Genomic DNA, 288,358 nt, shown 5'->3' on the forward strand with positions numbered 1-288,358 from the left:
AACACTTTTTAGCACAAGAAAACATCCTGCTACCTGCAATAAGCAAACCTAGCAGGGTGGAAGATGACTTTTCCCGACAGAATCTTTGATCAAAAGAGTGTAAGAAAAATCAGCAGGGTAAATGTAGCAATGACCCAGATGATTTCCAAGATAATAGCTGTAAATATTTACAACTCACCAGAGAAGCTGGCTTTGAGCTCTAAATTTACTTGTCTGGTTTACAAGAATGAAAACTCCATCAGAAAATGGGAATGGTGGCATTCATGTTGCTCAGCTTTTGATTAGGTATCTTCACCTGATTTTCTCACTGGGGTCTTCCTTTGTAGCCAGTGGAGAGAAATAGGAACACAGCTTAGATGTGCAGGATGTAAACTCAGTTCATTAAAAAAAATCTGCTGTTATAATGGAGGTTTGGGATGAAATAAATTTACATCCAATTATTTCCTGCATTTCCCTGCTTTTATATGTTAAACATTAGTGATTCTGTTTGTTCTTGAAAATATGCAGGCTCACAGGGGAACAGGGCTTTTTACCTAGTGAACAGAGATGCATGCCTCCCTCTTATCATCTACAAAACGTACATGGCACAGATGACAGTGCCTAAAACAATAAACCAAGATATTATGATTCTGTGGAATTCAGAATTTTTAGTAGAAATTATTCTACTGCGTTCAAGACCAGGCTGGAAGTGAGTGCAGTCGCTAGGATAAGTTCATAACAGGACTAAAGTTTGCTTGCTGTTGTACATGGAACACAGGAACCCTTTGCAGTAAGACCTCATGTAGGACAATATGCATTCGTCCCACCACGAGCAGATCAGATAGGGCAGCCTGTTTTCCCTGTGGCTTGGTTTTCCCAGTAATACAGACTATAAGGTGAGGCAGAGTAAGACAGTTATCTTTTCCATCACAAAGCATTTCTGAGAGAAAAAAAAAAAGTTAGAGCTCTTTCAACAACATGGAAAGATCTTGAAAGGGAAGATCACATTTGAGAGTCTTCATCTAGGCAGAAGAGGCTCCAAAAAATGCAGTCAGGAGTCAGATGTTACCTGCTCAGTTACTCAGACTATGACCATTGATCCAGATATTTTTTCGGAGTGATCCAGCTGGCAAGACCACATTGAATCCTGCTGCTGCAGGATTTCTGTCTCCACAGGTTCAGATAAAAACACTTTGTTACTGATTGTGCCAGAGAGCTACAACAGCTGAAAAACAATTACTTAGAGTCAAGGCCTTCAACAACACTAATATGGATCCTGTGAACTGGAGCAAACAAAAAGGTTGGATTCATCTGACCAAACTATAGACATCTGCAATGCAGGTGATTTATGTGTCTTGGTTGTTTTCCTCATAAGAGAAAGAGGTGTTGTAGGGTATAAAACATCTTATCCCATGGGAACTATCTAAAATTGGCCAATGAACCTCAGAAGCACTTCCTTCACTCCATTGCCCAGGAGGGGAAGCAGGCATTACCCGTTTGTACACAGGTGTCTGTGTTGTCAGTGTCTGTGGTCAGTTAGGTGAGAGGAATCGAACCCAGGTGGTCAGGGAGGAGTTGAGGAGTCCTTACTCCTTCTTTGTCCTGGGATGCTGCAGACAAAAAGAAACTGTAGAGCAAGCCTGAAGTAGCTCTTTGAAGCTGTGCAGACTTGTCCTTACTTTCTCTGGACATTCCTAGAAATTCATCTGCCTACATTTTTACTAACTGTAAGCTGCAGACATACATTTTCACACTCCCTGATTGACTGATTATTCCAGGTAGAAGAAAGTGCCAGACTGAGCAATGTTTTTTACTGCAGGAGAATTTTCTCTAGATCTCTGGAGTTCTTACAGAGGAAGAATTTATGCACCACTGAGTATTATAAAGAAAGGGAAAAGTTTTTGACCCTGACATCATCAGATGATTTCTTGGTTCTCTACTATGAGCATTCAAAAGCTGAGTAGTAAATGTTCTCATGTCACCCAAGGATGTTTTTCAACACTGTGCTATTGCTTCATAAAGCTGGTTCAAGTCCTGAAGTGTCACTTTTTCTTACTCTTAATCCTTCAACTTCCTCATAGGGCAAAATATTCTTGTGAGGATACTAAAATAACAAATAGACCATTTTTTTTTTTTTTTTTCAAAAGAAACCTGCTCTTCTTTACATCTTTTCTTACAAAATATTTTGGATAATCTTTCACAGAACATCATTTGTATGTATGTTTGCATTTATAAGTTTCATAAATACATATCTGTGTATATATAATAGATACACACTATCTAATCATACCAAGAGCAAACACAGGTGGAAAAGAACAAAGAGTCCTGGTGGCATTAATGTCTAAAGTTTTCTTTTACTTCTCTTTGAAGAGTTCCATCTCTTTTCTTATTCCTTTTAAAAAAAATATTAATATTTATCATTTTCTTTTTTCTTCTTTCTTTTTCTTGTAAGGAAGATGATGGGGGCTTGTGAATGAAAAGGTTGACTTTACTGGAGTAGCTGTTTGATAAATGCAGACTTCTATTTCACCTTCTACAGTGGTGCTTGCTGGGGTGAGAGGAGGGATTCTCAAAAGCATAAATGGTAAATAAGCAGAAACTTCTTTTGACTTCCATTGGGGGCTTAACAGCCTTTGATGACCCTTTTAATAAAATTTAGGTGTCTGTATATGTTAATAAATAATCTATAAAAAGAGTAGAAAATAATGGTCTACAGAAGGAATTTTCAATAATTAGGTATTGTGCTGAAAGGTAGGTTAGAAAGCAGCAGTGTTATCACATCTGAGTTGAAAAGAAACAAAGAAATCTCAGAGTGGAAAATCCTGAAGTAGAAACTGGTTTTCTAGCTGCTCATCCCTTGTGTTTCAAGTACAAAAGGGGGCAGAAAAATATATTGGGACTAATCACTATGAGGATTGAGTGCAACTTCTTTGTTCAGCAGATCAATGCAAAATAGTATTCACTGCATATCTGTGTTGGTACTAATTATTATTTACATAGCATCTAGATAATTTAAAAATGTATAGACATCAAGTTGCAGAAAGTGGAATGTTTTGGTTTTGATTTTGATGTCTTTTGATATGTACTTTTTGAGAGTGAAGAGTTTGAAAAAAAATAAAGGAAATCATGCCAGGCTGGAGAAATATATATATGTTTTCCTATGAATTTTTGAAAGGCAATGTAATTTGCTTCACAAGATGTCAGAATTTTCTGTAACTATAAGTTCTACATTCTGACACTAAATGAATCTGATATTCCAAACTTCTCTGGGGAATTTAGGGTGTGGACTGAGGAAGATCCCTTCCAAAAAAAGCAATTAAAAATAACAAAAATAGCCCCTCAACTTGCTCTCATAGAAGAAACGACAGCTTCCTTTAAAAGCAAAAAGGAAAACTAGGAAACAAACTATTCCCTCTCCCCCTCCTCAAATCAATTTAGTGTATAATTGTAAGAAAACAAGGGCACTTTAGATCACAGTAACCTATGGAACAACAGAAACAAAGGAGTTTATATAAAAAACATGTTAATATCTTTGCAATTAATTTCACATTTAATTTGTTTCCTTCAAGTGTAGCCCTACATCATTTTATGAGGGGAAAATGGAAGCTCATTAGCATTAGTGGGCCATTTGTATTCTGCATGCTTTTTAGCTTAGAGCTGTCCAATCTGAGATATTCTATTTGTTATGAATATTTATATTATTCTGCAGCATGATAGTCACATTTTATCACAATACTTCTTTCAAACATTAGGGTTGGTTATAAGATTTCTTCCCACACATTTTTAGTAATCACTTTTCAAACAGCTCCTGTTATAAAAGTCTTTCTTTATGCAGCAGATCAGCTGTAAAATAATATTCACTGCATACCTGTATTTGTACTAAATATTCTTTATGTAGCCATACCTGTATTTGTACTAAATATTCTTTATGTAGCATCCAGATAATTCAAAAATATAGAGACATCAGCTTGCAGTTCCATGAAGCAGTCAGATTTACCACTTCTCTATATTTTGTCTCATTCTATTCTGTGGCCGCAGGCCTCCATATTAGCAGCTTTCCCCTCTTTTTGGATCATGGCTTCCTTTTATTAGCAGCTTTCTCTCCTTCATTTCAGCCTTATTTTATTGTATTTTTTTCTCTTCAACATCCAATTTTGCATGATGGAAAAAGAAAACTGGGAGATTTTGCTGACACACAGTGTATAAAGAGGCTGTGTGGCAGAAACAGTTGACCTAGTCGTGGTAATCGTGTGCAGAAATAGAAGAACTGCAGGGTGAAGTTTTTTGATCCATAGCATGGAGCTGTGTAATGATCAATTGCCTGTCTAAATCTGCTCTGTACTTATTATTTTTATGGAAATGTATCATCCCAGCTTCTGTTAGGTATTCTTAGCTCCCCTCTGTCCCCACCCTTTGGTGTTCCAACCACTCCTGTGAGATTTCATAAAATACCCTGAGAAACAAAACAGGCAGCCTTTTGAAAGTCTGGCTTGTCTGCTGATAGCAGTTGGAAAATCTAAGCTCCAACTCCATTTTCTGAACACCAGTATTAGAAAATGCAGATTGTGGAGAGCTTAATGGAACTGTCCTACTTTCTAGAGTCATTTGTTTTGATGAGAGCCCGAGTGTAAATTCTGTGCAGAACACAGACAGCTATTATGCAGTTAATTATGCACAAAGTAAACATGTACAATTGCAAACAGCAGAATGCCACCTAATAATGGATAACCTGAGATTTATGGTATGCATGTCCAATCTGTAAAGGCTTCTACTCATGAATCTAAAATGAATGGAACATTACCTAAATGATCCAGAATGAAGGATTTAACATATCGCTCTACCCTTATTGCTACTTATTTCCTGTCAGCAGATTTTTCATTTGGCTTTAATTTATTGCACATAAACACTATGCAAATGATTTGGTCATATTTAAAAACATATGGCCTGTGCTTCTGATTACTGGTTAGGCATTTTGTTACCAATTAGTTGTTAAAGTAATCACTTCTTTAATTATACTGGTCAGCAGATAATGACTTTGCTTCACTTACTTGAAGACTAACTGCAGCAAAATAAGTCGTAATGGGAATGTCCCTAGAAAAACCTTGCACATCCTTTTTGCACATATTCGTTAGCTTTCAGTTTCTGTGTAGGTGTTTTCATAAATGTGATTACAGTCTACATTTATTCTTGCTTCAGGTTTCCTGTGCCAGAGGCTGATCAGTGCTCAAATGTCGTTAGCAGAGTTGCGACTGCATCAGAGCCCACTAATGGGACTGTTGGCTCACACACCACAATTATCCCTCATCATCTCCATTGTGTCTCCTCTGCAAGGAGAGAAGGGCTTCAAAAATTCAGAACTAATTACAAAGCAGCAAAGAACCCATCTGAACTTCTACAGCAGTTTGTCAGTAAATGGCAGCTGTCAGTGGCTCTTTCTGCAGTTGGCTTTCTAGCTTCATGCCCTCCTCCAATCCCCCCCCCCCCCATCTGTTTTTTCGAGGGGCCTAAAAGTAAACATTCCCCCAAACCTCAGGGTATCTCGTGTAGCTTTGCTGTAGTAGTGATCTGTGACATTTAGGATAGATTACTTTGGATGTTTGAGTAGGCTACCACTCCAACGGAAGCATTGCTGCTGTGGCAATCTAAGCCTTTGTTTCCTTCTCAGACTTGGATTATCCTGAGTTGCAAGCAAAGCCTTGCTGTAATCAGCTTTTTGTTCCTTTATGCTTTCTCCTGTCTTCATTCTTTTCTTTGCTGACTGCAAGGTCCTGTTAAAAGATTCCACTGACTCAATTGCATTGTACTATCCTGGGGCATTAATAAAAGAACAAGGCAGAAGAAGTGGAAAAACTAGTCAGGAATGTGTGTATCATAAAGTCTGTCTACATGGCTAAAGAAACTAGTTCCAGGGAGTGGGCTTAAGGACTTGTTCTGTCATCATGTATGTTATTTATTTGCTACCATGTTCCCAGTCATGGCTTTGACACCCACCAGAATTTCCTGAGACAATGTCTGGTTCGAATTTGGGGGTAACCTGTGTCAGGGAGCTCTCATATCCCTGCCCTCCTCCAACAGTATCCCAGCAAGCCTGGCATCCTCAAATATTCCCATGTGCTACTCAGGCTACCCTAGAGCCTCCAAAACACCTCCAGTTTCAGGCAGTGAAACACTGATAGACTGCAGCAGAGTTCTCAGTACTCTAGACATGTTCAGCCGAAAAGAAAACATATAGAGATGACAATCATGCTTTAAGGTGACCGAGGCCCAAGGAAGATGAATACTAAGAGCTGTATAGTATGAATGTAGCTAAGCCAAACCATTTGCCCAGGGACTGGTCCCTTGCCTCTGTTTTATTTAACAGCAAAGACTGGGATTCCATAGGCAGAGATGGAAATGCATCACACTGTGTGATAGTCTTGTTTACAGATGGATAGATGGATGGATTTGGTTTGAATGATCAAACATAATGATTCAACTTTTCCTCCATCTTTCTGATTCTTACACAAGGAAAAATGATGTTTCCCCTGAAAAACACAAGGATTAATTAAAACAGTCAGTTCTATGCATCATATTCCCCTTATACATGGCTTTAATTCTACTACAAAAGAGATGCTATTATTGCTAATATTGCCCTGGCTGAAGTGACAGGTGTGCTAAACTCTATGTTTTTCTTCATACAGATCACAACAAGAAATTATTCTGGAATAGTGAAGGAAGAGCCATGGTAATGCTGAGATACATTGCTGTTGGCACACAAGCTGTTTAGTTCAAATCTAGCTTGTATGGTTTTACTTTGACTGAATTCAGGCATGCTTGAATACATAACATGGCTGATGTTTGAACTACTTAGGCACTGTTGGCTTTCCAAACAGTGTGTTATGACAGCACCTACCCCTGCAGGTAAAGGGGAAGATGTTGTACTGCCACAGTTTCTTTCAAGCTGTGTATTCTCCTTCCACAAGATGTTACATCTGACAAAAAACCACAAACCATCAAAAGTACTCAGTTATAAAATTAGTAGTAAATGCATATTGTGTGAAACAGTGAATGGAATTGAAACAAGCTGAAGAACTAGCAACCATAGAAAAGAAAAACAAATCCAAAAGTAAGGAATTAGGTATGTCTTTCTTCTTGGCCATTAAAGGTTAGAGGTCATAAATGGATATTGCATTGCCTCATTCCTTTTTTATTGCTTTTATGGTTCTGCCTCCTGTTCTTCCACCTTTTCCTGAATCCATCCTTCCACCTTCTCTAAGGGCTTATTTTCTTACAATGTGTAAAGGAGTAGAGGGAAAATCGCTTTCATTTTTGGGAGATAGGAGACTTTTTCTTTTCTCCACTTGTTCCTCTGTAATTGAAGCTAAGAATTCAATTGGTCTTTACCAGCATTTTTTGCTTGCATAGCTATTTAAAGATTTTTTTTCCCCTTCCATTAACAATCTTATCTTTGATTGCTGTTCCTTTCTTCTGGATTAGTCTGCTTTCACATCAGATCTATTCTTTTTGTCATTGTAGCCTGCTGTGTGAATGAGGTAAGCCTGGTAAGATACCTTTACAGTAGCAGCCTTGATTGTGTTTACTTGGGTTATGAGGAAAACAAGAAGCCTACACAAAAATCAGCTCAGAGGCTTGTGAAAGAATTGGCCCCTGCTGGATCTACAGTACAGAAAAGGCAGAGGATTTTACACTTAAATTGCAAGTGTCTTATTGGTGTCTCTTGCTGAGGGGAAACCGTGTCATGTTGTTAGCTTGATCCTAGTAGTTTTCATCTGTCTAATGTACTGCTCCAACAGTGTGTTAGACCCACTTTGCATAGAGGGAAAGGACAGCACACTGCCCAAGGCAATGGGGAGTTAGGCCTTTAGTTTTTACAAAAAAGCAGTGGAAGTGGGACAGTCACCCCAGCCAGGCTTCAACTTGCATCTCAGCAGCTAGGCTGACAGGAAGAGGCACATCTGCACCATCCACTGAGGCTGGGGGGACCCCTGACTTTGATGGCAGCTTTGCAGCTGCAGCAGTTCCTGCCACATACCCAACTGTGTGAGGGGGTGACTTCTTCCAGCCTGAAGCCTACAGACAAGCACCCTCTGCTAATTAAGAACAGAGGAAGAGGAGATCAGAGGAGTTAGTAAATGTGAAATCAGTGCTGTGGCCAGTCAGTAGTGATACTCTTTTTTGTTATGCCCATGAGTGCATTACAGAAGTATTGGCAAATCTTATCCTGCCTGTAAGGAAGTGGGTGGATGACACGGAATAAGAAAGATTGTTTTATTTTAGCTGTTAATTTGAAGCCTGCTAACACTGGAAACGACAAAATTATTCCAGATGATGGTCTCTTGGGTGCTAATTAATAGTCTTGAAGTATTTTTTTGTTGACTGGAGTCTGTATGGTAACATTCCCCTTCAGCAACAGAATTCCTTGTGTTTTAATAATTCTAGCCTAGGGTTTGGGTAATCTTGGGTGAATTGCAAGAAAGACTGTCTCTATGCTTCTGATGGTTTTCCTGTTCCTCCTGGTTCTCCTCTCTTCATCTCTTGAGGTCTTAGCTGTGGTCTGGAATATGTCTTGGACTTGGGCTGGGCTAGGAGTGGCTCCCTGCTACAGAAAGGAGTCAAATAGTGGTGCAAGAGAAGGGAAGTAAACCTTCTGAGTGAGAGGATGTAGCAACAGTTTTGACATCCTAGAACTGAGGCTGTCTTGGTGTTGGACAAAAATGTGGCCAAATAATACATGTGGAAGAAAGCAGGTAATTGGTTAGGCATTAACTTCCTTTCACTGAGCTCATGTCAAATTGTGCTATGGTGCAAAGATGGTTTCTTCTTCGTATCTGATGTTCTCCCTGTGAATTGTGAGAGGTCAGCTTTGGACTTGAATGAGCAATATCTTTTATTTGTTTGTAACTTCTGCTATTTTCAACATCTGGTATGAGCTGTGCTGCACTGAATGTGTTCTCTCTTATCAAACTCTATCATCACTTTGTGCTTATCATGTACTTTATCACTTTGCAAGCACTTGCGTAGAAATCAGTAAAGCAAGGAAATAAAACTATTAGTTATTTGAAAACCCCTTAAACTTTTGTTGCAGCCATTCCTACAAACACCTGAGGCCTGAATCCTTGTCTGAAATCCATATAACTTTAATGTTATTTTTGTTGTCTGTATAGCTTTCTTGCTCTATAGTGTTATTTTAAAAGAAATTGTGTATTTTTGGTTTTGCAAAACAGTTTATCCTTTTTATTTTACTTCCACCTACTTATCTCTAGTTTGAAAGCAGTGTTTATTTAATGCACCTTCCTGCTGTTTGCTTCTAGTTTAATTTGACTAGTATCAAGTTCTATTTTTGTTGCCTGAGTTCTATGTTATTTTTAGGGTAGTATTTTTAAGTTTTTTTTAACCTGGTTGAAGTGATTAATTTTAAGTGCACATTTCATTTACCTTTTCTTTCAACATCTTATATCTATTTTTTTTCCCCTTTACCTCTCTGTTGCATCTTCATTTATGTTTTAAACATGCTCCATTTCTAGTGCAGAACTAAAATACTGAGTGTATTCTTTTTGCTCCTGTTACCTACCTCTGCCCACAGTAAGTTGATATATTTACTTTTTCAGGGATTCTTCCCAGATCTAATCCTTCACACTGTATCAGATAGGAGTCTGAGCATCATGAAAATAATAAACAGAAGAGATTTCACTCAGAGACCAAAATTTTTAGGGAAAACTACTTTCAAAAGGCACTTTTGCAAACCATTATATCTAACAGGTTCAAGTCTTTGAAGTATCTTAAACCTGGTAGCTTTAAATTTCAACTGTCACTTCTAGTTTCACCTTTTGAAGCTTCTTTGGCTTTCACATAGATGTTATATACCAATAAATACTTGTCTGACTTCTTATAGAATAAAAACTTACCTCCTAGCAACATCAATGAATGAAAAGTAACTGATCTGACCTGTTGATCAAATTTCCAACAATAAGCATAGACCAAGGCAACAAGTCCTGTCCATGATGCCAGGATAAAGGTAATGACTGAACACTTCTTTTTCTCCCACTAAATAGTGAATGATAAAGTTACTGTGCCAAGAGCACTTCTGTTCAAAATGTTTTGACCCACAACACCACATGTTCTTGTTCTGCCCTGATGAATTCAGAAATGGAGCAGCCTTGGGGATTCTTACTGAGATGTTTTGGGTACAGCATAGTAAAGTGCTAATTCCTCACAAGAAAGGTGAGGTTAGCTACAGGTATTTTCTGACATGGTCTCAATATTACCTTGCTTTTTACTGAGACAATGCAGAATAAAATTCAAAATGCCTAACTTTAAATATGGTAACTCATCTGTGAGATCCAGGTTTCAGTTACTCTGGCCAAAACACAGAAATCCTTAGACTTACACTGACAACAGAGTGACTATGACCAGAATGTAGCCATCCATGAATATAAATGACAATCTGCCCGTTTAAAATAAATCCCAGAGGAAGTTATAAAAATTCTGTGCTCTGTCCTAAAGCAAAAATGTACAGCACAACAAAGTAAATAAAGCTGGATGACTATTAATTAAGTGACGTGAATTATTATTAGTTCCTCCTGTCTTTTAAAAAATCCTTGGTTTCTGCTGCACTCTAGTTGAAGAGAAACATCTAATGCCTAGTCAGAAAACAGAAGAACCATTAGATTGAGTCTTGATTAGGTTGAGTCTTGTGATTCTCCAGGTAAAAATTATTTATGAAGAAAGATGTGACTTTATTAGTTTCAAATCACAAGAAAAAAATTATTTAGTCTCACGGTGTAAGAAAGGGAACCTGCTGCTATTTCATAATAAGATCCTTGTTTCCTTGGATGTTTTTAAGTCTGTGGTTTTTAATTTTAGAGTTTGAAGTTCCCTGACCAGACTGCTTTTCCAGGGACTAGGACAATATACTGCTTTTCCAAACCCAGCATCCAAGGGCTGTAAGAATGGTGAAGGCATCTTTTACCAGAGATCTGGTTATCCACAAAACTACAGCCAGGCTTTATTTTGGCTTGGAACACATGAAATATGGAAAAAGTAACAAACCTCTGTGTGAAAGCATGAAAACATTTATAATCACAATAAAGCCAAAAGGAGACCGAAAGAATTGTCTAGGAGGTGTTAATGCTTGTGCCAGAAAACATATTCTTAAAATCAACATTTCTACACTGTAAAAGCACATCAGTTTGGTATTTTTTTTAATCTTGGCAGGATATGAAGGGTTATTAAATAACAAGATTTATACACAGATCCCCTGAGTACTGGGTTGGACAATCACGTTATTGATTGGCCACCATGATGGCACTAAACCTGAACCTCCTTAATGTCATCATCTCTAATCTTCTCTTGATTAGACACTCTGAAGCACCATAGCCACGATCAGGTAGCAGCAGAGAGCACTGATTGAGCAAATCAGTCTGAAAAGGGTCCCTGGAGAAGAAATTAATTTTCTAGGCCAGAATTATCATCTCTGTGCCTTTGAATCTATACTAATAATGTAACAGGTGAGGAAAAAAACATTTCTCATGCTGACAGAAAACACCTGTTTCTTCCTTTTCCTCTGGGTCAGGGTTATCAAATTATGAGCCAAGTATTACTCAGCTCTTTTGCAGAGAGCAAAAATGGATTGATAGTAGATAGACATCTTTAATTCTTATGTTAGCTACTGTATGACTGTTGACATATGTAATTATTTAGCATTGCATTTGAAAATGTTTATAAATGTCTAGATAACAACAGATAATTAGTGTTCTACAGAAAAGTAAATCCCATGCCAACCTCCCACAACTGAAACTAATAATATTAAGGCAAGTCTGATCTTAACAGATTCTGTTTGTGGCTAGAGGTCCAAATCAATGATATTCCAGTCTGTGATGCTGCTCTGGAGAAAACCAAACCCAAAAACCCTCTAACATTTAATTCAGCAAATTAAATTCTGTATTAAGCTGTTGATGACAGTAAAGAAAGCTGATAATTTTATTTAGTTTGGGCTAAATTATACCACTGTTAGGCTCTAATGCTTGAGAGAGAGTACACTCAGGGAACTGAGGGGAAATGATTCAGAGCTCTTGCAGGCTGAGACTGGTATCACAGATGTAGAGACACCAGCTTCACCACATTAGTACACTGCTGCACATCATATCTCTCTTGGAAAGATTAAAGGGATAAAATACCAAGCTCTTTGCCCCTGGAGTCTCCCTATTTAATAGGGTAAAGTTGGAGGCTCAGGACTGTCTCCTCAGATTCCCTTGGTAAAAGTCATGATCCAAACTCCTAAACAGTAGACACTTTAAAAAAATGTAAGTACCTAAAACCCAGTGTCTGGTCTTTCAAAAAATTCATGATTCCTGGATTATAAGCAAAGGCTTATCTGCATTGATCTACATGGGAAATTTGTCTGTCAGAGCTGGAAACAGGCAAGCCTTGAGATTGCTGAATGAACCTGTGCTTTTCCACTACAGGCAAATGCAGACAGCTCAGAACAGCTTCTGAGAGGTGCTCAGAGCCAGTGCTCACTATTCCTTATTCAACACAGAGATGATCCATTTTTGATCCATACTGAGTAGGGTCTTACTCCCTCTGTACCTCCTTGCAACATAATGGCGTTGCAACGTAGGTTTAGTGATGGCTGAGGAAAGGAAGGAGGAAGGTTGGTTTTGACCTACAGGAAATTCTGGGATAGGAAACTTCTGTGAAATGCTTGTCTCCCATTTCTGCTTGGTGTTCTGGTGCCAAAACAATTTGAACTCTTATGTTTGCAAATGTACTATTAAGAAACAAGTGTGCGAATTGTCTGTAGCCAGTTAGTGTGTGAATCCTCTGTGGCCAAGACATTTGACAGACACCCTGTTCCTGTTAAAAAAAACACAACAACAAACAAAAGCCGAACAAACAACAGTCTGTAAGAGATTATGGCATACTGGCCTCTGTTTTTGATGTATGCCCTGCCTTGTATTAGCAGAGTTTCATGGTTAAATGTCCAAAAATCTTTCCCTAGGGATTTCATGCTTAACACACACAAACTCCTTATCAAGATTTTAAAAAAATCCCAAACATATCAGAGAATCATGGAAGAGTTTTTGTTGGAAGGGACCTTCAAGATCATCCAGTTCCAACCCCCTGCATGGGCAGGGACACCTCCCACCAGACCAGGTTGCTCCAAGCCCCATCCAACCTGCCCTTCAACACTGCCAGGGATGGGGCAGCCACAGCTTCCCTGGGCAACCTGGGCCAGGGTCTCACCACCCTCACACTCCAGAATTTCCTGCTCATGTCTCACCTCAGTCTCCCCTCCTCCAGTTTTAATCCATTCCCCCTTGTCCTCTCACTACAAACCCTTATAAAAAGTCCCTCCCAAACTTTCCTCTAGCCCTTTGAAGTACTGAAGGCAGTGATGAGATCTCCCTGAAGCCTTTTCCAGGCTGAACTACTCAAGTTCTCTCAGTTTGTCTTCACAGCAGAGATGCTCCAGCCCTCTGATTATCTCTGTGGCTTTCCTCTGGACTTTTCCCAGGAGCTCCATGTCATTCTTATGTTGAGACCTCCAGAGCTGGACACAGTACTCCAGGTGGAGTCTTAAGAGAATGGAGCAGAGAGGCAGAATTACCTCCCTGGCCCTGCTGGCCATGCTTCTTTTGATGCAGTTGGATTATCACAGACAGGAAAATTTTATGATCTAAAAGGTGCTCTGTTTCATAAACAGAAAATGCAATCATAGACCCTGAATCCAAGGGTTGTTTCACTATGCAGCTCTTCTTGATGTAGCATTACCTCATAAGGTCACAGTGGCAGCCTGAGGACTGCACCCGGGTTATTAAAGTCTCCATCCAGCCTGTTGCTTCTGTCAGGAGGAATGACAGAGAAAAAAAACCCCAAACACCACTCCTGGGCAAAATCCTGCAGAAAACTGCTGGTACCCAACAACATCCCATAGGTAAAAGGGTCAGAATTGATGCCTGTTATCTCTTTTTATGCTTTGGAGACTACAGAATTGCTAATGCAGTGCAACTGTACCAGGAAATTCAACTTTGATGAGGGCAGCACTTGGTCTGTGTAGGGAATGTACCACTTGTTGGGGTGGCCCCCTGGCCAGCTGTAGATTTGGTTACAGCAGGAGTTGCATTGTCTGTGGCAAGGACTGCATGGTGCTTGTAAAACTGCTCTGGAGGGTGACTTCAATAAAAGGAAAGATTTAGAGGTAGTGAGAAGGGAGATGGGCAATTTGCTTAGATCTATCTAGCAGGAGAACATATCTTAGTTTGCTCCTACTGAGTGTTGATTGTGATGGGATGAAATAAAATACTGCAATTTCTTTTTTGTGTGATAAGAACAGTGTGTGTGTGTGTATGTGGAGGGGAGGAGAAAAGCTATTGGAAAGAATTCAGGGTTTTAAAAAATTCTGAGAGTGAAAAGTAAGATTGTTTAGCCAAGGAAAATAATTAACCTAAGGTTGTAATGAATTTTTTGACATATTTACTCTCACGTTTTCTTCTATAGATATTTAATCATCAGATTACCTCCTAAACTTTCAACTCTCTACTTTTGGCAGAATTTTGGAAGAAAAATATTAATACAGTAGGGCTTTTGCTTAATATTATTATTTTGCTGCCAGTGAAATATCAAACAAATATGGTGCAGTGGGAATTTGCAAAACATAGAATTGGATTTTTGTTTCATATAAAAATGTAGAAAGAATTATTATATGAGAGATTTGCAGAAGCTGTGTGCCTCTGGTTCCCTGAATTGGAAATCTGAGACGTATTGTCTCATTATGCCACAAATATGAACAACTTTATGGTGCACAGCAGAAAGGGACAGTCTAAATCAGTCAGACTGAGCTCACGTGAGGATTTTTTTGGACAAGGGAAAAACAAAGTTTAGATTCTTGAAATATGTTTGTGGACAAGTTAGATGTTTCCTTTTCATGATTGTAATTTTCCAGATTTGGTTTCCATATATCTCTCTTTTTCTTCTCTACCACTCTTTATTTTGTTTATTTACTTATTTGCTTGTTTTGTTTTGTTGGGGTTTTTTTTGTTTTGTTTCTCCCCTTATTCCTGGAAGGCAGTTAGGAAAGAAAGCAGCAACAATTTGGAGTGACTTAAAACCAAAAAAGAAAAGGAAAGCAAATAAACAAAAGATGGGCTCAAGTTTCCCAAGATAAAACACTGCTTGGGAGGAAAAAAAGATCTGTGGTTGTTTTTTTTTCTTCTCAATGAAAATCACTGGTGACTTCTGTTTTGTTTAAACCATATCAAGCTGCTGTAGCATAGAGCCACCAAAGGGGATCCTCCATCCCAGTATAATCTCTCTCACTGGAAAGAAGGAAGAAAACGCTACAGAGAAGACCTCATCAGGGAAAACCCTGACTCTAGATGCTCTATATAATTGCCATTTTTCTTCTAGTTCCTTGGAACTGTTCCACACTCTCCTGCAGATTTTCTTGAAAGCAGTAAAATAAATAAATATCCACTCACTTTAAAACCATTGAGAGTGAAGACATGCAGATTTGAACTAAACATCTGGAAAGAACATAAAATCCAACAACTGTGCAGTTAGGATGACTCTATTACATCATCATAATCTCATAATCACACTGCTCTGTTGAGCAGAACTGACGTGTGAGTGGAGCTGTAACTTTTTAAGACAGTCACAAACTGTGTTATAGAAAGCACTGAAGTTTCATGCTTTCTCTGCAACACAGGGATAGCTAAAGGGTAACAGGAGTAACTGTATGAACATAAATCAGACAGATCTGCATTGTAATGTATTAGCAATGAAGCAATTAACATGATCTGAACATTATGCCAGTTGCAGATGGCTATAAATAGGCTAAGTGTGAAATTTATTTTTATTCCTGCATTTTAACAAGATGAAACTTACTAATTTGGGGTACCTGCTGTTTTAGCAGCAGTGCTGGATGAAATTGCTTTCCCCACTCCCCTTTATCACGGAATGGGTAGATAAAGAAGCAGATGGATCCGTTTTACTTGAAACTGAAATCCCCCTCCTCCTCTACTTAGCCCTGCTGAGACCTCACTTGAGTATCGTGTCCAGTTCTGGGCTCCCCAGTTCAAGAGGGGCAGGGATCTTCTTAGGAGAGTCCAACAGGGGCTATGAGGGTGATTAAGGGACTGCAACACCTGCCTTATGAGGCAAGGCTGAGAGACCTGGGGCTTTTTAGTCTAGAGAGAAGATTGATGAGGGATCTAATTAATGTCTATAAATACATGAAGGCAGCAAGAAGGCAGGGACAAGCTCTTTTCACTTGTGCCCTGTGACAGGACGAGTTGCAATGGGTTCAAACTTGAGCACAGGAAGTTCCACCTCAACATGAGGAAGAACTTCTTTCCTTTGAGGGTGACAGAGCCCTGGGACAGGCTGCCCAGAGAGGTTATGGGGTTTCCTTCTCTGGAGACTTTCAAGACCTGCCTAGATGCCTTTCTGAGTGATCTGCCCTAGTTTTTTTGGTCCTGTTCTGGTGGCGGGGTTGGACTCAATGATCTTCAGAGGTCCCTTCCAAACCCTAATATCCTTTGACTCTGTGAAATCTATGGTATGGAGATGTGAATATGTGAAGTTAGGATAAATCTGTGTCTCTGTTCTGTGGTATGAAAAAAAAAAGCAGTGTGCTTCCCAAATCCCTAAACTTTAACTCAGCTGTCTGGGAATTGAACAGAGATTACTTAGCTCTGTGTACATGTATGAGATTGTTACTTAATAATAAGACTACTTACTGGAGCTTATGAAACACAATGTGTTTTAAAGCCCTTGTAATTTACTTATTTTTTTCACAAGCACTTATTTTCAGATGACCCTGAAAGCACAATAATCTTTATAGTCAAGGTGTGTATAAAATGTGAAGTTTAAATGTATTTGCCTCTGATCACAGTCAAATTGATTTAGTTTGCAGTTTGGCATGAAAAAAAAAAGACATTTAAAAATCTGTTAATTTGTTTGAAGGATTTCACCCTCACTAATAGGGAAAGGGAAAAAATGTTTAAAATTAAAATTAAAGCAAAAATTTCAGCATTAAAAACTAATTTTGAGTAATATCCTAATTTTTCAAGAATTAATAAAATCTTCTGATCATAGTTTCCACACGGGTAAAAGAGCAATTATTTTTTCAGGTACAGCCTTGTAAAGGTTTCTTTCCTTATATTACTATCACTGTTAGTGTAATGCCAAAAGGATTCAGTCAGGCTAGGGAAACAAAAATAAATAATTAGGGTTTCCTAACTAAATCCTGAATTTATTTCCTCATTTATTTTAAATACTGGAGCTAAATCTTCCCTAAAAGATGTGGAGGATAGTGCAAACACATCCTCCTCCTTCATGCTAAGAGTATTCTAAATTTAGATGAAATGACAAGGTTCATGTGACCATCATGAAGGACTTCAGTCTATTCTAGGAGTGATGATTAGGTCAGAATAAGGAAGGCAGGGAGAGGAAGGGATCACAAAAAATATTTGTGGCTTAGGACAAGCATATTACAAAATGAAATATCATTTACTGAATATTTAATAGTCAGACATATTTGATAAGCACTTAATGATAATCAAATTACTGTTTGTGATGAAAAAGGAAATTCTATGTTGTATTTTAATAAATGTCACAGATCTGCCTAATTACCTGTGTGATATTAACCTACCAGAAAATACACAGTTAAATCAAAAGAAGTTTAAGAGATAAGAGAGGAGCAATAAAAGATAGAACCACTTGGGAAGTGTCTGAAAAACAGTGTAGGACCTACTGTAGAAAGGCTTTGTATTTGAAAGCTCTACAGCTGGTCTTCTAGTGTACAGTTTTTCCATGTCAAATATGCAGAATTATGGGTAATATCAAACTAGGTGTGCTGGACTAATTGATAGGACTAAATTACAGGAGATAAAACAGAATTCCAGCTGGATTGCTTTACACAAAGGTGTATGGTAACTGTTGTAAACAGATTTGCCCGGTACTCTTAGCCTGGCTGGGATGAGACAACCTCACATTCAAAGAAAAGTTTATTGTGTTCTTAAAGGAAATGTCCATTTTAGCACTTGATTGTTCTGACACTTTGTGGTGTGTGTTATATGCTCCAGGTGAACAGATAACATTCTGTTCTGGAGAAGCAGTTTTCTGAGTCATAAATCAGCCAGACTTGTCGGCTCCTGGAGAGTCTTGGCTCTGCTGGTTGTCTTGTCTTCCACAGAGCTGGAAAACAGATGGGGCTCTGGTCAGGGAGTCTCAGCAGGTGAGGGTCCAGCCCTTGAGACAGGTGAAGGACCCTCAACCTGTCACTTGAAAAGAGCAAAAAGGAGTACAAACATGAATCTCAGCTGGTAGCATGGAAAGGAAGAGCACGCTGGCGTGCTGTACGTGTCATGTTTTATGTACTTAAGGGAGCAAAGCGTTGACAATTTGAGAAACTGCACTAATAAATATGCATGCTAATATGCCAGGTACAGCAGCTCAAGAACACGAGGGAATTAAGTGTCAAAAATATGCAGAGGCATTCTAGGTACTGGAAGACACTGGCCTCTCTGGAACTGCTTTATAGTAGGCCACTGCTTTATAGATGGGCAGTCGCAGCTGCCAGACAAATGTTAGCATTTGAGCCTACAGTCAGATGCAGGGAAAGGAAGCAGAAAGTTTTATCTTTCTGTTATGTTGTTTTATATACAGGCTGTTCACTGACCTCCCTCCATCCTGGAGGAACTCAAGTGGCATTGAATGTTTTGGCAGGGAATGCACCAGCTAGTGTCTAGCACACACTGCACAGTAAGAGCCATTTTTGTTATCTGCTAAAACTGCAGCCTGGGAATATATGCTGTTGAGACATTTTGCTGTCTGAAAATGTTCCAGTTCTAAGCCTATAAATCATGAATTATAATATCATCTTCCCGAAGCGTTTTCTTTCAGTCCCCAATGTGAAGATTTGATGTTCAGCTGACACGAATAGGACGTAAGGCAAAGGGGGATGTGAAACATTCAATAGCTTTTCCATTGCATGATGTTAATATTTCAACATGGAGCTTTGGCTTCTGAATTTTGTTTCGCTCACATTTACATGAAAATGCTCACCTATTCACTGTACTAGAAATGGCTGTTTTCCTAGTGAAGACAGAAAAAGGACATTAATTTCTTTTAGTTTATATCTTTAGCTTTCTTTTAGTTTATATCTTATTAAACAGGAACCCACTTGGAAAAAAAAATCTTGAGATTTTTAATTTTTTGCCTACGGAATGATAGTTTGCTAAATCTGCTTGTGAGAAACGTTATCTTTCATTTTTAGCTAGTTTGCTTCACTCTGAAAGTAGACAGAGAAAGAGAAGGATAAATTCATTACTCTGGGCTTTAACTTGCACAGATATGTGGGATTTCAGTGGCAAGCTCCTGACTTAAGACTTGAATGATAAGTGTTCTCTTTCCTGCCCCATCACAAAATTCCCATCTGGATTTATGACCAGGTTCCCAAAGATATTCTCTAATTGTCAGAATGGGACTGAACTGCAAAAAACCACTTGGCTACTGCAGGGTCAAATGGTGCCCTTAACTTCCAGAGGTATGACACTCATCTGAAGCCCACAGCCCAGAGATGAATGCTGTACCTGAGACAAATATTATCTCCTAACCAGTGCATTGAGTAAGGAGAGCACTGTGAGCACAGCACCATGACATGCACAGGCATGAGCCTCTGCCTCCTCTTACGTGTTGGCTGTGAGTTTCTAGAGATGTATATTGAGGTGCATCCCCCTCCAGGACAGAAGTGTCTTACCAAGCTCTTCCAGGAAGCTGTGTCTCACCATCCCACATTATCAGCGTGCTTGGGATGTCCTCACTTTAGCTACATTGCAGAACAGTGCATAAACTGCCAGATTGCAGAGGCCTTTCTGGGATCAGGCTTTAATTGCATTTATTCCTTTTTACACAAGCACTAGAGTTGCTTTGGGCCAGAGTGGCAAAGGAGAAGGGTAAGGAAGCACTGCTGGCTCCCTTTCAGGAGACCACTTATTGTAGGTTTGCTCCAGGATATTTTATATATTTAAAGCAACATTTCCAGAGGGATGGGTACTCTAGGCTCTCCTTCCTAATTGAATGCTTCCACCTGCCTTGATCTGCTGAGTAGTTACATGTCCTTTGCTTTGCAGGTGATTTGGCAGGCATGTGTGAACTCCCTCTGGAAATGTACGTGCAGTTTCTACAGGTGTTTGCAAGCTGGTGTTTGAAATCCTCAGTCTAAAGGGAGCATTCATTAACTTCCTCTCCCACTGCACATACTTGCACACACACACATTCACACTTGCTGTCAAAGTAGTTCTTACAACCTCAGACCACCTGATGAAGGATTTAAAATGAAGAAACAGTCCCCCCAAGCCATTAAGAAACCTCACAAGACAGAATTTATGATATACAGATGGCAATGTCATGGTTTGCAGATCTTGGCTGTGCTGATGTGTGAAGTGCGTCTCAACCAGCTCAGCTGGCAGGAGTGGGTGTTTCAGCCATTCAAAAAAAACAGCAACCAAAGTATTTAGACTTTATAACCAGTCCTATGTGATTAATCTGAGCAGTGCCAGAGCAGAGGACTGCTCATCCTTTCTGTTGGAAGAGTCCCTGATACAGCTCTGGCCTGGGACATTTGTTATCGTGCCAGTAATTCCCAGGTGCTGCCTGAGAGCTCAGCACAGTCTGGGGAGCATTCTTGTGGGTGTCTGCATGTGGCCAGTCCAGCATCCAGACCATGAATACTGCTCTCCCTTGACAGTCAGCCTCAGAGTCTTGAGCACATTCTGTTTCCAAGCCTGGTTTACCCATCTGCATTGTCCTGAGATCGGAGGCAACAAAGACTTAGGGGATTTTTAAAGCCCAATTCTAAGCACTTCTGCTCTGCCTAAAACTTACTTTGCGTGCCTTCAAATACATTTTTAAAGCTAGCTGGAAACAAAAATATCCAGGTGTTATTTTCTGGTGTAAATTAAGAAGCCAAGGCAGTGAGTTTACCAACTTCCTACCAGTCATATCCAATGAAGCCCAATGATGTGTGGCAAAAACGTTTATTTAAATTGGTGCCATAAATGTGGACAGAAAACAAAGCAAACAAAACACAGTGAGAAAAATGCATCTGTTACTGTTATGCAGCAGAGGTAATGCTGGGAGCATGGGTGATGGTGGTGAAGGGTAATGGGATGGGAAGAAAATCATATTTGAGTAGATGAAGGTAAGAGGTTTTTAAAGCTTACCAGTCTGAACTTATTGTGCTTCCATGACTGTGTAAAAGAATAAATACAAATGCTAAAAACAATGAGCAAAGACCTAAAGAAGCACTACTGACATATTGTTTTATCTGAAGCTTTATTCTTGAAAAAAATTCTTATACCACATCTTTGATGTGCCTTAGGCTGATATAGAGCCTTTTATTACACATAATTGTTTTATCTACCACATTTAATAGAGACTAATAAGATTTAACTACTGTGACGAGATAGATTTCAATCTAATTCCTTATTAAATTTACCTCCAAAAAAGAAACGTGATTTTCTGGAAACAGAGAAAACATGAAAAAACTTGAAAAGCCCTAAAAAATATGACATGGCATTTTGTATTTACTTGAAAATATGTCAGAACATATCCTTTACTACTGGGCACTGACAAGTCTCGTGTGTTCAGACTCTGAGATACCCCTTAAAATTTTATTTGATAATCACACTCCTCATATATTTCCTTTCAAGAATACAATAAGCTCATATAAACTACTGTGTCAAAAAAACGCTCTAACCCATAAAATATTGAAACCAATGATTGTACTGATCTTTTGAAAAAGCAGACACCAAAAAGAATTTGCTGCTGAAAGAAAACGCAATCTTTAGTAGTTTATTTCTAACAGCATTAGATGAGGAACATTTAGAGGAAGCAGCTCTAATTCCAGAATGGGGTCTATATTAAGACTCTTGCAGGAACCACACATTTAAGATAAAATACAGCATGACCATGGATTATAAATAACAATAATAATACATTTCTTTATTCTAAGATTGATTTTTTTGTTTTCTTGTAAACTGAAATTCCTTCTTTGAGCTGGTATAAATTGACTCAACCTGGATACCTATTTCTTTCAATGTACAGGACAATCAATACCCTATCTTGTCTTTTTGGGCCTGTTGTTTAAGTCTAAGTAAGACACAATGTTAGTCATTAAAGCTGTTTTTTTTTCAGTCTGCACAGAATGAATTGCAAGACTAAGGCCACAGTGACTCCTCTGTCCCCAACCTGCAACACTGTCCCAGAGCAATGCAGCTGTTGAATATTTATCAGAAGAATTGGTCAAAGAAAAAAAAAAAACATAGTAAAGGGAGAAACGAGGAGATAATTTAACTGGAACACAGTTTAAGATGGGTCTAATAATCTCAGTAAGGTTTATTATTTATGAATATAGAGGAGACTTTCACTGGCAGGGTAAATAATTCTGTTTATCAAACCTTACTCACATCAAGTTTTTAATTAAGTTAATGAACTTAGTGAATTCAAAAGGAAAATATGAGAGAAAGAGGGAAAGAGTTGAAACTAGTGATTACACAAAAAAAAGATACCTTCCTTCTCCCTTCATATGTAGTCTTTCACCCATGCACAGGGTGTACTAGATCTGCCTTTCAGCTTCCAGGTAAATATTACCAGGGAGTCATGCCATGCCAACTGTAATTCTTTCCCTGTTTTTCTACATGTGAAATGTGTTGTGTTTTAGTTTGGATGTGATTTCTGGACACGTAACTTTAACAGAAAGGTACAAGTTATTTTGATTATTTACAAGATATTTATTTATTATATGAAGACCTAAGTGCCTCTACATTTTCCTACCCTGAGGACTTTGTAGTAAGAGTTGGAGTACAGTTTCCTTGGAACCCATAGCACAATTGCTCAAAGCCTAGTGATCACTGCCAAGGCAATAGCTCCCATGGGGTAGGAGGGAGCAACAATCCCTTATAAGCAACAGCCTGGTGTTCAGAGTAAAAATGAATTTCATCTCTCAGAAGAAAAACATTTCAGGAAAGGCAAAAGATGTGAATTTCGATATAGGCAAATGAAATTGCATTGAGAAGTGCACTCCACATCTCACTCAAAAAATTCATTAGGAATAGGAAAAGGCCTATGTTAGAAAAGAAAAACAAAAGTACAAAAAAGAAGGAAGAGGGAGACATGTGCAGCCAAGGGACACACATGAAAATAAACTGTATTTTATGGAGTGTAGAGTAAAAACCAATATACTTACTGAGTTCAGAATAATGAAGTAATGCCTGCTACTATGCTGCTCTTTAGTTATTTGTATTGATACAAAAAATATAAAACTTTTAAGTAAGAGTAAGCCTGTTACATCAGTTTTAAGTTAAGAGGATGAGACTGCTCCTTCAGATTTACTTTGACCTGTGACTTCCATATTTAATCTATAGGACTTAAAATATGCTTATACCTGCCTATTGGTGTGCTTCCATTTCCTATAATTCCTGATTTATAGAGCCTGGCAAAACAAAATTGGGATGAATTATTGAATGCTTTATTATGACATAATGTAATAACTTTGGTATGCAGTAACTGTTTGTTCAATAGAGGATGTTGTTTATAGTTCACTTGTAAAATCAGGAAATCCATGATTTTCTGCTTGGGTTTTATGTTATCATGGAGCTTATAAGGGTCTTTCCTTCCGTGTCTGCTACTTGAAGAAGTATGGGGCAGCTTCGTATGTTTTAGATGCTGTAGGACATCAGAATCCTTTTAATCCTTTACACTGTATTGAAGACTGTGAGGGTCTAGAGAATGATAGAAAATTCAACAGAGACTGTGCCCACCTTTACTTTGCTGAGGGTGGAAAATAGTAATGAAAATTTATACTCTATGTTTTGCCTAACTTCTCTTTTGAGTTCCGTGTAGACTTAAGATAAGTTGGTAAAGGACTTTCTCTGTTCCAGTCAACAGCTCAGGAAAATGGGGAAGAGAAGGGTTAACCTGGCATCAGGAAATGTCGTTTAGAGCTATTCCTTTTAAAATCTCTGGGTATCTGCCTGTGTAAACTTTTGCAGTCAGGTGCAGCCAAAGAAAAATCAGCCACAAAGGGAATTTATCATTTATTTGAGCTTGGCTGAATGATGATTTCTTAGCATCGTAGTTGCTTTTTTGATAATGCATCTCTTCACTCTGAGAAGCAGATATTCTCCCTCTGGTATAAAACTGATAGGCAATAAATCTATTTAATATCTTGTAGTTCCGTGGGTCTCTAGCTGAGAATTTCACCAATACAAATGATGCTCCAGATCACATTCTATGTTTGCTCATACTCGCTGGAACATCAAATTTCAGTGGCAACAATCTTTTATTTTACACACCACTGGATGAAAGAAGAAACAGAAAATATCATTCAGTGCAAATATAGTGAAGCTTTTGCACAATATTATCCCTCTACTTACCCAATATTTTATCTTTCTCCTCCTATTATGAACAACAGCTACTGTCCACTAGGATAAGTTATTTTTTTCTAATGCTTTTCAGCTTTTTGGTATCTGTGTTTGAAAATGTGCATTAATACACACATGCTGGCACTTCATTATTTTTTCCCTTGAAAAGCACTTTTTTCCTCTGATGTAAAATTATTTTCCAATCAATTTTTGCAGTTGTGCTAGAGATCTCTAATACTGAATACTCTACTCTTCTAATACTCTAGAAATTAAAGGTTTGTTTTGTAGAAGGCACCTTGAAGATACAGGGCTAGAGAGCTCTCCAATAAAAAAAACAAGTCAGTCTATTATATCATTCCGGGAGGTTAGGAAGAAATTTAAATTCACAGCCTTTTTACAACTATAGGTTTCTTTCCATTTAAAATTAGCACTAGGGAAGCAAGGATCTGTCCTTCACTGTAAGGGTCTTTGATACAAACAAAACTGATGAATCATAGAGTCATAGAATCCTTAAGGTTGGAAGAGACCTTAGAGATCATCAAATTCCAGCCATGAGCAGGGAACCACTAGACCAGGTTGCACAAAACCTCATCCAACCTGGCATGAAAGACCTCCAAGGATGAGGCATCAACAACCTTCCTGGGCAACCCATTCCAGATCCTCACCACCCTTAGAGTGAAGAATTTTTTCTTAATATCTAACTTAAATCTCCCCTCTCTCAGTTTAAAACCATTTCCCCTTGTCTTATCACTATCTTCTCTGATGAAAAGCCCCTCCCCAGCTTTCCTATAGGCCCCCTTCAAGTACTGGAAGGTGCTCTAAGGTCTCCCTGGAGCCACAGCCTGTTATCCTTAATGCAACAGAGCAAAATGAGGTTAGCAAGAGATTGTGCAGTTGTAGATTAGCCTTTTGAAAATCGGGACTCTTTTGCTCAACCATTCATGTAATTTTTAAGGTGTATTTCAAGAATGAAGATTTCACAGCTGCTCTGGGACGGACTTGTTTAAATAATTACATAGCTTTTCCATATTGAAACAATTCCAGGTGCATTTTCCATATTCTTCACTTTTCTCTCTCAGAATTGTAGCTAAATAAATAAGCATTGTAACATACTTCTGGAAATACCAAAATTGGTTTACTTGCGGTTTATTTATGTAATTTTTTTTGAGACATCTAAATTTTAGTATAATAATTTTATTATTGTAATGCTGAGTTTTGTGCTCAGCATTCACTTGCAGCTGAAAGAGCTTGTGCTTGCAAACTATTTTAAAAAATAAAATGAGAGAGTAATTTCATATTGGCAGTCAAAATTTGGCAAGTACTCTGAAGATTTCAGTTCCCAGAGGGCCATGCACTTCCTTTCTGCTTTTTACCTTGCAGATTTACATCACACTTTTGAAATTATAATAAACTCTCTCCATGTTCTCTTGGGTACATTGGTGTTAAAAAAAGTCCTCAAAACTTTATCAGGCCAGTGCAGCAACTTTCAAGGGATGGCTCCTCTAGGGTGAGTTTCAGTGATTATTTAAGAGTTGCTATGTATGAATAGCAGAAGGTCTGGTTATGTAAAGAAAAATAACAATTCTTTGTTCACTTTCTAGTTCAGACTATCTCCTGTTTCATCTCATTTTCCAGAAATTCACCTTAAAAATTTAGGGGATCGCTATGAATGTTGATCCTTTTTCTAAAGAAAAGAAAACCATGATTGATTGGCCAGGTTGTTTCAGCTCTGTCTAAGAAACTGTAATCTCAGGTTGAGAGCAGCACTTGAGGAAAACAAAATGAAAGACCAAGATGTTGGAACAATTCTGTCTTCCCTACACATGGCAGGTTCAGCTGTTTCTTTCCTTTTTGTTGCTCTTGGTTTTTTTGTTTGGTTGCTTGTGGGTTTTTTGTTTGTTTGTTAGTTTGTTTTAATACATCTAAAGGCTGCAGGGAACAATTATCATCATCCTGGTTGAACTCCTGCATATAACCCAAACTACACAATTTCACCCAGGGACTCTTGCACATAACATAACAGCTTGTGATTAAATTACTAGAGCATGCTGAATTGCTGAAAGTCCTTACATGGAAACAAGTTTGTTCCTCAGAAGTTCACTCTCTGTCGCTCTACCAGTGTTAGAACTGTGGTATCATAATGGTCTTTAGCAGCAGTTTGCTCTGATCCTGCCATAAGGTGATTTCAATTCTAGGTGAGCCATGAGAAGGTAAATAGATGTTGATTTAAGCCCCAACCACTCACAGGTGAGCCTGTAATTTTAAGAACTTCAAAAAAAGCTTCTAGGATCCTGTTATGTTCAAACAAAAAGAGTTCATGTGGTCAAATAAGGCTCCAGCATCTTCTTTTGAAGGGGTGAGGGTAAAGAAAGATGAGGGTGAAAAAGGCTCTTCTATGAGAGCGCTCTGCTAAGTAGGGTGCTCAAAGGGCACTGCAGTGCACTGTCTCTGTTTCCAGACAAGAGGTGTGTCTCAGGACAGTGCCTTAGAGATGATTGCCTGCAGAGAGTGAAGACCATCTCTGCAGAGCACCCCATTAGGTGTGCTAACAGAGTGAAGAGCAAGAGGAATATTTTGCACAGAATATATCTGTTTACACAATCTTTTCTTATTTATTTCCCCTCAACATAGGCCCTTTTCCTGTAATTGCTTTTGGAGTAAAAAGCTGCCTACCTGGAAAAAAATAAATATAAGACTATTACGATTTCTTAGTACTGGCAATTTTTGCTCAACTCTTTCCAGTATAGATGAGTAACAGTAACAGGGCCATTTTATAACTAATTTTCCAGAATCATCTCAGTTATCAGAGAACATTTGTGCTGAAACCCTGGAACATGTAACTTAAAACAAGGATTGGGCTAATACTGTGCTGTTGTAATTCATGAAAAGATTAATGTTGAGTCTGGCAAGCAGTGTATCAAAGTGGAAATTTGACAGTCAGTTTAAACCCAAACTAGCCAAACAGGCATATCCTCTCAGTTTGAGTCTGGGCCCTGTGTATCAAATCCTGTGAAGTGCTGAAATCTGGTAATAGAATGCATTTCTGAAAATTGAATGACTGGAACTTCAGGAAAACCACATGGAAGTGAGCAATAGCATTTCTGCAAAACATTGTCATTGACATTATGCATGGCTGAGACTCTTTTGACTTTTCTTTGACTATTTAAGTAGTGCTTATTTCTGTTGTCAAAATTAAATGGATACCCAAGCGCTTTGCTGCATTTAAGTCAAACTGTTTACTGGAGGCAGTTAATTAATTCTTTCCCAGTGGTTTCATTAAGTCTCTATAGTTATTCAGTTAATTATTTTGTTCAAGTGGGTTTGTTAGTGTGCCATTCTCTTATCTACAAAACCAAGATACAAATAGGAATGTATTCTTTTTATTCTTTCCAACAGCCTTGTGTTTGAATGCATCCTTGAGGGTGCACTTTGGTACCTGTAAACCAACATATAAAAGGGATTATGACAAATAAACATCTATGTATGGATTATATTTGTTGAAAAACACTGATGAAGTCTCTCATTAATGTATGCTAAGGATTTAATCTTTACGATTAAATGTTTAGAATTTAAAGTCGTGGTCATGACACCAAACTCACAGCACTCATGGTTAAGTTAATCATCCAGGCATCTTCTGATGTCAATGAGAAGAGGGAGAGATGTACTGGCCTAACAAAGAGCAGGGAACTAGAATAGACCTTTTAGGTGGCCAAAATTAGGTAAGAGAGACTTTAACATTTCAGTGTAGGTAGTCATTATAAAATACTACCCATTTGTGTCTAATGCACTCCACGCTGGCTATAAAGAGTACTGGGGATGGCACTGCTCAAGCTTTTCATTGTTCATCATTTCAAATATCAGTCTGTAAAGTGGATGTGATGTTATTTGGGATGAAATGCTTATTTTACTGACATAAGGGACATGAAATTATGGCTTTGAATAAGACCTTCTTACAGCTCTAATATCTACTTCGCTGTCTATCTCATGTCACCTAACACTCTTAAAAGTTTTTTTTACATCAACTCCCAGTTTCTTAAAAATTTAGAAATGATATTTCAATTTAAAGCAGTGTAACTGAACAGTGACACTGATGTGTGCTGAGTAGAAGGTATAAAAATACTGATTCTGGTTATAACTGGAAATGAGCTAATTATTTTGTATTGGGGCCTGCTCATTTTGGAAGTACTGTTAATGGTTTTAAAAAGAGCTATATGGAGAATAAATGTTATGAGGGTTTGGCTTGTTTTTCCTGAGTTTTTTACTTCATGGTTTGAGATCTGAATCTGCTCACTTTGTCAGTAAAATCCTTTAAAAAACAAAGTGTGATAGTGCAATAAGCAATGTCCAGCATGTAGAAATATGTTAAGAAACTAAAAATATATTTCTACTGCTGTTTCATTTTTATTTTTTCACCTGAAATGTCATTCTATAGCAGATTTTATAGACCATGAAGTGAATTGATATAATTACTTTGGTTTCCTGCCATCTCTCCCATAGGTCAAGCCAATTAAAACACAACTCAGGGAGACACTACTCCAAACTGTAACAAATGGCACCATGGCATAAAACACACAGTAGATGGAAAGCAAATTGGCTAGGATTTTATCTTTGAAATTAAATTTAATATCAACGTTTGACTCTGAATCACCTTGAAATTTCCTTCTTTCTTTTGATTTGTTCTCATTAAGAATCAAAGAACTATTCTGTTCTTAGGCCATGTATTGGCATCTTGTTTGTCTTTGAATTAGTTCCCTGCTGCAGCTATTTCACTGCTCAACATTTTGCTTTGGTTGTAAGTAGTCAGTTGAAAGCCAGAATTTTTGATTTGTGGTGTATGGGGAAATTCTAAAATTAGTTTTACTGCAGAGAGCAAACCTCCCTCTCACCCCACTAAGAATGCAAACGAAATACACAGTTTTCAAATGTTCTTGCTATGTGAAAAATTGTAAGGTTAACAATAAAATAAACTGGATTTTTTTGTTTGTTTTGTTGTTTTGTTTGTTTTATTTTGTTTTGTTTTTTCTTCAAGTGAACATTCACAGAGGCATTTCCCATCCAGCCTGAGTCTGAAGTCTGAAGAGAGGAAACCTGATTTCCCTGATAGCAGACCTGGGGCAGTCTGGCAAAAAATGGGTTTGCCAGTAAGTTTCTGTCAATGCTATATCACAAGGTGAATGTGCAGGGTATTTCTCAGTGTGGACACTCTGTCCTCTATGTCTGTAAGCTCCTAGTGGACTGACTGTAACACTTGCCAACCAGCACTAAACAGTCTCTGGGCAAGACTCAAAAGTAAGACAGACCAAGGAGAGATTCTCCTGACACAATCTGGATGTGGTCAACTTCTTTTGGAAGTGGAGAGCTTGCTGTCAAGAGGAAGGCCATTGGACAGAGTATTTGGAAATAAACTCTATTTTTTTTTTTTTTCATTCCAATTTATATTAGAGCTTTTCAGGTAAGATCTGGTTTTTGATGAAAAAGACTTACACACCCCTCACCTCAGCTGGGGCCTTGAGTGTTTCTATCAGATTAGAAAAGTGAAGCACTGAAAACTGGGCTCTAAAACCAGGAAGAGACTATATGGTTGCTTAAGAGAGATCAGGTTCACTCCATATCATCTAGGGTTTCTTTCAAATACAGGCTTTTAAATTTATTTTGGTGTGTTTTTTTTTTGTTGTGGGGTTTTTTTTTGTGTTTGTTTGGGTTTGTTTTTGTTTTTGTTTTTTACACAGTGTATTCCAGACAAGGTAACTTTATTTTCTGGTAAGTACTTCCAGACTGAAAGTACCTTAACCATGGTTACATGCTGCTGAGTCTGACTTTCCATTGTTCCATTTATTGCCAGCATATCTCATCTTTCCATAGACAATGGAAATACAAGGCAAGTGGAAGTTCAGTTGTATGCAACCAGAAGAAAGTAGCTGCATTGTAAATACAGTCACCTCACACTTTTGGAGGACAGGCAAACAAGATCAAAATCCAGAAAAAAAGTGACTATTTTCAAGTAATGAATAAATTAATGTCAGGATATGCTATTCACTATGATCCTTGAATCTACATTGGGATAGTCTCTGATGAGCATGAGCGAGCAAAGCATATATGCTTAATTTTTAATCTCATCTATGGGTTAGTCCTTGTAAAATAGTAATTATTATTAAATCAGATTCTGGGAAAGAATGAGCTTGTCAAACTCACATACTTTATCTGCTGTGGCAATTGATGTCAATATGATAATGCCATGCCAGCAATGCTTAAGCTAAGAGTTTTGTCAGTTGCCCCATGATAAACTTCAGCATTTGAGGGATTTTTTTCATCCCAGATCATCAAATCACACCTGACTGACAATCCATATGCAGTTCTTAGGGTCTGAAATGTTCTTTTGCTCCTGATTTAAGCTGACAATAGAATACTTGAAAGAATGAAGGCTTAGAATCATTGATTGCAGTGACTAAGTGACTCTGATTAAATAGATTCCAGATCCTGGCTGTGGACAGCTGCATTGAACTAGGCAGTTTGGATGGGTGATGGTGGAAGCAAAAGAAACCTTGAACTTTGTACCAGTGCAGGAGAGCAGGGCAAAGAGGAGAGCATCTTATTTTCCAAATTTCTTTGCCCTGAAGGGAAGATGCATCTTCAATGTGTTCTTGGTGTTTGGAGGTCAAGCTCAGGGACTCCTCTTGCTTGATGTTAGAGGTCTTCCATGTATATGGCTGCAGGTGGGCTATGAATGAATAGTTGAATCCCATGCCCCACATGAGCAGCTGAGCAGGGAGTGAGCAGATAAAAGAAAAATATTCATGTTGGCAGGGAAAGCAGAGAGCTTTACTGCAGGTGGAACAAACAGTAATTCATAGAGATGGATCTGAACGTGTCCTTCATTGGCACAACCACGTGGTAAATTATATTCATGGGGACTGGTCACAATCAAGTGCTTAGCAAGGAAAATGTCTTTTTTTTCCAAGTATATTTTTCCATCCTATCTTACATGTACAAATTATTTCCATTCTCTCTCAGTCTTTCCTTTTAACCTACATTCATAATAAGATTTTTTGCAGGAAATTGCAAAATCATTTTCTTAACTCTTTAGACATATTTTTCTAAAAATATATATATATTTAAAAATCCATATTTTTAACTTACAGCAGTATTGTTTCCCTGTACCTAAAGCATTCAGGGAACATTGTTCTTAGGAATATTCAATCAGATTTATCATCCTAGTGTTTTACATATCCTTGTATCTAAAGAACCCTCTCTAAATCCTTCTAGATATGCTCAAGTGGAAAAAATACATGCATACAGACATACATACATACATATATAGATAACAATTGACCATGAGGAAGTTTTTTTCTTTAAAATAAAAGCTCTTCCCTTACTCTCTTCTTCATGCTGGAATTAATGCCTTCTGCTGCCTTGTCTTGCCTTATAACAGTCAGGAAACAATTTTGTTGCCACACGTTGCAACTAAATGATAAGGCAGAGGGTCTGTGAAGCAAATGTTTTCCAAGCAAACTGTCTTTCCTCCAAAAAATCAGGGGACGGAAGGTATGATGTATTATCACCACCTTTCCAAACTCCCCTCCTCTCCCTCCCTACTCCGGATTTCGTCAAGGTTTATTTGAAAGTATACAAAACTCCAGTTTTCTGGAAAAGGATACTATATTTTCGTGTTAAGAAAAAGAACGGTACTTCAATTTTTTTTCTCGCTCGTCACCTGAAACTGCCACAGATGCTTGCCCAGCACACACTAGAGGGCAATAGAGAGCTATAAATATTTTCCAGCTTACCCTCAGTATTTACACTACGGTGCCTCTCAGGCGCTCTAGGTTCCTCTTCTCCCTAACTCCAGGCAGTTCTCACAGCATAAAATCTTTGGCACAATAGGACCGAATTCAGTGATGCACTTTTTCCACCGTTATCAGGGATTTAGTGCATTTCTAACATCTAGATGAAGTTGGTGACTTTCATTTCTCCAGAATGTTACTCTATGATTAGTCTGAACTACCCCAACAGTCCTGCAGTGCTAATGCACCTTTCCCTCATTCTGCACTCACTCTGCAATTTTGAGTAATGGCCCTTGCCAGCATTTGTAATACCAAGCAAGAGTGAGCAAATATGACAGTTCATATATTTTGCTTTGAAACACTTTTAAAGCCAGTTGAACCCCAGACACCAACTTCAGACACCAAGGGCTGGTAGGAGCAGATGTTACACCTTGTTTCTGGATGTAGGAATGCAATACAAGGGGCAGAAAAGGTAAAAAGAGGTGAGTAACAAAAATATCTCAGGAAAATAGAAGAGCAACGTTTATATTTCTCGCTTAAAATTGTGACATTGCTTCCTAAATAAGCATTTCTGCCTTAGAATTTATAAGGAAACTAAGAAGCACTGGCTGTGTTTCTGATTGCTCTGTGGCTTCAATTGAATGACAATTCCAAAACTAAGAGGTTCACCTGTCCCAGCTTTGTAAAAGTTTTGTACTACTATCAGGAGACTGCAGGTAGAAGCAATCTCTTTATTCCTTTGACCTCTGCCTCTTGTCATATGGATTTTTTTTTCTGCTTAAGATAGCTGCAAGAATTAAGCTTTTCTGACAGACTCAGAATGGAGGAACAATTTTTTTCCCCATCAGCTGCCAGTTCTTTTTGCACTAGTGTAGAGATTTTAGGGGACAAGTCATTATGACCTCACGTGTGTATAGAACATTATTAAGTGCCAATGAGAACTGATGTCCCTGAGAGGAGAATATACAGGTAATACAAAAGAAGTGCTTGAGAAGAACTTTCCTCTAAGCTTTCCTTTGGCATTGTAAATAGTTTTTTACATAATCAGTGGCATTGCACTTTAAAGGAGTTTTTAAAGTGAACTCCAGCACTGAACTCTAAACACCAGATCAGGATGTCTGATCTAATGACAGCTTCTTTCCCTGTTTTCTGAACTTAGGCTCCTACAAATATCTGCCTGATTATCCTTCACTTGGATCTATTCATGGGAACACAGTTCCTACTGACAAGCCTTCAGGTTGAGAGCTCGTGACAAGATGAGAGCCCAAGTTGTCGTAGTTTCTTTTGCCTTTCTATTTTGTGGTGGAGGATAGAAGCTCTGAACTTGTTGCATAATTGACTTTTATATTTAATAGACTGCCTTCCATTACATCAGTCTGCCCCTCGGGCCCTGCTAGAGTCCTGATTGATTTCTAATAGCTTTTAATGTTAATACTGTAGCCTGCTGCTATTTTTCAGTGCATTTGATTGGTGCTTTTCTGCATCGGCTTCCTAACACATACCCAGAGAGTGAAATAGTTTGTGTTTCTGATTAGGAAACACTGTTGGAAGGGAGAAAAACACCCAGTATTGTTTTTTTCATAGCTTTTAATTGCAAGTGCCAAGAGAAAGCATTCTCACCAAACTGCCTAACACAAGCCAGCAGTCCTGAGGACTAGGCAGTAAGCCCTAGGATCTCACTAGTGGGCTCAGAGGACACAGCAGACACCTGGGAACCCCATGGTTAAAGGCATTTCACTGGCTGATACCCAGGTGTCCTGCTCCTACCTGGCCACCTCCCAACCTGGAGAAAATATTAACATCACACATCACTCCTGGAAGCTCAAAAATGGTGCAGTGCTGACGTATTTACCCAGCAGAGGGGAAGCTTGCTGATGCTGAGTGTCCCAGCAAGAAGACAGAAGCAAACCAAAAGTGGCTGGGCTCAGACTTGGCCAGAGAGCTGCTGGCTGACTCCTCACTTCATGCCCTGACACAAGTCCAGAATGATCTTTGGGCTGATAAACTAGTTCTTCATATGGACCAGTGCCTTCCTGGTGCTGGGGGGAGTGAGTAGCAGATGTCCATGAAACAGCCAGAAAGCTGTTTCTGGCCAGAATGATGCCTGGCTGCCCCATGGCATCCTTCGTTGTGGATGTGCTGTGCTTCAGTGGGGGTTACCCAGCTGCAGCCTCCTGTTCTTACTGGCTCCCTCCAGGCTCCTGCTCCTGGCCTGGTCTCCCTGCTGGGACCAGGTCTGCCTGCTCTCCCTGGGTAGCTCTCAGCTGTCAGCTGGAAACGGGTGAGGAGCAAGGTGGGGGCCAGGCACAGCCTCCTCAGCAGGTCTAGCATCCTGGCAGCTCGCCCCTCAGACTGTTGCAATTACTGCTTGTCTCTGCCCTGATTAGAAAATAAAACAGATTTCTTCAGTCTGGGTTTCTTCCCACAGTTCCCACATGCATCTTCCCATAGCAACTGGTTTTCCTTCTGTTGATGGCACAGCCTCCAGTGAAATCTGTCTCCTCTCATTACTCCTGAGGAAAACTCTGGAAACCTCAGCGACTCATGCCTAGCTCAGTGGATTGATTTTCTACTTTGTGTTTTCAAAACACAGTAAAATAATAATCATTCCTTGCTGCTCTCTTTGTACTTCTTAAGTAATACTGCCCTTTTTTAGGGAAAAAGTGGCTTCTGTTAAATCCAAATCACATACTGAGTTCTTGTGAAAGCCAACATTACTGCTTGGGAGTTCTTGGCTTTTGGACTCATACTCAGTCCTTCAGGCCATTTAAACTCTTTAGGAATCAGAAAACTACTATTTAAGGAATTTGTATTATGAGTTGCATCAAACTCTTCAAGAGGAGAAGCAAAAAAAGTCCTTGACAAACCACGCCATCCCTTCAGTAGCTGTGAAAATTAAATATCCAGTGAGTTACCCATCTGCACAGGGTTGGATACACTATGGAGTTGATAAGTGATGATGTTGCCAGTTAGTATAATTTCAAGCAAACTGTTCATTAAGTTTTTGGCTTAATTTTCTCTGCATTCCTGTACCTATTTTCACATATTCATATCAAAAGAGTTGCTATAGTTTTATGCAGCCATATGCAAAATACCACTGCATGACCTCAGGCCAGCTGATAGGTGCCATATTTATGACAAAACATTTTTAATGGAGATCAGATAGTACAGTGAGAGAATCTTCCAAATTTCATAATTTGCCAGTCTCCAAAACAAGCAATAAAATGCATGCTCACATTTTGCACACAATACTACAGCAGGTTGGATTGTGCTGCTTACTGAATTGTCCTGGGATTGTGATTTAAACAAAACAAAGCAAAACAAAATAAAAACCCCCTCCAAGCCTCATTTTAGTGTGACTGTATGCATGAGATTTTAAGCCCACTACAGTCAGTAGGCATGATTTTGAATCTTCAATTGATGCACACAGATCAGCCTATTTCTGAGAGCAAGGTCTAAAAGGAAAATCTGATGAAAACAGCTGATTACTTTATATGGATCATGAGCTATTTTTCACTTTAAGCAGCTGTTTAATTTCACTCATAGCATGTTTCTCTGATAGAAAAGAATAATCCAAAATAATGTATGATAGCAGAAGAACTAAAATGCTTAACACAAGCTTCTTGTAAAGGATTCAAACATAAGCAGAACAGTATCTCTAAGCTCATAAATTTACCGTTAGCAGTGAGTTCTTCCTTGCGATGACAAATTAGCCTTTAAAAATCACACAATCAAAAGCACATCACTGGAACCTGGGCAAAGGTCAACCAGCTCTAAGCGGGAATCCTACCATGCACCTGAATGCATGGCATCATTTTCTCAGTGATTGTGCTGTAGCATGGGCAGTTTGAAAGGATTATCCATTGCTGATGGGTGCATGTGACTGTAGGTGCGTGTGCTGTGTGTGAAAGAAGACTTGAGTGTTGCAAACTGTGCGTGGATTAAACTTCAGAAGCATTCCATTTAATGCTTTTATTTCTTGGAGACTCTGTCCTTTGTAACAGTAGCCAGCTGCAGTTCTGCAGAGAGAAACATTTTATAGGCACCGAAGAAAAATAAAACAATAACAGTCACTTCTCCCCCCTCTGTTCTCTGAATACAGGTTTGTGTCCTAGGAGGGCTGGAAAGGCAAGCTTGAAGTGCACAGATGTGGAATATCTTTTGTGGCATGTGTACATGATCTTCCTATGTATCACTGAGCGTGAAAGGGGTGTTTTGCTCTGTCATCCATGCATCACTTGTCACCACTTAAACACAAATTGCAAACATTTTTGAAGGCAAATGCATGCCCAGAAGGATTTCCCATCCTTCAGAGCTCAGGGTGCCTGTTGTAAATTGACCCAAGTCCATTCTTTCAATTGACAGGATTTTTCTTTTCTGTCTCGGGAAATGTAGATGGTATTCATCACCACACAGCATGCTAGTAACTCAGTGAACAAAGGTTTTTATAAAAACCTGAATAATTCAGTCTCCTTATTTGAGTGTTTGCTTGTTAGGCTCATGTTCACTAACTGGCTGAAATGCTTTAGGTTACAACACAGGATACAGATATGGCCTTAAGCATGACTTTGGTGGTTAATTTCATTACTGGTTGTTGGGAGCAGTTTGTTTTGTTATTATTGTAATATAACATAGTTCGTAGAATGTATAAATAGATATAAATATATAAATATAGAAAAAATATAAAATATTTATATATATATATAAAAGTATATATATATATATATCAAAGTATATATATATCAATGCATACACATATGCATCTGTGTGTCTTGGTGTTTGTATTTTTAAACAACCAGAATTGTTACTAAGTGTCACGACCTAGACCCTACTGAGTGCCTGGTTGCTGTGTAACTTGTTATGGTTCATGGATTGATTCCTGGTCCAATTCCTGCCACACATTAGTATCGCTTGGGAGCTATAAAGAGGTATATGTTTCAGCTAGTGACAGTTAAATTATGGTGTAATCTCTCTCACTGAATATTGTATTTTGATTGGGAGCTAAGTGGTATCATCAAGGAAGCCTAGAAGCAGAAAACAGATACAGCCATTTCAGAGGGGTAAAGAGTCTGCTGTTCAATGGACATTGCCCCTACATGTCTGCAACTTCCAAGCACAAGAGATGTAGTGAAGTCATCCCCTGTTAATATGCCAAGGTTAGGGGTACACCAATATAATCTCTCTGCTACCAGCAGAACCTCTCTGTTGCTCCTCTAAAATTCTTGATTCCTCTCTTGAGTATCTGCACAAATGGAGCTGCACAGATGGTGATGTTTGGATACAATATTTCAAATTGCGTCTATTTCTTAAGAACACAGTCTTGTCATCCCTTCCCATGAAATGTCTTGTTTTGATTTATTGATTCCAGCAATTATAACTGGTGTCTGGGTGCGGAACACTAAACCAGATTGCTATTCAGTGCTTTAGAAGAGGGAAGGAGGCTCTTTCAATGCTTGTGTTGCCACACTTAGAGTGAGGACAGATGTTAACGACAGCAAACAACCTTAACTTCTCTTTATCAAGCCTGTATCGGTGGTTGCCTGAGGAGGACAGAAACATAGACCCACAGATCCACAGAGATTATTGAGTTCAACTCCTGACTCCCTGTAGAGCAATTTAAATGCTAAATCATGTACCTATGAGTGTTGTCAAATGCTTTTTGAATACTTATGGTCTTGAGTCCATGACCTCTCCCCTAGGGATCTTTTTCCAGTATTTGACCACCTTTGAAGAACCTTTTCCTAATATCCAATCCGAACTGCCCCTGACACAGCTTTTAAGTCATCCCCTTGTGTCCTGTCACTAAACACCAGAGAGAAGAGACTGGCACCTCCCTCTTTGCTTTCCCTCATGAGGAAGCTTTAGACAACAATGGGGTCACCTCTCTGTCTACTCTAAGCTAAACAAACCTATTATCCTCAGCTGCTCCTCGTAAGTAATGTGCTCTAGTCCTTTCACCATATTTGCTCCTGTCCTTTGGACACAATTTAGTGGTTTTATGTCCTTCTCATACTGTGGAGCCCAGAACTACACACAGTACTTGAGATGAGGCTGCATCACTGCTGAGTATAATAGGACCACAGGTTTTTTTGACTGGTTGGCTATACTGCACTTGATGCACCCCAGGATACTGCTGGTCCTTCTGACTGCCAGGGTCCATTCTTGACTCATATTAAGCTTAATATTAACCAACCCTGCCTGGAGGATACTGTGACAGTATAAAAAGCTTTGCTGAAACAAAACCAAAAAAATTCCTCCCATATCCACTGCCCTTCCTTTGTCCAGAGGAAACAAGGTCATATTGTAAGGAGTCTGCAGTGTCCTTCTGTGGCAAGTGTCCTCTTCAAGGAACCCTGTGACTCCATATACTCTGTTTCTGGACTACTTCAGCACCATGCACCTTATGGTATGCATAGAAACATATACACACAGGAACCATCCTACTTCCTGCTGGAGTAACACTCTCGTCAAAGCTCTGTAGGGACTGAGCCCATTTGTTGTGGAGTTCATGTGTTTTACACTTGAGAATTGCAGGGATTCCAGTGGCTAATGGCAAGAGACAAGTCAGGCCTGATTAAGGACACAGGGCCAGTGTAAGCATGTGTTTCTGTGTCAGAAAAATTAGAATGTTTATATGAGTGTGAAAATATAACTTCTTGGCTCACCGAGGGTCACTTCTTCCTACTTTCAAATGAAGAAGGAGTGTCCTGAAAATGTCCACTTGCTGTGTTTGAAATCAGGCTGTAGCTACAGGTATAGTAGCTGAGCCTTAAGGGAATGACTGGATTAATAATATTTTGAAAAGTTCTGAAAATGAGAAAATAATTATCTGTAGAGATATGCAGAGCAAACATATTTGCATGATGATCAAAGTTATGGAGTGTGATTATTGAAAAAGTGATGGTAGACCATCAGCATACTCAGAAGAGGTAGGAAGTCATACTAGGGACAGGGCAGATTTTCAGCAGCAGAGGTGTATGTGTGAGTGTTTGTTGAGCCTGTAAGTTAGAAGAAGAAATGCAGAGCTGCTAGGGAGACACAGAGCACACAGCAGAAGAAGTTGGGCTGCTGTTTGGCCAGGGTCCTTACTCTGCTGGGACTTTCTGAAGGTCCATGGTCTAGGGTCCTGGAAAAAATTTTGTACTGAGTGCTTGAAATATGTGTTGTGCACCAATCCAGACACAGATCTGTAACTGCTGGACTGTCTGAATCAAAACAGAAGGACAAAAATTTTGGATGGAAAAGATGGACAGATAGTAACTTCATGTGGGGAAGAGGCTCTGATTTCAGACTTCAGTGAAATTGTCTTCTTGCCCTTGCCTAAAGTTGCTCTGCCAAGAAAAAATGACTGAATGTGAAGAACACTAGACAGAGTATTTGAACTGTTCTCATCCTGACTGCTACCAACATGTCTTTCATTAAATATTCATATCTGTACATACACATCTTGAGATACCCCAGGTGAATGTTCTGGGACATAACACTATTACTCAGATTAAAGAAAAATGATGGGGAGAAAACTCCACAGGTCAATGTTTTTGTTTTATTTTTTTTCAGTTATTTTCTTTATGGTTTTTGGTTTTTTTTCAGAGGGAGATAGGATTTCACTTACAATGCTGCTAAGTTTAATAATCTCTCAGTGGACTCTATAATCCTGGCATCTGCACAGCTCACTAGGAAAAAAAAAACATTATTTTTTCAGTAGTAAAATAGGTACCTGGCCCTGTAGTGCTCAAATTGTACAGAATAGGTGAGAAAGTGTTAAATACTTCCTGAGGAAGGAGTAATATTTACACTCCAGGAAGGTTTTCCTGACCTATCTTACACTAGTACTGATGAGGTTGTCCAGTGAAAAAACAGGGTCAGCACTATCAGGTGCTTTCTTTGCATATTTCATTTAGAAGCTATAGATGATATTTAGTTTCTGCAATGCACAGAGCTTGCTTTGCACAGGAGACCTTCTGCATGAGAACATGAGGCATGTGTACCTCAGGGGTCACAAACAGTTTGTCTATGGAAGTATAATTTGATGTTTTGGTCTCCATTTTTGCAGATGTGTAGTATGTTGATAGAAATATTAGAACTTTGTGTGAACTTGAAATATATTTTACATTGGCTCAGCAGTTGTGGTTGATCTTCTGCAGTTTTATCTCATTAATGAACATTGCCAGGCATAGCACACAGATCTTCCCTACACTTTTATGTTAAGCTACTTTACTTTTATCTCAATGTATTCACCCTTTTAGAATGTTTATGTTTTTTTAAGAGGTGACTGCAAAAAATATTTCAGTAAACAGCTTCTGACTCAGTAATTAATGGTCTCAACTTCAGTTCCTTTGTGGCTTAGAAACAAGTGTTTATTTAGAAAATGCCTTCAGCAAAGATATATTTTGAGATTTATTATATGACACAGATTAAATTATTTCTTGTTTATTCCCTTCACAAAAAATGTATAATTAATATTTCACAGTATGTTTAGATTAGAAGTTACATTTGGCTCCTTACTTAATTTTAAAAATCATTTAAAGTGATCTTAGAGAGACTTAGCCTCAGTACTCTCAGAGCACAACCCATAAATCAGGTTAAATGCTTGAGTCAGGGAGCTGTAAAGCTGCTTTCAAATCTGGAACACGAGCAAAAATTACATTTTATCTAGGGCTACAGTACCTTGTCACCCACCAATAATTAATGATACAAATTCCACAGCTTTAAACAACTACAAATCAGGAATTTTTAAAGGCACCTCTGTAATAATTCCTGGGAATTTATGATCTAAAAGGTTTTGTTTCAGTTTTCTGGAAATAATAGTATCCTTGGTTTTAAATCTATATTTTTCTAATCAGAAACGGGTTTTCAAGAGGTCTTGCATTTGTCCAAATTATGCTTATGTATCTGAAACAACACGATTTGGATTTGGAAAGGTCATCATATGTACAGAGCCGAACTGGGGTAGCAACACTAGGAACACAAGATAATTTAGGTGGGAAGGGACCTCAGGAGATAATCTATTCTAACCTTCTGATCAAAGCAGGGTCATCTGTAAGTTCAGATCAGGCTGCTCAGGGTTTTATCCAGTCAGGCCTGAACACGTCCCAGAACAAATTCATTTTTAATGTGCATCTAAAAAGCTGCAGACTCAACATTCATTAATGAGCATTTTGCTCTCTTTCATTATCTTTTTTTTTTTCTCTCCCCCATCACTGGTTGCTTTTCCCCTTCTCCTTTGTCATCTCCTGCTCACTTCACCTTCCCTTTTTAAACTTCAGTTCATTTTTATAATTTTTTTTTGTATCAGCTTTAAAAAAAGGATAGTAAAGGGGCTCTTGGGTTGGTACCCATGTCATTGCTGTTCTAATCACAGACTCACTGAAAAGCAAATAGAAGGGGCATCAGGAAGTCATTCAGTCCTTCATGACCTTTCTCTCAGATGTTGATGCCCTAAAGGGGAATGTGATCTAAACCCTCTTCAACTGGTCCCTGTTGAACCTCTAACAATGACAATTGCAAACCTGCTCAGGCAACAACTTGCTCCATGACTTGATGAGCCCTAGATTTTGCAAGATTTTATTTATGTCCTACCTAAGCTCTTTAAAGCTCATTCTTTGTGGTCCTGTTTGAAGTGGACATGAAAAGCCTTAATTTTTACTATGATCAAGATTCTCTGAGTGTTTTCCGAGTGATTTCTCACTGTTGCCATGCTCATCATAGAATTTTTTTCTCTAAACTAAATTAATACTAACTAATGCTTTAAAATGCATCCTAAAAGATCATATTTGTATAACTTTTTTAATTTTCATTGCTTGAGGAACAAGTTCTCCTGTTGGTTGACATAATTTTTGAAGTCTGATGTCTGCAACAGGACACAGTGTCCTGATTTGAGCCAGGATAGAACCAATCTTTTTTCTAGTATTTTACTTTCCAGTTAAGTCTCTTCTAGGTAGCTACACTTGCTGAAATTAGCAGCATATTTTGCAGTCAGTGTCTGTTTCTAGGACTGGCAATGCTCAATGTTTACAGTTTTTGCTGGAGAATGGTGTGTAGAACCAAGGCCACTGCTTATTTCTGAAAAAAACCCACATCTTATAGTCCCAAAACAAAAGGGAGAAAAGGGGTCACACCTGCCACCCTCCTTTGAGAAGGGAGTGGACCAGACAGGTGATTAAAATTGACCAAATGAAGTATTCTATCCCATACGTGTCACACTTGGTAAAAATCCGAGAGATCATGAAGGTGAAGCTGTCCTTGTCCATGGCCAGTATCCTGAGAGGATTCCATTACTTTTTCTGCCTTTGATCCCAATCCGTGCAGCTTTAGTGGTGACATGAGCATTACTGGGAGAGAGCACAACAGTAGCTTGGTATATATTTATATATATTTATACATAGAACCATAGAATGGTTACGGTTGGCAGGGACCTCAAAGATCATCAGGTTCCAACCTCCCTGCTATGAGCAGGGACACCTCCCACCAGACCAGGCTGCACAAGCCTCATCCAACCTGCCCTTGAACACCTCCAGGGAGGGGGCAGCCACAACGTCCCTGGGCAACCTGTTCCAGTGCCTTCCTGCCCTCATGGGGAAGAATTTCTTCCTGATGTCCAACCTAAATCTCCCCTCTTTCATTTAAAAACCCTTACCCCTTGTCCTACCTCTGCCCTCTCTGGTGAAAAGCCCCTCCCCAGCTTTCCTGTAGCCCCTTCAAGCACTGGAAGGCCAGTGTTTCATTATTTTCTTTTAATGATTGCTGTTTCATTAAAGCTGTGCAGTTTCAAAGTTGTAAGTCTCCCTTATTCTCTCTCATGTCCCTATAGGTGAAGGGAGAGGGGTTAATAGAGAACATCTGTCATTTATTTAATTGCTGGTCCAGCATTAAACCATGACACACAGTATTCATCTGGAGCCTTAAAAATGCACTTATTATAGCAGAAGAATGAAGCTTTTTTTTTTTCTTATGATTCTCTTTGCATCTCTGTTTGGAATTTACCTCTTTCATTGCAGCATGATACTTGCTTTATGTTCAGCATGTGATCTATTTATTATAAACCTTTTTTTTTCAGTCATTCTCAACACATTTCTGTAGTTGATTGTTTCTTCCTAACAGTAAAATCTAGCACTTGTCTTTATTGGATGGTATCTTGCATTTTTAGGCTACTTCTCCAATATGTCAACAACATTTTGAATTCTCATACTGTCCTCTGATGTTTTTGCTGGCTGAAGCATCTCTTTCTAGCCTGGAGTTCTTCTCCAGGCTTATAAAAGTTCTGCCTATTTTCATTCAGGTTGTTAACAGAAATACAAATGGAGAGCATCTTATCCCCTTTGTATTTGTGTTTAAACAAAAACAAGCAAAACTAAATCCATCCCACCAAATCCTCCTCTTGTACAAAGCAGATACTGAGATGACAAAACACATGCTCTTCCTTTCAAACTGTAGCCCTGAGTTGTCTGATATTCATGGATATATTTATACTATTAAACTAAGCTGTCTAGGATCAGGACTTGACTACTGTGCAAGCTCTATCCATAAGATGTAATTGCTGGTTTCTGTCCATGCCAATTATTAGCATCAAAGACAATATGCATATATAATTCAGGAATTATCACAAGCCATGGATCACGCTTAATAGGGAGGCTGGGATAAGGAAGAGGCCAGATATAGCTTCCTGTTTTGGGGGGGAAATTTTCCCTATGAGTATTGCTACTCATGCAATACCACTTGCTGACGGACTTAGAGCCAGAGCTGTGGGCTGCTTTTAGCCTTTTTCTTTCTAGCTTTTTTTCAAAAAAGAAGAGCTTGATTTCAGACAGGGCTAGAAACAGCCAACTGGAAGAGACTAAATACTGAAATTTTATTTCCTGCCATGCTAGAGTCTTCAAGAAATGCTAAACCAACTGATAAGAGAGCCTAATCTAATGTAAAACTGTCAATAACCTTCCTGTGTGACAGAGAAGCTTCTACTCACATCAGATCAGTAAACTAAAGCTATGAAATCACATGTTTTGAGGTATTTTTCCCCCCTGAAATAGGACTATGATGCTGGAAATGTGACATGAGACACCACCACCTATGTGAAAATGGAAAGAAGAATTTCAGATCTGATGTATGTAATGAGCAGTCTTTGAAAAGGATAATCACAGTGCCTGAGTGGGCACTGGCTTTTAAAGTAAGAGAACCTATACAATATTGGCTTTGATTGCACCGTGTAGGCAATCAATTCATACTGACTGAGCATCCTAAAGCTTTAAGTGTTCAATGCAACACATTTTTTATGTAAATATTTTTTCACTATTTATGCAGATTAATTAAAGAAAAAAAACCCCAACATTGCTGGTTCAATTTATAAGGAATTACTCATATATTAAAATAAAATATTTTCTATGGTGGTAGTATCTTTACACCCAGAAAAAAATAATTGAAGGCAAGTATTTATTGCTTGGTCTTACCAGTGGTGGTTCAGTTTTGATTTCTCTGGCTTTTGGGAAGCTGCAAATTAATCTTCAGGTATTAGTGTCTAAGAGAGTGCTTCAGTCTCAGATGTGAAGGATGATGTCCAGTGGCTTCTGCCCACACTGATTGCTGTGTGCACACTCTCCATGGTTACCTGTACTCACCCAAGGTCCTGTTTCTCTTCTGGCCCCTTAGAATATTTCCCATGTCCTGAAGATAAAGCTAATTTTAAATGTGATTTTTTATCTGCAAATGCCTGAAAAAATAAATAAATAAGGGATATACTTCTCACACTAGTAGTATTTTATAGAATGAGATTAGAGATAAACAAAGTATACACCAGAGTTTCTAACAGTCTCATGGGGAATATTTGAGGATACAATGCTTCATGGGGTTTTGGGAGGAGTCTCCAGAATAGGCTGTTGTTTAAACCATGATTTTTCTTGAAGAAAACTAATTGCTACACTGCAAAAAGGAATTAGTAGGAAATTGACAAGTCTTCAGTGTGGGCAATCTATAGTCCAGCTCATTACAATGCCTCACATAGTCTTTTATTATGAAGACACATCCAAGAAAGCCTCATTTCCAAAGCTCCTGAGAAAAAAATTGAATGATCTAAATAGAGTTCCAGTCCTTCTTGCTATTTATCTATTTTAAACAAACAGCCAGAAGTTTAGTAAGATTGAGCCTGCTGGATTTCATAGGTACCCAAAAAGGTCCTGCAATTTTCAGCCAGTAGTATTGCCCAGTCCTGTTGATAAGCCTGTGCTGTAGATGCTACAATCCTCTGCAGAAACATGAGCTTGAATTTGAAGGCAAAGAATTTAGCTTATTTTGTTGTCCTGGGTGGCAAAAATTTTGAAAATTTGACTCAAAGGAAAATGTGTTTATTCTGCTTGTTCCAGTTTTCTTTTCAAAAGGAATGTATGGAGAAATAAGAACTCACCCTGTGGTCTGAGGAAACAGGACACAAGCAAGCACAAAAGATGCCTCAGATCTCTTTGGAAACACCCATGTAAATTTCCCCTCAGACAGCTTTCTGTTCTGAATGCTCTTTGTGGCTTCTCTTTCTGTCTTTGCATTGTCTATATAACCTAAATATGCAGTTTGAGGTTTTAGGACATTGTTTCTATTACCCTGCTATCTAAATGCGTTTGGTAACCACTAAGATAAATCCTTTTTGTCCTTCTCTGTCATGGTTCTGTTGTGGATTAACCCCAGTAGGCAGCTCAGCCCCACACAGACACTTGTTCACTCTCCCCTCCAGCAAGATAGGGAAAGGAATCAGAAGGGTAAAAGTGAGAAAACTCATGGGTTGAGACAAAGTTTAACAGGTAAAGCAGAAGCTGCACACACAGGCAAAGCAAAACAAGGAATTTATTCACTGCTTCCCATCATCAGGCAGATGTTTGGTATCTCCAGGAAGAAAGGTGAAGGTTTCTTAGGAAGAAAAACACTGTAACTTCATACATCACTCCCTCCTTCTTCCCCCAGTTTTATTGCTCAGCATGTCATATGGTCTGGGATATCCCTTTGGTCAGTTGGGCTCAGCTGTCCCAGCTGCATCCCCTGCCAGCTTGTTATATATCCCCAGCCTACTTGTTGTTGGAGTGGGAAACAGAAAAGACCTTGATGTTGTGTAAACACTGTTCAGCAGTATCTACAACACCCTTGTGTTACCAACACTGTTTTCATCACAAATCCAAAACATAGCATATACAGACTACTAAAAACACATCTAATTTAATACCATCCAAAACTAGTACTGGTTGGTATGGTTAGTGCCCCTGTGATAGAACACTTTTCCGATGTCAGACCATAGGAATGCCTAATCTTTACCTTTTTCTTAAATGACCCATGCAAAGAGATAAATAAAATATTTGTGTTCTGATTTGGCAAAATTTTGGATGTATCTGATCTAAATTAATTTGTACATAGATGAAAGTCTCTGACTTTTCATTGCAGGTGCTGTTTGCTGTTTTGTTTTTTTTTGTGGGGGGGATTTTTTGTTGGTGATTAAAATTTTTTGTTTGGTTAGGTTTTTGTTTTGTTTTGTTTTGACTTGTTTTTTTCAAGATAGAATTTGTCGAACTTCTAAGTTCCAGGACATGAAAGCAATTACTCTTAAAACCTGGCTGTAATTAGTTTTATACACATTTATATAATATAATATCATAAAACGAATTAAGGCAGATTTAATATTTATTTTTGGACTTGATTTACTGCTGAAGCATAAAACATCCACATAATTGTAAAATATTCATTGTAGGATACATTGATTTGAATTCATTGTTAGACAGAGAATTGTTCTGGTTTCACTGGGACAGGATCAGAAGCCAGCCATGGAGGGCAGGCCAGCAGGAGCCCCAAGTCAGCTGGGAGCTTAAGTCAGAGGAGCTGCCCCAAGGGGACTAATATGGGTATCTCACACCACTTACCTCAGACTCATTATAGAGAGGGAGGTGTGCTTAGGATGGGCAGTTCCATTTCCTGGGGCTTCTCCCTCTTGGTCTGCTGCTCCCTATGCTAGTCTTGAGGCCAGGCTGAGTATAAGCTTTTATACTTATGTTAGTGTTTGTATTAGTTTTGTGATTTCATTAAATCTGTTCCTGTCTCAACCCACAAGACTTCTTCCCTTCCCTTCCCTTCCCTTCCCTTCCCTTCCCTTCCCTTCCCTTCCCTTCCCTTCCCTTCCCTTCCCTTCCCTTCCCTTCCCTTCCCTTCCCTTCCCTTCCCTTCCCTTCCCTTCCCTTCCCTTCCCTTCCCTTCCCTTCCCTTCCCTTCCCTTCCCTTCCCTTCCCTTCCCTGCTCTCCTCTCCTCTCCTCTCCTCTCCTCTCCTCTCCTCTCCTCTCCTCTCCTCTCCTCTCCTCTCCTCAGGGTCAGTGGGTGTGAGATCAAACTGCTTCAGTCTAGTCCCAGATGTGGGCTAAATCAAGTCAAGCATATGAAAAATTATACTCACAACTTTTCTTAAAATTTTGCTGCCTTTCAAATTTTCTTTCTTACTAATAATTAACCTGAGTATTCATTATGAGCAAAAACAACTTCTCTCCAACCATCCCATTTATGACCATTTAAAAGGATCTTTTATGTGATTATCAGGTTTACTTTTCATTATCAAGCTGTTTCTTCCTATTAAATGTTGATGCAAAGTGAAGATTTGGGAAGCTATTATCATGTGGTGAGGAGTACAGACTCTCTTGTAATCTCTCATTAACCTGCCAATAACTCTGGCAAGTAGAAACTAGACTTCTCAGGTAGTAGAAACTAGGCTTAACTGATCCATAGTGTTTTCTATAGAATATTCCTACTGGTAAGATTTTCACTTTCAAACACCTAGAAAACAGGTTTTGTTGCTCTTAAAATTCCTTTGACATTTGTCAAAAGATTTATTTTAAAATAAATTTCACAAGTTACACACGATAATACTCTACTGTGAGTAAACATTTAGGATCTCAAACTAACATCATCTAATTTGACTTAAAAGATACCTTAAGTACAAGGCACTTTTTTGCCAAATTGAGATTTATCCACATGAGCGCAAGAAATCACTGTCAACTATGTACCTTTGAGAACAATGACCCACTTCTGACAGACCTACAGAGCAGATTTTGATGACTGCTTTTATGATTTTTAAACCATCCTCTGCCTTACCAATCACATATTTGGAAAAAAACCCTGCACATACCAACAAAACTCAAACTCAACCAGACTTTGTCAGAGCAATGCAAATGCTCTCCACAGTTGCTACAAATAATACTCCCCAAAGCAAAATTATTAAAATTTACAGGTTCTACACATGTTCAGCCCAATCTGTGATGTAGTTCCAAATGCCCTTGGGAATGTGATGTGGGCACAATTAGATGAGTGCTGAGTGCTAGAATGAGCTATTTTGGGCAATTTATAAAGGATAGAAACAGCCACTTATCAGTAGGAGAACATTTTTCACTTCATTTCTGACTGATCAGTCCTGAGCGTCTAAGGTGTCCTATAGAGTACCTTCAAAAGATGAACCTGTAGACTAAAATTCATAACTCATGACTAAAAATAAAGGGCTCAGTAAAGACATTAGTTTAATGGCCACACAGTTTTTCAACTAACCCATTACGCTAATTCTGATGTTAAAATTCCTTTTCTGCCTCTGCACCACATAAGCTAAAAGCTTCCTACCTTTCTGGTTTTTCTCACTGCATGTTAACTAATCTTTTCTCTCAAGTCATCTAATTGATTAACATAATTTCCTTTTACTCAGAGGAGCTATATCTCTCTTCTACATACCTTTTTTTTTTTTTGCATTTTCAGATCTGATGAACACGGAAGCACTCTTGAGTCCCAAAGCTTATCTTTCTGTTCCCTTCTGTGCTCACTGTCCCAACAGAAGATATTTATTCTTCCCACAAATCCCTTCATGCTGAAGAGTAAGCACTTGTTAATGCAATAGGCAAGTACCAGCCAAAAATAACTGGTGGACCTCATTGTCACAAGGTTCAGACTGAAGGTTTGGATACAAGTTCACTGCAAAAAAAAAAATACAAGAAGTTTAATTCTTGATTAATTCAGATTATTTTGCTGTGATTTCTTGCTTACTTGACCTAATCAGAGTGCCTAGTGGCAAACACTGTCTGCTGAAGTAGTAAGTTAAACAGCTGAAACCTTCACTGTCTGACAGCATTGTGTCCTCAGTAGGGGCTTCTATTTTTACAGTCCTGGAGGGTAAGTTCCAGCACCTGAAAAACAGTTCAATAGGATCTCTGGAGGCAACAAGTTAATGACCTGAATGGTCTACAACAATTGTTGAGTGTAAATTTGAGCTGTATGCGAAAGAAACTGATGAAAAGGTACCATATGAAGGTAGCTGTTCCAGAGGTAACATCCATTGGGCACAGCACTGTTTGAAGAGAAAAGCAAGGCTGTAAAATCACAGACAGTGATCCTCAGGATGCAGCAAAGAATAAGGAATATTTATAGACTTCTTGGGTAGCTTTAGACAAAGCTGAACTGTGTTTTCCAAATGGTTGCTGGAGGTGAGTTTGTCCCAGTGGAAATTCCAGATGAGAAATGTTATGCACTTTTGTGAGTTCCAGCCACACTGTGCTTTTTGATAAGGTACTGAATGACAGTGATAAATCAAGGAACTAAAAATCCTACAGATGCTACCTGAAATGGATTTCATTACATTACTGCCAATAAAATAAGAAGTCAGAGAATGTTAAAATTGATAGTTTGTCTCTCTTTCTAAAATTATAATTAAACACTTAACCCAGGTCATGGTAGCTGCTCTAGGTCAGCAGATCCAAATTCCTCTATGTGTTCCATTTGCAAATTATGTTTAGGCCCATATTTAAATAATCTTCTACTGCAGAGTGTAAAATAAAGCTGTCCAGTCAACAACATTCCTCATTTTATTGGTTTAGCTGTGCTGGCTCTTTACATGGCAACATTGTCTATCGGGGAAACCTATTACGACAGTCTGAGATGTTTCTGTAGACAGAACCATTTTTCCCCTTTCTGTGAAACAGAAGAAGTCAGAGTGGGCTGAATGTTTTGCTGTTGCTATTCTTGGAATATTTCTTAAAGACACCAAAATGAAGGTACACAAAGGGGAGGGGGGAAAAAAGGAAAGGGAGAAAATTATGCATCTGTCTTCCTGATGTCGAATGATACTTGCAGCTTTCCTGCTGCAGATTTACAGTCTTGCATCCTGTTCTTCACCAGGCTGGCAAGATCAAACTCAGCATGAGCCTGTTAAAGACATTGTTTTCAGCTGCCTCTCTCATCACAATCTCACAGCAGTGCTGGAAAATACAGTGTTTTGGATGTCTAAACCAGGCAATTGTTGAAAAAGGAGGAAGATCAAGAAGACAATATAAGAGGAAGAAATGAGCTTAATTGCACTTAGTTGGCTCTTGTAGATAGGTAAAGATATCAAGATAGTTTTCTGTCTTTGGCTTTTTGTTTGTTTGTTTTTTGTTTGCATTTTTAATTTTTTTCATTAGTTCAAGTCTAAAGATGAGAACAATAATAAGCTGAAGCTGTCCCAATGGATTTGAAGAGATAGCAGTCATAGTTGCCACAACAGTAAAGATTCTTTAGGGCAGGTTTTCCTCTGGTATAACTTTAGATGAAGGTCTCCAACAAAGTGTTTTAAGGGAATATTTCAATTCTGTCTATTTTCCCCCTGGGCTATTTTGTTAATTTTCATTTTAAGCAGGACTGCAAACAGGACTAAAGGGGGTTGATAATCTCTGTCCTTTTCTCTCATTTTTTAGGGGTGATTGAAACGTGGTTGTTGGAAAAAATAAGGAAACCTTCTTTCTGGACTAGTCCAGCATAAGTGTCTGTAATTACCACTGTCTTTCACAGACAATTTCCATGGCAGCTTAAAATGACCAGCTTTGCATATTTGTAAATAAAACGTGATGAGTGTGAGTGATCCCAATTAACTTTCATCCATTCTTTTATTTTTTTTTATTATTTTTTTTTTTTCCCCAAGTGAAACTCTGTGGAAATTCAAATTCCTTCCTTAGTAACATGATAGTATCCATAGTAGAGATGAGAAGGAGGGCAGTGCAGTGGACACAGTTGCTCAGCACAGCTTCTGGAAAGGGAAATCCCACCGCACTGACATGCTGGAGTTCTGTGAAGGTGTCTCTAAGCAAGGGAGAAAGGACATTCAGTAGGCATACTATTTTTTTTTGTTTGTTTGTTTGTTTTCATGAAAATTATGAGGATTGGATAAAGTGAATGCAGAACTGCAATTAATTAATTAATTTAATTAAATGATCAATCTGTTGGGAGCCAGGGATACTATTTGTACAATAAGAGGTTGGTCTCTGCTAATTAAAGGAAGGCCATGTTAAATAAAAAATTACAGTAGAATCAGGCTCTACTTATTTCTGTTATTTCCTAAATGGTAAATAGTCCTGGGCTTGGGTTGTTTGTTCTTTTTTTTTCTTTGCCCTGTAAAAAGAATTTGCAAATCTACTTGGCAGCAAGTGTTCAATCATGCTTGTAATGATAGCTCTAATCATCATTCATGAGGTGTTGTCTTCAGGTATGATTCATGAAACAAGGAAATAAACTGAGCAGAAGCCAAAATAAGTTAAACTGAATCTGTTATGCTGAAGATTGAAGAAAAAGATAGGCTTGGGGTCATTTCCCTTTTATTCACTATAGAGTTATTAGAGGACATTCACATGCAGGTTTGGCAGAAGCCTTGTCTGGAAGGAACAGAGAAACAGCTGAAGTAGGGACCTTTGATGCTGTAGACAAGATTTTGCTGTATTCTCACTGTCTGTTTATGCCAACCCTACTTCTTCCTCTTGGCCCTGGATACTTTCTCTAGTATTACTAGGCAAGGAACTAATCTAATGGTTGTGGACATTGCACTGCTTGTGTGTTGTAGTTCTTTCCCCCTTCTGTCAAGTGTTGCTTAGATTATCAGCTATTTGAAGTCAGAAGTGTGTGCTGTGTTTAGTGTTCAGTAAGGTATGTTTTCATTCCTGTCTGGCCTCTGGGTAATAAGTGTGGTGGATTATTCAAAATGCATCTAAACATTGTTTTCCCAATAGTTCTTAAAAATTACACTCTTTAAAAGACTACGGTAGTGTGGTTACTGAACATCAGATATATAATGCAAATTCATGAGCTTACTACATGTCACATATACGTGTTCTTGAGGGAGATACGATCAGTTTCCTTATTTGTCTGAGACAATAACTTCACATATTGTGCTGAAGCTACTTCTATTTCCCATTCTTATTACTGTAGCAATGTATAGATGGGAAGTTAAAAAATGAGACACGCAGGGGTGGAAATATATTTTAATGCCTACAGAATCTTCCTTCTGTTTCTCATTCTCTGCTGATGACAGAGAAAATTATGGTTTAGCTCTAGTCTTGCAGTCTTCCTTGTGTTATCTGCTTGGTCCATTGCTTTTCCTGCTGGAGTTCCTTCCCTCCTACAAGCAGGGAGAACAAAATTTAGGAGTTACTTGAGGGGTGGAGTATTCCAAATCTGAAAAAAATTTGGCTTTTTAGTGAGTTGATTTAGTACAATGTGGTTAGAAATACTTGTGCTTTCTCAGGCTTGATACGTTTAATAATTTTCTTTAGTATCTTAAATAATACACCTTGCTGACAGTTAATGGCCTTACTAAATCGTTACATGAAATGACAGTTTTCTTCAGGATTTATTTTCTTACTTAAAAAAGAGAATGGTCCTGTTACTTATTATTTTTTTTCAAGGTACTTGGTACTCTTTTCCTTTTTTCTTTAATAAAATCTATATATTATAAAAAAATCTTTAAAATGTTTGAGAGTCAGGTGCACTAATGCACAGCCTTCTAAATGATGACAAAGCAAGGTACTTATATATTAAGATGTGTTTTGTTTGGAGAATACCATTCTTTTGTGGTGATAATACTTAGTTTCCCTTATTTCTCTATGGACTAGCATCCACAATCTGAGTAAGCTCTGTTATAGACCATAGCCTAGTGCTTGAAAAAGAATTGTAGAAACTTCTATATTAGAAGTCAGAGCAGATATATATGTAGATATTGTGGCATTCTAAAGAAAACTTATGAGTAAAATTACTCAATTTGAAAAAGTAAATAGCACCGACGTGTGATTTGAGGATTTTTCCTGAGACAAGACAGAAAGCCAAAACTGTTATGATTTTTACAATTTTTATTGCTGTAGAACTGAGAATTCTCTAAGAAGAATCACCAGAAATGTCTTTTGATGCTTATAGGTAAAATATACTTTGTCAAGAAGCTAACAACCTAATCTGTGGCAGCCTGCTTAGCTTTCATGGAACTACAAAGATGAGAAGGCTGTCTCAAAACTAGACAGCTGCCTGTCAGAAGCTCAGTCTCCATCAAAATATGCTTGCAGGCATCTCTAAAATAAAATTCTAGGAGGCTTGGTGTCAGGGAGAAATCAGAAAACTTAATTGCCCTGTATTACCTGTCACTGTCTTCTCAAGAGAAAGACTAAATTTATCCAACATAGCTGAAGACAATAAATGAGGACCCACATCTGCCAAAGCTCCCCCAGAGACACTGAAGCAAACAGTAATATTTTATAGACCGAATCACATCTTAAGTTTACTTACTTTGGGGGGTATTTTTGGAAGTACATGTCGCTTCCAGATGAATCACAGAGGGATCCAAGGTTTTTCTGGATTCAAAAATAGGGTGAAACCTTCTTCCTACATATCCAGCTTTCAATGGAGCGTCACTTCCCCTGCAAGTTTCCCTTCAGTATCCTTGTAACAAAACGGTGGGAGATTCCTGGCTTCCTGGGAGAAGAAAAGTGCTGTGACCCTGCTGATAGCTCTCTGCTTCAGAATTCCTTTGTGTCCCAGAGTGTGAACCTGGCAAATGCTGGGCTGACCTCAGCTGAAACAGGGGGGAGTACCAATTGTGGTCTGGCCTTCTAAGTATCCACCAGTAACTATGCAGGAAACAGGACTTGATCACACACAGATTTTAAGATTCACCAGAGGGAGTTCTGAAGTATTTTATCAATTGAGCCAATGTATACCAGCTTAATAAACAGTACCTGGAGAGTGAGCTACACCTCTGGATTGAAGATGAAAGGGGTGTTGATTCCTTTGGCTAATTGGAGTTGTCTGGTGACAGTGGAGATAGATTCCTTGGGGTATCCTGGTTGCTGCTAATCCAGACCTGAAGCCCCAGGTCTCCCTTTGGTCCTGTGTCTTACCTGCTGATTCCTATGTCTAAAGCATGCGATGACATGCCATTGCTTACAATTAATTACAATTTTGCCCAAATGCCTGATCATTCACCATTGATGATATTGATTAGATTGCCTTTCACTATAATGAAAGCCTGGACACCTATCTCACCTGTAGGCACCTGTATCTCTAGCTGAATGCTGAATCCAACCATTTTTTACTAGATAAAAGTGAAAATAATTCTATACAAGTAATTAAGGGCAACATTATTGTGTTGGTAGACACTCTGTTGACAGACAGCTAAGGTCACCTGATTCTTCAGTCTACCTGGCCTGTTTGAATAGAAGCAGAGACGAACCCTTTTCTGATTAGAAGACTTGGAAAGAAAGAGTAGGATTGATACTACAGCAAGATTTTAAAGATATCCAAAATCCTAAATCTCCTTATACATGTAAAAGCTTTGTTTAGCTAAAGTCATCAGGAATTAGAATATATTTTTCTTTTTTTTTTTTTCTTTCTAATTATTAAAAGTTAGAAGTGTAGCAGGCCTTTCTGAAAGTACAGTTGGGTTATAGTGTTGAGATTTATGTTTAAGACACTTGCAACAGGTTTTATTTAAAAGACTTCATTGAGGATATTAACTTGATTTTAACAATGAAGTACCAACAGTATTTAACCAACATTTGTAAAAATGTTAATGCTGCAGTTTTTCTTTTCTTTCTCACTGTACTTGTAGAAATATTTAACTTCTACTCCTCAGTTTCATTGTGGGGGGAAAAAAGTTCTACAAAACCTTCCCTATTTCTAGTCTCATTTATTTTTTCATGAATGCAAATGATGTGTGAAATGGAATAGAGTCTGCCCTGAAACAGTGAAGTTGCACTCAAAGTTAGGAACTTTGGAACTTAGGAACATGCAAACAGAAAAAAACAACCTGCTTCCAAAGGATTTTTAGGGAAATATCTGAAATGTGTTTGTTTACCTGTATATCTTTTCAAATTCAGGACTGGACTTTGAATAAATTGAGATTTGCAGATTCCTAGGAGCTATGGGAATAAGCAAAACTTATTTTCCTTTATGACTTAAGCTTACTTTGAAGTATTTAAAACTGCTCTGCTGTCAGCCATCCTTAGCTCCTTAAACTACCTTCATGGAATAAGCCCTCTGTAAAGGAACAGGGATCCATACAGATAATGGGATCTATTTTCATGGAAGAGTTCACAGACCAGGGTCACTGATGCTTATGATAGTTTACTGGAACACTGCTATTACCTAAATCAATATTCACTCTTCATTAATACAATGTGCACCTCTACAGCAATTATTTGCCTGTGGGAGTATTGATTTGTTCCTACTCTACCCCTCATCTTTTCTGCCTTTCCCTGTGATAGGAATTATTATATCTCTTGCTTAGTCCATTGCTTTGTAGTTAGAAAAGCACAAATACAGTGAAAGATAAATGGTTTGGTGGGTACAAGACACATGATATCATCTTATTCCATTCAGTAAGGAGTCCTATGTAATATTGCTGGCTATAAATGTGAATCTCAGTCAGTCTGAAAGTCGTTGCTGAAAACATTTCCGTGATTTTATAACTCAAAGGTATTACATGAGAAGATAAAACATTAGCATTTTATATTATTGGTGGAATTGTCATCCTTGGGTTTTTGTAAATATCCATTACTGAGGAAAATGGGTAAGTTATATGTGTTCTGTTTAGTTACAAATATCATGTGCTTTCTCCTTTGTTTACCTTTTTCTTTCCTCAATGCATTGAGTGAATTCAAACCAGGCTCTCAGTATGTGTGTGTATTTGTGTAAGAGAGAGAGAACAGAGGAAGAAGGGATCAATGGGCAATAATGGTGGTGTCAAAGAATTGTCAAGGGTTTTACAGCAAGGAAAGAAAAAACAAAACAAACCCAACATGCTTGCACAGGGGTATAATCCTTGTGTACTCTCAATACCCTATCAAGATTTATTCTTCCAAAGCTAGCTGGAGAAAAAAAACCAAACAATCACAACAAACTTTACTTTATTATGTTTTTTAAGCTACACTCCCTTCTGCCAGTATATATATGCTAAAAAATGCTAGCTAGGGAGGAAGGGTTAGACATGAATGGATCATGAGCTCTCTGTCAGAGGGAGAGATGCACTTATACAAAGCAACACAGCACAGCTTGTCTCTTCCAACAAAAACAGGTTCAACTGAGCTGGATGTAACTGCCAAAACCTGTCAAAGAGTAAGGTACGAGGAAGGGAAATGTGCATGTTTGGTTTCTGTTGCAGCTTCCCTCAGCTCTGTGTGACATATCATTTTTGACAAGTCTGCTTGGAAAGGGCTGGGTTTGGACATGTTCTCAGGGAGGAAGCAGATTTACAGGTGCCCCTCAGAGAGAGAACAACATAGGGCCACTTGGAAAAGAAGTGAAGAAAGCAGCAGGGCCTGTTACTTGAGGGATGCTTTCTGGATAGACATAAGGAGCTTAAAGTGCAACTTGCTCTGAGGTTTGCTTTTACTAGAACAAATACTCAGCGCAGTTATGAGCAAAGTCATGTGAAAGACAGGATAGTAAGTGCCTTTCTCTCCCTTTCTTATCTCAACAGTGTGGTTGGTATGACCTTGGAGACAAGCTTAGAGTAATTTTAATGAAAAAGGATAAGAAGGATGACCTTAATGTGCAATGATAGAAACTGATCACCCCCCTTTATTTTCAAGGCTGCATACACTGCTGAAGAATGAGGACTTTATGAAGTTGTTTGCTTTATATCTCTGTGCTTTAAATATTGAAAATGTATTGAAAACAAATAATCCTGTTTTATCTAAGCTTCGGGACATCTGTTGTACTTTGTTTTCTCTAAAATCTATGTGTGGGGTATTTTTACTATGGGAGATTTAAACTTTCCTGACGATAAAGGTCTTAAAAGTGCTTAAAAGGGGAACAAAGCATTTAAAGATAAAGTGTTTTTATTCTGAAGAATAAATCAGTCTGGGAGCTGTGTGTCTATAGGACAAATATTCTGTTTTTTACATTAAAAACACTTCTTACAACACTTTTGTTATCACTGCAGCCATGCTGAAGGCTCTTTTGGAAGTTCCAGTCTTCTGAAGTTCTTCACCTAAGAAGCACAAGCTTTGTTTATTCAAAAGGTCATTTGTTTTTTAACATTTTTGGTAAAGCTAGAAGTGCAATACCCAAAGAAATATTTATTATTCAAGCAAGTGAAGGTGGAAGCTGAGAAACAACACTTGGAGAAGTAAATCACCATTCTCCATCACATGCAAACATTTGTCAAGGGTAGTTTGTCCTCCTTACATAGGAGTCTAATCACACTGAAGCAAAGATCTAAACAGCTCCAAAAAATGTCTCTGAGGTAAATACCTTCAGTACACTGGTGAAAAGGGATCATTTGTATGGTTCCCATCAGTCTTATTGAGTCTTATGCTTAAATTCCCACAAGTTATTTGGAAAACTTGCTCTGTAAAACTGAGTGATTTTGGGTTGTCTAAGAATGAGAACTACTCACCAGGGAATTCTGCAAACATAATAATTGGAACACTAATTTACTTCTCTCCTTGTACCGATAAATTGTTTCCTATTTGCACATACCATGATTTGCTATATACTCATTCTTTCACTGCTATTTTCTCTCTGAATTATGGAGCATTTATTTTCCAACACTCAAATCCCCAATTATAACATTAAGCTGATTTAAAGAACTTTTATGCTTCTATTTATTTCTGTTTCAAGCTCCCTGTTGAAAACCAAACCAAACATTTCATTGTGGTCCCAGAAACAGGTTAATGGCAAAAAAGCCTTAAGTTTGGTTTCTACAAAATGCTGAGTTTCCAAGCAAGCTTTCTGCTGACCTCCCTTTGCTGATTTTTATTTTATTTTGCTGATATGTTGCTAAGCAGCTGCTGAACAGAAATGAATGTATCTTGTTCACTGTTGGAAGAACTGAAGATGCTCATCACCTTATTACTTCATGCTCATAAATTCCTATTTCATTTTTTTTTCTATGAATAACTGGATATCCTACAATTTATTTACTACTCACCAAAAGCAGGAGCCCTGTATTGAAAGATTCAGTTAGTTTCAGTCTGGAGCTTCTAAAGGCCAAGAATCTCCTGCTGGTAGGAGTGGCCTGAAGTCCCACTGCAGCTTGCTACATATCCCACCTAGCTTGCTACCTGCTCTAACATAGCCAAGTAATCAAACATTGTCAGCTGCTTTTTGTAGAGTAAGACTCTTTAGGAAGTTGTTTAAGGACTTCTATGCGCAAATAAACCCTTATTTTAATAACGGAATTCTTTTTCCAATTATGTCAAGCTCCTCCTGGTGAATCAGTGAGACATCTCAAAACATCTTTTAGAATCTGGATCCAGGTTAGCTCATCAAACAGAGACTTTGCGAAACAACTACAGTTCCACTAATTCTTTGTCTGCAACATCTGCCTTCTTTTGCTTTTCTACTAAAAACTCATCCAAAAAATGTTTTTGAGGCTTGTAGAAAAACATTTTACAGCTTTTCTGTTAATACCATTTTTTGGGACATGTAGGCCTGTTCAGGGAAGCAAATAACAATTGCTAGTTCAGCAATGCCAGGAATTTGCTGTCGTAACTCAGATCTATTTATTAAAAAAATATAAATAATAAAAATTCTGTTGCAGTTGTGCCTGCTGGCCTAGTTTCATCATAAAGGGTAAATTAATGGCTTTAGGAGTCTCTAATTGAAAGTATATTTCCTAGTTAAAAGGAAAGAATCTGGAGACCATCAGTGCAACATTGTTTGGATATGAAAGGATTTTACTTAAGAAGAGCTGGAATAATTACATTTCCAATTAAATTTTTATATTATTTTTTTTTAATCAGGTCAGCATGCTCTTTTCAACCACTAATGAATGACACTTCAATTTAAAATATGGAATAGAATGAAATCTCTTAAGCTATAATTATAAGAATAGGACAATGACTCATAACCTGAACTTCCTGTTTGATAATTTGAACTTTTATAGTAACAGGTGGGTTTTAATTTCAATTTTTAAACAATATTTATATGTTTTAAATATGTTTTACATTACTTTTGTCTTTTATTACTAACATTGTGGTTCTTCATTTACACAGTAAAGAAAATTACTTCAAAATTAGTAGAAATCTTGAGTTACTACAACTTTGGAGTTTTTTTAAACAGAAAAGTGAATGTAGCAGTAAACACCTACCTGAATAATTTGAATGTTTGAAGAAACTGTATTTATGGCATTCACTGTACATGGTTATAGCTTTGAGCTTAAAAAAAATAAATAAAAGGATAATTTTTTATTCTTTTTTTTAAGGTTTATTTGAGCTCTGAAAAAATTGGAACAGGATCCTTCGAATAAATTGAAACAAACTTCATAAACCATTGCATCTTTTGTTATTGTAATGCCCTAGTTTGCATGCATGATGCACAAATAGAATAATGAAAACCAGAAACTCTACGTGTCAGTTCAGCCCCGACAAGCTGCAACTTCAGCCAGGAAAGACTGGCTGATGGGAGAAGAGGGAGAAAATGTAGCTTTAAACAACCCTTTTGCATTTCTGCAATAATTCAAACAGCTCAAGATTAGTCTATTTCTCATCATAACATATAAACCAATATGGTCAAAGCTGTATTTTATAGCTGGTGGGGACTTTTTGCAGTACTGCACTTGATGCTATAACTATAGCATTTGAAATTTCTCCCTGATAGCAGGGCATCTCCAGTAATTTGGAGCATTTGCCAAGTTTCAAGTTTTATGGTAGCTGGATTTTTATTTTTTTCAAGTATTCAAACCAGGGCTGTGTTGCTGCAAGGGCAGCAACAAAAACATCCTGTTTTTGTATGTACTCACTGTTGGCGTGTCCCTGACACAGTGCTGACCAGTACTGGCTACAGCTCCCTCCAGAACACATGGTTAGAGGGTCTTGAGGGTCAGTGGCCTTTGTTTGCAGGTAAGTCAGACAATTTAGCTGTGCAAATACTGATCACACACCATTTGTCCTCAGAGCCTGCAAATTATGTGTCTAACTAATTTTATTTAAAAGAACAGATGGGTAGAAGGTCAGAAAGAAATCAAGTAATCTACAGTTTAGGAATAGTAGCATTTTTGTACAATGTTTTCCCTGAAAGAAAAATACTGCCAAGAACCCAGCTTGTGAAACAGTGTTAAACTTGCAGATAGAAGCTGCTGTGAAAAGGGGCTTTCTAGGGGTTACTTTAGGGAAGATCAGCCACATCATATTTTAAAGCTGTTTCTTTAATTGTGAGTGAAATCTTTCTGATGACTTTGCAAGCTCTCTGGGCTACACATACTTGTATTTTACCATCCTAACTCTTAGAAAAATTTTCCTAGCATCTAAAGTAATTTTTCCTTGCTGTATCTTAGGTTGATTATCTATCTATCTATCTATCTATCTATCTATCTATCTATCTATCTATCTATCTATCATCTATCATCTATCATCTATCATCTATCACAATCAGATCTTCCTTCAGTCTTTGATTCTCTAAATTAAACAGCACTCTTTCAGCCATTCCTAACAGGCAAAGTTTTCAAGATTCTTTTTGCTGTATGTTGGTGTCTCTCCAGCTCTTTTGCATCTTTCTGTTAAATACTGTGCAGACTTGTGCAGCTTTCTACCTCAGGAGTTACATGTGTTGAAGACTACTGTCAGTTCTCATAGGTGATGTTGCAACCAAAATATTTCTTTTGCTAGTGATCAGGTTATCATCTACTGTAACCCTAACTTGCTCATTCATGTTATAGTCTAGACAGTTGTTTCCTGTCTTCCATTTAGGTATTTGTCTGATGCTGGGTTCAGCTCATCTAGTATTAGGCATCTACGTTTCTAAATTCTTAGTTTTTTCTATTGTTAACTGCAAAAACATTGTTACTGTTTCCCTGTAGTGATGCCTTAAGAAGATGGTCATATCCAGAAGCCACCAGTGCCCACTCAGAAGGCAAATATTTCTTTTTCTGTTTTTTTTTTTTCTTTTTGTCTTAAACATCAAGACTGCTTTTTGCCTTGTGCTTTACTTCCTAATGGTAACATTTCAGAGAACTTTGTGAATACTTTATTAATGCAGTAAACTGCACAAGATTTAAAAGCTATGATTATTATCCTGTTCATGAAGAAATTACAAGCAACTATTCATACTTTGTGTACTTATTATAACTTGAGTATTGTACCTTTCATTCCTGTTGGGGTCATGTTTTCAGATAGATTTATAATCACAAAATACATAGGCAAGTTGCTTACTCTCAGCTCAATGAATAACATAAATACTTTCAACATTTTATTGATTTAAATAATTAACTTACAAGTGCTGCTAAATGTACAGATTGCTGCTGTCTGCATACAAGGAATATTTGGTGCTTGTTGCATTTATTGGCAAGGGTGAAGTGTTTTGACTGCTTCTTTTGCTGAGTATAGCATAAACTTATGGCTCTTTTAACCATATACCTGTAATTATAGTTTGCCTACACCTCAGTGCTGAAGTACAAAACACAAGTACTGGAACAAAGGAATCAGAACAGAATTATCAGCTTTTGCTTAAATATTATGTGCTTTTAGGAATGAAGATTAAATTCCAAAGAAAATTCTTACAGATTGTTGTTTCAAACATTTGTAATATCTAAAGAGATTGCCTTTCATCTTTGTAGACTGTCTCAGTGTTCTAACTGATGTGAATGAAAAATGAACTCCACTTGACATTTGAGGACATGCTACATAGTCTAAAGTGGTAGGGCTGCTTACTGTTAACAAATCATGACAAGTGGTCTATAAGTTGGTCTACAGATCTGTGTCACTTTTTAAATTGTTACTTGAAAAGCTTCGTCATAAAGGTGCATGGCCATTTGCAAACAATCCTTTAGTAATTATTGTGGTCCAGAAATCACATGCATATAATCCACCCATCTACCTTGGTATAAATTTCCATCCTTTTTCCTGACAATGACAATAGTAAAGCTCACACTTTATTACATTCAAATCCTAGTAATTGTACCTTAGGTATGCTTGAGAATTTCACTAAATTAATACTAATAGTTCTGTTAAGTCAATACCCAGAGACCTCACTTAATCATAGAATCACAGAACCATTTGGGTTGGAAAAGACCCTTAAGATCATTGAGTCCGACCATCATCCCTACTCTACAAAGCTCTCCCCTAAACCACATCCACCCACACCACATCCAAACGACCCTTAAACACACCCAGGGATGGTGACTCAAAGGTCTGATCTTGTTTGTGGTAACTATATAACAATGAATTGAAATAAATGGATCCTGCATCTCCAGAATCTTGGCAAAATTCTGAATGCTTTTCATTTCAAGGGCCATTGATAATTACATTTACACAATTCATGTTGTTTACTTTTAATAGTGCTTATACTTTAGTGCTCAATGTGAAAGACTGAATGATGGTACACTAAATAACATGCACAAATTAATATATTTCTAAACTGTTTATCTGATGGGGAAAAATGGTGTAGAGAGCTGAATGTCCTCCCATTACATTCTAGTCAAAATGTATGTGAATTGACACATGCAGTTGCTAGCTGAAGTACACTTTGTAAGGAAATGTTTGACATTTGCATCTTGGAAATATGCAATTTGAGTGTGATGAGGTTCTGTTTACTGCTTCTTTTGTCAACATGATGTGAATGACTGTGGTTTTGAAAACAATACCAAAAGTTGTCTTCTTGCTTTGTTTTCTTTGGTAAGAAGAATAGTTGGTGTTTATACCAGCTGTTCACTACATGCTTTTAATTTAACTGTGTCAAAACCAGGCAGAACGGGGACATTACAAAATGGGTTTAGTTCCCAATGTCATATTTAGGAGCAGCTAAATTAATGGGTAATTTACAACTCTATCTCTTTGACTGCATAAACTCTGTGAAAATTTTTAATCTGAATTATTTTTAGATGTACTGGGATGCTGCATCATAAAGCCTTTTCTTGCTTTACAAAGGGTTTAAGTTGATAAAAATTTATATTTAGCTTTAACATTGTGAGCTATGACACACACAATCTTACGTTCTTCTGGATCTAACTTCAGACTCTGCAAAAAACCCAACAAACCACTATTAATAGTGACAAAATCAAAGAAAGAAATTCTTTATGCCTGAAATGCTATTGTTCTTAAGCAGAGCAATGACTGCAGTATTCTGACTGTAACTTCTTACTGTAATAGAGCAGATAATCTGCATTTGTGTTGAACTTCCTGTCCTCTTAATAAGCACCACAACTGACTATGAAGGGAGGCCAGCTGACTTCTATATGAGATTAAGCAGTTGCCCAGATTACATCCATAGATAAAGGTCCTTCTGCTCTGGGTGGCTCTCAGGAAAGAAAACTAAACCAAACCAACAACAAAAAACCCCCACAAAAATAGTCTTCATTTCAGGGAACTTTTCTTAGTTCAATCTATGGTAAATTAACCCAAAGTTTTGCTTACTGGTTTGTGTAATGAGAAAAAACAACAAATGAAAATCACAAAGAAGAAAGGAAGCATTATGGAAACAACTTCTCTTCCTGACCTCATGCTCAGGCTAAGCCTCAAGCTCCTTTTCCAGTGGCTCATCACTGTCTGAGCAGTGGTGCCACGGGCTCCCATGACTGCAGCAGTTCTGGGGTGTGGCAGGAACTTTGCATCAGTGTCATCTCCCGCTGGAACCAGCTGTGGCCAGCACAAGTAGGTCAGGGACACCTCCCACACAGAGCACCCTGGAAGCCTCTTCCACCCAAACCCTGCCAGTTGCACCTAATGCAGTGCCTTCTTTCTTTTGATCTTCAGAAAATACTGCGAAAGTTTCACATGGTGCTTTATTAGAATTTGGGCACCCTAAATTCCTTTGCTTTTGAGGGCTATGGACAGACCTTCACATTATGTAGCTTTTGCTTATAAGAGGGAATGAAGCAGCCTAGAGACCATTACCGAGGAGGAGAACTTTACCACACGGGTGTATTTCTTCCTATGTTAACTCATAGTAGCCCTGGTTGGGAGGACCTCAAATGTCTGGAGAAAAGGAGGCTGAGGGGAGACCTTCTTGCTCTCTGCAGCTACCTGAAGGGAGGTTGCAGTAAGGTGGATGTCAGTCTCTTTTCCCAAGTAACAAGTGATGGGATGAGAGGTAATGGCCTTAAGTTGCACCAGGGCAGGTTTAGATTTGATAATATGAGAAAATTTCTTCACGAAAAGTGTTGTCAAGCTTTGGAACAGGCTGCCTAGGGAAATGGTTGAGTTATTCTCCCTGGAGGTATTTAAGACTTATAGATGTGGTGCTCTGTGACATGATTTAGTGGTGAACTTGGCAATGCTAGGTTAATTGTTAGACTTGATCTTAAAGGTATTTTCCAAAAGAAATGAATCTATAATTCTAGGAATCTAAGTGTCCCTACATTGCCTTAGGGTCCACGCTGTCACTGTGGCTCTGAGGAGATGTAGAAATGGCAGACACGAACAATTTTGACTCAGTGTGGAGTGGAGTTTACTCAAGTTAATCCTTGAGATGGACTTTCCACAGTGGTGCACAGCATGTCCTCGGTGAAGAAGGAGAAGAGCTCTACGTGTCAATGTTTTCCTAAAGAAAAGCAATTCTGGCTTTACCAACATGTCCTCTTATTTTTAACTGCATCAGGCAAACTGACTGAACTACTTTGGAAGAGGAATATTTAGCATGATCTTACCTCAGAAACCTGGGCTTTCTATTTCAGAGAAGGGTTGTTTCCTACCCTAAACATCACCAGTTCACTGCTTCTAGGACTTGACCCTGAATTTATTACCACCTGTCCAGAGGAAACCTGAACACATGATTTCCTAAACGGGCATGGAGGGTTGTGGGATGGAGGGATTTGATTGTGGTGTCCAAAACTGTGTAAATTAGTAAGGACCCTTTAAATTTTAAGTATTTTCTATTCTTGTTGGTTAAAGGCCAGTGAAATAATGGCTTGCCTCTCCTACATTACTGATGTTCTGTATTTATTTCATTTCCTAAGCAGGTGCTTTGCCTGAAGAAAGCTGACTGGTGAAAACATAAGCACAGCACCTGGTCAAGAAATTAAATAAACATGCTATAATAATCTGAACGTGTGAGTCAAGCTCTTTTACTTTGGACTTCCATCAGCAACCTGCAGTCTTTTTAAATAGAATTTAAATTTGCAAAGCCAGGTATTTTTTTTAATGGATTGCTCCTCCTGGCAAGCACTGCACTGAAAACATTATGTACAATATTAAATTGTAATGGCTTTAAACTGGATGTGAGGTATGTTTTTATCATACATAAAAAGCCTTTCAGAAGTTTTTATTGCCTGTGATTGAATATTCTTCTATCCTACATTTTCTGACAGGATACAGTAAAACAACAGTGGCTAAACTTTCTGGATGGTAAGCCTGAATTCTGCAATAAAAGGCAAAGCTATTTCTTTATTTACAGTTGCAAACCTACTCCAGTGCATTGCAAAACTTTCAGAAAGGAGTTTTAACAGCACAGAAATAGCTGAACACCTAAATGAGAACTTTAAATGAAAAAAACCTTCATATATATTTTACTGTGCAATTTCCCTGCTAATGTAGAAGTGATGACAAGTGGTGTTACCAGGAAAAGGTAATTGTGGGAGCATTTGTGAGGGTTTTCACTCACAGTGAAAACATCTTTTTTTTTTCTGCAAGGATGTTAAATGCAGCTAAAGCAGACATATAGTTGCCAGACTTGGTGCAGTCTGTTGTTTTGAAGTGCAGATTCTACTTGCTTTGATCATATACATTTGTCAGTGCTGCCAGATACTGCTGTGTAATGAAGCATTGCAAGGCCCAGCAGAAGTCCCAAATCAAACTTATCATCTATTTTAAGTCACCTCAACTTGAATACTCTTGATCTAAGATAGTCAGCCAGCTTTCCTTTATAATGAATGAGAAGAGCAAGTTATTTTGTCTCATATGGTTTTGATCCTGTCTTTGAACAAGGTGAAGTATCCTTGCTTAGCATGTATTTCTTCCTATTTATTATAAATAGAGTTACTACATAGTAAAAGAACTGAAAAACTTGCTATGGACTTTTGTTAAATGAAATTAAGTCAATCTCAGTTGATGACAAAAGAGTTGAAAGCACTTCAGCTTGAGAGTTACTCTTCTGCAAGCAGGATCTATGAAGGAGAGTGAGGTACAAACCTGGACTTGAGAGGAAGTTTCCCAATAAAACACACCAGGCATCAAGGTTATATCTCCTGCTCAAGTCTGCCAGAAGAATTAAGTCTGATCACCTGTGACACACTATGGGAAAAACACCTGGAATATGATCATATAATAATAGAATCATAAGATGGTATGGGTTGGAAGGTATCTCCAAGTTCATCTAGTTCCAACACCCCTGCAGGAAGCAGGGACACCTTCCACTAGATCGGGTTGCTCCAAGCCTCAAGCAATTTGGCCTTGAGCACTTCCAGGGATGGGGCTTCCACAACTTCCCTGGGCAACATGTGCCAGTGTCTCACCGCTCTCATACTAAAGAATTTCTTACTGATATCTAACCTAAATCTCCCTTCCTCCAGTTTTAATCCATTCCCCCTTATCCTGTCACTGCAGGCCCTTGTAAGAAGTCCTTCCCCAGCTTTCCTGTAGCCCCTTCAGGTCCTGGAAGGCCACCATAATGTCTCACGGGAGCCTTCTCTTCTCCAGGCTGAACAACCCCAACTCTCTTAGCCTGTCTTCATAGCAGAGCTGCTCCAGTCCTCTTCATCATCTTCATGGCCCTCCTCTGGACTTGCTCCAGGACCTCTACATTCTTCCTATATTGGGGACCCCAGAACTGGGCACAGTACTCCAGATGTGGTCTTAAGAGAGTGGAGTAGAGGGGCAGAATCACCTCCCTTGACCTGCTGGCCACCCTTCTTTTGATGCAACCCAGCACACAGTTGACTTTCTGGGCTGCAAAGCATACTTTACCAGTCTATGTTGAGCTTTTCATCTGCCAACACCCCCCAAGTCTTTTTCCTCAGGGCTGTTCTATAAAAGTGTTACCCACCCTGACTCAGTTTTGTGCAGCCTCCATTTCATAGTGCGTGAGCTGAAAGTAGTATTGCAGACAAGATAAGGAAAGAAATGCTTCACACATTTAACTACATTTTGGAGAATGAAGAGCCCCAAACTGGCAGGAGTCACATAGTTTTCATGGATTATAACTATTGACTTTTAACTGGGGTATTTGTGTTTTGTTTGGGTTTTTTTACTGGTGGAGCATCGATGCCTGAGGAATCTTTATGCATCCTAGGTTTACAGCTGCTGCATTTTAGCTCTGAATGGACAGTTTACATTCAGATATCTTGTTTTAGACTGGGTCTAGGTTTCTTTGTGGTTGTGACTAATGCTAGTGACTAATATTGCTGCCTAGATTTAGCACCATAAAAAAAGAAATCCAAAAAAGCCAACCATTTTTGCAATGGTTGTCAACATTGCTTGGCTTGGCAATGCTATTTCAACAGTTTAGTTTCAGCAAAAAGAACTATACTTATTGCTCTAAGGTATGTGAATTCTTTGCATGTTTTCAGGGTCCATCTGCAGAAAAGAAAAAAAACTCCTGAATGTTTGTTTTTACAGCTTTACTCCCCATTTATAAAACTTAAGTATGCCTATATTTCAAACCAGATTCTTACCCATGTTATAGATGTTTAAATGAATTACACTTCAAATAAAAGTGAAGAATGAGCATAGGTATTATAAATGAGAAATCAAAAGATGCAAATGATGTTTGGTGTGAAATAACAGATTATAGTGACACACAGTATTTAACAGTTGTATAATTTATAAGAAATAATAGTATAGATTAATGAAAAATAAGAATGGCTGGGGTTACTTGTTTTCCTTTGCAATGGAATGACTTCTAATCTCCTTTTAGATACTTCTTGCTCCTTTTAGATACTGGAAGGTAGGATAGTATTTATAAAACCTGGAGTGTCTCTGCCCATGGCATGGGGGTTGGAACTAGATGATCTTTAAGATCCTCTGATCCAAACTGGTCTATGATCACACATACAGTATTTTAAAATAAAATGCCTTTGAGGGTCTTCCAGCAGGCATCGTGGCAGGTGAGGACAGTAAGTCCAGAAAGTGGGGGGTGTGTAGCCACAGCTTTTTTTCTGCAGTCAGTTCTAGACAGCATCACTGACTCGTGTTTAGGAGAACATGGCAGGGGTTAGTAGCATAAGCTCTGTGTAACTCCAGCATCCATTTGGGTCCAGGACTACAGTTTCACTCAGCACTTCATTGCTAATAGCAGGACGAGAGTCCTCTTGTCTTCTCCCAGCACTAATGAACAGAAAAGTCTTTTCTCTGTGTAGAATAATAAAGACTTGTACCATGACCTATTCAGTTGTGAATGGTTGTCTCTGCTTATTATCACAGATAAGAGTGGTAGAAGAAAAATGGAGATTAGGAGTTTTATGGTAAAAAAAATCTCTCCTCTTCAAGGTAGCCTGAGAGCATGACTCCACTGCCCAGCTGGCACTGCAAACCAAAGCAGTTCTCACTGTCAGCTCTGCACCTTAGTTACTATTACAACTCATACAGTGAAGAAGATAATGATACCTATTTGTAGGGAGGAAGGGCCTTTTATCCTTTTTAATTTTTCTCCACCCCCTTTGTTTTTCGTTGCAAAAAACACAGGAGAAGACACAAAGATATTTTAAACATAATGTCATTCAACTGGGTTAATTATGACATGTGAATTTGCATTAAAGTTTTATTCATTTTGTATTTCTATTTAAAGACTTTAGAATCAATAGAGTTGCAGAAATTATTCTTTTCTCGTTGTGTTAGAATGACACCAAAATATTTTTTGTATGAGCAAGAATATCAAACATAAATTGTCTTTTAATGTTGACAGTATGATAAGATGCTGTGGTTTAAAGCTCATATTAAAAATCAGATACATTTTTTCCCAGTGGAGCATGATACATGACTGTGGTGCTTCTGAGTGTGACAAGAATGTACTGAAGTTTTAAGTTCTCTTAGAAAGCACTTGTTCTACGTATATTAAAAATTATTTTTATTAATAAAAGTGGGCTGAAATTTTCATAAGAAACTCCAGAACCTCAACACTGAACAGCTGTAATATTTTGTGAAGCCATTTGTTTATAATAACCTATTTGAACTTCTAACAATTTGAAACTTTTCACTGCAAACCAGTCAAAATAATATAAGAAATATTGAATGAAACCACTGATTTGAATTTGAAAAACCTTGTTTTGAAAAACTGGAATGTTCTTTTTCAACTGACTTGTAGAAAAATGTTCTCCAAACAGACATTATTTCTGAAATATCTATTTTGATGAAAAAACTACCTTTGTAACAAGAAAATACTCCACCTTCAATACTTTTGTCTAACTGTGGTGTCAGCCGGAGTGTAGCAGAGCTGGGAGTGAATCAGATGGCTGTTCTTGTGCTGGAGACAGAAATGGAATTCAAATGTGAGAGGAGTGTAGGGATACATTTGAGTTTCTCATTCTTCCTTGTGCTGAATAAGTATAATCCCCCTTCGCATTTTAAAATTGAGAAAAATTGTTGTTGTTTTAAAAGTTTTCATCGGTCGCAGAAAGTCTGGACAAGCCTTAAATGTGTAGGCAGCATTCAAAAGCAAAGCATATACAATGTTATACAGTCATACTTACTTTTGCACATAGGAGATATTTTTATAAGAGACAGCACATTTATAACCATTAAATTCTTCGTCCAGACTGTTGACACAACAGGGACAATGGGATTTTTACATACTTTTACTTCTTGCAGTTTAATGAAGAGGAATTGCAAGATGGCTGCATCCCTGAAGTAATTCTTCAGCAAGGGGAACACTGAAATAGCCAGCACCTCTAATGAGGAGAAATGAAAGGGCATCACCACTTAATTCATCTCATTATTGGATCTTAAAATGGATTTAAATGAGGGAGAGATAAAAAAAGGAGAGACACAGACATGCATTTAATGTCTGAGTGGTTATCGTGTCAAAGAAGGAAGCACATCTGAGTTGGGCTGTGAGTGAGAATTCTGGAGCACTGTTACCAGCTGGCAGAGATGCCAGCACAGCAGGCACTGCCAGGAATGCAATTGCTTTAATTGTAGCCTGCCTGATCTCGCTTAAAATAATTTCAGATAGTCTACCAAAAAAATTAGAGATCTGTTGCAAGATCTGCTGTTCCAAGTTGTGTGCCAAGGACCTCTCCTTATATGGCAGCAATCTGGGGGCAAGTTCCATGTGAACCATGTCATGCAGAGCTGAAATCTCTATGCCCCAAACAGGCAAAACTATCCTACTCCTCCTGTGCTGGTTTGGTTCTGGCCTGGTTTCGATAGCAGGGGAGGTGCCCAGGAGTGGCTTCTGTAAAAAGGTGCTAAAAGGTCCCCCAGCTCAGGTGGCCAAGGCTGAGCCCTTAGAGAGACAGTAGATGCACCTCTGCGATTAACATATGAAAGATCTGATATAAGACCTGAGAGCAGAGAGCAAGGAAAAGAGCTGAGCTGGAGAGGTGAGAGCACTGCTAGAGTGGAGATCCCAGGGTTGGTGAGGAAGGGGAAGGAAGTGCCTGAGTAGAAGTTCCACTGCAGCCCAAGGGGTGTCAGCAGACTGTCCCCTTGCAGTCATGGTGGAACATGGTGGACCATCCCCTAAAGGCACCCAGAGAAGCAAATGTGGACCTGCAGCTCATGGAATTGGACCTGCAGCCATGGAAGACTACAGCCAGGGAAGGTGACTGTTCCAGAAGCAACCTGTGACACTGTGGGAATCCTGCACTGGAGCAGCTCCTGAGGGACTGCACCTCATGGGAAGGACTCATGTCAGTGTGGTTCACAAAGGACTCTTTCCCATGGGAGGGGGCCCATGGGGAAGTGGGGGAGGAGTGTGAGGAAACTTTCTCCCTGAGGAGGAAGGAGAGGCAGGAACCACCAGACTATGAATTGACTCCAAACCCCATCTCCTGGCCCTCTGTGCCACTGAGGGGAAGAAGGGAGAGAAATCAAGAACAAAATAATTTGGGCCCAGGAAGGAGGGAGGGGTGGGGTAATGTATATAAGCACTGTTCTTTGTCATCTTTGTTCTGTGTGCATTTAGTGATAAATTAGATTGATATTTTCCCCCAAGTTGAGTCTGTTTTGCCCGTGACTATAAGTGAGTGAACCTTCCTTGTCCCTGTCTGACCCACAAACTTCTAGCTGGCCTTTGTCCTCCCCATCTCACAGCATGTGTGCTTGGGAGGTGGGGGGTGAGTGAGCAGCCAGTACTACCAGTACTATTTTGTTACCAGTACTACTTGACTACCAGTAAAATTGCTCATTGAAGAGTGGTGTTCTCTGAGCACTCCAATTAAACTTCTGATGTTCTGAAGACTTGTGCAAATTTTTTAGTTTTGATTTTGCCAAATGAATGCTTAAGTGTGTTTGTACCTCATGCTGACGTATTTCACTGCATCTTTAGAACATCCCATATACTTCTGAATAGGCATTTTGAATTGATCATTAGTCAGCACGTGAATCAGCAGCAACTGAAACATCTTTTTTTCAAGAAAAAACATCTTCCTGGAACAAATGTTACCATTTTTTGACTGATCCAAGTTGAAACACAATAGATGTGAGGAGGAAGAAAAACAAATAAAAAATTGAGTCATATCTAGATTCCCCCCCTATGTTCCTCAGTGTTTCTTCTTTCTTTGCTCTCCCTTTGTCAATGCAAGGGAACAAACTCTTGCCATTTCCCTTGTTTTCCATTATTATTTCTGACTCAGTCTCATTTTGCATAGTCTCTGGTTATTCCTACACTTCTTTAACAAAAAGAGCATAGGAATTTATTTGATGTCCAGTTTGGAATATGTTTTATTTTCCTGTTGGTCCCCTCTATGTGTCTTGTCACTTTCTTTGACAAGTTACTTATTTGCTTTGCTATGGAGCTCTTCTCTACATTGTTTTTCTTTAAAATATTTTTATTCTAGGATTTCCAGATCATCAGCCTTGAGGAAAATTGAGACCTCCTACTCCTGATGTCTTTTGTTTCTCTTCTGAAATCAAGAATTGCTGTTAAAGAGTGTAATTAGGTCATTAGCCATAATGGGTTTCTTGTTGAGTGTTATCCTGGGAATGTACGTGGAGGATCACAAACTGAGACAATATTTGAATGGTTTCTAGAGTTAACATATTTAAGAAAGCTCGGATCCTGGACTGGCTTAAGTAAATATGTTTATATAAAAGGCTATTTCAGTCTTTTCTACTGTCTTAGTACTTCTCATACAAATTGCTTTTGTTTATCAGCAGTGCAACTGAAAATAAACCTATTGGAAATAGTGATTTATGGAATTTTATCTTGTCACTGTGACTTCCAGGAAATCAGTAAATATTCATGACAGGTGAAAAATTAATATGTCATTCCTTAAGGGTAGCCTTTGGTGCTATGAAGATGTAAGATGAAATTCTGCATTCGTAAGAATAAATATGTTCCCTTTATGCCAATAGAGACATGTCCATTTACTTCAAGACTGATTTTTGGATGACTGTGTATGGTTGTTGCCCAAAAGTTCATGCAGATTTATGGATTCTGCCACCAGCACTTTTTAAAATTAAAAAACTAAAAGGACTTGAGACATTCATTTATTGAACAGCACATTTTTCATATTCTTTCATCAAGAAATATGACAAGAAGCTTATTATCCTTGAGACGTTGCCATTTGGCTTTTGCAAATCCGTTGCAGATAGAACTAACACTAGAGGCAATACAGGCCCACTGCTGAATGAGGTGAGTGCCCTGGTGACAGAGGATATAAAGAAGGCAGAGGTGCTGAATGGCTTCTTTGCTTCTGTCTTTACTCCTGCAGACTCTCCCCAGGAGCCCCAGATCTGTAAAGCCCCAGAAGAAGTCAGGATGAAGGAGGAATTTGTTTTGGTAGATAAGGATTGGGTTAGGGATCAGTTGAGCAATCTGGACATCCATAAATTGATGGGCCTAGATGGAATGCACCCAAGGGTGCTGAGGGAGCTGGCAGAGGTCATTGCTAGGCCACTCTCCATCATCTTTGGTAAGTCATGGGCAACAGGAGAGGTGCCTGAGGACTAGAGGAAAGCAAATGTCACTCCAGTCTACAAGAAGGGCAAGAAGGAGGACCCGGGTAACTATAGACTGGTCGGCCTCACCTCCGTCCCTGGAAAGGTGATGGAACAACTTGTTCTTGGCACTATCTCTAGACATATCAAGGATGAGGGGGTCATTAAGAGCAGCCAGCATGGTTTTACCAAGGGTAAGTCATGTTTGACCAACCTTATAGCCTTCTATGAGGAAGTAACCAGTTGGATAGATGATGGTAGGGTGGTACATGTCGTTTATCTTGATTTCAGTAAAGGATTTGACACTGTCTCCCACAGCATCCTTGTAGATAAACTGAAAAAGTGTGCTCTTGATGGTCAGGTAGTGAGGGGGACCGTGAACTGGTTGAAAGAAAGAAGTCAGAGAGTTGTGGTCAAAGGGACAGAATCTAGTTGGAGGTCTGTGACTAATGGAGTCCCTCAGGAATCAGTACTGGGACTGGTACTATTCAATATTTTCATCAACAACCTGGATGAGGGAACAGAGTGTGCCCTCAGCAAGTTTGCTGATGACACTAAACTGGGAGGAGTGGCTGGCACACCAGAGGCTGTGCTGCCATTCAGTGAGACCTGGACAGGCTGGAGAGCTGGGTGGGGAGAAACTTTAGGAAATTCAACAAGGGCAAGTGTAGAGTCTTGCATCTGGGGAAGAACAACCCCATGTACCAGTACAGCTTGGGGGCTGACCTGCTGGAGAGCAGTGTAGGTGAAAGGGACCTGGGGGTCATGGTGGACAGAAGGATGACCATGAGCCAGCAATGTGCCCTTGTGGCCAAGAAGGCCAATGGCATCCTGGGGTGCATTGGAAAGGGTGTGGTTAGTAGGTCAAGAGAGGTTCTCCTCCCCCTCTATTCTGCCTCAGTGAGGCTGCATTTGGAATACTGTGTCCAGTTCTGGGCCCCTCAGTTCAAGAAGGACAGGGAACTGCTGGAAAGAGTCCAGCACAGAGCCACAAAAATGATTCTGTGATTATGTGATTTAGTGAGAATACTGTCAAGATTTTACTGTTTGGATGCTTTAAGTTCATGACATTTATTTTATTTTGTAGTGTGCCACCATACAAAGTTTTTGATATCTCCAAGGAAAATGGTCTTTATGATAAGCATCATTCACATGAAATAATCATTAAACAACTATAAAAGATCATAATATAGTCATTACAAACTTGAGAAGTGTTATGTTGAATTTTATTGAAGGTCTCTCTCTTTACTGTGAAGTAACTAAGAGCCATTACCATTCTTATGATAATTACATTCAATTTCCAAAATATTTGAGCTCCAATAATTCTGTTCCAGATACTCTTTGTAGTTTTCTAATTGTCTGTAGAATCAACACTCATTAAATCTGAAGGATGCAAGAGTACATTGTCGAGAGGAATGATTGATTCTGCAGATTACTGAAATGCTTTTCAAAGGCTCAAGCTACCTCTTTGTACAAAAAATCAGCAGCACTTGACTTCTGGATACTTACATGCTCATTTTTGTCAGTGTCTCCTCTGGAAATATACTGGTATATTCTAGTACTTTTATCTTAAATTGTGGATGTCAATCAATCAGCTTTTCAACTTGAACAAAGTGGTAAAATATCATCAGGACTTGGAGCTGGTAAAGAATAACAAAACTGTGGGGAGTGACATATCAGAGAAAGAGGTATGGGATAAGTTGTAAGAGAAGGAGATAGGCCAAGGAGATAAAAAGGGTACTGAAATAGGAATTTTGGAAAGACAGAGGAAAGAAGAAGGGGAACAGCATGTAAATAGGTGCAGGGTTTGTACCAATAAGGGAAGAAAATGTGAAGAAAAATGGAACTGAATAAAAGCAAAACAGATAATGAGTATCAAGTCCAGTTAAGTAGCCTGGTCATATTAGTGTACAGAAGAATGGAAAATTAAATTTTAGAGCAAATAAAACAAGCTTGTGAGTGGTATTAAGTTACAGTATTTCCATGTATGTTTTCACCCAGATTTAAGACAAAATCAAAACTGAGTAACACTACATTTAACCAAAAATGTTTTAAGACCTATATGCTTGGAAATTGTCTGTGTTTGCCAGAGTGTTGATTTGCCTCATGGGAATTTTAATTCTGGGTTCTTACTATCTCGTACTACAGACTAAACAATGCCATGTTGTTGATTTATTATGCTTAAAATTCTGGAGAACTATATTGTCACTGGAAAATGGTGATAGCATATCTGTGAAACATGTTTTTTCTCAAAAATTCTACAACAAAGTGATAGAAGTCGAAGCAACTTCTATCAGTTTGAAAATAAATATTTTGATGGAAGTTAAAGTTTCTCTTCAACTTTCTTCACTTAGAATTTCTTCAATATATTAAACCTATTCATGGTAGACATGTATAATGGGAGACGATTCCTTGGGCCAGTCAGAACTTATTGGAGAGTGAAAGAAATTTCTCACGTTACGCGTGAGTTTTGGAAAATTTGCAAAGAATGGATACTTGAATTTTTAAAAATTGAATAAAAAATATTAAATTAAAAAAACCCCACAAACAAAGCACCATATGGTTATCTCTCTGGAAAACCTTTCTTGAACTGCAAAAATTGGAGAAGTTTTTTTCATTACCTCTTTCCCGGCGGCGAGGGAAGCAAGCAGTCCAGAATCAATGTGATTGATAAAGCAAGCTTCGATTTATTGAATACACAGTGTTACTTTTATACCCTTTTCCGAACCTACATGTAGTGAATTCATTGGATAGTAACTACCTGTAGTGAATTCATTGGATAGTAAGTACTTGTAGTGATTTCATTGGATGGTAACTACTTGTAGTGATTTCACTGGATGGTAACTACTTGCAGTGATTTTACTGGATAGTAACACACATCTGAGTTGCAGGGTTCTTCCTTGTTTTCTATTATTCTACTTCTCTACCTTGTCCTTGAGTTAGTTTAAGCTAACAGAGAGATTGTTTATACTTGTGTTAGGCTAAAAAAAGAGATTGCTTGTACAGCTGCTATTTGTGTTACACTCTCAAGGCCTCTCGAGGAGATAGCAAGGGCCCATAGCCCTGCTGCTCAAGCCATTCTTCAACACCTCTTGATCATCAATATATTCTCTTCACCTATCACATTTACTTATAGACATGAGGTGGACATGAGCTGACAATGTGCAATTGCAGCCCAGAAAGTTAACTGTCTCCTGGGCTCCATCAAAAGAAGCATGGCCAGCAGGTCAAGGGAGGTAGATCTCCCATTCTACTCCACTCTTGTGAGATGCCACCTGGGTTACTGTGTCCAGTACAGGGGTCCCCAACATAAGAAGGACTTGGAGATGTTAGAGAGAGTCCAGAGGAGGGCCATGAAGATGATCTGATGGCTGGGGCACTCCTCCTATGAACACAAGCTGTAAGATTTGGGGTTGTTCAGCCTGGAGAGAATGCTCCAGGGAAACCTTATTGCAATCTTTCAATACTTAAAGATGGCCCATAAGAAAGATAGGGCCAAACTTCTTAGTAGGGTTCAGACTGGACCCCCTTGCTTTCCAAACTCCTTCTCAGAAAGGAGTCTGCATGTGGCTGGATCCAGTCTTAGCCTCCAACTATAACGAAGTCTAGATTCTGGCACAGATTCAGTTTATTATAGCTTGAGATGGGTGCCTCCAGAAAGCCACCCCGGCCGTATTGTACCTGTGCCTTTTATACACCTCACGATCTGTCCATGTAACATGCACGTGATGTGTTATCCAACCAGTCCAGTTAAGGTATATCTTCTCCAGAAGTGATTGGTTTCATCTCTTCTGCATGTTCTTTTGACTTCATCTTTTTTTTCCATCTGTACTGTACCATCTGTACCTGAAATGCACCAGTCTTCTGCTGTGTCCAGGTAGAATAGACTCTTTCTTCATTATCTGTGCCTTGGATTCCTCTGCTTTCTTCTGACTTCGGTCTTTTTCTTCAGTTCTTAACTCATAGCTCCTCAAATTCTAGTTTCAGTTGGCTTTCTTCCTGTTGCATGGTATTGTCATACTGTCATGGGGGCTTGCTTGAGTGCTTTTTTCAGTATATTAATCTATTCCTGATACTTTTCCAGTTAACAGTTTAACTAGAGCTCAACAACAGTTGGGTGTGGCCTAAGGGTCCGATGCCTCAGCTACATATGCTAAGCAAAAGGTAACCCAGGGCCTGCTCCAGCCAACCTCTAGAAGTCTAATGGCAAGAAAACCCAATATTCATTTTAATCCCCAACACCAATATAGCCAGAACAGACCTCTCTGCAGCAGTTTGTTGAGTATGTTGAGAATGACTCTGAATGGAGTTAAGCAGACAAAGGAAAAAATCTAAGAATTGAAAGCTTGGGATATTTTGTACACAGCTGCTGTCAGATATGCAACATTTACAGGGTTAAGGAGAGGTCAGGCTGACATCAGTAATAATTAAAGTGAAAGGAAATTCCCAAAGATCTATTGTGATCTTAAGATTCCTAAATGTGCGTGCTCAAATTAGGAATCTGGATATAATATTTAATTTGTGTATTTTGTACTTTTCTGTTTCCTGGTTTGCCCAGCCTGAGAGGCCTTTTGAGTACTTTATAAGATTTTGCTTAAAAAAGAGATAAAGCTGTCCTGGTCTCCCTGACAACCAAGTTGTTGGAAACATTGTACTGAGGCAGTGCTTATCAGTTGCAAACTGGACACTGTTTTATGAATTAAGATTTCAGTTATGAAAATATGAAAACACATAATGGTATTAATGATTTCTGTTTTAATACACTGTGGATATTGTTATTAAACAAAATGCTCTTCATACATATTTAACTCTGCCATTATCTAGAGATGTTTCTTGCTAGCTTTGATTTGAAGGTAGAAATTGGGTGCCAATTGTCCTTTACTACAGACTTCCTGCTGGTTCTTTATCTGTTTTTGAATGTCAGTGAATAGAAGCTCCAGTTATTCATTAATATTCAAGAGGTGAAAAATCTGCTTGTTATCTCTTTGATTAATCCAGTCTATTGTGCCTTATAGCATCAATCAGAAAACATTCCAGAGGGTAATGAATTACTATATGACTGCAGGAAACCATAAGGGATATTAAACTAAACTTAATCTTTTTAACAAAAGGTATTCTAAGATGAATGCAGAAGATAGAATTTCTCAATATATGGCAGAGTGAGAGGCTTTCTTTGGAGTTTCTGACAGATATTCTTGTTACACACTTTCTCTACCAAAGACATGACATAAACATCAAAAATAAAGAAAAAATATTTCTTGTGAAAAAAAAAAAACACAAAACAAAACAAAAACAGGCTCTGGTGAAACAGTTGTGAAAACAATGGATGTTCAGAAGTTTAACTCAAAAGTTTAGAGTTTAGTTATTGGCTTCTCTTGCATATATAAAAAAGTTTTATTTTTAGAAAAAAAATATAAGGATAACAAAAGCCTTAATTAATAGTAGGACAGGTTCACTTAGGTTTATGTCTCTATGGGAAAGCTTTCCCTAGGCATCACTCTTAGGAAGGTTGGCTCTTACCCTTCATCAGCAGCAGGTGTTGGCTAAGAATAACCACAAGTTTCACCCTATAAAGATGACTGCAGGGTATAGAACTGATTAATTTTTGAAGAAAGTTACAGAAATTCTAAGCACAGAAACAGACCCATGAAAATCCCTTAAAGTGAATTGTCCTTTCCAGTCAGTGTTTGAACAGATATGATTTGTATGGGTAGTCAGGTCCTTTACCATCCGTTGCCTGAATTATGCCTCCTACTTCCATAAACAAACAAACATGCATAGTGAAAAATGGAGCATAGAAAATTTGCTCTGAGAACACATCTGTTCTTTTTCAATGCATCTGCTGAAGAGTTTTTTCTGCACAAAAAATATAAGACTTTCAGTAAGTGTAGAGTGGTGTAACGAAGAAGTATAATAGTCTAGTGTGTAATAGCTTTGCACAGTGGTACCAGAAATAAGGTAATTATTAGATTCCCAGAGTTCATTTTGCTTTGAAATCATACTTTTTCCTCAATAAATATTGAATAATGAGCCCCAAACCCCCAAGTCTAAATCTAATTCTACTTTGTGTTTTTAAAAACTTATTTTTGTGGAGGTGCAGAGTTTAACAGAAATCCTGGACTACTGTGACTTTTGCTTGAATGAAGGGCTACCCTGCTGAGTGTGCTGAAGGGGGATTAGAGAAAAGTGGTATTAATAAATTATGAAGCAGTTAAAATCAAACTGCAGGCTAGCAGAACAACAGAGTACAAAATCAGCAATACAAAGTCTGTACGTTTTACATCTGTATGAGTCAGAATAAAATAGGTGTGCTGTGCCTGGGATGCACAGCTGTGAAAGTGAGCATTACTGATTAGCTGTGATCATTGCCAATGCATGTGCTAACATCTCAGGCAGAGGCAGAAAGATGAGTGCTCTTAGCCTTCCATGAATTCAAAGTGCAATGAAGACAGATTTTTTGGAAGGATTGTCTCATGGGACTGGTGCTAACACGGGCAAGTCTAGTGAAATGCCCACTGTGTCCCTGCCCTTTTAAGTTTAATAGTAACAGATGGAAAAAGAAGGTTGAGCAACACAAAAGGGCCATTTCTGAAGTTCAAAGTGTGCTTGGGTTTATTTCTGGAAAGAGCTGTTTCCAAACCATTGTTTCAACATTGGATCCAACTTTAATATATCCAATGTAACTCAATGTATCTACTAACTGGAAACTGAAAACAAAAATAAATTATTTGAAATGTTTCACCTAGGCAATATCTAATTTTGTCATAGTGTTGAATACTAAATTAAAGAATCAGAAACTTGCACTTGGAAATATCACAGGGGAAAAACATAAGCTGTTCCACAAGCTTCTATATGGTACAGAATGTTTTACTCCATAAGTAGATTTCTCTTACGTGGTGAAGAAAAAACACTAGAGAGGGCTAAAATGGCACGGACCCATGTGTTAACCTCTTCTCTGTTTCTGTCAAGAAAGAAACTAAGAGGCAGAGGCTATGCTAGATTACTGGCTTCTGCCAGAGAGAATTTAATGGAATAAACAGGTTTTATGGTGTAAACCAGAGAAAAAAAACAACAAAAAAGCAAACAACAAACAGGTTTTACAATGTTCATGTTCTTGTGGACACAGATCTGGTTGCCATGTTGCCTTTAAATGTGGTAAAAAGCAGAACAACATGCATGAAAGAGCATTTCAACAACAAGTCATCTGTATCAGCTGAATGACAAAGCTAAGCTTGGTGCATGGAATTACTTTGCACCTTTCAGTCCCCCTGCATGTCACGGGCACTTCGGGAACAAACTCCCCTGGCCCGGGGGCTTCCAAAGCTGTGCAGAGTCCACAGGCAGCAAATCCACTGGCCACAAAATTCAAGTCCACTACCAAGTTCACCCCTCCTGGAGCCTTCAGGGAATGTTCCACCACATTCCTCCATGAGTGCAGGGGGACAGCTGCCATCTCAGCATGGGTTGCAGGGAAACTTCTGCTTGGGCACCTTCTTCCCCTTCTTCCTCACCAACCACCAGTGCCGCTCTCCTTCCGCAGCACCGCTCTCATCCTCCTGCACAGCTCTTCTACCTCTCTCCTAGATCTGCTCAGGTGTTATCTCAGTTCTTTTGTATATTAATGGCAGAGACGCATCTATTGTCCCTCTAATGGCTCCTTGGCTGGGTTTTGGAGCAGGGGGAGCTTCTCAGCTTCTTACCAGAGCCATTTCTGGGGCCCTTCCTCCCCTACCAAAAACCTCACCAAACCAAACCAGAACATATAATAATTTTGTGAAGAGTTAGGTAACTTTTTCTTACAGAAAAATGCATTTAAAAATCTGGAAATCCACCATGAATTAATTTCTTGTAGTCCACTCTTACCCCTAACTCATATCTATAGTTGCATGTCTATTATTAAAGTACATCCAAATTATGGAAATTGCATTTATGCATGTTTATTTTTAAGACTGGATGTCTAACAGAACAAGAATAAAAACTACCACTATGAAACACTAAGAGATCCCTGATATCCATAATTTTCCACAAAGTTTGTTTCAGCTTTGAAACACCAAAAGATCTTGGCTATCTTCTGTTACTGTTTTCTGCCAAATTACTTAACAGATTGATCATTATCTTCTTCCTTGATACAGGTGAACACACATTCTAAAATATCTTCAATACTACAGAAGTTTGTTGGTGTTTTTTAAATAACTAAATATCTATATGCAACCTCTCACTCAAGATTTAGTGGATTCTGTTTTTTCTACCAGATGTGTGCACCTACATTAGCTTTTCAGTTTGGAATGTAGAGTATTTTGCAAGCAATGATCCCAAATGTTTCCATTCTCACATTTGGTTTTCATCATGGAAGGGCATCAGAGACCAAAAATTAGATTACGTTCAGAAGAATTAAGCTGGAAAATACGTACCAAGAATTCATTTCATGCAATGACTGATGGACTTTCTGTCCTTGGGACTCGATTAGAGAGAATCAAAACCACCTCCACCAAAATCCGTATATTTTTCAGAATAATTGATCTTTAAACCAAATGAAAAAAAAATTGTATTTGAAGGCTTCAGTCCTTGTAAAAAGAATGATCTACTTTTAAAACATTTATGAAGCTAAGTCTGATTGATGATTTATCTTAAAACTGGCATAATCTGGAATGGGAGGAATGGAATACCCCAAGGTTATGTGTATATTAAGATCTAATGCTATGAAATACTAGGGGGAAAAAAAAAAAAAAAAAAAAAAAAAAAAAGATTCCTTGGATTCACTTTCATTTCATAACATTTGTTCTCAGAATGTACATTCTCTGCCCCTTAAAATATTTAAGATTTCTGAGAAATCTTAAAAACAAAAGTTCAAACTGTTCTTCAACAGAGATTGGAAGATTAAGCAATCTGGAGAAAGAGGAAGAAAAGGTCTCTTTTTCTTCTAAACCCCTTTTCCATTCTTCCAAGTGTTTTGTTTTCGTGCTGTGAATGCTCTTGCTAAATGCCATGTTTGACTTTCTCACTTTAGGAAGATCCTGAGGCCATTCCAGAGTCTCCAAAGCACTGAAATGTCTTTTGGATTTTGTAAACAAGAGTTTGAGGCTCTTTGTATCACACTATGAACTGATTATTCACATGTTTTATTCTGAGATTCAGATTAGTACGGGGCAGACTGAGTTTAAAGATTTTCTACTTTCACTTCAAAGGAATATAAGGCCTAGAGATACCAGACTTGCCTCTGGTAAGGTCCTTGATAATATGCAGGTCTGCCCCTGTGTGCTCAGAATGGCCTCCTTTCTGACACAACTGGGTAGTTTACCACATGCCTCATGTTATTCTTGACTGGATTTTCATTTCCCACTTTGCTCTCCTGCAGAGCACACAGCCCAGGGCTACAGCTGGGATCTCCTCAAAAGATGCAGGGTGTTATCTTTTTCTTGAAAACAACGCTCAGTGAACTGACTCAGGAGAGTGGAATGTTAGCTCTGGTCCCACTTCCCACTACAAAGAAAACAATTATTCTTGCAGAGCAGGACTGGAATGCTGATTTCCTGATTCACAGGACAATACCCATGTCACTGAGCTAAGTGTATGCTCCTTCTTGCTTGCTCTTCTTGAGGCTCAAGAAATCCTGGATTCATTGCCATGCAGTTATAATTGGTCTAGTAAAGATACCATACCTACCTACCACTGCCTTTAACTTCAAGGAGAAAGCTAAAGTATTTTTCTAGAAAAAATAAAATAAAATAAAGGTTCACCTGCTTTACTCCTTATGATCCAAAACCAGAATATTTGTTATCCAGAAGTAATGCTAAATGTTCAATTTCTACAATACTCCAACATCTTAGAAGACTTCAGTCATGGTATTGGAATGCTTTGAACAGCTAGTATTAATACTTTGACAAGAGTATGCCAATGACAAAAAAGACAGGGTATATTTGATTCTGCACCACTATAAAAATGGCATGCTTTTATCCACCAGATGTATATTTCAGTAAGATATAATAAGGGAGACAAATTGTTTTATCTGAGTGTCTCAGGAGTGCTGAATGTTCTAGCTTATGCATTATACTTTACTTTGGGAGTGGCTACGTGCAACCCAGCTTCCTGTCCTTCCTAACCCTTTCATATGTGATAAAATCAAAGTGTGTAATGGGCCATGACACCATTTATATGTTCAGGAGTTCAGCAAAAGAAAAGGTGTTTTTCTGTTCTGCCTTAACATCCCTATTCCACTTCCAGGATGGCCCTGCTGCCAAACAGCCTGACAGCAGCACATGCAGTTTAAATTAAGGACAAGAGGAATATTTTATTTGTAAAGAGTCGTGATGTTTTTTCTTTAGAATTTTTTAATCAAGGAACGAACATATGCAGCTCACACATTACTTTTTCCATCATAATCCATCTCACTTGTATTCATTTTAATATCAAAAGCTCTTTCCTAAATGAATCCGGTTATGAACTGCCCCTCTTTTAGAGCAGATTCACACGTGTGGGAGGGAATGTGCCTCCAGCTACATCATTTATATGCCACTGTTAGAAGTTACTGTTCACTTGTCCTCTCAAGTGCTGCAGAAGGAGCCCAGACCACAGGAGAAAGGCTACAGAAAGATGTTGGAGTAAATCTTGCCTGTGCAGGCAACTGCTGGCTTCAGCCTTCGGCTGTGGGAGCTGAACAGCTGTATCTCACTTGAATTGCCAGTTTTAGATCAATTCTGAAAGAGCTTTGGTGGCCTCAGGTGACTCTTCTGATACCCTGAAAGGTTATTGTGGTCCCACACCAGGTAAGAATCTAAAGAGGAAAAGGCTTTTGAAAGCTGTCCTTTATAATTTATTTAGGGTTTGCCATCAGAAGTAGTTACTTTTTAAAATGGGAAACTGGAAGTCTTTCATGGGATGCACCTGGGAAAGTCTCAGGCTGGTTGGATGAGGGGAGAGAAGCAAATGTCATCTACCTTGACTTCAGTAAAGCTTTTGACACTGTCTCCCATAACATCGTCATTAAGCAACTCAGGAAGTGTGGGGTAGATGAGTAGGCAGTGAGGTGGATTGAGAGCTGTCCGTGTGACAGAGCTCAGAGGGTTGTGATCAATGGTGCAGGGTCAAGCTGAAGGTCTGTAGCTGGTGATGTTCCCCAAGGGTTAGTATTTAGTCTGGTCTTGTTCAACATATTGCTCAGTGACCTAGACCAGAGGACATAGTGTATCCTCAGCAAGTTCACTAATGATACCAAACTGTGAGGAGTGACTGACACTCCAGAGGGCTGTGCTGCCATCCAGCGAGACCTGCACAGGATGCAGAGTTGGGCAGAGAGGAACCTAATGAGGTTCAACAAGGGCAAGTGTAGGGTCCTGTACCTGGGGTGGAACAACCCCATGCATCAGTATAGATTGGGGGCTGACTTGTTGGAAAGCAGCCCTGAGGAAAAGGATCTTGGAGTCCTAGTAGACAATAAGTTAACAGTGAGCCAGCATTGTGCCCTTGCTGCCAAGAAGGCCAATGGTATCCTGGAATGCTTTAGGAAAAAGTGTGAACAGTAGGTCAAGGGATGTCATCCTCTTCCTCTATTCTGCCCTAGTGAGGCCACATCTGGAATACTGTGTCCAGTTCTGGGCTGCCCAGTTCAAGATAAATGGAGAACTGCTGGAGACAGCCCAGCAAAGGGCTGTGAAGGTCACTGTGGGACTGGAGCATCTCTCTTTTAAGGAAAGATTGAAAAAGCTGGGACTGTTTAGTCTGGAGAGAAGACTGAGATATAAATATCTAAGAGCTAGTGTAAGGAGGATGGAGTCAGACTCGCTTTGGTAGTGCCCAGCAAGCTGGAACACAGGAAGTTCCATGTGAACATGAGGAAAAACATTCCTGTGAGAATGAGGAAGCACTGGAGCAGGCTGTCCGTGGAGATTGTGGAGTCTCTTTCTCTGGGGACATTCAAGACTCACCTGGATGTAGTCATGTGTAATACTCTCTAGAAGATTCTTCTTTAGCAGGGAGTTGAACTAGATGATGTCCAGAGGTCTCTTCCAACTCTGATGATTCTGTGATTCTGTGTGATCTGCTTTTAACAAGTAGCTCATCATAGGGAACCACAGCTTGATCTGCAATGCCTGTATTTGTCATGCTATTTTGTGCATTAAATGAATACAGGCTACAAGATTTTACTCCAGAGTATCTCCTGGGTAGTTTACTTAATATGGTTTGTTTCTAATATGCACTCTTATGCTTCTTTGCAGCCTTTTACTTTCACGTTTAAAAATGATCACAGCTTAAACCAGGAGAGCTGAAACCCACACGATTATTCTCTTTCAAATGCAGAGCCATCAGAGTCCTCTCCTGCAAAGGGCTGATAAGTGCTTTACATTTTTCAAATAGGGTAGAAATTGTGGCCTTTCCCCTTTAGCCTTGATTAGGGTTGGGATTTAACACATGCTGCCTCCGTATTTTCTGTGATTAGGTTGTCCTTGGGCAAGTGCATCCAGCATGTGCCAGGCAGGTCAGTGCTCAGTCTTCCACAGGGAGAAGAACAAAACCAGGAAACATTCATAATTCATCGTGATCAGACATTTAAGAGTACTCTAGAGATAACTGCTGGTTGTGGATATTTATTCTACAGTCTTATTATTATTCTACAATTTGCTTTTCATGTCAGTCATTACCATATGCTTTGGTTATTTTAAGGCATTAGTATTTCCTCCTTCGTATATACAAGCCAGAGTTTAATTTACACCATATTTGCCTTTAGAAATATTTTGTTCTTTAAAGCAATGTTCTCAGGGCTAAGAAAATATTTTTTTATTTAAAAATAAATAAATCAGGCTAAGACATGATCTTGAACTTAACAAGAACTGCTGAATATTGACAGCACAAGACACTGTTCTGCAAGTTTTTAACTGCATTTTCTACATAGCAGTATGGTAAATGTACATCACTGTATAGCTATACAAATATTTACAATGCATCATTTTCAGGTATAGACGAATGGTCACTTATTTTTCCTTGCTTTTCTACCCCTAAGCTGTGTTTAAAGATCTTAAAATAAGTCATGATAAGGACAGGGAGATCACTTAGCAAATACCATCACAGGCAAAACAGACTGGGGAAATTAATTTAATTTATTACCAATCAAATCAGAGTAGGATAACGAAAAATCTAACAAATCTAAAACCAGCTTCCCCCCACCCCTCCCTTCTTCATGGACTCATCTTCAATCCTGACTTCTCTACCTCCTCCAAGTGGCTCAGAGGTACCAGAAATGGGTTTTGAGTTAAGTCCATAAAATGTTATTTATGCCACTTCCTCCCCTTCACTCTCATCCCTTGTTACAGTGTGGAATCCCTTACATGGGATACAGTCCTTCATGAACTTCTCTAATGTGAGACCTTCCCGTGGGCTACAGTTATTCACACTCTGATCCAGCATGGGTCCTTTTCATGGAATGACATCTTTCAGGAATGGACTGCTCCAGTGTGGGTGCCCCACAGAGTCACAGGTCTTGCCAGAAAACCTGCTCTGGCATGGATTTCTCTGCACAGGCTACAGATCCTGCCAGGAGCCTGCTCCAGAGTGGGCTTTCCAAAGGCTCACTTCCTTCAAGGTATATCCACTTAATCTGGTATAGGGTTTTCCGTGGGCTGCAGGGAGGATATCTGCTCACCACAGACCTCCATGAGCTGCAGTGGAACAACCCACATAACCATGGTCTTCTTCACAGGCTGCAGGGAAATCTTTGCTCTGAGACCCAGAGCACGTCTTTCCCCTTCCTCACTCGCCTTGGTGTCTGCAGGGTTGTTTCTGTCACATATCCTCACTGCTCTCTCCCAACTGTTGTTGCACAGCATGTTTTTGCCTATTCTTAAGTTTTATGACAGAGGTGCTACCAATGTCATTGATCGGCTCAGCTTTGGCCAGTGTTGAGTTCATCTTGGAGGCAGCTGGAACTGGCTGTGTCCAATGTGGGGTGGCTTCTGGCATCTTCTCACAGAACCACCACTGCAGTTCCCCTGCTACCAAAACCTTGCCACATAAAGCCAACACACATCCTTTGTGTATGTAAACATTGATCCAACCTCTTGAATTTTTGGAGACTGAGGTTGATGAACTCCAGCTCTCTCAGCCTCCTCTTGTATGTCAGATTCTCCAATCCCTTAATCATCTTCATGACCCCTTGATGGATATGCCCCAGTGTGTCCCTGTCTCACTTGGACTGGGGAGCTCAGTAATGGACACAGCACTGCAGGAGAAGGATTTTTGGTTATGAACTTCCTTATACATCCCAGGCAGCTGCTGGCCTTCTTAGCTGCAAGGGCACATTGTGACTCATGTTCAATTTGGTGTCCACAAGGACCCCCAGATTTTCTTCCAGCAAGCTGCTCTCAGGCTTTCAATCACCAGCATTAAAAGGTGCACGAGGCTGTTGCTTCCCAGATGCAGAATATTGCAATTTCCTTTGTAACACTTCCTGAGATGTTAGTCAACCCATTTCTGTGGCCTAAGTTTTTAAAAGAAATACTGAAAAATGTCCATCTCTTTTAAAACATTAAACAGAAAATTGAAGCCTACCTCAATCCTTTTTCTGATCTGTGAAGTCATGAGCCATCAGTAAAGTGGTTGATCTTCTGATTATATTGGAATTGTTTCTTCGGAATCATAAAGAACAGTTCAGAATATTTCTGGGAGTGCTTTTCATAAAGACTTGAAGTTTCCATGAAGTCCAAAATCTTCCCTGAGCATCTTGCTCTCCAGTCTGGATTTCTGAATCAGATTTTGAACCAGAGTCATTCAGATTTCCAACAGTCTGATAACAGAGACTCTGCTTTGTGCTTGAATAATTTTTTCTGACATGCACAACTTGCAGTTTGTTCTCTACCCTGTAATGAATTTCAGTTAGTTTTTCAGCATACAAAATGAACTAATCCTTAATATTTTTAATCTGTACAAGTTGGAGAAGTGGGCCCAGGTGAACCTCATGATGTTCAATAAGGCCAAGCCCAGGGTCCTGCACCTGGGCCTGAGCAACCAGAGATATGAATACAGGCTGGGTGAAGACATGATAGAGAGCAGCCCTGTGGAAAAAGATCTGGGGGTACTAGTGGATCAAAAGCTGGACATGAGCCACCAATGTGCAATCGCAGCCCAGAAGGCCAGTTGTATCCTGGACTTCATCAAAATAAGTGTGGCCAGCAGATCAAGAAAGGTGATTCTGCTTCTCTACTCTGCCTTGGTGAGGCCTTACCTGGAGTACTGTGTCCACCTCTGGAGCCCCCAACAAAAGAAGGATGTGGACCTGTTGGAGCGTGTCCAGAGGAGGGCCACAGAAATTAACAGGGGACTGGAGCACCTCTTTTTAGGAAGACAGGCTGAGGTAGAAGACAGGTTGTTCAGCTTGAAGAAAAGACTCCAGGGGGACCTTATAGCAACCTTCCAATACCTGAAAGGGGCCTATAAGAAGGCTGGAGAAGATCTGTTCACTAGGGCCTGTAATGAAGACAAGGGATAATGGTTTTAAGCTAGAGCAAGGTAGATTTAGGTTCTTTAATATGAGGGTGGTGGATCACTGGAATGGGTTTCCTGGAGAGGTGGTGGAGGCCCCATCCCTGGAGACATTTAAGGTCAGGCTTGGTAAGACTCTAAGCAATCTATTTTAGTTGGAAATGTCCCTGCTAATTGTAGGGGGTTTGGACTAGATGACCTTTAGAGGTCCCTTCCAACCCAAGACATTCTATGATTCTTTGATTCTATTTTTCTTCTGGTCAGATGTCCTGTCTTATGTATTAAAATTAGATTTAATGAAGGTGAACAATATACTCATTGAAGCCCAGTAATTCAACCTGATACAGAACTTTTATAACCATACTACCACACCAAATCCTAACATGTTTTTATATGCTTTCACCTTCCTGTCTGTGTGTTCCTTGTTCCATTTACTATTACAGCTAATAATCATAGTTCATAATTTACATACTTTATTTTTACTTTGTCTTCCTGAAGTGGAACACAGAGATACTGATAATCATAGATTTGCTCACACAGGTTTTGAAGATACATACATTTTAAAAAATTATATCTTTAATTGAACAACTACATCATTCAGCTCAGTACTGCTTCTTTTTAAGCCACAGGGAATAATCTTATTTTATACAGAAGAATCAAGAGTACAACCAGTGGAATCATAGAATGGTTTGGGGCACAAGAGAACTTTAAAGATCACTTTGTGCAAACCCCTGTCATGGGCACGAACATGTTTCACTAGATCAAGCTGCTCATAGCCCAGTTCATCCTGCCCTTGTACATTGAGTATAATGTTTATGTGTCAGTAATAACAGCCTTTGTTATATGGACTTGTCAGTATTGAGCAATTCTTTTTCCACTTAAAATGCAAGGTATTTTGTAAGTTCTCTATACAGTTGTGGGAAGGAAATTTGATATTAATATACTCAAAGAGTGTAGTAGTCAAAGTTGCTGTGTAAGGTAATTTTTTTTGTGTGTACAGACAACAAACTTTCTCTTGCAACTACCAGCATTTTCTGCAGTTTCTGATTATTTACAGAACCATAAATATTTGGACAGAAGTTAATTGTTCCTGTTCAAACATTTGACACATTCTTCATTACTGTTAGAGCATGTGAGCTTTTCACCCAGCAAGAGTTACAATTAAGAATGATGAAATCATTAGATGTGTTGTAAACATTCAGTTTATCTACTTAGAGTTTAGCAACATCTTAAAGGTCTTCTGTCAGGTTAATGTACAGTTTAATTATTTTTGTTGATACTGAATAATAGTATGATATTTGTCATTTGTTATTACACTCTATTACAGGCACAATCTTCCCATAGGCTAGTGGTTTCAAGAAGGTTTCCGTTAAGTAAACAGGAGAGATAACATCTTATGAAAGTCTTTGGTTTCCTTGTGAAATAAAACCACTATTTTCTTATGATTCATTAATAATAGCAACAAATACTGTAACAGATGAGCAAATGTTACAGAATCACAGAATCTTAGTGGTTGTAAGGGACCTTGAAAGATCATCGAGTCCAACCCCCCTGCCAGAGCAGGATCACCCAGAGCACATCACACAGGAACGTGTCCAGGCATGTTTGGAATGTCTCCAGCAAAGGAGACTCCACAACCTCCCTGGGCAGCCTGTCCCAGGGCTCTGTCACTCTCACAGGAAAGAAGTTTTTTCTGATGTTTACGTGGAACCTCCTGTGTTCCAGTTTGCACTCATTGTCCCTTGTCCTATCATGATGTTTATGTGGAACCTCCTATGTTCCAGTTTGCACTCATTGTCCCTTGTCATATCACTAGACATCACTGAAAAAAGCCTGGCACTCTCCCTTAACATATTTGTAAACACTGATGAGGTCGCATGTTGTACTTTCCTATACTCATATTTAGCTTGCTTTTCTGGATTAATTATAGCTCCTAACCAAACAAACCAATTTACATTTTGAGGATTAGAATTGTTACTTATGGCTGCTGAAGTATTTCTAAATGAAAGTTCACAAGACACAAGATAGTTGTCTTGGTTAAAGAGAATGTAGAAGTGATGTGAACAAGCTACTGAAGTACTTCCAGTAGTTTGGATTCTTGTTATATTTTGTATTATAACAGCTTGTCTGAGAAAGTAGATAGTGTGTGGTATCTTCTTTGATTAGCTCATTAGGACTGAAGCCATGGAAAATTAATACCACATGATTGTAATTGTGCTAGTAATTTATAAGCAGTCTGTATCCTCACCTTGTCTTTTATCTTTTAAGTATTCCATGTGACTTCTCAAGGGGTGAAGCCTGGTCCTCTTAACTACCTTTAATTGCAAGCAGAATATACCTTTTTGGACTGTTTCAGCAGTAAGGACCACAAGAAAACTTGTAGTTGAAGTTTTTAGCTAGATCTTTTGACGTTGTGATAACCCTTGTTTTAAAGTATTTATATCTTTCTCTCACAGGAAGAAGTAAAACAAGTATACATACATCACACCAGTGCGTAAGTATGGAGCATCCTAAGCAGGTGAAGGTTCTTAATGGCCAAAGTATACACCTTTCCTCTCATGTGTACAATTTTCCTCACCATAGATGGTTGATCTAGTTATACACGCCATCTATACCACATACTCAACTTCAGAACTTACCCCCATGTTAAATGGATGGCATAAACGTTGGAGATTTGAGATCCTTATTTTCAATCCATGCCAGTATCTACCTTTGTGTCTCTGATCCTCTTCCCCACAAAAAAAGTTGAGGTCTAGATCTCCTTTCTGTAGTTGCTTCCTTGTTCCATCTATCCATCTAAATTGAAAAATATCTTTCAATGAAAGGACCTTTCTCTACAAATGTGGCTTGTTCATTTTCAAGCAAGAAGCATGGATAAAGCCACTCAGTTTGAATGTCAACAGGAAACAATTAAGCTGCCTTCTGGGTCAATTTCTGTACTTTCTGGCTTTCTACATAAATGTACTTGCGGTTCTTTTCAGCTGGTCATTCTAATGCCTGGACCCCTGAGCAGATTTTCATAACAACTCTAAAACTGTATGACAGCAACATAAATTGCCTTGATAATGCTTGTTTACTCAGTCACGAAGGTGTGAGGCTTAAATAATTAATACTTACAAAACATTTGAAAATTTTTAGTTTAAATTACAGAATCACAGAATTGCCAAGGTGGGAAAAGATCTTTAAGATCATCAAGATCATGATAAGGTGGCAGCTCTTAAAATCTGGGAATTGTCTTGAAAACGTAGAGAATATTACTTAATGCATAAAGCCTTGCCTACATATTGTTTGAGACTACTTCAGATAATGAGGTGTTTCTACCTGGTTATAGAAATCCTTTTACATGCAAAATTGTAACAACAGGTCTGACTGGATGCAGGCAGTTGGAGAATTTTATCCATGAAGAACTCTCAAATATGTACTCAGAATATGTGTGCAGCAGGAGTGAGACAGAAATGGGTTGCTTTTGTTTCCTCAGAATGACTCATAATCTCATCTGAAACACATTTGCCACAGTGATCTGGGGTTGCTTGCTACTGGGAGCCCTCAGTGTGAAAAGGTGAAATCAGTATGTGCCACGGTAGCCCTTTCATACAAGTTGGAACTGCTGTCACTCATGATAGGAAGCAGGGTATATTAATTTGGGGAGAACTCCTTTAAGGCACAGCTTCTTCAATACTTGGAGCCATAGGAAGATGTCTGGTAATAAGGGGAATTGCTCCTTCTCCTTTCTCCCCTCCCTTCACTGAAATTTTAGCTTTTTAAAACACTCTTCCTAACTACTGCCAGGGAGCTGCCATTTCTCTTGGTTGTGTGTCAGTAGCTGCTGACAGTACTCGGGCTTTTTTGTTCTCATATTGATGACGTTCTTCTTTCCATACTCTACTGCAATGCTAATGATACAGTTTTCAAGAGCTAGGCTCATTGTCTCAATACTGTGCATTATGCAATGATGTAGTAGAGGGTTCTGTAGAGTGTAGAGAGGATTCACCTCACCTAGCTTCGGATGTGAGCATCTTAAGCCATCAACTACCCTTACAGTCAGGACAGAAAAAGGTATAATTTTGATAATGAATATATTATCAGACATTCACTTGATGAGGCAAACTACTTTTTAAAAGTATGCTTAGAAAGAATTTAGAGGTAAACTATACAATTAAATCTAGGAGAAGGACTAGATGGCCTTTAAAGATCCCTTACATCCCAAAATATTCTCGGATTCTACACACAGGCTTCCCACCCTAGATGATAAAAATGACTGTGTGATGTGTTGCCTGTTAGCCAAGAAGATCATCCATGTCTTATATATATATGTCTGCTTCAGTTTTGCCATTTGTACATTATAATGAATATTGTGAATCTGAAACTGAAAGCATCAATGAAGGTAATACTGGCTGATGGGAGGGAGTGGGAGTGTGTAGTGTGTTTGTGTTTTTGCTGAAAAACCTGTGTTCCCACAGTGAAGCTGGGATCTTAATTTTTTTCAGTGTTATCCCCTCATGGGAGGATTGGCTGATTCATCAGAAGGCTTTGTGGTCATTCAGCAAGACTTGGACAGACTGGAGAGCTGGGCAAAGAGGAACCTAATGAAGTTCAACAAGAATAAGTGTAGAGTCCTGCACCTGCGAAATAACAACACGCACCAGTACAGGTTAGGAGCTGACCTGCTAGAAAGCAGCTCTGTGGAGAAGGACCTCGGAGTCCTGGTGGATAACAAGTTATCCATGAGCCAGCAATGTGCCGCTGTGGCCAAGAAGGCCAATGGTGTCCTGGGGTGCATCAAGGAGAGTGTGTCCAGCAGGTCAAGAGAAGTTCTCCTCCTCTTCTACTGTGCCCTAGTGAGACCTCACCTGGACTATTCTGTACAGTTCTGGGCTCCCCAGTTCAAGAGGGACAGGGATTTACTTGAGGGTGTCCAATGAAGGGCTATGAGGACGATTAAGGGACTAGAACACCTGCCTTATGAGGAAAGGCTGAGGGACCTGGAGCTGTTTAGTCTGAAGAAGAGAAGACTGAGAGAGAATCTTGTTAAAGTTTGTAAATATCTGAAGGGTGAGTGTCAAGAAGAAAGGGCCAATCTCTTTTCTGCCATGACAAGGGGCAATGGATGCAAGCTAGAGCACAGGAAGTTCAACCTCAACATGAGGGAAACCTCTTTACTGTGAAGGTTATGAAGCCCTGGAATAGGCTGTCCAGAGAGGCTGCGGAGTCTCCTTCTCTGGAGACTTTCAAGACCTGTCTGGATGTGTTTTTCTGTCCTGCTCTGGGAGGGAGGTTGGACTCAGACCTTATTACAATGTTCCAGTACTTAAAGGGTAGCCACAAAGCTACAAAGAAGATGGAGATTCCCTATTTACGTGGAGTCACATGGGAAAGGAAAGGGGTAACGGGCTCAAGTTGCTCCTGGGAGATTCTGATTGGACACAAGAGGTAAATTTTTCACCATTAGGACAGTTAAGAAGTCCATTTGATTTTAGGAATTTGTTGGTATTTTCCCAAGTGTGTTACATCATTTAGCTGTTATTGTCTCCTTTGGCAGAATTTTACATTGGAAATTTCCCTAACTCAATTCACAGCAGAGCTTGCTGGCACACTCACAGTCTGCTTTGACTCATTTGCCTCTATCTGGAGTAAGGTACATCCATCTAATGCAGTTTAAGCTTTGGCACATCTCAAAGAGCCTTTGTAGGTCTTCTGTATTTTTAATACTTAGATTCTACTCTTAGGATGGATTTCTCATCAGTTTGCCATCATTTCCTTGGTTAGGTAAATGACAGCCAGGTCTACTTTTTAATTCCTTTTGATCTTCACACTGCAGGTTCTTATCCTAGGTAATGAACTCTATTATATTTAATTTTAGATGTCACATATCTTAATGAAGTTAAAATGGTTTGCATCTCTAGGTTAGCTATATTATGTCAGCATTTGCAATGTCTTCCAAGAAGTGTTGTCCACGTTTTTCAGGCAGATTAAGTGGATTTTTTTCACACTCAGCTTGTATGACCTGTAGTCTTGTCAGAGGCACCTTTGAAGTCTCATATTGATTTTAAGGTGCTTAATAAATTACACAGTGCAACACCTGAAATATCTCTTAACATTTCTTTCTGACCTTCCATTGTCTTATATTTCTAGCCCTTTAGGCAGAGCTGTAGCTGATGATTACATGTCACAGTGGCATTCCTTTTGAAAGGTTCTCTTTTTTACCATCTCTGGGTGGCAGGAATAGCAATTTTAAAGGGATTTATGTTTCATTGCAATTCAATCATGTTTTGAGTGACAACAGCAGCCAAAACTCAGGCATATTATTTCCGATTTGGTGCCTTCTTTCTTGTTTCATATTGTAAATCTGAGCGTGCTGTTTCTCAGAGGTACCCTGGATATCTCAATATCCTGCAGGATATCTATATCATCCCACCTCACAGTAGAGATACATACACATTAATTTATGTTCATACTAATTCAAAAGGAACTTGTTTCACTCCAGTGCCAATTAACACTTCATGTTTGTAGATATCATTTCTTGATGAAATTTTAAAGCCAAAGCTTTTGAAATGGAATAAAGACAGATGCTGTAATATCGTACTTAATTAATCAATTAGTCTGCTTATATTAAGGCATCATATTTAAAATTACTACAGTTTTCCTTCTTGCTGCATTGTGTGGAAAATTCTCAACAGCTAATAGAAAAGCAAAGATGTGGGTAGATCTAAACACTGTACTATGCAGGGACACTCACTAGTTTTTTCTCTCTATTTCTGTGAAGCTTGAGTTTTCTGTACAGTGAATTACCTTTGTAGTAGTGAATTGTAATGAATTATCTTTCTAGTGTAGGGAGTTTGAACACACGTGGGTGGACACATGCATGTCTTCCCTAAAGCCTGAACAGTGACTGGGATACTCAAGGGAGTGCAAAGAAATTGGAAACTCTTTGATATCTCTTCAGATTAAGGAGGTACAAAATTGCAACCAGCCACCCTAGTGTATTTTTTGAAAAAAACAATAATATGGAAATTTAAAAGAAAACAAAATGTTTGTTTGCAAGCAAAACCCATAGCTGTGTGGTAGCCTCATCAAAAGACCCACCATCTGTTGCATCCCCAAGGGTGTTGGCTACACTTGGAAGACGAAAACATTTCTGAGTCTGCAAAGGCAAAGAAATTAAACTGACACATTAAATTTAACTTAATTTTTTGAAGTGTTTTTAGAACTAAATGGATTTTACCAACGTTCTAGGAATTGTGAAATTGTATGCAGATGTAGTTGTTATGTCCATTGTTCTCTTCCAGCTCTTCTTCTTAAAGAGAATATTCCTTCTATATGCAGGAGAGATTTCCTATACTACAGATTATGCTTTCCTTTCTATTTTTTTTTTTTTTTTTTCCAATTGTGATGGAAACATTGCAATAAGAAAAGAAAATTTATCTTCAATGAATGTTTATTTCTAGGTATTTCATAGTCTGAGATGTGTAATTTATGTATCAGAGAAAATATTTTCTGTTTGTCACCTCAAGTGAGCTATGCTTATTTTTCACTGGATGTGATCACTCTATAAAAGAATACCTCTATTAATACACTTTTTCATAATGCCTCTGTGAAGTCAGATAATGTCAACACATGGAAAGCTAAGAAAAGGAAAGAAGGAAGGTAGAGTTTCCCAAAATACATGGGAAACTTTTTCATTTTCTCAATGAAATTAAGTAACAGATTCATATTTCATGGCAGGGCAATCATGTTACAAGTTGTAAGACAAGTTTGGAAACGTTACTTCTGGTGACTGGAGTAGAATGTATGCAGGAAATGTATGTGGAAAACTGAAACCAGCCCTCTTTCCATTAATTGGTTTAAACTTCATGAGAATTTTTCTGGGTATAGTGTTGAATTCTGACATTATGTCTTGGTTTCCTCATTATTTATATATCACACATATTTGCTGGGTCATCTTGCCTTTGACTTCTACACAGACATGGAGGACCAATTTGCACATTTTTCCTACCATTTCTGAACTTTTATATTCAGGTGGTCTTTTTTTCCTGTTTTATGATCCATATTTTGCCCTTCTAGAGCTATGCCTCTTCTATATTAAGTTGTTTATCATTACTTCACCCCACCCTCCACCTCATTTCCAAGTAGTCATTTTTTACTATTTGCCTTTCAGCTTCTTAAGTAAAATCCAATCCCTGTTGGGCAGGTCAGCAGTTTTCCTGAAAGACAGAAACTGCTGATTATCTTTCCCACATTAATCTCAGTCATACACTGATTACACTCTTACCTCTCTGATTTCTCTTGTCCATCCTGCATTTCACCCTGGAAACTTGGGCCTCACCTGCTAGTTAAAAGCATTTGTGATAGCAGAAGATACCTAGATCTGAAGTTCATTACTCTTTCTAGAAAGTGTGTTTTCCATAGAAAAGCAATGTTGGATTTCCTTTCAAAGCTGTTGATAACAATTTTAACCCATATGCAAATAAAATTTTTACCTTATGTCTGAGTAGCGAGGTGACCAATCAGCACTTGCATTATTCAGGCTAGTTAATTAAAAGACTGATTTCTCAATAAAAATTTTCAAACCTCTTTTACTTTTGTTGTTGTTGCTTAATTATGCAAATCTGCCTTCAGTAACCACATTTGTCCATCATCCAAAGCTCACAATGTCCTTGGTGACCTCAACTTCTACCATAAATGCCCTGCAGGCAGTTTGATGAGTAGAACTTTACACAGGAAATTCGCACTGTTAATTAACATTCTCACTGAAATGATTTTTGGCTTTCCTTGCAAAATCAAGCTTTAGTAGTATGGATAATACAAACCTACAAAAGACATTCCAATCCCACTATTGAGGGCATTCTTAAACAAAGTCATCTACTGACATAGTTTACGTATCCCACTTTTGAAGGTCGTGTTCGTTTTCCTGAGAAAATGTGAATGAAATTAAATAGAGCCCATTCCATACTTCCTGTTGCACATCTGATTTAGGGTTAATTAGTATCCAAAGATGTGTAGAGTCTATATAATATTTTGGCTGTTAAGTAACTAAAAATAGGAAGAGCTATATGGTACAGGTTCCTGGTTTTAGGAATATCTGATCTTTTCGTCTAAGCCATATTCTTGCTACAGTTGCTGCAAGGGCAGGCAGGAGAAAATGTGCCCTTAGAGGCTGAACATTTGCACTTTCCACACACCATTCCAAGGTGCAGAATCCAGGCAGATTCCAAATATTTTTAGACTAGAGAATCGGAAGTATGAATGGCTTTTGTTGCTGCAGCCCTTCTCATTTTTTCTTCAACCTGGTATGTTCCAGATGCCACCAACTGAACCATCAGCATGATGCCATCAGCTGTGTGCTGAATATCAGGATATTTTGCAGGGATTTCTAGTATGCAAAGTATTTACTTTTGCTTCTTCTCCTTGATTGTTTGTTTGTTTGTTTGTTTGTTTTATTCTTTCTTTATTTTTTAAATTTTCCTGTCAGGACACTTTTCCATACAAATTACTGAAAAGATCCTAGAGGCACTATTTGGATTGAGAAATATTTCATTTCCTATCTCAAGACTATCAGATCTTCTTGATGTGTCAGTAATTTTATTCATACTATTTATCATGAAAAAGGAGAAAGAGGAGCACTTTTTATCATTCCTAGACAAGGGAGTGTTTAGAGAACTGAATTCGGAAGAGAAGTGGAGTTGTTTTTGTTCCTGTAGAATCTGAAAATTTGTGCATGTATCATTTAATTTCCAGGAAGCTTTCTTCTAAGCATTGCTTTTGGGTATAAGACAACAACCTTCCCCTTTTGTTCCTACTTCACGATACTAATTGGCACAGAAACTGTCATTAAAAGGCCAGTGGGCATTGATCTGCTGATCTCCCAAGGTGATTAGCAACATGAAATTTGCTAATAAGATTTGCCTGGATTATCACTGAGAAGCAGAAAGGCCAGCTCCAGTTGTGGAACAATTTAATGTGGAGGATCTGTCACATTCAAAATGTGACTGCTCAAGGTGAATAATACTGATATTGCTACTTTACTTGAATGTTACTTGCTGCTATTCTTGCAGTGAAAGAAGATTGTCCTTCACTACCCTAGCAAAGCTGAATTCTTCCATATGAAAAATGTAATGACAATACTTAGATCAACTGCTCTTCATGGAGTTATGAAGTCTTGTTAATTTTGTGATGAAAATGTTTGAAGACACATTGTGCTTGGGTACACTGGATTTCAATAAAAGAGAATCTGTTAAAATCTCTGCTCCGTTATTAGCATTTCTATTTCTTGTTTAAGTGGAAACATGAAGAAAAGACCATGTATATTTGTTTCCATGTGTGTGGGAGAGAGTGAGAGAAAGAAAGAAGAGAAGGACTTGACTGAGGGGGGATTTACTGGAAAGAAAATGTCTAAGATTGTCTTTTTGCACTTCATAGGATATTTTCCACGATGAATGATGCCAGCTGAAAGATAACTGTCTCATACAGCTTTTCCACCCATTTCTTGTAGTAGCATTTAGATTGTGATTGTTCATAAGGTGGTTCTAGGATGGAAACTGCTAAAAAATATTTTCCCAACCTTTCACATGCTGTCAAAAAAATTCTTCCTTAAAATCCATCTTAAATAACCATAATTTTTAACTGAAAGTATTCAAATAGTTCTCCACCAAACAGAAAACTGACACTGTGCAATTTACATAATAATACCCTGATTTGCATATTTATTAGTTTAATTTAATTTGCTGCAAACAAAATGTTCTAATCTGGTTTCAGGATAGTCTCTAACCTTCTATTGTTCTTCAGTTAGTGCACACACAGACACAAACATGCACACGCAGACTCACACGCACGTACTGTTTTTTGTCTACATTTCAAAAGATGTACATGCTTTTTTCTCAAAATACATTTTTCAGCTTCAAGGAAGAGATTTTTAGTGGAAAATCCCAATAAAGAAAATTAAAAGCATGATCTTTTTCCAGTTTTTAATTTTATTGTTTCTACTTTTTTTGTTGTTATTGATTTGTGAGCTCTTTCCCGAGGTATTTATGGTGTCTGAGCTAATAGTTACAACTACAATTACATACGTGAAAGAGAAGAATTGCATTTTTTGAAGACACTGTTTAAGTAATGATTGTCCATCTTTACATTTAGTAGTTTGTTAATATTTAAGCTCTAAAAATCCTGCCTTTCAGAAAGAATTTAATATATTTTTTCTATAAATTATTATTTTTAGTATTAAAAATATAATATATCCTTACATTTTGGGGAAACTTACCCCTCAATATAAGAATTCCTTGTAATATGTTGACATGTCACAGTGTGTAATACTAATATAACCACTGGGATGGAATCAGGAAGTAAAGATCATTCTCTTATGAACATTTCTATGTATTATATCTCTATTGCTGTTGCCATCAGATTAAGGAAGATATATTAATTAGTAGCAGGACATAGCTATGATATAAGGAGAAAGTACTGATGGAAAGTCTAATGCTACCACAAAGGGAGTGCAAGGGATATATGAATGGCCATTTCCATGAAACACTAGAATAGTAACTCCAAATGGAGAATATTTCCATTTGGAATATCTTTATTTAAAGGTAGTGTGCGTTTTGCTGTTGTAGGAAGGAAGAACTATTTTTTTTCAAACTAGAAAGTAGCCACCAAAATTCTTTTTAGTCATAAATGTATGGATTTGGGAAGTAAACCCCCTGTTTTCCTTTACAGAATACTAGGATTTTTCTCATGGGCACAGCACTTTGCTAGTACAGCAGCTTTCCTTTCTGCTCGGTGTTCATCTTGGACACATTTATCCTACTGTTCTGTGTGGTGACACAAGGTGCCCTAGCCTTCTTTGTGCAGTGTGGAAAGGTAGAAAGAATTGAACTTGGAATGGGTCAGCATATAAAGAGAGGAGCTCCATCACCACCACCATGACTGACAGAAACCTGTCAGGGCACATCTCAGCCCTCTTCCAGGACAGTACTTCAAATTTCTTGCTGCTCACAACAAAGCTGAGCAACACTTAGGCTTTCCCAGAAAGAAAGTGTCTCTATCCATTAGTATCTAAAAGTCCATTTACATGGTCTTTAGCAGGCAGATGTGAACAGACCTGATTACCTCATGCAAGGTGTCATGATAACTGTACCTACAAAGCCTGGAGGGAGAAGCAGCACAGGTGGACCAGGATTAGCACTCAAAAAGCTTTATTGCTAATTGGACTCTGCCTTCACTCTGCCTGTATTAATTCTCCATTTGCACAAAAGTCTGGTCTCATGGAAAAACTGAGTATAAAGGTATCTTTATAGAGTATCTAACAATCAAATACAAAGAACATAACTGTATAGTAAAGTCCAATTATTCCCTTTAACACCAAGGAATTCGAAGACACTTTGAGCAGAAAAATATCCCCCACAGAAATAAAACCCTGGTAGGGAAGAACTCACCCGTTAGGTGAAAGGTAGAACCATGGAAACAAAAAGAAACACAAATGTTTCATTGTTTGAATGACCTTATTACCTTGGGGGAGTTAGATACCAAGCAAGAGAAGCTGGAATATGGAAAAAAAAAAAATTAAGAAGGAAATGTTATTCAAAGGCTTTAAGGAACAAGGTATAAAATAATATATTTTGTCTAGAAAAAATGAAAAAAAGCCCACACACCTTTTTTGCAAAAATATTATTCTCCTATTAATTCATCACAAGAGCTCAGTAGCTAAATTAATGTCATGACAAGGGCTTCAGGTGTCAGGATTTCCTGTGAGGGAAATTATTTTATTCTCAACCCAGAAATCAGAGGTTATGATGGGAGACTGTGCAAACTTGATGATTAAAAGAGGATTCAGATAAAACTGTTTCTGAACCCCAATGCAAATTTTCTAATGAAATGACAAAGCTATCTTTTTTTAGAAAGTGTTTCTGACAAAGTTCCGTATTTGAGGTTAATGACATGTCTACCTGGCTGGAGTCTTTGAAAAAATCCAAAGCTGGGTGAGGACACACTGTGTGAAAAAAGGAAACAAAAAGTAAAACAATTATAAATACCTGCTAGTATGTTGGCAGAACTGCTACATAGTAAAATTTAAATTAAATAAACCCTACATATATAGTGATATCCTGTCCATGGAAGGTCCACTGTAGTCTGTGGAAACATCCTTTCCAATTTCAGAAAACACTGGAAAAAAATCAAGAGAACTTTTTCTTTCAGTGTAATGAGAAGATGGTGGTAGATAAGCAGTGTAGATTATTCAAACATAAAAGAACCACTCTAGGAACTTCAGTCTGCCTTTTAGATAGCAAGAAGCATGTGTTTCTACTTACATTTTTGGAATACCTTAAAGTTGAGGCTAGGTAGAAAAAGTTTCTGAACTTAAGGGAAATTAATCACATATTCTTTACAATCTCTTTCCTCCTGTGAGGAAACAATATGATAAAGAATGCTTTAAATGGTCTTTATAAGAATTATTTCCTACCAGCTAATAAAACTGTTATTGATACCAATGACTATACTGCTGTCTGCTGTCATTAAGATATTTCTGAAAAAGAGGGCATCTTTTTGGGAAATCACCATGATAATTTTTTCCATTCAGAGCTTACCAGGTGAAGCAAAATAAGTATAGGAAACTTTTGTCTCTTGATCTGTAGAGAAGTTTCACAGAAACAAGTGCTTTTAATATTACTTGCAGAAAGGTGACTTTTTGTAAATAAGCTAAGAAATAGTTACTATACAAAAGATTTTCCCAGACAGTCTGAGACTGTTTCTCCAAAGACTGTGAGGAACATAGATTTGGACTTAGTGACTCATAGTGCAGGAGGATGGGGAAAAGGAAAATAAAGGGAAAAGAAAGAAAAGAAAGGAAAAAAAAAGTTTCTGTGAGTGACCTCTGAAAGATCAGTCCCCATCTTATAAATGTTATTCTGTATTCTGTCATACAGTTAAAAAAGTTATTAATACTAAAACAGTGTTAGGATTTAAGAGTGAGAGACAGTATTGTTCTTTCCTCTGTTCTGAACTAGTAAATCTGGGTCTCTTAAATGTCAAATCCTGTTAACTCCAGTAGGTATTTATATGTGAATATCCAAATCACTGGAATAATTTCCTTTTTCCTTGCCTGTCAAAAATTTTTGGATAGTGGAAATACACAATCTGAAACTGATTTCATGGCATTTTTATGTCATACTCTCTAAAATCCTTCTCTAAAAACCATCTCTACATGTAGCTCAGTTTCCCCATTCAAAATGCTTGTCATACCACATCAGATGTCCTAAGCATGCTTTCTCTGTAAACACTGGCTCACTGTCTCCAAACCATCAGGATTTGCACGTTGCTCCTGCCATTCCTCAGTTATATAAATTTAGTGGCCTAAAACAAAGTGTTAATCTCTTCTTTCTCCACTTCCCTTCCATAAAGAGCAGAAAATATGTAATGAAAACCTCTGACACAATAGCTACCTTGGCTAGGAGGTCTGTCTGATATGTTAATATGCTCTGTATTACCAAGGTTATTTTCAAATCTAACCCATTGTTGCTTATTCTAAGAGTATTCTACATGTCAGTTTTCTCTTACATAACCAGATTCTGCCAGTTTTTCAGACTTGCTTTATCTGCAGGTTGTCTGTCAGCCTGCAAAATCACATGTGTATGATACTGTTTGATACACAGCAATGCAGTGATGTGGTTTAAAAATAGTGGTAGTACAGTAAAGTAATTGTAGGTGGCCAAGATAGAATTTATCTGGTATGTAAAACAGAAAATGCCAATATTTTTATTATATTTCTGTTGAAGATGTAATGTGTGTACATGAGCACTGGAATAGGCTCCCCAGAGAGGTTGTGGAGTTTCCTCCTCTGGGGACTTTCAAGACCCATCTGGATGCATTTCTGAGTGACCTGCCCTAGATTTGGTCCTGGTCTGGCAAGACTCAATGATCTCCAGAAGTTCCTTCCAACCCCTACCATCCTGTGATTCCGTGATTCTGTACATAAACAATATTCTATTTCTTCAAAGTCTTGACCAAGACTCAGTTCTTCTTATCATGAATATATATGGCAATTGTAATCAGGCAGAGTGAAACTGCAGCACTGTGAAGTTGTGGCCTGAACAATCCCTCCACTTCCTGCCTAATCCCCACAAGAGGGACCTTAAAGCTTCCTGGGGACTTGATCACAGGTATATCTTTTTGCAGGAAGCTTCAAAGACTTTTGTTGGCCAGCTTGCAGACATCACGCAAATGAGGGTTGCAACTACATGAAAGATTTCAGTACAGAACACTGCAAGAATAAATTTAAATGAGAAAAACAGTCTCAATTTTTTGTAAATTTAGAAAAATGCAGGCAAAATAGAAGCACAAATGCACTTCTCTTTACATTCCTGTGCAAGGGACAATAACATTTTGTATTTAGAAGATGCAATGTCACTGCAAATGCATGGTGTTTAGCTAATTGTAGGTGCCTTGTGAGGTCGTGTAATTTCCCAAATCAATATCCAATTATATATTTTTACTTCTACTAATGACAATTTCAAGAGAGCTGGAGGATTTTTTCAGTAAAAGGTGAAGTGGGAGAGTGAGTATAAAATATAGTTGTTTGCCAGTGTGTAGTTTGCTTTCAATCCCAGCTGGAGGGAACAGTGGAATAATGCAATTCCAAATGCCCTTTTGCTGGGTTTTCTGTTTCTTTTTTGCAATCCTTAGCTGGATGTCTGGTAATGCCAATTCAGCTATTACTTCCTATACTTGCATAATTAGAAAGAGGATGTTTAGTGATTAAAAATGTTTGAGGCAGACAGTAGATGAGGGGTGAAAAGTAATTGGATTATGGTGTTAGTTAATGCTGACTTTTATGTTACTATGGAAAATAGTGTATGTTTTTGATCAACAACAGACAAAAGCTTTCAGCTTATTTCCTCTCCCTCTGTTTTTCTTCCTGCTTGTGTGTCTTGTGTGTTTTGTTATTGTTGAAAAGCACTTTTTTTTTTTTTCTTTTATTTATTTCTTTGATGTGAGCATTCATGAGGCAAAGAACGTGTTAATATAATCCTTATCTTGTTTTAGATAAAAGATGGATTTGTAACCATTAATTCTCTGTAAGGCATATAATAGCTATTGTAGCTTGTTGTTCATGATGCTTCTGAGAAAAAAAAATTATATAGGTATTGAGATCTTATAAGAAAATATGCTGCAATATGGTGTGGTTATGCTTTAGGGCTTTATTTATAAGAGCTTCAGTTTATTTACTTTGTGTTGCACACATTCCTTGTCAAATACTATGGTTTCTGGAATGCACAGATGAACTCTTGGAGACAAAAATGGAGACAATGACTTAGCAATCAAGTCTATAGTTAGTCATATATATCTTTTAAACCTTTAAATATTCTAGCTTCCTAAATGTCCTAAACCTAATGCCATTTAAAGTGTGATGATGATTTCTGAATAGTGTGAGAACCTCAGGCTTTGGCAAAGCTATTATAAATTATTTTGGCTTAGTTTTCTTTGACGTTCTTAAGCACAATTTTTGTACATAGCTTTATCACTTAGCCATTTTCACTTATTCAGATTCAAAAACCAAAGAGGATTAAAGTGAAACTTTGCATCCAGTAAACAACATGTCAGATTAGTTTTTGCTGCACACTAGTGAAGATTCACGTGCTTATAGCTAGGCCAGAAGGGGATATGGTATGGGCAATACAGAAGCTTTTCTTTGGGAACACAAGAACAATAGTATATAAATGTTATAAAAACTGGCAATACAATAAGTTAGTGTTAATTTCCATGAATGTAGCACATAGTCTCTTTAGAAGACCAAATGACTAGTCATTATTTTGGTAGAGAGAGACACTGATTACATTGTTTCTTTCTGTTTCCTGTGCAATCACATAAGCATTGTGACAATAACAATGAAATCTGCAGACAATGGCTACAGAATTTGCTAGATAATGAGCTTGGCAGCAGACGTTCTGCATGTGACATCAAGGTCTTCTTTAATGGAGTGGCATGCAGTGATTCTGAACTTTGCCAAAACCAACTCTTTTAAAGAACAGTATTTGCTAACTTGTATAACTGTGGGCTGGGATACGTATGTGAGTGTTCATGTCATGTCATCTGTGATGTCAAATCCGTAGTCTGGTCTCTTCCCACGATGTCAGGCAGTTCATAGGTGTTAGCATGGGCCAAGGATCACTTCCAGTGAAGAAACCAAGTGGGGCCACAGTTGTTTAGAGCTAAGAAACTTCAACTCTATGGGGACAAGCTATGCTGTGCCAGCCATAGACCATTTTATATACTAGCTTAAGTGTAACTTTAGAGTTCATCCGCTAGTACTTATTATGAAATACAGTCATCTGGCACAATTTGAGAGAAAAAAAGTAATAAATAATTTAGCAGAGGTAATAAAGGTAAATCCCAAATAGAAGAGCCACCAAGCAGTGGACTAACCTGTATGAGCAAATTTCAAAAGTGTGAGAAGCAAGAAACATAAACCAAAACACTGCTGTACTGGCTAGCTCTGGTAGTTAAGTTTTCAACAGTTACCCAGTCTTCAAAATAATGTCTTCAGAAGAGGTACCTAATGTAATTATATCACAGAAGTACTAATTTTCCCAGAAGACATGAGCTTATCCTGTCACTCCCAGGACTGAGAAAACTAATTGCAAACCTATCTGTTTTGGTTTTTTTTACTTTTTGTATCTGCATCAAGCTACTACACAGAGTTTTTCAGAAGGCCTTTAATAGCCCAGAACAAGTGTAACACTGGCCCTGGCTATACAGCTTCCAACATAAAGCTGGCCTTGTTTAAACTGTGCTGGTGTGCAAGAAGTTCTCTCTTGCATCTGTTGGCAAAATATAGCCTGGTGACGTGTCTGCATAATAGCACTCACAATAGCAGCTGAAAGCAAAGCTTTGAATAAATACATCATCCATCTGATGCTGTTCACAAATAAAAATATTATTCTAACTAAGGAAAAATAACTGCAAACTTCATCACAAGAATATAAGCAAAATTGTTTTTAATGAGTAAAGAAGGCTTTTTAATGTAAGTTTAATTCCACAGCTATTTGTTCCAAGATCTTTAAAGATTCCAATTTATGAATCTGTTGATTTTTTTCCTGAATAAAATTTTGAGGAGGTAATAGATATTCCATCACTTTGGAGCATCATTCTTTCTGAAAGGTTTTACTTTTGGTGTAAGGCTGTAAAATAGAATCTTCCTGCTAAATGCTAGAATGTTGTAATTTCTAGATTAAGTAGCAAATCTCAGGAATCTTAGTCAAGCCCAGCTCAAAATGTGATAACCATGAGACTGTGCCTGTATGTGAAAAACCTTTAAAACTGCATTATTTTTTTGGTCTGTGGGTTTGGAAAATGTGTACCATTTTCCTTGCCTTGCCTTGCCTTTTAAGCATAGTTGAATAATAAATCAGTATGGTAAAACTATTTTGTTGCTGATTAGTTTTTAAATTACAAAAAAAATAAATGCTTTCTGTTTGTTAGTGTAGATAGATGGATTTATTAAAAAAATGAAGAAAAGTATAAAACAGGGGAAAAAAAAATCAAAATAGTTAATTAAAAAGCTTCCTGACTTGAAGAAACCCTGCTTTCTGATATTTCTCTTCTGGCAGCCCTGATTAAAATAAAGGAATAGTTTGGGTAAAATCTGGCAACTCCCCAGAGTACTGATATTTAAACTGCACAAATTCTAGGATGATCTCTAATGGAGATACCATAAAAGTTTATTTTATAATGTATCTTAAAGGAGGCTTCCAGTTTTAAGATTGCCTAAATGGCTTAATAATTCTAGGCAGTAGGCAGTCTTTTCCTTTGGTTTCACACTTCCAAATCACTACATAGTGATGCTGTGTCTGTCACTACAGTGTTTCTAACTTTGTATTTTCTAGGATCTGTTGACTGCATGGCACAGTTTATTTTCCTTTAACCTAAGCAGAGTTCTTTCTGAGCTGGACACACACTGCCATACTTTCTTTATCTCACTTTCATGCACTTTTTGAAGATTTCTCTCTTGTAATTAAAAACAAAATTTCTGCCTGCATGCTCTTTTAGGTATAATTGTAACTATGGACCTTTTACTTCCCCATTTGGCGAAGAAAACTAGTAGAAAGTGTATTTTTATCACTGTGGAAGATTTTAGGGGGTTTCAAAAAAAGCCTGTTACATTTCCAGCTTTTACAGCAAACAAACAATCAAAAACAAGAACTGTGAGCTTTTGGTTCAATAATGTTGCATACTGGCCATTTGGAGTTTCAGCTTCTTGAATAACTTTATGGAATAGTGTTTCTCATCTTCAGGAGCGCTGTAGAGATGTATGAACTCATTAATTCCATTGCAACTTTCTCTCAGTTGAACAGCAGAGCTTTTCAGGCTTTTGGACTAGATTGTTTGTGTTAGACAGAGCTCAGAAACACTGGCTTGTGTTTGTTTGACAGACTATCACTTACAGTGCAACAAAAGAAGGCATCTTTCTGTCGGCGTCATCTGCCCGCGGTCCTTCACTTTCATTACACTCTGCTGCATGCTGATTGTCACCACGGTGTTGCCTCAACCAAGCAATGAACTGTAGGGGAAAAAAAAAAAAAGGAACAAAAAAATTAAAGCTCTCTATCTGCTCACATGCCTCTGTTTTACTACCAGCGTGTTGTAAATCACCAAGCGCCTGATGACATTAAGTCAGGGACAGCAATCAATGAAGAGAAATCTAGAGCTCTTAAAATACCTCTGCTGGCTTTGCCTGCTCAGATTGCTCTGCCTTGCTCAAAACACACAGCAAATCTGAGCTTGGATTGTAGCACAAACTAATTTCCACCCCCCCACACACTCCATGATAAATGCTCAGTTACTAAACTTTTAATGTTATGCTTAATACTGTGATGATTCTTGTCAATTTTTTATTTGTCCCTTTCATCCTGAAGGATCTAAAAAGGCTGTCTGTGTCTCTCATTACACAAAGGCTACAGAAAGGTTTCTTAATCCAACAAGGAGGAAAAAAAATGACTGCTTTAACACAATAGCACATCTCATTGTTGTTAATGGTAATAATCATTCCTGGCACTAGCTGTAAGTTCCACCCTTTTTATGAGGCTCTCAGAAAGCAATTTATAATCAGGCATTGGGAGTCTTCACAGACAGCAGTTTCACAATACAGATGAGCTTATAACTTATAACCAAAGTAAAAGAAAGTGGAGGCACATATATTAACAGAGTTACCCAAGTCAACAATGCAGTTATAATTGGAGATCTGAGGAGCTTTGCATGATTTCACATATTCTCACCTCAATGTCTTATTTTAGCTGTTATGACACGTTTCTGAACTAAATGTCAAGATAAGATGTGAAAAAATCTACAGAAGAAAATCCAATTCCATCCCATTTGAGTAATTAGTTTGTTGTGTTATTTTTTTTGTTTGTTGTTTTTTTTTCCTAGAATGAAAAGCTCTGCCTCAGTTCTGAGACATAAGTACTAAAGAAAAAAGACATGGAGACATGATATGAAATTTCCAGAAATTCTGGAAAGATAACAGTACATTTTCAGACTTACAGTGTGTAGAATTGTTTGCAGTGAACCAATTTAGATATTAGGATTAGTCTGCTGCATGTGACACATGCCACGGTCCTCACAGGAGGAAAACACCAACCAAGGGATAACGAGAAGTTCAGCTGCCTGAGGTATGGACTTGGGAGCTGTTAGCTGGCACTTTCTGCATGGAGGTGTAAATATTCATATGCTATATAGCAGCCAATATCAGACCATTTGCCAATGGCATAGAAAGTTTTAGTTGTAGCTGCTGTGTAGCCTTCAAAGATTTGTATCTGCCCCCTCCACCACGTACTCCAAAAGCTCCTTAAACCCACAGACTGCTTTTGATGTCTCAGGTTGGGAATCATAACGCAGAGTAACATTTCCTTCCCTGCCCCCTCCTAGTCAGACCATCATAAAGAAAAAAGAGTACACAAGTCTTGAGACTGGCAAAAGAGGGACCTTGGGAAGCCTGGTATTGCAGCCTGAGCGAATGAAGAAAAAGAAAAGCTGGGATTTGTTCCCTGGTGTTTCTCTTTGTGTGTTCTTTGTCCCGTCCTGTCAGCTTTCTTTTCTCCGGGTAATTACTCTTCCTTTTTTCCAGTTGTCCTTGCAATCTTATAATTCTTGTATTGTTGATTTCATAGTGGCCAAGTTTCTACCAGCCAGAGAGGGAGAAGAAATTGCCGTCTCCAGGCAGGATGTGTAACATCAGGGATGTTAGCTCCTATATACTTCCTTCAGTTTTCATTTTGTGCATCTGCTATTTACTGTTTTGTCTCCTGCTCTAGGATTTTCGGGTTGACTGTCATCATGTTGGGATACCAAATACTTCTTTGCCAAAAGAAATCTTATAATTTAGAGGAACATACTTCCATATCTTATAAATCATCCAGATCCATTTGTCTCTCCCTGTAGGTGAATATTTAAACTGTACCTCTTCCTCCTTCTCCCTCCCACCTTTTTTTATTACCTTTGCTGATCATGTAGTTTCACATGCAACAAGCATTCTCTGTGAGAGCTGGATTTAGCAAACTGAAATAGATGCATCCAGCAATAAGCTAGCTGCCATACATCATAATCATTCCAAAGAAGAAATTAACCTCACAAGACTTTAGTTATAAAAAGGCTTTGGTTGCTTCTGCAGATAGACTTTTTTTTCACTCCAATGCAGGGTCCTTCTACAGCTTTATTCATTTATCCATCAGTTCAAGACAAAAATCGTAAAAGGTCACTCCTGTAATTAACATAGTTATATAACTGAAGACTCAGCTAGTCTTTCTCTTCTCTTAGAGTTTGGTGATTTTAAAACAAACATTGTGATTTTTTTCATGCAACCTTATTTTTATATTTATGCTAATTTTTTTATTATGCCAATCTTTTCACATGGATTGTGTCATATTTTAAGTACTACACAGAAGGAGCTTATTGCTCTGACAGCAGTAAAAATATATTTCTTCAGTATGCCATTCTGCAGACTGAGATTGTGAAGCTTTCTGAAACAGGCATAAAGTAAACAGCTTCTTAAATAGGTCATCTTTATTTAATAGCCATTAATGCTTTATTTTTTCATGGCTTTGTAACTTAATTATATTTATTTATAGAAATTTCCCATGGCAAGCCAATTAGGCTTTATCATAGTTCCTACAAAAGATGTTTAAATATTTACATATTTGACATACAAAAGTTATATGAAAAACCCTGGAGACAGTTTTTATGTAACTGCCCATACCTGAAAAACAACAAAGTACTTATTGTCTGTTCCCTTCTCATTAATAAAGAATAAGGTCACCATAAACTACACATGAAGCATTGAGACTGATGTGCACGACCAAAGAATCAGATACGTGAATGTAATAATTGTCAGTGTACTTATCTGGTTGTGCTGTGAATCTGAGAGATTTTCAGGGAGGTCATATTTTGTGCATCTTGCTATGAAGAGACACCTTAGCCACCTATCTTTGTGAGAGGCTATGGGTTACCAAAGCACCTTACAACATCAAAAATCCTTCACTATTAGTGCTTGATCACAGGACACATAAGAGAAAAGGAAGTATAAAAAACAAAATTTGGGTTTAAGTATAAGAGCATTATTGTTCCTTACCTATTCAATTGGTTTCTATCAACCACAATCAGGCAACTATATTTCATATATCGAAAGGATTGAGGTCATGTGGGAGTAGGGTAACCTTTTGGTTTTGTTGTTTAAATGGACAATTCATTCATTATATTTCACGAATATGTTAACAATTTTTAACAACTACCTAAATCCTTTCTGTAGTGAGATAAATCAGCTGGGTATAAAAACCTATTATGACTAGATGTCATGCTTCTAGTGAAGGGTTACAGGTCATCCTCAGGGTACTGCCTGTCCTTCTAAAAGCCTTAGTAGCTCAAAGTTATCAGTTACCCTGATATCCTGTCATGAATTTTCTTATGAATACTGAGTAGGTAGGTACAGCCCTATCGTGAAGGGAGAAAAGTAGGAGATAATATGAAGATAAATCAGAAGTGTAGTAGAATCAAAGCACCTTTATGCATTTCTCAGTTATGAAGAAATTCCTTTAATTGTGCAGTAGAACATCTTCAAATCTGCTGGGCAGAATATTGCAAGTTAGGGTGCAGCCAGCAGTGATCACTATTGCACTGTAAATATACTTGATTTTCAGGAGTGCAAAACTATGTGGGTTTGATCATCATTTAAATCCCACTTCTTTACAGAGGCTCTGTAAGACAAAAATGGAATCAGCAGACTTGGCTGATGCTTTGCCCATCCTGGCTCTGCCACCTGAGCTGAAATGCTGCCTGACCGCCCAGGGACAGACTAGGAGAAGAGGACTTTAAGTGTCCAGTCAAAAACATTTTCTTAAAACTGCAGAAATATACTCAGTTCTGAAGTGTAGGAAAAACATCCAAAGTCATGTGGCTAGATGCTAACCTAAGGCCCAAAGTCTTTAAACAAACTCACTAGTGGTCAGTCACTAGTGCTGAAAGGTACACAACCCTGGGATTTGGATAAAATCAATTTATGCAAAACCAAAGAGAGCAAAACAGGGAAGGCTGGATGTACTGCTGGGCCAGGATGAATGGAAAGGAAATAAGTGATCTGGACCAGCCCATGGGGTGATTTTTGTAATCTGGACTGTAAAACCTACAACTATTTTCCTTCAGAGCAACACGGGTACTCACTGCTGAAACTGATTGCTAAGTTTGTACATGCAAATATTACTGTTATTACCTATATATGTGTTTCATCTCTTCTCCTACTTTGAGTAGGTTATTAAGGAACGGTATGGTACTAACTGTTCATGCATAAATATGTGTCTGTGTATTAATTTTTTTAATTGTCTGTGAGTAAATAAATGAATACATGAAAGTAATTTATGAAGGGCATTGTATGTGATTTCCTTTCTCTGTTCCCTCTCCTTTTCTGCCTAAGTTGTTTTGGCAACAATAATCAGTGACTACAGAAAACATGCAAGGAAAAGAAGAGAAAAAGAAGTAAAGCTGCTAAGTGGAATTCCCCTAAGACCTTTCTCTGAGAGAAGATTTGGCAGAAATTAAAGATATTTTTACGTGTGTGCTTGTAAAAAACCAAAACACTCTTCTCTTTTATACAGCTTTCCAAGCCCTCCAGTTTTGGTTGGGCTCATGGAAATAGCCCTAACTGACATATGTTCCTATTGAAGTTGTAATAAAACTGTAAAAATCATTACTAAAACAGCAGTACTATTCGGTGCCCTTTGATGTATTTGTTAGATGCACCCATAGTAATTTAAATTGAGTACAGCTTCTACCACCAAACCAGTTAGTTGTGAAACTTTCATTCTTTTCCAGAACCAGAAGCAATTATCCACAGCTCAAAGCATTTCACAAGGCATAATGAGGGTATGATATTAACCAGTCAATTGAGCTAATCTGAATGACCATCAGCACTCCAAGCAAAAGAGGCCTTATTATAGTTACAGTTATTACACTGCTGCAGTTACAAGGTTACTTAGAAAGCTGAACTCAATCTGTCAGCATATTAGAGACTGAAATGCCAGATCATCAAACTGGAAGCCTTAATGCACCATTTAGAAATGGTGAGATGAGGAAGAGACCTATGGGAAACTTAGAGCTTATAGGATATTCTAGGCATAATTCTTTTCCATATTTTGAACCAGTCATTCATCTGAATGATACGTGGAAAGTTCCCCCGGTTTTTCATCTTTCTGGAAATTTTCTTCAGCTTGTAACTTCTAAGAGACACTTGTTGCATTGTAAGTTCTCATGTAATAAACTCACTTAACCCAACATCTTTCATTATTATGGAAGATAATTTTTTTCTTGATTTAGCTAATAAGAAAAATGAAACAACTAGCATAAGTGCTGGTAGTACGTTACAGGATCTGGAGCTCTTAGAAATCAGGGAACACAACAGGTTAATTAATGACTAGTGAAGATGACAATATTTTTTGCTTTCAAAAGATGCCAGAGAGTGTGCTCTTCATGTAGGAAGTTTCAACTCTGGTTTATAGCAGGGCATAAATAGACAGGCCTACTGCATGCTACAGTATGCATCTGGAAGCGAAAATAAGGTGGCCCAGGACCATAAAAGTACTAGATTTTCTGATTAAAATTAAGATTTGGAATGAGGCAGAAACTGGAGTGGGACTTGGATCCAATGAAGTCAATGAATTATCTACCAAAGTCAGTAATAAAAATCCATATGTAAAGACACAGCACACAGAGAAGGACAGTTTGTTCTGATCCAAACATAAGGGACTGCAAGAAGCACTAGGCAGCAATCTCGCAGTGAGAGGAAAAGATGGATGTGAAATGCTATTTTAATGTCTGGAGTGAACTGACATCTCTCATTGTCATACCCATGGAAGGTAAGGAAGCCACACTATTAAGTACAGAAGAATCAAAGGTCTTGACTAGAAGACTATTTTCCTTCCAGTTCAACAAAAAACAGACTAAAAAAACAAGTGAAAGAAAAGTTCAACATCGAGGTAAAACAGGACAAAAATGAACATGTGACCTAGTAGAGAAAGGTATTTCTGTGTTTGGATTCTTGTTATAGAAGCAATTGTCTACTTTCATCGAAGAACTAAATCTATCAGCTAAAGAAGACAAATGGAAACCTAATGCAGGCATGACCTGATTTTGACTTTGCAGCTAGGCTTGGAGGTTGATTGGCTTTGGAAACTGCTATTGGATCAGCTTCCTGGCCTTCCTTCCAGAAATCATTGATTTTAATCTCATCTAAGTTTTTAAAAACACTCCCACAGACACCAGATGGTAATAGAGAATGAATGTATAGCCAATGGATCTAGTCTCTAGTGGATATTCAGGCGTAGCAGTCCAGGAGTTATTTCTATGCAATATTTTGCAGGCAGATGTGAATGTACTCAAACTGTACTCCAAGCCAATTGGTTGCAAACCAACTCCAATCCCAAAGTTCTGTTGCAGCAGTTATGTGACATGCTATTCAAGGTGATAAAACCAGATCAGTTTATTAAAATACCATTTGGCTCATGGACAATGTACTGTACATTAGCTTAGTGTGCCACCTTGATGAGGAGAGTACCTCAGTCTCTTTCATGACAGTTCATTAGTAGAAGACAATTAAAAGAGAGGGTATTCTGACTGTGAGACTTGCTTGGAATATCTCCTCAAATAAGTTATTTTAAAACATGACTTCTGTTCTTTTTCCACTTCTTCAAACTCTGTTTTAAAACTACAAGTCTCTCTGACTGTCATGATTCCTGCTCTCTCTCTGCTCCCACAGCTTCCATTCCTGTTACTCTCCCGTTCTGTTGCTTCTGGGCTTTGCCATTCCTTCCCTCTCTTTAGGATACAACCTCTAGCTCAGATTGCTTTCATATAATACACAAGATGAACATCAAAAAGTTCATCAGCAAGAGGAGAAAAAATGGAGGAACCTGTGTAACTTTGGAAGTCTTTGTACCTTCAGTACGAATACATGCAGTTTACACTTTGTATGCTTATGTTTAATTTTATATAGTTATAGAAAATTTTATATCTATTTAAATATTGACTAATTACATGGCCATGTAGTGATAGAACAAGGGGGAATGGCTGTAAACTGGAAGAGGGTAGATTTAGATTAGATATTAGAAAGACATTCTTTCCTGTGTGGGTGGTGAGACACTGGAACAAGTTGCCCAGAGAAATTGTGGCTGTGCCCTCCCTGGTAGTTCAAAGACAAGCTGGATGAGGCCTTGGGCAAGCTGGTCTAGTGGGAGGTGTCCCTGCCCATGGCAGGGGGTTGGAATTAGTTTATAATTAAGGTCTCTTCCAGTCCAAACCATTCTATAATTCTATGAAAGATACATTTTTAATATATTATTTTCATGGCAACAGATATTCCCCATGTTGTTGAAAGGCTACTTTCTACTAACAGATGGTTAAAGTGCATCAAAATCTGTCCAACTAGCTAAGTCTTTAACAACTACAACAGTAATACAAGCATGAAAAGAATTGTCTGGCTTCATTCATGTTTTATTTGAGAAAAATAATTCCAATTGCATATTTAATTTCATTATAAAATATTACTCCTACTCCTGATAATCGTTTAAAACGCAGTGTTAGTTACCCAGTGTCAGTAGAAAAAAGAATTCTTTATCCTCAGTGCAGAAAAGGCAACCTTGTAATTCAACATTCACTTGTGAAGAATTCAGATAATTTTTTAGCCTTTTAGTTCATGGAAGGTTTTCTTTTATAAAAGTTTCAGCTTAATATTCATTTTCATTTAGCTGTTTTACAATGAGGTGTTTCTTGCTAGAATGTTTACAGTTGGTGCATAGATAAGTCATAAACAGGAATTCTAATTCTTTGCTAGTTATTCATGGGAGTTCCATTACAGCCATACTGCAGGCAGCCATGCACTTCAAGGATTGTGCTGATGCTGAAGTTATAAAGCAGAAGAACAAAGTTTAAATGGTCTGTAAATGTCAGCAGAATCCTGATAGTAAATTATGACCTTGCTATTGACTCCTGAGTACCTTTGGCTACATTTTATGCATTTCTCATAATGAAAGTTTAATGCTCTTCAGATGACAAAAGGATAGCACAACTGACCAAATTCATGAACCAAAAGAGAACACCAGATATTTATCAGGAGTTCTGTGAAGTTGTTTATTGAAGTTATTTATTGCAGTTAAAGTCATCTTTAGGAAAGCAATAATATCCTGAGTGTAGTGTTGCCAGAAATACTAGTGTCTGTATTCTTGGGGGAATTATTTTTATTTATTTTTTTTAGTTCAATATACAGAGATTCAGGACATTAAACTATCCTTATTCTTAAGCATAAAATTGGAATTCTTGGCTTGCTTATGATTTGTATATTGAAGCTTTGTAGCTCTGAGGGGATACATTAATGCCCACTGCAGTGTCTGTCAGTGGCACATTCCATAGCTGAGGTGCCAAGGCAAACTGAACTCAATAATGCAGCTTTGATTAAGGATAAGAGAATCACAAGTTTATGCCTGACATATATATGACCTTGTAATCCTCTCCTTAGAATTCTTGCTGGCATTCCTCTCTCCTGCTACTCTCTTTTATTGTGTTTTAAAATTAGGTTAGAAGGACTGTGGGGCAGAAACCATGCTGTCTCTTCTATCCCAAGGAAGAGTTTATTTTTTTACTGCACTGAAAATGTATCTATCATGCAGATAATTTTGTGAGTTCCTCTTTTGAAATGTTAAAAGTTCATATCATCCTCATTCACATCCCTTTCATAACCCTAAGCAGGTTTCAAGAAAGGAAGTTATATGTTGCTCATTTAATTTCATAGTAACTAAAAGGCACTGCACTGGCTTCTTTGTTCTCTCAGAATTACCCAACAATGCATGCTCAGCTTTTTCTTTCATACAGTTTTACTAAATGTTGTAAATGTGGGTGTAGTCCCAGCAATATTAATAATTTTTTTTTTTTTTTCTGCTTAGAAAATTCCAAATTTTATTTTATTCTTTTGTACAAAACCCACTGTTTTACAAGTGAGTCCAGTAAGGCTATTGCTCAATTGTATCAGTTTCAGGATAAACATCTTCTTAAGTTTATACAAAGGCAGTTACACCATTCCTCTTCAAAAGTTGATCTGTTGGAAGAAGAAAATGGGTAGAAGAGAGTTGCAATGTAAAGAAAAGCTGTTTGAATGTAGCAACATTTAAGTCTGTGTGTAGTCAAGATAGGAATGAAGTTTTGAAATTCCTATCAAAAGCTTTGAAGCTTTGAGAGTCTCCTTGGCAAACATTGATACCCTAGAACAGGAGTTCTTCTGCTTTAAGAAGAGTGGAATCATCAGCCACCTTTAGTGTCCTTATCAAAAATAGCTACAGGCTATTATTGCTAAAAATGGCTTCTGATGAGTACACAATACTGCTCAGCAGATACATTGGGTGATATTTTAGAGGACATGAATTCTGTACATTGGAAATAAATAGCTGCTTCTAATATCAGAGAAATCCAAGCAATACCTGCAATTTCTTACCTTTGCTGCATTGGAAGCCAGCTAGGAAAAAAATAATAAATCTATTATTGATTGAAGCACTCAGGGAGGTCAGAGAACCAAGGTCTTGGGAATTTGACAGATGTGGTCAATAAAAGAGGCAGTTCCCATTTAACTACGCAAAGGAACTGCAGACCTTGAAATATTAACCAGAAACTTCATCAGATTTTTAATAATGCCTCTCAGCTACTTTGCAGACACTGATTAGCTGTTGGTGTTTATCACCAAGAGCTGGTGAGGATGCTAACATTCTTGGGCTACAGAAACCTTGCCTGATAGAGAAGCAAGGTGGAAACAGGCAGCTAGTGAACTCATCTAAATGGTCTTTTTTACTCTTGATGTTTGGGTACCATGAAGGTGAGAGTCTTATATCATCTGAAGGGATGTTAGTCATAATCTTCTGCACATTTAGGAAAGGTATCTAAGAAGATGAAAGGTATCTATGAGGAGCAGCTGAGGGAACAGGGTTTGTTTAGGCTGGAGAAAAGGAGGCTGAGGGAAGACCTTCTCATTCTCTGCAGCTACCTGAAAGGAGGTTGTAGTGAAGTAGTTGTTGATCTCTTTTTCTGAGTAACAAGTGATGGAACAAGAGGAAGTGGCCTCAAGTTGTGCCAGGGGATGTTTAGATTGAATTTTAGGAAAAATTTCTTCCCCATAAAGGTTGTCAGGCACTGGAACAGGCTGCCCAGGGAAGTGGTGAAGTCCCCATCCCTGGAGGGATTTACAAGACATGTAAATGTGGTGCTGAGGGATGTCGTTTAGTGGGGATTTTGCAGTGTGCTGGGTTAACAGTTGGACTTGAGGATCTTAGAGGTCTTTTTCCAAATAAAGTGATTCTGTGAAATCTGGTGTATCAGACATGCTGTTTATATCCAGCTGCACTGTCCAGTCTGTCCATAAGAGATCACAGCTCTTCCATGCTGGGAGCCCATGGCCTTGGCCCAGACCCTCACTGCCTCTGCATCTTTTCACACTTCTTGGTCCAATGCTCTGTTCAGCTTGCAGACCATGCAAGGTCATATTCCTTTATGTGTTTAAGTACTTGCTGAAGACTCTCTTATAAGGAGTTGTTGTTTGTCAGAGATTGAACACTATAAATATAAAGATGCACAAGCATAATGTCACATAGAGTAATTTCTCCAAATATTTTAATGTTTCCTGTGCTCTTACATGAGAGCTAACACTAGCAACACCAATAAATACCAACTGAGAGTGGAAACAATTCTTGTTCAAATAAGTGTAAGGAAATGTGAATTGAAGGTGTTTGTGATCTCTGGTATTAAAACACCCCAGGAACACAAACAAGTTTGCACAGATCATCCCATATGTTGCATATATCTCCAGGAGTTTCTGTATAAGACAACCTCTCTGGAGCTTTCACACTGATTTGCAGCAGACTGCCTAGAGACAAGTAAAATGACTTAAGATGCTGCACACACAGTCTGTTGCAGAAGAAGAAAATTATCTTCTGCCTTATCTCCACTAAACAATAAAGACATAAGATAGTCATAAAATAATTTAGGTTGGAAGCAATCTCTCTGAGGGCCGTCAGGTCCAGGCCCCTGCTGAAAACATATCTAACTACTAGATCAGGTTGCTCAGTGTCATGGCCAATTGAATCTTCATCATCTCTGAGGAGCACCTTCCACATTGAGTCTGGGTAACTTGCTCCAGTATCTCAAGAAGCTCATGATAATTATCCTTACATCAATGGTGAATTTTGCACATTATAGACATCTTCAAACAAGACTGCATAAATTCTGATGTGGACAATTGAATTAAAAGTTTAATTTCCTTGCTTAGTTTTAGAAAAATGAAAGACTAGAAACTCCTAGCTTATGGTAAAAGGTACAGATGCTGAAATTGAGAAAATGTCTGATTAGAACTTTTCATTAAATACATGAAACTGTGCCACTTGCACCCTTGTTTGAAGAGAATAAAAATATTGAGAAGACTGTCCTTTGTACATTTCTCATCCACGATGTTTGATACCAGGTTTTCTAAGACGCAAATGAACACAGAAACAAAAATCCTGTGGAAAACCAAGAGGAACTGAGCATCATCTTAGGCACTTCTGAATAATTTGCTCCGCTCTTTTAAGACTTCTGAACTGATGTATATGTAAGTGTATTGGACAATTTACCAGGTTGGCTTGTTCAATTATTTTTCCTTACCCTCCTCTTCTGGGTGAAAGCTGTTCCCCTACAGAGTGCCAGATGAGAATCTTAATGTGTTCTGAAAAATCCTGGTGGGACAGTCCCCATTTGGCATATGGTGTTTGGCAAAGTCACTTTTTGGAATTCTTCCATCTGAACTATGAGGAAAATTAGATCAGCTGCATGGTACAGATCTCAGCATAATTAATGCCCTAAGCAATACTAGAGCAAGTAGCACTATTTAGGATTTTCTTTATGCTTAATGAAGGAGGGGAAAAATGCTTTCATATTATGATTATTTTTATTATCAAATATCTTGAAAAAGGACAGACTTAATCTGAAGTTTTCTACTGAGTTCTCAAATTATGTTAAGGGCAGTTTATACAGTGTTCAAACTAACATATTCTAATAAGCTGAGGAGGCAGGACATACTTGCAATAGTTAAACATCTGGATGCAAAATCAGATTATCACCAGTTCCAAGTGCTCTGTGTATTCTTTTAATTGGTCATTCTCTAGAGAGACTCAAGTAGAAGCATAAACTTGTGATTTGATGATTGGAAATTGCCTAATCTTCTTCTATTAATCAATAGAGAGAAATATTTGTTCCAACACTTCTGCTGCTAATTCAAATAAGATGTTTTTACTTTCACCTGTGCATTGATATGTTTTACACAGAGACCTTTTCAGCTCTGCAATACCTTCCTCTTTTTCAAAAATACTTCTTTCATTGTCTGTTTTATCTTCTCTATTTGTTTGACTCATAGTCTAGTTCAGAAATCTGTCTACAAACTCCATGACTCAGATAGAAACGACTAGTTCATCTTTTTCTTCAGGGAATTTGATCAGAATCATTTCTATACAGAACAGAATTTGCTGTATTAGCAAATATCCCTAAAAGCTGAAAATTGGATGTGTAAAGAAATATTGAAAAAATGATCAGAAAACTGATTTATTGCTCTTTAATATACTTTTGGCTCTTACACAATGTAGCAGAGAGACCAAATGTATTTTTCTGTTTATAAGAGCTGACTAGATTTGTCTCTGATAATTCTGGGATGAAAGCAAACTAGACTTACATGTAGAAAAGCAATTGTCTGAATTTGTAAAATAAATTATGCAGTACCATATCTGAAACTGAGAACTTAGGGAAATTATTTTGAAATTCTGACCACATTTTGCTTTCACTTTTAGAACCATCAGTGTGGTATGTAATTTGATAATTCCAGCTGATGAAATGTCATTATCTGTAAACGGGTGAAGCCCATAGAAAGAATACAAATAGTGAAAATATGGAAATAAGAAAAGGTAATTACTTAAGATGAGAAAGTAAATAAATATAGATTTAATGCATTTGAAATCTGCTTTTTAAAAATGGAAATGTTATGATAACAAAGCCATTACATGTAAAGTTAATGCAAAAACAGGAAAAAATGCAGAAAATTTAAGTGGGTTGTTATGGATCCCCTTGTTTCTGATTTTCATGTTCATTAAACTCAAAAGACATGCCCTATCTTATTTTGTGGTGAGTTTTATTATCATCATTATTATTATATTTGGAGATCTTACAATGTTTTTGCTTTGCGCATTCTATATTAATGAATTGGTACAACGAATCTTTAATAATTCACCTCACCATTCTGACCTTTTTGGCTTATTAGATAATGACTGTGCCTTGAAGTTATCTTTAGTATGTTCTTGACTTTTCAAATCCCACTGTAGAAAAGAATTCTTCTTTATAAGTGTACTGGATCTTTTAACTCACATTAAGAAGTGACCTATTATGCCAAGGTATCTGACAACATATAATTTGGGTCCATAATTTGATTAGCTGTGGTTTTCAGGATTGTTTGGAGAATTATGCTAAAAAAAAATGAAGAGACAGACGTTTATCCCACCATATCATTTATTTAAGCTTTTTTACTGTGATAAATTAGAATTAAAGTGTCAATTCTTAACTGATGTAGGCTAGAATTAATGTTGAGAAAATTGCAAGAAATATAAACACATTTACTTCAACCTTGGGTGGATGGTAGATGATGGACTGGATTCAGGTTTACTTTTAGAATTAACAGGTAGAAATGTAGCTGCTAATGAGATCAACAAGAGTGGAAGGTCTTTGTAGGAGGGAAAGATAGTTTTACAGTAAGAGTTCAGGGTGGGCTGGGAAATGGACATTGTGTCCTTAAAACAAGTTTGTTAGTTATTTATACATAACCATGGAATTTAGGGAAAAGAACAGAATGCATTGGAATTGAAGAGGACAGGAGACAAGATACTATAAGAGGACACTCCAGAGCCACCACAGTGAAAGCCAAATAAAATTCACAGGTGAATTGGAGTTGGGACAATAACCAGCAGGAACTTCTGAAGAGCCTCAACCATCCATCACTGCAAATGGCTCCAGTGGCTGTTAGTGTAAGACCTAACAAATTCAAAATTATGGATGAGAGAAACACAGTAGATTTTCTACCAAAAGAATCAAAGAGGGAAAAAAACACAAAACAGAACAAATCAGACCATAGTCTGTTTACTTTAATACAACACCACAAAACAGAAAAAAAAAATAAGCTTTTACTATACAAAATGAGCTACCTATCAATATTAGCAAAACCATCTCTGTAACTGTGAATCTCCCTGAAATAATCTCCCTGAAGGCAACCTTTAACAGAAAGTCCAAAATAAGAGCAGAAATTATTAAGTACAAAGTGTGCTGAGAAGTCTCTCATTTTTTCCTTGCACTCATCATTACTTATATCTAAGCATCGAGCACTTTGAACAAGGTGATTTTTCTGTCACGTTTTTCTTCAGTCTCTAATAAAACAGGATTCTTGTCTGTGATTGTTATTGTGGTAATTATGAATCAGTATCAATAGTGTTGATTAGTGTTTGCCTTGCTTAGGATTTGGTATGGTATAAATGACATTTCCATGATCAGTTTTGAGAATATGATACTCTGTATTTCATTCTGCTTCCCCTAATCTACAAGCACTTCCCTTTCTGTGTAGACTGTTCTTTCATAATTCCCAGTTTCCAGAGGAGCAAAAGGAAAACGTGCTGGAATCTCTTCTAAAGGCATAGAGCAAAGTGTCCTTTGCAAGCCTTTACAAGTGGTGCCTATAGTGCCAAAGATGAATCAGAATTGTATGGTGAGAAATGCCTGATTACTATAGATCAGATCCAGATATGCAGCTGGTGAAGATCAGACTACACATCTAAAGTAGTGAGAGTTTACATGCCTTGTACACTCTGAAGTTAGATTTTACATGAACTCAAATGAAAGTTATTTTTTGTTTAAGTGTTTTCCAACTGATGGATTTGTGCTTAGGGAATGGCTCTCTGAACTTTTGGATGGTGAGTTGTCTCAGAGTTTTTGGTTCATTGGTTTTGTGCTGTTTTGTTGGGGTTTTTTTGTAGGAGAAAGAGGATTATAAAGCAAGGCATGGGGTGTGTGCAGCCGTGACACACAAACCAGCTTCTTTGCATCTTATTCTTTCGTGTGAAAAAAAGGAAACTCCATAAACTAGAATGATCAGCTCCAAGAGTCCTAAATAATTTAAACAATGTAATTATTGTTCAAGAGCTGATGGCGGCAATTGCCTGTCATTTATTTCCCTTGCAGATCATGTCATCAACCATACACTCTAACACAGAGGTAGGTAGAGAAGAAATTAGTTTAGAGTAGGTACTTGCTCTGTGTGTCCTATGAGCACAATCAATTCCCAGTGTCCTCAGGTCCTACAGCTAACATCTGTTTTTGCAATTCAGTCGAGAATTCATTAGTAAAACTATTCCCTCTGAGAATTCATGAGCTTCCACCAGTCTTTTTATTCCTTTGGGCTCTAGACTCCATCTCATGCACTGTATCTGATCTTGAGATATATCAAGATGTCCCTGATTTTCATTTCCTAGCTGGTAAATTTCTACATAAAAACTTCACTTTAAAAACAAATCCCCTGCAACAGATACCCATCAAAACACAGCAGGCATTTCTGTTTTAGGGGAGATGCATTTCTTTCTATGTATACTCTGTGCAGACGAACAATGAAGTTGGTATAGAAAATTAATTTTTTCATACCCAATTACATTACTAGGGAATCAAAATGGTCAGTCTTTATTCCTAAGACCAGCCCTCGTGAATCCCAGACCCTGGATGTAAGAGAAAAAGCCCAGAGGAAGGAAGCCTCTCAACTGGTCAGTGAGGACTGGGTTAGAGATCAGTTAGGTAAACTGAATATATGCAAATCCATGGGCCCCAATGGGATGTAGCCACATGTGCTGAGGGATCTGGCTGATGTTACTCTACCACACTCCATCATTTTTGAAAGATCATGGCAAACAGGAGAAGTTCCTGAGGACCAGAGGAAAACCAATATCAGTGCAGTCTTCAAAAAGGGCAAGAAGAATGATCCAGAAAACTACAGACCAGTGAGTCTCACCTTCATCCCTGGAAAAGTTATGGAGCAGCTCATTCTGGAGGTCACCCCTAAGCACATGAAAGAGAAGAAGCTTATCAGGAGTAGTCAGTGTGTATTTAACAAGGGGAAATCATGTTTGACTAATCTGATAGCCTTCTATGATGCTGTGACTGAATGGGTAGATGCAGAGAGACCAGTGGCTGTAGTCTGCCTTGAACTTGGCATGGCTTTTGATACATTCTCCCATAATATCCTCATGAGCAAGCTCAGGAAGTGTGGGGCAGAAGAGTGTACAGGAAGATGGACTGAGAACTGGCTAAACAGTAGAGCAGAGGGTGGTGATCAATGGTGCAGAGTCCAGCTGGAGACCTATGACTAGTAGAGTCCCCCAGGGATCAGTGCTGAGTCCAGTCCTGTTCAACAGTTTCATCAGTAGAAATAATTATTGTCTTTCCAATGTGGTGTTATGGAAAATGGTTTTTAAAGGCTTACTCTGGTTGTAAGAACCCTCCTGGGACTGCTTTCCACCACCTGGACTGGAGATTCTCAAAATGTAAATAACCACTTACACTTTCCTATGTAAAAATACTAATCTTGAACACAAAGTTGTAACAGAATCTTAACCAGAATGTGAAGCTAAAGTGCTTTCTAAAAGTAATTTTAATGATTCACTTTGGAATGCAATGAATATGCTAAGCTTTAGACTCATTAAATTGAGCTAATGTCTTTCTAAATTACGCCATATGTATTAGAGCCAGTGACAAAATTAAATAAAATGAGGAACGTTTTCATTTTATTTCATATAAGTTCTAATTTTTATTCTCCTGAACATTCACTATAATGTTGATTGACTTTTATTAAATATAATTTAAATAAACTTTCCAAATATACTCTCATAATTTATTAAGTATAAGTATACAGATCAACTAAAGGGGTTTGGTTTGTTGTTGTGGGTTTTTTTTAAAGTAAAAAAAAAAATTCTTAGCATTTTTTCTAGCTGCCAAATATGAGTAATCAAAACTGGGAAGTCAGAATAAACATATAATATTATCTAATTACATCCTATCATCTGAAAATTGGTTCAATTTTCTTCACACAAACCTAAATTTTGTCTAAATTTGAAAGTATAGATCCCCACTAAGTAATCCATAATCTGTTTTCTTTCCCACTGTTTTCTCTTTCTTTTCACCACAATTTGATAATTAACTTAAAGAGGTGCTTTCAGTGTCACTTTCAGCAGAAAATTATAAAGCACCAGAAAAAAACCCAAAACGTTTCACTCACCACCCACTTCCTTGAAATCAATTAGTATAATATATATATATGAAAATATATAACCATTGCTACTTAAAATATGTAATAAGGTTGGTCTTTGTCAGAGAAAAAAACAAGCAAACACTTCTGAAAGAAAAGCTTCATGTACATCCAAGATATTCTCCTAGGCTGACTATCTAATGATGGCTCTTCATGTATCTGAAGATTATAATTTGGAAGATGAAGCTTGATAAACTGTGATTAGACATGAGAGAACCATTTTTACCAGATAGGGTCAAATAGAGAGTCTATTTAAGAAGCTACAATTTGCATTTCACTATAATTTTCGTTTTGCTGCTGGTTCACTTCATTCTGTGTTCTTTCTCAAGGTGCCTTTCCTCACACCTTACGACAGCTGAAAACTGGAGCCACTCCTGGCTCCACCCTCACTCACCAGTTCCATTGCAAACTGGCCAAGAATCCATCAGCCATCCTACAGCCCAGCAAGGCAGCTATGCCATGTGGATGCTGGGCAGCACAGAGTTGCCCAGTCTGCCTGCTTGGTTTCCTTGGAAATTCTCACTGCTGAAAACCTTCCTTTCATTGAAACAATCTCAATCCCCTGAGGGCTTTTTCTGTTGTAAGCATTTGATTAATGTAGTAACCAGTGCCTGAAGCAGCATTCCATGGTCACTGTGCAAATGATTTTCTCTTCCCAAAAGTCACATCTGCTGAAACCAGGCTGTGCAAAACAGAAGGGAAATTCCTTTCAGCCCTTTCTGTAACCAGATTCACTTTTAATTGGAGAAGTCTTAGTACAGTTTTTCTAATTTCAGTCTTTGAAACTACAGCTCTCCTTTAAGATGTTTCGAATTGGCTAAAATTTGCCTCCCTCTTCCTGTTGGTCCTCGGTCTGTAAAATCCTTGTCACTGCTTACCGGCTGAAATGTGTAGGCAGATGTCCCTGTCCCTCCCTGCCAGTTTCTCCTTTCTCCTGCTACCTAATGGTTGTTATTCTAGCAGCACATCTGCTTATAAATACCATTCATCTGGAACTTATAGGGTCCTTTCTTGAGAAAAGCCAGAGCAGAAGAAGCATAAAAACATGTTCTGAGACATTCTGGGAGGAGAGAATCAGCAAGGGAGAATATAAACAATAGTGGGGAGGAAATCCTTTTTTTGGTGAAAAAGTAGCTCCAGTGGTAGAGTTATGAATCAAAATTTTAAAGGCCATGAAGGTGCTGACTCCTGCAAGTTAGTTTCCCTGGGGTAAATCCCAGACCAACCACAGTTCAGAAGAGAAACCAAGGTGGCAAACTGGGAGAAGGTTGGGCAGGACAGGCTCCATTCTCTCGGTTTTTCAGTGCCCATGGCTGAAGAATTAATTCAGGAGGGGCTAAAGTATAGTGAATGAATGGACTGCATGTTATCTGACAGTCATGGTGGAAATTATTAGGATTTGGAGAATGTTTTGAAGTTAAGTCACTAAAAAAAATTTCAAAGGAAGGTATCTGACACAAGCAGCTGCTTGAAGAACATCACTGTGTTCAAAGACCACCAAATCCTGTGATTTTCCCTTTTTTCTCCCCACCAACATATAAAACACTGATTTTGTTGTTGTTTCTTGTGCATTATTTCACTGTAAATACATAACATGACCACCTACTAAGTACAAATAGTGTTACAGATTATCACCACTTCCCCTTGGATTTTAATCACTTGCCAAAACCATTTGAGCCTCATATTCCTCTGTAAAGACTATTTACACTGCTGGTGTGCTGGAGGAAAATATAATGAAAGATCTGTAGCTTTCCTGCTCTATACTGTGAACACTGGGGGAAGCTCTCCCTTATTTTCAATGTTGAAAATAAAGCAAATTTATGCAGCTGTTTTCTGATTAAAATAATAGTCCCATATACGATTGCAGTTGTTGATGAGAGAGATAAATTGCTATCAAGATAGAAAACTCTTTATTTTGCTGACTACATTAGTGGAATTTTTCTCTTGATTGTTTTTCTACTCAAAACGAGAACATTTGTTCATTATGCATCTATTACAAAGAGAAAATTCCTCCAATATAAACTTCTCCTGCTTTACTTGTTTTGATGTGACATGCAAACATAATTTCTGTTCTATTTTGTTTGCCAAATGTATCAGGGACAGGCATTTAGATAAACTCATACATCAAGCAAAGGGCTTCAAGCTTCTCCAAGTTTGAATCTGGTACTTTTAAAGAGTGTGACCAGTGTTTTGATCAGCTTAAAGCAGCATGAACCAGTTCTTGACACCCAGACTGCTGCAGTCTGGTAAGTGCAGACCTGAGGAGGCTCCTCTAAACCATGCTAGTTGCAGAAGTTGAACTAATGATGATCTGCTTTTCCCTACTACAACCGTTCTTCCTCAGGAAAAAAGGAGAAGGATCAGGAGTTGAAACTACATCACTAACCAAAATTTTATTGGCATGATTGCATCTGACAGCCCCAAATGTGACCTTGAATTGGCCATTAGCAGGCACGGTGAAGAAAAAGCAATACCAACAACCCATCTATGCTAAGTATAAAATGGTGAGAGTGAAATTGCAGGTACAGAAACAGGTATAATTTAGATCTTTTCTATCTGCCTCCATGTGCTGACTAGAAAGAGTATCAGCCACTCACAAATACTGTGAAGAATCTCAAATAACATATAAAGAGCAATAAAAAAGTTTCTATATGTATATGGGGATAAAAGGACAACCAAGGGAAATGTAGGCCCTCTCCTGAAGGAAATGGGAGACCTAGCTGTGCAGGAGATTGAGAAGGCTGAGGTTCTCAATGACTTTGCATCAGTGTTCTCTGGCAAGTGCTCCAGCCTCATTGCAAAGGCCACAGCAGGTGAAAGCAAGGACTGATAAAATTAAGTACCTCCCACTGTAGGAGAACAAGTTCATGACCATCTAGAGAACCTGAAGGTGCACAAGTCTATGGGACCTGATGGGGTCCACCCACAGGTCCTGAAGGAGCTGGAGGATGCAGTTGCTAACCCTCTGTCCATCATATTTGAGAGGTCAGGGCAGTCTGGTGAGGTTCCTGCTGATTGGAAGAAAGGGAACATAGCTCCTATTTTTAAAAGGGGGAAAAAGGAAGATCTGGGGAACTATAGGCTGACCAGTCTCACCTCTGTGTAAAGCAAGATCATGGAACAGATCCTCCTAGAAAATCTGCTGGGACACATGGAAAGTAAGGAGGTGATTGGTGACAGCCAACATGGTCTCACCAAGGGCAAAGAAAAGGTTTTCTCCCTGGAGGTGTTTAAGGGCAGATTGGATGAGGCTTGTGCAACCTGGTCTGGTGTGAGGTGGTCCTGCTCATCGAAGACAGGTTGGAACCTGATGATCTTTAATGTCCCTTCCAACCTTCACCATTTTATGATTCTATGATGTTTAGGCACCCAAATCCTGTGATTAGAAGCAAGCAAGAAATTATGAAAAGAGCATGACACAGCATTTCATAGAACCATGGTAAGATGATTGAGTCATAGGAACTGTTGAATGATTTGAAGAATGATTTTTGCAGCAATTATCTCAGTGAATGTACATTGATCAAGCAAGTTCAGGCTGAGCAATAGGATATAAATGCCCACCAGGACAGGAGTGTAAGAGAGCTTGTGTGATTTTGGAATAAAAAAAGCAAAAATTTTATCAATGATATGCAGACATAGGATCTTGGGGAGAAATCTGAGATTAGGAAAATACTGGCAAAGGTGTGGTGTGAGGGGACAGTCATTCACAGGGAACAAGTTGGATGAGAAAGGAAAGCAGAGAGCTTCAAGTTGGTGGCAGGACATTACGTATGAGATGTCAGGCAGTAAAATCACAGAATCTTAGAACAGTTTGCATTGAAAGGGACCTTCAAGATCATCTAGCTCTAACAACCCTGCCATGGGCAGGGACACCTCCCACTTGACCAGGTTGCCCAAAGCCCCATCCAATCTGGCATTGAAAGCTTCCAGGGATGAGGGATCCACAACTTCTCTAGGCAACCTGTTCCAGTGTCACACCACCCTCACATTTGATAATTTCTTCCTCATGTCTAACCTAAATCTCCCCTCTTCCAGTTCAAAATCATTACCCCTTGTTCTGCTGCTACATGCCCTTGTAAAAGGCCCTTTTCCAGATGTCCTGTAGGTCCCAAAGTCTAAGATACTATCTGATATATTATTATTAAGATTATATTTTTAATCAGTGAATCACTTACACAAGTGTTTTAAGATGCGACCCCCTTTCCACTGAACAAATGGATGACCAGCTGAGGATTAGATAATTGTCAGCTGTGTTTCTCTGATACATCATATCACAGAAGAACTCAAATGGGAGATGTTCCAGACAAGTAAGAATAGTGTTTTTATTGTGTTTTCACACCTGAAGGGCAACTTTGTGCCCAGTATGTGCTACTGTGACAGTGAAGAGGAGCTGAGAGTCTTCCTATCTGGTGAAATTCAGTTTCCTACAAAACGCTGGAAATAATTGTTGCAGTGTTTATACTCTTGCTGAAACAAAATTACATGATGTCAGTCTTGCAGTATTCTTCCATATAGCTGCAAGTTTAGGCTGGTATGAATATTCTAGAGGGAGAAAAAAAAATGCTCTCTGACACTAGATGAGTACTAAAAAACGGGCTCAAAGTGTGTTCAACATCTTGTGTTTGTTTTTGTTCTCTGTGTGTGTTTTGTTTGTTTGTTTGTTTGTTTTTAACAGCAGACAGCAGCAATCAGAAACCTTGCAGATTATCCATGGACATTATCCTCTTAAAATAAATTTTTAGCAATTTAATATTCCATGGTCATTACAAATAGTGCTGGTCCAAATAACTGGTGTGATTACAAAATAAACTCCTTCACAATGCATACAGATATATATTATTTGTTTCCAGTACCTTTTACATCCTTTGATTTGACTGTTTTTATGCCTGTCTTGCATGAACCAATACAATTATGCAATTGAAAACCAGTTCCTCTGGACTTTGGAATTCTCTAGAAACCCTCTCAGTTATAGCTTGCATTTAATTTCTAGGAACTTGCTACTCCATATCCAGAAGTGGTGCAACAAAAATCCTATTTAATATACTCATTTAATTTGGAATCTCTCCCTTTCTACTCCCTTTTTTTTTTTTTTTCTATACAGAGAGGACATCATTCTTGATAAAAATAAAAAGAAAGGAACAGCCTGCTCTAGCAAAGTGTGAACAGCACTCTTTCAATTATTATTTTGATCATTCACTTAATAAAACCAATATGGCTAGTATGGTCCTAAGTATGGAGGTGACCTTTTCAGTGCTTTAAATAATAGAGAAATGATTTATGGTGATGCATCTCATGCTATTACTCTTTGACATGTATAAATGATGTACTGGAATTCTATAATGCATTCATTTGTTCATGTTATCTGTAGATATTGCACTTTTACAGAATAAGAAACTACAGTTATATACTTCCTTAATATAAATTTTTTTTGGAAATCAGCTTAATTAAAAGTAGCATAAACATTAAATAATCTATATAATTTAAATTAATGAAAAATAACATAAATATGTACAAGTAAATTATTTTACACTGAATGGTAGCTATTTTTTGATTTAAATATTCCATTGTGATGGAATTTTAATTACTACATTAAAATGTTGGATCTTAAATTACTTACAGGCATTTACAAGTACCATAAACCAAAGTATACTTAATGTAACTGTAACATGAACATTCAGTTTTGAATGTTTTTTATCTCTCTCTTTTATTTATTTTTTTTTCTTTTAAAATGAGATAACATTCTTCATGTTGATTTTACAACTATGGGTAAATATCTGCCTTTGATCAGGTAGCAGGACCCAGAACTACAGCCAGAACTTGGCCCCTACTCAGTCTCTGGAGTAAGTAAGTCTAAGGAGCTTGGCCTTGTCAAAGCTAATTGCAGTTACTTGAAGGGTAAATCAGATCATGTGCATGACCAACAAACATGATTACTTTCTGTGATGAAACCACTGCATAAGTGGATGAGGAGTGTTTGCTGGATGTAATGTACCTTCACTTTAGTAAGGCTTTTAATACTGTCTCCTACACTACCATTTTGGATGCTAAGGAAATGGGGGCTGGCAGGCCTGAAGACTGGAGTCCCTATTTTTCATCAGCAACCTGGATGGTGATCCACAGGGTATGAATAGCAACTTTGCAGATGGTTAGGGTTAGTAGCTTCAAACAGAAAGACCATGAGAAATTCACAGACTAGTCAACAGAAGCCCTGTGAAGTTACACAGAAAGATACTGCCTGAAGATTATCAGTTAGACAGAGCTGTGTCTGACCTGGTTCAATGCTGCTTCAAACCTGGTTCAGCACCACTGATCTAGATGACCAAATCTTCTGCAAAACTGTAGCCCCTTCCTTACTTGTTGTCATGCAAATTCCTCTCATGACAGGCATTCTAAGTATTGTCATGAGACCTTTAAGCGGGCTTTGTATGTTATCTGCTTGATTAAGAAATTAGAATTAGTCCCTATGTTAGAAGAGTACGCTGAAAATGTTAGTTTCTTTTTTTGGTTTATATTTAATTATTGGACTGTTATGTTTTTTCATCACTTTTGCAAACAACTAGGTCCACAGCAATTAAGAGAGTGGGCACTGTTAAACAAAAGAACATCTTATTCAGCTGCATATGTTAATTAATAATTTTTGATGAATGGGGATCCAGTAGCATCTAAATTTTCACTCGATACTCCATTAATAATAGTATATTCAGTAAAGCATGTAATAATGGTGGGTGGTTTAGAATGCTAAATTCTGACAATAGATAGGTCTGTTCTTTTGTTTCACTAATATTTCAGCTGTTGTGGTTTTCCTAGGTGAATTGCTTCTAACTGTAAAGTGTGCATGATCTACTGATATGCAAAGTAAAATGCACTGCACAATAAGATGCAAAAATACTCAATAAATTCCTGATTATAATGCTATTAAATAAAGAAAAAAGTCATATATCTAAATTTGAATATCGTATGAATTGTGTCTCTTTAAAAATATCCAGACTTGAATGTTATCCTATAGATTACTTTCACCCTCATAAAATCTGGACCTTTAAAACAGTATCAGAGACAGAAGAATGCAAGTTAAAAGAGATTCGAGGTAGAAACTAGGAAATTAACCTGGGCAGGTTATAATAAGACTGCACCTGTTCACTCTTATAACCTACAGTATTGCTGACTCACAGTATTATCTTTTTTTTTTTTAGCTGTTATTATTATTTTAAGCAGATAATCCCAGGGCTATAGATGTACAGATAATGTATATATTGCACATAGAAATCTGCATGGAACAGCATAGTTTGGTTTTATTGCAGGAATTTAAAAAAATCTTATTATGAAAAGATTTCATAATGTCCCTGTTCTTTCCTCAAGGTTGAACATTTTCTATGACTCACAAAATCTAACTCTAACTTTTTGGTATTTTCTTTCTGCTGTTGCTGTTATTGCTGTATGTTTTTTTCCATTTTTACTTTCTGGTGGTGTGTGCAGGACAGAACAATCATTACATGTGGGTTCAGGAAAGTATTTCCTCCCTCTTTGGCATGGCAGGGACCTGTATTTTGCCTTCCTTGCCACATGGGGTATGGATTGCCTGCTAGGATTATCTAGGCATAGTTCAATTCATCAGTCCCCTGCTAATGTAACCAATGTTATAATTCGAGTGACAGTCTGTGCTGAAAGTCCTCACCTAACACAATTTGAAGAATTCCTTTCTACCTTATCAATCAACAGTTAACCTACATATCACAACTTCTTACTTTTTATGCTCATAAAACTTGTAGTTTTTATCCACTCTCCTACAACAGTGTGTGGAAATTCACAAAAAAAAAAAAAAAAAAAAAAATCAGTATCTTGAAAAGAGTTCCACATTACAGTGAAGCTTATTTACAGATATGAAAAGGTTCTTTTCCCCATCAGAGATGCTATTTTATCTCTGAAATATTGTATTAGTTGTATTATGCCTGCTATTACTCTACTTGATTTTTATTTCTGTTCCTCAGAAGAAGAGAGTTTTTAAAGGGATGTAAATACAAAAAGACAGCATCAGATGTCAGACCTGGCTGTAAATAATAGAATCATAGAATGGTTTGGGTTGGAAGGGACCTTCAAGATCCTCTACTTTCAACCCCCCTGCATGGGCAGGGACACCTCCCACTGGACCAGGTTGCTCCAAGCCCCATCCAACCTGCCCTTCAACACTGCCAGGGATGGGACTTCCACAGCTTCCCTGGGTAACCTGGGTCAGTGTGTCAGCACCCTCACACTAAATAATTTCCTTCTAATGTTTAAATTTCCTCCTAGGTTCATTTATTTACTGAACTATAGATGTCTACAGCAAAGACATCAGAGTTGTTTTCCTAAATACCCTTTTCTCTCACTGAGGAGAAATAAACAGTTTAAAGGCATGAATAATTTGACCTGTTTTAGATGTCTTCTTGCAGAGGACAATTGTGCCCTGGAAATGCCTATTTTTTCCATGGATGGAAGAGAGACTGTCTAGCTGTAACATCTGCACTGAATGAGATAAATCCTTCTCTGTGTGTCTTGTGCCTGAGGTCAAGGCATTTGAAACAGAAAGGAAGGAAGCACACAGCATTACCCCTCTGTAAAGAGCAATATCCAGTGGAGGACCAGCAAAACATTTACTCTGTGGGTCACAGTCCCAATGAATTATTAAGCTACTGTTCTGTTATTTAAACTGTTAATGAATACATTAAAGGTAATAAAATTTTAAAATAGTTAAAATAAATGGTTTAGTTATGTAATTCACTTACTCAACAGTATCCAAAATGTGGCTGCAGTTAATTCTATTTTACAGAGAAACATCTAAAGTATTCTGCCAAAAAATAAGTGTGAAAAAAAACATAGTAAACAACACCCAAAGACTTCACTCTTGGCTTTGGGACACTTGCAGATAAAAAAAATCAGAACAGGAAAAAAGTAATAAAAATTATTCAGCTTCTCATCCATATGTGGATAAGGAGTTCTTCCAATGCTTACTGTAATTAGAAATGCCTCCATCTGACTGAAGTGTTTCTGCAAAGTATGGTGGCTACAGCCATGGACTGCCTGTTTATAGCCTTCTCCCTCAGGAACTCATTGCATATGGAATATGTATCCTGTGGTGGCTTACAGGTAATTTCCAGATTCATTTTGAAGAATGAGCTTTGGTGTAAGTAAGTCTGAAATGGCACAAATGCAGTTACTTCAGAGATTAGGAGGAGATATCTGCAACTGCAATTATCATACCTCCACTGAAGTGATTGACAGAGTCACCCAAATTTTACAACCAAATAGAATCAAATGTTTCTGTCACTTCTTTTTTCCAGAAGCAGTGCAACAGATTTTATTCTGCAAGTTTAACAAGAGCCCTCCTCCCTTATTTGTGGTTAACACTCAGGACAACATAGAATTCAGATCTCAAACTTCTTTTCTGTATGAAGCACTCAAGTTAAAATCCCACACAAGTTGACCCTCAGTATATATAGGAAAAAGTTAGTGGACTTACGGACTTCTAGCTTCCAGTTTCATCTAAAGCACAGGTAGATAACTGGTTTGGATAGAGTCAGATATCAGAAGATGGGAAAAAATATCTAGGGAAGGAAACAAAACAACATTTCTCCAGAAAGTCAGAAGAAAATCGTAAAATTATTGTTGACAGATTGATGGAATTTTGCCTATGATAAAAACCTTTGTGGTTTAATTGCACTGTCAGCTTAATGTAGCTCATACTTACATCACAGAATCATAGAATCATGAAGGTTGGAAGGGACCTTAAAGATTATCAAGTTCCAACCCTTCTGCCATAAGCAGGGAACCACTAGATCAGATTGCACAAACCCTCATCCAACCTGGCCTTAACACCTCCAGGAATGAGGCATCAACAACCTCCCTGGGCAACCCATTCCAGTTCCTCACCACCCTTACAGTGAAGAATTTCTTACTAATATCTAACCTGAATCTCTCCTCTCTCAGTTTAAAACCATTACCCCTTGTCCTATCACTATCTTCTCTGATGAAAAGCCCCTCCCCAGCTTTCCTGGAGCCCCTTTCAAGTACTGGAAGGTGCTCTAAGGTCTCCTTGGAGCCTTCTCTTCTCCAGGCTGAAGAGCCCCAACTCTCTCAGCCTGTCTTCACAGCAGAGCTCCTCCAGGGCTTTGATCATCTTGGTGGCCCTTCTCTGGACTCTCTCCAACAGGTCTATACCTTTCCTGTGCTGAGGGCACCAGAACTGTGCACAGTATTCCAGGTGGGGTCTGACCAGAGCAGAGTAGAGGGGCAGAATCACCTCCCTGGCCCTGCTGGCCACACTTCTTTTGATGCAACCCAGGACACAACTGGCTCTCTGGGCTCCAGCACACACTGGTGGTTCATGTCGATCTTCTCATCAACTACCACCCCCAAGTCCTTCTCCTCAGGATTGCTCTCCAGCCATTCTCCCCCCAGCCTGTATTTGTGCCTGGGGTTGTGCTGACCCAGGTGCAGGACCCTGCACTTGGCTTTGTTGAACTTCATGAGGTTGGCACTGGCCCACCTCTCCAGTCTGTTAACGTCCCTTTGGATGGTAATATATATAAATAAATATAATTAAATATATAAATATATAAAAATAAATATGTAGATACACAAGTGGAAATCCATATGTACCTTGTTGTGATTTATTCCTTGTCATATGGATCATATTCTGTACAATGGAGGCCTTAATCCTTCCTCTTTCTTCCCTGTTTTGTATAAATCAAATTCTCATTTCTTAGTGTTTTTTTAATTTTCTTTTCTTTCTAAAAGATAATATTTTTTAATATAATAAGTCTGAAATTCAAGTTTTACTGTCTTTGCTGCTATAGAACTGAGTAGATGGATGTCTATATTTTTGTTAATATATTTATGATGTATTGATTTTTACGTTCATTTTATTAATTAATGAATTTGTAATCTAAACAAACACAGTCCTTGCCTGTGAGAGCAAATTTTCTGAGAGCCTCCATACAAAAACAAAGAAAAAAGTCACTCAGAGAAAACTACTCCTTATGATTTCATAACTAATCTGAAGTACAGGAAACTTTCAACACAGTGATCAGGAAAAGTGGTTACTCTGTAAGGAAAAAAAAAAAAAAAAGTCACTGAAAGCAGCTGATCCATGCAGAGCATCCTTTAGAAACACAAATAGAATCTGAGTCAGTAGAGGCAGAAAGAGAGAAGTCTACTATGGAGATTACACTGTTACCATACCATGTTCTTCATAGTCCTCTGGCAGAAAACTGTAAACAATTACTCACTGATCTATAGAAAGGATATTAATGTCTTTCAGAAGATGCAGCAGAAGTGTTATTGAGTCTGAACGATCTAAGGTTGATGAAAAATTAAGGAGGTTCCAATTATCCCCATTTGAATGGAGAAGATTTCCAGGCAACAAAATGAAAAACTTCAGAACAATGACTCAGGGAAATAACGTTAATAGGAAAGGTTTTCTTCCTTCTGTGAAACTAAATTCCCCACAAAAATAGAGGATGTAATCTAGAAGATAGGAAATCTGAAGTAAATAAGTGGCTCTGGTAAAAAAAGTTCATACAAAAGTTAATAAATGTATTTAAGATAGCAGTGTATATCAATAGAAGCTGAGTATCTAAGAACTAAGAGTGTTCAATGAAAACATGTTATCTTGGATGTATTTTCTCTGTGTAGGCAGTCATTGACATTAAAATCTAAAAACCAAGCAAACAAAACCCCCTTATGCCTCCAGTAGCAGCATCAAAAAGGATAAATACAGCACACCTCAGTAGGTTGCTTTGCTTTTTTTTTTTTTCACAACTGCATTTAAATTGTATTTTTATAAGGTTATTCTGTGCCCACACAAGCCATTCCCAGGCTGCATCTTTCTCCCATTGTGGGAATGACTTCCTCACAGAAACATGCAGCAGCAAGTGAGATTTAACTTTTTATTCCATGCTCCTCTCAGACCCATGACATATGGGAATTTGTTTCCAACCAAATTTGGAAACATGTCTCTGAGTGAAACAACAGTGAAAAACAACCCTGCATTTTACTATTTTTTTATTATTACTATTTTATTTTATTTTTCAAACCAGAATAATATGAGCAAAGCCTAATGTGACTATTAACATTTCCATAAAACCTACTGAAAGGAAAAAAAATCAGGATTTGTTTTACACATAAAACTTTCAACACTGACCTTTAAAGAACAGAGCTGACAATGTTGAACATTTCCTTCGGATATAGCCAGTTTTATTCTTTGGATGTTTTGCTGTTTAAGGTACAGATACTTCAAATCTCTTCTAACGTGCAGGATGCTGCTTTTGTGAACACGGCAGATAAGGTTAAGGTCAAAAGGTAGAATTTCAATAAGATTAGCAATACTCATTTCTAACTGTGCTTAATGGTGGTTAAAGCATGAATTCAGAAGCTTAAATGGGAAAGGACTGCTTCTCTTCTACTAGAAGTTGTAGCATAGGCATAACCAATCAGGTCTTTTTTCAGCAATGGGAAACTTTCAGGAAGCCATTTGATTTTCCTAGGAATCTTTAGGATATAAGTATCTAACATGATTTGTTTAGGCTTGCTTTCTTTGGTTGGTTTTATGACCTTGGATGGCATCTTTGTTCATCAGAATTCACAGGAATGGTCTCCGCTTTCATCATTAGTATCTTCAAAATAAGCTGTACCTTGGAATCAGTCACTTTGTGCAGTTAATCAGGACCCTCAGAGGAAGGAAAAGATGAGCTTGATTAAGACTGTGGCTTGAATATGAGACATTTTATCTTCACTTCCTCCTTCTATCACTTCTGCTATTTCTGTCATAACCTTCTGCAAAAATCTTGAATTTACAGTCTATTGCTCAGTCTTCTGTTCTTTAAAATAACTGATACTACATGTAGTTATAGTGCATTTGGGGGGGGGGGGACAATAATTGCCATTTTATTAATTTTTATTTAGAATCTAACACAATAGGACCTATGGGTGACTGTTTTTAATGGGTCTTTTTTGTGGTTTGTCCTTTTCGGTGTTTTTTTGTTTGTTTGTTTGTTTGTTTTTGTTTATTTTTCCTTTTTTCTTTTTTTGTTGTTTGGGTTTGGCTTTTTTGTTTGTTTGCTTTGTTTTGTTCAGGATTTTTTATTTGCCTTTTTTGGGTTTTGTTTGTTTTATTTTGTCGTTGTTGTTTGGGGGGGGGGAGTTGGTTGGTTGGGTTTTTTTGTGTTTGATTTATTTTGCTTCAGTTTTAGATACAAAATCAAGATGTCACCCTCTCAGTATAAAATAAATCCAGGGATCAACTGTATTCCACACTTATCATTGGCCAAATCTTGTCTCAGCAATTTCTGGGAGTTCACAATTTATTGGTATTTTTCATAATTAAACTCAAATCTGCACGTGATTCTGCTCCACAGCTGGAAATTATTACTGTTCTTTCTGCTGTGGAAAGGCTACTAAAGACCCAAAGCTATCCCATGAGAAAAATTGTAATAGAATAGAAGAAAATAATAATTCCCCCAATTTAACAAACCTTAGGACATTGCTAAGCTATGGAGGTATTTATAGAGAATGTTAATAACCTTATTCCCAAGTCTGAGGATGGGCAAGACATTTCGAAACTCAGCTTGCTACCAGAGCTATGAAGGGATGCTTTGGGAGTGAGAGCAATTAGAAAAACATAAGCTATTAGATTTAGGATTTGAGGGAAGGCAATTTAATTTTGGAAGAATCTCTCTGTTGGAGGTGACTGTTGCTGTAGGAAGCCCAGCTGCAGGAAAGAGGTTTGATACTGGGTTGTGGAGCACTCACTAAAATGAGCTTTTTATTTGCCCTGACTGTACAGGGAATGTGGCAACTTCCATAACAGCACAGCTTACTCCTGGTAGATATTAAATAAACTGTGAATTCTGCCAGAGCTCATGCCTGTGGAATTCAATTTAGACCCCATCATGAATGTGAGAAGGTGATTTGGCTGACTTCTCCTGTGGAGACTAACTAGTTGCATTATAGTGCCTGGATACTTCCAATGGGATCAATCAGGATATGTTAATTGCGCCAAGATAATTTTAAAGTGGTGCAATGGGAAATTTGTTAACTTGGGAGAAATGCTATATTTTTAACAGTGAGGGGTATTGTTATTATTATTCTTTGGAACAGGTGGTCTAACAGCATGGAAGGAACCGTGCCATTATCAACAGGAGAAAAGAGAAGGATGCAGAGAAATGAAGCAGCAGGAAGTTCAGAGTTTGTTTGGGTAATTTGAAAAACTTATTAGTGGATTGCTCATCTGCACCAAGAAATACAGTATGCTCAGAAAGAAGGGGTTGCAGTAGGTCTTCAGATTGCTTTCTCAGTTGCTTTTTTCTTTAGCTGGAGAAGGTTTTAACAGAAGGGAAAACCCTGGATGGCCGTCTTTTAGTCAGTATTAAAAGTAGTAAGAACTGTTCATTTGGGAGAGAAAGAGAAAAAAAAAGATAGGGAAGATACTCTGGAACTGCTGCTCAAGTTTGATCCTGTCTGCCCAAAACTGAGCACTCACAAAGGAAAACAGATTATCAAGGTAATTTGGTCATCTGTTTCTGATGCTGATTGTTGGGAGTAATGGTTTATCAAGAGAAAGGCAACTCTCATACAGGGCCAATGCAGCAGCTGCCATTGCTAGCTGAAGGCAAAATATGATTCAGGAAGAACTGGGACACTGTTAAACGGAGCCTCTGCTAGTGGGTGCAAACTGCTCATGATTAGCAGTGGAGGAGAATGGATGAGCAAGGTTTTGGGAGCAGAGGATTAGAAGCTTCAGTAGATGAAATAGGGTGGAACTAGAAAATTATTTAAATAGTGGAAAATATTAGATAGCCCACAGTAAAATGTGATTTAGCAGTGTGTTTTTTCTGTGGTGGCAGTAGCTGTGGGTTAGTTAGTGACAACTTCCGGGCTAGTTAGGGGAAGGACAACAGGGAATGTCCCCAGCTCAGGCCCTTCCTCTTCTTGTTGTATCGATGAGAATACGCTGTTCCCTCTTTGCTGTCTTGTAGACAACGTATTGTCAAAGTTCTGGGATTGTTTCTGGCTGTAAATCCTGGTTGGAGGTGCCAGCTGCTTCCACTCAGCCTTGAGTTAAGTGCTTCTGCTGTGGATTTGGAAGGAGCATAAGATACACTCTCTCCATTGTTTCTTTTTGTCAGCTCATCTCTTCTTTAGCATGCTCACTGTTGCAAACCCAGTGTTGCTTTGATCATCTCTCTACACATTTGGTACACTGACCTCCAGTACTTGTTCCTGAATCATGGATTCTTCTTTGGGAGCAACGGATCTGCCAGTTAGCTGACACAAGGCAGGGTGATATGGTGCCAAGTACTTGCAGAAGCCTTTTTACTGATAAGTTATGTACAGGGAAGGTGGGAGTTGAAGAGGGGAATATAATAGTTTTGAGACATGAAAGGAGTTGGATTTCTGATGCTATTCAGAGCCCTGCTTCATGCCACAGTTGTGGAGCTGGGCCACTGCTGTGTGACATATCTTTAGGCTTGTTCAGCCACTGAACAAGAAAAGAAGCAAAGAAACAAGTGACATGATAACAGACAGGTGAGTGTGTGGTTCATGAAGTAAAAAAAAAAAACAACACAAACTTTAGAATAAATCTGGTACATTCAGAAAGTAAATTAGATGCCAGAAAAAAAAAAAATAATAATAAAAAATTACTCTCTGACTGATTCATTCTCCACGCTATCAAAAGAAATGTTAATTGCACAGAGGTATTGTCAACATCAATCCTAATTTCACATAATGCTTGATTCATGCTAGATCATGAGCAATTTCAATGACTTGCTATAAATGTGGGATAATAGCTACAATTTAAAGTAACTTACTTATATTTTTATCATTGGATGTAATCTAAGTTGGCTATTTTACTTTGCAGGGATCCAGCGCAATGAGATGTAGAACTGTGCCAGTATGTAAAGGGACTGGGCAGAATAAGGGATGTTTTTTTCTTCACATAAGCTATGTGCCCCTAAAGGGGCAAGTGTGCAGTCAAGGAGGAGACATATGGTGGGCTGGGGCAGAGCAAGTGGCAAATGTGTCCTGCAGTAGGAATGCAGGATGAATGGCAGAGCTGCTCATTCATCATTGGAAGTAGGGAGACACATTTCTAATAGAGGATTTTTATTTGTCATGTTTATCTAACTTTCAGAATATTTATCTCACCAGGAGGCAGCCACAGTTGACTAATAAGTCTCATTTATTAAAGTGTACAGTGAAATGGCTATTGACATGATTATAGAACTGTCATATAAAGCATCATTAAATAATAAAAAATTGTTGGAAGAGATTGTTATGACAACATTAAAAAGAAGCAGAGATTAAATGGAGTCTTACACAAAGTGAAACCAGATCAAAATTTATTAATATATCAATGGTCTCATCTGTCATGTTATTTTTATTTATTTATATTAATATATATTTGGGATGCTTACTGTAACACAATGTATTTCTTACTCTGTGGAGATCCTTCTTGGTGTCAGAAGGGGCTCCAGGAAAGCTGGGGAGGGGCTTTTGACCAGAGTGGGCAGTGATAGGATGAGGGGTAATGGTTTCAAACTGAAAGAGGGGAGATTTAGGTTAGACATCAGGAAGAAATGCTTCACCTTGCAGGTAGTAATGTGCTGGAATTGGTTCCCTAAGGAAGCTGTGAATGCAGCTTCACTTGGAGGTGTTCAGGGGCAGGTTGGATGATGCTTGTGCAGCCTGGTCTGGTGGGAGGTGTCCCTGCTCATAGCAGGGAGGTTGGAACGTGATGGCTCTTTAAGGTCCCTTCCAACCTTCACCACTCTATGATTCTCTCTGATCTGACGATCTATGAAAACTATTCCTCCATTATCACATCTCCAATTTATTCTGAAGAACTGCCAGTTCAAAGCTAAGTCAGATTCAGGTCCGTATCAGCATGAGGACTCTGCTTTTTGAAATGCTTTAGTGCCTGCTGAGATATATAGGGCACTTAGAACTGTCAGGATTAATGACCTCTGGGAGACCCCAGGCTTATGTCTGCAGCAAATCCTTACATTGACCTCTCTCAGGTGAGTGGTGTAGCTCCTCCTGACTTCAGCACTGCATGCCATAAACTTACAAGATGAGAAGCACTGTTTCCCCTGTCTTTTAGTATTAAATCTGTTAAACATCATGACAGAATATTAAGCATAAACTACAATTAAATGTTATAATCATACAGAACAATGTAGCTGAGGCAATGGTCTGTCTCACTGGCAGTCCATACTATTTTACAAAGAGGTTCATGTAACTTTCTTACACAAGGTTTTTGATATGAAAAAAAAAAAAAAAAAAGCTAAGTAATATTTTCTTTGTTTATCACAAATATAAGGAAGAAATATCCTGGTTTTCTCCTTGGTAGGTTTCAGTCTGGTGAAATGTGAAATGCTACATAATAACAAAAAATCCCTATCTAGAAGTGGACAGCAGAGAATGACCTTATCAAGTATGTGGAAACTGACCTTATCAAACATGTTAAACATTCTGCCATTATTCTGGAAGCCTCTTCTCCAATAGCTATTGCAGTCATTTAACATTTCTTTTTCCTGTGGTGGGGGTGTGGTCACAGTCGTGCCCAATGAGGGTTCCCTGACCGGCAGGTGTGCAATGATTGTGACCATGGGGTTCTCAGGGTTCTGTTTCTCCCACTCCCAACCTGACCTTCATCTCCCGTAGCCTTGCTCAGGTGGTAACCACCACTAGTGGTTATAATGCATGTGTCTGGTCATGATGGCTGAATCCTGTTTGAACTTGATCCAGGGAAGACAAATAACCACACAACAGGCAAGTGCTAGGGTGAACAAGGTGCCCACCTAGGCATGGTGTTCGTCAGTGTCCAATTTAAGCCAGGTTTGGAGGGAACTGGCACTTGTGGTCAGTATGCAAATATGACTATGAGTTAATCATCTTACCCTCATAAATAGTGAGCAGACCAAGAACCCTTGGAGGTCTCTTGCATCGCAGCAGTTGCACAGCTTGATACTCTTGTATATATATACAAAAGCAAAGCAAATATATCTGTTATTACTGAATTGCAACACTGAAGCAAATATATACTTATGAACCTTTACCTGTGTGTGTGCACTTTTAAACATATTATATGAGGAGTTACTGTTATAACATTCGCTTACAACATCCATGGAGAGCAGAGTCAGCCAGGCAGCCCAGAAAGGGCTGGGTCTGTCCAGTACATCTTGTGCACTGGAAAAATGTGCAGAGAAACTCTGTGTAAGTAGCAAGTTGCTTTTTGTACCTTTTTTAGTGTAGATATGTAAGTGAGCATTGGACATCAGCTCCTGGAATAGTTGTTGCTGACTCCTCTTTTCCTGGAGGGTCAGTTTATTATCACAGTTTCTTTGTCCTGCACCCATTCAGGTTTCTTTTTCCTGCGAGCTACTCCATACCACAGATTTTTGGGTGAGCTTATGAGAGATGTCTTGGGACACCAGGTAAGGATATACCCTTCTTTGTCAGTATGTTTACCACATTGCTTTGGTGGTGGCATTGTGGTGTCATTGTAAGCTTGAACTTCAGCCAACCAAAAGATGTAAGTTTTCCTGAAAAAGACAAGGAATAAACATCAATTAGCATGATAAAATCACATCAGAAATGCTTTTTGCTGTATCATGTACATTTTTTTTCCTTCTTTCCCTCTAACAACAGGATTTACTGCAACGATGAGGCAATTTCATCTTTGTCTCTAGAATGCCTTGATCAATATCTCCTTGTTGCTACGTATGTAGCAATCAGTATCATCCCTAATGTAGGAAGGTAAAGAAACACAGCAGCAAATTTTCTACAATATAAAAGGTATTGATTGAAGCTACTTGGATTTTTGCCCCAAATAGGGGCGACAAAGTATCAAATTACCATTTTTCATATGCTTTTATCAGCTCTCCCATGCCTACCTGCATGCACCGAAACACCCAAAAGAATGAAAAGTGATAGAGTAGAAAAACTTTCCAGATAAAAGAATAGGAGAAGAATTTACCTTGTAAAGGTCTTTCTCTTTTCATTTTAAGGAGGATTAAATATTTTAGCAGGCTTTGTATTGCTGAAAAAACCAACCCATGAAACAAAAGGAAAAACAACTATATTTCTGGAAGGAAGTACTGAATGGATCAAAATCCCTTTCTTTGTCCTCTCAAGCCAATTAGAGCTGTTAGATCTGGGCAGACTGGATTCACATTTTCAGATTTTTAGCTTTTCAACTGGGGAGTGTTAGGGTATGCATGTAGGAATGGACTAGTAAAAGAAGCTTGAAACCCATTTCTGTAGATTTATTTGAGAAAAGAACTCCAGGTTCACAAATGTGTTCTTTACAAGTCCTGCTACGTTTGTGTTGTAACAACTAACACTAAGATGATGCAGGAATTCATCAACCAAGTGAAGGGACTACAAGTGCTACATTCAAGTGGGCTTTTAAAGAAGTACTGAAAGTATCTGTAGGATTCCACCTGCAGGTTTATATGGTGGTTGCACTGGACTAGGTGTGTTGTGCACAATTGTTTTGTGGATCAATCTTAAAACTAGGTAAAAGAAAGACCTTTTCAGAATTATCAAACCTACATTTTTCAAAACGAATAAACAATGTCTTTGTTCAACAAAGAGGTGACACACCAATGGCCTTTAATATATTCTGCTGTGCTGTCAGTTGTATTGTTGAATTCTTCTCCTTTCTTTAATACTTATTTTATAAATTGTAAGTACAATCTCTTGCAATTTAGTGTGCCTTCTGGTTATTGGTGAATGATTCCATCCAGCAAAAAATTTCAGTAAAAAATAATAGCATCCAAACCATGGCTGATGTAGTTGTTGATGATTGAATTATTATAATGGAATCTATTTTTAAAGGTAATTTTAATATATTCTTATGTGTTGTTTACTGAAGTTGTTTCCTTTTTTCTCAGAGTGAACATGTATTTGTAATCATATTTTGTCAGTTGATTCAAGGTTAAAGATGATGGTGATTAATATAAAACACTACAAATAGAATGTGTATTACCTATATAGCTCTTTTAAAACACCTTTCTATAGCAATTAGTGATAAATAGTGATGAGCGTTTGTATTTTGTGGTAAATCTGTATGTTTCTGTCTCCTTTGAAATATTCAATAGCCCAGTTTTCACTCTTGTTTTGTTTCGTTGTTGTTGGTTTTTTTTTTTTCTGTTGGTGAAACCCCAGATGTCCCTGAAAATCATTTGAAATGGATCAGTATTCTACTAAAGCTCCATTGTTAGTGTTTCTGAGTGAATTTTCAATACAAACCATGGAGAATTAGATAAACATATCCCACCCCTGTTTATAGGGATTTTACATGGAATTTTCTACTCACTTTACAACTTTCCATTTTACTCTCCTGGATTCCTTGGCTAAAATACATGGACTGAAAATCAAATCACATCTAAACCGAGCATGGAAGAAATGTTGAAGGGCAGGAATGAGGGAAACATTATTGTCATTTGGTCGTTTTATTTGATAAGAAATATGTAATATCAGTCCTCATAAATCTGAAAGCATTTTGTCTCCTTAATATCTAGGTTTTTTTCTGGAGCAAGGGGGAATGTGTGTCTTCTGTAAAGAGACAACAAGTTAAGTTTTATAACACATATTAAAACAACTAGTTTGTGTTACACTTGATATTACACCCTTCTGTGTAGCTTTACCTGTTTCCTTTATAATCCATCCGCTCCACTTTTTCTATAACCTTTTGAAGTTAAACACAGAACATTAACTAAAGAAATTACACTATATAAGAAGATACTATCAGATGAAATACCCTGCTTTTAATTTACTTTGTGTTGACACAGATTTCTATCTGCTATCACTTCTCCTTATCAGGCTGACAAAATAGAATTTGTGCAGTGGATATACAGAAAATTCAGTAGTTGGCTATCTGTCATGGTCAGAAGAGGTGCTATCTGTCATCAGTGGAGACTTTATTTACTTTTAAAAGTGTTTACCCATGCACACAATATCAACCACAGTGTCCTTGTGCTTTGCTTTGAAGAGTGTAGTTATTAGAAAAGAAGGAATAAGTACCAAATTACATAACCTGCCTTTCTACTCACAGGTATTTCATCAAATATACAAACTGTACACTGAGCCAAACCTCAAGAGTGGAAACAGTCCCAGGAAATATGAAGAATATTTATTCAACAAGATAATAAAACTAATTTTAAGCTTGTTTATGACATTGCTCAGCTTGTACTCTTTCCAAAGAAACCAACTTTACCCATTGCTGTTACGTATTTTGTCTCAGTATCCTAAATCCTTCTGGTTTATGATATGCTACATGGACAATTTTCAACACGAGCTTTTCCACATTTAAATTGAAGACCTTAAATTATGGTGAAGAAACAGTTCCTGGCTTGCATTTCTTCCCATGAAGAAGTCACGGACAGAAGAGAAAGAGTTCAGAATATCTCAATAAAATTTCTTGCCACTGGTTTATGACTGTGATCCCTTTGAAATAAAAAAAAATGAAAGAGTAGATATAATATGTATTACTGTAGAAAATATTCACAATACACTGAAGCACTGGATTCCCTTAAAATTAAAAAGGGATTCAAGTTGTGCCAGGGCAGGTTTAGATTTGATATTAGGAAAAGTTTCTTCATTGAAAGGGTTGTCAGGCATTGGAACAGGCTGCCCAGGGAGCTGGAGGAGTCACCATCCCTGGAGGTATTTAAAATATGTGTAATGTGGTGCTTAGGGAAATGGTTTAGTGGTAGTGCTAGGCTAACATTTGCACTTGATGGTCTTAAAGGCCTTTTCCAACCAAAACAATTCTATTATTCTATAAATTTAGGGTCTGTAGAGCAATACTGTTTAAAATGCATTTCTTGAGTCTGCTTTGAGAGGTTACTTGCAGTCCAAGATGCAATTTAATTTTGTTTTGTTCTTTTTTGGTTGTTTTTTTTCCCAGTGGCACACTTAAACTCAGATCATAGCTCTGTACAAACAAAAATGTGGTCATATGAAGAAATCGAGACCAAATGAAGTTAATTGCAAGCTGGGTATTCTCTGGCTATATATTTCCCTTGTATTCTTACTCTGTTTGACAAGTGTGGGGTTTTGTTTGTTGTTTGGTTTTGTGTTTTGGTTTGTTGGTTTTTTTTCAAAAACTCCACTCCTAAATTAGAGAAATTTAGAACTATTCTATTCTTAATATAGTCTGCAGTCCAAGAGAAAATTATTATTTAGATTTTGAAAAGTGATAGATTTTTACTTTCAATTCCAGATCTGGAATGACTTGGTTTTTTAAATATTAAGAATATCCTAAGCATGAGTAGAGGTATATAAAATGAAGTGAGCAAATCAAAAGCCTCAGAAATAATATCTTATCTATAAAACTGTCCAATGATGATGAAGAACAACTGTTATTTTAGAGATTCCATTAGCATGGAGGCAGTAAGCTTTGCTAAGAATAAAAACACCTAACGAAACAAAAGAGAAAACCCAACATCTCTACCTAAAATACTAAAATGGCAAAAACATTTGGTTTCCAAGAAGTGCTGGGGAATTTTAAATGTGCTACTATTCTACGTGATCATGCCCAACATGAGTTTGTACATGTGGCAAACATAAAACCATATGAAAAACATGCTTCTACCCTTACATGACTCTGTTACACATCAATCACTATTCAGCAAGGGCTTAAACTATGCCAATCTAGTGTCTGAATGACACGGATTCTTCCTTGGCACTTGGTGTTTCTAGTTTCTGGAAAAACCCCTTTAATATATCCTTGAGGAAGATGTTACCTTTTGGGGCATGTTGTTCCCTGCCACCCAGTTACTACATTGGTCACAGCAGTGGCAATTCTGCTGCAGAAGGGACAGTTTTGCATGGGAACTATTGTCTATCCTTTTTGTGAGGACTGAGGGCAATTTCCTTGGTTACATGAAACAGTACAAGTGGCAGCTGCTTTTAAAAGGAAAACCTGTACCATATAAATCAAGATACATTGCTTGCCCTCAGCAAGGGCAGATCTGTAGATTAGATTGCAAATATGCAAAGTATGATCATGACTTCATTCTGCAAAGGTAAGGGCCAAGATTTTGTTCTGTGTGTGCACTGCAACACCCACAATTCTATTAGATTATTAGATCTTCTTAAAGTAAAGTTATATGTGAGTCTGAAAAGATACAGACACACAAGGTAACATAAGGTAAAATCCACCAAATCGTGGGGGCTCTTGCACAGTGAAGGATTATTCTTTACAGATATGTCCCTCTTAATGTGCTTATTTGCTGATCAGGATTTAACAAAGAGCTTCCCTGTCTCCCAAATATAGCTGAACAAATGACAGAACAGAAACCGTGAGGGAGAATGGTGCACTGAAATGTAAAAGAAAACAACAACAAAAAAACCCCAAAAAACCTACCATGTCACTTAGCAAATGAAAAGGAAGATAATTAGAAGTAACATCACTGTCAAGTAGTTGCAGTGATCAGCCAGGTTGGCATGATTACTATTATCTTTTTCCTAAAGAGAGAAAGAATTAATTGCCAAACAAAATTCAGGAAAGAGTACCACAGTGTACCCTTTAGGAGGGAACTTATTCTCTAAGATTATTTTCTTTAGAATAGATTTTAAAACAAGATAATTTCAAGTTAAACACAAATGGATGCTGTGATTCTGACTACAAATGAAAAATAAAGGGGGCTATGAAACTCTAGGTGCGGATTCTTGAAAAGGTTATGAATTAAAACATCAAGAGGTGCTGCACTGGCCTGAAAAATTAGAAGAATGATTTTTTTTAATTTTTCTAATGCTTGAGTACTACAAGTAACTAATGTTCATATCTGAAGGACCTGCAAGAGATACAACAGAACTTAAGGAAGAGGAAAAATCACCAGAGAAACCCCTTTCCCATTCTACAACTGGGCATTTCTTCTGGTCAAACAATTATAAAAAAAACATTTTTAAGTCCTAGTGAAGTCGAGTGATCCCAGTAATTTAAAAAAGGGCAGACTGGGCATGTTAGTTGAGGTCTCTCTATTAAGACAACTGCAGCAAACCTAGGGCTGATCAGTACTGACTGTCTGCATGATTGTGGGGCAAGAGGAGAGATGATGCTAGTTGGTTGTCATTGGTGGAAGATATTTTTATTTGCATGGAGAGCTTGAAGTTTTAAAGGATTATCTCAAAGTATAATTTGGGTGATTTCTAATGCTTTGAAAATATAGGCATGCCCTTTATAAAAATATAGGATGTTGTGATTCTTTTATCCCTATACTAAACGAGTAACAGTCACTTGGCATGTAAAGTGGTTGTGTTCAATTTTGGGCAGTTTCTGTTGAGAAGCTGAACCTACTTCTGTGGCTGACTAAATGCATGCACCAGTCACACCAGCTTGGAGTTTTTCCTGGAGAGGAAATGAGACAACATTTTCTCCTCCAGTGAACACATGCTAAAAAATGTGAGATGCACTGGAAATTGCTAACTAAAATAAAAGAGATTGCTGATGGATGCCCATGTAATGGGTTAGAAAGCTATGTTCATTAGCTTCATAAGAAATGGACCACTAAATGATATATGAAAATCAAGACAATTCAAAACTGAAAAAAAATGTTTCATTTCTGATTAAAAGAAATAGACCGTATGCATGAATCAATGTTTCATTTCATAAAGGGTTTGCACTGGTTATTTTTTTATCATTACTGACATGCATTAGACCCAGCTTACACTGGTGCTCAGAGGGTGACACTGGCATATAACTCATGCAAAAGTGGATAATCCTGCTTCTTGATTCCTCTAATTTATGTTGTTAACTCAGTCCCCTGGTGTCTTTTGAACTTGGTATTAGCTTGTTGAGCAGTGGTACAGTGAATTCTTTCTCACAACTGAAAGATGTGTCTGAAAATTAAATCATACTCATATGCCACTGAAGTAAAGCCTTATTAAGCAGAGAAATGGAACAATAGTCCATAACCTTTAAGTGTTCTAGCTGATTCTATAACAACATTTTCTACAGCTGTTAGGACTAATGTCTCACAACTATCTCAGAACATTTTTATAGTATTGATTTTATTATTATTATTTTATGCTCAATAAAATTTTAGCATTTTTTTAACATTTGCATGCCATTTTTGTGAACAATAGGTAGTCTCCCAGGAAAAGGAGGCTTTAAACAACTCTGAATGTGCTGCATACCAGTGAAATACAGAGGGCCTATTATGTAGCTGTTTCATTTCAGTGTGTACTAGGCAGAGCATTTTGGTTGATTAATACCATGCAAGATCTTCTATCAAAATATTAATATCCTTTAAACAGGCGTATCCACTTAGTAAATGAGATATTGTCAACATTCTCTATTGCCAACAGTGCAATGTTTATCTGTTTCTCTGGCAATAGTAGCTATAACTCCATGACCCTAAAGAAATAAAACATGCATACGACAGGACAAGGGACCAAATTTGCCACGTATACATCCACAAATATTTATTTCTTGCAATTATTATCTTAGGTACTTAAATGTATAAAATTGCACACAAACCCCAGCAAGAATGACAAACAGACAATCTAGAAACTGTCCTCTAAAAGTCAACCTAAAGACAAAAAATAGTGCACCCTTCTCAAATCCATACAGAATTGCTGTTAATGTAAGACTGTGCATTGGGAACAGAACTTAATAATAAAAACATAATTACCCCTAAATTTACAATCCATGTATTTGCAGAATTCCCATGATAATATTATTGCTTCAAATTATATATGCACTCAGAAGCTGGAATTTGATTGAATATAATTAAAATTCAAGGCAGAAGGTGTTCTGATTGCTCAGATCACATGCATCAGATGACTAAACAACAGAGAAAGAGGAGATTATTTCAGCTAAAACGATTGTCTTATCACACCAAATAAGAGCTACCAACTGGTCATTTACTTTTGACAGGAAATCTGAAAGACTACGTGCACCTTGGTAATTTGTAGTTGTTATTCAGATCTCAGAAATGAGAAGAGAATTCGAGACAGCCTTGTAACACAGAAACTGTTTCCATGTACTTTGGACGTGAGTCCCAAATATTTATCCAGAACACATTTTTCTCCTTTATTGAGTCTATAACAAGAGAACAAAAGTCTAGTGAACCAGATCTTTACATTGCGTGCAGTTTTAGGCACTGCAGTCTAGGAAGGACATTCCTTTAAAATACATTCTCCAATATAAAGGTATCATTATTCTACTTTGGAGGCTTCAAGTCCATGTCAGCATGAGCTCAAAATCCAAATCTGCAGTATAATGTTCCCGCCAACGTACTCTAGAAATTTGATTTCTCAAAAAATATGTTTCAAAGGATTTCTCCTCCATTATTTGGTCCACTTGAATATGGATAATCTTACAGTTTCTTTAAAGTACAGTGATTATAAACTGGGTGAAAGGATGCCCCTTTGATTCTATACTAAAAAAGATAGTGAACAATAAATCTTTTATTTATTTATTTATCTTTCTATTCATGTTCTCATTGTCACTCATGATTCTGTAGTCTTCAGGATGATGAGTCTTAGTCTCTTTAGGTCAACAGTCTTATGGAAGTTCTATACATTTTATCATATTTTTTACCCTTCTCTGAACATTTTCCAATATTGCTGCGGTGTGTCACCCTGTATTCAAGACTGTAGATTTATTACAGAATGTACTGATGCTTTGCAGTGTTGTCCTCTATTCCATTTCTAATAAGATGCTTTTTGCTTTTCTACCAATCAGCAGAGAGCTGACATTTTTATAAAGCTATCTTTATAATCTCAATATTATATTCTCCCTGTTCGTAGCAGCTAATAATCAGTTCAGTATTTCATCATTGTATAGGTAAAATCAGAGCTTTGTTTTCTCATATATTTAATTTTACACTGAAATTCTGGATTTCGTCTATGTCTTTATTATCCAGTCACTATCAGAGCTCTTTTTCAGAACTTCCTGATCCTCACATTTATTAATCTTCACTGCACATTGCTTTGAATACCTCTCAAATGAACCTTTTTCAGGGAGAATTTTAATGCTCTGTCCTCCAGTTTGGAATTTAAACAATTCTGCTTCCTACCTTTTAATTTTGAATTCTATATACATCATCATCATCATTATTATTATTATTATTATTATTATTATTATTATTATTATTATTATTATTATTATTATTATTATACTTTATTGCTAATTATGTGCTTTAATGTAGATCCTGACCTATGGAACTGTGAATAAAGCACTAGGTAACTCTTTTTCTGGGGCATACCCCACTGAGCCACAGACATAACTTCCCAAATGTGCATTCTCTCACTAGTCCTATGAATTGTACAGTCACTGCTCCAGGGATTTTAACTTGAAAGGACACTTTCACTCTTGCTGTTCAATTTTATCCGTAGTCTACCATAGATGCTAATCCTGTCTCCAAAAGAAGCTTTCAGGCTGGGAAAACTGATGTCCATATGGTGTCCATCTCAAAAGCACAATCAGATACACTACCCAGAAAAGTCAAAAGAGTTTCTCCTTCAGATTTTTCCACCACTCCCAGCCGCTCTGTATTAACTATGGTGAACTTCTTTTCTGGGCTCCATAACCCTCCCCATACTTGCACAAAGAATGTTTGTACACTGCTTAAGTTTATGAAGTCCACCAGGTGTTGCAGTGCCTAGAGCTGTACTCAGTACTAATCCAGTTGATTTCTGAATCTAACCTTCACAAATAAAAGAAGTATAAACTCCCATCTTTTGCTCATCAGTAATTTGCTCATACATTTTGGTAAATGCATGGTAGCTCTTAGAATCATAGAATCATAGAATCATAGGGGTTGGAAGGGACCTCGAAAGATCATCTAGTCCAACCCCCCTGCCAGAGCAGGGTCACCTAGAGTACATCACACAGGAACGTGTCCAGGTGGGTTTTGAATGTCTCCAGTGAAGGAGACTCCACAACCTCTCTGGGCAGCCTGTTCCAGTGCTCTGTCACTCTCACAGTAAAAAAATTTTTTCTGATATTAACCTTAAACCTCCTATGCTCCAATTTGTATCCATTACTCCTTGTCTTATCACTGGTCATCACTGAAAAAAGCTTAACTCCATCTTCTTGACACTCACCCTTTACGTATTTGTAAACATTGATGAGGTCACCCCTCAGCCTCCTTTTCTCCAAACTAAAGAGACCCAGCTCTCTCAGCCTTTCCTCATAATGATTTCATAAATGATCCATTGGCATTCAAATTCGAATTTCTCCATTCCTAAACCAAATTAATGGCTCACCAAGTACAACAACTTACCTAAGCCAAAACCTCAAACTGAGATAGCTAAAAAAAAAGAAAGCTGGAAACACAAACCAAATTTGACACTCAGAAAAATTAACTTTTTTTGTGATTTATTTTTACAGGCCACGTTCAGGTAAGTATTTTCCTTTCTTGAGACTAGAAGGCAGTGTTAACTTAACCTGGTGGAAATTTTTTTTCTCACTGTGTGTCTTTTCCAGGCAACCACGTAGGCAAAACTTTCAGTTAACAAGCACTTTGTGTATAAAGCAATGACACTTAAAGATTAGTGAAACTCTTAGAAAAATGTATATGGTCATCTTAGAACAGTATGACTAGTTGTCTAACAAATGAAATGTCTCTGATAGAATCTAAGTTGGATTTTGTTACTTCCCTTTTTCTCCCCCCAACAGACCATTCCATTCATCCTTTCCCTTTTGCCAACTGTCCCTCCTGGTGTTTGTTACTGTTTAACACAACAACATAGTACCTTAGTGTCCTTGGGCAACCTTTTATCCTGTCTCACTAGGATAATTGCTTGACTGAAAAATGTCACATGCTTGCTCAGTCAGCTCCTTGCCTCTTCTTCATGACTTCAGAAAGAGTCACTTTTGTATAATTTCCTTTCAATCCTCAAAGGTTTTCAGTAAACCAGGTCAGTAAGGCAGCTCTTATGAATAAATCCCCTTCCACTCTATTCTCAGTCATATGAGTATTACAGCAGGAGCAAAGTAGAGCTCTGTGAACTCTGAAATGACAGGTTTTATGGTGAATTTCATGGGACTTGAGGGATTTGATCAAAGAACTGATGGAGAAAATGTTCTAAGTATTTTAAATGTTTATTATTTTGCAAGAGAAAAAAGCTCAGTTGTGCATGTTACAGTATCTGAATTCCACTTGGAATGAAGGTCCTTCCTCCTCCAGTGAAAAGAGTCTGAGTGAGGATCAAAATCTGAAAAGTCTTCTGGAAACCTGTTGTAAAACATTAAGACAGAGATCCTTTACATTACTTAAACCATATCCCTTACCCTGGCTAGTTACTCATTTACTACATGTTCTTATTATGTTGAAATCTGGAATGCTTAAAATAGCTCTTCTCACAAGTGATCTTGGACATAATTGATGGAGAGCATGAAAATCGCAAAACCTTAATGTGTTGTGTTTTTAATCAGAGTGTCATGAAAAAAAAAAATCCCACCTGTTTAGTTTTGGGTCTTTTTCAAGTGATAGCAGATTATTACTTTCACTGCATTTAAATGCACATCTAGTAATTTCATTATATTTACATGTTAAAAACTCTTTCTACCATTTAATGCAATTTTATATTACAATACTAATGTAATTTTAGCACTAAATTCAACTCCTTTCTGAAATGCAGCATGGAATTGCTCTCCTTTCTTTTAAGTAATTTTTATTCTATCTCATTTTTAATAAATTCTAGTAAACATTAAGTATCCTACTGCTTCTTTCACAGAAGTACTTATATGACACTTTCATTCTGTTATTAGACTAATAATCTGACTTAATTATGAATTATGCCAAGATTATAAATTATTGGGTTGTCTTCAGAAAATGTAAATTCATTTTACATGCTTTTCCTTCTGCCTCTTTCTTAAATAGAGTTAATGTTCCAAGCTGGAACATCTGCTTTCAATAACATTCTTATGCATTTTCCCCAGCGAATGCACTTGTAGTAAGTAATTTCTCTTTTGTTCACAGTTATTTCAATACTTTTTCTTCATCTTTGTTTCAGAATTATAAAAAGGGGAGTTCAATCCCTTGTCTATGCGATGCATTTCGGTGTTTTCCTTGGGATGATGGAGAGAGCTTGGGGTGTTGTGCAATAGCCATTCGTGACATGGGATGAGATGTTCACTCAAGAGTGTCAAGTCTGGATGAGATTTGTCACTACAGCTATAGATTTCCAGGAGGGTGAAAGAAGAGGTTCCATAGTAATTCCCTTGAGTCTCCTTGGTAAAAAAGTTGGAAAAAACCCTGGAAAACAGTCACACTGAAGCCTGCTTCTGCAAGCGTTTTATGTTGTGCATTAAGAGGGCACTGGTGCACCAGCGCAGAGACTTTTGTGTAAAGCAACATCGTGTCACAAAAGCACCTACAAAAAAGAAAGGGGATCTACTCAAAGTAAAGAATTAGTCCAATAAAAATTGCTCAGCACTCTGATGGACCAAAGTAAACCCCAAGTTTCAATGTCAGGTGGGAATACAATACTACACAACTTTACTTAAGAATTCCTAAGTTTTCTCAAACAGTCCTTTCAGAAAGATCATAGAATCATAGAATCCTAGGGGTTGGAAGGGACCTCGAAAGATCATCTAGTCCAACCCCCCTGCCAGAGCAGGGTCACCTAGAGTACATCACACAGGAAGGCATCCAGGCGGGTTTTGAATGTCTCCAGCGAAGGAGACTCCACAACCTCTCTGGGCAGCCTGTTCCAGTGCTCTGTCACTCTTACAGTAAAAAAATTTTTCCTGATATTCCTCTTAAACCTCCTATGCTCCAACTTGTATCCATTACCCCTTGTCCTATCACTGGTCTTCACTGAAAAAAACTTAACTCCATCGTCTTGACACTCACCCTTTACATATTTGTAAACATTGATGAGGTCCCCCCTCAGTCTCCTTTTCTCCAAACTAAAGAGACCCAGCTCCCTCAGCCTTTCCTCATAAGGGAGATGTTCCACTCCCTTAATCATCCTTGTGGCTCTGCGCTGGACTCTTTCAAGCACTTCCCCGTCCTAAAAGATGACCCAAATTGTGTGCACGTGCATTCCCAAAAAGGAAAATTTCCCACTCAAAAGTATCTAGAAAAGTGGAATTGCTCACGCAGAAAGGGGTGAGGACTCACTCAAGAAGTATCAAGGAGACATTCAGAAGAATAATCACTCACCAAAAGAGACGATGCTCAATCCCAGGAAATTTCTTTGGGTGATGTTGCAGTTTGAAGGGAAGGGCTTCCAATCACAGACCTGCTGCTCCAAGGAAAACTACACCAAGAGCTCTCTGAGGGGGCCCCTATTTTATGGCCTGGTTGGATCTGAACTGTGGTCATCTATTGGTCATGATCCCGAGGCTTAGCCTGGTGTGAGGTGCTCCATTGGCTGGGTACCCTGTCTGCTGAGCAGGGGTCCCACCTCCTTTTTCCCACCACTGCCCCACTGGGGCAGGAACATGAGCTGGTCTGCAGCTAAGCAGGGTGCTGTGGCATTCAGAATGTATAGTGCTTGTCTCGAACAATCCAAGAGATAAGTGATGGACTTTGGCACTCATCTGTTGTCTGTCTTGTGGCATCTGAGAGGTGAACAACATTTGCTGATGGACTAAAGAGATGTCTCAGCAACCCACCCAACCGTTTGGCTTCCCCTCCTGCAATGAGTACCTGAGAACTGGGGAGTTTAGTGTGGGACATGCTGAGATTGGAGACAAAGGAGTTCTACAGCTGGCACTGGGAGCAGAATACCCAGTGATAACCAGGCCTTGATATGAAAATCACCGACTTAGCAGGACAAGACAAAGAGTGCCGGTCTCAAGCCACTTCCTAGGACCAAAATTCCACTGCAACATACGAATCCTGTGGTGCCAGTTGTCTCAACCTCCTCTTTTGTAATGGCTGATCTCATCAATTAGCCAAACAAAGACTACATAGCCCCTGGCATCATACCTGCCCCCTGCTATCTCTGATGAGCATGGAGAAGATAGAAGGATTTTCTCCCTTATTCAGGGAGAAAAGTGGGGGTGCAGTGAGCAAGAACTGTAAAAAAATCTGGGACACTATGGGTGCAGTGAAGCACTTCCCCACCAGGAACCACTTTCCCACCGACGACATCGCTGGACCGTGGTGGTAACTGTGCTCTCGCCTGCTGTCCTCTGTATCTCTGCTTTCTCCTTTCTTTTCTGTCTCTGTTTTCCTCCCTGTCCTATCCGCTCTAGGGACTTTGTTGTGTTACTGTAATAAAAGTTTGTTGTGTGTGTGACATCTGACCTCTTTTGCATCTTAATTTCACCATTTGGAATCATCTTTAAACTTCTTCTTAGGTCCTGCCGGGCAACAAAGGGTGCAGCTGCGGTGCGGCTCATCCCAGGAGAGGGACGGCAGAATCCAGCCACCCCAGCCTGCCACTGTGGTGAGGAGTGTTGGACAGCAAGGGGGTTCTGCCCCATCTCTCGTAAGACCGCACGCCAGCCCCAGTGCCTCTTTGTGCACCCGATGTTGTGTTACCTTTGTTTTGTCCTGGCAAGATGGTAAAAAATTGCCACGTACCCGAATACCGGATGGTGACAGGTGCACACATGCAGCACACCAATGGTGTGAAAATAAGGGTGTGAAAGAGTCAGTGGGGCAAAACCAAAGGGCACAAGAGAGTGGTTGGTGCCCAGGTTAAGAGCCCTAGCTCCTGTCAGAGGGACAGGGAAGGGTGCTACAGTCCTGCCACGCACAGTGACCTGTTTTCCCATGGCACAGAGCAAAGGTACACGTTCCTTTCACCTCTTCCCATTTCAATCCTTTTTTGTTGTTGCTGTTGTTAATTTCACAGAGAAAAATCAAGTACAGCAGGTATTTCTGCTTCATTAGAAAAGGAAATGGAAGAAGCTTTATGGTTGCTCCATCTGACCAGTCGCAGTGTCTCTGGAGGGTCTTCAGAGTTAAAAGATGACTAAGACATATTTCTGTCCCTTGTACACAGAAAAGTCTTCCAAATCCTCTTTGTCCTCACACCTGTGTCAAAGGTAATAAATAAGTCAGGCAGAGAGAAAGGGTCAAGCTGAATGTGGCTGTGTGTACACACTGACTTTTCATGGGATTCCAGGAACTCTAATGTATAAATCTGAGAGAAAGCAAAATGCAGCCCCCACCCCTGCCCCAGACAAACATAAATTGGATTTAATGCATTTTTATTTTTTTTGTGTATTAGCTTACAGTGAACATAACTATGCAAATAAACCCCAGAAATAATTTACAGTAAAGCCTGAAAGTGCCAATTTTTCTTTCTTTTTCCTTTTTATTTCTTCACAGCTTCCACACCAAACTTTTTTAATAACCTAGATGCAGGCTAAGTAGGCAGTTGCCTGGGGCAGCCACAGCTTTAGTACCTACATCTTCTTTGAAAAGAGCTTTTTGTTGAGGAGAGTAAGGAAATATTCAGAGCAGCAATCACTGAGCAGCAGCTGCTGATCCCCCTCCTTTCCATGTACTGTCCCAGCAGGATGAGCAAATTAGGTCTTTAGGCCCTGTCTCCAATTTCTCCTCCCCTTCCCTCCAAACATTACCAGCTATTCAACCCAGCTTTCTCCCTAACTTTTCCATAGCAAGAAACAACTTTAACACAGCACTCTTGGAGAGGGTAAATATGATTTTTCTATATCTTTAAAGAATCACATGCCAACACAAGATCTAAGTAAATATTCACCTTTCCTGAAGACCTTCAAAATGCTGGAAATTATTCCTTTTCATTTAAATGCCACACCATTGAGATCCTGCTGTGTTTTCTCCTTTTGTTCTGCAGTCAACCAAATTACTTCTTTGTCCAGGCCTACACTCTAGAAACTGTCACAAACTGTAATATTGGCTTAAAACTACTTGTAGCATTATCTGCTAATGAATCCCAAATCTGTTGGTGTCTATTTATCACCATATATTTGTACTATATCATGTGCTTTTAAAGTTTGAATTCATCTGTGTTACTTCATACCTGTTGCAGTCTTTATGGTGTATTACATTTTTGAAGACCTTAATCTAGAAATACTCATTATTCAAATATCTTGAATTTAGATTTTCTGTTGTTCTTCTTTGCATGTATAAGAAGAAAATTAAAGAAATAAAACATAAGACCAATGAATCAACTGATGTAAAAAGTGTTAATATGAGATTTTTTTTAATTTTCCATGAAAAGTGGGAAATGAGAGTCCTGGAAATTTTGACAGTTGTTTGCATTAAAAATGGATCATAGACAACAGAAAGATTCAGAGAGTTTCATTGCATTATTTGGATAACTTCCTGAACAGACATTTTAAACTTCCACTTTTATGACAGCACAGTGTACAGCATAAATGAATTATCTTTACAACTCATTTGTACCATGACCACCTGTTCAGTTCTTTCATTTTCCATTTAAATACCAGGAGTTAGTGTACTCATCCCTTCTGGAAGTGACTGAAATGTCACATTCCCATGGAAAATCAGAATAACAATGAGCAAATCTGGAGACAGTAGCCGGCCCAGCTGATGCTTTTGGTATTTTTGATTTTCCTTTCTTGGTAACTGTTTCTCCATTTTATTTTTCAAGAAACTAAAAAGGGTGATTTGCAATTATACACCACATTTCCCTCCAATGTTGCTCTCTTTTGTTGGGATTAGAATTTTACATAAAGTGTTAATGCTTTTTACTAAGAAGCAGGTTAATTGTATAATCTAGTTTCAATTAGCTCTAATAGAGTGCATGTATAGCTTCAGAGTCTATTGTGCATATCCTCACATAGAGGGGGAAATGGACTAAAAGCCATTATTTTGATGTCCTGATAAATTATGTTCCACATTATGTTAGATTAACAAAAACCATGACTAATGTCCCATGTACACATGAGCTGTGACAGCATTTCTGAGTGTTAATAAATCTGAGCCCTGGCTGATGTCCATCTTTTTTTTTTTTTGGTTTTAATGGTAAATGCAAATTAAGTCCACATCTTCTCAATTAAACTCAGAAATTTACTTCTAAATGTTCAAATCTAGCCATTATCGTTGGCAACCTTTATAGTGTAGCTCTCTGGACTGAATCAAAAATAATAATAAAAATAAAGTGGTGATTATATCTAGATTGGGGCCTGAAGGCACTTTTTCTTCCTGAAAACACTTTGCAGTCATAATAAACAAATTAATGGCTACAGACAGCACTTGTTTGAAGCACAGTGGACTTGAAGACACTGAATTTGTTTGCAAACTTAACCAGTGTTCAAACCAAAAAGAGATTTTTCTGTGTGATAGAACATAAGTATCAGGAAATTATATGACTTATTTGCTATAAAGAGGAAAATCTTAGGTTTTGCAACTGTGAGATACTACTGAGATCAAGAACATGGAAGGGTTTGACATGGAAGGGTGATGAGAGCACTGGTGTCTAAATTAGGATGTGGTTGTCTGCAACCCTGTAAGACACATCAAACAGCAATTAAAAGAGTAGTTTAGAGCCACTCCTGTGGTGCAGTCTGATCTGTTTCCTACTGCCATGGTCCTAGGAGGACCATGATGTTTTTCTTAGACACTTTCCTTCTTTCTCCTGTGGATCTGAGCTGGAAACATTCCTCCAAGCCTGGATGGTACTTGGTTTGCAGAAGCAGTTACACAGAAGTGAGTGCATAAAATGGATGTCACAGCCAGGGCTGCCCACACGAACTTTGGACCCAGAGATGATGTAGATCCAAACATAGTCAGTGCAAGGTAGAGGGTTTACATGGTACCTGGACTATTTGGTTTCTGGAATGGCTCACTCTACACAGAAAATAGCATTTTCCTTACCATGTGCTGTTGAGTTCAGAATCACAATTTAATGGCACTCTCTTTTGTTGTCTAGTAGCAACTAGATGTAGTCACCTAGTAGGTGACTACAATCCTAGAGATATGTTCTTGAAATATCTACTGATTCCCAGAGTCCCTGTGCTGTAAAAAAATGTAACAGTGTGGGAACAGAGGACAGGATCATTTGTTGGAGTGGCAGATCATTTCTTGCATTGACAGGACTGTAGTGAATCTTTGCATAGAGTGAGCAAACATCAAGATCTTTCATTTGGTGCAAATGAGTATACAAAGCAGGACATTTTATACAAGTTGAGAACAGGATTTTGAATCTACAGCTGAAGCTATCCTAAGTGGAAACATGATTGTGGCATAGGATGCAGGAATTGTTCTTCCTGCACTGTATTTTGCAACCCAGACTTGGGACAGAAAAGATCAGTTCCTTTATGGTGCAGTAGACACGGTCAGGCTGCTTTTAATAATCCAAATATTCTGAGTGTGTCATACATGAAGACATAAAAAACCACAGTGCCTTCAGTATAATCATTTGGCAATGCTGAAAGAGACTATTTTAATGGGAAGGTTAAAGCCCTACGAAATCTCCTGATAAGTCAATTAATCTTATGTCTTAATATTTGATGATTTACTGATGGCATACACTGACTTGTTGTTTACTATTATTTTGCACCTGACATTAGTGACAAATAAGTGTTTTTTTTTTTAACCCAAAGCATTAGGTCAATTATTCATATAATCCCCCAAAAGGCTTGTCTGTGAAACATCTTCATATTCTATTGGTAAATGATGAACAAATTAGCAAATCGAAGCTGACAGAATAATACTTCAGGAGCTATTCTTAACCATTTTTTTAATGTCAAAGTGATCCTAAAAATATTAAATAGTAATGGGGAAGAAGGATAAGAACACAGTTTATTCTATGGGCAAGTATTTTCAGCTATTTAAAGGATAAGAAGTCAAAAACAGATATAACTTGAGAGTTTAAACAGTAAATACATCCTGCATGTTGTAGAGGCAGCAAGTTTCTTCCAGGCAAAGGTCCAAATTATTTTCGGAGAGAGCATAGTGGTTGGTGTTTAATTATTTGACTGATCTGGAACCTCTGAAGGGCTTCTTTGTGTGCATTGGAGAGAACTCTAATTGAAGCAGACAATGAGCAGGTCAGAGCTTACGGAGTCTGATTAACTGCATCACCTGCCCTGGAATTATTGTTACTGTTCTTGAGACTTTCAACTGTTAGAGCTTTCCTCAAGAGGTACATATGTAGTTTTCCAAGAAGGCTTTTCCTCTCACTATGTTTAAGTGTCTAAACATTACCTAAACATAGACTCATCACCTCTATCTGGGGAAAAATAAAAGTCTAGAGGGGGTGTTTCAACTCCTCCTAAAATGTGTATCTAAGATGAATTGTACTCTGAAGGGGTCATTTATCACCACTGGCTTTAGAAGAAACCTAGGGTGATTAATAACTTACATTTAGACATCTCTTGAGACAAAACTTGCCATTGGTATGTTTTCATTTCAAATTTCTTTGTATGTGTTCTGGTTTCACTGGGACAGGATCAGAAGCCAGCCATGGAGGGCAGGCCAGCAGGAGCCCCAAGTCAGCTGGGAGCTTAAGTCAGAGAAGCTGCCCCAAGAGGATTAACAGGGGTATCTCACACCACTTACCTTAGGCTCATTCTAGAGAGGGAGGTGTGCTTAGGATGGGCAGTTTCATTTCCTGGGGCTTCTCCCTCTTGGTCTGCTGCTCCCTCTGCTAGTCTTGAGGCCTATGCTGAGTATAAACTTATATACTTATGTTAGTGTTTGTATTAGTAATATTATTTTCTTAAATCTGTTTATATTTTGACCCATGGGGCTTCTATTCCTGATTCCCCTTCTTGACTTGGGTGGGTCAGTGGGTTTGTTTAGACATGCTTCCATGTGACATAAAATGAAATAATTTTGAATACTTCTATTTTATTCTCATATTACATATTTTTAAGTCTTTAAGTCTATTAATTTTATGAACTTCCCTCCCCTTTTCCAAACCATTTTTACATATTTTATTATAGATCTTACTTCCTAAGTTAGGCATCATAGATCTAGCACAGTAAAATATTTAAATGCTTAATAATCACAGTCTAGAGCTCTAAGAATTAATGAGTTCATTCTTCTGAATCCAAGCTCAGCTTTCTTTTTATTCCTTTTTTTTTTTTTCCTGTCAAACCTAATAGGAATTAGAACTTCCTAAATTTTGGTCTACAAGCCTATATTTTTTTACTGATTTAAAATTCCATATTGCAGTCTATGGTGCTAGTCCAATTTTACACTTTTATGCTTTTTATAGGAGCAAGTGATTACGATGTAGGTTAAAGTGCATTAAAATTATGGTTATATCTAAAGTTGTGACAAATTAGGTAAGGAGATGAAAAGGGAATTCTTCAGGGCAGAAAGGACAGACTTATATGATGTAGGTGAACTAGATACAACACAAATATTTCCTCTTTTTTTTTTTTTTTTTTTTTTTTTTTTAATAGAAGGATTTCAGAGTCATAGAAGAAAACTTCCCCTGGAAGTCCTTCATTAAAAACAGTTCCATATAACATTTTCTGTTTCAAAACTCTAGAATATGAGAAGCAATAGCTTCCCACCACAACCTGAAGTGAAGGATAGCCAAAGTAATTAACTCAAATCCTATTTAAATGTTTAAAATAGAAAAAGGTGACTGCAAGTCTATTGGAAGCATGATTTGTTCAACAGCATGAGTAAAAAATAATCACCTCTCACAGCATTGAAGAAACAAAGTCACAGTGTTGCTTTTTCATGCATTGAACAGTGGAAGGAAGAAAGACCACCAAGTTTCAGTTTTATTTGAGGCAAGGAGGACAAGAATGAAAGGGCTTAAAAAAACCAACAACTAATCAAAACCAGAAATCAAAGAAAACTGGTATAAATTCTATAGCAGTTAGGACAAGTTGTTTTATCTGCCTTTTCTATGTAGATGCATAAGTCTTCTGATAAGGCCTGACTTTTCTGCATGTGTATGTAGTACCTAACTCACTGTATCTTCTAAATGATGTTTTAATAAGAACACTAAACTGTTGTTCTAAAACCTGCATTGAAGCCAAATTTTGGATTAGTGATGTGTCCTAAATATATTCTAGAGTAAACTTTGATTTTGGAAATTTCTGGGTTAACTTCAAATAGATTGAGAGAGGTGAGGTTTCTACCTTGTGTTTGAGCATCTGCAATGAAAAACGGGCACAAATTCTGTAGGTCCCAGATTATTCCTTCTTCTATCACCAGATGAACATTACTGATCATTATTTTAAGTGTCAGCACAATGCTGCTTTATTTTAGTCAAACTCCAATGACCAAAAGCATATTTCTGATCTTTCTGATCTGCCTTTGGAATTCTTCCTGTTTCTATCAGCTCAGGAAACACATTTCACCACTCACTGCTTCATGATTGGTGACCTAGGGACATCTTACTATTCAGTTGTTTTGGGAGAACTGAAGCTGCTAGACAAAACTGCGTGGGAGGGATTCTGATGCTGGAACAGAGTTTTGCCATATTTTGCTGGAGTTAGAAGCTCAATTTGCTCAAACAAGCCTCAGGCAACAGTCAGGATCTTATACAGACTAATTTCCTCTTATTTTTTGTAGTGTATTATCAACTCTCTTTGCCTTTTCTTATGCAAAGTAAATTGAAATTCTCATTCTAATTTTTTTAATGGTACAGAATACAGGCAATTTTGACTTCTAGGTTCCCACAGATGTTCTTTATGCTTTATTAGTTTATTTCTGGGAACTGTGCTGATGAAATGTGTTAGGAGTGTGTTACACATCAGCACTGCCATCATGTACAGGTTTATGAGTGTGTGGTATCCACCATGTGCATTGATTGATTCAAGACACCCTGCAGTACCACAGTTGTTTCATAGCTAAACAGAACCTGAGGTCACTAGAAAGATCATGGGCAAATAGTTTAGAGTCACAGTAACTGTCTGTGTATGTGACCCTCTGTTCTGCAAGTGAACCTGTGGTGTTTTCAGTGTTCACTTAAAAAAAAAAGAAAAAAAAGAAAAAAAAAATTATTTCATACTCTGTAGAAAGGAACATGACAAAGACTGTAACAATGTGGAAGGTTTGAAAGAATCAGAATGCCCTGAACAGTGTAATAGGGAAGTAACCCTGATAACCCTGACAATTCCGAGGACAGAAAAAGAAGCAGGAAGGTAATTTTTGTTCCTGCTTGCAAAACTTCTGAATTCCTGTTCAAAACCAAAATGAAATTGAAGAGTTCTTGAAACATTTTTGTGGTTTGTATTTATAGTGGAAAAAGAAAAAATGAAGTTACCAAAAATGATGGTGCTGCAAGACCCATGATCAGGAGACTAGTAGGTTGTAGAAGAGAAGGAGTTTGTAACCCTGTTCATCTTTCCTGATAAAAAGGTTGCACCTCACTATCCTACCTCTCATATTCATATCTTGCTTATTCTCAATAATAAGCCAGAATTCTCATCTGAACTTAAGAAACCAGTATATAGAGCAAAATTTGCTGCTGATCAAGTTGGAGAATACAAAGTATTTTAATTGTGAAAAAAAGTGTGTTTCTGCAATCAAAAACATTTTGCTGAAAATTCTCTGTATCTTCTAAATCTCATAAAGTCATCACTTTAAAGCTACATGGAAAAACATAATTCAAGCTGTCATTGGAGAATACTGTATTGAAGGGATTAAACACTTTAAATATGTGTACTGTCACATTCGTTTTATGAGAACCTGAGTCTGAGTTTCAATGAAATAGAATATTCACGGTTTAGAAAGTAAATAATCTGGAAACTACGTTTTATTTTATTAGTTCACAATTAAAAGTCAGCAAAGTATTTGTGTGTTAGCTGTACTTGAACTGTCTTGTCCCAATTACTTGCACTTTGGGGCCCTTTACCTTTTATAAGCAATAACATTTCATCTTCCAGTATACATCAATATAATATCAATCTGAGTGTGAACTGGAGATCTTTTGTTTTAACTTCTGTTGACTAAACATAGTAGGATCCTTATTGAAGCAGCTTCATTTATTTGAGAAGGAAATTATATTTTAAAGGTGGATGAAAACTGTTATATTAAAAATAAAACAGTGGTCAATGACAAAGGTAAGACAATATGATCTCAGAATTTTTGTCTTCTCTTGTAAAGCCTTGTTATGCTTGAGCCCCAGGAGACGACCCAGCTATGCCTAAGAATTTATTGCTCTTAAACAAGAATTGTGTCAAGGACACCCACAAGTTCAAATTAGCTTGGACTGTTCAGTAGACAAATCAGCTTGATTATTGTTACACAATAGGTTGATTCCCACTGTGGTTTTGGGTTTGGGAGTTATATATAACATTTGTTGTAATAATTGATTCTCACTGTTATATTCAGCAGAAGAAAATGTGGAAACTATTCTGTGGAAAGACATTCCATTTGTTGCATTAGGCAGAGACACGTCTCATAAGTGTTGATCATATAACCCGAACATTGAATGAAGCAGGACCATGGTCTTTATGAAAGAATCTTAAGAACACATGGTCCCTCCCCATTTATGAAAGAGTCTAACCTCTTAACTAGAAATATTTAATTTATTCTCTTCACGCAGTTCACTTTTTTGAGAGGCTTTTCATACACTATTCACAGGAAAACTTACATGCACACATGTGTGGTTAGGCAATCTCTGTGAAGGTTTAGTAAAATGCTGAAAGCTTGGGAAGCTCTCAAGTATTTTATTATTGTGCTCTAGACACTAATGGCAATGGAAAACAACAACAACAACAACAAGATATAACACTATAAATAATTTAAAGATGCTCTCTCAAAGTTGTGGGCATATGAGTTAACTCATTATGAGTGAAATCATTCTTATGAAGGGACCACTTAGACAACACCTTGATACTAAATTGTTTAGTTTTTTTCATCTCACTGACACCTTAAGAATTAAAAAAAGAAGACTCCAACCCATGGGTTTGATATTAAAATTATGTCAATTATTTGGAAAATATATGTCATATAAAATGTTGTTGCATATTTAATAAACACAATAAAATGTTTTTGAGTTTGTTTTATTTTGCATACAAAGGGCATTAGCACTAGCAATCTGTTAGGAGGTTGAAATATTTTAATGAATAACACATAGAACTTTAATGGAATTCTTTATAATGATCCTAAATTTATGGAAGATTTTCCTTAAAGTTTTGCATATGTCAGCTAAAAAACCACTAGAAGTAGACTGTAAAGAATAACTTGCAAATTTATATTTGGTGTTGAATGATTAGTTAAAATGGAATTAATTTCTTAGAATTACCATTATTGAGGTAATGCATGACAATCCAATAACAACTTAGCATTTATTCTCTGTTTCTTATAACTTGTCACACTGCAATTCAAAAGTACTCATTAGTATAAGGAAAATTCAGTCATGGAGACTAGGAAAGAAAAAGAGGTTTTTTATTAGGAAATTTACTGACAAACTATAATTCATGGGAAAACAGTTATCTTGTTCAAGCATTCCTGTAATGCCACTTGAGTCATCTGGAATAACAGATATCAAACCTATATCATTGCTTTGGTGTTTGCAAGGCAAATTCAGTTCTGGACACATCTTAAGTGGCATGTACTACTTCCTCCAAATTGTATTAAATAGTTGTGGACTGTTACACTCCTGTAATTCAGCTCATTTTGATGAAAAAGCAATCACTTCTAGCAGATTAATGCAAAGAGTGACCATAATCACAGTAGGTTAGGTGAAGAGTTTATTAGAAAAACACAAGCCATTTAAATTAACCCAAATGACCAGCATGTCAGTTCAAAAGAAACATGTGCTTTAATTTGTTAAGCTGTAACCTTTGCTATATTAGAAAAATACTTTGACACAAACACTTTACAAATGTCAGCAGAAAATCCATACTCCATTTCTTCACATTGGTTTTGTGACACAGTGTTTGCTGATATTCGTCAAGGGATAAGTTAGGATTGATTTCCTTCCACCCTTACTCTTTTCTCTTCTATTACAGGGAATTAAAGGGCAAAAATGACCTGTTGTGTTTGTTGGTTTTTTCACAGGCCATTCATATGGATATGCTACAGTAGGTAAACTTAGCTGCTGCCTGGAACTTAAAAGGTCAACAGAATCTCACAAAAAAACTTTGAACAGTAACAGATAGAGAAAGCCAGACGATGCTAAGATTGAGGAGCAAAAGTAATACAGAAATTGGAAGAGCTGATGTGGAAGGATATTCTGAGGCATTTGCTCCTGTGTCTTTTCTCTAGATACTGCTCCTGTGTATTTACACACCAAAATGGAATTGCTGAAAACAGCTTGATTTAAAGAATCAGTAATATTTCTTGCTTTTGGATAAAATGTGATTTTCCTAACTCTTTTTCCATCTCTCCCTTTCAAACACTTTTGTCAGGGTAAGATTTAAAGATTATATTTGTACACTGAAGGTTTGTTCCCCTGTTGAAAGAACATTGCCCTTTTGCTAATGGATCTTGAATATAAGAAGTAATAAGTGGTTTTATTGAGGTTCTATCAAGAAACTGCAATGAGAAAGATTACTGTCTTTCACAGCATAAAAGATGCAAACCAGTGAAACCATATTTCATTTAAAGGTGGATCTTACATGTTTACTTCCTCATTGTTTTTTATTCCCCAAGAAATATTGTGGTCAAAATGAATACTGAGAGAAGATAACTCAGACCCTCAAAGACTTATCAAAACTGCAGCAATTTGAATGGACTTCTGCCTTATTACTCCGTAAGAATTTCTGGAAAGGTTCTGTGGATATTCCATCTAAAGGATCTTTCTTTCCTCTATTGACAAAAATAGGCATTAAGAGCCTTCTGAACAAGAGGTGTGGTAGATGAAGATACAAAGGGGTCTGCAAAATACCTTTAATACAATTATTAGAAGTATATGTTTTGTGTTTGGTTTGTTGTTTTTTTTTTAAATAGGCTAATATAATAATGTTGTGCATATGTCTAAAATGACTAGTGAGAAGGAAGAACATTTAGAGCTCACCCATGCTGAGATATGTTATGTCCTGCAGCTTTTGGGCTGGAGAGAGGGAATGATTACTCCTTTCTAAACATTGTTGGAAATTGGTAGCACAGATTCTGCACCAGTCTCTCTGACATAAAGGCCTCATGTTACCAGGTATGTTCCTTCCTGATTGGAGAGAGAGACACCATTTGTGTATGATTTACTGAAAGATTTGACTGTGTTGAGCATGGGCTAAAATTAGGAAAAAAAATCAGTCCTTTCTGCTGATGTACATGTGTTCAAAGGAATGAAGCCTCTTGAGTAACCTGTGATAGGATAAACCAAAGGAGGTTCCCACTCCTTGAATGCGATGTTTTTTCTATGCAAGAAAAACAGCCAGGAAATATAATGTACATAAAGCAGTTTGCAAGGAGTTTAGAGGTCATCACAGACAGCACACTGCTCCAGGTGACTGCTGCACAACTGAATGACTTTGATTTCAGTTCAAAGAAATGTGATCCTTTAGCTTTCAAAACCATAAAGATAACAAAAAGTCTTAGTGGGAGGTATAATTCTATACTTTGGTTTCTTGAATGTAATTTTTCGCAGTGCAGAATGGGCCTTAAAAAAGGGGATACTTACTGAAAAGAGAGAAAGAATTACTTTGCTTCTTGCAACAGAAAGTGATATAAGGAATTCCAGTGCCCTTTTCAAGAGAGCAATGGACCTTTGCAAAAAGTTTACTTTCCTTGAAAGACCAAGCAGCTGAAGTATTTCTGTACATTACCATATTGCTTAATAGATGTCACTGATGTGATACTTGAACCTTTTTGATTAAGCTCCTGTTGAACTTTAGATTGCAATAATCAACAGTCTGTACAATTTAAATTTTAGATTATTTAAGAAGTCTTCAGAAGCACAGACATTATAATATGAGATGATTATTGTCGTTGTTATGAAAGAGGCTGCTAAATCCAGTGGGAATGTTCATCAGTATACTCTAATCAGCAGCTACGGAGAATGCTTAATTACAGTTATTTAGGTGACATGTTGATGTAGTAGTAGTGGTGTTGCAAGCAGAAATGTTGCATGAATTAGCACTTGTAGCCATGTGAGAGGATATTAAAAGGCATCAATATCAATGTGGAATGTCTGATTATGTGGCTGTTTATACTAATCTGTCTTGCTATTAAAGTACAGTCCTCAGTATAAAAGACCATTTGGCTTACATTTGCTCTTATCTTTGATACTGATTCAAAAGGGAAATTACTGAATTGTATTTGATTGTCCAGAATTAAATGTTCATAGTAGATTTTAATAGTTCTAATGAATAAACTACATGAAAGAAAATAAAGTAAACATGTAGAAAATTCTATTAACTCCAAGATTAATTTTTAACATCATTTTCCTGATTAGATTAGGTATCAAAACTACTGTGTAAGAAATTATGATTGCATATCTTTATATATTTAAGAATGTTATGTTGCTAAATTCATATAACTTATTAATAATAATTGGTTTGGGTTACAACTTAATAGCTTCTGGACTTCCAGTCTTTTAAGAATTAGGTAAATCTCCCAGTAATAAGTTTCACATTAACCTGTGAAATTTTTGAGACTTACTTATTCAATCCACAAATTAATAAAGGTTTTTATATCTACTTTTCATGTAAACAAAATAAATTTTCTAGCCTGTTAAATGCTAATCTTTTACTATCAAATTTGTGCTCCATTTGAAACCAGTGTTAAATATATTACAGTCTAAGAATTTTTGTTTTTTGTGTGTTTTATTCACAATTCCAGTTCACTATTTATATCATTAAATTTTTATAAATTAAATCTTTAATCCTATTATTATAAATATATTTATTATTTATAGTTATATAAACTATATTTATTATTACACATATAATTTAAAAGGATCTGATGACTAAGTCTGAAATTTTCTGACAACCATAAATATTAGGACTGTTGATTCATCATCATGATTTTAGGTGTGCATTTGTGGCATTTTACAATAATTCATAGAATTTACTCTACACTAAGTTGGAATATACCAACTGTCATGACTCTCTAGAGCTTTCTTTTCCATTAAGCAAATACATACCACTTGTAAGATATTTGCTGATATCTTAATCTTTTTTTCTTCTGGGGGTGTTCTTTAAAGCAAAAAATGTTCCATATCATGCAAAGCAAAAGTTTTTCTATATTCACATACTCAACTCAGTCTTTAGGGGGATTTTTTTTGCCCCCATCATATGATTAGCTGTACAAAGGCCTTAATTTGTCAACTGCATGCAGACTAGCTGAGCATGTGGAGCTGAGACTGCAAAGTGAGTGACATGTTCTCACAAGCTACTAAATGCATGAAACCTGTTGCAGGAGAGACAGAAAAGCTGCAAACTCTCTCTACCATTTTGACTACCTGCTTACTGAGGGATTATAATTAGGAAATGTACCTAATTGATAATTTTGACTGTTCAAAACCTTTAACCCTAGTCTTTAAATATGTTTGTTTTCTGGTTTTCTTTTTCATTGAAATACATATACAAAGTAGTTTATTAATTTCACATCACTGTTCAAGTTCAAAGGTGGCTTGTCTAAAATAAAAATAAAAGTATTTCTTCATATGACATTTATTCATACATAAAAGGTTGAGAAAGAGGGAGAGGACAAGTATTTCCTTTCTTTGCTCTATGTGTTTATTCCTGACGTGACCTCTGTTGAAGAAAGAGGTAGTGAAAAATTGATGGATGGAACAATGAAGGTCAGGTTCACGTGTGTACTGACAGATACAAAATGATTTCAAACAGAGATTTCAAATAGAGAGAGAAAGCTGTTCCATACATTGTAGAAGCACAGAATGGCTGAGGTTGGAAGGGACCTCTGGAGGTTATCTGGTCCAACCCCTTGCTCAAGCAGGGCCACCTAGACCGAGTTTCCCAGGATCTTCTGCAGATAATTTTTTAATCAGTCCAAGGATGGAGACTCCCAAATCCCTCTGAACAACCTGTGCTAGTGCTCAGTCATATTCAGAGTAAAAAAAAAGTGTTTTCTGATATTCAGAGGGAAACTCCTGTGTTTCAGTTTGTGCCCTTTGCCTCTTGTCCTTGCATTGTGCAACATGGGAAATAGCTTAGCTCTGTCCTCTTTATACTCTCCCTTCAGGTGTTTATATACATTGATGAGATTCCCCCTGAGCCTTCTCCAGGCTGAACAGTCCTGGCTCTCTCAGATTTTCATTATAGGAGAGATTTTTCTGTCCCTTAATTATCTTTGTATCCCTTCATTGAACTCTCTTCAGTGTGTCTATGAATCTCTTGCACTGGGAGCCCAGAAGGGAAGGCATTACTCCATGGGAAGGGACAACTCTTCGCTGCCAACTCTCTGTGGGACAACCCACTGCTGGAACACCTCTACACTGGGACATCTCTGTGCTGGGACAGCCTCCCTGGGGACAACCCTTCACAGATCAACAGATGAAGGGTGACTCAGCCCTGTGTCACTTTTTTTAAAGAGCTCTAGTGATACAGGGAACATAATAAACACTTAATACCAAACATCCTAATCCTTGGGCTCCCTCTATGGTCCCTGTGACTCCCTCTATGATCTTTGTGGCTTCCGCAACGGAAGAATCAGACAAGAAAAACAATGTGGTGAGGGGACTCTGCTTAAATCTATGTATAAGGAAATAAAAGGACCAGAAAATTGCTGGAACTTACTCCTTGTGCAGTACATTAGTTTTTAAGACAGACAACATGATTTTTCTGCCAGGTAGGTTAAGGATTGAGCTCACTGTTAAGAGGTTTGAACCCATGTTCCTTCTCTGCACTTGGGATGAAGGTTTGAAATCACAGTCCCCACTTCTCACCTTGTTATGGAACATGCTTCTGGGAGAAGACATCAATAGGAAGGGATTCTGATAATGTAACTGTCTGATTAAGGGAAGTAAAACCTGTGTTCTGGTTCTTTATTTTATTTTAAAATTGTAGTCTATTTTTTCTTTTGTTTCTTTTTTTCCAGCTTTGTATCCAGTGACTATATCAATTTTCTGATACTGCAAGGAGGAGGTAACAGTGACTCTCAATACTTGGGAATGAATACTTGGGAAATCAAGTTCTGTTAAGTAATTTTAGAAGCTGGACATCACATAAGTGGAGAAATATGGTGGAAAAGCACTCAAGTTGCAATGTTTTAGAACAGGTAGGGGAGCTTGACTTTCTAGAACACTGTGCATGCAAGAGACTTCCAGTCAGACCAAGAAAAACTCATCAAATTCCGCCAAAGTCAGGCAACTTTGTAGACCTTTCAGATTACATTCTCTGATGGATATATCTAAATCTTGGTGCTAAGTTCAAGGAGATTTTGAAAGCCACAGAGAAGATCATGGGAGTGCAAGAAACCCAGTTATGCTATGGTTAAAAATTGCAGGAGGTTGTATTGTTAATCTAGGTTTTAGTCTACTGACAACTATTCCTTTTACTGTAGCTAGTGGTCATACTCAACCTAGATTGGTAAATAACTGTCCTTTCAGGAGTGCTTGTTTTTATAATAATGTTCTAACTTCTCCACTCCCTGATCTCTATGTTGTGTGATTTTTTTCCACAGTGGAGAAAAAAAAAAATATTGTTACTTTGTCTGTGTATACTAAATTATTATTAAATCATAACTTTATAAATATGTGTCCATGAAAACTTAGAACACTTAGGCTAAATGTGCTTTTATTCCAAGACACTGAGAAAAAATATGAAAACTTGAAGAAATGACAGCCTGTCCTTTTCTTTGGAAGTCTTTTAAAATAGTTAACTGGAAATTCTGTACTGTACTTTCTGTTTTCACCATGGTTGAATATTTGCCTGGAGACTTTTGAGCCTTCTTTCTAACAGCTTCCAAATGACTTCACTGTTCAGTATGTTTCTGAATCTTTCGGTTCATTAAATCGATAATGTAATCATAATGTTAAATTGAGTCTCAGATTTTAATCACCAATTTTACCCTCTTTCTCTACCAACATTATTTAGTTGGGTCTGAAAATTTAAAAAGCAAGAACTGAAATGGTCAATGCAGAACAAATAAGAGAGAGCCATCTCCCATGCATGTTTGTTAAGGGAAAGATTCAGCTATATAAATCATGGTTAAAACATAATGGACTCCAGATGCTACACAATCATAATGTGTTTAGTTTCCAACCAGAAGACAATCACACTGAAGAAGATACCTATTTAAATGTCTTTATTTCTCCTTTGTACAATTACTTAGGTAGATATGAAAATCTTGTTGAAGGATGTTATTCATGGTTGCTCATTCTACCATTATTGACTCAAAGTATTCAGAGTGCTTTCTGTATCAACACCATTGTGTATCTGTGCTAATCAAATATGATCATATGTAAACTACAAGTTTCTTCTTGATTATGGTGTCTAATTACCCAATGTCCATCATGTTCTAAATTCACATTTTTCAATACTGTGGCTGGATATCTAACTCTGTATTAAGGCACAAGTATCCCCATGAATTCTTCTAAAGCAGGCCATTTTTAAGATTTACATTTGTGTTTAAGCTCAGACATGTTACTGCTTCTTCAAAGCCAAAACCACTGTGTTGACAAACTATATAAATTGTTGCCATAGGTCCCATTAATTATTGTATAGGGCAATCAGTATTCTGAGACAGCACAATGTTCATAATTTACTAAACATTCTCTTGCTATGCACACTCTGCAAACATACAACTGTTTGGTGACTATTTGGTTTTTAATTCATTCTCTGTGGCCATGATTCAGTAGAGAAGAAAGAAGAAAAGCACACACACAGAAGCTGTGGAACTTCAATAACACCATCTGGAACTGACAAGCTTCATCAAATCGAATTAAATGTTAAATATAAATTATTTTTAATCATAGTTTTCCCTATTTGCGTTCTGCTTTACAGATATGGCCAGAATGATTCAGTGATTACAATGATGTTTATTGTTTTACCATGTATTTTGGCTCTTTTTCATTATGTTTTCCAGCACAACAGACACTTGTTACACGTCTGTCAAACATGAGGCAGAATTTAACGTTCATCTTATTACTCTGAAGGGAGAGTTTGTACAGGACAACTAAAAAACAAAATACCTCAAATCCTACCCTGAGCTCTTTCTGAGCTTTGGCTGAACCTACAGTCACTAGCACATCTCTACCCCCAAGCTCTTTGACTAGCTCTCTAAGGATATCATTAAAAGTACTGTATTTTGTGTATAAAAAAAGTGAAGCAGAATAAGCAGTTGTCTGCAGTAGCCTTTATGCTTTATACAATAAAGCAATTCCAATTCCATGTAATGTGACATGCAGTGGGAGAAAGTTTCTACAGCTACGCAAAGAATAAAACTAATTTAGAAAGCCAGATGTTTTAAGAGTAGATGGAAAGTAGGTGGCAACATTTTCTAACAGTTTTCTGTACAGTGCAGGCTCTTAAAACTTTTCCGAAAATTTTTTTCTCATTAACACATATTCTGTAGAAGGTAATGACTAAGACATGGCTCTAGTTAATAAACCAGACTGTTGATACCAGAGAGGAACTTGTCAGCATGTAAATGTCAAAAGTGTGTTGGAGAGCAGAAGTTTTGATCCTTTCAGATAATGCAGTTTCATTTCAGAATTACAGGAATCCAAAGTTACAAGAAAACCTTCTGTTTCCACACATTGCCTCTAACTGCTAAAGATATTTTGGGGAAACATGCTGCCCCTGCTCAAATAAATTATTCAGCTCACCCCTTTAAATGCCCAGTTGACCAGGCAATCAGGTTTTGTAATAAAGAGAAAAGCCTTATTTTTTAATTGAAGACTTGAAAAAAATCTTTTGTGCTTATCCTTTTTATAACTATTGTAATAAAAAGTTAAATAACAATTTCTATGGATTTTTGAAAAATCAAGTTAGTAACTGTGTAAAAATGTGTACCAGTATTACTTGGAATGGAGAGAGTTAAATAACTATTAGTATAATTTCCTAAAATTTGTAAATGGTATTTTCTTCAGAATAAAGGTCAATGATCTTGTTAGATAAAAATTTAATTTGTAATAGTACTTGATTAATTTGTTGATTTTCATGCCGAGTTTGTCAAATAGAGTGAGATTAATCCAGTATTACTGTAGGCTTCTACAATGTAAATACCTTTACCTAAATTAGTTGTTTAGGCTGTCTCTGAAATCAACACAGAAAGATCCCAAGGGACAGTTCAACTCATCCTGTGATAAATATCCAAAAGAAAGGTAGATGGTATTCTCTGGAGAAGCCTGTCTGCCTAGGTTAGAGCAAACTCCTAAAGAGAAACTGACTACAGTTATCATATTTTCATTAAGAAAAACAAACCTATCTCTGGCTATATAACTAGTTTCTCATCCTTCAAAGAGTCCTTAAAAATATAGACATTTTCTATACGTTACACTGGACTGTCAAGTGTGTCTATATATTTAAATGTTAAGTATGAATTGTGCTCATATGTTGGAACATATGATTTTATGGATCAGTGTTATCAGCATGAGCTTTTTGTGACAAGCTATTAATCTCTAAAAGACTTTCTCCAAACTCAGAGAGATACTTTCAGCAAACAATTGTTACTCCTGGTTCGAAATCTCACTCAGATAAAATAGGACGTTGTCAGACATTTAACTGACTTTGCATATTTCCACAAGCAAAGCAACAGAAAATCTCCTGGATTTAGGCACAAGGTTGGACTACTGAATTGAAAAGCATTTATAATATTTATACATTATTTACAGGCATCAAAACAGTATGAGAATTTTTCATTCACATTCTTTGATATTTATTTCTCTCATGCTCAATAGGACAATGGAAAAGAGAAGGCTCAAGGGAGACTTCATTGCAACCTTTCAATACTTAAAGGAGGTTTATAAGAAAGCTGGGGACAGACTTAAAAAGTAGGGCCTGTACTGTTAGGACAAAGAGTGATGGTTTTAAATGAAAAAAGGATTTGGACTAGATATAAGGAAAAAAATATTTTATGATGAGGTCAGTGAAACACTGGAACAAGTTGCCCAGGGAGGTAGTAGATGCCCCATCCCTGGAAACATACTAAGTCAGGTTGGATGGAGCTGTGAGCACCCTGGTCTATTTAAAGATGCCTGTACTTGTTGCAGAGAGGTTGGTCTCAACAGTTGATAAAGATCCCCTCCAGCCCAAACTATTCTATGATTATATGATTATTCCATTATTTATGAACTTTAGCCCTTTTTAATATTTAATTCAATCTTCATATCCGGGAAATTCTAGGAAGAGAAGGCTCATATTTGTAAGCTAACTAGATATTACTATTACTAAAACCTCAGCCCCTCTCCCTTGGTTGTGCTGGATAAACAGTAAGAGTTGAGTCCATATTTTAGTTAAGCATTATCTAAGCCAGTTGTTTCTTGTGGCAGTGTGCTCCTTGCCCCCCTTCTGTTTCTTCTGAAGCAATAGCCATCAGTGGTGGCTATGATGGCTTCATCTGACTAAAGTCAAACACCTGGGAGACAGCTAAAACCACAATAGCTAAGGGCTATAATTCTTGCTTGACAGCTGAGGGTTAGTTGATCATGCACAAACCAAAATACAGCTAATATGCAAATATGGTTGTAAGTCATTTCTCTTACTCCATAATTAGTGAAAAGCCCAGGCCCCATTGGGCTCTACCAAAACAACAGTGGTCTTCACACCAGGATCTCTCCTTAAGTAGGGACACCTCTCAAGGTTACTCCTTAAGGTTGAGAGAATCCTTATCACATCAGATACTCACCAAGTGAATTGGGAATAAGAGCTGAAACTGTGCAAATCTTAACTAAGTGATATAAAGGATTGATTGTGCAAATATAATCTTTTAAACAAATTGATGACTAAGTCTGGGAGAAAGACTGTATTGGGCTGCACCTAGACTCCTCTCTGAGAAGGAGTTTAGAAAGCAAGTGATCCTTTCTGAATCTCATGACTCTGCTGGATGGTGTCTCTGACAAATGCCTGACCCTGTCCTCTATGCAGTAAATAATCAAGTGCACCTTGCCACAGAATCTTGTGAAAACACCATCTCATTTACTGCCAAACTTTGTTAAAGCACTGTTTTGTATCAATAAACTTATTGTTACTTCTCTCTTATGAATGAAGTGTATCACTTCATCTGCCACAGTTTCTGTTACCAATAGAGAGGTGCCCCTCCAGAAGGAGATTCATGTTGGCTACGCTGGATTTTTAGTCCACTTTTAAATCTCTATCCATTGCCTGAAATAAGCCCCATTATCCACTGAACAGGACATAGATGACTATAATGGGCAACAAAAAAATGGTTTAAAAATACACTACTAGTCTGTGGAATGTTATCCATATTTTCTTAACATTTCAAAGAGAGAAGCTTTGGAACGGAACAGTGATTAATTTTTCTGTTTTCATCATGAAGATTTGGAACATTTATAGCCTGAATAGAAATATCACAGAACATTCGTCTTTGAAGTATGTTTGCTCAAAATATAACATTTGGGCTGTGCTGTCAGATCCTGGGAGTATTTGTGTCTAGGAAACAATAAATAAAGATTTATAATGTTGGTTGTTTTTTTTTTTTCATTTTTGCAGGAGAGTTTTTATTGTGCAGTATAAAATGATGCAGATAATTCTTTTACTTATCTAAATATGCTCACTTCACTCTAGTTACAATTCAAAGTTACAATAAATTCTGTATGAAATACTACTTTGAACTAGAATCTTTTCGAAGGAGTATTTTCCAGAGATGTTTTTCTATGTTTTTCTATGTTTACAAGTCCTGTTTTGGAGGACTAAGTACATCCAAGTGATTCCTTATATTTTTAGGTCCTCCTCTATAAAGACTGAAATATTCTTACAAAATCAAAGTCCACAGCTGCAACCTTGATTATTCAATGAGGATTTTAGATACATAAAGCCTCTAGTTGCCTCTGCAGGAGGATATAGATCTCCCATCAGTTCTGTGCCACATCTGCCAGCTCCATGATGTCTCAGATATCCAAGAGCATGTCAGATGGCACTGGACATGTATTTTCTTTTCATATTTACAATTGAAGAATTATATTCTAGTTGCCTATAGGTTCACTGAGTATTTAAACTAGATGCTGACTAGTCCATACAATCCATGAAATTCAGAAGGCAATTCCACTGAGCAGCCACTAGCTGATTTCATAGAATCATAGAATCATTAAGGTTGGAAGAGACCTTAAAGATCACCAAGTTCCAACCCCCCTGCCATGAGCAGGGAACCACTAGATCAGGTTGCACAAAACCTTGTCCAACCTGGCCTTAAGACCTCCAGGGATGAGGCATCAACAGCCTCCCTGGGCAACCCATCCCAGTTCCTCACCACCCTTACAGTGAATAATTTCTTACTAATATCCAACCTGAATCTCCCCTCTCTCAGTTTAAAACCATTATCCCTTGTCCTATCACTATTTTCTCTGATGAAAAGTCCCTCCCCAGCTTTCCTGGAGCCCCTTTCAAATACTGGAAGGTGCTCTAAGGTCTCCATGGAGCCTTTTCTTCTCCAGGCTGAAGAGCCCCAACTCTCTCAGCCTGTCTTCACAGCAGAGGTGCTCCAGGCCTTTGATCATGTTGGTGGCCCTTCTCTGGACTCTCTCTAACAGGTCTATACCTTTCTTGTGCTGAGGGCACCAGAACTGTACTCAGTAACAGAGAGAACAGGCTGTAATCCAAGAAGAGGCAAATAGCACTCTTACAAATACACATTATTTGCATGTCCTGAACTTGGACTGCATCTTGACCTTATGGATTCAACTTAGCCGTCTGCAAAAGAATTGATTTGTAATACTCTAAGCTGCAGGGGCAGGGAGATGAGGTTTCATCATGCATATGGCTAACCAGAAAACCATCATGAATCTCTGTTCTTTTAAAGAAATTCCCACTTAGATTAGTTTCAGTGCAAAAAGTCTTTTTATTTAGAACATTCAAAACTTCAGGGATATCTTCTATTGTTCATTAAAAGAGTGAAAAAAGGGAAATTGTAAATAATCTGATCAATTTATAAGATGTTCTACATTCACAAGATCATTCTCATTGAACTGCTAAAATCATGTGTTTTTTGCACTTACAATGCATACCCATTATGGGGCTTAAAAATAAATATTTTTGCTGTTATAAAGGTTTAAATAACAGTTTAGAGCTATGTATGTCATTTAAGTATATAGCTGACAGTATATTGAATAATGGCTCTGTTTGTAATTATCTACTTACCAAATATGAGTAAATCTGCCTAATTGCTAGCTTCAAAAACCTTTGAAAGTCTGAAATTTTGCCTAACATTTTTGGAGAAAGAAAGTAAAAGCTTTCATGCCTTTGTCCAATTTGTTCCTCAGTCTCATGAATTACTACTAGACAGTTATTTTTAGAATATTCAGAAATAGTTGTATTCCAATGTACAGGGACTCTTGAACTAGGCTTGGAATTAAACTAAGCAATCTGAATAATTTAAATAATACTTCCAGTCCAGTTTAATCAGAGCCCTTAACGTATACTGAAGTGTCTTGTTGGAAAACATGCTTGACCATGGGACTACCCTTTTTGTTGTTTTCCTTGGAAAAGAGGAGATCAGGTCTACCCTGTCACAATGAACAGGTTTAAGATGGGCTTGTTTAAATTACTAAATATATTGTATTTTGCACAATGACAAAGAACTACACCAGACATCTTATGCAGACCCTGTAAAAATATATATTTCATTCCTTGAAATGGTAGTTGTTTCATAAATGGAAAAAAAATGCAAATCAGTTGAACTATAGAGTAAAGTCTGAGCCTGCATAGTTAAAATTGCACAGACTAACATTAGCACTGTAAAGGACATAATTAACTGAACAGCATGATTAAAACTCAATTGAAATACTGCTTGATTTTAAAGTTTAAGAAATGGATATGGTTATTTACATAATGTTTTACAGCAAGATGACCATGTATTACCACTAATGTCCATTTGCTACTTTTACAACAGTCATTTCAATAATATATGATCTTTAAAACTGCAATAAGAGAAATTGTAAGCATGAAATGGTAAACTATAATTCCACACAATTAACATGCAAGTGAATGACAAGTTAAGGCTTAAAGGATTTTTGGTAGCTTAAAAACAAAGTACTATATTCATTTATAGTGTAAGGTAAGTTTGCAAGTCTTATCCAATTTTAAGGAGAAGGTTTCTCGGATAAGTTCTATAATATAACACTAACTTGAGAAAGATAATTTTAAGTCTGTATTTTCTTTGAAATAATCAATTACATCCAAGTAAAGGGATTTATTTAACCATGGATGTTTTTAACTTGTACTTTAAATCATATTTAAGAACAAGATATTCTTTCTTTGCCAAAGGAGAAAAGTTGTGACAATGAATTAAGAGCACTATTTTTAGGTTTATAAACAGGGATTTGTTTGTTTTTTTTTTTTCTTATATTGTATTGCTTTTTCACTAAGGTTGATTTTGTTAATTTTTAACCTTAAGTTACACCAGAGTGAATGAGAACAATTCAGAACTAGAAATGCAGCATTTATTTAAATCACAGCATGGAATTCTTAATTCCATCAGTTTTCAAAATTTAAGAGGTATAAATGTGTAAACAGTTTTAAGCACACCAAGTAGTTAATAAATAAAGAAAGAAACAAATATGTACAAGCCTCATGTGTAGGATTGAAGTGTTAGACCATATAATACCATATTCATATCATATCACTGAAATACGATGCTGAAAATTTTGCTTGGGTAGTAAACAGGATTGTTCCACATAACCTGAAAACCCCGGACATCAAATTATTCAGGCCAAATAAATACACAGCAGATGTCTGAGCAAGCTGCTCTAGTAGGAGGTGTCCCTGCCCACGCAGGGGGTTGGCACTAGGTGATCTTTAAGGTCCCTTCCAACTCAAACCATTCTGATTCTATGAGTCTATGTCCACTGAGGCATCTGGGACATTCTAAGTCCAATGTACAGGTTCAGATCCTCTGTGCGGCATGTGTCCTGCAGGTATGAAACATACACAACACTTGCACACTACATGTGAGGAAATCCTATTAAAAGTTATGTCAGTCTGCTCCCAGCATGATTTAGGGAGTGCTAGAACCCAGCTACTATTCAAAACTCCTTTTGTTGATTAAAAACACAATAAAGATGAACCTCCTTAAGTCAGATGTAGTGAAGAGGGCCCAAATCACCATTATTTATCAATTGTTTCTTCTTGCCCAGAGTCTTTCTTGCTGTGACTGTCTTTGGGTGCAAGTCTCCAGAGTCATTTGCAATAATAACTCACGGCTTCCCTCTAAGTTACTTTTCTGACTTTGCATCTTAACATCTCTTTCTTATCCCAAATATTCAATAAACTATTTTATGACACTACACAGTCATAAATTTTGATCTTTGTTTTACTCTTTCTGCTTATGTTGGAGGCCCAAGAGAAAAGAAATGCTCTCAATGCACCAGTGTTTTGTGCTACTGTACTTAATATAGAAGCAGAGTATTGCAACTTCAGCATAAAACCTGTTGAAAACTGAGAAAACCTGCTGAAAACAGGAACTGAAATATCCAGGATCTCAGTTTTGTATTTTACACAGTGAAAAGTATCTGGTGCTAGAAAAGAATATGAAATAAACTCAAACCGTGACAACTAGAAAATATGAGGTGATTTTCATTACAAATCTCTTTTTAAGTAGCTTAAATCTAAAAGAGGAACTATACTATTTTATATTTCTGCTACTTCCTTATCATAAAGAAAGTGAATCATCTTAAAATACTTTACATTTTTATTCTTGTGAGCTCTTTGTTATGATTGTTGGTAGAAATTTCCTGGAGACTTGGGGAAACTAAAACCAAAATGAGTCTTTAAATTGTGAGGAAAGTATTTTCAGAAAATGTGGATGATTATTTAATGAAAGTTACAGGTTTACATATCCAATTCTTGTTCATAGTTTGGGCTTTAAGTTTAATTATATCTATTTATAAACCAGGGAACCAGGCATTTTATAATAAATATTAATCTTCTATGCGTTGCCCATTTAGTAGAAACATTCAATTGCTCTTTTTTTTTTCTTTTTTTTTCTTTTTTTTTTTTTTCTGAAAGAATAATGTTAATATATTTTTTAATTAGTTATTCATCAGAAATACTGACTAGGTCAACAGAAACATGCAGAGATTTATAGAGTATATTTAGATATGAATGCCAAGCCTTATGCAGCACTTTCAGTGACTAATGCAGAGATATATTCCATAATTTATTTTTAGTATTACAACAATAACAAAAAAGAATTGATTTTACAACCTTTTTATTTCATAATACTTGGCCTTGTGAAATGACAGATTTATAAATGTCTAGAATTAGTTCTGAGCATGATCTGGAGCTACCTGGTTGCACAAAAATCTAATTCAAAAGAAATACATATTTTTGTTAATTCTATTTTTTGCCTGTAAACTTATCGCATTTAAATAAACCAGATGAAAGATGCCACACAGAAACACTGATTCAAAAATGTCCAAACAGTTACTTACTTGAAAACATTAAAATATTTTGCTTTCCAAAAACATAATTGCATTTTGCTTTCTTGTTCAACTACCCAAGTGCCACAATATTAAGCTTCACGTCTTGTTGAGAGGTGTTAACATTAAGATTCCTTTTCTCTGGGTAGACAGATTTCTGCATGCTCGTTCATTTTCAGTGAACCAAATAGCATCATCTTCAGAAAGCAGCAAAGGAGAGCTGGTTCTCCAGGATTCCACTCCATGCCTTGCACTAACTTTGTTGTCACTTGGAAATGCTGCATAACACTGAACGGACACAAAAGGAAAAGTCTGACTCGGTTGCACTGTGATTAGACTTCAAGAAATCAGAAGCAAAAACTCAGGGTTTGTGGTGGATTGTTTTTCATTCTTCAGAAAAGCAATACAAATTGTTTGTTAGCAGTAAAGTAAAAAGTAAAGCTGGCTGTCCTTACAAAAAAACACTTGGGCCATAAATTCTGCCCTCTGACACTGATTCAGGTTTTTAATGCCTCATTACCAAGCTTCTGAAAAAGTAGTTTGTCTATTTTCTCTCCATTGCTTGGGTACTGGGAGGGAATCAGGCCCATTGACTTTAATGGGACTTCACTCATTCCACTGGCCACGCTCCAGCCAGTCAAACCTGTAGCTGAGGAATATTCTCCAGCTGCCCTGTTTTGCCTTTAAGATAGAAGGTAGTTAACGCAGTTTCTTCCTATACCTCTTCTCTAAATATCAGAGAGAACTGAAGGAAATTAGAAAGAGAAATCAGAGGAAATGCTCTAGCATAATATTGCTACCTTAGTGTGGAGGTTTATATAGCATTTGACAGGATTTATTGCATATAAAATTTTACAGCTGAGCAGGTATGCATTTCCTACCCTGAGCTGAGATTCTGCTATCAACTGCTGTGAATTTCTACCAAGAGTGCAATAAAAGTAACAGAGATTTCTGTTTACATGTCTTGCTATACAATATTTAAAGTGCAAAGAATTTGAAAGGTTGTTAATAGATGGAAGTGTTTATGCTAGAGGAGATGGAAAAATGGAATAAGGAGCAGGAGGCATATGGTAACTCAGATGAGAAATGTTTCATGCTGGGAGAGGCATTCCTCTTCTGTGGTGTGTTGAATAATTTGGTGTGGGTGTTTTTCTTTGTTTATATGATGTCCTAAGAGCAACATGATTTTTATGACAAAATGAGTATTTTAATGTATTTTAGACAGTCTTGCCTGAGAGAAATATGTATCTAGTAGTAAAATATGCAAAGATAGCCTCAAATGATAATGGCTTAATTTTTAATATTCTGTGTTTATTGTATTAATGTTTTAAATAACTCAGTCAAGACAAGGAACTTCCACTTACATGTGTATAGCTATGTGTATTTTTAAGTGACTCTAGGACAGGACTTTAAAAAGCCTTTAAAATACAATAGTGAAATGACTTGTCTGTGTATCTCTCGAAGTTAATGTGTGTGAGTTTAGGAAAAACAGTGAAATATGAAGAGCACAATTTCAGTGTTGCTCAAATGAATGGACTGGAGTGTTGTGGCATGTGGCAAACAACACGTCCAACCTCAGAGCCTGTCTCTAAGAACAGAATTTGCAAAGCTAATTTCAGTTTGGAGCAAGGTGAGATTGACAGCTGCCAGTACACTGAGTGTTGGGATGCCCAAACCAATCAATAGGAAATGTGGTAGAGCAGAGCATTTTTGAAATGCTGACTCAAAGCTGGAAGCCAGACTTCTGGTTTTTGCATGTTTGCCTGTTAAAAACATTTGGCCAGTGAGTGGTGTTCTGCTTCCTGGGATGCTGATGGAGTTTGTATTTGTTGCTTCTTGGATGAAGGAACAAAACCAAACCAAGCCGTCCAAGACACTTTCCCAACAGACCAGCTGAACTGCTAACATCTGCTCTCCTTTGGCCTGTGTGGCTTTTGCACTTTTCTCTCACAGTGTCACACTTCTCCATAGAAAGGATAAAAGTCAGTTACCTCCTGTAGCTCTGTGATTAGCACAGTCTGTTATGATGCACCAGCTCTAATCCTAACCTTCTTTGTCCTTTGTGTGGGGGGTGTCTCAAAATTAGTCTCCTGGTGCAGATGTTGTAAGAAATAAGCCATAAGAGCTAACAGTTTATGTAAACTATGTGTGTTCTGTGAACCCTAAGCAAGTCAGCTCAGTACAGATTTTCAGTAGAGATTGGTGGAGGGATGCCTGTTTTATGGATGTTGGAAGAGAACAGCACTGGAGGAGGCAGATACACAGTAATCAGCTCAGCAAAGTACCTGGCAATATAATGTAATTACACATGGCAATAGATAAAATTATAATACAATAGAATCTTTGTTCAGACATTTTGAGAAGTTACTGTTCAAAAGTCTACCATGTCTCAGATGTCATTGGATGTTAGTTTTCTCTCCCTCTTGTATCTTCTTTCTATTATTTTTCCTTTGGCCCTCTGAACTTCTGCATGTCCTCTCGTTTGAGTGAGATTCAAAAAACTCCTCATTGTGGCATTTATAACAAGTCCAGATTCTCCAGTTATCTAGAAAATGGACTTGTAATGTCATTTGCCATTGATGCAGACATGTGCAAGAATGTAAACTGTTTTTTTTTTCTCATAGATGGCTGCAAGGATTTATTTGAGGTGACTGCAGATGTACTGCATTTAAATGGATGATCTTGAGATAAGTTTTTCCATCCCTTTGCTGTATTATGCCACACTCCAAAAAGTCCCCAAGAACCATGTCAACATGAGTTTTCTACTTGCTTAGAGCATCTATGGAGGCATAAGAGAAGTTGTAAAATATGTTCATATCTGTAATAATTCCTTTTCTCAGACTTAATGTTAAAATAAAACTCTGTAGATAAGTGAAAAGTCTAGAGATAGTACCACCCCCAGCAACAGATTAGTGATTGATTGATGTGTTATATATTAACTAAAAATAATGATGGGCCTCACTTTGTTCCTCCCATGGTATAGCTGTTAATCTTGGCTGCATTCCAACCTAGCCCCTCTCACAAAAATATTCCAGAGGAAACAATCAGCAGAATGTCACCTTTTCCCAGTTAACTGCAGAAATATGTATTTCTCTCATGCAAATAATTTGTTGCAAGAAAAGAAGACACATTCAAAATAAGGCAGAAGCAAGAATGTATTATATTTAGTTGGTAAGAAAACCTATGTAATTTTCAACTTGAGTTATGTCAGCAACAGCATGATGAATTATTATTATTGTTGTAGTTGTTGCTGTTGTTGATGATGATGATATTCTTGGTTTATATATTTATTCTCTGCCTAACAGTATCTAAATTAAAATTTAATTTCCAAATTTTCTTTAAAACTGCAATATCCAGGGAAGTAACTGTTTATCTGAAACTGTACAGTGTTCATATTTTATTTTTTTTTCTTCTATACTACTTAAAATTTGAATCCTCAATGAGTAGCTTTCTGGCTCTGAGAGAATATGCTGTGACTGTACAGAACAACACCAGGCCACTACTGCCATTTTATTGATAACATTTGCATGAAAATATATTCACAGACATCCTGTCTTGCAAATATAGATTATTGTAGAAACTTTATCAATTTCAGACACGCTCAGTCTTTATCAGGCATAAAACTTACAGAAACATTTGCCAAGGACAGTTATCTGAAAAGATGGAGAGGAAAAGGTAAAGCATTTTATAACAGTTCAGTTCCCTGTTGTGTCAAGATGGAGAAAAGAATCAAAAACACAGTAATAAATTCTTGTTTTATTCATCTACATTTATTTCTCTGCAAATGTCTTATGCAAATGTAGACCATTAACATGCTCTTTCTAGACAGCCTGGCTCATATATTTAGGTGTTTTCTCCTCATCTTTCTATTCCGTCTCTTCTGAGAAACTAACTGCAAATAAATGTCTTTTCAGTTTTTTCTTGTTGTGTCTATTCCCTTCAGTCACTAATCTTGCTTCCTGGATTATGCAAAACACACCAAAAGCTACAGTTTACCAGTTTTATTTATCAGTTCTGGGAAGTTAGTTTTACAGAGGAGATACATAACCTTAGACAAACAAACTCACACAAATGCAACCACACCAAAGTTGTCCAGTTGATTACATTGAGGAATCCTGTTCTCATGTGGCTCAATAGTAAAACTGTTATTTGCCTCCACTGAAACGAGATCTATATTAACAGGAAATTAGTGAAAATTAGCTATTGGCAGTTGCCAAATCCTACTGTAGCATGTTTCAGCTGGTGGCATGAAGTCTAAGGGAGGACTGTGGACCATTTCCCTCTGTCCTCTGCTTTCTCTTTAGTACAGGCAGGAAATAAAGGACTGACAATTCCCATACTCTACAGGAATTAGAAGTCTGGGTCTTGTTCTTGCAATTCAAGTATCCCCGTCAGCCAGCAGAAGCTCATATAATGATATTATTTTCCTTTGCAGTTTTCCGTTTGTACAGGAAGGAGAACCTTCTGGGTAATGTTTTGGTAAGTGACAGGATGGAGTGACTGCTCCTAGAAGTGTTGCCTGTAGACGGGCATACACTTATGAGATGAGTGTTTTTATGTCAAGTATTTATGAGTGTAATACATGATATTCTGTGGTGCTACTGTAGATTCAGCTGAGCCACCAGCTCTCGACTTCCCAGTGCCCAAATCTGTTTAGATCTACATTCTACCATCTCTCACTTTGTGCCAGCTCAAGTCCTGAATGCGGCTGTGTTGAAGCATTTCTGAGCTGGGCTGAAGTTCCAAGTGGAATCATTATCTATCTCAGGTGTAGTACCAAACAGAGAATCTCTGTTTTCATCTTTGTCATCTGCATATTACTTTGAGGTATTGCATTGACTCTTAGGATTAGGTCAGCATTGGCTTGGAGATCTCTGGAATATGTTGAGAGACACGATCAATATTGCACGACTTTTCCTGTACAGCTGCCCTGCTCAGCACTAAGACAGTCTCTGTCCTAGTAGAATATTGTTCCTGAGACCACTGGCTGACACTGAGGACAGCTAGAAGAGAGCTGCTTGCATCTGTGTGAAAGGACCCTTACCTCACATAACAGGGCTGCTGCCGGCAAGTTTCCAATTGGGACTGGTCCTGATCTACACTAAATGCTGAACTGTACTCCCCATTTTGTGGGGACTGCTTTCTGACACTGCCCAGAAGCATGCTAGGGGCAACTCTAATAAGCTATTAATATAGAGAGCTGAGCTCCTGTGTCCTGAAATGTTTTCTCTCCTGGTATATTTGTACCCTTGGAGCACTCCAGTCTGCGCTCCAACCTGTCTTTTACCCTCCACTTTCAGCTCCTTGCTGGGGGAGCAAGCAAATGTTTTTTTCTTTCTCTCTTGTTTGATTTCAAAACAAGGCACCATACAAAGGTTTAACCAAGCTTTTGAGTCTCTTTACTTTTTTTCTTTCCCCTTGGGCAAGATCTTCCTACTCTACATGTATGTACTGCAGTTTGTAACCACAATATCATTGCCTTTTTTCAGTGTAAAGAAGTTAATGGCCCCAAGTCCTGCTTTTGTGTCTCTCAATTGTACTCCAGGGGCTTTTAAGCCCTAAATTACTTGTGTTTTGTAGGTTTAATTCTTTTATTTGCATATAAAAGTTTTCTGCTTATTAAAATATAAATGCTATTTCTACAATTTCCAAAAGCTTTGCTAATCATGGAAAGGTCTAAGAAAGCTCCGAAGCAATAATATCTTGTAATTATAAGGAAAAAAAAAAAAACAACCCACTTCCCAGCTACTTCTTAATGAATCACAACATTTACCAGTTTAGGGCCTGCAGCTATATGGATGAGATTAGCTGCTAATTGGAGGGAGGGAAAAAAGAATTGAATAGAGTGAACGTTGTGTTTTAAAATAGCTTGGACTTGTATCTGACTTGCAATGAGACAGTCTCTCTTGTGCGGGTTGCATTTTTTTTTTCCTTCTTCTCCAGAAGCCAGGAAAGCAAGTGGAATGTGCAATGCATACAATAAACTGTTTGCAAATCACAGACTTTTTTTTTTTTTTTTTTAAATGAAAAGTGGGGAAGGTTGGCTGATGCCTGCCTGCTGTTTGCAGCGTAAGAATTTTATGCTGCAAATAACTCTGGCATAATAATTCTTGACTCTTTACACATCCCGTGTCCTTGCCACTTTCCTAAAAATGAGGCATAATGGAGAATAGGGCACATCAGAAGGAGGAGGTGTAACAAGGTTGAGTGGAGCCTTGGTCTTTCACCAGTACAAAACCCTTGGAATTCTTTCCTCAGCTACATGAACTGCTCTCAGGCACCTCAAAAGATCACATTTATGAGATGGACTGATACTTAGTTTCAGGGTTGGGAGCATTTCCTTTAGATGTCATGCAGCTCCAGATCTTGACCCCAGCCAAAATCCTCTTCCAGTGTGCAGTGTCAACACAAAAAGCCTGTGCATCTGTACAGGCTGCCACTGGCACATTCATGGAGTTGTACAGGAACTGGAAACCTCAGTCCAGACGCTGGAATAAAGTGCCAACCCAAGATAAAATGGTGCACTTTTCAAACAGTATAAACAGCTTCAGTGCAGAGCAGTACAGGTGGCTGCTTCCATCCTGCCACTAGTGAAATCTTCAATGAATCAGGGTGCTGGGACAGGGCAGATGGAGGCTGTTTCTGTACTGATTTGTATTGGTCTGCATAGGTGCACTTCCATGTGTAATTAAGAGCCTCTATGCTGCTTTGCAGATGCCATTCATTTGCTTCTTTGTAACATTTTGCAACATTCATTTCTTTAAGAGATTTTATGTGTTTAGATGTTGATAGATTGAGGTTTGATTCAGCAGGCCCACTTCCTTGCAGCAAAAGTGAAGCCTAATTAACATTCAGCTGCCTTGCTGTAAAGTTGATTGAGATGGTGGATGGTATTTTAGCTGATTGTCATGCAGTGGAAATGAAAGAAATCACAACTATTTCGGGCTAACTGGAATTTCAAAGTGGGGTTTCTTCCAAGGCTGGCAAATCTTATCTATATCATGCCTAAAGAGAAGTGCAGTAACATATTTCACAGGAGATAAGATTATGCTATAGGAGAGGATTTATAAACAGGTGCTACTGGCAATTGCTAGATTTTAAATTTAAGCCTGTATCGCTCTCAAAGACTGAGCTAACAATTTCTTCACAAATAAAAGCAATTGCTTAATGCAAGTACAGGTCATTTTCTTACCAAAACTGTTCAAGTACCACAAATACAGGTGGGTGTTATTTTTAATGCATTTTGTTACTGAGCATTGTGATTAAAGTATTACACTTCCAGCATCTACAAATTCTTTGTGTACTATTTCCAGCTGAGGAGTCCATCCATGTGAGCAATGAGGGGTATTTCTTAATGACAAACATTTAGATTGGAACCTATTTGCATGCCAAGCAATGAAATATTAATTTATTTCAGAAATCTGTTTTTATAAACCCCTACAGCTTGGCAACATATGTGTCTCTATTCCATGACATGCAGGCTGTTTAGAATCAGGCTTGTTGTTTTAAGTCTGCCCTTTCTAGTCCAGTGCTTTTGGATTACCTGTGCTTCCTGCTATGCTTGATCATTTCAGTACAATGAGCACTGGAACAGAGCTGCACAATTTATTTATTTTTACTATTAAAGATTTCAGAAATGCAACTTGAAATCCACCAAACTGTTTGTGTTAGAAAGTATTTTACATATCCTTTGATTCAAATAATAGTGAGGTTTTTTTAAAGCACTAAATTATTTAAAGTATTTTTGCTGTTTATTTTGTCATAAGGCTGTCTCTTCTGAAATGTAGTTTTGGTCAGTTCAAATGTAAAGAAAGTAGGAGGCATTTAAAAGTAGACATTGAAGTTGCCCACTAGTTTGGCTCCACTGCTATTTGTGTCATTTGCAGGTGGCCTCAATCTTCTACACACTGAAATATTGTCGATAGTAAATATGTTGAAATTAAAATCTACTTTAAAATCACCCAAACCACAGCTGAACTTATCTGGCTTCTTCATGGCATTCTCAAGTACCAATATAAAATCATAATAAATTAATTTTAAAAATGGTTGATTATCAAATTTGGAATATTCTGATATTGGAATTTTCTAGTGAAATGTAATCTACAGATCATGCAGTTTTCAAAATATGCTAGCCATATTTTTGATTACTTAAAAGATCAGCCAGATCTTCCTCCCTAGTAGATAGCTGTGTCTGGTTTTTTAAGGCATTTTGTTCTTCTTCAGTACAAAAGCAGATGGCTACTTTTCAGTACATTTTTCAGGACATCAGCAGAGCTACTGAGGGTAGATTTAGGTTAGATATTAGGAAGAAATTCTTCATCATGAGGGTAGAAAGGCACTGGAATAGGTTGCCAAGGAAGGTTGTGGAAGCCCCATCCCTGGACGTGTTCAAGGGCAGGTTGGATGAGGCTTGTGCAGCTTGGTCTGGTGGGAGCTGTCCCTGCTCATAGCAGGGAGGTTGGAACCTGATGATCTTAAGGTCCCTTCTGATCTTAACCATTCTGCTATTCTATGAAGCTATGACTCTACGAAGCTATGATTCTACTAAGCTATGATTCTACTATCACTATAATTCTGTATTGCTCAGATTTTTTTTGTAATTTTCAAATTTGTTTGAAATGGTTATATGGTGGACATTTTAGTGTTCCTCTCAACATTGTAGCTTAGACTCTATTGTATCATTTTGGATAGGACCAAGGATGCAGGGAACATTATTCTAAGCATTCCTATGTTATTAAGCTCATGAAAGTATTCTCCTTTGTTAGACTCTGGAATATGTTCATGTATCTTACGTATGCATATGCATTATGACAAAATGTATTTGGAAATGCCAAGAAATGTCATTAGTGTTAACTTGTTAGCCAGGGTATGTTACCTTGCTGTGCAAAATTAAACTGACAAATCAAGAGCTTCTCTAAGTCAGGATATGCCAGCTAGATGGATTTGTGCCTGTTGCCTTTCTCAGCAGAAACTCTGTAGGGATGGAGGTGAAATTAATGCCAGGGCATGTGGTACTTAAAAGCAACACAGTTATTCTGTCACCCCATCAACTGACAGTGAAATCTATGAATTATTTGCAGCCTTTATGAATAGCCACTTGAAATACCTCTTGAGGTTTCTACCATAAGGCTACCTATTACTCTTATTTAGTTCCTAAGACATCAATTAAGCTTGATAAAGCAGAAAAAATGAATGTCACATTTGGTATACTTCTGGCTGACTGCATTGATTTTTGGCTTCTGAATAGATTCAATTACATGGTGTAATTCAAGCTTGTCATGATTGTAATTTTTTTGGATCTCCTCCTCCAATAACTTCTCCATTTCCTAATTTCCCATGGGAGGTCAAAGAGCACTCTACCAGCTACATTTTAAAAATAGCTGGTCATTAGATTTGTTAAAAACACTTAGTAACAATAATGAGTTTAGTAAATGCTCCTACACACAGTTGTCAGAAATCTGAAAATATTCAAAGCAGCAGGTTGCCCAGACACCTCTGGTGCTGGAGAACATAGTGACTTGAAACGTCAGTCTCTCATCATTTTACAGAAATCCAGACTTGGAATAATGATGTTCAAGGTCTTATTCTCCTTTCAGATTCTTGATGTGTGGATCTGGCTCCATGTGTTCTCTGCTGACTTTAAAGAGTTTTCCTTCATGACTATTTTCCACCTGTCTCTTACATTCCGAATCACTCCAGATATTATATATGAAAGATGAAGAAAGAAATGAAACATAATTATTTGCCTTAAGGGACTCTTGCTCAATTCACTTTATCACTCCAGTCATGCTATCATTGGTAGAGAAACACTGACACAATTCCAAGCTTTAATGAGTGATTTCTTGGGTCTGGGAGCAGTCAATACAGTATATATCTTCATATATATTATCCTATATCTTGTATTATCTTACATTATATTATCCTATATCTTCACCAGCTCTACAAAACAGTCTTTTTTTTCTGGATGTCTACTAAAATAGTCAAATACTGTTGCCCATCAAACTACCAGCAGCACAAATAGGCACAGAAATTAGGATATATTTTCTTCTGAGAAGAAAAAAAAAGTTAAAAGTCTAATTGATTGTTACAAAAATGGGGGGTTTTTTGTTTCTTTGTATTAATGTTGATGATGATGGTCCTGAGATAAAAACTACAGGCAAGGAGTCAATGATTTTGCTTTTCAGTAAGAGTAATTGACATAATAAAACGGTATGTTTGGCAAAGAGTTTCTTATTCATAATTCTATTTGTTTGTTTGTTTTTATTCTGTAAAAAGAGGCCCCTTTGGGGGACAAAAAGTTCAAGGAACTGTTGCAGAGGACATTCTATATCCATTTTTTTGTTTTCTCTTCTTTTTGAAAAACAGGACAGGGAGTATGAAAGAAAAAGGTTTTTTATTCCCTAATAGCCTTATTTAAAGCTAATATTTATTAAATATATATAAAAACAAGATCATATTTTGCTACACTACAGATTTCTAGTTTGCCTTACGAAGTCACAATGAACTGTGTGTTAAACTGTGTTGAAATCTAAGAGGACATTGAAAGAAATACAGCTTAGTTCGGGGGCGGAGGGTGTGGAAAGAACAACTGACAACAACAGCAAAACAACAAAGGGAAAGTATGGTTGTCTGAACCTGGAAAATAGTAATTTGATGCCACAACTCATGTAATCATATCACTTAAGGCCACATCCCCAGCTGCCTCTTGGCTGTAACAAAGTGGAATCCCCTGCTGCAAGGCTCATCCATTGCCTCCTCAACTTCACATAGGAAAGATTTCCAAGTTACCCGTGACTGAAGATTTATGTTGGGCAAGAGCGAAAAGGGTAGCAAGAAGCTTTTAAGGAGCCAGCTGGCTAGAGAGTGATAAGTTTCTCCTTTGCCAGAGAATTCCTTTCTCTGTTAGAAAATGGAGCTGTGAGGTTTCTCCGGGAGTTGAAAGGCTTAACCTCATCATTCCGTGAAAGACCTGGATGCCAAAGCTTGTCTGAGAGACAGGAACAAGTACAGAGAATGTGACAGTAGCATGAAATGCTTCCACCAGAGGGGGCCTGTGCTGATTAGGGCTGTGCATTTCAGAAAAGACCTGTTTTAAATGGCTTGTAAAAACTGTGAGTGGTATGAAAAAGGTGAAAACGGATCAATTCTTTTCTGCCTTTTCCATAGATAGTTCAAACTAGTCAAAAAAGGATTATTATTTCTACAGTGCTGCAGGGTATGGGAGGCATGAGGTATCTGCTGTCAGCCACTGCCAAAGGCAGAAAACCATACTGGATTGTTAGATTGAATAAATTGATTGATTCAGTAAAAGTCATTACAGGGGTTCTTATGATCAAACGAGCAGGTTTTCTACCTCCAAAGGTAGACACCTCAGACACAGTCTGCTGAATACATCCATATTGCTTTTGCATGGGTTGCATAAGGGGAAGTGCATAGCAAAGTCTGTGAAGCTGATCAAGTGATACTGATGCATGGCTTAACAACCATGTTGACTCAGTTGAGTGGCAGCCTTCAGTTTTTGCATGCTCTATATGCATTAGGAAAACCCTAGACAGCAGCATAAGCACATGGGAAAAGAGCTTACACAACACTGTGGCTGTTAGGTAAGTTTCCCACCTTAGATCCTACAATGCCTTGCAGTAATGTTACATGATTGAAATCCATTAATGAGGCTGTTTCCTAGGAAGGTCTTCAGATTCCATTCTGTAAGACTGATTGATTCAGGACAACTCCTGCTTTCATTTTTTTTGTATGCTCCTTGGGGTTGTCCCTTCAGCCACAGCTTTCTTACAGCAGATTTTCAGAAGTAGCAAGTAGCAAATCACCTATGTTCTTCTTGGGTTGTGTTGTGTGTCCTTGTTTCATTAAAATTAATCTTGATTAATAGGGCTCTTTTAATGAAAACTATTTAGATAGCATGGAATCCATTTGTTTAACATGCTTTGATGCTGTAGGCTGAAGCTAATGAAAACCATATTAGTCTTAGCAGAGCAACACAAGCCACACATTAATACAGATATTTTGTTTCATACTGTGTTTTTGTGGGAAAAACTTTATGGGATTAGCTGGCAGAAAGAAAGATTAATCTTTTAATTTTAAGGTGTAACAATTAATTGTTTTAAATGAAAATAAATTAACATAATTGATGCTTACCCAGGGAACATAATATTAATCCAAAAATGGCATGGAAAAGGGGACATGTGAACGTTTACTCACTGTTTCTCATCCTAGAACTAAGGCATCCAATTAAATCAGCCTGCAGTGGGTTTTAAAGAAACAGAGGAATGCTTTTTCATACAAGACACAATGGAATAATGGAACTCATTGCTACAATTTAATCAGATATCAAAAATACAAAATTGATTGAAAAAGAAAAGTTGAAGAGGAATGGCTTTGCCTGTTTGAAGCCATTAAACTTTACCTGTTTCTTCGTATCTGTCTTTAAGCCTTGCTACAGATTTCCATCATAGACACAATACTCTGCAAAATTAACTTCAGGGCTGACTCAATGGCAACATTTTCATCTTTTTATCCAAGTGCTAATCACTTATTGTTGTAATACTGCCATATGACATAGTCCTACTGTATTTCCCCCTTTGACTGACCCACAGCTGCAGGAAGGATTTCTAGGAGTCATTTAATGATTTGTTGAGTGATTGACTCTGCTTCTCCTTTCCCTCTGCTCACTTTTGTATGATTCTGTAGGCTCTCCTGATCCAGCTCCCTGGAGCTGGGATGGCCACATTGTCAGTCAGGTCACCTACATTTGACTAAAACAAAAAGATGTCTTCCCCTCCCCCCCTAATTAATGTGAAGAAAACTAATGAGCTGATCCAATTTTGCAGGTAGTGACAGAAACTTGACAGCTGATGAAAAGCACAATGGGGGAAGAGGGTTAAACTTTCTGAAGATTATCCATCCTTAAATCTTTTATTATTTTTTCCTTTAAAATATAATTTACTGCAACAAATTATTTTTCTTGCCCCTGTTTTTTTAAATCTAATCTAAGAAAGGAATACCTGTTAAACTGGAACTATTACTCAGGTATACTCTGACTGGAATCTTATCTTCAGAAGTAGATTTTACAATTCTGTCAACAGTTTTTTAAAAACTACAGACAGTCTATTATTTCCTCTGACTGAATTTTTATACACCATTTTTAAATATGGGCTTTGACTGAAGTAAACTTCAAAGTTTTGTCTAGATAATGTCTGGATTCAGCACATCTCATATGTTAGTGTTCAGTTTGTGAATGTGATAGGATAGTATTGTCAATAAATAGTAAACTCTGTTACAGATAATCATATTGTTTGACCTAACTATTTGAATAAATTTGAAATTCCTGGTTTTATTAAAATTATTTACCTATAGTTTTAATGCTCAAAATATGCAAGCTACTCATCAACCATTTTGATCCTTGGTTTTTAGCCTCAATTTAACAATTCTGCTTTAGAATTAGGAATGTAGAACTTAACTTGTGAATTTCCTGTCAAGTAAGTTCAAGATTAGGGCTGTACTACCAAATTCTTCTAGGTTGCTCAAATTATTTTTTGATGCTCACATCCCATATTCACCAGACATCCTTTTACAATAGCATTCTCAAAGTGCTGGTGTGGGCATTTAGACTGCTTGCATATTTCCCTAGATATGTCTGCACTTTAAGGAGTCATTATCCTTATTTCTTACATACACATATCTTCAAGCATGTATGCACCCAGTGTTAAACTTCTGCCATATATATTATTTGTATTGCTTATTTAATTTCAAGTCAGATGTGACTCTTTTTTGCAGCTTTTCCACAAATGGAAATATGAACTATGTGGTTTGTGGTTTGTTTTGTTTTGCTTTGTTTAAATATTATTATCTGATAGATTTTCCTGTGAAACACCATGTCTATTTGCTCTTAAATTGTGAATTTGGAGATGGATTTTATAACTTAGATGAAGCTCTAATGTAAAATGAGACTGATCAACAAATCAGAGAGGAAGTTGCCTCTGCAAAAGATGTAAAGAGCTTGTGTGTCTTTTTGTCAGTAAATCTGCTAACACTAACTCACTCCTACAATACCTAGTTTGTATCAGAATATTCCTTGTGAGGTTAAATTTCAGCCATGTGCCTCTAAATTTCAAGGAAGAGGTACTGCTCTAATCCCAAAGGCAGTTGTGTAGGCTCTTTTTTGATCAGTCAAGAGAAAAGACTCTTTTGACCTGCTTTAAATGTTTTAAGATGAGATGAATTACTTTGCTGTGCTCTGCTGAGCATAAAGGAGCCCAGATAACTATTAGTTCATGTGCAGACATCAAAATGAAGTAAGATCAAACTTCTATCAGGATGTTCATTATTCCAGATTGAAAAATTGTCAGATTATTTACTTATGTATTTTTATTATTTATTTATTTTTATTATTTACTTATGTATTTTTATTTATTTACTTATGTATTTTTATTCTGTACATTTGGTAAAAATTCTCTCCCTTTAGTTAGGATGGTGTGTTTTTCTTTCTCTCTTCCCTGGTGACTAGAAAGCATATGCAATGTGAATCTTTTATTTGTTGTCTGATTCCCACAGCAACTGATACTTTTACCTAGCTCTTCCACTTGATTATAGCCTTCATCATCTCTGTACTCATCTGAAAGCCTTCTGAAGCTTGAGAAATATTCTCAAATTCAACATTCAGTTGTTTTTTTCCTCTAATCGTTTGACAATACTCACCGTGTATTATAAGTACTATTTACAAAGTAGTGTTAGGTATTGCATTTTTTTCTAAAATCTTCATGGAATTCCCTAACTCTTTAGTGTAGGTAACAGTGAAAGTGGGGGTTCAGTACATTTACTTTTGCCTGAAAGTTTCACTATAATCTTTCTGATTGTTGAGTTGGATTGTGTACTTTTGTCCGTTTTGAAAAGCATAGCAATTTCCCTTCCTTTCAAGGTGGCAGTTAGTTTCGTTTCTTACAAAATTAAATACATTTCTCCTATGAAGTATTCCATCATACTGTCACCGTTCTCCTACATGTTGTGTGTACAGAGCTGGTACTTCCAAACTGAGCAGCCTGGTGTAGCGTGAGGTGTCCCTGTTTATAGCATGGAAGTTGGAATCTGCTGATTTTTAAGGTCACTGCCAACCTTAACCATTCTATGATTCTATGATTCTATAACTGTGCAAAGTAACATAAATCACTTTTTTCACCTCTGGTCCCATTCTTGAGTTACTGTCAAGAACCCACACAAACGCCTGTGTATCCTTGCTGACATGCCAGTCTGGCTTCTCTGGACTTTAGGCACTACATTGGTATTGAAACAACTACTTGAGGACATGAAAAATGTTTTAGGTTAGACAGTCAAACTGCAAGAGCATCTGAAGTTCAAGTGGAATATCCTAGATTATTTCAAAGGACACTATACACCTATATTATACTGTACTTCAGGTGTCTACTATAAAGAGAGTTTAGACTGGTAGGTAGTTAATATTGAATTAATTGTCAGTTGGGTCTTTGACATAGTTCCATGAAACTTGTCTCAAACTTTTCAGACTTGTATTTTTTTTCTGGAATTCTTAGAATTCATGCTTGAACCCGTATTTCTTCTTGTGTCCCTTTCCTCACAAATCATGTATTTTCAGATCTTCTTGTGTCTCATCCTGATAACACAGTAATTATTATTCTTCATATTCTTCAATGAATATTTAGAGATGGGAGTGAGAAGATGAAAGTACCAGGAAAGGAGGAAGATAGGGACAGAAGTCAGAAGTATCTTCTTTGTATGTCCTCCTTTCCCTTGGAGTGTGTTCTGTCCTACCTTTGAGAAGTGCTTAGTAGAAGAAGTGGAGTTTATATGCTCTGATTTTCTGGCAGCTGAGTGGCTTACCCAGGACACATGGGAAACTGAAATCATTTCTGCATCTAACTATAAGTGATTTGCCTGAGTTTGTTCAAGAACACTAGGGATGGGAGCTGAAGTATACATGACCTAGTCTAGTGCTCTGTCCACTTGTTCTTCCTCTGCACATATGTGCTGAAATTATATTTATTAAAAATGTTCATTACTGACGTAGAGTTGCTCCACACTTGGATCCAAGTGATATCTCTGTGGGGCAACTTGACTTTTAACCTCCTTCCTTTATAAATGCAGATATAAACTCATATTATTTAATCAACCTTTCCCGAGACTACATGAATACCAAATGTACAGGCTGTGCATCTTCTTCTTGATTGCAGTGGTATTTTTAAAATTCATATCAATAATTATGTTAATTAAAACATTCCATGCCAGCCTCTTATGGGAAAGCCTGAACATAGCTGAATGATTGCCTGGCAGGCATTCATAAATCAGCTCAGGGTGACCAAAATGCTTTGACATTATTTGTAATGTCCATATATCATTCACTGACCAGTGTGTGTAGCACATGGTTACAGTCTCCAACAGTGTTAAGTCTTTATACCTCTTCATGGGGATTTAAGAAGGAAGAACAATGCCTCTGAAACCTGTGGTGCAAAAAAAGAGAAGCATGTTCTGTTTTGTTCCATAGTTGGTCAGAAAAATTACCATTTATAAGATGATGACAATGAAACTCTATTAATCTGTTTATTCCATTATTCAGTACCATTCTCATAGTGGCATGCAGCTGACAGGAGACACAGAGTATTTTCTCCATCCACTCATCTATCAAACCTTTCTTTGCAGAAAACATGATAAATGTTGTCCTTACATAGCATCACAAATACAAATGCTATATATATTTGTCTTAAAATATGGAACCAATTTGACCTTGGATATATGGAAACAAATGGATATTAACTGCTAGATCCCCTATATACTTAGACTGGCATTAACACTTTTGGTTTTGTTACTCTTACTCTGTTCTCACCTGATTTAGAAATACTAGCTTTAAAACTGTTTCTGCTTTGGGATGTAGAGAAATTGATAAGAAATGAAAACAAGCAACCTGCTGTCCATGGCAGTAGGTTTTTGTGTGGTTGAGCCTGCTGTCGTTTTTTGTGAAGGATGAATAATTCTGGTTGAGAAGCAGAGTGGAGGGAGTTGTTATTTTCTACTTGCCAGCAGGTGAAAAATGTGATGGATGACCACATCCAAGAATATTACAAGAACTCTGGAGATAGGGGTTCAAGTCACTTTCTCTCTCTGTCAGTTCTCCATTTGTATAAAGGGAGAAGCAACATTTTCTTTTCTCATAGTGATGTTGCAAGGGTAAATGTGATGCTGTGAGTAACACAAAGGTAGTGATGAGCAATATATTAAGGTAGGGATCAGTAAATGCAGCTGGCCTGACAGAATCTTTAAAAAAAAATATTTTCTTGTCCTTTTTTTTTAATTTTTATTATATTCCAGTCTTTGAGTGTGAGTAAGGATCACTGAATAATTGAAAAAATAAATCAAGTGCACCTCTGACAGTACGAGCTGCTGCTGTTTACATCCTGAAACTACTTTTCTAGGAGGAGTGCAAGAAACCTTATACAACTTCATGGCATTCTTAAAGCTGAATTCAGATGCTTTAGATGGGGAAAGAGGAGGAAGAACCTTGTTAATACTTCCTAAACAAAGGGTTATTTGTGGGAAAGGTCTCCAGGTTTTACTAATTTTACTGTGATTCCACAACAGACTCTAAATCCTTTTCCGTCAGAACTCAATGTTTTTTTTCCAGAATAAACAGGTCTGCTTTAAAACAGGTTAGTTGGCTAGTCCTGGACAAGCCCCTGGTATTATAGCAGTCAGAAATCAGAAAATAAGTAAGTAAAGCACTAAGAATTTTTTTTTGCCAATATAGCCCATTGTCTTCAGTTCAAAGAAGGAGCAGTCCGTATGCAAAGGAAGGGACAAGAGGTATCTGCAGTCTGAAATTTCTTTCATCTTTCCTTTTGGGGAAAGTAATGTATTCTAAACTAACAATTCTGACAAAGATGTGCAGCTGAACATAAGCTCCCAAGGAGCAACTGGGGCATGAGAGACCAGAATAATAACAAGTACTTTTTTTTATTTGTCTTTTTTTTTCCCCATCTTTTTTCTCCTTTTCTCTCTTTTTCTCATTTTCTCTCTTTTTTGTTCTTTTTTTTTTCTCTCTTTCCCACTCTTTCCTTCATGCTCTTTCCCTCTTTTTCTTTTTTTCCTTCTCCATGGCATGGGGAAGGACTGAGTAAGAACAGAATTGCTATAGAAAAGCTGTTAGCAATATTTTACTTTAATTTTCCCCAAGTTGAATCTCCTTTGCCTGTGACAGTAACTTACGAGAAATCTCCCAGTTTTTATCTCAACCCATGAGCTCTCTATTCTCATTTTGACCCTCCCAGAAGGGAAATGAGCTAGCAGCTGGGTGGGCATTTGGCACTTAGTAAAGGTTATCACACCCCAGGACTGCATAACCTTTTGGAGGACATTTTTTTGGCCCAGCACTTGTTATCCATTCACTAAATGGATAGTATAATGAAAGAAGTCCCTGTTGTGAGGAGGTCAGAGTAGGTGGTATAATCATTCCCTTTGCTTTAAGCTTTGAAACCATGAAACTTATTAAAACTTTTTGCACAGCCTGAAAGGAAGATGAAGTTTAACCTATGACCTCAACTATCTCAAAGCTTGATAAGATTAGAGCTGCCTATGGTTTAGTAAGAAACTTGTTAAACTTAACAATTTGGTGCAGATTCACTGCAATGGCTGTCATGGTTGTGGGTGAGAAAGGTTCTGTGGTTTAAAGGGTCAGTCTTAATGAGGAGATGTGTATGTAGAAAATCTCCTTGGGAATGGCTTTTCTGCTCTGTGTTTGTACATGGCTTAGGAAAATAGGAATCTGACCCGTAACTGAAGATTTGACTGCTTTTGTGATGCATACCACTAGTTTTGTAAGCATTGATCTAATTAAGTCTGGTTTATTATGGATTCTTATCTCCCAGTTAATTGTGTGCCTCAGTGGAAGCTATACTTATGATCAGAACTCCAATAAGGCCTTTGTCACAGCACCTCTGGTGTCTAATTTTAGTCTTTCTCTGTAGAAATAATTTTGTGACGACGACTGAGAGTCATAAGGTCTTTCCAACATCAGCTGCCTATTTTCCACAAAGACCTGATATGCTTTAATGAGTCTTTATATTTCATCTCTTCTGTCACATCTGGCTGAAATCAGATGAGGTGTTTGGAGGTTAGAGAGATACTTTTTCTTTCTTGTATACATACTCAGTGACTAAGCTGAATAAACTTTAATTTCTTCAGAAACCAGGTTAATAAATAACCACAATGGAAGATTGCCTCATTCAGTGTTTCTGGAGTCTGTGGTGAATATGAAGTGTACCCTAACAGTATTCAGGGTACAAATGAAAAAAAGCATGTATGCATGCACAGCACCATGATGGGAACAGTTTCACCACAGATTCTCATACCTCTTGAGCTGGACCAGGAGAATCTGTAAGCATTTTGGGGCAGTATGAGAAGAGAAGCAAACACCAAGTGTTGCTGAAGCCTTGCTCTCTCTGACTGTTGATCAGAGCAGTCCAGATATGCTCTTGAATGACCTCAGGACTCTAAGTGTAGGAACAAGGAGGAGAAAGCCTCTCTGTGTGGAGAGGCTGAGGGTAGGGGGGTTCACAGGGTGGGGGGAGAAGTGGAAATCTCACAGGTTACAGAAACAGGAGAGAAAGTCTGAAATTACAGATCATATAGTTACCTGTGTTGGGACACTATACATATGAAAATATTGGGAAATTTCTAGACCATGAGAAAGTTGAAGATCCTGGAAGATGCATTGCAGTGCAATGGTCTGAAGCTCTGGCAATGGTCTGAAGCTTCAAGAGAGGAGATTCAGGTTGGACATTAGAAACAAGTTCTTTCCTGTGAGGGTGGTGAGGTACTGGAACAGGTTGCCCAGGGAGGCTGTGGACACCCCCTTCCTGGAGGCCTCCAAGACCAGGTTGGATGGGACCTTGAGCAATCTGATCTAGTGGGATTTTTAAGGTCACTTCCAACCTAAGACATTCTATGATTCTATGAAACTTAAAATATAAGTAAGATATTTGACTTCTGTTAGAGGAAAAAAAGGTTGTCCTAGTTCTGAACCTAATCAAGACTGAATTTAAAGAGCTTGATAAATCTGTCTCACAACCTGGGGTTCTTCACTGGTATTCTATAATCTATATCTAAGAATTTGAGATTTGACCTGTTTATACAATAGACAAACAAAACACACAATTAAGAGGAAAAAAAACTGTATTACTGCAACTTTTAATGTAACTTGACCAGACTCAACTATGGGAAGTTGACATCACTGTAGTTTAATCATTTGGAGTGGCATTGTGGGGAAAACACAATAAAATTTGCTTGCATCTAATACAGTGGAAAACTGGTTCCCCTGGGGGGGGGGGAAAAAAAGGCAAAAAGGAAAAAGAAAAATTAAAACAAAACCAACCAACCAACTAAAACAACCAAAAATAAAACAAGAGAAAGGGAAACAAGCAAACAAAAATGATCACATTTACTGTGAAGAAGACTTGATTTATCTCATAACCACATATGGTTATTATATAGATTTAACCCCTTAATTTTTTATTTTCTGATACAACCTACTACGTTAAAGAGTGATCATTTTTGAGAAGAGAGATTGTCTCCCATTAGTCTGATTGTTACAGAAATGTAGATACAAGCAAGGCAATGCTATCAATTTACCAGATGTCATTAGAAAAGTCAGTGGAAAACATTCCAAATTAGAGTGAGAAAGCTTGGTTAAGCATCAGAAATCATTCACACTTACAAGCAGGCAGAAAATTAACTGAAGAGTTCTACACATAGGGTTTTCAACTTTGCTTCAAAACTCAAATGTTTTAAGGGAGCACTTTGGAATGTAAGTTTTTCTGACAAAAAACAGATCTTTTACCTTTCAGATTCTCAACCAAGGCAGAGTTCTATGTCATCATTTGTTCTGTACCAGACTAGATGTAACATGCTACTAAATATAAAGAGGCAGCAGGTGGAAGGAAAAGGGAAATCACATTCAGAACAGACACTTACATTACAGAACATCTGCTATTCATGAACTGAGGAATACAGTTGGAATAATCCTGCAGTAAAGAAAATGGAATCCATGTAATGTTTAGAACAAGTAATAAGAGGGTCCTGCTTCCCAATGTGTCAATTACTTCATGCTTGTATTCCCCGTGAAACTATTCTGGAGAGACTGTAGCCTACAGGAAGAAACAATGAAACCTTTTTTAACCTCAATAAAATGATAAAATAATAACTTGTTCTGCTTGTTATTGTATAACACTACCTTGAAATGTGTGGTTTGAAAATCTCTGAATTGTCATTCGTTTCTAAAAGGAATATAGTGAACACAGTCCTAATTGTAGTGACTTTCCAGACTTAATATCTATGATGGAGATGATCTAGAGTCAATAAATGCCTTCATTGCTCAGGTTCAAACCCACAGATCTCAGGGCTGCAGCAAAATGGGTTTCAGTATGTCACAGCAGGGATTCTTCAACAGCAAGATAATGTAAATGTAGTGAAGATAATAATCACAGTTGAGTTTGTTCCTTTCCACACGAAAGCAGGAAAGACATGACTGTACAAAACCTCTGCTAATTAGCACATTTTTAAATAAATGGTAGCCAGATGTACTGCTGCAGAAATCTCACAAGATACTGTGCAATAAGCATATAACTCATTGCATAGGTTTTTAAACTCCAAATAAAGCTTTAATAGTAGGGAAAAAGTTCCTGCTATGGTACTGAAAAACTTACAGTTTAGGTTCTACCTGTCTTCTGCCTATATATTCTACTTAGAATCTATCATAGAATCATTAAGGTTGGAAGACTGAAATCTAGCAGGGATTTGGCTCTCCTAACTTGATCCCCAGCTGCTCTGACAACCTCTCTGTAATCCTCCCAGGATACCTGCCCTAGCTTCCACCCCATGTGTGCTTTCTTCTTCAGTTTGAGCTTTTCTAGGAGCTGCTTACTCATCATGTCGGCCTCTTGGAGTTTCTACCTGACTTCCTCTTAGTGGGGATATGCTGAAAGTAAGTGCCACTTTCCTTCGTGTTGCATGAATAATCTGCTTTCACTAATTTCAAAAAGAATTAGATTTTGGTCATTCCTACTTTTATGCAATTTTAGTGTTCAAATAGCCGGTGATCTTGTATTTATTTCCCTGAATACACTTAAGGGTTTCAGAGGCAAATCTGAATCTTTGGTGGATCCCACAAAATAAGAGTTACTTCCAAAAAAATGCAAGGTCTTCAAAGTATGGAAAGGTTACTCTAGAGCCTATCAGCTTCGATTAGCACATTAATTTGCTAGTTGTGCCAAATTATGTATTTATGTTTCTTCCTAAAAATAAAATATTTTTTAATATATATTTTTTTTATTTACATAATTTTATTTTTTTTCTGGAAAAAACCTTGCAGCTTATCTAGCTCAGTTCTTGCTATGATAGACTTATACCACAGGGAAAAGCTGCTCAGTTCACATAGTTTAAACCAAATTGGGATTGAAGTGGTTTATGGATTTATCAATGACACATAATTAACTGGCAATCAGTGACCTGTACATTCAGGATTAGTATTGGCCATACATCATCTAAACCACAGCAGCAGAGACTTACAGAATGCTAATTTACAACTACAAGGTTTTAAACACTCCTCTCTATATATCTAACCCCCCAAAGGGCTATTCTCCAGCCCCTGTCTCCTGCACAGGCCAGGTGTTTTACACACTTGCACCTGGATGAACACACCCTTGCCTTCCTCCCCCAGTCAGCAGTGCAAGTTCCCTGCTCAACTCCCCCTTTCTGGGGTACTCCAATCCTACATGCCTCCATGCCAACATCATGACTGCTCACCTACTTCCAACTCCACAGCTGCTCACCTTAGTGAGTGAGCCCCACCAGGGGGTCACATCACTCTTCCTGCAAGTGGCCCACAAGCAACCTCATGATGGAGGGCTGCTCCTAGAGGGCTGAACTGCCAGGCCCAGGAAGGGGCAGGAGGTCAGTATGTTGATGCTGCTCTGCTACCTGCTCTGTCTCCCCTCCAGTCTCCTCATCTTCCTTTATACTTCTTTTCAACAAACTAAAGTAATCATCTGATCAATGCCTATCTTTAAAAGTGGGGGAGGTTTTCGCCTCTACAGTAAATTGGCTTGAAATTTCTTTCCAATATTTCATCTTGTCATATGGAATTTCATCTACTTTAATTTCCAGCTTCAATTTCTTCACTGTTCATTGGTGACATGTTGTTCATATATCAACAGTGTCTTTACTTTGATTTACAAATGATGACTGGGCAGAAATTCTTTATATCCACCTAGAATAAAATGGAAAATTTTTAGAGATTCAAAAAAGATAGTTTTATTTGAGTAGGACATTTTAACTGACTCCCAAACTCAGACTGTAAATACCATTTTATCGGGGAAAAAAGCAAACACCAATTTCTTCGTTTCATTTTGTAATGACAAATGTCAAATCACTGAAATCACAGGTTGTTTCTGTTTTTTTTCTCAGACTGTACTTTCAAACTGACAGTAATAGTAGGCTTCACATCCAGACTGACATCTATGTTTATGTATCTAAATGTGTATCTATATTTATGTATCTATAACCTAAATATGTGCTAATTGTCAATGCTTCTGGTGGTCTAGTGGAGACCTGGATGTATCAGTCAATGGAGTCATGTCTGGTAGATCACAATTCAACTCATTCTGTAGAAGACACTTAAGGTGTCCCACAGAGTTACCTAGAGCTATTTGAAATGTGTATTTGAAATGAATTTGTGGAAGATATGACAGAAGACCTATGGGATAAGCTGTGCTTACTTATGTTGGTAGTTGGAGGCCTGACAGAGTACAGTAAGTGAGTTTCTTTGTTAATAAGTTAAATCTATAACTAGTTTAGGTCTTTGTGCATGGAGGCACATACATCTAGTTGTCTAAGTCTGGAGCTGATGCCCTCCTGTGAGTACAGCTATTCTGGAGACACACGACTAAACCAACTCTATATATGTATATGTAATTGCCTCACTAAATAGAATTGTGAAAAATAATGAAATAGGAAGAAAATGCAGATTCCAGAAAACAAGTGGGATTTAAAAAAAAAAAAAAAAAGAAAAAAAAAGTGGATTCAAGTCAGATTCAGAAAGAAATTGTTTCAGCTTAGAAGATTAAACTAATAGAAAATCAAAACGTGTAAAAATGACTAATTTGATTTTTTTTCAGTTGGAAATATATTTTTTTTTTTTCAAAGTGAGGTGGAAATAAAAGGCATTTTAAGTTCAATTAAACACTTCAGGTTTATCTAGAACAATTCTTTTTTGGATTTGGTTTTGTTTGATTCTTTTCTTTAGTTTTTCCACTGAAACAGGTGCTTCTTTTCTACAGTTCAGTGGCTCAGCAATGTATTCATTGATTTGTGTGGGCACAATTTCAGATCCCTTAATGATAATGGTGATCTTCCTGTTCAGTCATTGCCAGAAAATAGAATCCATGTGTTTATTCTTAGTGCCATGCTGTTCTCTGTGCTATGGTTGTCATTTTACATAAATCCAGAAAGTTCTAATTCTTGTTACTCACTAGTTCTTGGAAGAAACAGAAAAGTCAGTAGAGCAACCTCAAAAGTTTGAGAAACCCTTAAATGAAGCTAGCTTTACTACCTGGGAGTAATTAATTTAATAGTCCCATAGAACATATGTCAGGCACCTCCTTCTCTTGTTTCATGTGCAGCTTTGCCACTAAAAACCTCTCTTTGCTTTTGAATGTTGTAATTCTAGCTGGGTACAGAAAATCAGGGAAAAAAAACTCCTATAAAAGAAACAAGTTCTTAAGAGATTATGAATATATTGCTTATTCTCTCAATTTACCTGTTTGTAAGACAGATACTCCAGTGTTATTTATCTATCCTGTTCAACTGGAGGAGCTGCTTGTGCAAAAAATTCTCAGATTTAAGTTGCAAATGGGTTTGGAAAGAAGGAGAAAATGTAGCTTCTGTTGGGAATCAGTGCTCAGAAGTAAATATTATTAGCATATATTTAAGATAACATAAACACAATAGTGGACATGAACATTTTTTTAGTTAAGAGCTTCAGGTTGGTCTAATTTCTAAACATTTCTAAATTTTTAGGTTTTATCATTATGATGATCCTCTAATACATTTTTTTTTTCTATACACTGGGCTTGAACCTACAGTCCTTATTCTCCACAGGTGTGCATAACTAATTTTCTGCCCAAAGTCTCTTACTTTCTTCCCCAACTATATCTGTTAACAAGTGAAGGCACACCACACTATGATCTGTCTGCATTAATAAAGCTTTTCCACATGAGGAAGTAACTGCTGGATTTGAATGAGATAATTACAAGGCAAATGCATCAACAGAGAGGTGGACATTTTAAGGCTTCAGACACTAATTGCCTGTTTTGTTTCATTCTTAGTGAGTATCTTTTATTTTTGCCTTTGAAAGCTTCCATGCTTGCAACAAACTTTCTCAGATGTGTAAAATACAAAAAAAAACAAACAAAAACCAAACAACCCATATTGATTTGAGAGATAAGAAGCAGTCACAAATGTAAAGATACATGATTCTATTTCACATCAGAACACTTTTTCCTTTTGACCCTCACTGGTCTGCAGATTTCTTGCTAAGGTGTGTTTATCACAAGGACAAGGCACTTCATCAGATGTAATTATGATCTGATTAAAGGGTTATGCAGCTGTGTGGCTGCATCCAACATGTGCTGCATAAACAAATACTTTTCTAGATGGTATTATTATGGGAAAATTTCTTCTTAATCCCCTTACAAGTCTTTACCTGCTCTAATTGTTTGAAGATTTAAAACAACTATGGAATAGGTTTCTACTTACCCACGCAGTTTGACTTCCTTTGGTTGGAAGAGTGATGTCCTTTAATGATCAGTCCACATTCAAAGTTACCCACTCAATTTCTTTTTCACTTTAAAGGTGGGTATCAGATAGCCTTTCCTTTGGCTATGACCTTAATAATCTCCACATCTGAAGTTATGACATAAAGATTCTAAATCCTAGTACCAGTGTAGGTCCACCTGCCTACTGTACCACTACAGGTTGGGGGCTGATCTGCTGGAGAGCAGTGTAGGTGAAAGGGACCTGGGGGTCCTGGTAGACAGGAGGATGACCATGAGCCAGCAATGTGCCCTTGTGGCCAAGAAGGCCAATGGCATCCTGGGGTGCATTAGAAAGGGTGTGGTTAGTAGGTCAAGAGAGGTTCTCCTCCCCCTCTATTGTGCATTGGTGAGGCTGCATCTGGAGTATTGTGTCCAGTTCTGGGCCCCTCAGTTCAAGAAGGGCAGGGAACTGCTGGAAAGAGTCCAGCACAGAGCTACAAAGATGATTAAGGGAGTGGATCATCTCCCTTATGGGGAAAGGCTGAGGGAGCTGGGTCTCTTTAGCTTGGAGAAAAGAAGACTGAGGGGTGACTTCATCAATGTTTACAAATATGTAAGGGGTGAGTGTCAGGGAGATGAAGTTAGGCTTTTCTCAGTGTTGACCAGTGATAGGACAAGGGGTAATGGGATCAAATTGGAGCATAGGAGGTTCAAGGTGAATATTCGAAAAAATTTTTTTACTGTGAGAGTGACAGAGCACTGGAACAGGCTGCCCAGAGAGGTTGTGGAGTGTCCTTCTCTGGAGACATTCAAAACCCACCTGGATGCTTTCCTGTGTGATGTACTCTAGATGACCCTGCTCTGGCAGGGAGGTTGGACTAGATGATCTTTTGAGATCCCTTCCAACCCCTAGGATTCTATGATTCTATGATTCTATCCTATCAGTTTTGCCCTTTGGGCCTTCCAAACTCTATCATTTCCAAATGTGTCTGACACCGTCAGGAATTTACTAAAGCTACATACTTATTCCTCTTTTAAGAAGCATATTCCTTTCTCTATTAATTTTAAGAAACTATTTTCAATTTCTTGCATTTTTATGGTGGAAAACTACTCATTGATTCCTTAGCTTGATTTATCATGTCTTTCATCAATCAGCAAGAAATACATAATAAATGCTAAAGTATCAAATCCAAGCTAGAGAAAAAGAGTCAATAAACTAATGTATTGTCATTTGTTACTTTTACTTTTTGAGTTTTAGCCCCTCAGGTTAAAAGGTTAAAGTTCTAATGAAGAAATGTAAAAACACTAGGGTGAGATATGAAAGGGACTCAGCTGATAATCACAAAATCCAAAGCCCAAGTCAGTTGCCTCAGTCAGTTATCTAGAACCATTTGGGACAGCCCAGGTAAGCAGAGACATCTTCAAACAGCTAACAAATATATTGGAGGTGCTTTAAAAGTCATATTCACTTTTGGTTCTGGGAGGTCTCTTCTGGGAGGTTACATGACGAAATCCACTTGGTTGTACCACAACCTGAATTTTTGAAACAGTCAATGGAGAGATACAAGGATCCCTGCAGGTCTTCAGACTGAAGTCTTACTTACTTATGTCAATAGGTCCTCCAGGACCTGGGGTCCCATAGATGTTTCTTGGAAATTTTGTGAATGGATAATATGGAGGCACTGAACCCTTTTCATTAGAAGATTCAGTGTGTTTCAGTAGACATTCACAGCACAGACACAGCTAATTTCCTAACCTAAGCAGTTTGAAATCTGTAATTATTTTAGAAATAAAATAATACCAGGAATTCAGGCTTCACTGAAACCTCATATAATGAGAGATTTATAGTTTAAATCATGAAAATATGAGGCAATGTAACAGAGGTGAAGTCTTAGCTTTCTCATTGAGGTTCTGTGAAGACAGGCTTTAGCAGACAAGAAAACACCACATTTAGAGAATACTTTAAGGAGATGACTTCATTACAGAGAAACATCAGAAGTGTTAGTGACCCAATAGCAACAGGATTGGTGTGCATGTGGGTTCATAGAACAGATCTTGAGAACAGAAATCAATAAAAGAAGGAAAAGAGTCACATTGCAGAGAAGTAAGAAAACAAATCCTGTTAAGTAAAACATGTCAAGGCTTGAAAGGAACCCTGTTTACCCCAGAACAGCAGCTCACCTGGAAAGGACTTCCAAATATTCAGATGATTCAAAGCCATTAAGCTGCAAACAGAGCACAGACTTGATCTGTAACTCACATTCTAAAGACATTAGACTGACCATTAGTTGCTTTCAGCATGAAAAATTGTGTTTATTACCCTTGCTTTACTATTTTGGAAATAATTTCTATTATTTTCAGGTTTTGTTTTACGAATTTTTCTTGCAGATCTTTTTTTTTCCCAAAATTTATAGAATGCTTGTAACTCAGATGTTACCAAAGTTTATCTTTCCGCTGGAAAACCATTGCTTTCTGTGGCTGTAAATCATGTTTTCTTTTAAGATGTGATTCAGAAGTAGCTTTTCAAAGATCCTGTTACTTAGTGAGTTTTAGCAACTTCATTGTTGGAAAAAATCCAAATAAAAAATGAACTGTCTTCTTTTGCTACTTGTCTGTAATCTATTCAGAAAAATAACTTTGTTTTATTTTAATTCCAAGATCTCTTCTATCTATAGCTTCTTATTTGAGTACTAAGGGTTTGGGGTTTTCTCACTCTTGTTCCTTTCAAATAAAGTGATTTTCCTGTGCCTAGTTCCTAAACTGATTCAGCCACCATAATAATTATTTCTGATTAGATTTTAATTACACTTTATCAAGCAAGAGCCTTTGTTTACTGAGCTGATAGGTTTGGTGGTAGTATTGAAATGTTTGTCATATTGTACATTGAGAAGGTACATTAGAATGTGATAACATCAAATAATGGAAGTCAAAAAGAACACCACAAAGAGAGAAACCAAAGTAACATCATTCATAATTCTAATAAATTTCTCCCTCTGTCAGTGTCCTACTGGACTACTCTGGCCAGTAAGTGAATCTGTCTCCATGGATTCAGTGAAAAGGCTCCATGGAAATTGTCATGGGCTCCTTTTTAAAGGAGTTATTTCTCAGGTGGAAAAAAAAAAAAATAAATAAAAAAAAGAGAGATAGTTTTTTTTATAATGGAAAATACCTAGTGAATAGCAAAAAAATATATTTATTTTTTTATGTAACAACAATACATGTGACAGTAGTCCATTCATCTGTTGGAGTTTTTTTTTTTAATTACAGAAACAATACGAACAGTGTTGTCTGAAAAGATCATATTTAAGTAGAATGAGATTTTATGTTTTGGGCAAATAAACCAGGAGAAGCTTTATTAGGCATAAGCTGAACTGTATTTAAGGTATATTCATGTGGAATATTTCACAAAATCACTGAGCTTAGAAATTTAGAATACTGAAGGACCAGAAGGACCAGAAGAATGAAATAAAGTAAAAACCTGTTATTTACTTTAAATACTAAGGAAGAAAGTTTTCAAATTAGCCTTTTCTGTGTCTGTTTCTTACTATACAATCCATCTATTTCTTCAGTTAATTTCCAGGTTCAGATGTCCATATTTAACAACCCATTATACCTTCAGCTTGTCTTGTGAGGAGGTGATTTCTACTCCAAACAACAATTTTGTATACAGCTGACTGCCATGAAGAGTACTTTACCTAAATCTAGCTAATCATCATGTATGAGCTTGAAAATCTCACCTCAGCTATTACTCTTAGCTTTTCTACTTATTTCAGGCAGGCTTTTTGATAAAATTCAGCCATTCTTTCTACTGCTTACTACACCTTTGCTTGAGTACTGTTCAAAACCTGGAGATATTTCCAGGAAGCCAGAAAATGTAGGAAGTCTGCAGAATGCTATTTGTCCTTTCTTTTTCCTGCCTATTTCCCCTGAATTGACATGCCAGGACAATAAGAGAATGAAAGCTGTTGGTTGTCACCAGGGACCATATGTCTCTCTCCATGAAAAGAGGATTTTGGAATCAGATCACCTTTTTCTTTTGAATGGGAGCAGGACATACCTCTTTGTAACTCAAACTCTTGAGAAAGACAAACCAAATGGAACTGAGAGATCTGAGAAGGGAAAGTCTGGATTTTGGATCAAGTTTAGTTTGGATCAAGGTTAGCCAATATGGAAGCCCATCATCCAGGACAGTTAATGGAATATTTTTAATATAGATTTGACTTTAGTATTTTACTTTCTTATGCCCACAACGTGAGGATGAGAGATTTATTTTCACGGCTCCAGCTCTGGTTGCCTTTTTTACACCTGTATATATAATGCAAAAAGCCACAGTTCTGTGACCATGATTCCCAATAGCTCTTGACACCACAGCTGAAATCCTGACTTTCAGTTTTAAGTAAAAAAAAACACCTTTGATTCAAGGCAAATGTGAGTCAACATGTAGGCAGTGTGGGTGAACAATAGTTTGAACTTTAATTCAAGATCAAGATCTGAATTAGTGTCCTAGTGTGAACATCAAGACATTCTCTGTTAATGGAGATCTGACAAAAAACCAACCAACCAACCAACCAAACAAAAACAAACAAAAAAAATAGAAGAAAGAAAGAAACACTGAGAAAGAATAATGTTTTTCTCCTTCCCAAATCATTAGGCATTCAAGAAGGTACGTTTCATGTCTGGAAGGTCTTTATTAGCCGCTTTAACGTGGAAGTAATGAAAATGTTGAGGAGATACAAAATCTTTCCTGCATTACTGAGCTGGAATTTGAAGAAGTTGAAAATACTGTTGATCTTGACAAAATGACAAAGACTCTCTGATCTGACCTACACCCAGGAATTCTCAAGCCACAGCTTGAAATACTTTTGATAATACTCAGGATGATAAAATCCCAGGGAAAAAATTGTTTGGCCATTTAATATTTTTGCCAGACATTTTCAGTTTGAAGTTTGGATATTGTCATTATCCCTTAGGAAAGTGTTTCTGTTCTCGGGAGAAATGCATGAGAGATAAAAACTCCACAGGGATATTCAGATTTAAGCTATAAATGCTGACTGACTAGTGTATTTGGAACAGCTGCCTTGAGTCTACTCCTGAGCTCATTTTCCCCACAGAGTTATTTTAGTAGAGATTTTAACAAATCCTTCACATATAAGAAAGAATCTTTTCTTCCAGTTGCCCCCAATATTTTTTGTTGATTTCTTTTCCCTGATAGTAACATCAACATCTTCTTCTGAGCACATACCCAAAACTTTTAGCTTCATTTTGACTGAATGCAAAGTCTCAGTGATCTAAATGTTAATACAGCAAATGAAACTTTAAACTGAACAATACAGGATAAAAAAATGCAGTTTCACACTGACAACTTCTTGATGGTGAATTAAAATGAGAAATTTATTTGATTCATTGTTTCCTTTGTTCAAATTCATTTTTTTAAATTATCAAAGTTTTTCCAAGAAAGCAGAACTCAAAAGTTTCTATCACTGAATGAACAGAACTGAGCTTCACGAATTTGCTTCTTAGACACTGTAACAAATTGAAGTTTTAAAAAAAAATGATCATTTCATCAATTCAACATGCAGGTACAGTATTTTATATTTCTTTTTTTTTTTGTGCCAGAATTTCAGCTGAGAAAGGTGTATAATGAATCCGTCAAATACTTGGACACTTCTGTTCTTCCCCAGTGCTCAGGTTGCTGTTTCTGTGACCAGTGTCATATCTACAGCTCTTCTGACAGGAAGAAAGTATGGAAAAACTAATGCCATAAACTTTAAATGTATATTCTGTATCTTCAGGGAATTGTCATTGGCTGTCAGAAATGATAACTTAGTGTCACAAGTTGTTCATAATTTACTCTGTTAGATAAATTGACAGCCAAAGCTATATTCTATTTTCTAATTATACTGTTGGGTTTGGAAGTTTTTGTACAGAAACTATTACTGTTTATAGCCAGATTTCAATATTTTCAGGAGAAGGCATTCTTTGCTTTTTTCTTCCAAGCTACTTTTATTCAGGATTATTCAATGATCAGATTTCAGCTTCTTTGCAATCAGTCTTCTTTGAACACTATTAAGGGAAAAAAAAAAGTGGGAATAAAGGTAAAAATATTACAGTTACTTTCAATTGAACATTTTAATTGCTCATTACACGATATTTTAAACTGGAATGGACTTTCACAAGTATATCCTAACCTGTTCCTCAAAGCAGAACTATCACTAAAGCTAAGTCAGGTCTAGTTGAGTTTTCAAAGTCTCCAAGGAGAGAAGTCCCACAGCTGTTCTGAGCAGCCAGTTCTAGTGCTTCAGCACATTCAGTATGACTTCCTTCTTCAGTCATAAACAGATTATATTTTTTTTTCTTACATTGTACTCAGAGATTTTAATTATTACTTTTTTCTGTGTATTTTCCAGATTGGCTATCAGATCTGCTTCCTTATGGGGTCTCACCTAGTCAAGCTCAGATACAGGCACAACGCACAGTAGAACTGATATTACTAAAGGTATGTGCAGTTTAAATTTGCAGACAGCAAGGTCTAAGGCTAAGAAGAAACAGCAGAAACAGAAGAAGGCTAAGAGAAATAGTAATATTTTAGATTAACTCTGTATTTTATCTTTGTGTTGCAGGCTTTGAAAGAGATTCAGTTTTTGAAACTTTTCTTTGAAAATTTCCTGGTAATCTGAATGAAGAACCAAGAAAATCTAAGGGTCCTTCACTTGCCAGCTTCCATAATCTAATCAAAAATAGCACAACAGGAATAACACATGGCAAAGTGCCAACTGTATATGTTACTAGAGGAATGAAATGGCAGTCTCAGAGGATGCTGGGAATTAAAAGCATCGTCATTTATCCAGTCGTTTGTTATTTTGGAAGTTATTTTTTGTCTTTCCTTTTTTTTTTTTTTTTCCTTGTTTCAACCATTAGTTAGGAGGTCGATTCAAGTTCACTTTTGGGGTACTTAAAATTATGATTTGCAAATGAGTTTCAAATGCCTGAGTGTGAGTGTCTGTATATATGTGAGAGAGAGACAATATATGCATACTTCTGTGCAATGACAGGCAGAGTTACAAGGGCATCATAATCATAGCAGCTGGAACAATTGCTTGTCATGGATTTCTTGCTCTGAATGAGTGTCTTTAGATATCTTTCCAGCATTGTTCTATGTTGACATCCCAGCCAGATCTTGAAAATGACATCCCAAAAACTTCAATTACTCTTTGGTGGAGACATATGAAAGACTTCATGAAGTCTAAAGGCCTTGTTATCACTAGTGATTTTCTGTGAAAGACAGAGGTTTCCTTTTCTTACTTTCTCATTTCTTTACCAATACATGGAGTGACACTGACTATAATTAAGCTTTTGCAATATGAGATTTGAGTATTCATAGTTATTGGGATTCTTCCTTTTAATAAAAGTATCCTTCCTCCTAAAGAGAAATATTAAAATATTCCAGTGTTAAGTTCACAAATCTTATTCACTAACACAAGTAGTATGGACAGAAACATTTATTGGTTGCCGTGGGGATACCATAACCATCCAAGGTGGAAAATTACCATGACTATAAAACTAAATTGAAACAAGTGTTTCTTATTCAGTCATCCCTTTTTAGAATGATTGTATCTATCAACAAAATAGTAAATACAGGAAAAGAATGTTTGTTAGATAACATTCTGGTCTGAAGTATGACTAACCCTGACATACTGCAAATGGGGAATCAAAACATTCCTCAGCAATTACTGCCACATACAAGACATTGCAGAAGAACCCAGAGAGGGCAGAAATATCCTCAGTAAGCTGGTAGCCTACTTTTCCTTATGGATCTATCAATGTCTAAAGGCAAAAGAGGAAGACTGTGGTAAATAATATCTGCAGTCCCAGAGCAGGAGGTGGATTCAAGAGGGGCAGAAGGGCTGACTATGTACTTTTCAGAAGTTTCTTCTAAGTCTAGTACTTCATGCGCTGACTCAAATGCAGAATAGTGACTTAAGGTAACGCCTAACCATTTACCACTTGATCTAGCTTAATTTCCCACTTTCAAAGATGTTTGAGGTTTCTAAATTGCTATTGGAACCCACTATATGTGAGGAAGAGAAAAAGCATATATTATCACAGTAGTTTAATAATGTGGGTTTATGTGGCTAATAATACAAAGACAGCGTTACTGAGCCTGAAGTTAGACTGCTTTAAGGAAAAGGAGCAATTGTAATCATACTGACTAATCATGCACAGTAATCATGATAACATGAGACAAAAATCTCTCAGTCAGTCACTGCGAGTAAGGGTGACAGTTTAGGACATGTAGGTTCATGGGCTGTATCCATAGTAGGGAATTCTTCATGCCCAGGAAGCAAGATATAGAATGGCCAATCATTTATGATAAACTTCCTTAGATCTGAGAGCACAACATGGAGCACACAAACTATCTGCTGGGAATGGTCTCTCCAGCCATGACTTGAGCTGAGGTGGGAGAGCTACTTGGCCTAGACCAAAAACCATCCATGGATCATTCTTGCAATTTAATAACGTGGACAGCTGATTCCCAGCAATCCAGGATTATGCTTCACTGCTGTTCAGTTTACTAATTTTTTTATAGCCACAGGCATTCTTTCAGATGGTGTAACTGCTTCCTTCCCAAGCATCTTAGTGGATGGTGTATCACAAGCATGATGTTCGTTAGAGCATCTGTTGCTCCAAGTCCTCCATATGCATTGAGTTTATTGAGTTTGAAAATGTTCAGTGATGCAAAGTTTTTTGGACAGACTTTCCACTTCTCTATTAATTTATTTTTATCTATCCACTCTCTCTCCCACCCCTTGAGAAACTGGCTGTATCTCCAAAGATACATGGGGTATTTGGAATGCTTGTCAGTCGGCATGTAGTCTCCAGGGTGATGCTGGTGTTACCCAAAGAAGTAACCAGTCAAACACAAGCTACACTCCACTCAAGAGTCACACAGAATCAGACACATATGGGTCTTGGGTGCTCATCTGGCCATGCCAGGGGCAGTCCTCTCAGGGTGGTGGCATCCAGACAGCACTGCACAGCTGCAACATGGCTGGTACAGCAGGATTAATCCTGCAGGAAACCTCAGGCTTTGCCCTACCACAGCTTCAGGGTCTCAGGCCACATGGCTGCTGGAAGCCTCTGGGGCTGCTAAGCCACATCCTCCTCAGAAACTGCCACCCTGGCACACCGGCCTGGACCAGCAGGACTTTACAGGCAGGGCCTGTGTTTTTCTTGACAGAGGCATTCAAACCCCTCTCCTGCTGCTCTTTGCTGGCCCACTGCAGCCTTGGCCAGTTTTCACTCCTACGTCCTGTAAGGTACTAATATTTACCTCAGCCTGAACAGCAACAACAGGAGTTATTACCTCTGCTGATGTCTGCAAACCTCATTTGACTTCCTATGTAGTTCAGAGAAAGAAATGGGGAATATTTCTGACTTTTTTCATTGTACATTAAAACGAGATTAGTAGTATCCTAACAGTTTGTTAAACTCCTCTGGCTGTAAAAAGAGCTTGTAAAAACAGCTCAGTCACAGGTGTCTGTGTTCTGGGTGCCTACATGGGATGAGAATCCTCAAGAACATCTTCAGAAGTCATCTGCATTTCATAGCATTTGGTAAGTTATGCATTAGAATATACAATATATCAAGAAATGAGCTGAGTTCACTGCTCATTATTCAGAGACACAGCTCTCCTGAGATCTATAATTAGAAAGTCCATAGAATTGATTTTTGCTACTATCTTTTTCCACCTTTTCTCCTTTAGCAATCTCAAAACCAAAGGTGAAAAGATTCACTTTTTTTCAAAGATTAAGGACATTAGGAAGTTGTGCCCTATACAACTGGGTGTTTAAAGCTGAGTATTTGTGGTATTCATGTCTCACAGGCTTCATTTCACAAAAGTAAAGGAAAATAGAAGAGAAAGGAGTCATATGATGAACTCATGGTAAAAGCTACAGCTCATCTTCTTCATTATGTTCTGCTTTATAGCTGTGAAGAAAGGGAAGGGTAGATATATTTACTTTAAAACCTTTTACTTTAAAAAAAACTTCTTTTGCTTTCTTATATCTGCCATACAAGAAAAAAGCCACAGAAGACTTTTGCAGTAATTCTCATATTCATTTACAGAGAAATAACTTCTCTCTGTGGATTAATTTATTTGAATGTTAATATGTAAAAGCTCCATTTTAACAAAGTTTGAGTTTTTGTTGTTGTTTTGTTTTTGGTTTTTTTGCCTTGCTTATTTTAATGTTCAGCTCTTGTTCTGCATCACTAAAATAAATAAAAAATAAAGCTGAAGACTCAGTTTAGAATTTGTTTCACATTTTAAAACAAATGATTAAGTTTGTCCTTGCATTAGAATTAATTAACCACATCTCTGTTTTTGTGAAGTATTTTCAGGGGAATGGTAATTTCTAGACGTTTCTGATGAAAACAGATCATAACAAGATCAATAGCATGACTTCCTAATTATGAAGTTCTTGCTATTATTCAAGCACTCACCATAATCAGTTTAAGTCATTTACCAGCAGGGGGCTCATGATTAAAAATTTGGAGGGGTTGAAATGCAAAAGCAAACTGCTGTCTCCTTGTTACAAAAAACATATTGCTAAGTTGCTTGACATTCTAATACAGTAGGCTATCAAAAGACAGCCAGCAATTCTGCTGCTACACCAAAGGCTGTTAAAATGAACTGCTAAATGTCACTCTAGGAGCCTCGTGGATTAGATACTAGATGATTTTCAACTTAAAAACAAACCTAACAGATTTAACATGCAGTAGAAGAAAAACAGTGTGAGAGATACTACAGGCACCAGGCAGTTTATTTACCATCACTGTTCATATGGTGCTGATATTCTAGCACCCACTGCCTAAGGTTTCAAAGTGCATGGGCCATTTTCCCGTTAGGTACAAAATCAGAAGGTGTTCAGTGATAACAGTAAGGAAAAAAAAAAGTCTGGGTGGTAAAATTTGTATTTCGTTGTTGTGGGACATGTGGGACAACTCAACATGTTTCTCCTCAACATCAGGGAAAACTTCTTTACTGTGAGGGACAGACTGCCCGGAGAGGTTGTGGACTCTCCTTCTCTGGAGACTTTCAAGACCCATCTGGACACGTTCCTGGGATCTGCCCTGGGTGTTCCTGCTGCACCAAGGGGATTGGACTCGATGATCTTCAGAGGTTCCCTTCAACCCCTATGATTCTATGGTTCTATGATTCTATGAAATAGTTGTATCTGGACTTTTTAGTACAGATGAGTTTTTTCATGGATTATGAATGCCAAGCTTCCAGTCTCTTTGGATCTGCCTTAATGAAATGTAGTTTTATACTGGCAACCTAATAATTAGCATCACACACAGAGTGAGCCTGTTTGTCTACCTGTGATAAATATAATGAACACAAAGGATACTCACATAAAAATATGTTGACAGGCCTATAATAAAGATGGACTAGTTTTAACAGGTTCTGTAGGATGCAAAATTTTTCCTGACCAACTTACAAGCAGTGATATATAAAGTAAACTGATAAGCATTTGTGATTAAACTGAAATTGTAAGAAAATATATGGAAGAAAATCAAGAAGCATAAAAGTAATCTTATTTTGAATATTTACTGGAAAAAAGGGGAATATCTGTTCCTTCCAGTGTGTCCTAATTTTGTGACAGGTTATCCTGATCAGAATATGCCAATGTTTGATTGTTTGGTTTGTGGACTGAATCAAGGATAAACTCAGATTCAATCATGCCTGAATTACTTTTTGTTTGCCTTTTCCCAATTAATTGTGTGTGTAAGTAATGGAAAACACTCGTGGATAATAAAATACAATTATTTAAACAGGTCTTTGAATTTCTGAAATGTTCCAGGAGCTATTTAGTAAAAGTAAAGGTTATGAGAGAGTGACTTTAGAAGCTACAATGGATAGTGGAAATATTTCCTACACTGTACAGTAAGGCAGCAGTCAGAAAACTCAAGCAAGACGTAGACTCCCTCTTTTATGGGTTTAATCTGATTCTTTTCTCTTGTAATAGAGAGAGAAGATTTCCATTTTTCTGCCATAGCCAAAGTACATTCCTAACACAATGCATTTCAAGACAAGCTGTAGTCTCTGCTGTTGATACTGTTCTTCTCTACATTAAATATTTAAGTGTTCTTTAAAACATCAAACAAATGCTTAGGTCTGTAGTTCAGTTGTCTAAATCTATACCTAGCTTCCAAACCTTATTAAAGTGACTATTCAATATTTAGTAAAGGTAGAGCAGGAGAGACTCACAGCATCCTTTCTCTAAGTGCACTACAGGATAGTAGAATATTCTTACTGAGTATCTTGGCTGAGATCTCTGAAGAAAAGCATAAGAATTCTGTCATGGACTTGGGATGAATACCTTACTCATTAGGTTGCTGGGGAAAGAAACAGTCAGAATGTGAGTTGTAGGGTTGTGTGTGCTATAGGGTTGCCATTCTCTTGATGCTTTTGTCTCAGTGATGAGGTAGATGTTTGTTACAAATCTTTGCAAAACAGAACATTCCAAAATAGGGAAACAAAAAATTCTCATGGTTTTGTGAAGAATTTTTTATTGTAAGGGCATTTTCTTTCTAATAGTCATAAATTAAAAAGACAGAAAATAACAACCGATCATTAAACAAGCCTCCTGTGTGAGTGAGGTTTAAGTATTTAGTTCATTTGTCTTGGTATGAAGATCAATAATTTGTGCCTGCAAAAATTCTTCCCATTCCAAGGAGAAGTATTGGGTTTTTTTTTACAACCTTTAAAAAACAAAATAAGAAATACTTTCTATTTTTTCTGGTAATTATTTGAATACTTAATTCTTAAGGTGAGGAAGAATTAAAAAAAAAATCAATTTTGCAAAAAAAACCCAAAACTTTGGATTTTTTTTGTAATTTCATTATAGACTGAAATTAAGGACTTCCAAAATGACTAAAAATACAGATATAGCCAACTCCAGTTCCTCCTGGGACAATAATCTGGCTGTAAGTGCTCTCCTGATATAAGTTTTTTCTCATATCCAGACTAGAAACTGAAATTCTTATTTCACTGAGGATGACCTGTGTGTGCAGCAACTCATGTTGCCTATGGTAGAAATACCATTAAGGATCTGAAGAACTCTTCATATCATGTAGAAAGTTTCCAGAAAGAAACATATATTGGCAGAAATAATAATTAAACAAAACAAAACAAAAACAAACACAACTGCTCACTGTCAAGGATAATGTCTTAATTTCTTTTAAATGTGAGTTTCTTTGATGCTTTAAGCTACTGTAAACAAGCTATGTCTCAGTGCTTTCTTTGCTAAGCTAAAGAAATAGATCTCTTAGTTTCTCAGCTGCATTTAGTCTTTTAATTTTTCAGTCCTGTTTTTCTTGTTTTGTGTATTTTTGCTTCAATTTGCCAATAGCCATATTTAAGTGTATACACACAACCATCACTCTAAATTAAAAAATCAGTTTCCACATGCTAAAAGCACAAATAAAATTATTTTCTAGTCTCACTGTAATTTTTTTTAACCGAAGAACAGTTATTTTCTATCACAGCTATAATGGATGTCATCATTGAGTGCTGTTTTTAGCAGTTCCTAGATATTTTCAGAATCATTAGGTTCAATTTTTCCCTTCCTCAGCTGTGCAGTTTGCTATATTAAAACATATTTTGTGCAAACGTGCATAGTTTACTAAGTGGTGCATATTTCTATGAATAATTGCATTCTTGACCTTTTTTTTCTTTTTCTTTTTTTTTCTTGCTTTTCTGCCGGTCTTTTCTTCTGTAAATTTCATAAACGTTGCACTTCTTTTTACTCTGGATCACTGCTAAAAAGTAAACAAAACATAAGGCTAATACTGATTGACCTCAAGTAGAAACACTGCTACTTGATTTTAATTCCTGATGGTGTCTGTTTTATTAAATGTATCAGCAAACTGACAGAATGAGAGTATCACAAAAAGGTTGAGGTTGGAATGGACCTCTGGAGATCATCTTGTCCAACTTCCCTGATCAAGCAGAGACTCCTAGATACAGTTGTCCAGTACCTTGTCCAGATGGCTTTTGAGTATCTCCAAAGATGGAGATTCCACAGCCTTCTGTGCAACCTGTGCTTGGTCACCTTCACTGTAAAAAAAAAAAACAACAAAAAAAACAGTGTTTCCTGCAGGTCAGGAAGTACCTCCTGTGTTTCAGTTTGTGCCCTTTGCCTCTGCCACTGGGCACAACAGAAAAGAGCCTGGTACCACCTTCTTTGCACATTACCTTCAGATATTTATGCAGATTCATGAGATCCCCCTGAGTCTCCCCTCTTCTAAGCTGAGCAGTTCAAGCTTTCTCAGCTTTTTCTTATAGAGGAGATGCTCCAGCCCCTGCTTTTGCTGAGAGATGTCTTGAGCAGCAGGGAAGGTGTGCTCTTTGAGACTTTGCAAGTTCTTGCACAAGACCCTGAACCTTCTTCCTTTGCTAGAATCTCTCCAGTATGTTCATGTCTCTCTTACACTGAGGAGCCCCAACCTGGAGAATTTACTCTCAGTGTGGCTTCTGTTGAATGGAGAAGGATCACCTCCCTTGTCCTGCTAGAAACACACCTCCTAATGCAGCACAGGATACCATTAGCCTTTTTTGCCACATGGGTAGATCTGGGGCTTATGTTCAACTTCTTGTCTGCAATGACCTCCAGGTCCTTTTCTGAAAAGTTACCTTCTGGTGGGGCAAACTATAGGATCTACTAGTTCTTCCCCAGGTACAGGACTTTGCACTTTTCCTTGTTTAATCCATGAAGTTCCCTCCTCTCATCCCATTTCTCCAGCCTGTTAAGGTCCCTCTGAACGGCAACACAACCCCTTGGTGGGTCAGCCATTCTTCCCAGTTTTATGTCATCTGAAAACTTGCTGAGTGTACCTGGGCCCATCATCCAGATCATTAATATATGTGTTGATCAGTATTGGACCTAGTATCACATAATTGTTGCACAAGTCAATGTCAACTTTAGTAGAATATCTTACTTATTTTACTATGACATGCTTTCTACTTTACCTATTTAATCAAACATATTACATTTACATAGCTCTCTTTATCTGTCAAATCTGTTCTTTCAGTGCTTGAAATAGATGTTTGCTTCCTAGGCCGTTTCCCATAAAATCTTCTCCTATCTTGTAATTGAATATTGTACTACTCTTTCATTATTTGGTGTTGAAGTTAAGAATTTCAGTCTTCAGGGAAGCAAAATGTGGTATTTTGCATCCTACATATAACCTACACATCAATAAACCACTGCAGATTTGGGATTTTAAAGAGTGAATATTCAGAATAAACTGCTTGTGAGCAGTCTACAGCCTAGTAATTATTCATGTAAATTGAAGAATAAGAAAGATTCATTATGAATTATTCAGCCAGCTCTCTTGGATGAGTGTCTGTGTAATCATTTATTAAAATCTATATAGTATATTGAACAAGTAAAATGCTTTATTTACTTGGTCTAAAAGATGATACTATGCTAAGAGTGGAAAATGTTGAAATGAATGAAATGAGAAAATGTATGAATTTAAAATAATCAGAAAGTGCTTTGAGACACAAAGGAAACAATGGAGTGATAAGAACGTGTGGATACACAAATTCAAATGTTATAAATAAATTTTATTATGTGGTTCAAGATCAGTAAGTTATTCACAATTTTGCATAATATCGAGATGATTAAATATAAAACTAACACATTAGAACTCCTCTGAACTTTTATTAAGTTCAGTGAATTAATATCAGAAAATAAATAGTGACTTTAATTGGAGATTCAAATGAACAGAAAATGTATCATAGGTAGTTAAACTAAGGATACAGAAATAAGATATATATCAAAATTTTCCTAAATATTGTGTGGAAGTGTGAAAAACAGTCTTTCAGGAACTTATGCATCACAGTGTATTGCACAAGAAATAACCTAATAAATTCAAACAATATTTGAGGAAATAAAAATGAAGATTTCCTTGCTTTTTCTGCTGTTTATTTCCAAAGCACCAAATGCATCCTGCATCCAGGAGAAATGAAGTATATTTATCAGGTACCTTTTTTGATTCCTGTGCTGAATGAAAACAAACAAGCAACCAGCAACAATTCCCTCAATCTTTCCACAATCCTTAAAATTGAAGCCACAAAACTTATCAGCCATTTCTTCAGGAAGGAAAACTTCTTTTTTCAACACCCGCCCACCTCCCCATTTCCCCCATCCCCTTTGCTTTAAGTTGACAGTTTTGGAAAGGGTTGCTTTGTGCCCTGGAAGGTAGAAGACGTGTGAGATATCTGGTACTAAGGGGAGTTTAATTACTCTCAGGTAGTATTAAACAAGAAAATTCAATTAATTTGAAAGAAGAGAGGTTTCATAGAGAGGTTGGAACTCTGTGCCAGGTGTGCTGGGCACAGAAGATTGCAGGACTTCAGATTCTGCTCCAAAACTGTATCTAACAGACCACCTTTAATATTAGAAGCCTAAAAAAGACCTGCGTTTCTGGAGAGGTGATTAGAGGGACAAAAATGTAAAACATTCTGGAACTGAGATTAAAAATCATTTAAATTTACTAACTAGTTGCCCAGTCTTGAAAAAATGGTAAAATTCCCAGGCATCTCTCTTGAGCTGAAACTTTTCTTTGCTAATCGGCTCCAGCCAAATTCCCTCTGGCTTACAGAAATTAAGGAGACTGCTGAGGGAGTTGGAGTTGTTTAGCCTGGAGAAGAGGACACTCAGGGGGGATCTTATTGCTCTCTAGAACTACCTGAAGGGAGGTTGTAGTCAGGTGGGCTCTTTTTTCCAGGCAACTAGTGACAGGACGACAGGACATGGTCTGAAGCTGTGTCAGGGACATGGTCTGAAGCTGTGTCAGGGGAGGTTTAGGTTGGATACTAGGAAGCACTTCCTCATGGAGAGGGTGATCAGACATTGGAATGGGCTGCCCAGGGAAGTGGTCAAGTCACCATCCCTGGAGGTGTTTAAGGAAAGACTGGATGTGGCACTTAGTGCTATGGCCTAGCCGGTGTGGTGATGTTTGGTCATAGGCTGGACTTGATGACTTCAGAGGTCTTCTCCAGCCTTGATAATTCCGTGATTCTGTCAGACAAGCCAGTATTTACAGATAAAACCAACTGTCTCAGCAGGGCAGCTGTGAGAGGTTTCTCTAAAACTAAACCCTAACTTGTTCATCACGTTCAGCTACTAGGTGAGAACATATGAAAATATCCACACCTAGAAAATATCTTCACCTCTCTATATACATATATACATATATACATATTACATATATATTTATTCTATTTTATATATGTCTATATGTATATGTCCGTATGTCTGTACATTTTGGCTAGACAGAAGTGTCAAGAATCCTTGTTCTCACATCCTGGAGGTGCTGTGTGCATGTGTCCTGTTCTAGTATTTCTCCCTGTTTCTCTGTCTTGGCCACTGTAGGAGACAAGATATGAGGCTAGATTAATTTTTTTACTAAACCAGTGTAACCACTCCTATGTTCCCACAGTCAGTGCCTGCACCCAGCACCATGGTAGACCATGCTTCTCTTTGATGTTAACCACCTACCACTAGTGCTCCATACACCTTAGAGTGGTTTCCAAGTGATTATTTTCCAAGTAGCTGCCTAGTGGGATCTGGATGCAAAGAGTTATGTCCTGAGGTGATTCAAGCCCCAAGAAAATGCTCTGATCTCAAGTATATATATATATAACTTGATCTTAAGATATCAAGAAAGTTGGCCTGATATTTGGTGAAAGAAAGGTAACATTTATTTTAAATTATGTAAAGGAAAGGACAAAGAGATGCAAGAAACCCTGTAATAAGGATTTTTATTTCCTTGTATTCCCTCTGGCTGTACTCCAGAGTTTACACAGGTGGGGCAACTACTTTGAATTGTTTCATATTTATCCTTCCCATTGCTTCAACAGAGTCCTCACTACCGATAAAATGGTAAATTTATTTTTGTTTTCTCTCTTTTTGGGGACAAAACCCTTAAAAATATATTTTCTCCTTAAAAAAATTTCCCGGTGAAGTGCTTAGTTATAAATGCATTTTTCAAGAATGCAGTATTTTGACTGAAATAAGTTGTAAAATGCAAACCTTACTGAGATCAGTATTTCCTCTGCCTTAGGTTATAGCTTAATTAACTTAATGATTGAGCCTTATTATCATAATTACTATAACAATTTAATGTGTATATTCTCCCTACACACATTTTGTCCTTTAGAAGACATGGCCATGTTGTTATCTCTGTATCATGAAGAGTGAAGTGAGGCACACAAAAGCTAAATTATTTGATTAATGGCACAGAAAACATTTGTGTGAACAGTGAAGACAACTTTTTTTTTTTCTTCTATATCCTAGTTCTCCTTCATTAACCTTTACCTCAATCATAATACTTTAAATACATTAATCTGCTTTGTTTAAAATGTGTTTCTATAGTTGTAAAGTGATGTTTTGTTTGGTCTGGTTTTATCTCCAGTAGAGGAGCTGACATAAAAATTGCCAGAAGCTGTGAGAAAGACATCAGTGCACCAGCAGAAGACAATTGTGAACTCCAGGCGAAGTTATACACATTTTGGCCAGTATTTAAGTGCAACACTTAGTCATGCTGCTTGAGTCCTGCAGGCCAGAACAGTTACAGTAGCCCTAGACTTATCCACACTTACACACACAAGGGAAATTAAAACTCACAGAAAGAGAGTGAACTTGAAGGAACAGGTATTGATTCTTCATAGAAATGTTTTATTAGTAGAGATGGTTCTAACCAAACTGTTTTATAAACCCATATTAAGTTGACAGTAGTAGCTTAAAACGCTACAGTGTGTACCCAGAAGGGGAACTATTCCACATCTAACAGCACTGGGGGAAAGGAGGGCCAGTCAAACAGTGCCTGGTGCCTGAGTACAAACACACCACTGTCAGATGAAAGGCTGACGAGAGATCTAAAGGCAGCCAGGAGTATTTTGGCATTTCTCACTGTACCTCCCCTGACAAAACTGCAGCTCTAGTATGTATCTGTCTCTGCGTGTAGATGTGGGAGCAGAGCTTACAGATACAGAAGTTAGGGCAGTCAGTTTTTCATGTGCAGACTGCTTCCACTGCCTCCCATTTGTACTTCTCCCCATGCACCAGAGAATGTAAATACTACTCTGTAGCTATAATATGATACTGAACTGAGCTGAGACCCGATTTCTTATCTGGAGCAAAGCTCCACTCAGTGCAGCAGAGAGAAAGGGGAGAGAATAAAGTGGTTTTTAATCTAGTTAGTGCTGCTATTTACTGTTATTTTTCTTAGAAAATAGGAACTGTCAGGGAAGTGTTTGAAAACCTCTAGGGTAATAACTTTCTCAAACTCGAGAAATACCATTCAGTTGCTATAAATCAAAATGCTGTGTTTTCATTTCCTTTCCTGTAATTAAAAGTTTGCTTTGATGTTTTAAAGCACAAGCATACCCAAGAGTGAAGAAACTAGAAAGTGTTCATACTGATGTTTCTGTAAACCAGCGCAATTTAGCTCTTACTAATAACAATTAAAAAAAAAACAAACCAAACAAAACTGAAAAACCTGTGTTAAAAATCTTCCCTGTAAAAGCTTTGATATTATCAGTCCTTCCTTACAGATAATAACAAACTGTAAAAAGTGAAAACTCAGAGCAGAAAACCCTCTGGTTTACAAGTTGTTGGGCAGTGCATGGGTTGAAGAGCCTGAAAAGATAAGAAAAGGACACATAGTTTGAATTAAATCTACAGGAATATGAAAAAATCTAGGAGGAGTTGATAAAACCACAGTAAAACACTGCTGGGCAGTTATGCTGTTCTGTATGTCATGGTAAATTGGTTTGATTTAGTACGGTGATAATAAACTGCAGGATCTGAGAGTACCTCTTGGTCCTCTGCTCTGGCTGTGTCCTACCTCCATGTCCATGTGAGGTGTATTCCCCAACCTTCTTTCCTGGTTCCTACAGAGTGAAACGCTGACACACAAGCCAGAAAGCAGCAACTATGAGCTCTAGCTGGTTCACCACCCCATGGGACGGAAGTCTTAGTAACTCTATGTACATATATCATGATGCAAACATCCAGAAAATATATTGTTTTGGGTTAAATGAAAACAGCTTCACATATTGCATACCTTGGAATTAGGTAATTTGTAATATGGACGGGAGCTGAGAGAGCTGGGACTGTTAATCTGTGAGAAGATTTTATGTATATTAAGATAATATGTATATTAATACATATATAAATATGTGTATTTATACACAGACTAATATATCACATATAATATATATACATATCTATATATTTGTATATAAAACATTGAATGTAGATTAATCATCTTTAATTTACACAACATTGCTCTTATACGTTGGCAAGTTCACCCAGAAGAAACTTGTACTTGTTAACTTAATTTCTACTATCTTACTGTGCAATTTTCAGTAAAAGCTCTCAAAATTAGTGTTGATAACATAGCAATGATTTAGTTATTGCTGAACTGGGCTTGCAGAGTGCCAAGGCTTTCTCTGTTTCTCACTTTTCCCCACAGCAAATATGCAGGCGATGGGCAAAATTTTGAGGGGGGGATCCCAGGGTTTACTCTGCCAAAGTTTAACCAAACTAATAATATTTGCTATTTATTTTCATTCCTTTTACAGTTTAATGTTTTTTTCAGCATTAAAAGAATGTCTTCACTGGAGTTGGAACTAATTGACAGCTTCATAAGGGATGGAAAGGGTTGAAAAGAAATGGAAAAAACAATTTTTTCACACACCTCTAGAAATAACCTCCTGAGCTTTTGAAGCCAGTAGCAGGACACTGGGAACACAGTGACTTATGTAGCTCAGACTGCAGCTGGTCAGTCAATAAAATGAAGTTTCTAGATGTATCTTGCATTAAATCCCTTTGAAATATTCCATTTTCTTTCTTGGAATAAACTTGTTCTCCAAAATCCCAACGATCAGATAGATTTCCTAATAAGTCTAACTCTAAGGTAAGATTAGATATTTCCTAATTACTAATCACAAATAAAAGTGTCTTGTTTGGATGTGGTTTTTGGAAATAGATCAAGTCCTTCCAATATACCCATCTGAACTGTAAGAAATCTAAACTGATTGTCTAGATGCCATTTGTGGCAAGGAATGGATTAAACGGATGAGCCATTGTATGGAAGTCCTTCTCCCTTTTCCTGAACCACATAATCACAGAATCACCAAGGCTGGAAAAGACCTTTAAGATCATCAAGCCCAGTGATAAATTAGCAGTTAAGAACAAAATTTCTAGTCGGTGAGGGAATTTTGTGTGTTTATATATGACAAGATACATAAACCAGGCATGAGTGTCAGTATTTCAGCTTTTTTCTTTTAAACACACAAAACTGAGAACTTTTATTATTTATAACCACAGCTGTCTCCTGTGTATGGTTACTAACACTTTTGTCTGCAAATTTGACACTTGTATACTTTTTAAAAATCTGCCTTAGAAGCTTCTGGGTTTAGTTCAGTTGCAAGGGACTTTGTAGTCCTTTTTGGTGGGCAGACTTTTCCATGTGTTTCCATGTACTGGAATGTTTTCACCATGCAATATATAGATATACATTAGACACACAGATAACTATCTTGATAATAGTTGTATAGATCTATATGATCATAATGTGTAATACAATATAACATATAAAATATGCAAATAAGACTTGGCTTTTGGAAGCACGTGAAATCCAGGAACAAGAGTTCAAAGATAAAAACATGGAAAAGACAATTCCAAGTGATTTAAAGAAATCTGGTGCTGATATTTCAGACACCTACAGGCTGCTGCTGGCCATACCTATGGTGCATTCTAGTTTAGATATGTGTTATCTGAAGAAGCACAGGATTAGGCAAGGGAGATGAATCTTTGATAGAGTAGGGTTATAAAACATCCATATGCTTCTTGGGCAGGAGACTTTTTTCACCAATAATATTTGTCATTTACATCAGTTCTTCACATACCATATTTTATTTCTTTATGATATTATTTTCTATAACATTTTCCTCAACATAACATAAGGAAGGTGGACTGACAGCATTTCATCCAGGTTGATAAAAACCATTTTTCTGCTTTCCAGTTAAATGCTATGAGAACAAAATATTAGAAATTCCTATTTTAGGTTTGGTTACTATCTGAAAGAGAAGCTGATGAGTAGCAGTAACTGCTGGACGTCTTCACTGAGTTAGAGTCCTGTTGCATTACACAACAGAGTGTTTAAATCCAGAATGTTGCATAAGTAACTGTCGTAAAACTGTCAATCAATGTGAGAGAAGTTTCAGGTAGATATTCCTATCCAAGGATCATACAGCAGTTGTCAATAAAATTCACTCTCTGGGTTGCTAAACCTAAGCTTGTGTCAAAAGAACATTTCCTTTTAACTCATATCTTAGAAAAGAAGTTTGACTTCTTACTGATAGAGCCATATACAAATTTTGTGCAATCCCACTTGGAATCTCGTGCTAACCCAGCTTCTTTAACTAATCCCATGGCCCTCAGAAATAGGTGATTACAGTAGCACTTGTGCTACCTGATAAGTCAACCTCAGTATGTTCCACAGCTGTGTGCAGAGTGTACCCACGCAGACGGCAAACAGTTCTCTAGCATGATTGCATTTTTACTGCTTTAAATACACAAACAAATAGCTATATAACTGGCATTGGGAGCACATCTGGTAGTTTGTCACTTACGGTCACTGAAAATGATATTTTTCAAAGCTGATGATCTTCTAACAAAATTCCTCCCAATGGAAAAAAAATCAGAACACTTTAAATCAAGACAAGTAGCTTCTTGCTGAAACATCTAAGTGATAACTTCAGTAATTTCTTTGCTTAAAAAACACCTTGAGTTCTGTTCTACACCAACAATAAATTTTAGCACAAATGTGGGATTTGTAACATGAAATTTACACTTGTTTTCAACTTGTAAATATTTCATTGATTAAATATTGCATGGCAAATTATGTTACAAATATGACTCATAAAACTTCCTCAGTAAATCATATAAAAACATTAAGGCTTAAAATTATGAACTGCATAAATCCAGAATTTGTCATTTGTATCTTAGCTTGCTTATGATTTAACTTAAACTGTGCAACATACAGAACTTCCTGGAAGTAAATTGAAGACATTAATTAAAATATTATGGTTTATTGTTTTTAGTAAGTACTAACTTTACACTGGTTTGTGGGGAAGAGGCCAAAAAGAAGTGTTTGTGTTCATGTCATTTAAATTTTTCAGATATATCAGTTACTGTGACCCCAGTAAAAATTCTGCACATATACCAAGGATGGTAAAATTGCTGTGTGAGCAGGTGCCATGGCCACCTGGATCCAAATACATACATACAATCTTGTAAGGTTAAACAGATTATTTTCTGGAATTCAGCCCCACTTGTGAGTCAGTAATAGAATATGTATCTCAGCCAAGGATTCTTGTTAATCTGGAAGCACCTAGTGCTTTTTGTAGGTCTTCCAAGTCTCTTGTCTCTGAACAGATGGGCATGTTCTCCTCACCTGTCTTGTTTTTTATGTAGTACCCTGATTCCTAATACTGTAAGAAGACCCGAAAGTATTACATTTTCATGCACGTTAATAGGTTCTCCTACTTTGGTATAGTCTTTTAAGGACTTAGAAAGTAGTGCTGGGTGAACATTGCCTGTAAGGTTTAGACTTATGTCCCATCTCTTCAACACGTCCACAGTCTCACTGGATTAAACCACAGATGTGAATGCACTGCCTATATTCACTTTATGTTGATTATGCAATTCAGACCCAAAAAGTAGTCAAGCCTCAGTACCAATTATCTGGGCTATGCAGGTCTCCTACCTAAATGATCCCTTTTACTTTTAGAAGAACAACGTTTTCCTTCATGTGGTATAAAAATGCACTTCTTTTCCAACACTACTTCAGACAAAGACTAACTTTCAGAGTGAAGGGCTTTATCATACATGCTTCGCCTGTGCTCAAAAAGGAATTTCTTTTTCAAGATTGAAAATGTGCACTGACAATATACTTCAGTCCTTGCATGTCTGAGACTTGGCAGAATTTGCAGCTAAGATAAAAACGTCTTGGAAATGTAAATAAGAAGCCTTCACTAACATCAAGTTTGCAATGACTTAACCTTTGATGGTTTTGATCCAAAGAAAAACTAGCACTCACAGCCCATACAGTCCATAGCCTGTGTAAGGAATAGCAGGCATTTCAGAAAGGAAATCAAACCTGATTAGATTATTAGGAAGATGTTCAGGCTTAATCATTAGGAAATGCTAAATAATTTATGCTCTCAGTAACACATTTGTATAGGGCAGAGCAGCAAGCAGATAGCTCTAGCCATGCTGCTCCAGAATGTCACAGTAGGCAATTGGTCTTTTAAACCTGATTTCTGTTCTAAATTGGAAGATTAGGGTTTAGAAGCAAAAGAAGAGAAGAACAAGGAAATGGTAATGATTTTCTGGTGTCACTTAGGAACACGGAGGTCTTAAATGCTTGTCCTTGCTGCAAGAATTATTTAAGGCTTTCAGGCAGTGATTACGAATGATTGGGATATCACTAAGGACTAGGTGGAAAATACATGTCTACTACTGTGGATGTGTTGGGTTCAGTCCCATATAAAGTAGGAGGTTTCTGCTGCTAAGAAAGCTGAAATTGCCATTTTATTTTTCATTAGGCATGTAACTACAGCTTCTTCCTGACCAGTCTGTTGCCTCCTATCAGTGCAGGGTGGCTCCTGTAGGATATATGTTTTGTAATAATTATATATTATTACTTCTAGTGATGACTGGATTCTGGGTGAATTTCAGGAATTGCACAGAATTGTTTCTGTAGATTTCTGCCTGTTGACTAAAGAGGCTGCTTGTAATATGACTCAGACTTTTTTCCTACTTTACATTTGTTATACTAAACTTTTCCTAATATTTTCATTTTAAATAAATTAAAAGCAATATACATTATAAAATATTTATTGACTGAAAGTTTAAGCCAACATTCTGTATTATTAAGACTCAGATCTTATTTATAATACAGAAAATATGATACAAACGAAATAATTTTTTTTTGTTCTCTGAGCTTTGGCCTCAACAGTTGAAATAAACAGCCTTTATTCACCTTATCACATTTGCTCTCCTCCTTCTGAAGTAACATAACAACAATTCTTTTTCCTTAGTATCTATAATTTTAGGTCTTGAAAAAAAATGCTGAATCTGAGGGGTTTTGGGTCTTTTTCTTTCCGTTCTTTTTAAAAATCAATCTTGTTTCTAGAGTCAGGAATCCAGCTCCTGTCAGTTCAAGCTAGCTCTGAAGATGGGGGTTTTTAGTTCATTGTTATTTTCTTTGGTCAGTTTATTTTCAGCTTCTTTTTCTTCCATTGTCTCAAAGCATTGAAACTATACAAATACAATTCTATTATAGTTAGTGTTACTCATCCTTTAGACATTTAGTTCTTCCTTTTCTGAACCTTTGCTATCCTTCCTCCACCACCTGGAGTTGCACCTGCTGCTTCTGCTTTATTTTTCACCCAACAACTTTTATTTCTCCTGTTTCATTCACTGCTTTTTGTTTTCTGTCTTGAACAAGTTTCACTAAGAAAGAACTTTCCTACTTGCATACTTCTCATTTTCTTTTGAAGTTATCACTTTAGGGGGATGTAGAAAAGCAGCTCCTGTGATGCTGAGTTCCATAACAGACAAGAGAAATACTAATCATCTAGCAAGATGAAGAATTTGAAATAATATGCCAATAATACTTGGATCTTAAAAGGAAATGGGATAATAATGCCTTCATGTGCCTTGGAAAGCTGATGGCAAGAAGCATTATCACAGCTAGGTGGGAGTACTCTATAAGATAGTTCTTTAATTCCTGCTGTAACTTGATCCTATGGAGAAATAAACTGTCCTCATGGTGCCAGAACCTTTTCATACTACTAAAGAAAAGAGTTCTGGGGAAGATAAACAATAGCTATTAGGAAATTAGTTATTTGAATAGCTGTATTATCATTTGTGGATAGTAAATTTGAACAGCTAAAAAATTTCCATCATGTAAAAAAAATACAATAAAAACCCAAACAAAAACCAGAAATAGAACAGTGCCCTTGCATATACACTTAGTTCAGTGTTGCACGACAGTATCAGTGAAGTTAAACTGAATAAACACTCAATTTCTTCTACAAAATAACTATTTCAGGCCTCATAAAAAAACAAAAACAAAAACAAAAACAAAACAAAACAAAAAACCCAACCCCCCAAAAAAAAACAAAAAAAAAAGAACAGGCTTTCACTGGCATTTCTATTTATTTCTTAAATGATACATATTGTTAATTGCATCGTGTTTGCTTTTTTTTACTTACCTCTTACAGATCAGAAGCTTTAAACTGATAGCTATTTCCTACCTAATTTGCACAGAAAACACTAATTCATGAGTCATCACTGGTTTTGGCTTCTGTGATAATTTTCCTTCCTTCCCAAAGTCTTCTCATACCAGTCTACCCCTGAAATTATATGTTTAACTGTAATTATGAGGGAGATATTTCCATGTGTTTTTGACCTTTCTGTCTTGAGAGCCACAGTAATGGTACTCTTGGGTGAACTAGTAAAACCCCTCAAAGTATAGAGTAGGTATGGAACAGATTATGTTTGGTTTAGGCTTATTAATTTCTGAACAGATTCTGTGACATTTTTTATATGGCATTTCTAATGAAATGGATGAATCTCAGTAGGGGTTCTGTGAGTAGTTTAGGAAGAGGTGATTAACAATGAAGAAAACATAAGGTAAAGTGAAGCAGAGTCATTAGATTAACAGTGCTATAAAATATGAAAATGTAGACTCTCTTAATGTCATATTTATTTGTGAGATACTGGTCTGTCTCTAAATTTCTGCTTTATAACATTCAGGGGGGTAAGACAATATATGTCCCAATAATTGAAGGAGGCCAGGTATGAACTCCAGGCACGTGGGGTTGTCACTATCTTATATATTATCATCATATTCCTTCAATAAACACATCCAATTTTTAAGAAATGTAATTAATTAGGTTATATAATATAAACATGGTTCCTTTCTTCATTACCTTTGAAGATCTCTTACTGTGCAGTCTTAAGATGATCACACTCTCTGGGAGTTTTTCTATAGACTCTTGTTTAGACAAGCTTTAACTCATATTTCTTTATTCCTCTGTTCCCACTGAGAGCTTTTCCTCATAGGCACCATAAAAAATCTTTCTTATCTTTGAAGATCCTTCAAAGCCTAACAATGTTCAGATCTGTCCTTCATTCCTGTCCTCTATTATTATCTTCTGGAGAACTGCCTGATGTAGAACATTTCCATCAGTGGAGAAATATAGTGAAATTAAATGAGATTTTTCTTAGCAAGTCTTTCAAATACTTGCCTAAAGGTGCTCCCATGCTTAGCAACAAGAGCATATGTCTTGGTCTTGCAGCGTGTCTAAGTGGATTTACGAAAGAATGAAACCAATTCTGGGGTGACTAGTCTGAGTCAGCTGCAGTGTGTGTGGTTAGCCAGAAAATAATTGTCTAACATGAAAAGTCCTAAAGGGATTCTAGGTTTCTAAACTCAAGTACTGTGCTGCTAATGTGTATATGCAACCATACATACACCCACTCCAAGAGTATCATGAGTGAAGCTTCCATTTCTACAACTGTGAGACTCAATGCACCTGGGTTATTCCTTTTCATGAGGATCTTTAAGAGAAACATTTGAAAAATTATTGCAATCTTTTCTATGTATAAGCAAGAAATCATAACTTAAGAGTTCCAAATGCATCTGTAATTACATTTTTCTCGTTCTGTATTTGATATTTTGCAACTTTGCCTTCATCTTGACTGTATGGCAGATGCATGACATGGTGTGACTATGAGTCTAGTTCTCTACAGCTACATAATTTCTTAGTCCAGGTGATAGCCTGACTAGAGGAGAAATGTTACTGACCTGTTGCATACCAGCATGAACGAACTAATAATATTGGTGGCAGCCTGGGCTGCAGTTATCATGCCCTGTTGGAGTTTGTAATCTTCAGGGATATGGGTGGGCCAGGTGAAGACTAGAGTCAGGATGCTTAATTTTAGGACAGCAAATTTTAAGTTATTTAAGGAATTGATGGATGGGATCCCCTGGGAAACTGCACTCAGGGGCAAAGGATCTGAACAGAGCTGATACCTCTTAAAGGGCATTTTTCTTAAAGCACAAGAGCTCTTGATTCTCATGAATTCCCATTTGCAAGAAGGTGAATTTTAAGAAGGAAGGAGACCAGCATGTGTCAATAAGCAGCTCCTCAAACACTGAAGTGTAAGAAAGAAATGCACAGGCAGTAGAATCAGGGTTGTGTATCCTGGGAAGAATATAGCGAGACTGCTCAGATGTGTAAGGATAGGATCAGAAAACCTAAGGCAAAATTGTAGCTCAGCTTGTCCAGGGATGTTATGAGTAATAATAAGGGTTTCTACAGCCATGTTGACCAGAAAAAGAAGATGAAAAAGAATGTACCCCCCCATTAAATAAGTCAGGGAACTGGTGGCAAACCATTTAGAGAAGACTGACATTCAACAATTATTCAACAAAAAATTTTTACCTCATTTTTCAATGGTAATCTCTCTTCCCACATTCATTAAGCCCTTGAGCCTCAAGGCAGGGACTCAGAATGAAGTACCTCCAATTACAGAGAAGATCAGGTTCAAGACTCTCTGAGGAAATTAACATACTTAAGTTCAGGACACACAATGGGATATATTCCAGGGTCCTCAAGAAATTCACTGGTGTAGTTGGAAGCCACTCTCAATCATATTTGAAAAATTGTGGTTATCAGGTAAAATCTTTAGTGACTGGAAAAAGGGAAACACCATGTCCATTTAAAAAAGGGTAGGAAGGAAGAACCTGGTAACTACTGATCCATCAGCCTCACCTCTGTGCCTGGTAAGATCATGAAAGAGGTCCTCCTGGAAGCTATGTCAAGGCATATGGAAGACAGGGATGTGATTAAAAAGAGCCAACATAGCTCCTCAAAGGGCAAATTGTGCCTGAGTAATCTAGTGGCCTCCCATGATGGAATGACTACATTGGTGGACAGGAGAAGTGCGAGTGATGTCATCCTCCTTGGCTACTATAAGGGATCTGAGCAACCTGATCTAGTGAAAGATGTCCCTGACAATGGAAGGGGGGTTGGACAAGATGATCTTTGAAGGTGCCTTCCAACACAAACATTTTATGGGTTTCACAGAACCACATGTGGAATCACCCTCGTGGAAATGGATGTTGTTGGGAACACAGGCACTCTGAGAGCAGGGACCCTGAGGTACTGTGGTTGTGGGTGAACCATGGCAGAGCAGAGGAAAACAAGGAAGAAGCCAGGAGAATTGGTGGAAAATGAGTAAGAAACAAGGAGTGACAGAAAGAAACCAGTAAACACCAACCCTATCTTCCTGCACCATCCATCACCTCATCAGACGAACTGGGTTGGTGTAACATAATCTGAATCAAAACCAAGGAAAATCAGGACAGAGAAGTGGGGAGGAAATAAGTTTTGCCTGTGCTGAGCATGGGCAAGGGAGAGGAAAGGTATTTTCTTAAATTCATATTTAATTGCTTGTGTTTCCTTTTTTCTGAATCCCTAAATCAGTAGTCAAATTTTGTGCTAAATGTCAATAAATTAAATTACAAGAAGTTCCCTTAGTCAAGACTCCTTTACCTGTGACCACCTTCTTTTTGGTCTACTCAGAGGTGGCAAGATGGCCTGTGGCAGCGTATGGGGCTTGACAATACAATGATAAACAAAAATACCCTCCTGCATGCAGGCTGGGGACCTCTCACCATCTAGCTCTCCATATTTTCTCATGCTATACTCTGCAGTGAGCATTTAGGTGCCAGCTTGTTGCTCTTCCATACAAGGCAGGCACTTGAGGTCTGCAGCTTCAGTCACAGTACTCTCCCCTGTCAAGGGAGTACCCCAGCCCTCCATGTCAGGACCCCTCATTTAAGTCTATGCCAAAAGCAGACAACACCTACCTCTGCTGTCTTGCTATCACTGTCAAGTCCAGCGGCAGAAGGAAGAGCTGAGGAGAGATCTAGTGAGTGTAAATTGCATTTATGCTCTTGGCAGCGAAGGCAAGAAGGAGAATCTCAAGCTTAGTGACACTGAAAATGGCATATTCAGAGAGGAAAGTTGCCTGGGGGAGGGTGAACCTGCCATTGCTGCAGCTTGACAGTCTCTCATGGCAACTCAGTGAAAAAGCAAGAAAAGAGTTATCAGTTTACAGATTTTGTCTGCATAGCAACCAGCTATAGCTCAGAGCAGAGTGCCAGCCTAAAGGGTATGTGGGGTAAAAACAGCCCCACACTCGCATGTCCTGGACAAGACAGTTCCTGTCAGGACTACAAATGGCCATAAATTATTGTCTCTATTTGTCCTCTGCATGGGAAAAAATCATAGAATCATAGAATGCCAGGTTGGAAGGGACCTGGCGGATCATCTCATACAACCTTTCTAGGTACTCCTCCACTGTATATGAGGTGGCTCAGCACCCTGCCAAGCTGAGACTTCAAACTGTCCAATGTGGAGGAATTTACCACTTCTCTTGGGAGATTATTCCAACGTTTGACTGTCCTCATGGTGAAAAATTTACCTCTTGTGTCCAACCAGAATCTCCTAAGGTGCAACTTGTGTCCATTACTCCTTGTCTTTTCCATGTGCCTCCTTGTAAATAGCGAATCTTCATCTTTTTTGTAGCCACCCTTTAAGTACTGGAAAGTGGTAATAAGGTCTCCTCAAAGCCTTCTTTTCTCAAGGCTGAACAAACCCAGTTTTCTCAGCCTCTCCTCATATTACAGGTCCTCCAGTCCTCTGATCATCCTTTCAGCCCTTTTCTGGACTCTGTCCAGCCTGTAGCTATGCTGCTCACTGAAGTGACACTACACACACTGCTTGCTTTCCAAAAAAAACCCATGTCTCCCACAGTCCTGAAAGCAGCACAGCTTTTGTAAGCAAATGTCATTTCATTAATGAGGTTTTATCTGTAGGAACTTGCCACTATTTGCTCTTTTCTCACATCTCCCATGGCCCCATCTCAGCCAAGGCACACTCAACAGAAATACCAAGCCATGTAACTTTCTCTCTTCTACTCCTTCCTCTTTCTGACAGCTTTATTTTGTCTGCTGAGTTTCTCTAAGGTCTTCAGAAATCTGGAGCATTCCCCATTTCCAAACCAGCCCTATCAGAGTTTTTGCAGAAACCATATCCAATCTATTACACTGTGGACACAAAATCTGTGCCTCATCTGACATTAAGAGTAAAATGAGTGTCTTTTGGTTTCTCTCATAGGACAGGCTCTGGCCCCATAGACTGTGGATCTGACAGTGGTCCTTCTACAAAATGTCATCACAGCTCCTCTGGGACAGCTGGTATTTTTTCTGTGCAACTGGCATTGCAAATGCATTACAGAAACCCTGCCTGACTACTTTTGTACCTGACAGGACAACAGCACGGCACAAAGAACACACAGCAAACTGGCCAACATCCCTTCATTCTGCTGGAAAGCATCCTCCACTTGCAGCACCACTGGTTAAGATTTTTCTTGCAGCACCACATACTCAATCCAATTCTCATACAAAGAAGAGTGCAAAGAAATATCAAGAAAGTCTGTTTTATACAGAATTCTTCTCACAGCTAGCATGACACATTTCCTTGCTCACATCTCCCTTCAGTTGCTATTCAGATGTTCTAGACATTACACTGGAGTCCAGGCACTGTGAACCAAGTCATTAGACTATTAGGGCCATCTTATTGAAAATTCTTTCCCATTTTTTCCTTAGCTTCAGCAACGGGTTCAACTAAGACCTTTTCCAACACTGCTGAGGACTGACCTTTCAATGGATGTGGTTACAGGGAAGATCCTACTGGAGACTGTGCACTGTGTCATGTGCTCCCAGCTACTAGGAAGGATTTCAGGGAGACATCCAGTGTTAAGATCTGAAAAGCACCTAGGGAAGAACACAGGCTATCCTGAAGAAGGACATCCATCAATACAGGTTTGAAGTCCTTTTGCTTCAAACCACAGGCTGAACCAATGCAACCCCCAGCCGGCCTTCTTGAAGAGGGAGGTTGACCTCACCTACACGCAGGAGTGGCTCAAGTAACAGAGGAACAGAGAAGACCTCCAGCCCTTCTTTACAGTTTAATCTACTTTTGTCTAACCCCCTCCTAGGGTGGCACTGCCTCCTGCGGCTCCACAGGTTACATTGTATCCACAATGGCTGTGGCTGCTTCTCTTAACTACTTTTCTTTCCTTTTAAATACATCCTTTGAACACTGAAGTTTTTTACAGTAACCTTTCTAACAGGTTTATGTGGTCAGCTAATGTTGTTGCCTAGTGACTAAAGGATATTTAAGTGCCTGGGTAGATAGCATGAGTACAGAGAACAAGGCAATATTTGAAAAGAATGACCAACAAGGCTAGATGTAACAAAAGCCTAAGTGTGATCTGGCTGTGACAGAGCAATGAAAATAATTTTGTGTAGAGCATGTGGAGGAAAAGAACTAAGACATAGCTGAAAAAGAACAAGGCAAAGAAAGAGCAAAGAGAGAGAGGACAGCTGAAAACAAGACCTGAAGCTGCATCTCCCAGGAAAAGAGAGGGGTTGTGGCTGTCACTGCACTGTGTAGCAAGACACTGCTAACAGACCCAGGATGGAGAGGGCAGGGTGTGTATGAGTACTTGGAGATCAGCAAAAGAGGAGAGGAAAACTCTATTTTCAGCTGCTGTGATGGTAAAAGAAAGTGAGCCATAGTGTTTGTAGCTGTAATGGAGCTGGCCTCAAGGGAAACAGGCACAGATGGTCTCACACACTTCTTTCAGGAGGTTCTATAGGGTCAGGAAGGTCAAGCTGGGCATGAAGGCACTGGAAGACCTGATTTGGCTCTGGCTCCTCATGCTGAAGTGAATCACCACTCCTTGTTCAAACTGTATGACGCACATAGGGCAGACATAGCACTGATGGCACTGAGGCTCTTGTGTCAAGTCTGCCTGTGCGTCTTCACTGCAGAGCAGCCAGCTGGCTGAGTATCTTCTGTGAGATCCTGCAGGAGGATGACAGGGCCCAGCTGAAGGGAACATATGGCCCATAGCTGTTACCAAATGCCCACATCATCCAAGATCTCATCAAGTAAAGTGTTATCTGCCAAGATGTGGCACTTGAAACTTCTCCAGGAGGCCTTTATTTGTAGATGATATCTTTTAACTACATGAATGTCACAAGCTTTACTAAAGGTTTTACACAATGTAGTGCCCAGTTCTCCTCTGGAGATTTATGCTGGAAAATCTTTTAGCGCTCTAGGTTTGTTTAGATCAGATCTAATGTCTCATTTCTCAAAGAAGTGACTAAAGCCATTCATTACTTCAGACTTGACTGGCACTTTTCCCCCCAGTACCAGCTTGCGACAATTGCCTAAATTTCTCTGTCCTCACTTATTTTTTCTGTTGTGCTCCTCTTTGATGCAGCTACATATTAAAAGCAAAACAAAACCCGACACACTGGCAAGACTTCAGCCCAAATCAGGTCTTTCAGTATATGGTACATCATTTTCCTAGAACATTTCTTATCAAGTGTTTACTAGAGTGATTTTTCCTCTAGAAAGTATCATGAAACATGATTTTTCTATACTGCACTTAGAGTGATTAGCTTGCTGATTGTTTTGATCTATCTAATCTGTCTGTAGTCAGAGAGATAATCTAATCAATTTACCAATGAGATTTTTAGTGATGCGTCTTGTGTGAAAGTATTGAAGTGTTTTCCATCACTACTGTATTTTGGGCTTTCTATTTAATCATCTCCATATCCAAAACATTTCTATTCTCCTGCAATCATCAAATTAATTTATTTTGAAGGTTTTCCCATCTTTTCAATTTTAGCTATTTAACCACATGTCAGAATTCTATCCTCATTTTTGGACTTACTGTTACTAGCACTTCTGTAGAAAACTTGTTTCACATCAGTGTCTTTGAAGCAATCTTTAACAGGATTCATCTTACTGAGTATTATGATTCAGAGGCTGATTGACTAAGATGAAGATAATTGGAATAACTATCAAAGATGAGAGTTTATTTTTCCAATATTAGACACTCACTTGAAGTGAATCACCTCCATCCTTTCACTGACTTTAAAAGGACTTTGGAGCAGTGGGCTGAGATTTCTATAACTGAGGTTCAGACATCCAAATCAGATCAATTCAGTACCAGTACTTTTCACACTGCAATTTCCATACATTGAAATCCTGTCCAGGATTTTTCCTCATTCCACTGATTTCACTTTTTTCCAGTCCTGAAATTTTCACTCCTAGAGTATGTTACAATATAAACCAACTTACAGGTAACCTTTCCTATAGAAACAATTTTTATATTATGGCATAGCCCAAATTTGTTTCTATATTTGTTCTCAAAGATGCTTTTTACATATATTCCAGTGCTAATTCTGTGTGGAATATCCACTTGGGAGCTAATGAGGTAATAAATTTGCCTCGTTACTTTGCTTTGTCTTATTCTGCATTGGAAGAAAAAAACCCAAAGCAACAAACAAAATAACCTAACCAAAACACAAAAGCTTTCAACTTTCTAAAGTGGGCTTCTATCAGAAAAGATTATTGGCAGGTATTGCCTCCTGTAAATCCAGCAGCCTATTGGAAATAGGACAGACATGCTAAAAAACATGTCCTTACATTATGGATCTATCCTTCCTGTTTTTCCTTCATTTCCTTCATGTAGGTTATTCTTTAACACTTCTTTGGTTTTAGGCATTTCATATTCTCAGAATAAATAACCACATTATATGCTGAGAATCTCCTTATACAGAATGTTGTTTAATTTTTTATTGGATCTTACAGTTAGTGTACACTGCAAACTCCCTGTTCTACTTCCTTTGGTAGCTACTCTCTTATGCCGGTTGCTTAAATTGCATAAATCCAAGACTTATAAAGAAGGCCAAGCTAATTAAAAATAAATTATCATAAATATAAGAAGCACACCTAACTCAGTATCTCAGCATTCTGTTCCAGGTTTGCCTGACTTCAGGTTGGCTTTACTACCTTTGTACTTCATTGCACTGGAGTAAATAGCCTGCCAATGCTTTTTATAGCGAATGCCACAATTTTGTCTTTGTATGAAACTGCTTTCATTGTTTTCAAAATGCTTAAACAGCTCTTTGGTATCTTTTCCTAACTTCTTTGCCCAACTTGTCATTAGAGAATATGCTTTCAGATTGTCTTGTCTTTTTTGCCAGTATATATTAGAAAAAATGCCAGATTAATCATATCTGCCAGATCCTGTACACATTTGATTCATTTATTTCTTTCTAAATCATGCAGATCTTAGAAATACTGCTTATTTCAAATTTCAGTGGATGAGTATTTCTGGTATTATTCTGAAGAAACGACAGTCCTGAAAACAACTTTTCTTCCAATACCGTTACTCCACTGGCTTACCAAAGTTTTTCAGATGCATTCTGACGTGTATGCAGCTCAGCAGGTCTGAGTCAGACTGATGGTGTTGCAGTAAAAATTATTTAGCAGTGTCTGAGAATAAAACATGTTTATCTATTGTGTTACAGATGATAATAAACTCTTTCACTATGGATACCAAATAATCACTAGAGCACTGTGTGCCCTGAATAGCGGTGCTGGCAGCATGGAAAAGAGCTGTCCCCACAGAGCCTCTGGGCACCTCTAGGGTCTGTAGCAGGAATGGCTGAGGATCCCAAGATGGGTGCTCTAGGGGATTGATCAGGCTGCTTTCACTGTGTAAGTTAAGGTTTTATATATTCCTAGTGGAAGGTGATTTGAGACTGTGAAAGCATGAACCCTCTCACCAGACTGTTCAACTGTCAGATTACATATTCTTATACTAGAATTAAGAAACCTGAAATGTCACTGTATGTCTTGTGCGTGCTATAGTTGTACAGTATGAATTCTTTTTTAAGAATCTGCTGTGATTCTGTAGAATACACAGCTTCCTCAAATGATTATTCCCTTCTTAGTCATTATATTTTGTTTGCAGTTTACAATTATAATTGTATGTAAAGTCTCTACTCTTTATTATAACTCAATCCTTAGCCTGGGGATTGTATATACTTTATTAGGTAATATGATGTTGAAGACAATCTTCAGCTTTCTCTAACAAAAGTATTGCAACGTTACTTCTCTGTTCTGTAAGTTTGTTTTTTTTTTAAATATATGAGAAAGGAGTTGAGAGAACTTCATCACACAACCCTTTTACTTCTTCTTCCTCAAATTGAGGAAGAATTGACACATTTTTAAAAATCCTGCAAACTCGGAACCTCAACAAAACCTGAAGTGAATCATAGCAAAACAGTGGCTTATGCTTATTTATTATAAACCTAGAGTTAGTTCTCATCCCCTGCAAAAGAAAAATCAACACTTTATCATTTGTAACAACCTCCACTGACCTGCACTACGTTATCAAAGGAATGGACCAAGACAATAGTCTACTAGACTAATAATGCCTTTCCAAAGTTGTTCTTTAATGGGTAAAGGGGAAAAAAAAAAAAAAAAGAAAAGCTTCTTTTGTATCTTCCCTGTTCCTAAAAGATAAAGTGAAGAAGAAATTTTTAGTAACGGGTGTGAATTTTGGATCTTAGCCTCAGATACACCCTAGCACTTTTTCATATTATACCGACAGGATTTTGAAAACAAGCTTGGTCTGTATTTGCTTTTGTTCCTGAAACAGTAAAAGAGAAATGCAGTCAAAATACCCTGGTAGCTTCCACAGTTCAACAGATCACAGAATCACAGAATCTTAGGGGTCAGAAGGGACCCCGAAAGATCATCTAGTCCAACCCCTCTGCCAGAGCAGGGTCACCTAGAGCATGTCACACAGGAACGCATCCAGGTGGGTTTTGAATGTCTCCAGCAAAGGAGACTCCACAGCCTCTCTGGGCAGCCTGTCCCAGTGCTCTGTCACTCTCACAGTAAAGAAGTTTTTTCTGATGTTTACATGGAACCTCCTATGCTCCAGTTTGTGCCTGTTGCCCCTTGTCCTATCACTGGACAACACTGAAAAAAGCCTGACTCTGTCCTCCTGACACTCACCCTTAATGTATTTGTAAACATTGATGAGGTCACCCCTCAGTCTCCTCTTCTCCAAGCTAAAGAGACCCTGCTCCCTCAGCCTTTCCTCTTAATGGAGGTGTTCCACTCCCTTAATCATCTTGTATGCTAGTCTCCTAACTCATCATAAATTAGATTCTTGAGCCATGATGTTTCTTAGGAAAACGCTTTAATGAATTATCAGCAAGAAATCACACTACTGAAATTATACCAAGTTCCTGCAGACAACTACATACTTATTAATCAGTAAAATGTACTGTAAAATCTGCCTTCTAAACTGTAAGGAAAAAACATGTACACCCAAAGAAGTAGAGAAATAACATACTTGTTTAAACTTCTTTTTGTGATTCCTTGGATATTTAGCAAAAATAAAAGATACCTGAAAGGAGCCTATAAGAAGGCTGGGGAAGACTTGTTCACAAAAGCATGTAACAACAGGACAAGGGGTAATGGTTTCAAGCTAGAGAAGGGTGGATGTAAGTTGAACATTACAATTCTCCTTTCAGAAAAACTACATTCCTTAAGATGTTAATGAAAGATTTTCTGTAACACAGTATGAAGATGATAATTCTATTGTTATTGAGTTCACCATCTGATGTAAATACTTAAAATGCCAGTACACTGAAACAGGCTATTTCTTCTTTATCCTCCAGAAACATTACATGACATTTTAATTAGGTAGATATACAGATGGATACAAGGAAAAATTGTTACTTGATTTTATTAAAATTAATTTAACACCATATAATTACCCTCCACATCAAACAAGAATGGACTATTAATTTGGATAAGAAGACATTTGCATAATAGAATTTCTTCCCAAGAAAATAAAACACCATAAAAATACTCAAGTGAGCTATATAAACCACATAGATATTAATATGAGACTTTAATTAAATTGAAATTATCATAAATCTGTTATATAATACAAGCATCATTGTTATAGTATAAATAAGTAAACTAATTAACAAAAGCAGCTGGGCAACCAAGTATATTTGAATTTACATAACTTAAAACCAAGGGTCAGAGCTAGCTGCCTCAAATGGACTAGATCATCTCTGTTGGTATATATTTTATTTCTCTTTACTGACTGGATAGGAATTACAAATTATTTATGAATATACAACTGATAACTCAGATGAATACCTAGATTATGCACCCTAGCTCTTATCAAGAGATCTGAGTACTTTGCTAGGTTAGTATCTACAAGACAGAATCAGAAAACATGCCCACTTAATCTTTCCTATGAGCTGAAAAAAGACCAAAAGACAAAACCAAAAGACAAAAAACAAATTCAAGATAAAACCCAACCCCAAAACTCAAAAACAATTACATGCACACACAGAAAATGAAAAATAAAAATACCTATAGAAAGTTTTTTCAGCTGTAAATGATGGAAACAATGGTCACTGTAGCCCAGTTACTGTAACTCAAGTAATTTCACCTAAGATTGTTGGATATAACAAGATTCCTTAAGACATCTAAGACAACATTAGTACAGGAAGTTGGTTATCATACTAGTCCTCCAAAAGATGCACCATTTACCCTACCAACACATACAGTTTTACATGTGCTTTAGTGGTTCATTATACTATAACAGGAATGCCTGTAAGAGAATAAAACCACAATGTCAGGAGACATTAATATTTTTTCTTCATGTATTTTATTACATGAAATTTAATTTCTATTCCTTGACATTTCAAGAGAGGTAAAGCTCTGAATATATGAACTGAAGTGTAAAGTGTGAATTGATCTTTCTGTCTTCCTCTGAAGCTGAATTTGACAACAGTGCTGTGTAAATGCTGTCACAATGAAAAGGGTTCTTGACATAGGTGAATCTTTCTTTTCAAAGGCTCTTTTAAGAAAGGGTGTCATAGCCAACAACATTGCCAGCTTGTAAAATTGTGCAGTATAACTTTTTTATTTATTATTTATTTTTGCATTCAGCAATTTTTTTCAGCACTCTAGAACAGACAGAGAAGAAATGGAAAAATATTTTTTGAAAATTAGGTGATGCTGAGTAATGCATGAAAATGCATTCAAAATATAGGAAGTTTATAACATACTAATAATTCATCTTTAAGGAATTCAAGGGCTAAAAAGGTAACTTAAGAAGATTATCACATTATTTCTATGAGGTAATTTTGGAAGCCGGTATCAGAAAACAGCTTTCAGTCTCTTGTTCTAAAAAAATAGACTGGGACATCTGGGATGGTGTATGAAGCATTTGTTTGCCTGGCTTGTTTTGAATTGACTGTGACGTTGCACAAAGTGAAAGATTTGTAAGAGAGAGTCCTGCCCTCACTAAGTCCTCCTATGTGTAATTACTTTGTTCTGACTTCAGTTGCTCCACCAAACTAATTTCAGGTTGCACCAGGGAAATTGCAAGTGACAGAACTGCCAGTGATTCAGTTCTGGATTCTTTCAGCACCTAGATATTTTAAAATGAATTAAAAACCAGCTGCAAAACCAAGCAAACTATATTTAGGAATTCCCTTGTTAAACTTCCTCTCAATTTTATGAAGAACCCTTTAGTTCCAAGAGAACTTCTAATATTTAAACTCGCCAAGTATCTAGAAGGCACTTTTGTTTTTCAAGCAAATCTCCAAGACAGTACATCCTGGCATAAGAGGTGGCAATCCACTTGCTCCTTCCCTAAGCATTCTCAGGTTGTTTGCATTACTGCAGCACAGGGGATGCCTAGGGAATCACTTCTGATAATTCTCCTTGTCACATATGAAGAATCCCAAAGCTGAATACTGATGAGTGCAAATATTTAATTCCTATTCAAAGCTGCACTGAGGAAGAAGTGCTTCTCTTTAGAACATTCCTGAAGTCTTTCTCTTTGGGTAGTTTGCAGAAGAGTTAAAAATTTACTTCATACACAATGATATGAAAGTCGAACTATGCCTCGCAGTCACATTGATTTGGTCAACACCTACCAATGAATTGTATACAAAACTTATCATCCAATTGATACAACAGTGCAAGGGGAGGGAGAGCTTTGGACATGAAGTGTTCCATGTTTTTAGTCCTTACACATGGTTTTCATCATCAAATCTGTCAGAGACCAGGTATCAGAACATGCACTATATGATATATATGGTACCAGTAGAACTTGCTGATTCAAGTATCTGAGGTGCTATCTGAGTTTTAGTCAGTTTTATTGAATTTTTAAAGGACTTATCTTGGTTTGTTAATGTGAACAATAGTTATCAAAATCTAATTTCCCAATGATTTCTTAGCAGGTAAGTGGCTGTTAACTGAAACAGCAGATATTGGAGATGTTTACCTGTACTCAGACACCAAAATAACACCCAGAAAGCCTGAGAAGTAGTTCTGTTGAATTCAAACATGCTTGAATAAAAATAGATTAAATAGGCCAACAGTTTGTCATTTTGACAGTGCAACTCAATTTTTTTAATAGCTTCAGTTCCTTGAAAACACTGTTGGAGAAATTTGATTTTCACTAAATGTAAAATTGCAGCTAGAATTCAGGTATTCGAAAACAATTAACATCATTGGTGAATAAATAGTCCTTCTCTCTCCCTGTGGGTAATAATAAATAACACTTTTATTTTATGAACAGTTAATTATGTATGTGAGACAACAGAAAACATTCATTGAAAAAAACAACAACAACCAAGCCCACAAGCACACTTCCTAAAGAAAATTTATTTCTGTTACTCACTTTGAGTTTCATGTAAATAAAATGGGATATTTGCTAGGTGTAGTGTCAATGTTCACATCTTCTTCAATTAAAAAGTCAAAAAAATCAAAAATCTGTGATTTCTGAAAAAAAGTATAAATATGGATTTAAAATCCCATACGTTATTCCTCAGTGGATTGTCTTTCAAATCTATACTGTACTCTTTGTTCATTTATTTCTCAAAATGACTGGATTTTTGTAAGGAATGACGGTCTATGCTACCAACTTTGATGTTAAATCCTTACACAATGTTGTTTTCTCATCAGCTTTACATGCTGACACAAAAGTAAGGAAGAAATTTAAGTCTATAGTTTTAATCTTCTTTGTTGGTCAGTACATTTGTACATTTGAATTACATCTGCCTGTGCTCTGAAAAATAAACAAGGCATAACTAAAATCTATGACCTTCTTTATCCAGTTTTAGTTAGATTTCTGACACTAACTTGTGCTTTCTACTGAGAGAGAGAACCTAATGCTGCTTACTGCTTCCTCTGTTTCTTCAGTCCTCTGTTCCTTCAAGGATCCTGAAACGAGCTCTTTCATACAACATCTTTAAACTAAGCCATATTCCAGCTGGATGAGAAATACTTGGATGGGCTTTCAAATTCCTGGCTGACAGCAGAATTTAAAAAGGTACAGGAGTTCGGCTGTGGTGAAAATAGTATAACAAGCTTATTTTCCCCAGACCTGAGCAATTTTCCATTTTTCAATTCTCCTCATTTCTGCTTCCAGTGTGGTTCATACTATTGAAGGAAGTTTTCAAAGTAAATTATTTTTGAAGGAATAATTAAAAAAATCCAGTTGTCATAGATGGTTTACTAATTGAGGATGCATTAAGTCTCCCTGATTTGATGTGAACAATACATCATAAATTGAAAGAATCTCTGTTCATTCATGTAATTAAAGATAATCCAAATTGACTTTGAGTTAGAAGATTGAAATCAATTAACAATCTGAACTTTATTTAGTTGGGGTAGCTAAAAAATACAAATGTGCCCCTAGAAAAAAATGTAATGTGTTCAGTTCTAAAAGACACTTGAAAATATTAGGATAATTCAAGCATAATATTGCATCCTGATTGACAAGTATAATAATAGCTGGCCCTGTGAAGACTGGAATTGAAAATAATACCTTTAGTGCCTTATTACTGGATGGGTAAGAATATTAGAATGACTTGGTTTGGAAGGACCATAAAGATCATAGAATCACAGAATCATTAAGGTTGGAAGGGAGCTTAAAGATCATCAAGTTTCAAGCCCCCTGCCATGAGCAGGGAACCACTAGACCAGGTTGCACAAAACCTTGTCCAACTTGGCCTGTCACGATCCGGTATTCGGATACGTGGCACTTTTTTATTAAAGGTGATCCCAAATGGTGAAATTAAGACGCAAATGAGGTCAGATGTCACACGCACAACAAACTTTTATTAGAGTAACACAGCAAAGTCCCTAGAGCGGATAGGACAGGGAGGAAAACAGAGACAGAAAAGAAAGGAGAAAGCAGAAATACAGAGGACAGCAAGCAAGAGCACAGTTACCACCACAGTCCAGCAATGTCGTCGGTGGGGAAGTGGTTCCTGGTGGGGAAGTGCTTCAAATGCACCCATAGTGTCCCAGATTTTTATACAGTTCTTGCCCACTGCACCCCCACTTTTCTCCCTGAATAAGGGAGAAAATCCTGGTATCTTCTCCGTGCTCCTCCGAGATAGCAGGGGGGTAGGTATGGCTCCAGGGCTATGTCCTGCAGATAGTCTTTGTTTGGCTAAGTGTTAAGACCAGCCATTTCAAAGAGGAGGCTGAGACAACTGGCACCACAGGATTAGTTTATTGCAGTGGAGTTTCAGTCCTAGGAAGTGGCTTGAGACCAGCACTCATTGTCTTGTCCTGCTAAGTTGGTGGTTTTCATGAGCTATCATATCAAGGCCTGGTTATCACTGAATACTCTGTTCCCAGCACCAGCTGTAGATCTCCTTTTTCTCCAAGCTCAGCATGTCCCACATTAAACTCCCCAGTTCTCAGGTACACATTGCAGGAGGGGAAGCAAAACGGTTGAATGGGTTGCTGAGACATCTCTTTAGTCCATTAACAAATGTTGTTCAACTCTCAGATGCCACAAGACAGACAACAGATATCCTGAGTGTCAAAGTCCATCACTTATCTCTTGGATTGTTCGAGACAAGCACTGTACATCCTGAATGCCACATGGTCTTAAAAACCTCCAGGGATGGGTCATCAACAACCTCTCTGGGCAACCCATTCCAGTTCCTCACCACCCTTAGAATGAAGAATTTGTTCCTAATATCTAACCTAAATCTCCCCTCTCTCAGTTTATCTGACAGTAAAAATATTTTTTCAGTTTCCATTTCCTGGCATCTTGTTCCTCTGTGTTGCTTTTTTTTAGAGTAAGCCATAAAACGTCTTTCCAAAAGGCCTGTGTTTCTTGCATTGAATCTTTTATGTGACATAAAATTGCAATTGAAGAATCATCTCCAATTAGCTAATGTGAAATCTCATGGAACATAAAGCATTCAAGTAAAATTTTGATTTTTATCAAAAGCATCATAGTGAAGACTGAACATCAGTTAATGAGGTGTAAAAATGCAACTGTAGATGTCTGGTTGTAAAGTTTTAAATTACATATTGTAGTAAATCAGAAGTTTCTTAATTTATTACATATCAAATAAATAGCTATGTTAACCTCAGGTAGATCAATATATACATACTTATCTCATATCCAGCCAAGTCTTTCTCAAGAGCATTTCAAAGAAATGCTTCCAGAGAAATAAATGTATTACAAATCCATGTTTTGTCTTTTTTGGCTGACGCAAGTGAAAAGGAAAAGTGGGAGAGACTGAGTATTAAACTTTTGTCCTAAGTTTGATCCAAATAGTCTATGAAACAGTTGATAACTTAGAAACCACATTTTTCAGCTTTTAATGGAAGAGTTAAAAGGACCTTCACTCAGTCATCGTGGTTATAGTGAGTGCTGCTGCAACACAGAATTTCTGTAACTATGTATGTCAATGGATACAAAACCATAACAGGAGGTACACTAATGGGCTAACTTCAACTGCTTGTTATGTAAGGAATCCCTAAGCCATTAATTCTAAAATCTTATAATTAAGTCACTTCTAAAAAAAGGACAGATAATCATTAATTTTCATCAAGTAATTTGCTGTTGCCTAGCTCAGGATGAAACTACAGTCAAGATAAAAGACAAAATTATTCTCACCTTCCATCATTAAAATAACCTTTCATATGAGAACAAATGACTAATAAATACATAATAGTCCAGATTCTGACAGTGGGTAACTCTTGATGTAAGAATATCTAAGCATTTCATTTTGGCAGTATTTGTGGAAGATTGATCAGCTAGCATTGAAAAAATAGACCCAATGCAGAATTTTTACACACAAAACCTTATCCATTCCCATACACAGATACATGCCTATAGACATTATTTTTTGTAGAAATATAGTTGAATAAGAAAAAAAAAAATAACCCTTTTAAATTTGTTGGGAAATGAGAAGTAGGTAAACGTAAAACCTATACATTATAAATTATATAGATTGCTCATTTAGAATGTTCAAATTGATACTGTGTAGAGTTAAACAATTGTTTTCCTTCTTGATAGATAAATAGATGATTATATATTTTTATATGAAATGATAGGTACAGACCTGGTATACTGCCTCTCACTGCACATAAGTATCAGTGGGCTAAGCTGTGATTATTTTCAACATTGTTCAGAAAATGTAGCATTGATAGATTAAGAGAAAAATCTCCATTTTGAGTTGACCTCAGTCTTCTAAAACAAGTCTGCTTTAAGGACAGCTAGATGACTGTTCAAATTAGTCACTGTCAGGAAAAAACAAGCTCTGAGAATTTTGACTTTAAGCTCCAAGACACACAGAATTTCCTTTTTTTAAAGCTGAGGAAATCCAGAATTAATCTTTGTGGGTGTTTTTGGGAGGGTATTTTTGGTTTTGGGTTGTTTGGGTTTTTTTTAATGCTCAGAAAGCAGTACAGTATGTCTGCGAGCTGTGAGTAGTTATGTCTTAAGTTTTTGTCTTTTAGAGGGAATATTTCTGATTTAAAAAAAAAAATAGGAAAACAATTTTCAAATAGATAGACAGCTAACTAAATAGACCTTTGTGAACAACATGAAAGAATTCTTAATAGCAGCAGAACATAGAGAAGGGACTGGAGATAAAATCATACCCATCCCACATGAATTACTTTATAAATCAAATATAGCAACCTTTTCATGCTTAAGCTAATGAGTATTAAGACATTTTTAGCAAACTAAGAAAGGATGAATGAAAGAACTCATAGACTATTTCAAGTCTTCAGATTCTTAAAAGAAATCTAGGCTTATATCTAACCAGGGAGATGAAAAACAGGTTTGAATTAGACTTTTTCAAGAAGTGGCCTACTTGCATAAGACTGACACATATGACTGACACATAAGACTGACACAGCTCCGGGCTCTAATCACACCTTTTCAAACTTCATGCATACTGAGGCCTAACTGTGATAATGTGTTTAAACACGTTTTTTTTCTTCAGTCATCAGTAATGTCCTTTTGGTGTAGGCCACCATCCCTAGCCTGGTTCTCCATGGGTCAATCTTGGAATCTCAGCAAAGCAATAGCCTCTTTGCCTTGCAGACATAACGTTGTGGATCTTTCCTAGTCTTTCTTTTGCACAGAAAAACACTTACACAGCTCTGCTCATTCCTCAGAAAAGAAAGGTAGACAGATTGTGGCTAGGTACTTCCAAATTTATAATGAATTTTGACATTTAAAGTTATAATATGGTACCTGGAAGTTGTTTTCTGATATTTATTCCCTAGGATGAGAAACTCAACATGAGCCGGCAGTGTGCACTTGCAGCCCAAAAAGTCAACTGTGTCCTGGGCTGCATCAAAAGAAGTGTGGCCAGAAGAGTGAGGGTGCTGATTCTTCATCTGTGCTCCACTTTAGTAACACCATCCACACAGAAAGGACATGGACCTACTGGCTGAAGTCCAAAGGAGGACAGCGAAGATTAACATCTCTCCTATGAAGACAGGCTGAGAGAGTGGGGGTTGTTCAGCCTGGAGAAGAAAAGCCTCTGGGGAGACTTTATAGTGGCCTTCCAGCACCTTGAGGGGCTACAGGAAAGCTGGTGAGGGGCTTTTTACAAGGGCTTGTAGTGGCAGGATGAGGGGATATAGCTTCAAACTGAAAGAAGGCAGATCTAGTTTAGATGTTAGGAAGAAATTCTTTAGTGTGAGGGTGGTGAGACACTGGAGTAGGTTGCCCAGGGAAATTTTATATGCCCTCTCCCTGGAAGTGTTCAAGGTCAGACTGGATGAGCCTTTGAGGAACCTGATCAAGAGCGAGATGTCCATGCCCATGCAGGAGGCTTGAAATTAGATAATTTAGAATGTCCCTTCCAAGCCAAACCATTCAATGATTCTATGATATGATTCTATGAGATAACACACTTCTCATCACCTAAAAAGAAGAATCCCAGAGACATGTTGAGGATTCAATACCGGTGTCACTTCACCTCTGTGTCACACAGAGTTCATCCCAGTCAGACCATGAAAGCTTGAGTGTTTGTGCTTGTAAGTAAATAAAAGAATATGAAAAATCGGAGACAAAGAATATGAGTGGGTAAAATCAACTTAAAATATTTGTAAATAAATACACCTTCCCCATCCAACCTTTTCAAATGGTCTCTTTAAGGCTGTGGCTCATCTCACCCTGAACAGGTGCTTAAAATAGCACAGATAAAGTGAGCCCTCAAACCATTTTTAACTTATCTTTGATTATCTGGAAATTCTATGCTGACTAACTCAAATATAAGTGTACCTAAAATTAGACAAAATTAATAAAACTGTCTCATTTAAAGTGAAGCACAGTGACTGAAGGAGAGCATGAAACCTAGTTTCGGGTTCCCTTCAACTTTTTTGAGATGCTGCTCTGTAAGGTCTATTCTAGCATTGCGTCCTCCTAGGTAAACAGCCCACATCTAATTAATATATTTCTGTTGGTCCCAGAGTTTGCTACCTTTGCATCTAACTTTGGTACTTTCAGCACTTCCAAGGTCTTATACTATTTCAGCCTTAAATAATATTACTGATACGGTCATCAAGCAGCTCCTGGTCTTGGAAGACTGCTCCTGGAAAAGCCCCAACACTCCCCTCCACTATCTGGGGAGTCTGGCTGCCTCCCAATTAACTATTAGTGAAATCTAGCCACCTTCATGGTACTACCTCTACCCTGCTTCCTCCTAGTTGTCTTGCGTGTTTAGGGTGAGGTGGTTGAAACCCTCGTCTTAAAAGCGCATCTGACTCCTTTTGACTGAGAAGAACCAGTTTCAAGTTGGAGGCCTTTAGATGATGCAGGAGACTTCATGACACCAGAATTCAGCAGCTTCCATTTTTCAATTTTCCCTCAGGCTGCATTACTGTTATATCAGGGATGAACAGTGTCTGTGTCTCCATTGGAGCTGGGGTGCAAGGCTCTTCAAATTTTTGTGTGTCTGAGAACATCCTGTCCATTTCTCGTCCATGTTCTTTGACGATGATGTGCAGCCTGTTCACTTCTTCCTGGAATTTCTCCACTTAACAACACAGCTCTTTAAAGACAGCACACTATTTGCAGGATGGGGGGGGGCATGTCTCCTGGCATTAAAGGCCCCATGAATCCTGGGACTTGCAGGGATGCACCCACCTCCTGAAGCTCCATCTGGTTCAAAGCCTCTGACCTGTCCAGGACAGTTGTTCCTACACCTGCTGACTATTTGTTATGTCCAGCAGTTTTTTCTTTTGTACTCAGTGGTTTCTCATGCTCTGTTCAGTTCGATAAACCTCAGGACAGGGCCTGGTCTTGCATCTGCTTACCTTAGTAATATTAAGCTGAAAGTATGCCAGATTCATACACTTCTCAGTAAAATATTAATTAATGGCCTCACCAATTCAAATTCATCTGCTATTTATTCCAGTAAAATTGTTCATTTATTATTAATGTGAATATCACCTCATGGGCCCTGTTATAGGGTTTTCTTTCATTGCAGTTTAATTTTAACTCAACTTTTAATTTATCTTCAATGGCTTTCACATTATTTAAATTGTCAGCCTGTATACATAGAATAAAGAAAAAAAAAATCTATTTAAACCTGGAATGACCTGAAAAGTCAGTTCCTGAAAAAAATTATTCAGAGTAACTGGAGATGATAATAAAAAATAATAACTTTGTAGTCTCTAACTTATTGTAGTTAATTTAGTGAACTTTTGGTTAATCACAGAAACTGGAACAAATAATTGGAATTCATGAAGTTAATTTTGTTTAAAAAGGAATTATTTTTCTTGGTCTTTAAAATGTAATTGCTGTTGATTGTAGCAAATAAATATGATAAAAGACCTATATAGTACTCTCAGGCAATGACATCATATATGTATATATATATATATTATTATACATATGTATGTCATATTTGTAAATCAATGAGAATACTTCATGCTGACTGTTTCAGATAACTGAATGCTAGAGGCTGACATCTGAAGAAAGAAAATTTAAGAATAAAATAATGTTATTCACTATCAAAAAAACCCCTGTCATAACACAGGAAAAAAAATAATGTATTTCTGAAATGACAATTATATTATACCACTGAGCCAAATAACTACCTAGCCTTAAATCTAATATTGTTACCAAATTAATCTTGGATACAGTAAATCAATTCAATATTCTCTTCTGTTACATTTTACTGCTGGCTGGTGTATATATTTTATAAAATCCTCAAGCAAAAATATTTGTTAACCTTTATTTAAGGTTGCTAAACTACGTAACTCACTGTCACAGACTACCACAAGCAGGGAAATAACAAATTCATGATTTAGTTACTGTTCTTTTTCACAACGACATCTATCTGTCCTTTATCCTAAACCACTGAGATATTTTCAGTTCTGTCTTAAGAAGGAAGTTTCACCTGGAGTTTTTAGCTTTTGCTAAACAATATAATATCAGGTTTTCATAATCATCTGGCCTTGTTATTCTGAATAAATTACTGAAATCTGGTTGGGGAATACATTAGTCTTCTATTAGCAGGGATGGCTCCAGGTGTGCCTTGGATTAAGAGCAGCAGAGATGACAAAAGCGCTAGCACAGCTGTGGTATTTATCCAAACTCAATAAAGCTTTTACTTAAACTTGGACTTCTTAACAAGTTAATTTGGTATTTTTTTTTTCCTCATCTGTATTAATCTTTTGGTGCAAAGAGAATACCATGTCTGCACCTTTCCCTGAGCTGAGAGTTACCATTCCATAAGCTATAGAGCTTTTAAAAGCATATTTTGGCCCCTTTCATGATTTTGCAAAGTAAAGTTGACATGATAGCTGTGGAGAAACATAGGGTGAGAAATGTAAGGTTCTGAAAATCACCAATGTTATGCAAAAGTTTGGCTTTTTAAAACATGTAATCAGTATCTCTTGGATAAGTTCCATGTATCAAAAGATAACTGTCTCCTTCCTGCAGCACGTTACTGTGTATTCTACAAATTGAATAAATTAGTATCTATTAGAGTGGTGGGTTGACCCTGGCTGGTTGTCAGGTGCCCACCAAAGCCTCTCTATCGCTCCCTTCTCCTCAGCTGGGCAGAAGATTGAAAATATAACAAAAAGCTCATGGGTTGAGATAGGGACAAGAGATCCCTCAGAAATGACCATCACTGGGCAAAACAGACTCATTTCAGGAAATGTATTATTATTATTACCAATCAAAATCTGAGTAGGAGAATGAGAAAATAAAAACTAAATCTTCCCACACTCCTCCGTTCTTCCCTACCTCTGATTTCCCTACCTCCTTCCCTCCAGCAATGCAGGGAGATGGGGAAAGGGAGTTGCAGTCAGTTTGTCACACATTGCCTCTGTTGCTCCTTTTTCCTCAGAGGGAACACTCCTTCCACTCTTCCCCTGCTCCAGCATGGTGTCCCTTCCATGGGAGACAATCATCCACAAACTTCTCCAAGATGAGTGCTTCCCACAGGCTGCAGTTCTTCACCGGCTGCTCCAGTGTGGGTCTCTTCCACAGGGTGCAGTCCTTCAGGAACAGACCTCTCCAGTGTACGTCCCCCAAGGGGTCACAAGTGCTGCTGGAAAATCTGCTCCATCATGAGTTCTTCTCTCACCCAGTCCACAGGTCCTGTTCCAAACCTGTTCCAGAGCAGGTTTTCCTACTCGGCCACAGCATCCTTTGGGCACCCACCTGGTCCAGCATGGGGTCCTCCTCCAGGTGCTGCAGGAAACATTCAGTCATCAAATAAGATTTTCCACAATTCCATCTGTGAGCTCTCTTCAGTGTTCTGAAAATATTTATTTTGGTTGTTTTTATTCAGAAGCATTTGAGAAGGTGGTCTGGTTTTTAAGGGTCCTTAACAGTTACACAAGAGATGTCTTAGAAGTTTGTACAATTGATTCTTCAGGAATCCAGCAGTTTTCTCTTGTTTAAAGTCATGTTGACCTTAAACCTCATGTTGATGTTTCTGGGAGTGTTAATCAGAAGATGTGGACTCTCCTGATTGTTTAAAGATGGAAGCTTCACCAGGTTTCTCTTTCAGCCAAAAAATAGGTCACTACATCAGCTTATAAATATTAACTCTTATCCAGATTACTCTAGGGTCAACAGTAGCAGGGATCACAAAAGCTAAGCGTTAGAGACTCTTGATAGGACAATCCCTAAACTCCAGAATTCTTTCCATCCTCCTGTCCAAAAGATCCAGAGTGTGCTAAACCTGTGTATGTGTTACCCAGACTCCTGAGGACAAGGATATGTGCACAGAGAGCTGGATGCCTTATATTTTCATTTCTTTCTGAGTTTAAGGGAAGCTATTACATTCATGGTTTGTGTGTAATACCTAACTGAGGCCTTTGAACTTTTTATAAAATAAATATACTTCTAAGGCAACTAAAGTCTGCAAGTAAGTACCTTTCTGCAAATAAACAAAGAAGTGTAGCTGAAATGTGTGATTATTCCTGGTAGGATGAAGTTATGCCCAAGGCATCATAATCCTTGACCAATGATTGATTTTCTCCTCATTCATTTTGCCTATGAAAAAGCAGTCAATCTTATAAAAGCATGAGAAATGGATAAAATAAATAAACCAGGAATGAGCAAAGCTGGAATTATTAAAATAAAGGTCAGATTAATGTTTAAGCAGATGGAGTTTATGGAACTTTTCTCAACAGTATTTATTACTATAAAAGGGTCTTATGAGTTGGATGCTGGTTTTATATCTGTAAAATGTCTTTTTTATTCATACAGTAATTTTACAGACAAGTCAACATCAGAACATTCCTGGGATGTATGACTCTGCAACACCAAACAAAGCTGTATATCCTTTAGAAATAAAGGTATTTGGCCATGTCAACAACATTTTATTCAGCAACATAAAACAATAAGAAAAACTATATTCTATCTGATCTGTTTTGCAGGTTTAAATCTCCTTAGTCGTTTGAGATAACATTAGAAGAAAATCCTGTCCTATTCAGCTTCATGAGCTTCTAAAAGTAAAGTCAGTTGTTGGCACAAAAGCTCTAAAGTTAACATCGAGTTGTAATATAAAGTAGGAAGAAGAGCAGCAAATGATCTAATACTGATATTTGTCATATTGGGTGCTGTTCTCTAGAGATCTTAAATAGTGTCATTAAGGAAGGAGGAAAAACTGACAGTTTCTTTCAAAACCTCATTTGGTTCTTCCATATCAAAAGAAATGACCCAGCTATTTAATTAAAGTGGTTGAAAAAATATTTGAAGTAACAAATTGATTCTCTTTTATCCTAAGAAGTCTTGATAACATTTTGTCTTTTGTTATGATGCAAAGGGAGGATTTTCATTAGAAAAAGTCTTAACACTCTTCCCAATATTGATATATGTCCTCCACCAAAGTATTAATGTAAGATAAAGCTTTGTTACATAAGTAAACTTCTATCTACACTGGCTCCTGGATAACTGTTCTTTGTTCAGGGTGAAGACTACAGTTTTAAAAGCCACCCTTCCCATAGGATGGATACACAAAGTTTACCTGTAATGGATTGTTCTGAACTGAGAGAAACAGGCTTTCCCTAGTCCACAGCAACAGGATAGTCAATCAGCTAGAGGCTCCAGCTGTAACATGTAATGGCAGGAAACCAAAAATAATCTAGAATGCAGGAAGTTTATCTCAGAGTTGCCCAGGTAATGAAAGAATATTATTTTTTTTTGTTATTTTTTTCCATCCTGCAGGATTGTGGAAACTGTTCTGAATGGCAGTACAAGAAAGGAAGCTTGACTGGCTTGTGCAAAAATAAATCTGTTGTCTGTCACACTTCCAGCTGATGATGTTTTATTTCACAGCCAAAACTGACCTGATTTGGGAGATACTGCTCTTCTAGTCTCTATAATTCCAGTAATTTCGATATTTGAGAAACTTTAGTTATCCTGAACTGAATTACTGCACTTTTGGATGACAGGTCAGTGTCTGTTCTGGGCTGCTTTCTGCAATACCTCTATTTTATGTGCAGCACTTAGAGAACTCCTTAAACTCTGGAGGTGTACAAAGGTTCAGACGAAGCCTGAAATGTGTGTCAGATTTATCTGTCTTGAAATGTTGTACTCTTGGCCGCTACACTCCATCCTTTACCCTCACTACCATGAGACCTTTCTTTGGAAGGAGCCACCTTTGTGTCTTCATCAGTACAGTAATAGGTTACTCCTACGTCTATCATTGGTGCCAGTGTGAAGCAGTAGGAGTGGATTAAAGTCAGTGGGCAGTACAAGTTTGTGTAATCTTTTTGCTAAGTCCTTGATTTGAGCCCTGGTGAGCTGCAGACCCCCCTAGTAAGTGGGTCAGGTCTGCTGACCTGATATGAGGGGAAGGGTTGGATATTCATACAGCAAAATGGTTATTTCTCATCCTTATGTAGAGTTGTGGAAGACATGGAGTACAGAAGGAGTATGGCACTGGCTCTCAGATCAAGGCTGTTGTCTTTTTGTTGCCTTACAGGACAACCTTGCCTATAAGGAACAAGAAGGAAATTTGGATAACACTCCTATACCCATTTTAGATAACTATAGAACAGTGTGAAATTCATGTGGTAACTATAGAACAAAAATAAAGTAAGTGTAGAGCGATTGAGGATTCTGTTGATTTTAACTTTGTAAACTGGACAATAAGGTCCCTCAGGAAAATAGACATGAGTTGCTGAAATTACTTTAAATTATATCTTTCCATGGCTACTGACTTTGGCAGGACATCTGTAGAAGGGGAAAAAAAAAAACAACCCTTTTTGGGCTAAGCAAATATGCATTTTAGGTAAATATATGGAGAATTTTTAATTTAAATTATTTAAAACACAAAATTGGATTGGAGAAAAGGAGAAATATGTGTCTTACTAGCAGTGTTCCACTTCTGAATTTTTCAGGAAGAATTTAAAAGAGGAAAAAAGTTCAGAATATACCAAGTGGAAACCTGCTACAGGAAAATAAGTGGAAATAAATTCTTTTGGACTGATCATTCTTTCACAAGCTACAGGTTAAATATTACCAGGCCCGATGAGATTATTCTGACTCTACTACTACGTGCTGAAAACTTTCTACTTACTCAAGAGCTCAGTAGATCTATTATTTTTTTTAGATAGTGTTCATTTACATTGTATACTGTGCTGCTGGCTATTGTACTGACCTTTTGAATTTGTGTTTTCTGATAGAAAGTATGCTCTGAAATCAGTTGAAATTGTCATATTCTTTTAATCGTTCTGGTTCTCAAGAGCTTGGATCTTATCTGAACTTTTATCTGTCTGACTGGAAGGAAGTATGTACATGCTTTCTGTGCTTGGTCTTGCTGTTCATGGTGTCTACAGAGAGTGAACCCTTCACGTAAATAATGCAAGAGCCTTGCCCATGGGCAATTGTAGTCACATTGAAGGGTGTAGTATTGCCTTCTGCAAGAGATAAATGAGTTACCAGGAATCTTAACTTAGAAATACGTGGTGTATTATTGTTGCACTAGATTCTAGGAAAAGCATCATCACTGATCTGCGATGATGCCACTTTTGTTACAGTTTACTTATTTCATAATATTTTGAAAATGTAAAAGGAAATGTTAAATGTGCTGCAAAAAAACTCCTTGGTTTTGTACTTTCAATGTTATTGTATTTAATAGATCTTTAAATATCCAAGTTTGGGGGATATCTAAATGCATTATAAAATATTTAGATTGACTGCGAAACAAAATTACCAGACTATAATAAACTACATAGTATTTGAGGAAAAAGAGGTAATTGAAACAGAATGTTCCTGAAAATTCAAGTAGTATCTAAGTAGAATAAAAGAACAGCTCATAACTTTTCAAATTGGGTTTTTGGGTTTTTAGGGATTTTTTTGAATGCTTGAGTTTTTCAATATTTTCCTGAACCTTTTTCTTAGTAACATACTTTTTGCCATTGAAGGTTATTCTTTGCAAAACAAAATGTCATTTTTAAGGAAACTGGAAGAATAAATGAACTTTTATGTTTTAGCAAGTCATCCTTTTTTATTATGAACTGCAAAAAGTTTCTTATATTCCTATAATGAGAATGTCCTTTTTTTCAGGAATCCTCAAGTTTACACATAATTCAGTGTGTGAAGTCTTCCACTTGTTTTGGCTAAATTCTTGTCTTTCTTAAAACCATATTTTAGGCCTCATTCTTATAGCTACTTCTGACAAGTACAGACTGGCAACAGTATTACATTGCACTAGTCAATTTAGTAAGATGCCAGGCTGCATTTCTTCAGATTTGCTGTCATTTTGTCTCTCCAAGCTCTACAGAAAGAGATGTTTATGTTGTGGGACAGGGGCAGGAAAAAAGAAAGAAAAAAAAAAAAAAAGATCTTAGCTGCTCCTGTAATAAAATTTAGAAAGTTTGTTTCTATAAATATTACATACCTTACAGTAAAATTTCAGATATATTTTTTTAAAGAGATCTAGTGCCAAAATCTGAAACACAGTAACAAGGAAATACTTTACTGCAAGAAGCATGGAAGTCCAGTAAATCTTGTAGGGATTTTTTGGCTTTCTGCTACTGTTCTTTATAATGAATCTCCATTTTTTTCCATTCATCATAGCTCTCTTTGTGAAGGTCTGCTTATGTGTTGAATTGGTTTTAGTAATTCATGGAACATCTACTTTTGTTACTTAATCTCTGATTTTCTTGTGGGCATTAGTCTTTTCTTCCCCCATTGTGATAGTGATTTTGTGTAGTGTTTAATCCAATAATCCAGTTTCACTCAGTCAATACCATCATTCCAATACAATTTTGGACTATTTTACATCTAAACTTAATCATCTAAAACTGATACAATCATAAAAAGTAAAGCATTAAATGATGGATAAATCCTGCTTTTAGTAACCTAAGACAACTATTGCTGTGGAATGTGGTTTTCAAGAAGCTGGTTATAGTTCTTCAAGGATGCATGTTGATGTTTGCAAGAAGCCAGCTATGAAATTATACATGACTTGGTATTAAAAAGACAACATAAAAGATTTGGCCCAACTATGGTAATGGCTGAGATAAAGCCATAACTCACACTAAATTGTGACCTTTTTTTGAGACAACTCCCTGCAATAAATAGTTATTGAATAAATGCATATTATTCACTGTCAGTGTGTGACATGAGCTACATTAGTTATCAATTGTTTATGGATCTTCTTTAAATTTACCACATTTCTCCTGTTATTCCTACTTAGCCTTTGTATTTATAGATATTCTTTCTTGCTAAATCTTCCCCGCTGGTCCAATCAACACCCATGTGTTGGAAAAATGTTATGTTATATCCAGTCATTGTGTTGCTGATGCTTCCTCCTCTAATTTTGAGAGACAGTTGATTATCTCCTTATTCCATAAATTATATTCCATTGTGGTTTGCATCCAGTTTGCTCAATTAAATCAACATCTTTCTTATTTTCATTTTAGAGAACGCTGCCCTGAACATAGAAATTAATCTTGCAATTTCCTTTGAAACTATTCTGAACACTCAAATTCTAGGAAAATGTTAGCTATTATCTTAACAGAGCTATATACATCTGCATTATGTGGATAAATTTTAATTGTCAGCTCATTTAATTTTTCCTAATTTCTTGTCTTCCATCCAGGAATGGCATAGTATTCTCTTAAGACTGGAACAAGGATATACAATTTGGTCTCAACCTTCATTCTGCATTTGCTGGGAGAAATAAACTATAGCATCAGTTTCTGGATTACTTTCTTTACATGTCTCAGTAGGGCTCACAGCTATATTAAAATAAATTATACCAAAAAGTCTATCTTCTGACTCCTTTGACCTGTTTTAATTAGTTAATTTAAGACTTAAATAATCATGGTATATAAATTATTTTAAAGACACTATATATATTTAAAAAATCAACCAAAAAAACCCTTGCATTGTGCCATACTGCAATAAATATTCCATTGTTAAAGCCACAGAAAAATAGTAAATTTTCACTAAATAAATACTATGAAAAAAAAAAAAAAGAGATAAATTGAAAATCTGTAATTAGTTACAATTATATGCTCTCTCTAATGTGACCAGTCAGCAGATGGAAAGAACAAAGAGGAAAGAAAAAAAAAAAGACAAAGCTGTAGATGCAATGATATTCTGAGAAACAAGTGTGGTCTGCTTGTAATCTAGCTGAAAAACTGTCTTTAACTGTCTTTTCTATTGTGACCTGTTTCTAATTTTGAGCAACAATAGACAATTATTTTAAGCAGTGATATATTCTATTTGTTCTGTTCTGCTGCTCCTCAATCAGTCTTTAGAAGTTACTGGAAAGTATTCTTATCTTAATAATTATATTTTCAAATAAAGTTTTGAGTAAGGAAAGCTTGGATCTGATAGAGACAACTATGCCATACAGAAGGGTGAATTCTGCCTGATCAATTCCTAGTGAAATTGCTTTGTCAAGTTTGCAAATATTAATTTATCTAGAACTCTTGGTAACCAAAACTGCCACTTTGAGGGTTTTTCAGTCATTTAGAGAATGGATGGGAAAAGAGAAAGTATTGTCTATGTGAATTAGAAGAACTTCCAACAATTACAGTTCAAATAAAAAACAGTTGCAATATATGCTTAGTAATAATTCTTGAAGCAGTTCTAATGAAGAGCGAGCATGATTATATTTGTTGCCCAAAAAGTGTTATGATGAGGGCAAGAGTTGTACTGTAATCCTATTCTGTTGGGACAAAAATAATTAAATATACTATCAAAACTGAACAAAAAAAGCTTCAACAATTGCCTTGTTTACTCAGCAATGGCTGTTTTAATTGAGAAAATATCCTCCAACTCTATGGAACTATGATCACAGTTTAAAATAGACCAATAACCTGTGATATTTCTGTGGAAGCTGTGAACTTTTATCGAATATTCTTCATTTTCACACTTATGTTAAACCTGAATTCATATATATTTTGAGAAAATTAACTGTTTCAAATTTGGTGAAAAAGAAGTAAAATTACCATGTATTTGTCAGGTTACTGAAGAGTGGTTTGTCAGTATTAAACAAATATTTTTAGACAATCAATTCATCTTTAGCAAGAATGAGTTCTCGAATTTAATTGGTGTCTGTATCTTGCATAAATCAATAGTTTATATAAGCACTGAGGAATTTATTCAGGTGCCCACATATAGGATTTAGTATGATTTATGATGTCCTAAGACATCATCTGAAGTCTCCAGATGCTCCAGCTCTCACTTCAAAAGGCATGATACATTTCTATGTATTAATTTGGAACATTCAAACTGGTACCTGTGCTTTGGCTGTCTGTCTCAGTTTCCCTTGTGGCTTCAAATTCAGCTGCCTAAAAGGCATATGAAGTTTTCTGAGACCTTCCCATGTGGCTAATAGATTGGACCACATGACCTGCACAACACACAGATGTGGGTGGAGTGGCAATTGAAAGATAGGTGAGAGACAGTGGGACATCTAAAATGACCCCAGAAAATTATGTTTAGGAAATTGAAGCAAGTCTCACACTCCTATTGCATGGCCATCCACAGAACCTAAAGATATCACCATGAAGACGTATCCATTTTGATGTTATAATCTCAAATGCTACCTCATTCCAGGTCCTGAAGCTTGACACTGAGTTAGGTATATATCACATTATGTGCCAGACCCTGCAAGATACAAACTGACATTTTTTTGTTCTAACAAAGCTCCAATCTTTCCAGCAGACAGGAAAGAGCTCAGCTTATTGCATTGCCTTGTGTGCCTTATATTAACGAGTGTCCTCATGTCCTGTCAAGAGCTCTCCCACAAGAGTTTTCTTTCTCAATAAGAAAAACTATGTAAAATTATACCTCCTAGCTGTAAAAATATCCTTTCCATAAGAGCTTTGAATAATCTTCACACATGTTAGGAAATAATTATGGCTTTCTATTAAATTATTTAGAATGGCTAAAATTCATACATTTGCTTTTTAGGTTTATGCTGCAAGATTTTCTTGTTAATAATAACCTTAACTCTATTTCCATTCATGCTATTGTTGTCAAAGGTGTCATTAAACCATGCTTCTCTGGCACAAAGTTCTAAATGTGTTTTGTAAGAAGTGTTAAGGAAATTGAATTTTTATGTGTTGTGGTTTGTGTTTCGATATTTTCCCCCTAGAAAAAGAATATTCTTAAACAGAATGAAATGGTAAACTCAGTAATTCAACACTGAAAATCCTTACTATTTAATTATGAAACGTGTATTTATAAACAAAATTGCATTTGTAGGACATGTGCAATGTAATAAGAGTTAAGCTGATACAATAATTCAATTGAATTTCTTGCTAGCGGTGGTGGGATGCAACAACATTGCAGGGAAAACAATTGCATCAGCAATATTGCATCAGACCCAGAGTTTTTTCTGTCTCTTTCTGGCTTTGGAGATATTTGATTTCCCAGGCAGAGTGAGTCACACAACCAAAGTGTCTGCAACGCGATGGATAATGTGCCAATGACATGAAGGTCATGGAAATGAACTTTTTAAGTCAGAGTTCTTATGGCCTTTAGAGCAGTCCAATTTCAGCTAAACTTCCAATATTATGTGCTTTCCAGGCTCCCTCCTTCCTTAGCAATCTTTGAAAGAACAGAAAGGGCAGCTACAGACTGCAGCCACTGCAGTTTTGAGCTCTGTACGCAGAAAAGCTGAGAAATGGCAGAATTACAAAATCACAGAATTATCGAGGCTGGAAAAGACCTCTGAGATCAAGTCCAGCCTAGGACCTAACACCACAACCTCGCGTTAGACCATGGCACAAAGTATCACATCCAGTCTTTCCTTAAACACCTCCAGAAGGCTCACACTGCTACATAATTTTTTCAAGTTTTGTTTCCTAACTAAAGAGGTTCAAGGAAGGTTAAAAGTTCTTGCTTAGCCTGTCTGTTTACAGAGGAAACTTGTCTTATAAGTTGTGTATGGTAGCACTTTATAGGCTGTCTTTTTCAGGAAAGTTGCCCAAAGAGGCTTTTGGGAGTAATTTCAGTTAAAGGAATGACATTCAAAAATCGGCAAATTCTCTCTGGCCTTATAAAAATAATACTTCAAAAAGACCTAATTCATAGCAAAATTAGATGCCAAAGGATTTTGCACATCCCTCTTGACTTGGAGGAATGTATACTTCCTCCTAGAGGGAAGAGTTTTTTAATCCGTACTGTTAAGCATACCATGCTTTTAACTGTTTAAAACTATACATGCAAATAATAGTAAGGAAAACATAATTAATTTAAAACCCCAAATTTGGACATAATTCATGTTTAACATTAGGATACAAACTGACTATATAATTCAGACCTGTGCTTCCTCTACAGTGCCCAAATTTTAAACTGTATAAACCAAGTCTTGAGCACATTTTTCTACCAAATCCTTAGAAGTCTGCTGGTATCCCACTCTTTCCCTGGCATATTGTTCTAGTTTTGCAATTAAAATCCCTAAAAAGGCGATTTTTTTCTGCTTTCTTGATAAAATTTCAAGCATGTTGGGTACACATTGAGGTAAAGATTTCTATCCAATTTTCTTCTTAAGCAACCATTATTTTATCTTCATTTCTAGCACTGTCCAATCAAAAGGCAGACACCTGTTTTTCAGCTTCTCTTCATCTAGCTTATAACTACTCTTCAAATAATTTGCAATCTGTGGCATGTCATCTTAAACTGTGAGGTAACGAATTAGCAATTCTAAATGAAAAAGGAACTGGAAGCAGAAAGCTATTCTCCCACAACAAATATGCCTGACAATTTTTGAAAACCAGGGCGTATAGCACTTATGGATAGATGTGATGAAAAGGCAGAATATATATTTGACACTTGGAACAAAAAACATCTCATTATCAAGGCAGTCAACAACCCATAAATCTGATACTCTGACCATCATATACTGAGATAGGTTGTTTACTGAGTGTGACGGAGGCACCCAAAACCACACAGGAGCTGCCTAAGAGTGAATATTCCAAGCAACACTATTTAGCTCCCTGATAAATAAAAAATAATAATACCACGATTTCGATGTAGGTAGGGAATATTAATACACTATAGCACAACTATTTAACAATTCCTAAGCTTTTTGCACTAATCTTAACACAGATAATCTTAACATGGATGATGATAATAATAATCCCACATGTTCACTCACTCAGCCAAAAGGGAAAGTTTCCCCCTCAGATACCTGGAATCACTTGTCCAACAGGGACAAGGCTCACTCAGAGATATATCTGGGAGAAATACATCACTCACCAATGATGAGGTCTCTCCACCTCGAGAAGTTTCCTTGGGTGATGCTCCCGAAGGGGGGAAGTTTCCTGGCAGACCTAATACTCCAAGGGAAAACCCAACCAGCTTCCCGATGGGGAGCTCCATTTTTATAGACTAAGTTAGACCTGACCTGTGGTCATTCGTTCATTATCCTACCTGGTTGAAGACACCTCACTGGCTGGGGACCTTGTGCATTGTCAGAGGGTCCCTCCCTCCCCAGGCAATCCCCAATTGCCCAAGAAAACCACCCTGTCTGCTTGCATTGCCACAGCCCAGCTGGGGTTAAGACTAGGAATTGGTCTCAGCACCACCCAGTCTGACCTAAAAAGAGTGGGCCCATCAGGGGTTCTTCTGCCTTCTCCAGAGAACCTAACAGAAAATGTAACAACCCCTGAACACACTGAGATCACTAAAACATCAGAAATCCTTCAGACAGAAAATTTCTTTTAGCAATACTTTTTAACTCAGTAAGTTAATAGTAAAATTCCTTTAGCCTTGCTGTGAAAATCAGAATAAATAACACAGTTGCCGGACAGATCAGAGGAGGAGCTATGCCTCAGTGTCAGACGCTCAATAATCTACATTTCTTTTTAATTCATTTGAAAGTGTAAGTTGCTTTTAGTTTCTATTGAACAGATGTTTTCAGTGAATGGCTACAACAATGTGCGTAATTCATTTCCCTAAAACAAATTCAGGATACAAGTAATTTTCATCATTTCCTCTAATTTGCATTATATTACATTTCTGTTCCAATATATTCACGCCAACAGTGGTCTAAGTGACTGATTTCAGCAGCCCACTGATGAAGATGTCTATCCAAGAACTCCTGCAGGATTTTATGTAAATATTAATGGTCACAACTGGCAGAGGGAGGGTTCTTTACTTCCAGGGCTAATGGGCAGCAAAGCATCATAAAATAAATGTTTGGAATGAAACTCTGAAGAACGTTCAAGGACAACATGCTGTTCAAAGAAGTGTTGCCTTCTAAGTTAGACCAGGTTGCTCTCAGTCTTGTCCACTTAAGTTCTGAATATATCTGAGGGTAATTATTCTAAAGCCATTCTACCTCACTTGAACCAGGGCTTAAACATTGTGCAAAGAGTTTTTTTCTTACATTCAATCAGGCTTTTCCTTGCTGAAACTTGTGGCTGCTGCATCTTGCCCTTCACCGTGCACTTCTGGGGGAAGTCTGGCTCCACCTCCTCTGCAGTTCCACTTCAGTGGAAGGCTGCAGTGAGATCTCTCTAAGCATTCTTTTCTCCAGGCTAAAGAAACCAATTTCATTTAGCCTCAATCTGTGTATTGTTTGCTCCACCCCCTAATAATCATGGTTAGTTCCAGCTTGCCTTGTTTTGGGGGACTTTCCTTCATCCTAAAATGCAGATTTTCTGTATTAGCTGCAATTGCAGTTTCCCTTCTATACATACTGCCTTGGAATACTCTTCTAGCTCTGTTATTTTACTATGAAGCATGCATATAACAGTAAGTTACCCTGTGACCTCATACCAAAGTCTCAGGGGGCAGGATTAATCTACCAAATATGGGGCTTCATTTGGTCCCCCTTTCCAGGAAGTCAAGAAAGTCTGAGGACCTTTGGTGGTTTGATTTATCATGTTCTAAAATAGATATCTAAAATGAGTAAGAAGGCTCATGTTCTGGGATTGCTTATTGTTCCTTGGTGACTATAAACTCAAGGTGACTAGTCTAGATGCAGATACCTACACAGTAAACACGTAATTACCTGAGCTGGAGTCCACGCAGCATCTATGACCACTATACCAAGTTTAGAGTATAAAACAAATATAAGAACCTCAATTCTCAACAGTATTCTTACTTGATAGACGTCATTAATTCCTCTTGAGATTTTTCTTTTAAATAGTTGTTGGGGAATCTTTAATCTTGGAAGTGAAATGCTGAATGAAATGGGATATTTTTCACTTTTGACAGGTGTGCAGTTCTAAGTGTCTCATTCTATTTTAACCAAAATCTGGCATGGTTGCCTATAGCTGGGCTATGTGGGTGCTCAGTGTTATATTTGGTGCCAGAACACACCTACTCTGTAAGTGCACAAAAGTGTGAGGCAGAGGAAAATAATGCTCTGCTATCCTCTGGATTTTTTCCCAGGGCCACAGGAGGTTTATATTCTGATATACTCACCCCATGGTTATTCAACCTTGAGATTACTTTCTTACAAAGAAAGTAATGGGCTGTTAGTACTGTCTAATTTCAATTTTTATTACCTTCCTATAGCTTTTAATGAGAATTTAAACCCTTAAATGTCAGATTTTAGGGTATATTTTCATAAGGTTAATGATCTCGTTTGGTGTTATATTCTGATGGATATGAAAACGGTGAAGAGCAGCCAGTTTGTCCTGTTCCCAGAAGAACCACTACTGCAATTGAACCTCAAAAGGAAACTAGGGGTGTGAGGGGTTAAAGGAAGAAGTCTCTAGTGTTTCACATCAGTGCACCCAGAAAGTCACTGTCCAGCAGACCTACTTAAAGGAACAGAGGTCACAGTCAAACAGCTGTATGACTGTTTAACAATAAGTAGTATTAACTTCATTTTAGACCTGTCTTGTTACACAACTGTCTACTACAGTTTATTAATCAAGGAAGACTAAGATGATAGCTATGTCTGTTGTCATGCATGCATGTTTTCATGTAAATTTGGCTACCACATATGATTTTATAGATATAAGGCAGATGTCACTATTTAAGAACTTTAAGACTGCACTATAGTTAAGGAAGGGTTTCCTAAGCCCAGGCTTGAAGACACTGCTTAAGCAGGCTCCATACATAAAATAAAGCTATTTGTCTTCATTGTTTGAACAGTTATGAAATAATTTTACCATAGACCAAAGCAAATATAAAAATAATTTATCGTTACCTAACCAACTGTGAAAACTGAAGTCACAAAGGCAAATGTTATGTTTACATATACATGTTAATTCTAGGCCTTTTTGACTTAAAAATATCTTATTTTTTTTCTTTTTCTTTTTTTTTTTTTTCAGCAGTGCTGGAAGTGTTCCCTTCCTGTTGGCAATCCTTTTTCTGAAGGTATATTAGGTAAGGACTTTCTTTCTCAGACTAAGTAGAAGCCACTGTGGTTTCACAGCAGTAATGTTCCTTGCTCTGAATGGGACACTTAAATGGGATGTGTGGATTTTGCATACAAATTCCCAGGATTCACTGTGATGTTTGTGGAAGCAGATCTAGTGGGCATGGAGTAGCACAAGTGATACATAACGGGGAATTTTTAGGGTACTCCTTGAGGTGAATTAAACACACATTTGTCCTTAAATGTAAACATAAAATGAAATAGTGAACAATGTATTGAGGAGAGTCCCACTGACATAAAGGGGTTCTATAATGAATCTACAAGGATGTGTCAGAAGCGTATTCCTTATACACACTTGCACCAGCACCAAGCAATCATACATGTCCCATGCAAAGCTTTGAGGTTGCACGGGACACCTTAGCTGGCCTTGGGTCCCTCCCCAAGCCCAGCCCTGCTGCCCAAATGTGGTACCTGAGAACAGCATTTCAGGATGGTTGCAAGATAATGCTGGCTGTTTCTTATCTCAGCAGCAATGGAAACTTCACTCCCTTACAGCAGTCCTCCTCTCTCTGGCATTCCTTTTCATATTGACAGCTTAATTCCCTTAAGGCCTTCTTGCCTTCCTTACTAGAGAATTCCTTGGCCACAAATTACCACTGCTGAGCCGTTAGAATTTGAATTTCTTCTTCATACAAGTAGCTAAACAACTGATTTATAAATTATGATGAGGTACAGGGAACCAATGTCTGGCCACAGCTACCAGGTACAACTTCACTTTTCACCACCAGTGAGAACCATTAAGAAGAAAATAATTTGACATATGTTACTTCAATGTTTAATGTTGTTTCAGTGTTCGATGTTATTTCACACATTATTTCAAGGGCAATATTAGTTATAGAGATACTGCTGTTCCTCCCAATTTTATACCGTATGCTTCCATTGAAGATAAAATAGAGCAGGATTATTTCTGCTATAGAGGATACAATAAGGAAAGCACTAAAAATTAGCACCCAAACCCCACCACCATTGCCTTTAAAATGTTAGTTATAGTACATTGCATGCATTTCTTATCAGATATGTATATAATGTTTTTTCTAGAAACACATTATAACCACATTGCAGTATTGGTTGCATTACAGGGATAGAAGTGGTATTTTACAGCCTCTGCTTACATATAAATCAGACTATATGATCTGCAGAAAGTCCATTTGAGTTTATAAATCTTGCTTGTGATTTTGTATGCCCATGGAAAATATATTATTTTGCAAAAGCAAAGAGGCATTTTATTTCTACCAGCAGAAGGGGACTCATGTGCAAGTTCCAAGAGTAAATTCTTCTGCAGCTTCTTGGCAGTCTGTACTGTAGAGAACACCACATTGCCAACAGCATGGAGAGATCACAAATTTCATATTTAAGAGTATATCTACATCAAGTGAATTTTGCATAAGTACAGTAAGTAGGAAATCCCTGTACTGGTGAAAGCATATTCTTCTTACACTGTTGTGGTAGCTGAATTACTCTGAAGAGCTGCTGACTCAGACAAACTAACATGCCCCAAAAGCTTAAAAATATTCATGCACTTCTCTCAACAGTAAATGAATACATTCATACTACATAATTCCAGTATATAAGTGGGGTTACTAGCTGGGGCAGCTCAACAACTGTCTGTTCTGGGGTGAAATAATTATTGAGAAGCAAGTAAGTGGGATCTCTTTAGATTTCTTCTATCAGTGCATTCAGGTACATGTTAGAGGCAAAACTATCATACTCTTTCACAGCCATTCATTGATATAGAGCTTTAAATTGAAGATTTATATTCAAATAAATATTCTTCTCTCACACTGACAGACAATGAAGTTATAAAAAGCACACTCAGAGAAGCCAAAGTCATATCAGAAAAGCTAAATGAGCTTTTCTTTATAACTCTTCTTTCAGACAAGTTAGAAAGTTTAACACAACAGAAGTCTTTATAGGGGAGAAATATGAAGAATGATCTCATGTTGAAGTATCATTAGAAGAAGATGATCCAAGCAGCAAAGACTAAGTTCTCTTTATCATAAACTCTGAAGAAGCTTAATATGAAATTGCCACAGTGGTGGCTGTATTGTACAATCTCACATTTAAATTAGTCTTGCTACCACACTAAAGGAAGACAGTAAATGAACTGTCATTTTTGCCAAGGTCTTTAGAAGCAATCTGTAGAAATATAGACACTGTTCTGAGTGAATTTGACTTCTGTACCAAGCAAAGCATTCAGAATTATAATAAAGAATAGAATTAAGTGAATGTATGGTACTACAATGAAAAGTCAATACAGCTGTTGTAAAATAGTCACACCTCACACATTCTGAAGGGGTCTTTAATGATGTCAATGGATTTATCAGTAAGGTTCATAATAGTACATCTGGACTTCCAAAAAGCTTTTTACAGGCTCTATTGGGAAAGCAGAAAGTCTTGTAAAAATAGAAATTCTTGACTGAGATACTGGGAACAACTGTAGGAAAAATTGTCAGCTCCTGTAATTAGTGGAGGGTAATGATCAGAATACCAGAGGGGTTTGTATAGGACCTGTTTTGGTCATTGTACTGATGAATAGTCCAGATGAGGCATGAGGAACAACTGATAATGCTGGCTGATGAAGCATAATTATTCAGGCTGCTCAAAGGTAATACAGATTGTGAAAATCTGAGAAATAATATGTCTGGCTGACTGTGGAATAAATTTAAAAATATAATACAGTGAATGTTTATAAATAAAAGCAAGTGTATAAGGAGAAATGGGAGGTGTCCCTGCCCATGCAGGGAGATTGGAACTAGATGATCTTTAAGGTCCCTTCCAACCCAAACCATTCTATGATTTTATAATAAGATCATCAAAGAAAGATTTTTACTAAGAAAACCATTACAAAAAATAACATCAGGACACCTGTATGTATATGACATAATTATAAGAGTCAATACAGCTTATACAGTATGGACAGAACGTATATTTTAGTCTAGGACTTTTCAGCATGAAGAGACATGAAACAGAAAGACAAGAGAGATAGAAGAAAGGTAGATGAAGTAATTAATGATATAGAAAAACTGCATGGAGAAAAGTGGGTTTCCATTTCTCATGTTGCAAGATGTAGAATAAATAAAACAAATGCAAGTTAATTTATTTTTCACATAGTGTACACTTGCATTCTTCCTCTCTATCTTAGGATGGCTTTTATGACAAAAATAAACAATTCAAGACAATAGCATATTGAATCACTGAGGTCATGGAGAACTTCTAAAGCACAACACACAGACAGAACACGTAGTTCAGGGAGTGCCTATGCTACAGATTGCTATAAGCTGACAGAACATGCAAGTAATATTAGCACCCAGTGCTTGTCTGTTCTCAGATGTAACCTGGGCAACCAAGGAGTGTTAGTTTCCTTTGCGTGTCCAGGGAACACCCAAAATCTTTAATTCCAGCAGGAATGAATGTATGTGCTCTTAATAGGTTAACACTTTTTCTTCTGGCTACTACTGATTTTTTTTTGTAAAAAGATTAGTGGCCAGTGTCTTGACAATTCAGGGAATTTGGGGCCTGCCAGATGCTGAATGAGATCATGCAGTATCCCACTGGTATATATTGTATGTGAATTCAAGAGAGTGGTTTTGATTTGTGTATCAAGGTGACCTTGTCTGTCAAACTGCAGGTCTAAATGGGAGACATGATATGGTGGAACAGTGATGGGCAGAAATTATGAACCACAATAGATGCAATAAGGGAACAGAAGACCTTTTGCCCTCATGAAGGGAACTATATTCCTCACTAGGCACTGAGACATAGTGAATCCTTTCCTTTAAGAAAAGCTTATCTCTTATGTTACTGCACTCACATCAAAACCTACGGTTTCACTTTCTAAAACCAGAATTATAAAAGGAAAGGAATAGTTTTTCAGTTCATTCATGTTATACAGTCAGTATCTTCTGCATATGTTGTTTATGACACTTACGGTGTTGGCCTTGCTTATCATCCACTGTCACTTCAATTGCATATAGCTCCATATAAAGTATGGAGTGTGATAGCCATATAAAATGTGACTAAATATGTAAGGTTGCTACAGAAATTTGAGCTTCATTTAAAAACTTGTCCTGGTGCTTAGCTTCATATTCTAAATTTTCTGCTTATGACACATTTTAACATATGGCAAGATAAGTTACAAAGAGAAACAGTTCTGATGTGTACAAATATTTCCATGAATGTCTCACCAGAAAAGAATCCAGTCCTACCATTAAAATAACTGGTCTAACAAAGGGTAATGCTGTATGGCATGAAAGGAGATTGAGAGGAAACATGAGCATCACTAAAATATTTAGATTAGATTTAAAATGTGCATATTTGGAACTACTAATGCCATCCTAATGAGCCACGTGATTGAAGCAAAATACTAATGGCAAGACAGTAATGAAAAAAAAGGCAGCAAAGTAAACAAAATGGACAACATTAAATTGCTTCCAAAGTGTAAGCCAAAAATTGTAAAGAAATAGGTAATCTTGCACACAGAAAGCCAGATGTGCATAAATTTCTGTGCCTGACCCTAATCTGTCAAAACCTTATTCTTATTTGCATTGATAGTGATTGTAAAAGTAGCAAGGAAGGTAAGAGCTGAAAGTGTGAGGAATTTTCTTCTGTACAACTTTTTCTCACCCTCAATAGACACTTGACGTGCTGTCAGATCTGATCCTTACACAAACCAAGTGTCTGGAAGGGCCTCAGAAACACAAATGTGACCAATGTTTGAAAGATCTTTCAAAACCAGACTTATGGTCATTCAACTTAGGGGAAGCATATTTCATGCTCTGATGTGACTAAGTCTATCTCTTCAAATAACCCTGAGTTTTAGAGAAAACTGTATAAATTCTGTATTATTTTGTACCTGGTGATCTCAAGGACAGATTTGAAGTTGTCTAAAAAAACTCTTTCCTGTATTCAGTGCCAAAAGAACATTAAGATCTAAAATTCTGCAATTCTTCACCAGCTGGAAAGCAAAATCTCTTCCTTCAGTCTCCCAGTGAAAAACTAAAATTCTGGATTACACCTAAGAGGTTATTTAAGTGCTGTTTGAAAGAGGATAGATGGACTTGTTAATGCTGTGTGCTATCAAAACAATGAAACTGGCTCCTTGTCAGAAACACCAGAGGAAACCTACACTGCAATAAAGAAGTTGTCATCTTTGCAGAGAATGTACATCTGCAACCCAAAGATTTCTTCCATCCACGCTCCTCTGTCTCCCTTCACCTAACAGATCACACCAGACATTAGATGACCTGATTTACAAAGCCACATAAATTCATACCTATATCCTAGTGGAATTCATATTCTAAGGGGTTTCCTGGCCAATGTTAGGTAAAGTTCTCTGAGTAGGCTACAGTGTAAGCTGGAAGAGCTTCAGCTTTTGGGGTTGTATAAAAGACTCAAGACGTACTGACCATGGCTGAACACATGGAAGGAAGTAAGGGAGAAGAGTGAAGAGGAGCAGAAGCCTGACTAAGCTAGCAGTTAAAGGAGATTTATGGTTTCCACACCCAGTTCCTGAAACAACAGCTTCTATATTATTTAAATTAAAGAGCAAGCATGTGAAATACAGGACAGTCTTTAAAGTCTGAACTGGAACCCAGGACTCATTCACAGTTTGCAGGTCTTCACTCCTTTGCTCAACAAATGTTTGAATGTTCCTCCTTGTAGTGGCAGTTTTATTGGAAGGAATAATATTTTACTGTTTAATTGCTTACATTATTTATTAGCTCTGGCCTTATAACAATGACATGTTTCTTGTTCCTTTTATCTTTGCAGTGAGCTTGAATCACTACTGTGCCTCTCTAATCTAAGACTGTAGCTTTTGGTAATGCAGCAGATTCATTACCAACAACTATAATTGGAATTATGTCTCTATCTTTTTAATGGTGTTGTTTTTCTTCCCTGATACTCCTGCAAATCAATATTAATGTGAATATTTAAATCTACAAAATCTGCACTTAGTCAATTTGAAGTATTAGATGAAACTTTCAAAGCTGTTCTCTATTCAGTACCCACTCCCAAACTAGTCAAGTTAAAACCACAGAGCAGTGTCAGGTTTGTGATTTATTCTTGAAGCTTTTAGCTCTAAAAGCCCAGTGCTGTATGTTAAATTATAGTTTTTTGTGAAGTAGTGAACATATATGCTCCTGATGTGCATAGGAAATAAATGCACTATTTGAGTGAATGACAGATTCTTAGATTAAAAGGAAGGGATAAGAAGGGATGAAAGCTAGAGAATACATTTAACAGGTACTTTTGCAGGGGGAGTTTCCCCCTACCATTAACTTCTCTTTGGAGGGGGGCAGGAAAAAGTAAACCTTGTTTTTTCTGAAGCCTCTTTTTCATCTTTCTGTTCACTCTTATCTCCAGGAGATACATTCATACTTAAAACATACAGGTGAAAAAATTCAGAAATACATTTCGAGAGCAAACAATTTGTTATTTGAAAGGAATCTTGTCCAGCAAGCTTCTCTGGGCAAGCCATTTTATACAGATATAGTGTTATCTTTGTTGCATTTAGTGATGCAGAGGCTGGCAAAACAAATGCTATTCTCAGAAAAAATTTTTTGCTCATCTAAGAAAGTTCTTTGATTTTTGGAGGATACTTGTACTATGCTTATCTGAGTGACAACTCCTCGTGCATGCCTTTTCATCTGTCTTCGTGGGTCTTCTACCAACTTACAGATAATTCTTGTTTATTATTTATTTTTGAAATAAGTAATATGCAAAGGCTTCACAAAAAACTGGGATTTTGTATACAATTCATTAAAAATAAATCCGAATGTCTTGTCAGAAGATGATAGGTCCAGTTCTCAAAAATACTAAGACCACTATGTTCAACCAGGTATTTACTCTCCTTAGGCAGACAGGGATGGTTTATGGGCAATGCCGACCCAACCAAAAATGTCTGAAGGTTTGAGGCCTTTTTAGGAGAGAGAATGGGAAAGAAAGTGTGTACAACGGTATGTAATCTGAGGCTGAACTTTTTGGCTGTCCCTCTGCCCATTCCTAATGGCATGTTTCCTTTGGTCTTAGTATAGTGATTGCATTACAGCATGGTGAGGAGACTTTAGGAGCTTAATAAGGATCTTATTAATAATTAATACTTCATCCCTTCCTCAAAAGGTCAGAAGATCATTGGAACTTGCACAGGGAAAGCAGTGGGGATTTTGGGTCAAGAAGGAGAGTTAGCCAGGCAGCTTCAGCAGCTGGCCTAGGTGCCAGATCAACTTAGTTGTGACATGAATTAAAACCTGAGGTAGTGAAGGAATTTCAAGTACTGAAAATCTTGACATAGAAGAGAAGGATCCAATGCCACATCCTCAGCTGACTTTGGCCGTTTAATAAAGGAACATTTGGGACGTATTTTAGGATACAGTGTACAAAGGCTAATGTTACCTCGGAGAAACTGACTTCACAAGAACTCTTCTGGACATGGAAAAAGAAAAGGGCAGAAGGTGTCCTTCAGAAACACGTTCGGAACAAATGAAGTAAGTTTCTGACTGGACTTTTGTTCCATCTTATTGTGTTAATATGTGTAATTAACTTATTTAGCTAATCTGGAGTGGAACAAGAAACAAGAACAAGGAATGCCAATAATAATAGTGGGCGCACGGAAAGTTTTGAGCCACATCAAGAAAAATCAACTCCTTAGAGACAGTAACCTCAGTTAAAGGATCAGGCGACTCAAGGCTAAAGACAAAGAACGTGAGCAGCGAAAAACAGGATTTGTGGAAAGGATATTGAGGGGAAACCTTAAGCCAAAGGAAAATAAGAAAGATTCTGGACATCTAGGAGCTATTAATCAAAATTTGTTTCCAGGACATGAAGGACCTTGTGACAGAGGCACCCAAAACCACACAGGAGCTGTTTAGGATTTAATATTTATCCCAAGAAACACTACTTAGTCCCCTGATAAATCAAAAATAATACCACAGATTCTGATGTTGGTAGGCAATATTAATACACTATAACATAACTACTTAATAATTCCTAAGCTTTTTGCACTAGTCTCCCCCTCAGATACCTGGAATCACTTGCCCAACAGGGATAAGGCTCACTCAGAGATATATCTAGGAGAAATACATCACTCACCAATGATGAGGTCTCTCCACCTCGAGAAGCTTCCTTGGGTGATGCTCCCGAAGGGGGGAGGTTTCCTGGCAGACCTACTACTCCAAGGGAAAACCCAACCAGCTTTCCAGTGGGGAGCTCCATTTTTATACACTAAGTCAGATCTGACCTGTGGTCATTCGTTCATTATTCTACCTGGTTGAAGACACTCCACTGGCTGGGGAGCCTGTCCATTGTCAGAGGGTCCCTCCCTCCCCAGGCAATCCCCAATTGCCCAAGAAAACCACCCTGTCTGCTTGCATTGCCACAGCCCAGCTGGGGTTAAGACCAGGAATCGGTCTCAGCACCACCCAGTCTGACCTAACAAAAAGGGGGCCCATCAGAGGTTCTTCTGCCTTCTCCAGAGAACCTAACAGAAAATATAACAACCTGCAGCACCTGCCAGAATGGGGGGGGGCAAAAGGGCTCAGCCACAGACCCGAGGCATCAAAATGCCTTTAATTTTCTTGTTTTACTGACCACTTTACATAGTTATTTTTAAGCAAAATCATCTAGGCTCAGAATACCTTTATGCTCCATGGTACACTCACCATATGCATAGGAAGATGTACCTCTACCTGCTTCCTCAAGACTAGTACTTTCTCTGATTGTTTGCTTGAACAGTCAGGAAACCTGAAGATGTTTGAGAGGTGTCATTATTATAATCCTAACTTCTTGCTATTCTCAGCAAACCAAAGGCATGTGAGTTTCTTTGGTATGTGAGTTTTGGGAAGTATTCAGTAAGAAACTTCCAGACACATCTATGACAGTTCTCTTCCACCTGATGCCTGATTTCTAGGTAACACAGTTTAGAACTCAGCAGAGCAGTGCAAAGTGATCTAATTCAGGCTGTATGAGATCTCCTGCTTGTTTGCTTTCTTCACACGGTTACAAGGGCAGGATACGACCAAAGATTCTGCAGCCTTCTCTCCTTCATGCATGATCTCCTAAATGATGAACAGATACATTGCAATGGAAACAGCCAGGGCACATCCGTGGAGAAAAGGCTTTCGTATTCACCTTGGAGGTTAGCTGCAGGAAGTGTAATCCAAGTCTTGTATTATCTTAGTCAGCTAGTTTTCAGGAATATCAATTAGTACAAATGTTACTTTTCCCTTGATTTTAGAGAGCCTGTTATATTTCTGAACTGTAATTGAAGGTATGGCTTTTACATTTATAGGGTTTTCTGCTCCCCTCTGTCCTATTTACAGTCTGTTTTCTATTAGAATCTTAAGTGCATCGTTGCATTTAACTGCTGCTGTTTTTTACAGACAGTAGGATCTGGAAGGAACAGTAATACTCAGGTAGCAGCTGATAAAGTATATAATTAACTTTCTGAGACTGAAAAGTTAGCAAATTTGTTTTCTTTTCTCTTGGAGGATGTAAAATATGTTTCACCTTATTTTAGTGGTTCCAGAAAAGTGCCTTTTTATCACTTTTAATCACTTTTATTTCTCAATATATCACAAAGTGTCAAGGTTTTTTTAAGGTACAGTTCATGCAGAGTATATAAAAAAAGAACAATGACAACAAGTAAAGCTGTGCTTCCCTAGAAGACTGAAAGCTGTGTGTGTATTTCTCCAGGTAAAATAATAATAATAATAACTTGGACAGCAATACTTGGGTTTACAAAACCTGAAGTATTCTCAGCTATTCTGTAGGGGGCAGCAGAATCTAAACAAAATAAATATTAAAGTTGGAAAATAGGGGGAAAAGAAACACTGAAATTCCTTCTTCTCACTGAATGTAGGTAGGTAGCAATGTACCTGGATTGCTACATAATTAAGGACGTTCCCTAATTCTATTCTTTACACAGGTTGTGTGCATTTCTTTTTATCTAATCTCATAATTTATACACAGAACCAGTGAAGCTGAACAAAATCAGTAAGATAAAATTAACACACAAATTGGTTTTTTCTTCCCTTTGGGCAGAAAAAAATGCAGTTAAAAATGAAAATGCAGTTATCCACAGATATTTATGAAACAAAAAACATCAAACAACATCAGTGGGGTTTTGTGTGTGTGTGAGGTAGCAAAAATAATAACAAGTTAGATTGTTTGATTAATTATTAGCATCTTCATTGCATCTCAATGGGGAACTTATTCTGGAAAAGGAACATATTGTTATTTGTTATTGTCCATAATTAATTTTTAAGTGGCAAGCTAGAGAGCAAGTAAAAGAAATTTAGTTTTTAATTAACCAATTATATAGATCAGTTCTAATTCTTCTGTCATGAAAACAGTGGAATTAACAGAACAATACAAGGACATGTCCTTCTTTCCTCCACTCTGCACAGTGAGGCTTTGGTAGAAAGAAATTAAGAAAGCCATAGAGATATATTATCTTCTTTATTATTCTGTGGAGAGAATCCACTCTGGTTATAGGTTTAAATGATATGACTCTAAGTAAAGGGTAATACTTTCCATTTAAAAAGGGATCTGGATTAGCCTCATTTATTTATGTGACCTGATAGCTGCAGAATACGTTATCTCTCACTCTTATGACAGTGGGTCTTTGACAAAATGTTTTTACTGTGCCACTGAAGGTAATAAGGTGTAAATAGTATGTGCAGTTCATATCCTTTTGCTTTAGGCTTCTTACACCACTTGGCAGAGTTTTTTGTAAAACAATGTATCAGACTTGCATTGTTTGGATTTTCTTTATTTTTGCATCCCTTTAGTTGACAAGAGATTTCCAAAAATCCTAATGAGAACTTGCTAAAACTATAAAAGCTACCACAATAAAAAAAAAGGAAAAAAAAAAGGAAAACAAACAAACAAACAAAACCAAACAAAACCAGAAAAAGAACAACATGAACAAACAAATAAAACCACCCAACAAACAATAGCAGGAGCAACAACAACAAACTTGTACACAACAGAAAGGGGACAGAGTAGTGCTAGAAGAGTTTACTGACACTTTTAAAAGCATTTAAATCAGTGCATTATAATAAGGATGTCAACACTACAACATAGCAAAAGCATCACACTTAATTGTAAATTAAAAAAAATTGAAGTGGTGATCTAGGTATAAAATGACAAGCAATGCTGAGCATGCAGTGGGAGGCAGCTATAAATGCTTATATGTCAGCTTAAGTATCTGAGACAGACATGACTGCTAAACTGCATTCCTCCACTTACAGTAATATGAAATTATTCTATTGAAGCCCAATAGCTTTCTTTTCTCACACTGCTGAGGTTTGAAATACAACATTAAGCTGCCTGGCACTGCAGTTGCAGCCCAAGGCAGTGATAGCAGAGCTACTAGCAGAACATTTGTAGAGTCTGTTAGTGTAATCATCACAGCAGATTTTAGTTTCCCTCACAGAACAGGTATTTATTCATCCAGAAATGAACTTTGAAAAGCATGAGTAGAATGAAATTATTTCCACAGAGCAAAGATAATATTTTTCTCCCTCCAGATCTTGCATGAGATCAAGCAGACAGAGCCACTGCAGGCCTGGAGGGCCAAATGTGTTTTCAGTGGGTGTTTGGTGTGGGCAGCAAGGAGCACTGAGTTTCTGGATCCTACTGTTCATTAGTGAGAAGAGATAAAAATTCTTCTCCTCATTCCCAAAATCTGACATCTGCTGAACTGTCTATCAAATTTGCAAGTATCCTATTCAAGGGTAAATCTGTGTCTTAGACTAAATTGTAATATTAAAGTGAAACCAAGATTTCCAGTATAGAAAAACCTGAATTCTATTTAAATTACTGCATCAGGTACCCAGGCAAGTTTATGGGAAAAAAAAAAAAAAAAAGTGTTCTTTATTTACATGGAGTATAAATATGTCTATTTAGAATTTAAATTCGTGATAAACAGGTAAAGGGAACAAATGGGACTTTTCTAATCCATGAAAGTATTTCTCTTCCTTCCTCTTCCTGCACCCCCTGAAGATCTTGGAGATTACTGAAGAGCTGGACACCCTATTCCAAATAAACTTTAAGACTGGGTGGAATGATGAGAATGATGTTCTTGCTGTTGCTACTATCAGTTAGTTCAATGTATTTATATTTTACTTGAAAGTTTCTTTCTTTTGTCTGCTGTGTAAATCCTGTTAAACTCTGATCTAAGAAAAATGGAACTTTGCAATTTGTAGATATTAAAGACTGAAAGGAACTAAATGTTCATCAACACTGATTTCCTGTGCTGAACAAATTTCATCATTAAATTAGCAGAAAGGTGTTATAACTGATCAGCCTCACCAATAAAGAACTCAACTTCCCTCTTCTGTGAACACACAAAGACCTTACTCTTTCATCTCCAGAGAGAATGCACTTATACTCTAATTTAAAAGGAACACAGTAAATGTTCTGGTCACCAAATTTCACCAAGGCTCATTCTACTTATCTTAGAAAATCATGGGTCAGGAGGAACTCTACAAATTGGTCATATACAGGAGACACTTTGATTCTTTTTAAGGATGTTTTTGTTGCATTGCAGAATGGCACTGGGCTAATCATCAAAATTTCAAAGTCCATCCTTACTGTCCCTGTTATCTCACTTCCTTTCACAGGAAAGGTTGGACACATGGCTTCACATCACTTGCATAACCTAGCATGATCATAGGAGCCACAAGGACACCAGGAGCTCTGGCCTGTTTGTGTGAGGTTTTGGTAAGTCTAAAATCTAACTACAATTTTTGGGTAATGATCTCCTATGAAATGTCAGGATTCTTGTAACCTTTACATACAGAAATGGTAATTTTTTCATAATAACCTATAGTTTCATCATTTTATAACACCCATGTGTAAAAACAAGACTATTAGGAGTCCAAAACTTCTATATATGCAGCAGGCACTGAGTAAAACTCCTCAGAAGACCTACTACTACGCGTATTTGTAGTTTCATTTTTTCTATTCCTTGTATACTTTTTACACATTTTAACAAAATTCCATGACAAATAATCTGAATTATATTTCTGAACAATTTACATTCATCTATTCTATGAACAAAAATACTAATAAACAGTTCATCAAACACTAGATGAGTTAACTCAAATCACACTTAGCTCAATAGATTATTTCCAGTGCTACCTAATGGCAGAACAGTGGTAGAAAAAGAGCTAGACTCTTAAAGGTCATGCATCAAGCCAAAGCATTTGAAGGTTTTTGAAATGACTTTCAGTTTATAAATTGCCTGCAAACAGGTCACAGACTGTAGCCAGCCTGGCATGAATAGTGATACTCCACATTGTCAATAGAAGAGATCAAAAGATTACACTTTTTCTGATGTTCTTTCTGGTTTTCATCTGTTTGTTTCCTTGTTGGTCTCTAAATAGGAAATGCATGGATTCAATGGATGGACAAAGCAGCAGGTAAGAAGTTGACTGAATAGTTGCACTCAAAGACTTGTGGTCAGTGGCTCAATGTTCAAATGGAGACCAGTGATGAGTGATGTTCCTCAAGGATTGGTTCTGGGACTGGTGCTGTTTAATATCTTTGTTGGTGTCATGGAGAGTTGAACTGAGTGCACCCTCACCATGTTTGTCAATGACAACAAGCTTTGTGGTGAGATCAACACACTGGAGGGAAGGGATGCCATCCAGAGGGACCTTGACAATCTTGAGAGGTGAGCTTGTGCAAACTGCATGAAGTTCAACATGGCCAAGGGCAAAGTTCTGCACCTGGGTCTGGCAATCCCAAGCACAAATACAGGCTGGGTGGACAATGGATTATGAACAATCCTGAGGAAAAGGATTTGAGGATGCTGGTTGATGAGAAGTCAACGTGAACTGGCAACATGTACTTGCAACACAGAAAGCCAACCATCTCTTTAGCTGCATCAGAAGATGCATGGCCAGCAGGTCAAGGGAGGTAATTCTCCCCCTCTACTCAGCTCTTGTGACAACCCACCTGGAGTATTACATCTAGTTCTGGAGCCCCCACCACAAGAAGGAGCTCTTGGAACAAGTCCAGAGGAGAGCCAGAAAGGTGATTAGGGGACTGATAAGAGCTGGAGTTTTTCAGCCTGGAGAAGGGGAGGCTCCACGGAGACTTTACAGCAGCCTTCTAGTACCTAGAGTGGGCCTACAGGAAAGATGGGGAGGGGCATTTTACAAGGGCTTGTAGTGAGAGAAAGAGGGGGAATGACTTTAAACTGGAAGTGGGGGATTTAGATTAAGACGAAATTCTTTAGTGTGAGGGTGGTGAGACACTGGCACAGGTTGGCCAGGGAAGTTGTGGAAACCCCATCCCTGGAAGTGTTCAAAGGCAGACTGGATGGGACTTTGAGCAATCTGGACCAGCGGGAGGTGTCCCTGCAACATGCAGAGGGTTGAAACTAGATGATCTTGCAAGTCTCTTCCAACCCCAAACATTCTATGATTTTATAAGATTCGTATCTCCTCTGTGTTGCAATAAAGAATAAACATGTCAGTCTTTTATTTTTATGAAGCCATTATATTTCCAGGACATGTTCTGCTGACCTTAAGATCATTAAACATCTCTTTCTTTTCTTTTTTTTTTGCTCCAGGAAAGGAGTCAAATGCTCAAATCTCCCCGTGTTTC

This window comes from Apus apus, chromosome 3 (genome assembly GCF_020740795.1).
Source record: "Apus apus isolate bApuApu2 chromosome 3, bApuApu2.pri.cur, whole genome shotgun sequence".
NCBI lineage: Eukaryota > Metazoa > Chordata > Aves > Apodiformes > Apodidae > Apus > Apus apus.